The sequence below is a fragment of the Aedes aegypti genome, chromosome 1 (genome assembly GCF_002204515.2).
Source record: "Aedes aegypti strain LVP_AGWG chromosome 1, AaegL5.0 Primary Assembly, whole genome shotgun sequence".
Classification (NCBI taxonomy): Eukaryota; Metazoa; Arthropoda; class Insecta; order Diptera; family Culicidae; genus Aedes; species Aedes aegypti.
The window spans coordinates 31,932,446-32,220,803 of record NC_035107.1 but is presented as its reverse complement, the minus strand read 5'-3'; the positions used below and the strand labels follow the sequence as shown (position 1 = coordinate 32,220,803).

The following is a 288,358-nucleotide window of genomic DNA, read 5'->3' as shown; positions in this document are numbered from 1 at the left end:
AATAGGGTGCTTATGCACATACCAACTATCAGAGCTAGATAGTCGTCGGCAAATCCATAAGTTGGAAAACCGCAATTATTGAGTTGCCTCAATAGCGTATCTGCTACGAGATTCCACAAAAGTGGTGACAAGACTCCCCCTTGGGGGCATCCGCAAACACTCAATTTTCGAATCGCTGATTGACGCAATGTCGAGAAGAGATGTCGGTTTTTGAGCATTTGATGAATCCAATTGGTAATCATTGTAGGTAGCCCATGGTTTCGTGCGGCTTCCAATATGGCATCGAAAGACACGTTATCAAAGGCACCCTCAATATCCAAGAAAACACCCAAGCACGATTGCTTCTGAGCGAATGCTTTCTCGATATCGTATACAACTTTGTGTAAAAGAGTCACAGTGGACTTTCCAGATTGGTAAGCATGTTGATTCACATGAAGAGGCATGTTTGCCAAATAAACATCACGGATGTGATGATCGATAATCCGTTCCAGACATTTCAGAAGAAAAGAGGTCAGACTGATTGGTCTAAAACTCTTCGCTTCCTCATACGACGCACGTCCTCCTTTTGGGATAAACTTTACAGTAATATCACGCCAGGATTTGGGAATGTACCCGGTAGCAAAACTGCTTACAAGTAGCTTTTTCAAAACATGTTTGATAAACTCAAACCCCTTTTGGAGCAGAACAGGATAAATCCCATCCGCTCCTGGAGATTTGAAAGGAGCAAAACTATTAAGTGCCCATTGAATCGATTCAGTAGTTACGATACTGCGAGCCGAGGCCAGAGACTCGTAACTACATGAAAAGACATTTGATTCATCCGTAGATGCTATGTCCACACATCCGGGGAAGTGTGTATTGAATAAACATTCTAAAACTTCTTCATCGGAAGAAGTAAAGTCACCATTAGGTAAGCGAATTTCGTTCACTTGGAAATCCTTAGATTTTGCAAGAATTTTGTTCAACCGACTGACTTCACTCAAACTGGAAACATTTGTACAAAGGTTTTTCCAGCCGGATCGTTCAGCAGAACGAAGAGCCTTCTTGTAAGCCTTGCGAGCTGACTTGAACGACTCTGATCCAGCTGAACGGCGTCTGTTCCAACTCCTTCTACATTGTTTCCTGAGTCTAGTCAGATCGGAATTCCACCATGGGGTCCCTCTTGTAGTCTTTACAGACCGCAGAGGACATGCTTCTTCAAAAGCTTCCATAATGTAGGATGTTGTAGTATCAACGGCATCATCCAGATCACTTGGATTTTCAATGGACGGAGAATATCCATGAAATTTGGTCGCAACCAATTCAATGTAGAGTTCCCAGTTTGTTGACCGGGGATTCCTAAAACGCAAAGTCTGCGCAGTTACATTTGAATGTTCAAAGAAGATGTAGCGATGATCAGATAATGATTCCTCATCTGATACATGCCAATTCGTCAACTCGTGACTGATTCTATTCGAGCAGAGCGTTATGTCTAACACTTCTTCTCTATTAGAAACCATGAAGGTTGGGCGATTGCCTATGTTAAGTAATCCAAGGTCTGTACTACTTAAGTATTCCATCAGACTGGAGCCTCTCAAATTGATATCCGAGCTGCCCCAGATGATGTGATGAGCATTGGCATCACTGCCCACAATCAGCGGAAGGCCTTTTGTTACGCAGTGTACGACAACTCGTTTGAAGTCATCCGTTGGGGATGGTTCATCATGTGGTAAATATACCGAACAATAGACGTATTTCCTGTTGAGGTCACCAACAGAAACATCGATTGTGACAGCACATACATCTCTGGTAGTTAACTCAGAAATGAGTGTAGCAACGATTGCTTTATTAACGAGCACGCATGCGCGGGGCATGGAGCGCGAGTTTGCCATTTCAAGCTTGCTAAAAGTAGCAAAAACTGGGTCCACAAGGTTACCTAGATAGAAGTTCCCTCTACGAAAGTAGGGTTCTTGAACTAGCGCCACTTGGGCTGCACCATTTTGCATGAGTCTGCAAAGATTGATCGTTGCTGTTCTTTTATGCTGAAGATTGATCTGAGCTAACCTAACCGTAGCCACTACCCAAACTAGGCAGGATTAAGCTTTTTGCAATCTCAGCACGAAAAAGACCAGCAACGAAAAAACCAGATCGGTATCTATTTAAAGTCGCCAAAGGCGAAAGAGCACAGAATACACTGTGTAAAACGCATAATGCGAATCCATATAGGTGATAATTTAAATTAAATGTCAACATATTCATAATCCCACCCTTATTAAGCCTCAAGATAGAGACTGAAGAAGGGCAGCCGATTATCTCGGAGAAACACAAGGTCACCTGCACCATTGCTCCGGGTAGCACAGGAAGGACTCAATACTGTGGAGGGCGCCCTGGTACCCCACAGGCTCCGTTTGCGGTTAGGTTTTATTTAGACCCCCCTAACCATTCATTCTTAGGCACGGTACGCATCACACCATAAATTAGGGGTCACCTGTGAGGTGGACTTTTACCACCGGAACAGGCAATCCGTAGTGTTAATTCTTAGCCAGTTGAAACAACCGCTACCGACACTACGCGGCTATCTAGGCTGCTCGGGAAAAGGAGGTTAATATTGATGATTAACTCCTGACGTGCCCAAGCAGCCACTAGCAAACATTGGCCAGATACATAAAAGATTACACTTGAAATATTTGGAATGTTTAGAAAATTTTAGCGATGATTATACAAATACAATAATGTCTTTTAATATATCAGTTGATTTTCATTATCGTTTCCATACTGAAATAATGTTACTATAGGTTGTGTAAGATTATTTCAGTATGAAACCGTTAAATTAAAAAAATCTTCAAATTACCAAGTTATTACCTAAATTTAATTATAGGGAAATTTTGTTAACACTCGAATCTATTATCCTCATTAATATTCAGGCTATTCCATCAAGAGCATTGATATATCAAAACAAATGATGAGTTGATTGGGTGGAGATCTCCTGCAATATTGAAGGCATAATTCACGGAATAAATATCTTGCTTTAAATGTAATATTTGCCAAGAAGAGCATATTTTATTTTCTTGAAGAAATAAAGCCCCAAAAGAAAATATGAATAAAACTAAAACGGCTGACTTTATGTCATGTTAACAAATGGCAAAAAAAATGTACTCCAAGTAGTTAGAGTATTGGTTTCTTATCAATTAATTAAACTTATTTTGTTTATTTATAAATTTATTAATTTGGACACGAATTTAATATAATATTCACATAATTATTTAAAGCTTCAAAACATCTGTTTGATTGCATTTATCAAGAAAATCTAAAATTTCATAGATATTTTTTCAATCTTGTCATATGAATGCTTTGAAGCTTAATCATAATTTTATAACCCAAGTTTATTAGTGAAAAAAAAGAAGTTGCATAAAAAAATAATTGTATGCTTTTTTCAGCGTCTTTCTTTTTACGGACTTGATTCAAAATGCTACGTCCACTAGCTAGGACCCCTCCCTCCCCCTCGTCACACTTCGTCACAAATTCGTGAAGACCCCCCTAATAAGCTACGTCATTTATGGACGACCGCTTACTCCCTTTCACTCTGAGTATAGGTATTGTTATTCACCGAAAAAAAAAGAAGAACCTATGATCAAAAGAAGGAAAAATCTTTTATAAAAATTTAAGCAAGTGCTATGCAAACAACTTTTATATTAGTATAACTACAAAGAACTGCCGATGATTTGGTAAAATTCCCTATAAACATATAAGCTGAATTATTGCCAACAGTAACGAAACCAGTATAACTCGAAATAATAGCCTATGCTTAAAAGAAGAAAAAACTTCTAATGAAATCATAAAAAAAACTTGAACCCTATCATACCGTTGGTAGCCCCAGATGAAACAACCATGAGCTTTGAGTCTTGATGCAATGAGTGGAGTTCACAACTTCGTCCTAAATTAACGGGTCAATTTTATCATTCTCTTGGAGCATTTATATAGTGATAAACATGACGTCCCGTTACATAATTAAAGTCAAATAATTAGCTGATTCATTATTGGGCAACACCTAAGAATCTTACACATAAGCGTTGTAGTAATTTGATATTTTTTGTTCGTAATTCGGCCAAACGACCCGTTCGGCCAAATGGCATTCGGCCAAATGACGTTCGGCCAAACGGCATTCGGCCAAACGGCGTTTGGCCAAATGGCCGGACACCGTTTATATTGACTTGAGAAAGTATCACTGTAGGCGCTAAAATACATGAAATATGCTGATACTTTTTCAGCTGTGTCAGTGCAAAACCAACTGATTTTCTTAAATTCTTAATCGTGAGATGAATTAGCAACAATCATTACCGACGCGTACAACTTTCAATGACGGCCTACTTCACCTCAACTTAATAATGTAAAAAAAAACTGTATTGCCTATTCAGCTTTTTACTAGCGGCAATGGCTGCCGCGAATAGGCTCGCTTTCTGGTAGGGATCAAATAAGATGACGTTTGGCTTAGGTTCATTCATATAAACGACTCAAGCCAAACGTCAAATCGACCTATCCCTACCAGAAAGCAAGCCTGCTTTTCGCAGCCATTAGCGGTTTTAAGAAGCTGGATAACAAAACATGGTGTTCAATGTATGGTTCATATTGAGAATAAAGAAAGATTTTTATCCTCACTCAAATTATATAAACATTATAAGGGTAATTTACGGCTTCGGCACCATTCGAATATTATCGGCAACCAAATTTCAAACGCCAAATACAAAATATTTTTCTATCAAAACACATCAATGATAACAGTTCAACAACTTTGAGTAGGACTCTCGCGAATATGTACATAAGGTACTCACAGAAATCTTAACAGAATTTTCACAGTGTACTAGGTGGAATTCTCACAGCACTTCCTGACCTTTAACATAATGCGAGGATGGTTTATGAAATCATTTGGAAACTCTTCCAATGCTTTATCAAAGACTCTTGAGCAATGTTCTAAAATAAATTAGGCCTGGGAAAAAGTGTCACAGAATCCCGTAAGAGATTTTCTCAGAATCTTGAGCAACATTCTCAAAAACTCTCATGGAATGGAAAAGCAACCATAAGGTAGAATTATTGAAAACATAAATCTGTTACAATCTTCGGGATATGGTTTCTAAACATTCAAGGATGGTAGCAGATCTCTTTTTCGAGACATAATCATTATTTTAATGCAAGTCTCTAATTTAACAGGAGGTCTTGAAAGTCTATTGTAAGCCAGATGGGATCTATAGTCACCTTTTCCTTACACTTGAATTGAATCCACCTGCTTATATGCGAAAAAAAAAATAGATTTTCGAGGAACATAATCTGAATACATAAAGCATTTATCCTGGCAATATAAGGTGTTTTTAAAAGATTTTTGCTTTTAGCTGTTTGATGTCTTGGTTGTTTCTTAAGGAAATGCCCAAGCGTGTACTTAAACAGTGAACTCCAAAGTTCACTTTTGGTATAACTCTAGCGTTTTAGTGAAACTTGTTCGGTGATTTAAGAGAACTTACCGGAATATTACCGGAACTTGATTCTCGAAAGAGTGCCTCATAAAGTTATCAACCATAGAAAGTTAAGAAAAAGCTTGAATTGAACTTCTTTTTTACTTGAAGGTAACTATTGTTTTATAAGCAACATTAACAAACTTTATGTGAACTGAAGTTCCAAAAATTACTTTAAAAGTGAGCTGATAATCCAAAACATGCTCTTCAATCCGAACTTGTGGTGGCTTGGGATAGGAGCTCCCAAACCCCTATATAAATAGCATCGCAATCTCACACATTGTCGTGCATTAAACTTCTGGTTCTAATTTTAATAATTAATTAGACAAAATCATGGAAAAATATAAGCCACTCTAAAAAATAAAGTCTATTTGGCTCGAAATTACTTAATCCATGCAAACCGATCAGTTTGTTGTGCTTCAATACTCTTGTGACACTTATAAAATGTGTGTAGAAAAGGATTGTACACGATTAGGTGCAATAAAACACTTGATTTAAAAATAAAACATTTGATTTAAAAATAAAATCTTCGAGCTGTTCAGACTCGACGTTTTAGTACACGACACTGAAGACGGCCTTACAGTTGAGGTCGAAATACGCGTGTCTGCCAAAGGATACAAACTCTAGCGGAATTAAATGGTATAGTACTAAATTCGGGTTTTCGTTTATTCACTTGATTTTTTTTCTCACTTTTGTCCAAGTTACACAGCGCTATGCCCCGTTGTCATAGGACATTTGCTTGTACGGCTACGCAGAGACGAGGACCAAATTGCGTGCTACAGTAATAACGAGCTTACCTCTAGAGGGTTGCTTTGATCGTCCAGGCCGCAACTATTCCCCCTTTCATACTCGGTCGGGCCTGTTCACATCTCGCTGCGGGTGGTACGCGTAAAACCATTATGATTACTATTATTATTGAGTTATTTTCTGCACTGATTACAACCAGCAGCGAGAGCAGTTGTCGTCTTGTCCTGCCGACTGAATCGATTCCACATTATATTGTTGTAAATAGCAGCGGCGCTTCACAGGATTCGGTCTTATCTCCGGTTCACGATCAAGAATATCGCATCGATTATGCTTTTATTGCCTATCGCTCTGGAAACACCCTCACAGCCGGCAAGGATGCTGCTCACTTCTGTTCGTCGTGTATCGAGCATAATCTGGACATGGTTGCGTAGTTTTTCCTCTTCCCCGGGAGCGGCAAACCAGTTTCTTCTTCAACGGCAAATTGGCACCCACCAGGGGCATATAGTCGCAGTAGGCGTTTGCGATTGCCGTTTTGGCTGTTGGCGGCAGGTGGCGCTGCTACGGTAACCATTATTGCTCGCTTTGAGGTAAAAGGGTGCCATCTTTGCGAGCCGGATTGCAGTTAACCCTCTAATACCCAACCCCGCCTTTAGACGGGGTACACTTTGGAATTTTGTGTATTTTTTCGTAGCTCGGAAATCAAAATGATTTTATTTTTGGCTTAAATCTTGACTCATAACACGCATATTAGAAAAGTTTTTTATGACTTTTGAAACTTTTTGGTATTTTTTAAAATTCTTTGAAAAATTGTATTCTTATATACCCTGAAAATGCTTGGAGTTCATTTAACGTGTAATATAAAAAATAGTACCTTTTTTTCCTGCAATCAACCCATCACAGAAGAAGAGCCTGGTGATATCAAAATAATTTCAAACCTGTTTTTCCTTTAATTACATAAAAAATAAAAAACATCTCAGAAAAAAAAAATTAAAATTTAATATTTTTAATAGTATTGTAAAAACTTGAATTTTTATTATTGCAAAAAAATCAATAACTAGAAGAGGCTCCAAGAAAAAATGAAAAAGGATAGGGATGTTCAAAAATAAAAATTATAAAAATCAGAAACCAAAATTCATTGATTTGCGAATAAAAATAAATCATTGTCGTGTTTAGAACGATTTTAGATAACTCAAAATGATGTTTAGATCGAAAATTAAAATTTGGGTATTAGAGGGTTAAATTTGAAACGAAGTGCTTTAATCTGGATTCTTTACATACTTTCCGGAGATGCTTCAGATTTCCAGTTTGCACCTTCCAACGTGGATGACTATCACTTGTGACGATCAAAGCAAGCGTTTCTTTGAGGTTGTACACGTGTCTACTAGGGAATTAGTGGTGCGAGAGCGAATTGTAAAGCTGTTAAAGTTGTGATATGCTTGCTTACAGTTAGAGCTTCTAACTTGGACGTTGTGTGTCAATGCAGTTAAATATTAACACTTCAGTCGTCGCGCTGTTGTATTTTGTACAACAGTGATGAAAAAAACCTCGCTTATCGTACAGAGCATCAGCGAGGTGGTTCTGACGGCGGCAAACCGCGCGACGACTGAAAGATTAAAAGCGCAAATTAGTAAAATTCAGGCCTGCCTTAGCTTAGGGGTAACGTCAACGGCAATGCCATACTGAAAATTTCTGATTTCGATTCCCGTTCGGTCCAAATTAGAAATTCCTTTGACTTGTTATCCCTTTCGGGACGAACCAGCCCAATTGAGCTGTTCGGCACCCATGACATTGAATGACTCTCTTAGCCAATATATCATTGTTTTACTAAACTTTTTTGATTTTTTTTTCTTTTTACCCGCCACTATCCCCCACACCAAAAAGCTCACATGGAGAGAGAGCTTCCTGGTAGTGGACGCAACTATCTCAGCTCTATCTGAACAGCAATACAAAAACACAAACTTAATACGGAGCTGAGATGCAACAAATAAAAAAAAACTAGGAAAAATATATTGAATAAAATAATAATAACATTCGAATGTGAAGGGCATGACATCCCAGTGGAACAAAATATTCCTTTTAAGGGAGCCATCTAAAAACTAAATTATACAAATGAATTTAAATATAACGTGTTACTGGTAGTAGGTGCAAAATAAAATAACAAAACAATATATATGTAAGATTAATGAAGGATATCAAAAAGATGCAGTTTATAATGTTGTTTCAATTTTATTTTGAAAATACGACGATTGGAAATCTGCTTAATTTCATCCGGTAGTTGATTGTACTTGGTTGGACCGATGATCGATATTCTTTTTTGGCCAAATGTTGTGTTAGCTCGACTTTGAAGCAAATTATTTGGACGCCTAGTTGGGTAAGCGTGAGGAACTACTGGCAATTGAACATTGTGATGAAAATTAACCCTATGAAGCATGTCGTGTAAAAATATTACAGTTTGTAAATCACAAAGACCATTGATTGGTAAGATATTATGAGAGCAATCAGAATAAAGCTGAATTGAAGGAAATAAGAATGGTTTTTTCAGTATAGTATTAAGGCACCTATTTTGTATGGTTTGAAGCTTTTTCAGACGCGATTTACAAGCACGGCCCCAAGCAACTATTAAATAGTTGAAGGCTGAATGGATATGCGCAAAGTAGAATTTTTGTAAAACACTGCGGGGTACAAAATAGCTTACTTTCCGTAAAACACCACACAGTGAAGATGTTTTCTTTTCGATATATTTTATATGCTCAGACCAATTCAAAGTGGCATCTAAAGTTATTCCCAAATACTTGAATGATTTGACCTCTTCAATGCAGCAAGAGTTGAGCATAACTACGTTGTGAGCTTGAATCCGTTTCCTGGGTGAATGAAAAATCATATATTTAGTTTTTGATATATTTAGGGACAGAAGATTTGAAGCTAAGTATTTTGATAAAATTTTCAAGTCATCATTGATATCTTTTACAACCATATGTACATCAAAACGTGGGTAGAAGAGAGCTGTATCATCAGCAAATAGGCGTGGAACACCTTTCAGTGGGAGTCTACAAAGATCATTGATGTACAAGAGGAACAATAATGGGCCGATGTTGCTCCCTTGAGGCACACCTACCGTAATTGGTCTGAGGGAGCTAACGGAGTCACCAATACAGACAAATTGCATTCTATCTGATAAATAACTTTGCAAGACTTTATTTGCCAACCCTCTGATACCGTATGCTTCAAGCTTTTTTAAAAGAATTGTGTGATTAAGTGTATCGAAGGCTTTCCGTAAATCTAAAAACAATGATCCCACAACTTTCTTATTGTCAATATTTTTGATAACATCATCTAGAAGCTCCAAAATTGCCGTTTCTGTGCCGCTTCCTTGCCGGAACCCATATTGGTATTTATAAAACACATTGTGCTGATTGAGAAAAGGTACTAATCTGTTTATCAACAACTTCTCTATAATTTTATTAAATGTAGATAACGTTGAGATGGGTCTATAATTATTTATATCAGACGCATCACCTGATTTGAAAACAGGGACTACCCTTGCAATCTTTAAACAATTTGGATAAAAGCCAGTTTCTAAAATTTGATTAAATACCTCAGATAGAATTCTAGATAAGCAAACAGAATTATTTTTGACAATATCAGCAGTAATATTATCAGGACCACCACATTTCTTACGTTTCAATTCATTTATCAATAAAGTAACTTCATTGACAGTAGCTGGGGTTAGAAATATTGTATTTGGAACTCTCCGCAAATAAGACAAAGGATCAATACTAGCATCTATTTGAATACTATTAGCAAGGTGCTGGCCTATGTTCGAAAAAAAATTATTAAATATTTCACAGGTAAGTTTATTATCGTAGATTTTTGCACCATTATCAAGAAGAACAATGGTATCAGCTTTAGAGCTTTTCCCGAAAATGCAATTTATGCGTTTCCACAATTTTGAGTTTGGTGTATTATTCAAAAGATTATCATAGTAAATCCTTTTGCAATTTTTTTTTTTGAAGTGCTAACTTTATTTGAGACATGTTTAAGTAAAGCTTTGAGATGATTGTCATCTGGATTTCTTTTTAATCGTTTGATGTAGTTATTTTTCATTTTAATTAGATGCCAAAGATTGAAGTTCATCCAAGGACAAAATTGACTCTTAGCACTGACATTTTTGGTTAATATTTTTGAGTATTTTTCATTGAGTGATTTGTATTTTGAAACGACATCAAGCAAACATGATTCACCATCTTGAACTGCTCCATAATTTTGCAAGAATGCTGTAAAGTCTCTGTTAAGCTTCTGATGATCAACAACCTTTTTAGTTAGTGTCAGTTTTTCTCTTTCTTCGAATAGTTTGAGTGATGTTATTACTATGCAATGATCGCTTTGTTCAGTTGAGATTGTGTCATTTTTATACGAGGGAGATCATCAATTCTACAAATTGCATGATCAAGTATGTTCGAGCTTATTGGCCTAGTAGGAAAGGTGTTGGAACAAACGAATCCGTATGATTCCAAGAGGGCCCTGTATTTCATAACCACGTTGTTACTATAAGCATTCATAGGTACATTAACATCACCAAGCAGAAAACAAGGTCTTATATGGTTCGATTTATCGAGAATGTTTTCAAATATGTTTAAAAAATGATTTACATCGAAGGACGGAGGACGATAAAACGTGTGAATATCGTAAATACGACTATTGAGTGTTACTTCAACATAGATATGATGAAAACCATCGAGATGCACATTACATTGGACATTGAAAGAAATACTGTTTTTCACGTAAACAACCAAACCGCCATTGGAGCTATGCCTACAAGAAAATATAGACTTATACCCCGGAATGTTATATAACGATACTTTGTCTTGTTTGAGCCATGTTTCTCCAATAACAATTATATCGACTGGAAAGTGTAATTGATCCAACATTACAAGCATACAATCAAATTTTTCAAAATCGTTTAACCCTCGAATGTTCCACTGAAGAATTCGTAGGTGTTTTGAACTCGACAGATCGGTAGGGTAGCATTCATTCATATCATCAATGTTTTCATGAAAATTATTATTATTTATAGTGGCCATTTTGCTATTAGATTATGACAAGTAAAATAACAAAAACAAAAACACAAGAGACAAAGCTTTCACTAACATATACTATTTGTTGGCAAGGTCGAATTAGAACTTAGGTGGAATACCGATCTCTTTGCAAAGTTTTCCAAGTCGTTGCGATTTTTGATACTAATGGTATTGGCATTTTCATCTTTTTTAACTAGTATGGCTCCTTCCCTACCTGTCCAAACAAATTTTAGACTCATTTTCTTCTGAAGCATTCGTATTTCCCGCAGTAGTTCTAATGAAAGAGGTGTTAATTCATCTCGAATAACAATGTTCGTAGGCATCCCATTGACAATCATCGACTGATCAATGACAGCTGAGGAAAGCTTTCTGAATATCTTCTTCTTAGAAAAGAACGATTCTTTCATAGATTAGTGTTTGAAAACGATCCGTATTGGCACATGTTTATTACTAGTGGAGCCTTGACCATGTAGACGGGAAGCGGATTCAATTGCATCACCAGGGAGGTCCAAACCAATACAATCAGCAACCTTGGCAACAATACTGGAAACCTGTTCATTTTCTTGGACTGGGACACCTAACAATATTGCATTTTTGGACAACGAATCTTTATTAGCCCTATCATCATTAAATTCCAATTTATTAACGGATATTTTCAAAGCTGACAGCTCATGTCTTAGACCTTCAACTTCTGATTTCAAGTGATCATTTTCAGTCTTTAGTTTAAGAAAATCATTCAGGAATTCATCAAATTTGGCAGAGATAAATTGCTGAGAATGCTCAATGGCTTTCACAAAACTATTAACCTCGGCTTTTACTTCTTTCAGTTGAGCTGATACAACAGTGACCACACTTTTTTGGAGCTCTGAACTGAGTCTATCGATCATTGGTGTACGATTGTTTTGTATATTGGTTATTTTTTTGTAAATATCAGAACATTTGGATGTACAGAAGTACATATTTTTTTCATTTTACGAACAGCAGAGCCAATTATATTTCGACACGTGAAATGAGCATTAGAATAGCAGTACAAACATGTAATTAGTTGACTCAAATCATTTTCCTGCTTTCTACACTCAACACAATAAACAGCATCATCAGTCTGATCATTCAACATTTTTGAGATAAGAACCTGAGACTCGAAAACAAAAACAAAGGTTGTAAATATAAACTAAATACTACTACAAACCCCGAGAATCAAAACAAATTAAAATGAATGTGTATCACAGAGCATATGGTATAAAAAAGTAACACAAGATACAACACACATACAAAAATCAAATGGTCAAGTCTTGTTCTTACAAACATCAGTGAAACAAAGCTCAGCACAAATAATCATGCAGTAAACCGTGATCCCACTCAACTACTCATCAAGAGAGGAAGAGATCTCACAGAACTACTGGCCATTAGAGGAGTTTATAAGGTATTGGTACCTTTCTATCCCGTTTCGCTAAATTCTGCAGAGTAACACAGCGACCACTTGCATACCTACAGACTACTTTGTGGCAGTTGTATGTAGCGACGATGGCCCTTGCCAGAGACCAGAGAAACCACAGTTGTGTGCTACTAAGGGATATACTCCGCACACAATAGTTATCAACTAGCACTCACAAGCTGTCGTCCAAACAAGACCCTTCAAACCAGATATGACGATAATTGAGTGATTGGGCCACAGTTTATTCCGTACAGTACACACACTCAAACAAACGATGTATTGTTGGAAAAAGACAAGAACCGTAAATGATCACTTGATAAAATGTAAATTGATATTACTTATTATAACCACAGCAAACATTCAATACACGACTTATGTAACGAGATCCGATATTCATTCACACTTTAAAATATTAAATACTATTTTAAAAGGAGGAAATCACTATAAATTACTGAATCTAATTTGAGCTAACTGTAATTGCACCAACTACCAGAACAGTGCTGCCAGAACTGATTTCGATTATTGGATTATCATTGATACTTGTAATTAAGCACAAAAGCTTTTGTTTACATCGTGTTTAGAAAACACCAGCTCAGGGTAAACAAAATGTAAACAAACACCGTAAGAATTGAAAAAGTTTCATCTGCCACAACTTTTCAATCATTCGTTTTTTCTAGGTATGCACATTGCACAGGTACGAATCGAGAGTGAAAGAGTCATTCTTTGATATGGTGAAGAGCAAATGAGAATTGATTCACACAGTAAAGATTTCTGGAGGGACAAAGTGGGACCAGCACAATTGTGCTGGTACCGGCACTTACCCGGTCGATGTACGTTATGGACTGCCAATTTTAATTTTCAGTATTTTGATCAAGTTATGTGGCTGAATCTGGTTCTAATGTCCACAATAGTGCATAATATTGCATTAAAACATGAATGAGTGATTACATACGAATCATAGAAATGATGTACCGTTCACAAACTATGTAACAGAAACTCAGAGCTGTGGCTTAGAACCATATATTTTTTTTATACGTCCATATTTGAAATAGATGTGATTCCTAAATTTAGTGTTTTAAATCTTCTATAGCAAAGTTTAAGAAACAGTAAAATTGGTATGATTCAAACGTTCAAAGATAACGTCAATCATTTAGAGGAGTGGGAGTGCACGAAAGTGAGACAATGCATGTACTAGGGGCTTGAGAAAAAGCGTGATAGTGAGCATAGGAAGGATTTAGATGGACTTAAAAACAATGGACGTAATATTTGAACTGCCGTTATACGCAAAATTGTCCCATGTTACTTTTTGTGCATTTTAACTTTTTTTCATCAAACAGTTTATTTTTACGTATAGTTTTAGAAAACACTTACCAAAAATTAACTTTGTTCGGAAACTCAATGAAAAGCAAGCCAAGTCAATTTGTCCCATTGATGAATTTCCATGCATAACTGTCCCACTACTGTATTTCTACGCATAACTGTCACACTATAAAATTCGCTGCGCTGATCTCGAACAAAATATTCAGTAGGCAGTTTTTATTTAGCTGGAGTTTGGGAAAATCGTTTTGAATATCTTCTTACGTTGGCTTTACATCCCATGTGGAACACAACCTGTTTTATGTGTTGTATTATCGGGATACATTCATCATTCATGCGAGCCCAACGTCAATTTTGATTGAAATTTTCAATATCAAAATATTATTTCCATTCCGATTTTCAATTAATTTTAGTTGAATTTTCAGGGTCAATCTCAAAATTCTTCTAGTTTTTGGAACCGCGGTTTTCGATTATAAATTTACCGTAACTTTGAATTCGTCGCTGGGAGCACTGAAGTAATCACCCTTGAAGAATCAGTAACCACTTTAATTTCGAGTCCATGGCTTGCGACAAATCAACTTCATGATTTAGCAAACCAAGTCTAAATAAAAATGGTTCGACCATCATTTGGATGACTTTGCCATATGTTGGGTTGTTCCGAATACCGGTTCACTGGTGGAAGTGGTCATCATATTGGCGAATCTGAAACCTGGCTTGCGACATATCAATTTTCACTAAAGGTGGTTCAGATGTATTTGAATGACTTGACCACATGTCGGATTGTTCCGAATTCCTGGTTTCCTGGGGGAAATGGCCACTAAATTGTCGGTTCTGAAACTTAGTTCCCAAATTTCATGAATTTGCAAATCAAGTCAAAAGAAGAATAGTTCAAGAGGTTTTGGATGACCTGGTTATTCTGGATAACTGGTTCTTCGGTGCAAGTGGCAAATATGTTGGCGATTCTTAAACTTAATTTGCGATGATTTTGTAAACCAAGTACGAAGAAATGTAAAATCGGGTGAATATTTGTGTCTTGAATTTTGAGATGAATCTTTACTCTGCAGAATAACCTTGAATTCGCAGATGAGTTTCTGTCAAGCCTGCAGCTGGAAGTGTCGATATAGGAATTTATTACATCATATAAACTCTCTAACTTATTCATCCACTCTTTCTTTTAAATCATACATTTTCTCATTATCACACAAACAGAAAACTTTGCTTTCCATCCCAAACTATAAAATCGTATTTCTTCACTTCCCTACACGTGGCTCCATTTGGCACATGTCACTTGAGCCTTCATTAGGTGCCTTAACATAGTCTTGAGGATATACGTCCTCTACATTCGGTACAATATATACATAGGAACGGTCATCTACAGCAGTATGTTTAGCACATAATTGATCACTACTATCTGTGGGACTGTTATGCGTAGAAATTCACCAAAAACCCCGTATTTCTAGGCATAACAGTCCCACTATGAATTTCGTAGCTAAATTTACATTTTTTCCATAACACAAACTCTTGACTCTAATGAACACACTATTCTTTATACTACTGTAAAGATTTTAATTTAATTTACCACACACCTGGTCAATACGAGGCCTTAATGTGTTAAAATCTTTAAACGCGTTTTTCTCGATTGCATATTTTGGAACATGGGACAATTATGCGTATAACGGCAGTGAATGTCGCTTTGCTTTGATAATCTGTCTATACCATGTTAAAGCGCTAATCCATTTTGGTGTTCTACAATGCATGCTGGTTCAATATTTGCTATAATATTTATGAAGTTGGACAACTGGAGCAGAAAACCTTTACTTACTATTTGCTTCTGAACTGCAGAGTCTTTGAAAAGGCATACTATTGATGTATCCAGCCCATGCTGGTATTACTCGCAAAAATGTTGTTTATGATGTTGATGTACGAAATGCGTTTTAAACTGGGAAACTTTAAACTTTTGCAGTACTAAAAAATACTCTACTAAACTATTAAGCAATGCATGAAGTTCTGGAGTCTAGATTATCCGTTCATATAAAAGTTATCGTTTCGTTTCTTTCACCTTGAAATAAGCTGTTATATTAAACATTAAAATCTGGACTTCATTGCCGTGCGTATAGTGTTGCAAAGTAACTAGCTGTATCGATCAAAGAAGTGTAGGTTCAATTCCCGCTGCAGTGTTTTTTTTTGTCAGGAGCGTATTGCGACTGTGCCATTTGGCGTTGCATGTTAGTCCGTTGATTCATGTGATGCTTCCTTCAAAGGCCATACTCGTACAAAATGCTTTCCAAGAAACTTTCCACGGTAGGATTGACAGCTAAAAGTGTCCATGCAACCGAAACGAAAGGGAAAATGAAACTTACGAGTATGGTCAAGCTTTACATTTTCCTTTGTAATCTGTAATTAGGTCTAAAGACAAAACGTCGAAAGGACAAAAGGTCGGAAGACAAAAGGTCGAAAGGACAAAAGGTCGAAAATATTTTGCTTGGTGGGATTTTTTTCCTTCTTTGAAAAAAAGATTTTCGACCTTTTGTCCCTTCGTTTTTGTTCTTCGACCTTTTGTCCTTTCGATCTTTTGTCTTTCGACCTTCTGTCCTTTAGACCTTTTGTCATAGATTCGCAAAATACTTGATGTAAAAAAATAAAATTAAGTAAATTTATTGAAAAATTAAATAGAAAATTTGTTTATTATATCTGAAAATAATTTAATTTAATCGATTCATCCAAACAACCGTTAAGAAAATGGAGTCGTCAGAAATTTTTCAAATGTAAACAAAAACTTTTTTCAAATTTTTGAGCTAAATGCGTAGAATTTCTTCGGCTCTCCATTGTTAATCGATTGATTAGACTATGGGCAAGCATATTATACAACCAGTGTCGTGGTCTTTGTCGCCAAACGATAAACAATGCCGTGTGTCCCAAATATATAATTTGAAGGTCCAAAATGTATTGGTATGACCGTATTGGCATCTCGTAAAGGAAGGTTTTCTCCACATTTTAGCATGTTATTTGACTTGGTTACGCTGTGCAACTAATTAATTGGGACAAATACTAAAATCGCTTCCTTAGGGGTCTAAAACACGACCGTTACCTTCTTGAATTATCGGGATAAACGTCATCGTCGTCTAATGATTTGAATCTTAGAGAGAATATTAAGTATTTTTTAAAGTTTTGTTCCATTTATTAAAAAAAAAAAACATATAAATTGATAGGGGGAGATCCCCCAGTGCCGGACAGCACCCAATACCGGACAAAGTCGAAACATTTAGAAATCACGGTCCAATCAAGATGGTGTATTAGTAGAAAAGAAAGCTATTATGTAGACTAATGTTTGCGTAGAATAACACATCCTTGAAATATGCATGCTTTTTTAAAAAAGTAGAAAAGTTTGAAAATCTTTAAAAAATTGACGTATTCTCTTAATTTTGAGCCTATTTAGTAATTATTTTGAATATGAAAAAATACTTTGGATCACGCAAGCATGATCGAACATAATCCTTATTTGATAGCATGATTGTATTTTGTACCATAATTGAACTAAATATGGACAAATTACAATTTTCGTTAAGCACCTCCTGTCCCGCAGTATCGGACAGCTTGATTTGTTATATGATATCTTTGTAATTATTGCACCAGTGTCTCAAAATACTTTCATTTTTCATGGGTTCCGTCGATCATGGTATCAAACATGCAATAAAATTAAGAAGAACGAACATTCAGAACAACATCGTAAAATGTGCTATTTTTCATCATATATGGATGAGGTATTTGATAGGCATCTTTCAAACTAAGAAAAACGCAAATTATTCTTGTAAATGTTGCAAATGCATTGAACTGGTAATTATAAACTATTCCTATAGTGTACACATTCAATGATGTTCATATTTGCAGAACTCGAGGCATTTCCAGATCGTGTCCGGTATTGGGTGTCACCTTTCAAGATCGATCAATTTGATACTAAAATGCATCATCAAAATGCATTGTCATAATTCGTATTTATATTTTCAAATTTATTTTCATACACTATAAAAATGATAATATTTATCATAAATGGGTAACACGAGCCCATAAAATCAATATTTTTCGAATTATGAATTTAGTGGCTTAAGTGTCCGGTACTGGGGGATCTCCCCCTATATATTCTTTTAATTTAAAACGAATTCCATGTCAAATCGGTCAGTTACAGAACAAAACCATGTTCGATTTGGATTAAATTTTGCACATGTTTTTGGTATGGTACAATAAGTGTTTTCCACAGTAAAGTCGATCATTTTGACTCGAGAATAACTTTTGAAAATGGCCCATAAATTATTGCATGCAACTTATTTAAAAAATTCTAACTTCGAAACTGTTGATTTTAGAGAACAATGTTCTATGGAGAAATTGTAGTGAATCGTTAGAGATACAAAAAAATATATACATTGAAAAAATAATTTATGTTTTTTTTGAGAAAAATTCACTATAGAAACTTGATAGTAAACAGATTTTTGGGACAAAGTTACATGATGAAAAAAATTTTAATAAAAAAAATTTCTTAGAAGAACTTTTGGTCTATTTTTAAATTTTTGTTTTTTTTTTGTCAAAATAAATACTTTTTGATGGTACAATAAGAATCTGAAATGATTCTAAACCTTCTTCTTCTTCTTCTTCTTGGCATTAACGTCCCCACTGGGACAGAGACTGCTTCTCAGCTTAGTGTTCCTATGAGCACTTCCACAGTTGTTAACTGAGAGCTTTCTTTGCCAAAGTTGCCATTTTGCGCATTCGTATATCGTGCGGCAGGTACGATTATACTCTATGCCCAGAGAAGTCCAAGAAATTTCCATTACGAAAAGATCCTGGACCGTCCGGGAATCGAACCCAGACACCTTCAGCATGTCTTTGCTTTGTAGCCGCGGACTCTAACCACTCGGCTAAGGAAGGCCCCTTCTATGATTCTAAACCATAATGATTGTCTATATAACTTCTCTAGAAGTAGCCATTTTGGAATTATGTCAAGTTTAATGCAAAAAAATATTATTAATATATTAAAATGAGCAATTCTTATTAGTTATTCGCGATTCTCCATCAATAATAATTTGTTTTCGAGAGTAAAGACCATATTTCTTTTCACTTTCTTATTTTCCTTGACGGAGAATCGCGAAAAACTAATGAAAATGGTTTATTTTATTATTTAATTTATATATTTTTGCTTTGCACTTTAGATAATTCGGAAATGACTACATCTACAAGTGATCAAGATTATCGTTATGATTCAGAATAATTTCAAGATTCTTATTGTATCATCAGAACGTATTTATTTTGACAAAAAATAAAATTTTGGAAATCGGCCAAAAGTTGTTCTTAGAAAAACTTTTTTTTTTAAATTTCTCCATCATGAAACTTTGTCCCAAACATCTGTGAAAATTAAAAATATTAAAAATAAGGTTTTGGTGTAAAATAAAATTTGTTTTGTTTTGTTTTTGAATTTTAAAATATTTATCCAAATGTATATTTTTTTTCTCATAGTTCAAACAATTCACTACAACTTCTTCAAAGAATATTTTTCTCTAAAATCAGAAGTTTCGAAGTTAAAATTCTACTAATAAATTACATGTAATAATTTTTAGGCCATTCTTGAAAGTTATTCTAGAGTTTCTATGGAAAACCACTTATTGTACCATACCGAAAACATGTGCAAAATTTAATCAAAATCGAATATTATCGAGCACGATTTTTACTTTTTTCGACTCATTCTGGATGGAATTCGTCAATGTACATTAAAAAAAAAAAAACAAAATTATTTCTGAATTTTTGGGTCAACCCTTTCCCACGAAAGTGCACTTAATGACGAAATTCAAAAATACGGGCCCAAAATTTTTAAAAAAGGCATGACTAGAACATTAAAAAAAAGTATTTTTTTCGAACATCGACCGCCTTGGGGATGGACCAGCACTATACTCCACTGCACTGTGACGTCACGCATCAATTTTGACAGGTACTGGTCCTGTTGTTTACAGTTTGGACTTAGTACTTTTTTCGAATCATTCTTAATTTCGTGAAAGTTTGCTGCGAGGAGAGGTCAAATCCACTGCAGATACCCACGGATCGTATTATTCTATCTTCCTACCGTGGAAAATCGTCACCATCAGCATACAGGTGATAGAAATGCGAAGATGAAAAAATGATGAAAATAACGACTAAGTCCGAAACGTAAACAACAGGACCAGCAGCTGTCAAATAAGTGAGGTTAGGCTCGTCATATGCAGCGCTCTATTGTCCTTCTTCTTCTTGCTGGCGTTACGTCCCAAGGGACAAAACCTGCTTCTCAGGTTAGTGTTCTTATGAGCACTTCCACAGTTTTTAACTGAGAGCTTTCTTTGCCGATTGACCATTTTTGCATGTGTATATCGTGTGGCAGGTACGAAGATAATCTTATGCCCTGGGAATCGAGAAAATTTCCTTTACGAAAAGATCCTCGACCAGTGGGATTCGAACCCACGACCCTCAGCATGGCCATGCTGAATAGCTGCGCGTTTACCGCTACGGCTATCTTTGCTGGTCTGAATTTGACCCTAAAAAGTTCATGGATTGATAGAATAACCAAAATAAAGAAAGTTTTGTTCTACGAGATGATGAGTTTATAAGGTAAATTTTGAAATAATCACTCAAATATAATCCGTCTCGAAAGGGACATAAGATTACGATTCTAATGACATCTTGTATTAAAATTTTGGTCGATCCAATGATGAGGAAATTCACTATGTTTTTTCAGTGTTTTTTGAAAAATGTCACAACTTTAAGTAAGAATTTAGTATACAAAATTCGATTTTTTTTTTGGAAAAATGCATTCGAAGTAAGAATAACTCTTTGTCTTTCGAATGCGGCTTTGAGAATTTCAATTGGACGTGTAGTCACAGAGATATGGACAGAACACTTTTGTATGTTTTTAGGGGGTGAACCTAAACTTATGAACGGGAGTGTACGCGTAAACGACCAAGTAAATTTCGTGACTATGTTGTTTAAGTTTGAGACGTATTCATATGATTGCTGATTGTTGGCTTGAAATAAATAAACATGTACCAAACAGCGCTGTTGTACACATTTTCTAAAAAAAAAGGGAGAGATGTAACCATGTGTAAATGTCGTTACTGGCTATACAATGGTTACTTATATAATAGTCAAGGGGGCAGGATCCGTCATTGATTTCGGAATTTTCGAAAGCAGTTTTTTCGTTCAAAATCAACAAAATTTAAAGGAACATGTGTTTACTATATTCTATTCTCCAACTAAAACACAGTGAACACATTTTCATCGAATAAGTTTTAGTTTTGAAGAGAAAAACTGCTATTGAAGTTTCGATGATGACGATGATTACGATGACAGAGCGTTGAACGTTAACGTTGAACAAGGGTTATTGTATAACAGTCAGCCTATCTGCTGGTTGGAAACGGGCTATGATTGTGTTTTTGTTGGGATCAAGGGTAGAGCGACGCGAAAACGGGGATTCGTGTGTAGGCTATTGACTACAAGAAGAGGGCTGCTAAGAAAATATAAACAACGAAATATTTTTTTAAATGTTTGGATTTTTCGGATACATTTCATCAAAAATAACACATACCAGGTTCTTCAGTTTTCATTCATTACAGATTCGCGATGGTTTATATTTTCCATATTCAGTTTAGAGGACTTAAAATAGAATATATTCACATTAAACTAAATTAGATATATATAAATTACATTGTATCAAAAACATTCAAAATGTTACGTGTTTGTTTTTGTTTTCTTCACTTTTTTTCTCCTTACTCGTACTGCCTCGTCTTCTTTTTGCTTTCTTTCTGTTTTGCAAATATCCTACATATGTATATATATTTGTTTCTCCACATTTGCTTCCGTCTTCCTCTCAATTCAAATAGCTCTACTACGCACGGTTGACTTACACGACTACTAAATTGTATCTTTTCTTTTTTAATTACATCTTGTTCACTATTCATCCGCCTGCTCAAAAGCTGCAGATCAATTTTACATTTTTTTTCGCAAATTTTCTTCATTTTCCAGTTAAAACCATAAATTTATAATAGGTAAAATATATTCTCTTATCGTTCTTAGCACTGAAATTGGTTTAATTTTCACTGTATTCCATTACGTTTCGCTATCAACTGCTCCCATAGTCCCCCCTCCTATTTATATCTCTGAAGCTCTCTTTCACCACCCGATGCTTACTTCGATTTATCTAGAACCAAATATTGTTTTCTCTCGTTTTTTTTTACAAATATACAAAAACTATACGCCTACTGTGTGAAACGAAATAATAAAAATGAGAATTTAAATAGCACTGGTTTGTTTTTCGTTCGATAAACTAAGAACTGATTTGCTTACACTGCTGTTGCTGCGCTGATAGTCAAACTCGGGCCCCGTCGTTTGAACGATGGCGCAAGTACCCGCGTGACCAACTAACACCGTGATCACAGACAGACAGACGCAGCTTTGAGGTAATTTCCATCGACCATGATTATTTGTTCCTTACCTCACAACCGGAGGCGTTTTCCAAGAGTTACCTCTGTTTGTCTGCGCCGTGGTCATCGCGGAAAAAGTGTACCTTTCGTTCGGCTGGGCGCGAAAAGAAGTCACGTATAATTTCCTCCGTTCGGTTTGCTGACGCGTTGGCAACGTGAACGGATCAGTAGGCTATGAGCGCGTTGCTCACACTCTAAATATGACCCCTAATGGCGATTGGTGAATGGGAAGTGAGCAGTAGTTTTTCTCCTATTCATTGTTCCTACGTATGTACATAATCGTCGCAATTACGAGTAATTGCAGAAATATTGTTTGTGTGTTTGTTTGCTGTTTCTCTGTAACTGTACTCTGTTTTGTTTTCCTTTTTTTGTAGTTTTACTTTCATTAGTTCTTCTTTGTTCTCTGTATCTCTGTGTATAAATGTTATTAGAAAAAGGCACACATCTGGGGATATTTAATTACAATCTTCCATGAATATAGATTTTCCATTTGCTCTTTCAGTAGTAGTTATGAAGCTACGGTTACATAATTTCCGGTTCTGTACAGTATAAAATAGACGCAATTTTCACGTTTTGCTACTACACTTGTATTCAGTTTTGCTGTTTTTGTTTTGCTTGCTCTAAGACAGGTTTTGTTTCGGCAGCTCTAGTAGCTCCGCTCTAATGAGAGTTTAGTGGTTGTTTGTTTTTGGTGAAAAATATTGCTTTTCTCTTGTTTTAGTTCAACGTTTGTCAGGTCTTCTCAGGTTCGGGTTGTTTCGCATTTGTTTCAAAATATACTTTTACTTAAAGGTGATATTCTTTTGTTGTACTTGCTTTTCAGTTTGATGATTTTCCATATCTAGATATATCAGCTATCGTTTTTTGCTAAATTGAACAACCATTTGAGCATTACCGTTTTTTTACAGTGTAGAGTGGAGGTTTGCTTAGATCATTGAGTTTTGTTTTATTTGCTGTTATCATTTTGCTTTGTACTGTACGTTGTTCCACATATTGTTACTAATGATGTTGAGGTTCGATTTGTGGTGATGTGTGCACATTTTGTTTGGGTGTATGAAATCTATTCCCTACGTTATAATGAGTGGAGTAAAGTTCCTTTTCTCGTATCGTCAGTAACTCAACAGCACTGGTTAAAATTGGTTCGCGATTTGTTATGAATTAATGAATCGTGATTGTTTGATACGATTAGTATTTCAGTTTTTCTAATGATTCACAATTCGCTTACTGGAACAAACTTTTTAATTTTTGAAAGAAGATCACCTCCAATGTGCAATTTCCTGCTCCGTAAGAGAAGAAATAACAAAAAAAAAAAAATCATATCAATAGTGATATCCATACATTTTTCACTCATTTGACCAGTTTTCTTGAACAGGCCTTTTATGAGATGTTTCAGCTGATTTGGAAGCTTTTTGACCAAAGATGAAATAGAGAGGAGTCTAGTTCTCCTTATTAGTGATTGATAGAACGTTTTCACAATTAATTTGCAATCGAACACTGTAGGCGTTTTGAACGAAATATTGAATCTCAAGAATCGGTCACATTTGGTGAGAAGTATTTCAAGTATGGTTTAAGTCCGCACCCCTCAGTTTATAAGCAGAGCTCTAACCAAAAACCAATAGTGAAATACGGATCTAACTAACTATTTTCTAAAACCTCCACACCTCCACACATTCCTCCAGGAATAATTCTAAACATTTTTCTAACTATTTATGAGATTATTCTAGGAATTCTCCCAGATTTTGTCCCTAGAGATACATCGACATTATCCGGAGAGTTCTCAACAATAGCTCCACGTGTTTTCTTGTAGAACCCTATTGAAATTCGTCTAGAAAATTTTGCATGGATTTCACCGAGATTTTTATTGCAATTTGTTCAAAAACTTCACATGGCATTTCTCTCAAAAACTCCATCAAAATTCATCCCTCAATGTCTGAAGGAACTTGTTTTTAAAAACACAATGAATTGTTCCATTGATTATTTCAGGTATCTTAGCCAAGATCATAGTGGGAAGTTTATATGGGTTGCTCAATCATTTGCTTAAGATGGCACCTCCTGGAGACAATTTCAAGAGCTATCAGGCCATAGAGCATTAACCCTACATAGGCCTTTTCACGAGACTTTTCGAATCAGCTGATTTGGAATCAATTTGATAATAGACTTTTTCACAAGACGTTGCAAATCAGCTGATTCGGAAGCTGTTTGACAGTTCTTACTCGCAAATGACAGGCTCGTGTATGTACCGCTCTTCGGCAGATGTAAACAAATGCATACACGGAGCTCTCACATGAAAAGACCTTTTCTTCTATGAAGAACAGTGCAACACGGGCACTGGTCCTCCACCGCCGTAAATAAATGCATAGATGGACCTGTCACACGAAAAGGCCTATCCAGCTGTTTACGATCGCTATAGAACAACGAGGGGTTGTAAACATTTGATATATTTTGCCTACCGATTTTATAGCTGTTTCTTAGTAGGCTGTTATCTAGGATTGTTGATTCAAATGTCAATTTTTTTCACCGATCGGTTTCAATCATTTTCATTATGGACCAATGCACAAGTTCATTCGTTGACGTTTTAGCGGTGCCGTGTTATTTATGGGACCATGACAACCAGTAAATTCGGCACTGCTCAAACGTCAAATTAGTGAACTCGTGCATTGGTCCATTTTCGTTTTATCTGTTTTAATAATGATTTTCATTTTTAAGGTGCCTTCAAAAATACATATCTTTTCTTTAAGCTCAGTGGTGGAATTTGAAGTCAGTCTATAATTCGATGTATTCAAGGTACAAATGAGAATAAGGAGCGAAACTAAGACCACTTTGTACCAAGACTGTCCGGCGTAAGAAAATCTAGTCCGTCACGTCAACTGTAGGGCAACTTTCATATGAAAACCACGTACCTACATCTAGTAAAGTGAATGGTTCTGGATTGCCAAGAGGAGTTTGGTTTAATTCTCTAAGTCGGGTAGAAGTCTGTTGAAATTTTGAATATTATACAGTGTGATCCATGCACTTTTATTCACAACATTGAAATATGCAAGTAAATGAAATAACATATACTGCTTTCCGTCGAGCTATAAGAACAAACTCGTTTGCTTTGCTTTAGAGAAAGCTTAATTTCCTAGAATACGTATAATATTTGTTTACTAACAAATATAGTGTTTGTCTTGGAACTTACGGTGAAAGACTACGATTACGCCCAAAAACGTATCAGAGACTCAACAAATTCCAATATACATTATTGGACACGTCTATCTTATCGAGCACCCAACAAAAGTGAAAAGTATACTTTAGTTTTTTTTTCGAAAGCCGTAATCCTCTTTGCGCCTAAGGTCACGATTTAGATCACCAGTAGGGGTTTTATATGTCCATCACTACAGACGGCCGAAGCTTTGAACATCCATTTGGAACTCATGCCATTTCCCTTAAATAGAGCAGAGTTGTTCCGAAACCTTAATTCTGCTGAAAAAAAGATTATTTTGTTGAAAATCATTCGATAAATTAAATACAAATTGAACAAACTATCGAACGCTAAAATAAGTTGACATTTTCTATGTTTTCGTTAATTTTCCAGTCAGGCACAGCTTGCTGTGATGCTGCCATAATAAATTATGGTGTACGCAGCATACGTCAAATGGGGGTGATTCAAAATTTTATGGCAGCCAAGCGTAAAAAGCTGGATAACAAATGCAACGATGCATCACCGTTGTAATAATATTACTTCACAAATTATCGCTCATTTTCGATTATAACAATGCAATACTAAAGCTTTTGAGAAGTTTTCCAATATAGGCTCCTTCAAATCTACGCGACTTTTTACGGCGACAGCGACAAAAAATCGTCGCGATTTCGTTGTTGTGTCGCTGCAAGCACTTTTCTATGAAACCATCTTGACTGAAACGACGCGAATCGCTGCGAAATCGCGTCGCTGTGGATTAGACGCGCCCATCAAACAGTGCACGCAGCGAAACATCAGCTAAATCGCGACGATGTTTTGCCGCCGTAAAAAGTCGCTTAGTTCTGGGGGAGCCTTATAGGACGGAAGACAATGCCCTTGGCTAAAAAAAAACGCAAAGGAAGAGGATAAAGGCTCCCCCAGATCTAAGCGACTTTTTACGGCGACAGCGACAAAAAATCTTCGCGTTTTCTCTGATGTTTCGCTGCATGCACTGTTTGATGAGCGCATCTAAGCCACAGCGACGCGATTTCGCAGCGATTCACGTCGTGTCCGTCAAGATGGTTTCAAAGAAGAGTGCTTGCAGCGACACAACAACGAAATCGCGACGATTTTTTGTCGCTGTCGCCGTAAAAAGTCGCGTAGATTTGGGGAAGCCTTAATGTGGATCACGCGAGTATTGCTCGATTGCTTGCATTAGTTGCATTTAAAACTACTTTAATGGCAGGTTTACGGATATGGACAGAAAAAAAACATATAAAATGCACCAAAGCCGTTAACAACCGATTCTTTCATTATTTTCTGTGACGAACTACAATTTTCCTCAATTTTTTGTAACTATTGAAAAAGTTGTGTAAAAAACTGTTGATTCAAAAGTCACAGATAGACAAAAAAGTACACCTAGACAAAAAGTGATGTAGCAAACAAACTACACATCGAATCATTTTGGTGTCTTCAGTGCATTTGTTATTTATCACTCAATGAACAAATGCGCTGAAGACACCAAGATGATTCGACGCGTAGTTTGTCAGCTACATCAGTTTGTGTCTTAGTGCATTCATTTTTGTCTAAATTCAACCTACCTGTAACTGTTGAATGGATATTTTTCTCACAACTTTTTCAGAATGAGAAACGGAGTAGGCCGCGTCACGAGTGGTTGTGTTTTCAACTGCCTGTCACGTTTTTTCGCGTTCTGAATGAAAAATACGTTTATTTCGGTTTTATACGATTCCGTTTGTGATTCGGCCGGTGCTACGCCACCCGGATAACTTTGCTTTCGTTTGTGATGTGTGATTTTGATGAGATATTACAGCAGTTTCATAGTTTTAATATTTAATAGTGACATTTAGTGCTTTTTACTGTTGAAAAGAATACATTTTTAATTTTTGAAACCGCTTCGTTGATCATTGTGCTAGGTGTAGGAGTGATTATTTCATTCCAGAATTAACTGTCAAGTTTTACTACAGTCATCCCTCCATGAGTCAATATTGAAGGGACCATCGACTCATGGAAATATCGAGTCATGCAACAGCATTGCTATGGAAAGCTGTTTGAGGGGACCATCATAGTAACCATGACATTAGGTTTTTAGTATGGTTCTATGAGTCGATATCGAGTAATGGAACATCGACTCATGGAGGTTTAACTGTATTACCGTCCAGAGTGGCTGAAAATTATGGTGGAAATCGTACCTTTTTCGACGGTCACACTTTAATGGTCGCGATATTGTAGTTTGCACAACACACCTCTTGGAGAACATCGTTTTTCATACATAGCACCAGTGCCCTTCTTTTTGCGATGACCAGTTGCGTGACGAACGAAATTATTTGCTTTGATAGAATTTGGTGGGTTTGGAACATACTTAGTAGTACTTATTTTCAATGAAACAAGGGCTATTTAAGAGAGTAGGGTCATTTTTTTTCTCGTTCAGCGAGCAATTGCGCTTAAACCAAAGCTCTTTAGCTAGGACACAAGGGGGAAATATCTGTGCCACATCCCTGGAAGACATGCGCATGGAATGACATTACATTTCTTAGCAACGCCACTCCCAAAAAATCAAACCTGTTCGTATCACTCGCTTATAGTGAATTCTAGACTTTTCCCTTCCCTATTATCCAACTCCTTGGCATCTATGAGGGTGTCGGTGAGTCGCTGGTTCTCTTGAAGTAGATGTCTTATTATCATTATCCTTCCCTTTTCTCGTAACGGAGAAGATGGAAATTGTCATATCTTTTCATCTTCGACTTCCGATTGAACAACTATATCATCCAAATAGTTTTTCATAAGTAATTGGAGTGTAATTTCTGAGTGTAGGATCGTTTGACAGCTAATAGATTAGTGATCCTTTATAAGAGAGATACGCGGAAGCTGACATTTCTGTCACAATGTGAGCCAATCGAGCAGCGAGAGCTGTCAAAGCGTGAGCCAAACGAACATGCGTTATGTTTGTTTTGAACTTTTCTTGAGGAGTAATGTAATCCGCTTGAAATCATTTCGGTGAAAGTTGTTTTGCGCAGAGCAAAATGTATGAAGTATTTCTCTTTTTTGAATGTTTGTCAATGAGATATTTAGTTGTTGATTTTTTCTGCTGTTTATTAGTTTGGAAAAACAGCTCAAAAATCTATAACGAAACAAAATACACTTTTTAGCAATGAGAATGCCATGTCCGTGTTACAATATTATTCTCGACGCCGAGCAAACTCAGCACTGCTGATCCGTTGCCAAATCATTCCATTTTACTTCCGCTTATCTCTCATATAAAGGATCACTATAATAGATAAGTTTGATAATCTCTCACGTAACAATTCAAAAGGGCCAATCATCAGATCGTTAATTCTGAGAAAATTCGATTTGAATATTGTTCACCACATTTGCAATTCCTATTTCTCTCAGTATTCAAATCAATCTATGTGATTTCTTGCTCGCTGAGTGACGATTTACTATTACTACACGTTAATAATCGATTTTACTCTGAAAACTGTCAAAAATGTGGAAAAAAATGATGATTTTAAATGCTTGGCCCATTTTCAATTTTCAACAAGGCATGAGTTTTTTTCTATTCACCAAATTGAATTTTATTAGCGTACTTGGCCCAAGGCTAGGCCCTTTTGGTTTTCAATGAATAAGTAAGGGAGAGTCATTGGCCACTCACCATATTAGGGCTGATGACAGTTTGTGAAATTTTACGACTGTAAGCCCTCTTGATGGGAAGAGAAACGATCATTGTCCGTTTCCAGCAGGGGCCAATGAATGAATTGGAAAAAAAGCGGTTATTGGCCGTTTTGAAAATCGAGTTTAAAACGGTAAGTTTTATGAATATGTTGACAATGTTCGCATAATTTGTGGGTATTGGGAGATATTATCGAATATGGTATCAAAATACGATTTGTTTACAATTTGATCATAGGCCCTTTAGAATTGTTACGCGAGATCAAGGTATCTTATCGATATGTCGTCAAATTACACAAGCCAAACGTCAAATCGCCTGATCCATACCAGAAAACAAGCTTGCTTGTGACGGCAATTAGCGCTCATAAAAAGCTGAACAAACAAAATCATTTTGTACTATTTTTTTTTGTGTTTTACTACTCACATGGAACTAAAATAGCATACAAATTTTCTTTAACGGATTATTTACACTAGACAGTTACTTCACTATTTAAGGTTTAAATAAAAAGATGGATGAGACTTAGGCTATTCAAAAGGGACTACACGAGTAATTCCTGGATAACATTCAAGAGAAATCCCTGGATGAACTTCATGAGAAATATCCGGATGAAGTTATAGAGGACTCCGGAAAAAAATCCTAATAGATTTCCTTAAGGAATTTTTCGAGTCCTAAAAGGATTCGTGACGAATTCATCGAAAATAGTTGGAATAATCAATGAAAGTATCAGCGTTTGAACTATCTTTGCACTTCTTGTGGAATTTTTAGAAAAACCCCTGAACAAATTTCTCCAAAAACCTTGAAATCAATTTTTGTGGGTTCACCTGAAGGAATTCCTGTAGGAATCTTTGAAAGTTTTCCTGGAGTAACAACTGGAGAAATCACTCTAAAAATTGCTCGAAGAATTCCAAGAAGATTTTTCTCAACAATCTTCCTAGAATTTACTGGAGGTATCGGCTTTGTTCTGCTGAAGGATTCTTGAAGAATTTTTTCAAGCATACCTAGTGCAACCCTTTATAAATATTGTGTAAGGATTTTTGTAAGAATTGATGGCGAAAGCCATACATGAATTGCTGAAGAATTCCTTTAATGAGTCCCTGAATATATATTCAAGGATTTATTGGAAGACTTTATGTAGCTCTTCTTCATTCTGAATCATTACCCGGACACGTCGAAACTTCAAACACTATTTTATATATGTTTCTGTCACATCCGATATAAGTGAATCTTGGACAAAAATTATACTGTAAAATGCAATTAGGGAAATTTGGGGTAAAATGAACACCCTAAGTAGTTTTAATGTTTTCTTGTTTTGGAAGCTGTCAGATTCTTTCTAAATTGCTCAAATTTGAAGAAGGATGTTTCTGTCATGTTACGAGTTGAATTACATATTTTGATGGAAATAGAATTTTATCAACAATATTGAAGATTGGACTCGGAAAAAATGTGGCACTTTTTATCGCGTGGGTAAAAATTAATGAATTTTTGGGTAATACTAGTTTAGAGTGTTATATTTATGTGTGCAAAATTTTATCGCTTTCTGTCAAGTAGTTTTCAAGATACATTCGAAACAAGAAGAGTTACGCCAGCAAATCTTGGTCGCGATGATCGATAATCCTGGTCAGTCGCACAGATGGATCGGCAAAGGCTTGGAATCATGGAGGAATCTTAAGGAGGGAGCACCTGCAATTTTTTCGTGTTTTCCATCTCATACAACTTCTGATAAGTCTAGTAAAATTCACAGTGTACATTCACACTTCAAGTGTCAAGTGTAAACCTCAAGTACTAGAACAGATATCTAGTACTTACCAACCGACAGCAAGTTTGCCAGCACATTCTGCCAGCAAACTAACAGCTGTGTTTAGAGAGAACTGTCATTCCGTTTGTTTATTTCGACCCTCTCCCAGGCGGTGCTCGGCGGTACGATACGGGTGCAGGGCGTGTACGAAGATCAAACCATCCAGGTGGTACCGGGTACATCGTCCCACACCCGAGTCTGCCTCCGCGGCAAGGGTCTCAAACGGGTCAACAGCTACGGAACCGGTGACCACTATGTCCACCTGAAGATCCAGATTCCGACCAAGCTGAACAACAAGCAGAAAGCGCTGATACAGGTTTGTGATCTTAATATTCATTCCACTTTATATTTTAATTAACCGTTGAATCTGCTTTTAGGCCTACGCGGAGCTGGAAGAAGACACCCCCGGACAGATCATGGGCGTTACAAACAAAACTGATGGTAAGTCATCTTCAGGGTCTGGTTCTTCGTCGACGTCGTCCTCTTCGGCTTCGTCTGCGTCTTCTTCCTCGTGGTCCTCGAACTCGTCATCCCGTTCCAAGGCGGCCGCCGAGGAGGAACCCCTCGCGGACAAGTTCACCCAACGTCCAGCAGAGGATGACTTCAAAGATTTTCAATCGCACGATAAAACCGGTTCTCGAGATTACAAAAAAGACCAGCTGGGAGGATCGCGGTTCTATTTCGGCCTCGGAGTGGCCCTGGTCTTTGCGTGGTACGTGTACTACAGCTATCAGCAAATTCCGCACCAGCTGGAACTGGAACGGGATGCGGCACTGGAAAGGCAACGACGGACAGCCCAAGCCCAGCAGACGCAAAAAAGTCCATTCGACGAAGCTTAGAAAACCTTTTGACTTTTCCCCGCAATTCCTTCAGAAATTTTTCTAGGTGTTCCCGAGTTTCTCATATATTTTTAGTGTACTTTTAACAAATTGAATTTATATGAATATGAATTTATGAAACATTTCTGTTATTCATCCAATGTTTTCTGGATTTAATTATGTAATTCGAACCTACAATTACTTTTAGAGTTGTTCCATAAGATTACCAGTTTTTTTGGTAAATCCAGCAAGAGCTTCTTCTAGAATTTATCTAAAATTTATAAATGAAATTGTTCCACCTAGAATAAATTAAGTATTTAGGATTTATTTGTTAATTTCTTTTGAATTTTCTCCATAATAGAATAGAAGAGTTTTTTTTTCAATCCTGTCAGGCGTTCCTTTTAGAATCCATCCATGCGTTTTTTTTCTTTTCAGGTTGTTTAGCGATTTAAAAAACACAGGCTTTCGTAGCTTGATCGAAAAAAAAAAACAAATTTTTCTAAGTAAGCACAATTTTATTGCTTTTCAATATCTTAATTATCACATTATAAATGATTATAGTTTATAAACAAACTCATGACTAAAACCAAGATCAGTCCAGAATCCTACAAAGTTCTTAAAGGATACAAAAATTTATAGATAATTTATAGATATTAGAAATACGAATCCTTCAGAATATTTTATTTATAAATCTATATTCTTGAACATCCAGAAATAATGTTTTACGATTTTTTTAATAATACAATTTACTTTGAGGAGAGGAGAGTGTAGTCTGAAAAATATAAAAAATATGACCGCGTGGATTATGGACAACCCATAATCTGCCACGAATATTACAAAACACATATACTGGTGACTTACTGACCCAGGAATATATACCCCTATGAATCAGCGAAATTAGAACTTTCCTCCAATCTCTCCTGTAGTTACTTGAGAAGCTCCTTGCTAAATTTGTTCTAGAGATCTTGATGATTTTTCTTCAAGGAACTATAAACTTCTTTAATTATTCCGAAAGCATCTTCAAGATTTGTTTTTGGAATTTTTCAAGAATAATCTTTAGGATTTCTTCTAAGAGTTCTTTATGAATTGCTTAAAAAGATTATTTTGATTTTACTAAGAATTTGAGGATTTCTTCAGGAATTCCCCAGGATTTTTACAAAGATTTTTTTTTTATTTTTATTTTTTTTTATTTTTCCACAGGCTTCAGATTTTTTCTGGAGCTCGATGTGAAATTGCTCTGATTGAATTTGTGATGTGAAAATTTCTGGTGAATTTGTCCAAAGGTTTATCGTAAATTCCATCTGGAGGTGTCTCGTGAATTTGTTCCATAGGCTTTTGGTATATCTCAGGGAATTGCTTCTAAAGCTATTAGATACTTCAATTCTTCTAACATTCATATATGAATTCTTCCTTGAGTAACTTATTACATTGTTTGTGATGTTTCATCAGTGTTATGAAACTTTGGAAAATAAAGCTCTAAATAATAAACTTTGGAAGTACTCTTAGAGCGCTAAGCTGAGAAGCAAACTCTGTACCATAGGGATGTTATGTCAAGAAGAAATCCTTTAAAAATCAAACCTGGTGCTTAGGAATAATTCCAGAAATCCTACAACAGAAATTTCTTCAGGAAGCCTTCCATGAACTATTTCAAAAAATTCTCAAGAAAATCACAAGTCCTTCAGGAATTCATCCGTTGATTTTCCTAAGATATCTTCCAAGATTTTTTGAAATAATTCTTTTACCAATACGATTCCTTAGAATTTCCTTTACAATTTTTGTTATGGTTTTCTTTAAGATTTTAACCAAGAATTTCTCTAAAAATACCTTCAGATTATGTTTCACATAATTTATCCAGGAATTGTTCCAAAAATGTCTCAGTTATTTCTGAAGGAAATCCTAATTTAATTTCTGTTGAAACTTCTGAAGAAATTCCTAATGAACTCCTGCAAGAATATCATAAAGAAATCCTGGATTCTTGAGGAAGTTTTGGGGGATTTTCTTGAGCTGTCTAAGATAGTTATTGAAAATAATCAATCAAATATCTGGATTCAATATATCCAACTGAATTGTCTGAAGGAACTCCTTGAAAAATATCGGACGGAATACCTGAAGAATTATTAACAATTTCTGTATTATTTGCTGGCATAAAGTCTTTTGAAGAATCCATGGGAGGTTTACTAATCAATACACGTTTGAAAGTACCCGGGAGTAATTTCTTCATGAAATGCTGAAGAAATTCCTAGAGAAATATCTGAAGGAACTTCATGCGGAATTCTTGGTATAATGTTGTATAATCCTGCATAATGTTGAAGAACTCCTGGAAGAGTTCCTAATAGGTTTCGTAGAATAATCCCTCGAGATTTTTTGAAGCAACTCGTGGAAGAAACTGTAAATGAATTTTAACGAAATGATTACGAAATGGCGGTATTATTATACGCAATTAGGGTTGTTATGTCTATTATTATAATTCTTATTATTAGGAAAATTCTAAGCTCAGGCTGATTCAACTGCAATGAAACACCCAAAAAAAATTCTAAAAAAAATCCGATTTTTGATAGAATGCCAGCATAAATCTTTGGAATATTACCTAGTCTCTTAAAAAACGTTACACAAAATTGAGCTCTTTTGTGTTATTTTCGCACATTCTGAAATTCTGCTTATTTTTTTTCGAACTTCACGACGCACAGAGATGCATGAACTGCTTATTTATGTGTCATATATTTTTCAAGAATAGAGAAAGAAATAATTCCAGAAGCATATTTTTTAGCATGTGTTAAATAACACACCTAATGTGTTGGTCCACAAGAGGTCGTTTTTGACAGTCATCAGCTCATTTTTTTTATACAGTGGCTCAATTTCATATTCGTACACGATACTGATTCCACATCAAGTTAATAAAAAACTATTAAATGAAGTATTGAGCTACAAATACTTTATCCACATTGAAGATAATAGGTGTCATCTATTGTTTGCCAATCACAAAATGTTTCCATTTACATTCATCTTTGGATTAATAGAAAAGTATTGAATTGATGTCTAAAATTCACCCAATTTCATATTCGTACACCTACCAAAATTCAAACGCACAACGTTCAAAACTAAATTTAGAAGCTCTATTTGAATACTGAAGTGCTTTATTATGATGTTCAGATGTAGTGAAATACATTTGGACGATTTACTAGTGGACATATATAAAATTTAGGTAAAATTATGAGAAATGCCAGTTTTCCAATGATTTTTGCTATAAAATCCAATAATTTGAACAATTACGTTTATTTTTGTCATTGGATCCAATCTATAGATTATACTCGTAAGCTCTGATAGAAATTTAGTTGAAATATATACACTTTACAGAAATCATAAACAGTTTTTATCCCTTTTGAGTTAAGAAAATTGTTGTGCCATAAGTTCAAAACTCTTCTAAAATGATATTTTTAATCAATGTAAACCAAATTTTCATTCTAAACAACAGGTAAATGTTAATTTCGAATTTGTCTGTAAAAATAATTTGAACTACGAACTTCGTTTTACAATAAAGTACCCTAAACTACACTGTACATACCTCCACATGATTGATGTCATCGTAATATTCAATTATCTTTGAAATAATATTTAAATTATATTCAAAATAGCACCCTATTTTGCAATTTATTGATTTCATAAGAAAAATACAAAATAACTTGAATGAGCAGAAAGCATTGATACACTATTTAATAGAATATATCCTGTTGTTTTCATCATTTTAAAAACACGTTTGTGTTGCGGTTATGGCAATAATATTTATTCTATAAATCTCTATAATCATGTTTGGTAGTAAAATGTAAATTAAAAATGGTAATTATGCAATGTTTTGATAGGAACATTAACTATGGATTATGTATATACATTTAGGAGCCAAACATAGAGAAATTGACTAAAATTTTTGGTTTTGGATTTGTTATAAATATTATATTACCTAAGATTCAAAAGTATAAGTTGTCGATATCCACTCTTAGCTACTCTAAAACTGATTATAATTTTTTGAAACTTGTGCAATATTCGCAATTATCATTCTTAAGGAAGTGATGATGAAAAAAATGCAATTTATTGTTCGACTTACCGAATATTTTAGCAAAAAACATGGGAAAACTGGTATTTTTCTTAAATTTACTTAAGTTTCAAATATATCCATTTATAAATTTTCCAAATGTATTCTACTGCATCTGAACAACACAACGAAGAGCTTAAGTAGTCATCTAGTCCATTAAAAATTAGTTTTGAATGCTATATATTTATTTTTTGTTAGGTGTACGAATATGGAATTGGGTCAATTATAGACACAATCTCAATACTTTTCCATTATTCCAAAGATTTAAGCAAATGAATACAGTTTGTCATTGCCAAATAATAGATGACACCTATAACCTACATTATTGATAAAGTATATCGAAGTCCATGCACCATTTAATAGTTTTATACCAACTTTATATGAAAACAGTGCCCCGTACGAAAATGAAATTGAACCACTGTATAACCAATCTGAGTGTAGAGCATCAACTAAAGGAATCGCAGTAAGAATATCTGACTACAAATTGAACTTTAACACTTCACTTTTTGCAAAAAATAAAATACTAAATCACTACAATGTCGAGTGCTCGACACTGAAGAAGTCTGTAAGTCGCAGACGAATTAGGCCTATCTGTCATGATAAGCAACACATAATAGAGTTTAAAGGTATTTGCTCGCCTTACTAGTGATTTTAGTATTTTATTTTTTGCAAAAAGTGAAGTGTTAAAGTTCAATTTGTAGTTTTCAACATACTCTAATCGCTCCGCTAATTTTAATATAAAAAAGTGTAGTAAGAATATCTGGAAAAATAACTAGAGGATGATCCCTAGAAAAGAGTTTAAAAGTAATCGCTGTGAAAATTTTTAAATGAAGCGTTGGAATGTTAAATAATTTCCAGGAGCAATTTTTTTTCTAAACAATTCTTAAGAAAATGGAAACAAAAAGGAATAGAATATGGAAACGAATTCCTGGGACAATTGGTGGAGAACGACAAGCTGAGCGTTGTGGATTTGAATCCCACCGATCGAGGATGTTTTCGTAAACGAATTTTTCTCGACTCACCAAATGGTAATCTTACAAAGGAAGCTTTGAGTTAATAACTGTGGAAGTGCTCATAGGAACACTAATCTGAGAAGCAGGTTCTGTTTTTGTCGGTACGTAGCGTCACAAAGAAGTACCATCAGTGCACCAGATTCCGCTCATTTAAGGGAAGTAATGTGTCCAAATGTTTATTATAAAATAACTATTGTGTCGATCAATACTATTTTTATGGCACAGTTTAGCTTCAAGTATAGGTAATCAGCGGCAAAATAAAAAGAATTTGAAAAACTTTTATAAAAAAATATTTAATTGCATTTGTTACTGCATGTAAGTGTTCCTATTTCCGCTCACGGTAAACAGATTTCGTGACGAACTTACTAGAAAAATGCATAATTTCAAATTTCGTTATTTATCCAGATATTTTCTGTGGTCAAACCATATCTACTAATCCAATAAACAAGGTTGTACAGTAAAATTAACATTTCTTTAAAATATTGTTCAATTATTCGCATGAGCGGTTATTGGAACACACACAAATTCCTAGTGGCCCAATAACCGCTCACGAGGTCTTATGTTTCAATATAAAGAATTATTTTATCAAATGAAAATAATGTCAGACGACTTCATTTGAAAGTTGTTAATATTGCTAGAATACGTCCGTGCGAAAAATATTGATTTTTGACACGAAAAATCAATTTTTACACTAGTGAGCGGAAATAGGGGCATGAGCGGATACTGGTACACTGATGGTAGACCTTTTTTCTACAACATTTCAAGAATAATATCAGTAATAACAAACCGTCAAACATTTCCAGAATAAGGCTATCCATGGTGACGTTTACTTGACATTTCTCGGTGGGAGTGACGTTCAGTCAATGATGCTATTACAACAGCTGATTTTGATAGCTGGTGAAATCGTTGCTTTTCACTCTTTGTTGTTGTTGCTGTTTTGTGCGAGAAATTTTCGGTTCGCGTGAGTTGAATTGTGTGCATTATATTTCATCAGTATGTCGCATATAAAGTTCTGGTGCTGCGTAAAGAACTGCGAATCATACTATGTTGGTAAAACAAGCAAAAGCGGTCGTTTTTTTCGATGCCCCGATCCATCCAGAGTCACTTCTCATCATCTCCGTCAACTTGCTGAGACTCGCTACAATGCTTGGAAAGAGCACATCTCAGAAAATCTGTCGACAACAGCTAAAATTTGTGAAAAGCATTTCGTTCATGGTAAGCGGAAAAATATTTATGAATTCATTGAGCGTTCATAATGATGTGTCTATTTTTAGGTAAACCAGCTCAACTAACGGACACATCGAGTATTGATTGGTTACCAAGCATCAATTTAGATACTCCCGTCAATGCTGCACTTGACTCTTCATTGCAATTTCAAAATAATTTACCATCTGGATCTAATAATCGGAGTTTATTAGCTTCAGACTCTCTCACTGGTAATATTTGCACCCGGAAATTTTCTCCGCAAATAAAACGGAAGTTTCTGTTTAAAACGTATTTTAGGTGACGATGCTTATAAGCAATTAGATACTGCCAGTGAGCTTCCTATCATCGATACAATAATGGACAGAACACAACCATATGAATTCGAACGATCGACGAGTTTAATAACGAATCGTCAGTCTTCCGGTACTGAAACGGCCTCGGAACCTGAAGAATACTACCGCTCAATTGGAACAAAACCTAAAACTAAATCGGTTAAAGTTCAAGCGACAGCCATTATTAGGAGTAACTATACTCAAACTGATGCTACGGAACCAGAAAAGGATGCAAAGCTAGCAAATGCTGAAAGTTACATTGAACAGTTGAAAGCTGAAGTACGGGGAAAAAATGAAGAAATAGAAGAATTGAAAAAATCAGTACGAAGAGTCAAAGTGGATTTACTTACCTTACGAGAACATCCGAAAGATTTGAAATTTTATACCGGTTTAGACGATTATAAAGTAGTACAAATGATTTTCGAATCCATAGAACCTTATCTGTTGACTCCACTCAATTTGACAAAGGAGCAGGTGTTCTTGATGACGCTGCAGAAATTGCGCCATGACTACTATTTTAAATGCATTAGCATTTCATATGAAATATGTCCAACTACAACAGCGATGTACTTTTATTCTACTGTTTACACTATTTATACAGTATTCTTCAATTTGGTTCACTGGCCTACGAGGGACGTTTTAAAACAACATACTCCACAGTGCTTCAGGGATGCATTTGGAGACAAAATAACAGTTATAATTGATTGCTTTGAAGTTAAAGGACAAAAATCATCTCTCTACCTATGACAGCAGCAAAACAGTGGTCCGAGTACAAGAAGGCAAGTACGCTGAAGTACTTGATTGCTATCAGTTCATCGGGATATATTATGTTCATATCTCAAGCATATGGCGGCAGAGCAACGGATAAAACAATAACAACAACTTCAGGATTTTTAAACAACATTTTGGACGGCGACGTTATTATGGCTGATCGAGGATTTTTAATTGAAGAGGAAGTAAGAAAACAGAACGCAACTTTAAATATACCAGCATTTCGCAAACAAGGTGGACAACTCTCAGCAATGGACGTTGAAAGAACGAGGGAAATTGCGAATGTACGCATACACGTAGAGCGTGTGATAGGAGCAATGCGAGAAAAATACCAAATTATCAAAAAATATGTTCCAATGTCATTGATTACAAGGAAGCATAATGGTGTAATGATAATGGACATGATTATCCATGTTTGTGCTATTTTGATCAATCTGTGTAAACCTATCGTCAACTGATGACACAGTTTTTGTTGGAATACAGATACAAAAACAAATGTAAATATATTTCAATATCAAATGTTCGACAAAAATCTTATGGTTAAAAATCTCTTGTTATAAAAATAAAAACCGTTACATTGCTGACAAATTTGGTTCGGTGTAATATTTTGCCAACAGTTCTGGTGCAATTACAGCTTTGAAAAATAAAGTGGCTTTAGATCTAGCTTCGTTCCAAAACGATTCATTTTTCTCTACTCGAAGTAACAAGTTTTCTTTCTTGGTCCATACATAAAAAAAGCCGTATTGGGATTCTGTTAATGCAATTTGCATTTGAACTTTAGCAAAATATTTATGATTAGCGACAATTTCAAAGCTGTTCTCAGTTTTTGTTAAATATGCTGGACGGCACTTCGTTAGTCTTAACAATACATTTTCTTCATCTCTAAAAGTGAACGGACATTTTATTTCTATCGGTATTTTACCACAGCAAGAACACGTTAAAATAGCATCGGGTGATGCTGCCAGTTCCGGGTATTCCTTATGTAATATCAAACCGGATTCGACAATTTTACCGCCAGCATGAGATTTTTCTAACATGGTAGTTAATTGTACTAATGCAGTTTTTTCCATTCTTTTGCCATAGCGTGTGGCCTGAGTGGAAAAGTATGTTTCATCAGGGTAACAAATTGTTTTTTTTTAAAAGAGAAATTGAAGGATGTTCAATTTTTGTACTCAGTACATTCTTCAATATAGAGGCCGTTACCCTTCCTACGCGTAACAGTTTCCATAATTCGCACTTTGATTGAGAGCGTGTGTCTGCCTCAACCTTTTGTCTAGCTTCAGTATTTATGTTTTCTTGCATGCTACTATAAAAAGAAAGTGCCTGAAATCTTAACTCCTCAATACACTTTTCTCTGTTCTCTCATCATACAAGGTACTTAAAATTAATCCGTGGCCTTCGTAGAATGAATCGACTATCTTTTCTTCGCATTTGTAGCATTCATACGCATCGTTGCAGAACGCTTGCATAGCGACGCACTTAACATTGTTATTTTGCAGATCAATCATTTTCGCTCGAATATCATGCTGCCAGAGCATGGGGACATTACCGTAGGCATCATCTGAAGAATCTCTGGTGTAGCCGAAATCGATGTCTTCGAGGGGTAGTTGCAAATTCCCATGAACCGTTTTGTTCGGTCTTCCCCAACGCTGTTCCACATCAGTCACTGCAATAGTTGTTGTTGCCAAATTGAGTGTTCCAGAAGGTTGGCTTAGTAACAACTGCTGGTGATTTAGGCTTGTTAGGTGGTACAAAATAGCTCCTACATGCGAGCACACTTCACCTATACCAGCTATGCAGTCGCAGTGTGCTGACATCACATCAGAGTCTTTAACTAATACCCATGGGCCGTGTAGTTCCGGCGGCTAGAATAGAACTACGGACGACCTGTTCCGGTGGTAAGAGGCCACCAAACGGGGTAACCCCAATTCAAGGTGTCATGCGAAAAACCGTACTGAGGAATGAATGGTCGAAGGGGTGAAAAAGATGTTCGGCCATTAACGGAGCCTGTGGGGCACCTGGGCACCCCTCACAGTATTTTGTCCCTTACCGCGTTAATGCAGGGCTCTGGCGTGGTGGACCTCTTTTCCCGTGCTACTCGTGGGATCCAAAAATGAGTTTAAATTTAAATCAAAACAATAGTAGTAGTGCAGGTAGTAGCAGTAGTAGGGAAGCGAACCCCTTCGCAAGAAGTGGGCTAGCTAGATCTCCGTTGAGGAGAGTAGAAGCAGGAGGAGGCAGCAGTGCACGTAGTGCCAGTGCTGGAAGCCATATTTCATCCCCGGCTAACGCATCGGGTGAGGTTATGGATGGAGCGTGGTTGATGAGGGCCATCAATAAAAGTAGAGATGGGCTCTCTGCGATGGAAGTGGCTGCACAGCAGCTCGACTCCATAATTGACTTTGCGTCCTCGAAGTCTAACATCAACAAGGACCTCAAGCAGGCCTTGTTTAGACTTCGTAAGTCAATGTTGGCGGCCAAGCAGACCCATGCTGAACCCATGGTGACTGTGGCTGCGGCAGAACCCGTGGAATTGAAGGTGCCGAAGTCTACCCAGACGGAACCCTTCGTTTTCGCGGGTAGCCCCAAAAGCGTGGAAGCGAATGCTTACAACAAGCAATCGCAGAAGCGCGCGAGGCAGCCGTCAGGGGAGGAGCTACCCGGCGGCGCTCGTAAGGCCAGGCGGATACTAACCCCGAAAACCGGCAGAAGTGCCGGAAAATCGGACCCCAGCCAGGCGTCCCGGAAAGCCGAGAAGGGTGGGCCCGAAAAGGCTGGCCCCTCACGGAGTGATGGGAACAGGGGGTTGCGACCTTTGAGAGGTCCTCCATCACCACAGGTCAGGGCGGAGCAGGGGGGGGACGCCCCCTGGACAACCGTAGCGAGGAAGAAGAAGAAGAAGAAACAGGAGAACCAGGAGCGCAGGGATACCAGACCTAAGAAAGGTAAGAGGGTAGGTGCCAAGCGCGAGAAGGGTGATGCGATCATCATCAAGACGGAAGAGTCCAAGTACTCGGAAGTCCTGAAGGCGATGCGCAGTGACGCGAAGCTTGCGGATCTAGGAGCCGACGTACGCAGTGTCAGACGCACTCGTACAGGTGAAATGATCCTCGAGCTTAAGCGCGACAAGGAGCGCAAGGGCGCCGCCTACAAAAGTTTGGCGGAAGAGGTCCTTGGCGCCGGTGTTGAAGTGAGGGCTCTGACGCAGTCAGTGACTCTGAAGGTGATGAACCTTGACGAGATCACCAACGCAGAAGAGCTCGTCACGGCACTGCGGCAACAGTGCGAAGTGCAGGTGCCCACCACCGCCGTTCAGCTACGGAAAGGTCCGGCAGGTACTCAGGTGGCCTTAGTACACCTACCTGTGGCAGACGCAAATAAGTCCGCTAAGGTAGGTAAGATCAAGGTTGGTTGGTCAGTATGTTCATTGAACATACATGAGCAACCAGTGATCTGCTTTAGGTGCAGGGAACCTGGACACAAGTCCTGGGGCTGTAAAGGCCCTGATAGGACCAAGTTGTGCAGGCGTTGTGGTGAGGAAGGTCATAAGGCACTAGGCTGCAAGAACCCTCCTAAGTGCTTGATTTGTTCCGGCAAGTCCGTGAACAACAATCACCCAACGGGAGGCTCAAGGTGCCCGACCTTCAAATAAATACATATAATACAAATACAATACAAAATACAAATAATAACAATATGAGAGTGATGCTGAGGGCTGCTCTTACGATGCTTTAGGATTTTTTGATAATGGATGAACATTATTGTAAAGAACGTAATTCAATCGATGATGACGACTTTACAAACTTCATCTTTTTTTATCATACGCTGATATAAAACTTTAATTGAGTGCACTAACAGACAGTATTGATTTATATAAAGATATTTGACATTATAAGTTATTTTGTTTGTGTGATTCTGGAGTTAAAAATGAAGAATTCTAACTTACTCTTGATGATGACCAGGATTATCATATTTTAAGCACCCTTTTCGAAGCTATTCTGTCCAGTTATCCATGTACGGCTAACAATCCTGATATTATTCTTATTGTGCATGCTCATGCATTATATTAGTAATGATCATAATCATGCAACAGATAAGAAGGTGAGAAAGAGAGAATATAGGGACAGTGATTAGTAATGAGCTGATTATGTAATTTTGTTAGATAATTAAAAAATGTAACAGTACTAATGAGTAGCTTCAAAAGAATGATTTCACAGCATAGCTGAGTCTTCCGGATCGTAAGACCGATGCATAAAAATAATTTGTTTCGAAATTGTCCGCGTGGTCTTCTAGTGCCCCTATTAGATAAGAATCAGTCATAGACATACATACCGAATGCTCGCCATGACCCTATGACCAACATTTGTATATGTATAGCCTTAGCTGATGTGGCTTTTCTAATAGGTAGTTCTTTCACTTGTCTTCAAAACCTTGTCAAGTATAGAAAATTGATTTTATTTCATTAATTATTACAGTGAAGCTACACACTTAAATTATTTTACGGATTCCTGTGAAATCTCAACAGCTGAACAGTTCGGTGAAATAAATCAACGGAGTACGGTAAATTTTTACAGTATTCGGTAAAAATTCACCGGAATCCGTATAATTCCGACGAAATTACGGTGTTTTATTTCACCGAACTGTTCAGCTGTTGAGATTACGGTGAAATTCACCGATTTCCGGTAAAATGAGCTTAGAGTGTACATTGTACTTATTAAGTATTATGTATTATTTTATGTTTTTATCACTATTGATATTATCAAGGCCAGAATTACCAGTGAGTGAAGAATTTTATAGTACTAGAACACCACAGATATCGCTAAACATTACCTAATCATGGAACGGCTTTTTGCTCTATTATTTCAGGTAAATGCTCCAGATCTTCCTTTGCTCCTATCCGCAACCCCGCGCCCTGTTGGTTTTCGAAAACCTCGTAGAAGATTACAAACCGTCAATGGCATTCCCAATTACTACCCCACATTTCACATTCAAGGGTCCGATTGTGCTCCTAACCCACCCTCAGTTCGTAATCTTCTCGCCAGCTTGAAATTATATTTTCCCGAAGTGAAAGTAATTTTGATGAGTGATAGCCTAGTGCAGCCCAACTGCATAGTACAGTAGTTTAACCAGAATCTTAAGGTCAGAAGATAAAATCTAAATTTTGTAATAAAAAGGTTGCCATTGCTTTGAAATTCACCCAACATCTAATCAAAACTACTAACAACAGCGATCAATTATCAAAATTCATCGCTCCCTGGAAAATATAATCCCAAGCCCAGGGGGGAATCCATCTGCAGAAATTCATACAAAATTTAATCAGGGGCCTCACTTTGGCATAGATCACGGATTAGTCTGTTGTAATCCAAACAAGGCTTTTTCAAAAATCCATATCAGTTCCTCCAGGTATCCGACAAAAAGCAATTAAACCACTTAGATCTCTCAAGAAATTTCCCAAGAATCTATTGACTCAGGTTTTCATTAACCGAAAAATGGTATAACCGACAGGCTTACGTTAAGTTTAAATGAAATGAATACTAAATACTAAATACCGTTAGTAATTTGCTTAAAATTTCCAAAATAAAATCCGTCGAAATTCTTCTTTGAAATCCATTAAAAATCTTATTTGCAATGCACAAATTCTATTCAGTGATTATCCTAAGAACTTTTATTAAGGATTCCTGGAACGTTGTCATCAAAACTATGCCATGAATCTCAATAGAAATTCATAAAGCATCTTATTAAGAACCTATATCTTTAGCAACTCAGTCGGGCATTCCTTGGCAAAATTCTCTAGTACTTTTTCCGGGTGTTTTACAATTTCCCGGGCATTTCACGGTCAATTGTTATTCTCGGGTTTTCTTTTCTACGATAGATGGACACTAGTGTGGGACAAAATTTAGATTCTCGCTCCAGTCCACTTTTTGAATTGCATTTAGGTCCCATAACAACTGTGCAAAATTTCAGCTCAATCGGAGAAATTATATATTTGCGCCAGCCGTTCAAAGTTTGTATGGGATTTACTATGGGAAAACTTAGTTTTGCAAAGAAAAATCGCCAGAGGTCGCCCATTGGTCTCTATAAAAATTCTGAACACAGACCTCGATAGGTATTTTTACGATGAAGAATATTGCCGAAGACCGCGAAACAATCCGACACTTGTGAAAATACATCGGATTGCTTTGCGGTCTTCGGCAATGTTGTTCATCGTAAAAATACCTATCGAGGTCTGTGTTCAGAATTTTTATAGAGGTCAATGGGCGGCCTCTTGCGATTTTTCTTTGCAAAAGTAAGTTTTCCCATAGTAAATCCCATACAAACTTTGAACGGCTGGCGCAAATATATAGTTTCTCCGATCGAGCTGAAATTTTGCACAGTTGTTATGGGACCTGAATGCAATCCAAAAAGTGGACTGGAGCGAGAATCTAAATTTTTCATATAACCGTGTCCCAGGCTAATGGACACCCTGCGTATGATGGATACGAAGATACTCTGTGACCTGGGAAGTGGAGAAAAAATCCATAACTAACTTCGAACCCATCAACCTCAGCATGGTCTTGCTGAATAGCTGCGCTTGTACCGCAACGGCTGTTTGTCTCCAATCTAACTTTTAATCAATCTTTTACCTACATATTTGCCTTTGATCATCAACAGTTGATGTGATCTTTCGCACGCCGGCTAACCCGTTTTAGAGTCCGCGGCTACAAAGCAAAGCCATGCTGAAGGTGTCTGGGTTCGATTCCCGATCGGTCCAGGTTTTTCGTAATGGAAATTTCCTTGACTTCCCTGGGCATGGAGAGTACGAACCTGCCACATGATATACGAATGCGAAAATGGCAACTTTGGCAAAACAAAAGTTCTCAGTTCATAACTGTGGAAGTGCTCATAAGAACACTAAGCTGAGAAACATGCTCTGTCCCAGTGAGGACGTAATGTCAAGAAGAAGGAGGGAATTGGAATTCGGGAATGTCATAGAATCGTCACTTACTTACCCAATACACCGAAGCAGCTGACGTATCGCGACATCCCATGTAGAACGGGATCACGGTCACCCGTATGCCTTCGGTGATTCGACGTGCTCCAGCCATTGGTTCCACTTTTTCCATGCCCTGTCATCCTCCTGAGCGGGTCCTTGTCCGGTTGGTGCGTCACAAACTTACGGAACAGCTCGTGTTGCAGCGGATGATTTTCGCCGGAATCATACGGCAGGATATTCGCATAACCGACATAATTCACCAATATAGCACCGTCGCCATCTTTAAACTAGTGAAAATTTGTTGATTCCGTCCAAAACAAATCATTGAGCCGTTCTGTCAAACTCACAGCACACTCTTAAAAAAAGTACCACAATAAAGGTATAACAAACATCATTCGGGTAAACATTTATAATAGTGTTATTGAACTTGAATGAAGCTTTTCTAGTACTGCAGGAATCACACTTTTTCACGGGATCCTTCGGCAGTGTTCCCTCCCGTAGTACTCCCTGCTTGGAATCCACCATTTTACCAAACACAAAATAAAGACCTCCAAGTCCCTTGCAGTTTCCCAAAATTTTATGGCACATAAGGTAACAATCAAAATCTAGAATGTCGTGAAAAGTGTACTGCGATCTTTCAAATACCTGGGGGGGGTACCTTTTGCGGTACCAACAGGTCCGTCCCACTCGGGCTCAGATTGGGTACCACTTCTAGTACTGCATTTGGTCCCTCGGTAGTGCAAAAGGTACCCAAGTTTGACAGATCACAGTACACTTTTCACGGCATTCTAGATTACCTTATGAGCCAAAAAATTTTGGGTAACTGCAAGGGACATGGAGGTCTTTAATTTTTCTTTGGTACCAAGGGACCGAATGCAGTACTAGAAGTGGTACCCAATCTGAACCCGAGTGTGGCGGACCTGATTTCACCGTGTCCCGCGTTGTGAGACTAAGACCATCGAGACCAGGAGACGAAGACCATCGAGTGGCACGCTGGAAGCGGACGAAAACCCAAAACGGAATACCCAGAGAAGGCGCGGAAGATAAGGCAGTGCTTAAAGAATAACCCGAACCTTTCCACCCGAGACGTGACCAAATAGGTCAATTCGTCGAAGTGGTTCGTCCAGCAGACCATCAAGTGGGCTGGGCTACGTGTTTTTACGGTCAGGAAAGCGCCAAACCGGACTGACAAGCAAAACATGGTGGACCAATTGCGTGCGCGGAAGCTGTACCGTGAGTGGGTGATCAGCCAAGCTGCCTCGTCATGGACGACGAGACATACATCAAGGCGGACACCAAACAAATCCCCTGCCTCGAGTTTTTTGTCGGTACGTCCCGCATGGAGGTTCCGGAAGAGAAAGATGGACAAATTCGCGAGGAAGTAGGGGAACATGATCCAAGACGCACTGATGGGGTAAAATGGCTCACCTCATTAAATCATTCCTAGAACGTTTCAATTTGTGTTATTTGCCAAACGATGTTAAAATATGTTTACCCAAGAGTTTCCGCCACAACCCTCGGACATAAACTCAAAGATTTTTCCTAAATTTTCCGGTGAAATTCAACATTTTTCACTTTTTTGCCTTAATATTCAGGTTTTCCGATGATTTCATTAAGGCAGTACTTCCCAAACTGTGCGCCGCGGCGCCCTGGTACGCCGTAGCATTTCTTCATGGGCGCCGCAAGTTAATTCATGATTGAATTTGAAATCTTCCTATTATCTAATAAAACATTTCAAATTTTCGGATATAAATAATGTGGGTTCAGATTAGAACCGTTTTCAGCGACTGTCATCCATTGTTGACAACTTTTGAAATTGATCTTGTTTTTGGCATTCGAGGCCGTGCAGTTAGTGTCGTCAAGCATTGTGCTTTTCGTAAGGAACGTTTTCCGATTGTTTCACAGGGCGTTGCATGTAGGTCCATTGTCTAAAGTGGTGCTACTTTCATCGTCTACTGGAAGCAGGGTAGTGTTGGTGTGTTTAAAAGATGTAATTATGATTAATGTATTTATTTGATTGCATTCAAGATTTTTTTTGCTCAGATTGTTTGTTCGAAAAATATATAATGTAAAATGGTTTTGTTACACAGATATAAAAACAGAGGTGTTAACTGCAGATTTTTAAAATTGTTACCATTGTGTAATACTCGGATTTTTTTTTTGACGAGCAAGAAATTTGAACTAATTAACTCATTGCGCATGGTAAAGATGGACAAATTATGGGTGAAATTATAAAAAAAAACCCACGTGCTCGGCTGGGATTTGAACCCAGGACTCTTGTATGCTAGACGAGCGCTTTACCAACTAAGCTACCGAACCACTTGGTGACCCAATAACTGAGTTGGTTACAAGCGCTCGTCTAGCATACAAGAGTCCTGGGTTCAAATCCCAGCCGAGCACGTGGATTTTTTTCATAATTTCACTCATAATTTGTCCATCTTTACCACGCGTAATGAGTTAATTAATTTAATAACCATGCGGATTGGATTACTGAACAGCTCAATATAAGCGTCAATTTAAGAAATTTGATTCAACATTTACAGTTCAGAAAACACTCATTTTCGATGACACGATTACAAATTGATCATATGTTGAATGTCCAATCCTACTTTTTATTTAAGTCTTAAAAACTGGAGCTTCTTTTTTACATATTTTTCATCTGATTCTTCTTCTCGCACTATTGATAAGTTTCAAAAAAAAAAATCTAAAGTACTGTTTAAAAATTGTATGACAATCAATGAACAATAAAAAATATTTATCAAAAAATAAGAAATATGCAGGATAATTGCAAGAAAATTATCAATCGTTCACAATTACAGAAACAGAAGAGTTCTGCGTTTGTGCATTGGTTGTATTTTTTTTAGTAAAACTTCCATTTTTTCTAATGAGTATTGAAATAGAAAATTCACTTGTTAGAACAAAAGTTTCACGAGTTCACATTTTACTGGCAAAAGCATATTTGTGTGAGTATATTCAGAATAAATCAGAATATCTCAATATCGTTTGAAAATCGACATTGAAAATAAAACTCAATTAAACTTTGAACTCCAAAAGTTGACTAAGGAAAGAAATCGAACTGTCTAGAAATTGCACCAAACATCACTTTGAGTTATTCGTTTTAAGTAGAATGATCAAAGTATTTTGGACAGACCGTTACGCGTTTATAGCAAAATCAAAACGGAAAAGGCCGTATTAAAAACGCGTTACCAACGTCATAATACACCCTAATAATCCTCAAAGTTAATTTGGTGTTGTTTTGTCCATATATAAAGTATTATATTTCTGGTAAGAAGTGAGGAAAAAAAATAATATCTCATGTATAAGGAAGTCCTCTCCCTTCAGTTTTTTGTTCCGGTGCGCCGCGTCATTCTCAGAAAATTGATAAGGGCGCCACGATCTAAGAAAGTTTGGGAACCTCTGCATTAAGGAATAAGCGTTTCCATACCACAGATCAAACTAATGGAGAAACTTGGTTGCTAACTACTAGTTCTCCATACTAAATGGCATTCTACCCCATCAATTTGGTCATTTTGAACCACCCCCATTTTTCTACCAACTTTTCTACACGATTTAAACCCGTTAAAAAACTCAAATTTTGGAAATGTTTCCATGATGGTAGTTACTGTTAGGACTTAGAATGACGTTGCAATGTGGATCTCGTGAGGAGAAAACGACACAAAATCCTGAAAGTGGCATTTTGGACCATTGACCCTACCTGTTGTTGTTCAAAACCATACAAAAAAGAATAGTTATAGAATTAACAATTCTCGAAGACTTATTCAAACAGACTCAAGTCAGAAAAGTTAACAAACTTACTTTATCAATCCTACGTGTTTCGCAGACGAAATTCTACACGTTCCGCTCTAAACCAACTCGATTTTTCACTTTTATAACGTATAATTTCCGGATTTACAAAACGACGAAAGTAAGATTCTCCACTTTCGCAACCTAACCGCTACTTTCGCCGCTCCGCTGTAACTGATGGAAATGGCTTATCATTTTGTCATACATTTTTTGTGAGAAGTGATAGGAACTACCTAGTGTTTTAACGCGAGCTGGTTGCATGTAAAATTTAAGCTATATACACGGTAAAAAAAAATGTTAAAAAGGGGATTCATTTTAATACAGTTTTAGAAGAAAGGTTGTGATTCTTCTTAATTAACTTTCCCAAAACCGTATGAAAGTTACTTACGTCGATTTGAAAAAGTAATCGAGAATTAAGCCATCTTACGAGACGTTCGGTTGACGTTTTCTGGCGTACCGCTCATTGTTATTGTTCAAAAAACTAGCATGATATGTGAATAGTGCTAGTCACATTTTCGATGGTGATGATGTTTTCGTCTCTTTCAGGCTATGTTTCGACTCGGTTATATGTTTGATGTTACCAGAATATAAAAGAAATTGTTCCCTGCCTGCTGATTTTAATTTTACCGGGGGAGATTGAAAAGCTCGTTGCACGCCATTATTGAATGAGTTCCTCCCAAATGTGGCGCTAGAAGAAATGTAAATAAATGAGCCCGCCAGCAAGTTTCAAAGCTTGTAAACAAGCAAAAAACATATGCTTCGAAACGTCTCATAAAATGCCTTACACACCATTCATTTGTCGTGCTGATAAATTGCTATTGTTGTGTTCCGATCCATAATATGGATTGGTTGGATTCATGAAAAGGATCTTCCTCTTCAACTGGTTATTTCGATTTATGACTAACTCTTCACTCGGAAAGTGCTCATTTTCAAGTTGATAACCTCCTACCAAACAATCACGATTCACTGTTCACACTAAATATAAAACTAAATCAACTGAGACGAATCAACTGGTTCCTTATGGTTCATATTGCACTGGTTTTAAAGTTTCTCACTAAATTTCGTCCAAAATACCCTTTCCCCTTAACTTTCTAACCAGCTTCAATTTCCCCGGTTCTTCCTACTCTCTCGCTGCCATTTCTCAGAACCTCAATCGGAAACAAAAAACTTTAAAACCTATCAAAACACTTATCTACACACTAATTGAACAGCATTTGCCCCATACCCACGCATTCACACTTCGAAAAATAAGTAAAATTTGACCTAACACGAACAGAAAAAAAAAAAACGAACATCGTTTGCGCGCTCTTCCAGTCTAGAACAGCACACTCTGAGCGAACAGCGAGGCCGACACCGACGGCCTCGTAGCAGAACCGGACCCGGACCCGTCGGCGGCGTCCTATAACCCGGAAGCGCTGGCCAGTCCCCCGTGGTGCATTCCGCCGCTCTGCAGATACATGTAGTAGTTGTACGAGTTGGGCGACTGGTGGTGGTGGGCACTCTCCTGCATCTGGTGCTGCATGTTGGCCGCGGCGGCCATGTTCGGAACTACGGACCCCAGCGAGGGCGGCGGAGGCGTCGTGTGGCACTGGGACGTCGGGACGTTTCCACCGTTTCGGAGCGCCGCCACCGCTGCCTGATGGTGCACGTTGGCCAGGATGTCCGTGACGGAGTGCGACGAGGGCCAACAGTGATGATGAGGTGATCGGATCGGGGTTACTCCCGGAGTTGGCGGCGAAGGACTTCCCCCGCCGCAGGACATTTCCGACTTGAGCGAGTTGGCCGTCGTGTACGGGTACGAGGGGTAGATCGAGTTGTAGAGGTGGGGCGTGTGCGGGGTGTGACTTCCGGTGTGGTGGTGGGTGATGTTCCCAAGCTTGTTCCGCAGGATCCTCGATATGGAACTCACGCTGGGGACGTTGTTCTTGTCGCAGACACCGTCGGAAAGCAATCGATCCCGGATTTCCCACGCAAATATCCCCGGGTCTTTCTGCTTGAGCTCCCGAATATACGTTACGACCTTGGGGGTAGTGACCCGAGGTTTCGACCCTCCGATGGCTCCCGGGAGAATGGAACCGGTTTCGTGGTAGCGTGCTAGTATCTTGGAGACGCAGCCGTGGCTGACGCGCAGTTGGCGGGAGATGTCACACGGTCGGATGCCGAGCCGGGCCAGTTCGACGATTCGCATCCGGGTGCTGTTGGGCAGAGGCCGCCCATTGACGAACACTCCGCCGAGCTGGTTCACTTCGCCGTACTGCTGGGCCTGGTTTTCTGGATTATGGAAGAGAGAAAGAGAAGGACGTTGATTAGAAACGTGACGAATAACAAAATTAAAGAATTAACAAGTGTTTACTTATTATCGTAATGTTTACATGGAAATCACTATATGATAAAGTTTTAAACCAGCGGCTTCTGTAAGATTCAGTTCTGTTTTTGTCCACCGTGCAAAAGCTGAGAAAGCAAAGCATACCTTGTACTCGGCACAAATAATCCAATCAGGATAAAAGCCACAAGCGTACAACCTAGTAGGCCACGGCAAGCGCGGCAAACCATCACCGCCACCAGCGCAAACGGCCCGACCCGCCATAAATCAATTTCGGTAATGAAAGCTGTGGAAATTAAATGTGCGACGCATGTTTTAGCTCAACTCACATATGAAAACACTCGCGTCGCGTCCGTCACTTTGTGGACGACACGTCTTCTCCGCACACACGGTAGACTCCATTTCCTCCTGCTTGCGCAACCCTTTCTGGCCCAGTAATCGCAGTAGACGGGGTCTGAATTTTCATCATCATCACCATCATCAAAGCAACCCGAAATGAGATGAAGGAAACTCATCGCGGGATTTTCCTGCTCGTTTTTTTCGGGCATTCCGTTTCGCGACAACACTTGGAGCTTGCTTGTCGCCATAGCCATCAGAGTACGCTGTGCACTTCTTGATGTGAAGTTCCTTGCGGATCTAGTCCCAGCAGCATTCAGTGAATGACCCGAGGAAAATGGCGTGAACTGCGTGACGATGACAGTGGTGGTGGTGGTGACAGACAAGTGAAAATTTATGAACTAAAATGTGTAGCAGTGACATTGAACTTTTTTTGAAAACGTAATTATGGAAAATGTTGAGATCGAATACTGCTCAAGATTCTGAATCATTATTTCCTCCAGCTCAGCTCAAAACTTTGAGCAAATCCTCCTTATACAGTTGACTTTCAACATCTCGATATCGAAGGGACCATCGATATGGGGCACTGCACAAAAATCATTCTCTCTCTTTCACACTCCCATGAAATTAGTGAACAACAAGGCCAGTAAACGTCAAAAACCCATACAAAATCAAAACAGTGCAGAGATCGAGACAAAGAACATATTTTTAATGAATACTAGATTGAAAACCTCTCCGTTGTTGAAAAAAAAAGAAAATATTGAATAAGCAGATGTCATTTTGCGTTCCTAGCTTGTTTTGAATCACGAAAATTTGGTCTAGTAACCTTTGATATTAGTCATATCGACATACGGAGAGAACATCTGGAACAAAAAATCAACAGAAGTACATCGTGATATGGAGTTATCGAGATAAGGAGGATATCGAGATATGGAGAGGGAAAATGTATGCAGAATGAAAGGACCGAAGTAATCATCGACATAGGGAGAGATATCGAGATGTAGAACATCGAGATGTGGAGAGTCGACTGTACTACGTTCAGACTAGAGCTGATATAACGTAATATAAGCTTTCTTGATATCAGAAACCATACATCAAGCTTTCCCTGGAAATAATAAGTATGACGTAGCTCATATTACTTAATATCAGCTCTAGTCTGAACAAAGTATTAGCTTCCCAATGCATTAAGAAAAAGCTACACATTATGCATTGAAGCCTGATTTGCTGCTGAAAAGGAATCGCTACTGATATTTCTCGCCAATTTCTTGCAAGAATTTTCCACAGCGACTCCCGTTTGAATGTGTTAGGTTTGAATTGACATCTTTTTTCAACTGCGTACTGCAATCAGAAAAAAAGTAAGGAAGAAAAATTTCCAACCCGGAAAGATGCTCTCGGTGGGATTCAACGATTGACGAATTATAACTTTTGGCACCAACCGTAATTTTGAGACCTGTTTAAATAGGGCACAAGACGGTCTTTAACGAAAACATCCAGAGATTTATTCAAGAATTCCTCTCTAAATATTTTCATTATTTCGAAGATTCCTCCAGGGATAATCTCTACCGTAATCGTTACAGCAATTTCTTCATTAGAGCTTTTGCCAGAGATTCCTCAAGAAAGAAGTTTTGTTCGCCATGATAAATTTCAGAAAGGTTCCGATAGGGTTCCAAGTATATCATAGCAATTTCTCTAGGAGTTCCTCCAGAAATTCGATAAGGGGTTCGTCAAAAGATTCCTGCAAAAAATATGTACAAGGATTGCTTTAGAGATTTCGCAAGGAATCCCTGCAGGAATGTCTCTAGTGATTCCTTCCTAGATTCCTCTAGTTTTTTTTTTTTTTACTGGGATTCATCCAGGAATTTCTCCCAGAAATCCACCAAGATCTGTTTCAGGAAGTATTTCAGGAAAGCTCCGGAATTTCTCCAGAGATGTTTCAGACGATTTCTTCTAGTATTCCTTCAGAGATTCCTCTAGAAAATTGAGGATTCTTGTTCATCTGTTATGGAGGGATTATTAGAGTACCGCAAAACGTGATAACTTTGATAGTTCTTAGGAAGAAAATCTGAATATTTCTGAATGATTTCATAATTTTTATTTGAAATTTTTAAAATAAATACTGGTATCTTAGTTATCTATTGCAGTTGACAGATTGCATAACGATTCGTTTTGAATTCCTGTAAATTTTCATATAATCGAAAATCGATTTTCGGTAATGGCGTAACTTTGATAATGGGTAGGACACAACCAAGAACTACCATTTTACATCATTGCAGTTAGAACTGAATCGATTAATGATAATGGAGAACGTGAATTAGATTTCATTGATTGATGTACAGAATGTATACAAAAATTCACCTTAAAAATGTTTTCAGTCAAAACAAACATGACAAACACTATTGTACGTTGATAATGATTTATATAATATCATATCCCTCAATAGATATCGATTGTAAAGCATGTTTCCAAATTGGATTTACCATAAATCAATCATTTTTTGCAATATAAATAATCATGTTTTGAACATAGCCGAAAGAATTACTAAGCTTTTACGCTAGCATGCCATAATTTTTGAATCACCCCTCTTTGACATTTCTTGCATACACTATAATTTTTATAGCTAGATCAAAGTATGCTTTGGGTATTTGTTTAATTGACAAGGAACGTCAAAAATTTTCATTGTTGTTACTAGGATATGAAAATCATTTTTTTTTCAAGTTTACTTTTTTGATTCAAGTGTTTTCTTTTCCAAATTAATGAAAAACGATCAACGACAGCGGGCATATTCATATATCAAAACGTGGTCGTCTAAAAGAGTCCGTGAGAACCACTTATGCTCTAAACATTTTGGAGCACCTTCTAATCCAGAACAAGACATTATGGTAGCCATAATCATTCCTTATACTTTTGTTTTGAATTTGACTTTAAAATGGTAGCTTGTGATTTATCATGCCGATATATGCGTTGACTTAGTGCTTTTAATATGAATAAAATCTAAGCCTTCCACAACACCCTCCCGCAACGCATTTTAATTTTCCCATATTCACTAAATATATACACTTTAAACAAGGAAGAAGTGTTCGAACAACTGTGGGATAAGTTAGAAATTGATGTGTAAATCACATATCAATGCAATATGTGGCGCTTTTCAAACACCTAACAGACTAATTTTGAAACTTGTCACTTTATGGGATGTACATTTTTTTGTCGTCTTTATTCTACGCACATCAATTTTTATCGCTGAATTCAGTAAAATTTCGCCTTCCTGGTCATCAGCATCGATTTGTTGAATTTAAGCAATTCAGCTGCATGGATTTGGTGAGTGGATTTATATGGATTGGATGAATGTTTAATGTTTTGGTTCTTTGGCATGGTTACTATATCGTCCATGGTTCTTTCTACAAGCTCGTGAAGTTCCACGTTTTTCAGGTGCCTAAAAGTTGTAAAAGAAATAAGATTACAGAAAGAAAGCGATATATATTTAAGAATTGATTTCCGAATTTAATGATATCTAGCTGCAAAACAAATAGTCTGACAGGTTAGTCAACAATTTCAAACTATAGCTTACTTGGGTGATACTATAAAATATATAGGCAAGAAATGTCACAGTCGAATCACCCCCGTCAGTTTTGTAGCTGGCGTAAAAAGCTGTTATGGGCGTTGCATACTTCTAGGCGTTTAACGTTATATGGGAATTTCTTACTTTGGTTACAAAAATGGTCTCAATTTGTAAAACTGCTTTTTGCTAAGAGATTCGAGACCGAATTCATGTTCTACTGGAACTAGGCTATCAAGAATTAGTGACGAACCCGTTATAACTTCATCAACTAGTGATCGTAAAAAAATGTTTGTAAGCGTTTCAAAAAAGCTAAACTCTCATCAATTTTTAAAATTCGAATATAAATTTTCAAATGCTCTCCATTGGCGTAGGAACAGGGGGGGGGGGCAGGGGGGCCAGGCCCCCCCAGAGTCATCCAGGCCCCCTCCAGAATTTTGGATGATAATATATATAAAAATGAAAAAAAAAAAAAAAAATTGCATAATTCTAAAGTGAAGAAAAATGTTCTGAATCAATTGACAAATATTTGTCAGCAGTTACGTTCTTTTATTCTGTTAAACAATAGTGGGAAAACCTCGCTTGTCGTACACAGCATCAGTGTGACAGTTAGCTGTCTTCGTGCGACCATCGAAAGATTAATTGTTCGGCTGTTGCTCGACAACTCCGTTGCAAAAAATACTGTGATACTAGAGACTGTTAGTATCCAGGAAATGCGGTTCCTTAAATTCGTATTTTTTGAACAGTACAAACAATACTATTTCAAATGTTTTAGCATAGAGCAGCATTTTAACTGCAATATGATTTTCTATGTTCTTGGAGAGTGCCCTGAATAATTACAACTTGGAGGGTCGATACAATAATTACAACTCGTATAAAATTAATACAACTCGTCAAAATTAATAGATATTAAAGCTGTCGGCAAATAAATAAATAGGCAAAATTACTAAAGGAACTCCTTAGACATAAGATAGCGGGAATTATTGACGAAAAACAAGGCCTTATTCATAACACATCTCTTCCACGAATTTCAATCTGCTTAAGGCTTCTAAGAAAAGTTAAAACAATCGGCTATAGTTTTTTATTCTAGCAATTTGTTCTTTCTTTGTTTTCGCTTCAGTTTTTTAAAATAATTTCCTAAATTGAATTTAAATTGCTTAAGTTCTATACTACGTTTTACCTAGAAAAAAATGTGCAGTCTCTAGAATTTCAGTTTAGTCAAGTTCGTTAAGGTATATCAAAGAGTCTTTAAACCTTTTGCTACAAACCTCTTAGAATCTCTTAGAAATTAGTCAAATAATATTGTGAGATTTGCTCATGTTCAAGTTGATCCCGAAATGCGTTCCCGGATTTAACTAAAAAAATATACTTAACCTTTCAAAACTTCAAACTTTGCCTTAGCAATTTTTCCAAAAAAAAAAATCATTGATTCTGTCAAATTCCTTTATATAGTTTTCCCAAAATAGGTATTGAAAACTTTATCGCGAAGTTCATCAAAAGTTCTTCAGATATATTTGCAAAAAAACTTCGTAAATTGCGTCACAAATTCTCCTGTGTTTTTTTCTGTAAATTCTACTTGAAATCCCCGGATTATGTAGAAATTATCTACAAAAAGTATTTTTGGAATGCCTTTCGGCTTCGAATCTTCAGAGGAAATCAATATAATTTGCTCCCGAAATAAGCATAGCGGTAAAGTAAATCTATGGAGAAAAAATTAGAATAATAACTGGGCAGCGATTAACTAACAAATTCATGAAGAAATTTATAAAGATCTTCCATAAAACATTACTTTAGAAATACTTTTATCAATTCAGCAAAAAATCCATATTCTGGAATTGAATTCTGGTGCAATTCCAAGGCAGGCTTTTTTGGCAGAATTGGGCATCCAGAAGTCGAAGGAGGAATTCTGCTAGATTTCAAGAATAATTTCTAAAGAAGATTCTGATGGATCTCCTAGAGAAATTTATTTTTTAATTCATTAGAGAGATTTCAATTATCCTGTAATTATTCATCTCCAAAGAAAATAAAATAGATAATCACTTATTTTTGGTTGTTTCGTTATCCATCTTGTTTCTATCTGCTTTAACATTTTGTTGTTTTTCCTTCTTTGGTATGACGCTTCCTCAAAAAACATCGCTTAAAAAATCATTCTCTAAAAGCAACATTTTAAAGAATCCAAAGGAAAATAAATAATTCTAGGAGTTTGAATCAAATCAGGATTCTTATACGTATGGTTCCTGATTTCTGAATGTCCTTTAGGAATTCCTCAACGAATTTCCTAAGTGATGCAAAAAATTCCTATGAGTTTTAAATCGTAAATTTTATCATAAAACATTTTTGGTTATGTTCTCGAAAAATACCTCCAATATTTTCAAGTTAAACTACTACAGATCTACCACAAAAGTTAAAAATATTCCCTCAATAAAGTGTGTTTGGAATTTCCACAAGTATAAAAAATAGTTTTTAGATAAATCAGTTAGCCATACTACCATGAAGTTTCGGAGTTCATGCAAAACATTTTACAACATGTTAGATACAAACAACTTCAATAAAATTTCTACTTGATTGAACATCATTGCCCATTATAAAAGACGATGAAAATGAACAAGATTTTTTTGTAGTAAATCCAACAAAAAACACCAAAGCTTTTTCCGTGAGGTACATCGTCAAGAAGGTCGTCAAAAAGTATCAACAACTCGACGGTTAACTCATGAAATTCCAAACAAGAATTCAGTATATCTTCCAAATTTAGATAGAACTTCAATGAAAAAAAAAAGAAGTCCATGAAAAGATTCGTAAAGTAATTTGTAAGGATTTCCCTTTAAAAATATCGAGGTATTTCTGGAGAAGTTTTTGAGCCAAATACGTTAAGTGGCTGAATTATTAGATATTATTTATAAAAGAATCCTTGAATTAACATTTGGAAAAAATAATGAAGTAATTTCTGAAACCTGAGGTATATTCCTTATGGAATTTCTGGAGAATATTATCTGAGATGTTCAAGAATAAATTTTAAAATCCATTTGTAAAACTGTTAAAACTGTTAAACTGTTATTCTTTTAAAAATCCCCAAAAGAATCGATAATGCTGTTTAAAGTAGAACATCTTTGGAAAATGCTTGGGTGGAACTCTGGCGAATTTTTTTGAAATGATCGACGATATCTCAGGGGAAGCAATACTTTAATTCAATAGAGAAGTCGCTAAACAATTTTCCCGGGAAATTTTTAAGTACTTTTACGGAAGAGTTTATGAACAGCTGATCTTATTCTGCTAAAACCTTTGGAATGATTGAATTTTTAAAAAATAGGTACGCCTGATTGAATAAATTTTAAAATATTACAGAGGGGTCTGTAAAGAGAATTTTGAAGGAATTCGGTGATTAATATCAAATTGATTTTCAGACAAATATTAAGGTGATTATAGAACGAAGCCAGACCTCAAATTTTCAAGAGCACATTCTTGCTTGCTGGTGGTGACAAATGGGATAAATTTTCAACGCGGACCGCTGTTTGGTTCTCAAGAACAGCGGTCCGCGTTGAAAATTTATCCCATTTGTCACCACCAGCAAGCAAGAAATTTGAATAGTTTTCAACGCGAACTGTTGTCAGATTTTCCAGTCTTGACTCAATATATTTCTCTAGTGATTTCTTCAGAATTTCCTCCACCAAAACATATAAAGATATCCTCAAGTGGTCCTCTGAAGATTCTTCCAGGAATTATTATTATTACAGATATTGCTTGCGGGATTCCTCCACGGATCGCTCCAAGGTTTCTACCAGGAATTTCTGCAAATGTTCCACAACTCACAAATTCCTCAAGAATTTCTTGCAGGAATTTTTCCACAGTTATCACGAGAAAAATCGTGAAATGAATTATTCTAATGATGTCTGCAGATAATCCTGCAGGTATTCCCCAGAAATTTCTCCAGGGATTCGTTGCAAAGAACCTATCGGGGATTCCTCCAAGAGTTCTTCTTGAAATTCCGACAGAGATTCTCCTATGAATGCAGGAATTTCATCAAAAATCATCCTAAGAATTACTTCAGGGATTGTTTTAGAAAAATCTCTACAATTGATCCAGTAAATGCTCTACATTGATTATTTTTGGAAAATATCTTCATCGAATTCTCCAGAGATCTCTCCTCAGTTTTCTCCAAGAATTATTGCAGGGTTTGCTCCACAAAAATCTCTACAGGGTTTTTTTTCCAGAGATTTATCTACACATTTCAACAGCAAAATCTCTACAGTGATTCTTCATGGGATACCTCCAAGGATTCTTCAGGAAGTCCAGACAACCAGAAATCGCATGAAAGTTCACGTTACAACTCGTTTATTCATACTAATTACATCAAACTCGCAAAACACCGTGGATAAACTCGTCAGATTAATGAGTTTCCTCGCATAAAACACTTCTTTCTGAGTTCATTTGTACATTTTGTTTCGTCCCGTACACTCGTACAAAGTAAGTCGCATCAACCCGTAGCAGCTGTCAAATCAACATTTGTTATCATAAGTTAAGTCGCACAAGATCACAGGTTAGTTCGGTTTTATATTTATACACTCGCATTGTATGTTATTATTCATCACATAATATATGCATGCATATCGCCTCCACTTTTGTACGTAGAAGGCCTTTTTCGCGACATCTTATAAGTGAAATTTTGCACATACAAAGTCTCCAGGTAATTTCGTTATACGTACATTTTGGTTGTCTGGGACTCTTCCAGAAATTCTTTCAGAAGGCTGGTTCGATTCCCGCTTCAGTCCGGAAATCTTTTCGTCAGAAATGTGTTTCGACTGTGAATTTGCCCAATTTGCATGCCAGTCCGTTGTCTGGTGTGGACAAATCGTCCACTGCAAGCATTTACGTGTAGGTGTCTTTTTTAAGTGTTTCTCCAAGTATTGCTCCAGGAATCTCTTCAGGAACTTATCTAGGTTTTTTTTTTTTCAAAAGCTTCTTCAGGAAAAGTGTCCCTAGAGGAATCTCTAAAAAACGCAGATGAAATTCTGGATGAATTCTTATTCATTTTGATGAAATCCTTGGAGGAATTCATGGGCGAATCTCTGTAGGAATTTCTAGAGTTATTCTCGAAAAATTCCTTGGAGCAGTTTTTGGAGGACCAGAATGCAATTTTAGGTAGAACCCCTGGAAGATTACCTAAAAAATCCTTAGAATAATTCATGTAGTGATTTTCATGGATGCATGTCTGAGTCTCAGACTCTAAAAGAATTGGGTTGTTTAGTGATGAAAAATTCACAGTTCTTTGTAGCTAGATCGAAAGAGCACATTTTTCTAAGTGTAACACGATTCTATTGCGCTTCTATTTCTTAATTTTGATATAGTAAATGATTAAAAAAGATTTCATTACGTCGACTCAATGACATTTCAATTTACATAATGACAGCTCGTCGCGAAGTAAAATTTTCCGAGGGGTGATTCAAACGCGATTTCCATACTAAATTCAAACGTGTTTTAACATAGTTCCAGGGTACGGAAAATTATGAAACTTTGGATTCTGACTCAGTTTTTAAAGTAGAATGTTACTTTCGTCGACGACTGGAGCTGGTTTACAGTTGTGTTCCTAAGGGATCGTTAAAATATTACGTAACGCAACAGGGGGAGCGAGGGGGTCTTACATGGTGTTACGGTCCAAAAAAAAATTTAAAATTTTCCATACACATTCTGTTACGTGGGGAGGGAGGGGGTCTAAAATTGTCATATTTTGCGTTACGTAATATTTGAATGAACCCTAATGAACTCGAAAGACGAAGTGATGGACAAATTCGAAGAGTACGAAGCGTTAGTGAATGCGAAGTTCGGGAAACGCATTTCGCGGTTGTGCTGCGATAACGGTGACGAGTACGTCGGTCGCGAGTATCGAAAGTTCTGCAAGAAGAAGGGGATAACAATCGAGTAGGGGAACTGGGGGTAAAATGAACACCCTAAGCAATTTTCATGTTTTCTTGCTCATGGAGCTGTCAGATTCTTTTTCAATAGCTCAGAATTGAAGAAGGATGTTTATGCAATGTAACAAGTTAAAATATTGTGAGGGAAATAGAATTTTATCATCATTACTATAATTTTGAAAATTGCTTTCCACAGAGTCAATGTTCCAATCATGTGTGTAAAATGAACATGTAACGGGGGTAATGTGAACATATACTTGGGGGTAAAATGAACATACAATGGGGGTAATATGAACATATACTGGGGGAAAAGTGAACACATGCTGGGGGTAAAATGAACATGCAGTGGGGGTAAAATGAACATTATTTGAATTGAACGGGTTGCGGCACGATTCTTGGCATCTGGTACATGATCAATGCATATCTCAAGACATTCCAGAATCGATGGAACGTTTAGCTGCGACCATTTGGATGGCTGTCGAGGTCCGTCTTTGTATTTTCTCCGGAAAACTCTTGGCATCTGAAATAGAATCCGGTAGTATTTGCCCTACCATGGTGTTCATTAGAGTGATGCAAATTTTGAAATGTTTGCTCCCCTATGCTTAAACGATTTTATTCATGGTAAATAGCATTCTCCCAAAGTTTGAAGTGATTCGGAAGAAACTTAACTGTGCACACGCCATTTGAAGTTTATATGGAGATTTCTATGGCAAACGCCAATCCTTTGTGTTCAGCTCTCTATCTCTTTGTTATAATATTTTATGGAAAAGTGAACAAATTATTTTAATGTGAAATCCTCCCAGCTACAACTTTGCCGAAGACCACTTTTTGATTAGACCTCAGGATAAATTGTTATTCAGAATAGATCAAAGTAATCCAGGCTACTATGTTCTACAGCAAAACAGCAGTGTTGCTCTAAAAGCAATGAATGATCCTCTCAGCATGATTTAGAATTTGTTATCAATAATAACAAATTATCCTCACGTCCCATCGAAATGTGGTCTTCGGCAAAGTTGTAGTTGGGAAGTTTTCACATGAAATGAGTGTATTCACTTGTCCATAGATTATTATGACGAGCAGTTAGAGGACTGAACAGAAAAGGTTTGCCTTTTTCAAAGTAATTTCCATATAAACTTCAAATAGCGTGTGCACAACCAAATTTCTTCCGAATCACTTCAAATTTTGGGAGGATCATTTTCATCATAATTGACATCGTTTAAGCATAGGGGAGCAAAAACTTCAAAATTTGCATCAGTCTAGTGTTCATATTACCCCCATCTCGAGTGGTTCATTTTACCCCCAAAGAATCAACATAATCAAATGATTTATTCTAAAAATTTAGAAGATAAAAATACTTTCAATTTCCATCTACTTATCATAAATACCTTAAAGATATGATGTTCCTCGCAGTTCCAAAGATTTTTGATGATTTTTGTCATAAAAACCTTAAATTCCACGAGTGAAAATTTACATCTTATGAGAAAACGGGGAGGCGTACTTTGTTTTTGTTTACTTTTCCAGCTTTTGACAGTTCTAGATCGCGCTAGAGTTGTCGAAATAGTTTCTTAGTCTAAGGATTACGGATGGTGCTATGTTTTACATAGATTCATAGCATAATTACCGTAAAACACAAACCTGTCCATTTTACCCCCCCTGTTCATTTTACCCGCAGTTCCCCTACACCGTCCCTTACTCTCCAGAGCAGAACGGTGTAAGCGAGCGAGTGAACCGTACGCTCGTGGAGAAGGTTCGTTTCATGCTCGAAGACTGCGGTATTGGGAAGGAGTTCTGAGGTCCTGCGATCCAGACTGCGGCATTCCTGGCGAATCGCAGCCCTGCCGATCGGTCAACGGAAAACACCGGACGAAGTTTGGGAAACGACCTAATGTTCGTGCTCTGCGCGCGTTCGGTGCGATGGTCCACGTTCACATCCCTAAGGAACGTAGGAAGAAGATAAATGCGAAGTCCTGGAAGGGGATTTTCGTGGGGTAAGCTCCCTGCGGATACCGAGTGTGGGATCCCAAACAGAAGAACATCGTTGTTGCGCGAGACGTTGTGTTTGTGGAGAGTGCAACGAGGATGAGTTCGGAAATGGATCCAAAACCCGAGCGTTGTGCTGACGTGTTTCTGATACGGGCGATTCGGGATGATTGGACGAGGTGCCCAAGAGTTGGAGGCCAAGATACTGAGAACGAGGCTGAAGGATGCTGGCTGATCGGTGAGGACGAGCTCAGAAGTGCTGGAAGAACTCGGAAGTCAAGAGGAGCTTGGTGTATGGTGCGGTTGACCAAGAGGAGCTCATGGCTAGGAGGAGCTCGATGCCAGAAGGAGCTTAGCGGACTGATAGAGCTTGCCAAATCTGCCACTTTGCGGTTCGGAGTTTGTGTGATGAGGAGGAGTGTTGGAGAGCAGGTACCTTGCAGTGGAGATGTCTGAGGTAAGAATTGTAGAAGTAGTGATTTAAGCCAATGAAACTGTAATATATACCCTGACATGGAATAAAAGTAAAGTGCTGACGTGGTAGCAATATCAGTCAGTAGCCTGCGGTGTGGAGCAGATGTCTTTGTAGTAGTTTTTTATTTCAATAAGTTGTGTTGACAGAACGATCAGAGAAGCAGAATCCGAAGTGCAACCGGAAGCAGAATCACCGGGGCGCCGATCTGGCCGAATCCGGAGTGGCATCAGAACTACGAAAATGAACTACAAGGGGTTTTGCGCTGAACACTACAAGCTTCGTCGACAACTTGCCAAGCACGGTGGCAGAAATGAAAAAGAGACCAGATTGGGATTAGTGGCAAGCAGCGGTTCATGAAGAGATGGATTCCCTCGAGCGGAACCAAACGTGGACTTGTCAATGCACCCGAGGGGAGTTGTGCCTATTACGTTCAAGTGGATCAGATGGATATGAAGACTGCCTGCCTCAACGGGCATATGGAAGAGGACATCTATATGACCGAACCGAAAAGCTTTGACCGTGGCAAACATCTGAAGTGTCGACTAAACCGGTCTCTGTATGGCCTGAAACAGGCATCAAGGGCCTGGAATGCAAGATTCCACAGCTTCGTCGAACGATTGGGATTCCACCGAAGTTTGAGCGACCCGTGTCTTTGCGTGAAGGGTTCCGGATGCAACCAAGTTATCCTGGTATTCTACGTGGATGATTTGATTGTGGTTGGTCGTCAGCTGAAGGCGTTTGAAGTGGTGAAGCGTTGCCTGGCCGGAGAGTTGGAGATGACGAACATAGGAGAGGTTTGGAGAATTTGCTTCGTCGTTTCAACATGCAAGGCTGCATCACCACCTATCGAGTGCTGCCTGCCGTCTGAACAAAGGGGAACAAGCAGAACGTACTGATAAACCGAACCGAGAGTTGAACGGTTGTCTCACGTACGTTACTTTGACGTCAAGGCCGGACTTGTTCACGGCAGTTAGCTACCTGAGTCGGTTCCAAACGCTCTACGGAAGCTGGGGGCACTGCGAAGAGAGTACTGCTGTCCTTTAAGGGGACGCTGGGTTTGGGACTGGTGTTCATGGCAGAGGAGTCGGCACCGGTGATCGAAGCATTCGCCGATGTGGATTAGGCGAACGACCCTGTGGATAGGCGTTCGCTTACGGCATTCGTCTTTCGGGTATGTGGTTCGACTGTTAGTTGGTTTACCAGAAAGCAATCGACCATCTCACTGTCCTCGACGGAAGTGGAGCTGGTGGCTGTATGTCAAGGAATTTGGCTTGAGCGTGTATTCAAGGATTTGGCGATCGAACCGGAGCATCCAGTTGTTTGTCACGAAGATAATCAATCGACGATTTGGGTTGTAGAAGAAGAGCGTGATACCGGTCGCTTGAAGCACGTTGATGTATAGCATCGATTCGTCCGTGAAGAGATTCAGCGGGGTAAACAGATAGCCGATATCATGACTAAAGGGTTGCCATGATTAAAGTATGTTTAGTTAGGATAGGCAATATCCGAACCCTGTTTGTTCGACCAAACGGGTCGAAAATACCCAGCTTTTTACGCTAGCTATAAAACAACGAGGGGTGATTCGATTTTGACAATTCTTGCCTACAGATTTTATAGCTCGGTCTTAGTAGGCTGAAATTTTAGGTTGTTGATTGAGCTGTCAAAAATTTTCACTACGCTTGTTTAACATCCAAGTTTTGGTATGAATTGTTTTTTTTTCTTAAAAGTATTTATCATATTAATTATTCAGTTTGATTTCATTTAGGAATCCGAGAACCAACAGACTATCCGATGCCTGTAAAATCCAATACACCATGCAGACCTCAACATTATAAAAAAATGTCAATATTACAATACAAATATTATCCATATCACCGCGGTCACCTTATGGCGAAGTCGTTGATCCTGAGAGGTTTTCTCATATTTGAAATTGCTGCTTATTGGGAAAAGTAAAAAAGTACTTTGTAAAAAAAAACAAAAATACATATTTGTAGGAGGGAAACATCTAGGATACTAAAAAATTAGGCTACATCAATGCATGATGTTGCTTTTGGATGGCGCCAAGATTAACGACGCAGTCGAATTTCAAGACAATAGAGAGAAAATTTTGTATGGACTGATTGAATTTTCTAAATCTATCTGTTATGCCATGTGCCAATGATGTGATGTGGTGTTCTGAATTATGTCTGATTCGAGTTTGTCCGTGGCAAGACGAAAGTCAGCCCACATATTGGGCCAAGTAACAGAAGAGGGAATATAGTTAGAGATAGCTCCTGTCCACAAAATGTCTTCTAGGTAACGCCTTCAGAAAACACAAGTACTAATTTAGAGAAATCCAACTCAGAAAGATACCACACAAACTGCGTCCTTAGAAATACTAAAAAAACATGAATTATTTATATTAGAAATAAACGTAAACCATCTTCACAAGTCAGATAGTCCGGTGCCTAAAATCCTTTCCTAAATGGAAGCGTGGAAGCTTTGTAGAAATCAACCTGCACCACGTATATAACTTTTCCATGATAAATTTGAACCAATTTCATATACTTTGTTTATTAACTGGTGTCCTAAAAACTAAAAACAATTAAGCTAAGTATGCTGTTTTGCTCAAGTAAAGTAAAGAATTTCCTTGACTGAACTGGTCAAGAAATTTCCTACAGAGAGCCCCATTTGAAATGACATTTCTGCTCAGCTGCGTACTGCGATAAGAAAAATGAGATTTTCTGGACCATTTCTGGGAAGAAATTTTCCACGCATCGAGATAGGCGATTCCTTTTCTTGTCAGTAGCAAACCAGCCTTTACATTGGAAATTATTATAGAAAATATACAAATTATATTTTAAAACACAAGAATACGTCAAGCCGTTCGTTGTCAACATAACTAATTTCCTTTATCACTAAGCTTGCTATGATTACGCTATTTTAATTTATAGTGTGTGCATGAAACGTCAAACGGGGGTGATTCAAAATTTATGGCAGGCTAACGTAAAACGCTAGGTAGATAAACGAAACCGAACCGTTTTCAAGCGATGCCATCATAATCAGCTGCATTCAATTGACATTTTTATTTCGAACATTCGTTTGACTGATCAACGAATACGTGTCGACTATCGTGATTGCCTACAATACTGGATTTGGGTTCGTTTTTTGTCCACTGTGCATTGTTTGGAAATGTAGTTTTAACATAATGATTTCTGTTAACTGTCCAGGTTTCTCACCGAAGAAAAATGTCATCCGTTTGCAGAAAGCAATTCACCTTATTTTTTAATCTTCTAAAATTATCATAAAAATTGAGCCTGCTGCCATCACATACACACTGTCTATCCCCAAAAGGCAAATTTTCGCCATATTTTTCACAAGCGATGGAGCAGGGGTGGCACGAAGCGAGAAGGTGAGCGGGTGAAATTTCATTTCGTGTGGAAATTGGATTTCACAAGAAGTCGCTGATGGAAGAGAAAAAATAATCGCACCCAAACCAAGCAAGGTGCGTACGAGAGTGCGTGAGAGGTGGGGCACAAGCATTAGATTGGATTGGATTTTGCCTCCCCGACGGCAAAAATCCTGACGAGAATAGCTAAAAAATGGAATTCGTAAGCACGGTGTTGTCTAGACCGTTATTCTGGTTCAAAATATGAAAAAATATTGTGGGGTTTGTTTTGAATTTACATTCCACGAATTTTCACGCCATTTTTATCACGCCAATCTGTCATGAAACGGCCTACTTTTCTGCACTAAAGTATGCAATGCGGAAATAGTCATTACGCAACTGAAACCAGTGCTGTAATGATTCATTATGTAGCGCTTTCTCATTACGCAACTGTTTTGAGTTGCGTAATGAATCATAACACAACGATTTTTCAGAAATTGTAAAATAATGGTGAATGCATCCCAATATAATTTCTGATGCCCTCAAGTGGTCTTCCACGAAATTGCAAAAAATGTTGTACGCAACTCGTTGCAGAACTCGATTTTTACAGCACTCGTCGTAATTATCCTATTCGGCAAGCCTCGTAGGGTAAATTTACGGCTCGTGCAGTAAAAATCATCATTCTGCCACTTGTTCCGTAAACTACTATTACGTAACGCTGTTTCATTACGCAGCTATTTTGAGTTGCGTAATGAATCATTACATAACAATTTTCAGAAATTTCGAAATAAGCGAGAATGCATACCGATACGATTTCTGATAACCTCAAGTGGTCTTTTACGAAATTGCAAAGAGTGTTGTACTCAATTCGTTGCAGAACTCGACTTTTACAGCACTAGCCATAATTATCCAGCTAGGCAAGTAAAGTAGGCTAGAAATAATCTTATATCATCGGGGTAGGCTAAGAATAAAAGATGCGCAAATCTGTCACTTTTATCATACCATTGAAGCAAGAAGAAGTGTTGTAAACTACTATTAAATATCACTGAATATCATTTGGATATGTAAAGCTATAACTTTTGAACAGACGATTTTTTTTTTAAATTGATCCCGGACATGCAGCTTAGTCATATAAAACACCTAGTGAGCTCAGATTGATGGATATTTTTTTCTCTGATAACAACATTCTGGGGCGAGCACCGTGATAACGTTCGTTCGCCACGAGGGGGAAGAAAATGGGAAATTTTTGAGGGAGCACGTCCACAGCCTACTGCCGGCGTGGAGTGGGAACAAAATGGCGGTGGCGGTACCTGCTTAGATCCGGATTCAAGTTCGAGACGCGGGGAATTAGGGTGGAAAAAATGGGAACCAAACTCGGCTGTATAAGAAAAAGGGGGACGACGAATGATGGGCAATGTGCGCGTTGCCAGGCGTGGTGGATGGTTATGGTAGTGGAAAAACGAGATTTCCATAAAATTGTTGAGTAATGACGGAAGCGGAGGGAGAATTATTGCGATATTAGGGGGAAAAGCGAAGCGAAAGCATCATCATCATAATAATCATCGTTCGTTCGTTCGTTTGTTCGTCCGTCGGTGGATGTCAGTGACAGAGAGATGTTGATGGGATTGGCAATAAGAGTTTCGCAGATGGCAAAGGCTTACTAGATCAACACACAAAAAGTTATGTATTTGTGTTTGCGAGTGTATGTCGCTCCGTCTGTCAGCAAACACACGGTCGAACCGGAGAGAACACTGGAATCAAAATTTAGGCAAATATTTAACCGCTTCAATTCGTTTGCAAAGAATATTTTGTGTGTTTGTGTACACCGAAAAATTGCACCGGGGACGGAATATACGTGCGCGCGAGTAAATATGTTTTCGCCGGTAAACGCGCGTTCTTTCTTGGTGGAGTTTTGACGGTATTCGAACGAACGACGGAATCCTAATGAGCTGAGGCTTCTCCGCACCGGGCCGTTCGCTCCGAAGGGTGATTCAATTTACACTTTGTTTGACTTTAATTAAGTACGACCAACAGGATTTTGAATTACGAAATGCTGTTCTTTAAGAGTTCTTCCAATCTTTTTCGTGAAGTTATTGGACATTGGCGAGAAGGGGTCCACGTGCTCTTAATCAGAAAACTTTCATAATCATTATTATGAGCAGTACAGTATTTCGTTTGTATCGTTTGACAGTTGAACGATCTGATGAGTTAACTATCAAACGATGTATGTCAATCTTCAGAAAACACCTGAAACTCCTTAAGAGTGTATTTCGCGCGTCTTTTGTGCTACTGTCAGTTAGAATCACAACAACAAAACGAACTGTGTCGTATATGAAGAATAAAAACTGTTTCGCATTATTTTCCGTATAATTCAGCTGTTTTCCGGTATCCGAATTCTTCCACCCATTAATCACCGCCGCCATCTTTTCAAGTCCCTTGTGTTTCAATCAAGCGTTGGATACTTAAATGCATTGTAATGCGGATTGGATCATTGGAAGTAACTCATTCGCCACTCACCGCATCAAACCCATACGTGGTTTATCCAGAGACGAATAGAGAAATCAGGTCCGTCCCACTCGGGCTCAGATTGGGTACCACTTCTAGTACTGCATTTGGTCCCTCGATAGTGCAAAAGGTACCCAAGTTTGACAGATCGTAGTACACTTTTCATGGCATTCTAGATTTTACTCTATTACCTAATGAGCCATCAAATTTTGGGCAATTGCAAGGGCCATGGAGGTCTTTATTTCGTCATTGATCAAACCCCCGAGTATTCGAAAATGGAAATACAAAAATTTGAAGGGAGTTCACAAACAGAGATGATCAAATGACATAAGCCAAACGGCATTTCGTGCATGCGATGCGACCATGCCTAGAAAAGTCCACCCTAGGAATGGGAGACCACCGACATACTGGTGGACTCAAGCTATTGCGAACCTGCGCCGTGCCTGCCTACGGGCCAGGAGACGGATGCAGCGAGCACGTACCGAGCAGGAGCGTGAAGAACGACGGGCGGTGTTCACCGCTGCCAAAGTCGCGCTGAAGTCTGAGATAAGGGCAAGCAAAAAGGCCTGCTTCGAGGGACTCTGTCAGAGTGCCAACGCGAACCCGTGGGGTGATGCCTACAGGATCGTAATGGCGAAGACAAGAGGTGCAATTGCTCCTACGGAGCAGTCTCCACAGATGCTGGAGGGGATCATCGAGGGGCTCTTCCCGCGCCACAACCCTAGCCCATGGCCTCCTTTTGTAGGACAGCCGGGGATTGGGGCTGGTGATGAGGATAGAGTAACTGATGAGGAACTTGTAGGGATTGCAAAATCCCTAAGCATGGGGAAGGCACCAGGTCCGGACGGAGTTCCAAACCTGGCCCTCAAAGTCGCAATCTTGGAGGCTCCCGGTATGTTCAGATCTGCTATGCAGATATGCCTGGACGAGGGAGTATTTCCAGATGCGTGGAAGAGGCAGAGCCTGGTACTATTGCCAAAGGCGGGGAAACCACCCGGTGACCCGTCGGCGTATAGACCAATATGCTTGATTGACACGGTGGGGAAAGTGCTCGAGAAGATCATCCTCAACAGACTGTCGAGGTACACCGAGGGTGTAAATGGTCTCTCAGGCAACCAGTTCGGCTTCCGGAAAGGGAGGTCCACTGTAGACGCTATTCTGACGGTTAAGAAAACCGCTGAGATAGCACTCCAGCGTAAGAGGAGGGGTATTCGCTACTGCGCAGTAGTGACTCTGGATGTAAGGAATGCATTTAATAGTGCCAGTTGGGCGGCTATTGCCGATGCGCTCCTGCGTCTGGGGATACCCGAGTACCTGTACAAGATTCTCGGAAGTTACTTCCAGAATCGGGTATTAGTCTATGACACAGAGGTGGGTCGGAAGTGCTTTCACATAACCTCAGGAGTCCCGCAAGGTTCCATCCTGGGTCCGGTGTTATGGAATGTCATGTACGACGAGGTGTTGAGATTAAAATTCCCGGCGGGTGTGGTCATCGTTGGCTTTGCCGACGATATTACGCTGGAGGTCTACGGTGAATCGATCGAAGAAGTGGAATTGACTGCAGCCCACTCGATCGCAATTGTGGAGGAGTGGATGAGCTCCAGGAAACTGGAATTGGCTCACCACAAAACTGAGGCTGTTGTTGTCAACAACCGAAAGTCGGTGCAGCAAGCGGTGATCAGTGTAGGCGACTGCACAATCACTTCGAAGCGCTCCGTCAAACACTTGGGGGTGATGATCGATGACAAGCTTACCTTCGGTAGCCATGTTGATTATGCCTGCAAGAGCTATTGTGGCACTGTCCCGGATGATGTCCAATAGCTCTGCGGTGTACGCCAGCAAGCGTAAGCTTCTGGCCAGTGTCGCCTCGTCCATACTGAGGTATGGTGGCCCGGCTTGGGGCACGGCTTTGAGTACCGATAGCTACCGTAGCAAGCTAGAGAGTACTTATAGGCTAATGTGCCTGAGGGTTGCGAGCGCGTACCGTACCGTGTCACACGATGCACTTTGTGTCATCACCGGTATGATGCCTATTGGTATCCTTATCATGGAAGACATAGAGTGCTTCGAAATGCGCGGCACAAGAGGCATACGCAGGACTGCCAGACTGGCCTCCATGGTCAAATGGCAGCGTGCGTGGGACAGTTCCACCAAGGGAGTGTGGACTCACAGGTTGATTCCGAGGTTAGATATCTGGGTCAATAGGCGCCATGGGGAACTAACATTCCACCTAACACAGGTCCTTTCGGGTCATGGATGCTTTAGACAATATCTACACCGTTTCGGTCATGCGGGTTCTCCTGAATGTCCAGTTTGTGCAGGTTTAGAGGAAACGGCGGAACACGTTTTGTTCGTGTGCCCGCGTTTCCGCACAATGCGTGACCGCATGTTTGCCACATGCGGTCGGGACACGACTCCGGACAATTTGGTCCAGAGGATGTGTGCAGACGAGTTTGGCTGGAATGCCGTTTCATCGGCTATCACCCACATCGTCTCGGAACTCCAAAGGAGGTGGCGTGTGGACTCGAGGAGTGACTAGTGCAGACGCTAATCAGGTGGTCCAAGGGTTCGCAGTCGGCAACGTAGGTCATACCGGTGCCCTACGGTCGAAATCGACCCTTACAGCGATTAAGTGGCCGCGGGGAGAACATCCTGGTAGCGCTGCTGTCGTGGCGCCGGCCTACTGGGTGGATACGAGCCTCTGGTTGTTCGGGGCAGGTGGAGGCCCCTTCGTCAGCAATCCCAGCTGGTGCTAGCTGATAGGGCCTGAGCCTTCAGTAGGTCAAATTGCGAAGCCCGCAGTATCAGTTCTTGATACCTGCGGTGCAGCTGGGCGCGGGCTTAGTGGTCGACCCTGCCCGCCTTCAGCGGACAACGGGAGGTGAGGACCACCCGGGAAGCTGGCAATGCGCCAGCATGCTACCTTGGTGGACCCCCATAAGCGTGTCATCGATGTTCGTTGCTGCATGGCTACGCAGCTAACCTGGAGGATGCGATGTGCAATAGCCCCTCTCCGAAGCAATGCCTTCTTGGTGGTCCCGGAGAGACGAAGGGTTTGGCGGCAATGGAAATGGTTTAGTGGGTCGGGGGTGTAGTCCTGTTTACTGCTTGTACGTAGTAAATGGTCCCCAACCCCACACTCCCGGACCTCGGTCCGGAGTCTGTTGAGCAGATTATCCCCCCATTGCTTAGAAGGAAAAAAAAAAAAAAAAAAAACGGCATTTCGTATCATCCCTATCAGAATCAGAGCATAATTATGACGGCCACATATGTTCGTAATATTTCCTGTTGCTCTTAAAATTTTGTGCCAAGATATTTTCAGTGAAACGAAAAGGTTTTCGAGAATGGGAGGATGCCAAGTAAGATCAAAAGTTTCGTCTAGAAAAACTGAAAAACTTCTCTCAGATAAGCATATGAAACTATTCTAAAAAAATTTGCCGTCAGCTTAAATGCTTTACCCAAAAATGCAGAAGAGTTTCCTTCTGGAGAGCTGAAGAGCTGCTACTACAAAAGCCGAAAAGCTGGTGTATTTCTCCAATAGCTGATGAGGTTTAACGGCAAAGCCTTCTTGCGGAGAAACTGGGAAGCTACATTAACAAAAACGGAGAGATTGACTTAAAAGTTTTAGTAGGAGTAGCCAAAAAGCATATCTCTTCTTCACTTTTTTCGAATGAACTACAACACTTCATTCGAAGAAGCCAAAGAGCTTTTATAACGTAAGCTAACAGATGCTAAAAACCTGCTTTTAATGCGATGTTGAAGACTTTTCTGATATACGATCAAAAGTTTGTCCACGGAACTTGAAGAAAGCCTCCCACAGAAGTAATTTTTTTTCTGGACAATCTGAAAAGCTCCTTCTCGCTGAAGCTGAAAAGTGTCTCATAAAACAAGTGAAAAGTCTATCCGAAAGAAGCTTTAACCTACTCAAAGAGCTTCTCCCAAGGAAGTTGGAGCGCTTCTTCCAGAGAAGCTGGAGGGCATCTTCCGGGGAAGCTAGAAAATTTCTCCCAGAGCTGATGAAAACCTTCTTTAATAAAAACTGGAAAGCGCTACCGAAACAAGTTGAAAGCTTTTCCCAGAGAAGCTGGACAGTTTTACCCAGAAAAACTGGAAAGCTGCTCCCAAACGAGCTGTAAAACTTCTCACAAGAAGGTTAATTTAAAAGCTTCTTCGAGCCGAAAAACTTCTCCCAAAAAGGCCTACAAGCTTATTACACAAGAGCTGCAATTTTTTTTCCAGAGACACTCTTAAATTTCTCCCAGATAAGCTCATAAGCCTCTCCCAGGAAGGGGACACATTTTTTTCCCAGAGAATGTCTACTATTTTCCCTCGAGAATCTCAAAATCTTCATCCAAAAAAGTTAAAATACTTACCAAGAAGCTTGAAAACTACTTCCCGAGAAGTTCAAAAGCTGCATCCCAAGAAGCTCAAATTCCTCTTCCCGAGGCGCTAAAAAGCTTCTTTCTGTGAAGCTCAAAAACTTTTTCACAAGATGCTCAAGAGCTTCTTTTCGAAAAGCTCAAAAGATCGATCCCAAGAAGCTCAAAAGCTTCATCCCGAGATGTCCAAAAAGGTTTTTCTGAGAAGCTCAAAAGTGTCTTCCCAAGAAGCACATTTTTTTACAGAGAAACTCAAAAGCTTTTTGGCAAGGAGCTCAACTTTTATTTTCCGAGTAGCTCAAAAGCCGCTGCCCGAGAAATTCAAAAGCTGCTTCCCGAGAATCTCAAAAGCTTCTTCCAGATAAACTCAGAAGTTTCTTTCAGAGACACTCAAAAGTTTCTTCCAAAAAACTCAAAAACTTCTTATCACGAAGCATAAAAGCTTCTTCACGAGAAACTCAAAAGTTTCTTCCCAAAAATCACAAAACTTTTTCCCGAGAAGCTCAAAATCTCCTTGAAACGAAGCTCAATTTATATTTTCCGAGAAGCTCAAAAGCTTCTCCCCGAAAAATTTGAAAGCAGCTTCCCAAGAAACTCGAAGGCTTCTTCTTCCAGAGTACCTCAAAAGCTTCTCCCAGAGAAAACTTCACACGGATGAGCTTTAACGCTTCTTCAGAGAAGCTCAAAAGCTTCCTGCCACGAAGCAAAGAAACCTTTTTTTTCGAGAAGCTCAAGAGCTTCTTCCCAAGAAGCTCAAAAGCTTCTTCCCAAGAATCTCAAAAGCTTCTTCCCAAGAAGCTCAAAAGCTTCTTCTCGAAAAACTCAAAAGCCTCATCTCATGAAGCTTGAAAGCTTCATCTTCTATCCGAGAAGCTAAAAACCTTTTCCCAAGAATCTCAAATGCTTCTTCTTGAAAAGCTCAAGAGCTTCATCTCATGAAACTTGAAAGTTTCATCCCGAGAAGCTCTAAAGCTCTTTGCCAAGAAGCTCACTTTATACTTCTCGAGAAGCTCAAAAGCTTCTCGCTGAGGACTTCTAAAGCTACATTCCAAGAATCTCAAAAGCTTCTTCCTGAAAAGCTCAAGAGCTTCTTGCCAAGAAGCTCAAATTCTATTTCAAGAGAAGTTCAAAAGCTTCTCGCCGAGAATTTCAAAAGCTGCTTCTCGAGAGTCTCAAAAGCTTCTTCCAGAGAAGCTCAAAAGTTTCATCGCTAGAAGCTTAAAAGCATCTTCTCGAACAGCTCAAGAGCTTCGAAAACTTCATCCCAAGAAGCTCAAAGGTTTTTTCCACCAAGTTATAATTTTCCTACCCGAGAAATTGAAAAGTTGCATCCCAAGAATCTCATAAGCTTCATCCATAGTAGTTCAAAAGCTTTTCCCAGAGAAAGTTGACACAGATGAGCTTTAATGGTTCTTCCAGAGAAGCTCAAATGTTTCTTCCCGATTAGCTCAAATGCTTCTTTCCGAGAAGCTCAAAAACTTCTTCCCAAGAAGCTCAAATGCTTCTTCTCGAAAAGCTTAACAGCCTCTTCTCATGAAGCTCAAAAGCCTCATCCCGATAAGCTCAAAAGTTTCTTGCCAAGAAGCTCGAACTTTTTTCCCCGAGAAGTCCAAAAGCTTCTCCTAGAGAAATTTAAAAGCTGATTCCCAAGAATCTAGAAAGAAGCTCCGCAGTTGCTCATAAGCTTCTCCCAGAGAAAGTTTCACACAGATGAGCTCAAACGCTTCTTCCCGAGAAGCTCGAAAACTTCTTCCCAAGAAGCTCAAATGCTTCTTTTCGAAAAACTCAAGAGCCTCATCTCATGAATCTCAACAGCTTTATTCCGGTAAGCTCAAAGGTTTCTTGCCAAGAAGCTCAAATTATATTCCACGAGAAGCTCAAAAGCTTCTCCCAAAGAAATTTAAAAGCAGCTTCCCAAGAATCTCGAAAGTTTTCTCCGGAGTAGCTTAATAGCTTCTTCCGGAGAAAGCTTCACACAGATGAGCTTAAACGCTCAGAGAAACTCAAAACTTTCATCCCGAGAAAAGCAAAAGATTTTTCCCGCGAAGCTGAAAAGCTTCTTCCCAAGCAACTCAAAAACTGCTTCCTCAGAAGCTCAAAAGCTTCTTCTCAAAAATCTTAAGAACCTTATCTCATGAAGCTTGAAAGCTTCATCCAGAGAAGCTCAAATTATTTTTTCGGAGAAGCTCAGAAGCTTCTTCGCGAGAAATTTAAAAAAGCTACTTCCCGAAAATCTCAAAAGCTTCTTCCATGGAAACCTTCATTCCGAAAAGCTCAAAAACATCATCCCAAGAGGCTCATAAACATAAATCTCCAAAACTTCATCCCGAAAAGCTCAAAAACTTCATCCCAAAAAGCTTAAAAGTTTCTTGCCAAGAAAAACAAAAAAGGTTTTTTTTCTGCCAAACTTCGAAGCTTCTGGCCATGAAGCTCAATTCCTATTTCACGAGAAACTCAATAGCTTCTTCCCAAGAAATTTAAAAGCTGCTTCCCAAGAATCACAAAAGCTTCTTCTATAGTAGCTCAAAAGCTCCTCCCAGAGAAAGGTTCACACAGATGAGCTTTGATGCTTCTTCCAGAGAAGCTCAAAAGTTTCTTCCAGAGAAGCTCAAAAGTTTCTTCCAGAAAAGCTCACAAGCTTCTTTTCGAAAAGCTCAAAAACTTATTCCCGAGAAGCTCAAAAGCCTCATCTCATGAAGCTCGAGAAGCTCAAAATCTTCTTGCCAATAAGCTCAAATTCTATTTCCCGAGAAGCTTAAAAGTTACTTCCCAAGAATCTGAAAAGCTTCGTCCAGAGAAGTTCAAAAGCTTCATCACGAGAAGATCAAAAGTTTCTTCCCGCGAAGATCAGAAGCTTATAAAATTCTTTCCAGGAAGCTCAAAACATCTTCTTGAAAAGCTCGAAAACTTCATCGCGAGAAAAACAAAAACTTCTTCTCAAATAGCTCAAAATCTCATTCTGAGAAGCCTTAAAGTTTTTAGATCCAAAAACAACTTTTTTTCTGAGAAGCTCAAAAGCTTCTTGTAAATTTCTATTTCTAGCCCAATTTCTATTTCGCAGGACGCTCAAAAGCTTCTCCTCGAGTAATTTGAAAGCTGCTTCCCAGGAATTCAGAAGCTTCACCTAGAGAAAGCTTCATACAAATGAGCTCTGACGCTTCTTCCAGAGAAGCTGAAAAGCTTATTTCGAAGAGCTGCCTTAAACCTGTAGTATAATGGACGAAGTATATCAGATGAGTTGAATAAAATTTAATATAACAACAAAATTATTTAGCTATTTTTTCAGTGTGTTCTATCTTCGCACAGATTTATCGAGAGCCGATCGTGATCTCAGGTTGTGGAAACGGGCGAGACACGAAGATGTTCGTCTCCTTTCGGGAAGCGGGCTCGCGCTGAGCCGGGATGATGGAATCGATGGAATGATGGCTACGAATAGGAGAGAAAGAGAGATGAAGCATGAAGATGAAAAAGAGATGGGAAGCGGTTTTCCAGACGGGATGGACTTGGGGAGTTCGACGAAGAGAACTGCGTTGAAGCGGATCAGTTTATTGGCGATTTTCTGCGCGAATTGTTGTGCGTACTTTGCGGTGTGATTTAAAAAAAACGTAACGCGATTTGTTGTGCAACTAAATTAATACTTATAATAAATGTCTGTGTGTTTAAAACAGTGATTAAAATAAGAATTTTATTAATTTTGTGATTTCGAACGGTTTGTTTGTGCAATGGAATAAAAGAAAATATAATACTCAGTGATTTTATCTCGACAATGTTGTGCTCCCTTGTGAATACGACATGACGCAGTTGGTAGGTTATTCTGGGTTGATGTTAAGAACGGGTATTTTGAGTTTATTGTTCTTCACCGATGGAATGTAAGTAGAAATTGTATGAGGAATGCGATGTTTTGAAAGAAAACGTTAAATCGAAAATTGAGATTATTTTCATGCCAAAGTGTGTAGAGATTTGCAGGACGGGTGGGTACCTGCATGTTAGAAGAAGACACGAAACAAAAAAAAAACAAAACAGAGTAGAGCGAGTGGGCTACTACTCCATGTGCAGGACGAGTTGGTACCTGCATGTGAAAGAATGAAGAGAAAATGAAATTAATTTGAGAGTAGAGCGAGTGGGCTACTATTCCACGATCAAAACAGGACGAGTGGGTACCTGTATTCAAATGAAGAGTAGAGCGGGTGGGCTACTACTCTATGCTATATATAGGACGAGTGGGATCCTATGATAGTAGAAAGAAAAATGATAATATGAAAAAAAAAAATGATAGCGTGTGGGCTACTAGTTACAGCTTTGGCATGGGATTAAAAGAAAATTAAATAAAACATAAGTGGAAGTGTGAGACAAGATAAGCATGGAGAATAATTGAAAACGAATTAATTTTTAAAAGAAACAATCAAGAAAACAATTACAGGTACAGTAAGGTATAGTCGATTGCAACCAATGTTTAAGAGCTTGATTGAAGATTTAATATATCTTTAATTGAAATGCTGCAATGGTCTATTTAGTGTTAATGGTTGATTGTTTGAATAATAACTTATTCATAAACCTAGCCGATTGAATAGAACTTTGACTAACATTTATAGTTTTTAGTTAGGTTTCATATAATTTAGTTACAGATATATTGCAAAATGATTGATGTTGATTGTGATTTGTTGAGAAAAACACATGAACTGGCCTGAAGAACCAAAATGTAGACACATTTGTTATGCTATTACGATAGAACATTTTTTTTTGCATAACGGATCGTTTTAACGTGTGACAAGCTCCATCCATGAACTTAATTGAAAACAGTTATTATTTTGAACAGGGAAAATGACAGTTGATTTTTTTTTTTGAACAGTCTATTTTCTGCAGGGAAGTGATTAAAATAATTATTGTTGATCGCGGAAGGAAGAACATTAAAAAGTTTGGTTATATTGGAGCTGAGTTGTTTTTCTTGATTGGTCAGTCGTCATAATATGTTATCGGTTTGTTTGGAGTCTGACAAATTCCAACCATAAGATGCAACAAAAATCAGCGTTTGTTAGAAGCAAAACATACACTTTTTTCAAGTAGGACATCGATAAACAATTTTCTGATTTTGTTACTAAACTCAATATTTTTGGAGCTTGTTGAACTCCGTGTATAAGAAACAATAAAAATTAAAGAATTTTATGAAACGCTGAAAATTTGAGAAATGATCAAAATCTGTGGATGTTTACAATGCAAGAACAGGACAATTTCGTTAGCTTAGGAAGTTATCTGAAATTTCCAGGTGGATCTTTTGAAGCCTGATAAGCTTGATATATGAGAAATAATTGAGATCAGTGAACATTGTGAGAGGAAGAACAAAATAAGTCAAGAATTGAGGTCAATTCCATTAATTTGCGAAGCCTATTGAATTCTTCTGATTTACTCGAAGGGTCTTTTTTTGACGCCTGGGAAGCTGAAGATTGATTAATCTAACGATAGTTTCAAGTTGCGAAACAAACCAATTTATTTCAAGTTGGTATTCAATATCAATCCACATGAAGTGATCAAGATTGGATAATGAGAAATGATCAATATCGACGAATGTTTATAGTCATTTTGTTTCTGGTTTGCGTATTCGACGGATCTTTTATATCTGAATCAAGTTCAATTTATGAAAAGTGATCAAACCAACAATTGGGTTTTCGTAAGGACGAACATTTTAATCAAAATCAGCGATAGTTTAGACGAAAAACATACAAATTTCTTGTGTTTAGGAAGTTGATTGAAAATTTTCTGGTTTGTTACTTGACGGACCTTTTGTATCCTGGAAAGCTTCATCATTAAAAAAAGTGACAATAATCAGCATATTTTATGAGAAGAATTAATTTGAGAGATAATCAAAATCAGTTCATGTTTTCAGTGCAGAAACTCGACAAAAATCCATTTTACGAGATGTTCAAGAAAAACTCACATTTTATGAATGGAGTTTTGACTGGAGGCGGTGTCGTAACGCGTGGAAATAACAGCAAAATCAACACGGTTATTGTTTCGTAAAATGGATTAGGTATTTCGTTAGGAGCTAAATTGGAATTTTCTGGATCGTCATCCGACGGATATTTTCAAGCCTGATAAGCTTCACCCATGTAAAGTGACGAAACAACGAATGTTATGAGAAAAAGAACATGTAAATTTGAAAAGTGATCAATATCAGTGAGTGTTTGCAAGGAAGAACAGGTAAATTACGTGGGTTTGGGAAGGATACTGTTTTTTTTTTTTTGGGTCTGTTGCTCGATGGACCTCTTAAAGCCTGGCAAGTTATCAAACCAGCGATTGTTAAGGATGATGAACTTACAAATTTTAAATTTGCTCACAGTCAGCAATAGTATATGAAAAAAAATATGTAAATGTCTTTGTTAAGGAAGATGATTGTAAATTGATTGGGGTGTTGTTACCTTACGGATCTTTTGAAGCCTGATAAGCTACATCCAAGCATGAGTGAATAAATCAGCGATTGTTTTGAGATTAGGATCTTACAATGATCAGAACAAACAATAGATTTAAAATAAGGAATCGCAAAAAAATCTCTTAAGGATGATAAAAGTTAGTGAATGTTTTGAATGAAAAAACAGGACAATTTGATTAGTGTAGGAAATTCTCTGAAATTTTAGGTTTATTTTTACTCGATGAATCATTTAGAGCCTGGTAAGCTCCATCGATGAGATGTGACAAAATAAATTAAAGAATATTATGTAAGGAAGAACAAAACCAGTCAATATTATGTGAAGAAAAACATGTAAATTTGAAAAGTGATCATTATGGAAAAGAAATACGTGAAACGTCATTTTGTTTCGGAAGTTTTTTGGTTTTGCTATTTGATGGATCTGTTTGATACCTTGCAAGCTCAATCCATAAGAAGTGATCAAAAACAATAAAGGTAGGTTCGTGATTTCCGTTGAATTTCTGTAGCATAAATGTAGCATTGTAGCATTGTAATTGTAGCATAATTGTATTATATAATTGTAGCACTCAATTGCAGTACTAGAACAGGTGGGATCGGTGCGAATCTATAGATAACATTTGAGAACTAATTGAAAACAAGCTGTGATTGTTTTTAGGGTAGACAATATGTTAATATGGGAAGTGATCCAAATCAGCGAATGTTTTGAGTGATTGAACAAGACAACTTCTTTGATTTGATAATTTTACTGTTTCATTTGATTTTGTTACTCGACCAATCTTTTGGATTCCAAATCAGCTATTAGTTTTCGGAAGAAAGAACATAAATATTGTAAGTTTATAGACTAAAAAAAACAAATGAAATGTGCAATAGATTTTTCTTGAGAAGGATCGATTTAAGTAAAATGATTAGTAAGATTCATTTACATATGCAAAAAAAACCATAATTGTTGGTTAGTTATGTATAAATTCGTAATTTCATGAAATTATATCAGCTCTATGAGCTCAGTGAAAACTGTGTAAGGGAGAACAATATAAATAAACATTATGTAAAGAAGAAAATGTAAATTTTAGTATTGGAAGGAGGTTCGTGCAAACTTCGTTTGTTTCGAAGGTTTTGTTACTTGGTGAATTTTCGGAGCTCCAACCATAAGAAGCAATCAAAACCAGTGATTGTTTTGAGATAAATAACATGTAAATTTGAGGAATGATCGAAATTACCAAATGTGTTGTGTGCTAGAACATGATAATTTTTCAATTTGTTTTAAGATGACAAGTTGTTATTCAAATCAATTATTGTTATCCGGAAGAAAAAAACATATGTTTTGCAAGTTCAAAAACAAGATTAAAAAAAAGGTCCTTATTTTTTGTATATTGGAGCATTCTGGAGACTGCTTATCTAGATTTAAGGGAAATATGGTCCTAAAACCCTGTCTCAATTTTAATACCAAACGCTTAAGGCAATTAACACATATTTACAGAATTTTTAAATGTTTTTCGTTTGTTTAAGTCCAAAAAACATTTTTTAAGTTTTTTTTTTCAGATTTTGTCACATTCCTTGGCTTAAACTCAAAATTTTGGGTTATTTTGTTTTCCGTGTCTCTTCCGATATATCAAATAGGAACAACCCCAGTGTTAAAACTAAAACCCATGTGGCATTTTTGTCGACAAAGTGATCGTCAAACATGATCAAAAGTGTGAAGGTTCATATTTGACACTATTTTTAAAATTAAAGTTTAAATATGTTATAGTCGTTCTTAGAACTGAAAAAAAAATACTTAAGTAGTTGAAAGAACATGCTCTTTCGTATTATTAAATAAAAACAAGAATTCATTAGAAATTTTTAGACCCAATTATCAGCAAGGTCTTTAAAATATCCAAGAATCGGTATTGTTCATTAATGAATGTTTGCCCTTTACTGGCATAAACCAGATTTGCTGGTATGTCTGAAACATAGTCTTTGGAAACTTGCAATCAGAAGACACAGTGTGTTTGTTTGACAAATTGAGACATGAATTTGCGAAAAAAATTAATTTGCGATAATTGTTGTTTATCTCTTTCGGGACAGACGATTTTTCACCTTTATGATCATTTTTTTTTTCTTGCAAGGAGGTAATGCTACAAAATGAATTGTACTTTTATGTTCATCTGAAACAGAGCCAGAACGAGCCATTTCAAAAAAGTATGTCCAGCACGTCCCGAAAGGGACTGACTTGGTTCGTAAATTAGTTTGTAGTTGGTAAATTCGTCATTCAATGAGTTCGTGGGATATTTTCAGGTTTTTCTGCTCAATATTTGCGTATTGCTCAACTTTTAGTATGAAACAAAAATAACAAACTTCTCAGAATATACTAACTTTGTTGAGTAGGAAGTTAGTTGATAAACTCACGAATGTTTTTTGCTTGTTTTTTTTGCGTTTTGTTGAACTTTAGAAAAGAAATTTAAGACGGTCATCAACATTTTACTGTTTGTTCTGATTTGTTGATACAATTTGAAACACTTTAAAATTAAATATTTATCTATACATCAATGGACGCCAAACATTTGTTCACGCATAGCTTTAGAGCGGCTTATCAGATTTGTACTGGATCTATGTCGTATAGTTTGATTTCACGTAAAGAAGGTTAATGAGATTAAAACATGATACATTTTAGGGAAGTTTGGTTTCCACCGTCATGATAACATCATGGTCGAAGTTTGCCTTGTGACAGCAAGTATGTTATAAATAGTTAAAATAGATTTTGTAACAAACTGTTAGGCAATTTCAGAGCCCCTTTGAAAATTTTGCAGCCAAAATTAAATTATGTATATGATTGAAAATTATCTTCGCTAAAATATATTTGATGGAGTTATGAGAGTTACCTAGTATTAAAGAGAATTGGGTTAAAAAAATAAGTAATTTTTAAGTTCAACTTCAAAGAAGATAACATGTTTATATAATAATTAAGGCTGGCTCAAATGATTAAATAACTCATATTAAACCTCTCTGTTTGTTGATGTCCAAATAACTTACGACGCTATTTGCACCGATATGAAGTCCACTTTTATAGGTTTGCATAACAGTATACATTTTATTAATAAATAATTTTGGGTTTCATGAGTAGAGGAGAAGGCGAATGTAGTATAATGGACGAAGTATATCAGATGAGTTGAATAAAATTTAATATAACAACAAAATTATTTAGCTATTTTTTCAGTGTGTTCTATCTTCGCACAGATTTATCGAGAGCCGATCGTGATCTCAGGTTGTGGAAACGGGCGAGACACGAAGATGTTCGTCTCCTTTCGGGAAGCGGGCTCGCGCTGAGCCGGGATGATGGAATCGATGGAATGATGGCTACGAATAGGAGAGAAAGAGAGATGAAGCATGAAGATGAAAAAGAGATGGGAAGCGGTTTTCCAGACGGGATGGACTTGGGGAGTTCGACGAAGAGAACTGCGTTGAAGCGGATCAGTTTATTGGCGATTTTCTGCGCGAATTGTTGTGCGTACTTTGCGGTGTGATTTAAAAAAAACGTAACGCGATTTGTTGTGCAACTAAATTAATACTTATAATAAATGTCTGTGTGTTTAAAACAGTGATTAAAATAAGAATTTTATTAATTTTGTGATTTCGAACGGTTTGTTTGTGCAATGGAATAAAAGAAAATATAATACTCAGTGATTTTATCTCGACAATGTTGTGCTCCCTTGTGAATACGACAAAACCGTCTTCAGAGAATCCCAAAGTCTCTGTAGGGATGCGCAAAAGTTTCTCCCAAAGAAGCTCAATAGCTTGTTAGAAAAGTCGCAGATTGGAAAGCTCATTTATCAGAGATTCGACATTTCAGCCCATAATTTTTGAAAATCTGGAAATATTTTGATATTAAGAACACAACCAAAAATAGGAAAAAAATATTCCAAGAGATCCTGAGTTCCCAGAAGAACAGAAAAGCTCATCTCCAAGGAAGCTAAAAGCCTTTTATAAATATCTGAGACGAGACTCGCGAAGACGGTCTTCTTTTTCTGTGATTGCTGAGTTTTTTTTTCTTATTCCCCTTTGTGTTTATACCAATTATGCGCATGCTGTTCAAATCCTCACATGAACCTCTCAGCAAAATATGATTTAGTTTGCAACACATCGAATCATAAATAGCCGTTTGAGTGAAATTTCATGCCAGCAAACGTAGCAGACATTTGAAATAATTAATCTTCTGCTTAGATTTATCATCAACTTTGGAAAAAACTGCTCCGCCGACTGAGGGTTTTGATAACAGTTTACTTTGAACACAATACTTTTCACTTTTTCAGCCATAAAAACGGTGGGCTGCATTTGACGTTTCATGAGAGGGGAATCTGGGCTGCATATGACGTTGATATTTTTCTTCTTCGCGAGTCTCTCTCAGATAAATATCGGAGTTTTTTTTCCAGAAGATCATATATATGCAGATGAAACTTTGTTGCTGCTTCCTCAAGAGCTATGAAGGTTTCACGAAGAACAACCGAAGGTATCTACCAAGAGAATCGAACAATTTTCCCTCAAAGAAATGTCTGAATTATGATATTACAGAAACACAAAAGCTATTCCAGTGTCTGTTATTCAGCTTTTTACACTAGCATGCTATAAATTTTGAATCACCCCTTTCTGACATTCCTTGCCTACCCCATGTTTTTTATGGTTGAATCCGAGTAAGCATTGGAATGAAGAAAAAATTATGTTGGCATGGCAAGTGAAAAGTTTTTTTGTTTATGTTAGGAAATGAGAGTTGCAACAGTTACTTATTTCCTACATATCTGTTTATTTTCTAGCTTGAAGCCAAAAAATGGACAACTCCGGTAATTTAGTGCATCGGTTTAAACTTATTCGAAAGATTAACCATTTAGATAAGGGATTAGATTCTCCCTGAATTAAGTGAAATTCATTTAGAAGACAGATCATGGAGTACACTTGATCGGCGCGGTTAAACTGTTTTAAAGCAGTTTTCTAATGATTGCTTTTGTTTTGACATGTTTTTTTTATAAAACTTGGGGGGGGGGGATCTATGTCCCTTTTCCTTCTGATAAGTATTCGTGTGTAAAACGATGTAGGGGAACTTACGTATTGTCGGCAACCTAAGCAGCTGAACTTTTAAGAAGGCAATTATACACAACAACAAAGCACAACAATTAGCAGGAGACACCTGAAGTACACTTGAGCACACTTTATTTATTAATTATTATGCACAAAACACTATTTTGTTCTCTAAATCATCTATATTTCCTCACCAAAGTCACGAGGCACTTGTTCTTTTATCGGCAATATAATTACTATTGTCGGCAACAAAACTGTTTTCTTCGGCAATCCAAATTTGTACAAAAACTAGGTTATGTATTGGTAACTTTTCGTGTTTGTTGACAATGCCTGAAATTGAACGTCACTCATTATGTTCTACTCTTTGAAAGGGCCAATGCAGAAAAATACAGGCTACACTGAGAACAGCATTGCAGTTATAAATAGAATAGCTGAGAGTCATATTGAATACACAACGCCACTAAATTTGTGCAGACTAAGGCGCCGTCCACACATTACGTAACGCTCTATGGGGAGGGGAAGTAGGCTCAAACACAAAATTTATTTTTTTCATTCAAAGACCGTTGCGGAGGGGGAAATGGTCGAACACGATTCTCTTGATTTGTTCTTATTGCGTATCAATTCTACACGCGGCGATCTGGACTATAGAAATTCATATATCTTGCCTTAAGAAAGATGGAACGATTATTGCAATACGAAAGCTATAAGTATCGTTTTAGCATCACCCCACATCAAGGCGTCGATAGACGAGGGGAGTGCGCACGAGCCTATCGATCGCAAGGTTCTTGGTTCGATTCCAGGCAACAGGCTTCAAATTTACCTCTCTCATTTACCATAGAGCGCTGCATATGACGAGCCTAACCTCACTTATTTGACAGCTGCTGTCCTGTTGTTTACGTTTCGGACTTAGTCGTTTTTTACATCATTTTTTCATCTTCGCATTTCTATCACCAGCATGCTGATGGTGACGATTTTCCACGGTAGGAAGATAGAATAATACGATCCGTGGGTATCTGCAGTGGATTTGACTTCTCCTCGCAGCAAACTTTCACGAAATTAAGAATGATTCGAAAAAAGTACTAAGTCCAAACTGTAAACAACAGGACCAGTATCTGTCAAAATTGATGCGTGACGTCACACTGCAGTGGAGTATTAGCACGTCTATCTTTTGATAGGGGCTCCTGGGGTAATATGCACTGCCGGGGCAAAACGCACCTTGTCAATTTCTCTGAAATAAACGAGTTTTGAGAGAAAACCACTATGCGGATTGATGAAACGTTGCAAATTGTTGACACCCTAAGAATTTCATACATTTTGAAAAACTTTACAGCGAGATAGAACAATAAATTCGAAAAGCACGATTCTGATGTAACTTTCCCGATCATTTCACTTGTTGTTTTGAAAGCGGTGAATCGGGAATTTTACAACCTTTCACCATAAAACAGATAATTAGAGACTGGGTAAGTTATTGATGACATGATTTGTCGAAATAACACAACGATTTCAATTTTCCATAACATTTTCTGTTAAGCGCCCGGTTTGGGGCAACATGCACTCCGTAGGTCGGGGCAAAACGATCCATTCCAAAATGAACTACAGTCATAAAAAATAGGTCATTTGAAGTCTTTACTAACGTATTTATGCACAATTGTACCTTCTTGTAGAAGAAAATCATCCGAAACTCATGTTTTTACAATAAATAAAATTACGTTTGAAACACGATGATGCATCTTGCCTCAATATTGTGGTGCACCATGCCCCTTTGTTTAGGTGCGTCTTGCCTCAATGTTGTGGTGCGTTCTGCCTCAAAAAGAGGTGCATCGTGCCCCGCATCAATCTTGATTCACGCAAAAGTAGTGTTTGAATAAAGTTAAAATTTCCAACAATCTAATGTAATTATGGTGAAAATTCGCTCAACACAATGTAGGGTGAACCCAAACCAACTAGATTCATATATTTAAATACTACAAACATGTTGTTTAGTGTTCATTTCGGCACATTTTCCTTAAGTGGTGCATATTACCCCAGGAACCCCTACTATCAAATGATATTGTAAATTTTGCACCTTATCGGACGCGACGATTTGTAATCGTCGCCGGTGAAACCGTCGCCAAAATCGTCGCCACCCAACTAACATTTAGTGCAAATGTAAACATTCTCTAAGCCATCTTTATACGGCTTCATGCTGAGTAAAGGCGCTGTATAGACGAAGGAAAGCTTCTATGCGATCCTTTTACCAACAAATCTGGCGAATCTACTCAGCTATTTTCAAGCTGTGTTGGCAGCTCTTATTCATACCGATCATTGCTTTAACTCGACAGTTATACGACATGTAGCTGTGTAAGATCTTCGGAAGGCGCTTTCTCAATTATTTCGCAACTATTGAATAATGTTTATACAGCTTCGCTGTATTATCGATTAAATATTATTCCAAGCTGTTTCACAGCTTCCAGAATTTAATATCATAAGTATTTGAATTAAATGTTACCAACGTTACACAATTAAAGTATCTGCCACCGCCTGGAATCGAACTCACGATCTCTGCATCCACAAGTCTTGACGTTGTCCTTATTGCCACCTCAGTATATATCGAAGGCAAAGAAAACACACCGTTTTGTTCTACATTGAAAACGGTTCATATAATATTCTATAATGACGGTAAAAGATGTTATAGCCACGCTTACACGGCTTCATCAGGCTGTAAAAGGGTGTGAAATGTCAAACGCAATGTTTACATCCTACAGTTTGTGTAGATTTGCGATCGAGTGAAACTGCTGCTTAAAAGAGTGCGCGATGATTTTCTGTGATTATCCGGCGGAATATAACCCGAAGATCCACGGACCTTACGATCCTGTCCGTTACTACGGCAAGCCGGATACGCCTGGTGAAGTTGATCGAATTGGGTGCTAGGTTTGGCCACCGTGACAAGAAGCCAAGGCTGCCTTTTGGAGATGGAAACAGAAATACTGAAAACCCAAGCGGCTGGGAATTGCCCCGTTCTTCCAGGTCATCGTCGGCGGAATGATGTTGCCATCAACTGCGGCAAACGGAAGCACCACAGGAACTACAAATACCATTAAACGAAGGCACCCTGGAAGCAGGACAGTGAGAAGCGGAACCTATCCACAGTTTATTATAGAAGCGCGATCCGCGGATAATAATTTTGGCAGGATCCGGAGGGTGATTCCGGCTGGTGGAAGATAGCAATTAGGCATAGATAAGCAGACGGGCATACAGTGGAAAGCTGCTAATTTTGTTCGGGGAGTAAATTACATAATTAACGAAAAATAAAATGTGAAAATCTAGGAAATTTCGTTTCTCTGTTAAATGATGGTCACTGCTCCTGAATTACTTCGAAAATTAAATATGATGTTAATAGAATTGCAATAGATGCATCACAAGTTGTTGTTTTACAGCTCACCGCTGTATATTCGCTGTATAACTAACGATAAAGCGCTTCTTAATTATATATTGAGCAGCATAACAAATCATATTGAATAGAAGCAGCCGGAATAATAATGGGGACTTTTATTTCACATCATTGGGTTGCTACCTGTTGCTACTATTTACGGTGTTGAGTTACAGCTTAGTGAAAGCAGCAAAAGCGATAACTGACGAAGTTTATTCAGCTAATACATATAGCTGCAAATCGTTTGCGATACAGCTGTATTAACGCTAATAGTTCTATTTTTAACGGCTTTCAATTTTGGCAGCGTTCGCTGCTTTAATTCAACTGTTATACAGCACAAAGCAAATAATCTTGGCTTATAGCGCTAAAATTGTTAGTTGGGCAGCCAACCAGCAGCAGCAAATTTGACGTTTTATCAGTCTTACCAACATAACGGCAAATCACCTCCTTTGATTCGTTTGCTAACGACGATTTTGTCGGTCTGTTTAAAAGTTGGCGGCGCGTTTTGTTGTCAATGAAACAGACAATACTATCACTATGGATAGTGATAGTGATACTATCACTTCTTGAAAAATGATGGATAGAAGATAGACTATGTATATTATCTCTATCAATTGATAGACGGATGGAGATACTATCAGCATTTTTTCATCACTGATGGATCAAACATACCTTTATCATCTATCTTTGGGGAAAAATATACTATTCGCAAAATTCTATAGCTATCCCTATCTATCCTATCATTGATACAAATACAGAAAAAAAATCTTGCGCATTATGGGAAAAGCAAATAAAAATAACTCAAGGTATATTCTTATGGATATTTTCGGAACTGGTACGACGAGGGAATGACGGCAATCGATGTCCGGCGCCATTTTGAAATCCAAGATCAAAATCATTGAAATTGGGTATTGAAATTGGGTATTTTCGAAACGGGCACGATGAGGGGATGACGGAAATCGATGTAAGACGCCATTTTGAAATCCATGATGACGGCCTCCAGTTAAGGAAAATCGTTGAAAACCTATGCAATATGAGTATTTTCGAAACGGGTGTGACGAGAGGATGACAGAAATCGATGTCCGATACCATTTTGAAATCCAAGATGGCGTCCTCCGGTTTGGTAAAATCATTGAAACCCATGCAATATGGGTATTTCCGGAACGGGCACGATGAGGGGATGACGGAAATCATAAATCATGCATAAATAATGTTTTTGTTCACGTTATAAAGAGGTTACGTTATATCGATGTATGACTGTAATTACAATAAATACTTTCAAATAATTCCAAAAAATAAAAATTTGTGTTGATAGAAACGAAATAAATTGTGAAAGAAAACGGAACGTGACAAAAACGAAACATGCCTGTATTGCTTGAGTTTTATATGATTTTACCAAACCAGAGGCCCCATCTTGGATTTCAAAATGGCGTCAAACATCGATTTTCGTCATCCCCTCGTCGCGCCCGTTCCGAAAATACCCATATTGCATGGGTTTCCAACAATAGACCATTTCCGTCAGACCTTACCCCCTATTTTTATATTTTTCTTCGAAAGACGATTATTTTTAATGATTATTGACGCTTTCAGATCTAATTTATATGCACTCCTGATTTTATTGTAAATTTTTGAAAACTCGAGAATTTACCACATTTTGAGTAGTGCGGCACAGTTGTTTCAACCCTGTGGGTAAACAAAGTGGAGATTTTCCCACAACTTTCAAAACCCCTGCGCTGAGTGTTTGTAGATATGACGAAATGTCAATGTCAAATCAAGCACACGAGACGACACGACAAAATGGAGAAATCTGAGGTCCGATGGGCAAGCTTCGTTGTAAATGAAGCCCATCCTTTACTATTGTACTTATAACAAAAACTTTTACCGGAAGACGACTGCTAATAGACCGTTTTAAGCTTAGCAAGTGATGGAATTCTCCTTGGAAGCATTTCTGCAACGCTGCGGAACGTTTTCTACAAGAGGGGCATATTGGCCGGTTTGTTTTGAAACGTCAAGAATTGGACCGTTTGCAGATTTTTCGGGGAGACCTACGAGAGTGGTAAAATGGGGAAGTATGTATAATCCATTGGTCATATGGTTCCGGAACAGCTTGACGACATAAGCAGCAGATATCAAACGGTAGGGTAAACAGGTATAGGCCCCCCTAAGGAAAAACTGCTCTATCGCAGTGGCAAATCCATTACTTATACAGTTTTTGGTGTCAAAGTGTTATTTACTTAGTTAATCATGCTTTGCATGCAACTTTCTCTTGCCAGGTAGCTTCTAAAGCGAGTACAAGACGTTATCTGCAAACGGTCCAATTCTTGACGTTTCAAAACAAACCGGCCAATATGCCCCTCTTGTAGAAAACGTTCCGCAGCGTTGCAGAAATGCTTCCAAGGAGAATTCCATCACTTGCTAAGCTTAAAACGGTCTATTAGCAGTCGTCTTCCGGTAAAAGTTTTTGTTATAAGTACAATAGTAAAGGGTGGGCTTCATTTACAACGAGGCTTGCCCATCGGACCTCAGATTTCTCTCAGATTTCTCCATTTTGTCGTGTCCGTCGTGTCGTCTCGTGTGCTTGATTTGACATTGACATTTCGTCATATCTACAAACACTCAGCGCAGGGGTTTTGAAAGTTGTGGGAAAATCTCCACTTTGTTTACCCACAGGGTTGAAACAACTGTGCCGCACTACTCAAAATGTGGTAAATTCTCGAATTTTCAAAAATTTACAATTAAATCAGGAGTGCATATAAATTAGATCTGAAAGCGTCAATAATCATTAAAAATAATCGTCTTTCGAAGAAAAATATAAAAATAGGGGGTAAGGTCTGACGGAAATGGTCTATTCTTACACTCCTAAAGCCGCCACCTTAGATTGCTAAATATGGAATTTAGTTAATTTTCTATAACCATCGTCCAACAATTTTTATTCTATAATTAAAGATAGAACCTCTATCATTGTTATTTGAGAGATGTTGTACTGATAGTATCATAATGAGTTTTTTTTGGGATAGGGATACTATCACTCTATCTTCTATCTCTGATAGAAACCATTCTCTCAGTGATACTATCAGGATAGACAAGAAGTGATAGTATCATCTGGCTGAACTGGTAGTATCAGTTGGCTATCAGATAGATGATTGTATCATCGTCTATCTGATAATTTTGATGCCTGCCTGAGGTTGCCGTTGTTTTCAAATTTGGTTTTATAACGTAAATTTATTAATTTCAATCCTTTTTCTTGTGGCGAATTTTCATAAGGGTTTCCTATGTTTAATTTGGGAAAATTTTACGTCTCCAATTTAAAGCATAAGAAAAATCAACTTTCAGTTATTTGTTCAGAATTTGCAATGAGAATACATATTATTTTTATTTTTTATCTAGCCGAACACATCAAGTCAAATTGCGAAATTTGTTCAAAAATAAATGAGGACTTACGCATTTTTGGCCAAATCTCACCCCAACGACGGTACATTCGTTTTCAAATTTCTTTAAATTTGAAAGGTAAATAATTTTACCGTGAATTGAACTATTCACTGACACGCTGAATGGCTCGATATGGTTGTGGTCTGTAAAGGTTACTGCTCTTGAACGCTCTATCATCAAGTTAGTACCGAGAGAATGAATGGTATTATGGATCCGACAGAAATAAGGACAAACATTTTGTTTCATATATTTTTTTCTCAATCTCCAAGCGTCGCGACTAATATTTGAATAGTGCGCTGTGTTCATAAACATCGTAAGAATGCAGCGCCATACATGTCATTGTGACAGTTATGTCGGAAACGAGTCACACGTCGCGTGTCCCACACGCGCGTTCCGATTTGGTGGGCGCGCGACAATAACAATTCCGATTGCGATTTTGTTTTTTGGTTTATGACTATTGTTCGATCGGCTCATTTGGATCAAAATCCAAACTTTGCCAGTGAAATTTATTTGCGTTCCTATTATTCTCAGTGTATGAGAAAATCAGAATAGGTCCTTTGCAAATCAATTCACTTCAATGACTTGACACAAAAACATCATCCTCTGATTGCCTGTATACACTGTAAACTCGGCATTACCCTTTAATGTGGAAAAAATACCCAATTTTTTCTGATATATGGAAATGTCAAAATTAAGGATACTTTCAAATTTTGAATAGAGGGTACTTTTCTCCCATTTTGACGTTCAAGGGATTTACCCATTAAAGGGTGAAAAATTTCTTGAAGTTTCTAGCAGAAATCTTGTCAACTTCTGTAAAATACGACACATTTGCCACTCTTTATTCCCTTTTGGTTACGCTATTTTTTTAGCGTTCATATACAGTATTGGACAAAACATTTGCAACTTTTTTGATTTTCCATACAAAATGACCAACTTTGGTAAGCTATATCTCGGCTATTTATTGACCGATTTGAATGAAATTTTGGCAAAACATTAGACATAACTTGAATTTCAACATATATTTTCGAGTGATTTTTCCAATCACAAGTTCAAAAGCAGTAACGGTTTGACTAAAGTGAATTTTTCGACGATTTTTTATAAATGACATAACTAAATATATTGAAGGAATAGCTTCATAGTGTCTTCAGCAAAGTTGTAGATTTTAACGAGATGATCAAGTTTGCTGAAGACAGTTTATGTGTAGGGCTATTAGATTTCAAAATAAACAGTTTTGAATTTTTCGTCGAAAATTACACTTTAGTTAAACCGTTATTAGTCATAAACTCGTGATTGGAAAAATAATTGACAAATATATGTTAAAATTCAAGTTATATATGATGTTCTGTTAAAATTTCATTCGAATCGATCCATAAATAACTGAGATCTAGCTTACCAAAGTTGGTCATTTTGTATGGAAAATCGAAAAAAGTTGCAAATGTTTTGTCCAATACTGTATAACTTGGTCAGGACGCATATGAGTGGGAGTAGTTACAATTATTGAAGCTCCTTGTTGTTTCAATTAATTCGACGATTCAAATCTTTCGCCAGACAGTTCCATGGGTCTTGAGTTTCTAAAATAGTGTAAAGCCTGATTTGCTACTGAATAGGAATCGCTAAAGAAATTTCTCGCCGATTCCTTGCAGAAATTATCGACAGCGGCTCCCATTTGAACTGACATTTCTTTTCAACTGCGTACTGCGATCAGAAAAAAGCACATTCATTCTTGATCGATTCCTTGCAGAAATTTCCCATGCATCAAGATAGGCCGAGAAATTACTTGTCAGCAGCGAATCAGGCTTAAAACAAAATAAATTATTTAGAACCTAAATAAGATAAATATTCAACCAAAATTCTAATACACAGAAATGGTCGCTCCATACGAGATGAAGTGAAACTTTTTGACAGCAAAATCAACAATGTTAAATAACAGCCTACTAAGACCAAACCATAAAATTTGTAGCCAAGAAACATCAAAATCGAATCACCCCTCTCAGTTTTATAGCTAGCGTAAAAAGCTGGATTCACATGACCTGGGTTAAAATGACAGATGGAATTATTATTGTCAGCAAACTCATTAAATCCCAAAATTGTCAAGTGGTTATGGGCCCAGAACTGTTGTAATTCGATAGCAATTTCCGACAAATTGGTAGAGATTTCACGAATCCAATATGTTCACAGCGGCACAAGTTCGTGAGGCGCACCGCGCCTTCGTCATTGAATCGCGTAATTGTTCGCCAGATCTCACGACTGGCACGGCACAGACCCGGCAAGATTGGTAATTATTTAGCGCACTCACTCACTCGCACTCCGGCATCCCTGCGAAAGGGGCGACTCGAGTGAGACTATATCGTCTCGCTAATTAAACCATTCAGCGACTTTAAATTATGATATGCTGCCTAATGAATCCTTTTGTGGTGCGAGAAGTTTGACGGCGGCAGATGATGGCGTTCGCCTACGCCCGAAAATCAGTTCGCCTCTCACCCTATGTAGACTTCAGCGGGAGGAATTCAAATGAGTTAACGTGGTCTCCAGAACGAGGGAGTTGGCCGGAGGATGACGATGGTCCGGTTTCTCCGTCTCGTCTCATCTCGTCGCGCCGTCATCTCCGTAACACAGTAGCAGTCATTGTTTTTCAGCCTTCGGTACACATGAGTGCAGAATCAGAAGCATTTAATCTTTCGCTGCTACTGTGCGGCTGCATAGCCCCTCGTCCGCCGCGTCGAGGGGCCCCCAGTGACGTGTAGAGATGATATCTAATATCCCCCCGAGGCGAGGCGGGTTGCTCTGGCGCGCGGGTCGTCGCCTGCTGCGATGATCGACGGATCAGAAGACCGGACGAAATCTCCGTCGCCGTCGTCTTGATCGAAGGAGGCTAAGGCCGAGGCTGACGGATTTTGACGAGGGACGACTGTGGACACTCGTCTTATTATTAGCATGTATAAATATGGAATTCAGAAGCCAGAAGCCAGCTGAAGTCGGGATGAGCTTTCGAAGAAAACGCCAGCGTCTGGTCCGGGGAGTCTGTTGCGAGAGAACAGGTTTTCAATTCATTCGGATAGTTTCCTGGAGGAAGAGGGTTTCTGCGGAGTTGTCGGAGCAGAGGAGCGCGGCAATTAGACGAACATTAATTCAATTATTTTGAACACATTCTTTCTTCCTTTCGAAGGTCTAAAGATATTGTAACGTTTTCGGTAACCGGATACGAAGTTTCGTATATGCAGATTAGAGCGTAACCCGATTAAACAATCATGTTGAGTACTGTTTGTAAGGAACATCAAATTGTAATGTACAGTTAACTCTCAATAACTCGATATTGAAGGGACCATAGAGTTCAGTGTTGCCATCTGAAATCAGAATTTGAAAACGTGAATGGTTATTTTTGGAGAGTTCTCAACCAATGTTTCAACTTTGCCGAATATCTTGAATCTGTATTTTGACATCTGGTTGTCATACCCATTATTTCTCAACCGACTTTTTTACGATCTCCTATAACGGTGCTAAAAGGAGGTCGGAGTGTATAAAAGTAAGGTACTGCATTTTGACCACTCACTATACCGCAGTGAATCGTTTGTTGTAAGACGAGAATTGAAAATGATTGTGACCATAATAAAAAAGATACGACGAGAATAGGCGACGGTACGTGATAAGCTCATTTCATTATTTCCAATAAACGACCAAGGTTAATTTAAATCTTATTTCATAATGCAAATGCTTGCTTGTGAAAGAATTGTTTGGCATCGGTTTTATCAGCATAATTTGTTGCTCAACAGAGAAAACAGTCGATTTTCAATGATTGAAGCTCAATGTGACGGAAATAAACTCTTCACCATGTTTGATTTTCGACGTATTCAAAATCAATCAAATTACAAATTAACAATTACCACGTATTTTAGTTCATTAAATAATTAAAAATTAAGAAACTGTATTTGCAGTTGAAAATTTTACTGTAATAGTCAATGAATGCATCAATTCTATCAGCTGTCACCGTGAACATCCAAAAAAGGCATTCATTTGAACGCAAATTTCCTACTCGGTCATCGTAACGTGAGCTCGCTAAAAACTTTACCCAAAACGCAGCACATGACTTTCTCGCCGCGCGGCCAAAACTGCCATTTTAGGCGCCGCTTAATCTCATTACCTCTTTTGGCCCATGGCCCCCAGAGGGTAGGTATTTTTAGTGCCGAAGCAGCAAACCGAACGGCGAACAAGACCTTCTGAAACCTGAGATTTATGGATGGTCCTTGTTCTTCTTTCGGCTTTCGGTTGTTATTCCGGTCGTTCCTCACTTAACCTTCTCCGAATTCCTTCTTGGGCTGGAAGCGACTTAATTAACCGACCGACCTACCAACTCATCTCACAGCCTCAGGAAAAACACCATCATCATGCAAGTGACGTTCGTCAATTGATTATACAACTCGTCGAGTGGTGGACCCCTCAAATACTTCTGAGCCATAAGAAGAAAAAAATAATGCTCTAATTACCACACTGCTGCCTAGGCCTAAAGTCAGTCGGTTTGATTGATTTCCCTATAGGTATAACTAGTCGCTGAACAGTGGTTCGAAGGCGACCTAAGCTTGAAAAATTAAAGTAATTTCATCCGAACGTAAATTCTTTCTCGACTTCACTAACACCTTTGTTGTTTGAATCCAAAGTTTGAAGCGAATTCATTGAGTTTTAAGTATGATACAATTCTTTGAGAGGATCGTAGATATGTTGTTTCACCAGCTATATATGAATTCAAAGAGAGAAGTTTTTCGTAGAAGGTGAATTAATGCAAAAATAGTTATTTATAAAACAAATGGCAAGATGAAGATTTTTTTAAACAAAAAAAAAATGAATGCGAGTCTCATTTTTTTTGCAATTGCGATAAATTGTCGTTATAGTTGGGTTAAATATAGGAACATCGAGAAATCCTAAGCAATCCGATGGATGCGATCGAATATTAATTAGCCAACTCCTAAAACAGAGCTGAAAACCACTACTTTTTGCAATTTCTCTTCGTAATAGGCTGTTTTTCATCTCGTTGATCTGTCATGAAACGGGCTACTTTCCTGCACTGAATTAGGCAATGTGGTAATAGTCATAACGCAATTGAAATCAGTTGCGTAATGATTATTACGCAACACTTTTTCATAACGCAACAGTTTTGAGTTGAGTAATGGATAATCACACCAAATTTTTCAGAAATGGATCATTAAAACAAGCATGGAAAGCATAGATAACGCCACTGTAGCCTTGTGTGTTTGACAGAACAGCAATGCTGTTACAATGTTAAATCCCATTTATATATACTTTGCCTCGATGCGGTGAGCACTTGCAAAAACTACCTTAAATGATTCATTGTGAAATAATGGTGAAGCATTTCGATGTTATGTCTAATTCCTTCAAGTGGTCAATTACGAAATTGCAAAAAAAAATGTTGTACGCACCTCGTTGCAAAACTCGGTTTTAAAAATCATCATTCTGAAACTTGTTACGTAAACTACTATTTCAACACCGTTATGAAACAGTCCTGAAAAGTAGCACTTTTCAGTACTGCTTTTGTTGGTGGGAAAAGTAGACGCTTATGTTGCTCATTCTTTTGATAAAAAGTAGGCTGATATGCAACGACATTGTAAAAAATCTTTAAAATACATGCTACCGCCGTGCGACATTGGGCATATGCACAGGAAATATTTTAAGATTCTGACAGAATCCCACTCAGCATTATTCGGTTTTGTGATATTAATGTCCCGCAATGTTGCAAAAGCTCCGAAAATATTGTTCAGAATTAAGTGAGAATTCAGTCCAGAAATTTTCAAGAACAGAATTCTTTCTGAATCGCGTCGAATATTCGTTTGGAAACCTTGACGTCTTTGAGAATGCTGCTGTAACCTGTGGTTACAATTATGTCATTCTATGTAGTTTTTATGCGGAGTGTATTTTACACCCACTTTATTTTCCGTGTTTATTTTACCCTCAATTTGAGTGTTTTAAGCGTGGTGGGTTTAACGTCACTCTATGTTGATTTGTTTTCATGTTTAGTTCTGGTGTTAGTTGGCAACACAATCCACCAGTGTTTGGATTTTATTTTAATTAGGTCCTAAAATGTTTAATGAAATCTTGTTTTTATTTAGGGACACGAAAGAGCATGTTACTGCAACTATTTTAGCAATTTTTCCAGCTCAAATAACGTCTACATCATATTTGAACTTCAATTTAAAAATTTGGTCCATAAATGAACCTTGACATTTTTGATCATGTTTGACGTTCGCTTAATCGACAAAAACACCACAGGGCTTTTAGTTTTAACACTGGGGTTGTTCCCAGGCCCATGGCACGGAACGACTTTTAGCGTAGTCAACATCTCCATGTGTTTACTCATTTTCGGGTAATTTGAATCGAGAGTGCAATCAGAATGCGAAGTTTTGTTTAATGTTTATGATCCATATTCGAGCAAGAGTCGTAGTCAAATCACTGATTGCTTGCTTGGAGTCTTGCAGGATGCCTTTTAATGTTTGCTCTCCTTCCAAAGTCATCGAAATGTTGAATGTGCTTCAACTTTTTGGCACATTATTAGCTGATTTAACAATATCAAAAATTGATAATCAAACCATAACAAACAATTAAACAAAACAATGGTCTTTATTTTCACAGTTCTTACAACTGACAGTGGGCAATATTCACTTATCGCCCGGGACATCCTGGCTACGAAGAACACTGTGTATCGATATATGGTTGTCATGGGCCTGTATATAAGCGACTGTCAGAAAATAAAATTGACATTTCATTGTTAGACGTTAACCAAGTCGCAATTTTTATAAACTCTGCAATAGGTTATGGGTCCAGGATGTCTAACCTGAAGATTTCTTTACCGAAAACGGCCAGAAGAAAGAGTTTCGGTAAGCATGAGGATGGAGTGGCCACTGGCGGAACCGTCACGTCTGAAGCGGAAAGCGTTCAAGTCAGCTGGAGTTCCGTGGCGCTGCCAGTCATCGAGAAGCTGAAAGGAAGGGAAAATTATTCCACGTGGGTATCTGCAATGCGGATGATCGTGATCCGCGAAGGAAGCTGGTCTGCCGTGGACGGAAACGGTGTGAAGGCATTCATGAGGACGTGAAACTACAAGCCTTGACCACAATTTGCCTCAGTCTGGAGAGTTACAACTAGAGTCTGGTGCAAGATGCGGCCAGGGCGATGACAGCGGACGCAGTGGAGGCGAAAATTATACAAGATGTCAAACTGGATCGCGGTCCGGTCGTCAGCAACACGGACGGTGCCTTGTACAAGAAGTCGTTGATGAAGGTAAGCAAGCCAAAGGGACTGTGCAGCAGATTCGGCTTCCGTGACGTGGAGACAAACGAGTGGTTAGTTTATGCTCATCTTTTGAGCCAAGCAGACGGTTTGTACTATCCGCGCGGTTTGTAACCGATTTCTGCGAGTTTTTCGTTAAAGTTCTCCGCAACTGTCGTGCCGTGGGCACGTGGTGTCAATCGTATTAGCGGCCACGATTGCTCCGGGCGATTAATCGCGATGAAACGCCGTGAAAATACATTTTGTATTGATTACTCGGCGGTACCCAAAAAACCCTCATATGAGGAACTACACGCTTTCATCGGAACTCAGCTTGGGCTGACGCGAAATGATGTACAACGCATACAATGCAGCAGATCCACCGGCTGCGCGTTTGTCAAAGTGAACAATCTGGAGCTTGCCCAGAAAATCGTTGTCGAACACGACAGCAAACACGCAATCGAAGTTGATGGACAGCGGTACACTTTACGACTACAGATGGAAGATGGAGCTGTAGCAGTGAGGCTCTACGATCTCACCGAAGGTACTTCTCGTGAGCAGATCTCTGAGTATCTTTCTGCATATGGAGATATCATCTCAGCCGAGCCCGAAATATGGGACGACAAATACGCGTTCGGTGGTATTGAAACCGGTGTCTGGATTGTAAAAATGATGGTCACCCGGAATATCCCGTCATACATAACAATCGATGGAGACAGCACATATGTTGCTTATTATGGGCAGCGTCATACATGTCGCCATTGTGGAGAGTACGTCCATAATGGGACATCTTGCGTACAGAATAAGAAGCTGCTAATGCAGAAATTAGCTGTTGACCCAGCAGCAAGACCCACGTATGCCAATGTAACAAAAACAAAGGCTTCGAGTAGCATCAACACCAAAAAACCTACACCTGTAGGATCCCCTATGTTGTTACGTAGTGCAGTGTCCAAATCTAAAGATACCACTAACCTCAACCATGCCGACAAACAACCTTCCGATGGATTAAATGTGTCTGCATCCGCTGCCACGGCTGCCGCATTGGACTTCACCACAACAAGCAATCCGCATTCCATGGCGGCTCCAACGAAAACATTCAAAGTACCACGACTACCGAACATCAGCGGAGATAGGGGTTTGAAGAACTCTAAAGGAAATGATGACGATACCGATGACTCAACCACGTCCTCCAGCAGCAGGCGCTCTCAGGGGCGGCCTCCAGGTAAAAAACAAAAACACTATGCTGGATTCGAAGCACTGGGAGATAATACTGATTTGTAATGGATTTCTTGAGCTACAATATTGCCACAGTTAATATAAACACTATAACAAACGCGACTAAACTGGAATCACTACGTACTTTTATCCGAACACTTGAGCTTGACATTGTGTTCTTACAAGAGGTCGAGAACGAAAACCTGCAAATTCCAGGTTTCAACGTTATTTGCAACGTTGATAATATGCGTCGAGGCACGGCAATCGCTCTCCGAGATTATATTCATTACACACATGTCGAGAAAAGCTTAGACGGTCGTTTAATAACAGCAAGAGTAAACAACGTTACGCTCTGTTGCGTCTACGCTCACTCAGGTAGCCAAATGCGTAATGATCGAGAGAGGTTCTTCAACGATACACTGTCCTACTATCTGCGCCATAACACACCACACGTGATCCTCGCCGGTGATTTCAATTGTATACTCCGGCAGTGCGATGGTACTAGTACCAACTCTAGTCCTTCCTTACAAGCAACAGTAACACAACTGCAATTGTGCGATGTCTGGGTAAAGCTTAAGTCTCGGCTCCCAGGGCATACATACATAACGCATCACTCAGCATCCAGGCTTGATCGCATATATGTATCGTCGGATCTCGTAAGCCATCTACGAACAGTGGACACACACTGTTGCGCTTTCTCCGACCATAAAGCTGTATCTGCCCGAATTTGTCTACCATCACTAGGTAGAGCACCAGGCAGAGGGTTCTGGACGCTCCGCGCACACCTCCTAACAGCAGAAAATATCGACGAGTTCCAAGTCCGCTGGCAATACTGGACACGACAACGGCGGAACTATCGCTCCTGGATACAGTGGTGGCTATTCTATGCAAAGCCAAAAATCAAAAGTTTCTACCGTTGGAAATCTAAGTCAGTATATGATGCATTTCACCTAGAACATCAACGTCTGTACGCTCAGCTGCAACAAGCATATGAAGGGCTCCAGGGAAACCGTTGCATGCTGATGGATATTAATAGAATCAAGGGCAAATTACTAACACTCCAGCGAAATTTTACCCAGACATTCGTCCGGTCAAACGAAAACTTTCTGCCAGGGGAAACATTCTCGTCGTTTCACCTAGGAGAGAGGAGAAGGAAAAAAACAACGATAGCCCGGCTGAGCGATGATCAAGGCAACGTAATCGAAGGCCAAGAAGAGATTGAGAACCACGTAGTAGCATACTTCCAAACCCTGTACACTGCCGAACAAACAGATGTGTTAGCGGAAGAGGAATTTGTGAGTGACCAGGCAATACCGAACGACGACGCAGCAAACGATGCCATCATGAATGAAATCAACACAGCCGAAATTTTCGCAGCAATTAAGACAAGCGCAGCAAACAAATCTCCAGGACCTGATGGTATTCCACGTGAGTTCTATTTGCGATCCTTCGAGGTGATACACCGAGAGATGAATCTGGTACTAAACGAAGCTCTTGCTGGAGACTTCCCAACAGAGTTCGTGGACGGTGTAATAGTACTAGTGAAGAAAAAAGGAGCTGGGACCGATATGCATTCATATCGACCAATATCACTACTAAATGTCGATTATAAAATCCTCTCGCGAATACTCAAATTGAGATTGGAGACCGTCTTACGAGTACATCGAGTTCTCAATGATTCTCAGAAATGCGGTAACTCCGACAAAAACATTTTTCAAGCGACTCTCGCTATCAAAGATAGAATCGCTCACCTGATTCGCCGTAAACAGCCTGGGAAACTCATCTCATTTGATTTGGAGCAAGCTTTTGATCGTGTCTCTCGGAGATTCCTATCACGCACGATGACTTCTCTTGGTCTAAATAGGCAGATGATAACACTACTAAACGCTATTGCAGAACGTTCTTCGTCTCGAATACTGATCAACGGGAGACTATCACAAACTTTTCCTATACAACGATCAGTTAGACAAGGAGATCCGTTATCGATGTGTTTATTCGTGATCTACTTGCATCCACTGTTGCGACAACTAGAACTCGTCTGCGATACGGATCTAATAGTGGCCTATGCTGATGACATCACTGTGATAGTGACATCGACACAGAAAATTGAGCGAATGAGAAGCCTATTCCTCTGCTTCGAACGTGCAGCTGGGGCAAAGCTGAACATGATGAAAACAACTTCAATTGATGTGGGCTTCATTGATCAAGGGACATTGGTCGTTCCATGGCTAAACACCGAAGTAAAAATCAAAATACTTGGAGTGATCTTTGCAAATTCAATACGCGTCATGATCAAACTGAACTGGGATGCAATTATAAACAATTTTGCTCGGCTAACGTGGTTGCACTCACTTCGTTGCCTTAATTTAAACCAAAAGGTTTTAGTGTTGAATACTTTCATCACTTCGAAGATTTGGTACTTAGCCTCAATATTGCCACCATACAGCGTACATACTGCTAAGATTACGGCCACAATGGGGACATTTCTATGGAGCAGAGTTCCAGCTCGTGTCCCTATGCAGCAGTTGGCTCGGAATCGAGAAGAAGGAGGACTCAAACTACAACTGCCAGCTATCAAATGTAAAGCCCTCTTAGTGAATAGACACTTGCAGGAGTTGAATTGCATGCCGTTCTACAAATCGTTCATTGATGGAAACAACACGACCCCTGTAACCATTCCAGCTGATCTCCAGTGTTTGAGGCTACTGCATCATCAACTAGGATACATCCCCCAGAATATCCAACAAAATCCTTGCGCTGGTAGCATTCTCCAGTTTTATCTCCAAGCAACCGAACCTCCAAAAGTAGAAAAGAACAATCCTAGGCACGATTGGAAAAGGATATGGCGAAACATCAATGACTCCAAGTTTTCAACAAAGACAAGAAGTGAGCTGTTCATGATCGTCAACGAGAAAATAGAAACGAGAAGACTAATGAACATACTTGGACGGACTGACGGAGAAAACTGCGTGCACTGTGGGGCTCGAGTAGAGACGGTTATTCACAAATACAGCGAGTGCCAACGAGTCACGGAGGCATGGGCACTGGTGCAAAGAAGAATCTCAACGATTGCAGGCGGATGGAGGAGGTTTTCATTTGTGGACTTGCTGCGACCGACCCTGATTGGAATCAACAGAAACAACAGAATTAAAATCTTGAATTTGTTTTCCCTTTATATCACCTTTATAAATCTTTGCAATGATGTTGTCGACATTGATGTTCTTGAATTTGATATACAATGTGGAATTTAGTTTATTATGTGATGTAATATGACAATAATTTTACTCAATAAATTAACCAACTTTAAAAAAAAAAAAAAAAAAAAAAGTGGTATTTTGACTCCGGTGCCACTAGCCACATGGCCCGTTCCGATCAACCATTTATTAACACGGTTGCCATGGACCACGACGTAGGAACGTTAAACAACAGAAACATGAAGGTGGTCGCTAAGGGAGCGGTTGTGATGGAAACAAAACACGGACGAGCGGATGTTTCTGATGTGCTGAAAATTCCCGAGCTGGCTAGAAATCTGTTATCGGCGTGTACCATTTGTAAGCGAGGTCACAAAGTGGTAATCACGGCCAGCAAGTACGAAGTCTGGGACGTTAGTGGTGAGCTTGTTGTTAACGGAGTTGAAGAAGGTGGTATGTTTCGTGTAAATTGGGCTGAGAAAGTATTTCTGGCGAACAGCATCGAACTGTGACACAGGCGGCTTGGCCACTTGAATGAGGGCAGCTTGAAGAAGCTCAAGAAGGTGGTTAGTGTGGTATCCTTCATGTGTTAATACTTTCAGTGTGTGTCAAGTAGCGCCGATAGGGAATCAGCAGAAACAGAGACAAGTAGCGCAGATAGGGCATAAGAGAAACAGACGAGAAGCGAGTGGAAAAATTGGACCGTTAGGTAGAAAACGAGTGGACGCCAATAAAGTGCAGTGCGCGTGTTGTAAACCTAGTAAAATACAAAAGTATTGTAATTCGAAATACCCGTAATCCGGATCTCACAGTTAGTAGAACAGATTTCAAGAATAAATCGCTCGCTGATAGTGTCTCCTGATTTGAGAGTAAGCAGGCACGACTCCCATTCTCCACCAGAGCTGATACACTCCGACCTGTGTGGCCCCGTGGAAGTACCATCGGTCGAAGCCGTTATCGTGGACGAGGCCAGCAAGAAGGTCGTGGTGTTCTTTCTAGAACGGAAGAATCAGGCACTTGAGACGTTCCAGAAATTCAAGGCTGCCGCTGAACGGCAATCCGGTAAGAAGCTGAAGGTCAACAAAAGCTTTCGTCAAGTTCTGGAGCGAGAAGGTATTCGGCGTCAAGCTACGTGTCCGTATATATCCGAGCAGAATGGTGTCGCCCAGCGCATGAACCGTAGACTTGTGGAGAAAGCACGGTGCATGCTCAATGATACGAAGCTCGGAAAAGATGTCTGGGCGGTAGCTGTCTCGGCTGCTGCCCACTTGATCAATCGATGTCTAACACGGTCTTGGGAAAGCATGACGTCGGAAGAGGCGTGGACTGGAACGATGCCGAATCTCAAGCATCCGAAAGTTTTTGGATTCAGAAAATCTAGCGAAAGATGTTTGATCCCAAGGCGAAGCAAGGAAATTTCGTTGGTTATTGCGAAGACATCAAAGGATACCGAGTCTACGATCCTGTATAGGTGGTGAATTTCGAATCAGTCGAGATGTTGTCGTTCTCACGGAAGGTGTGGCAGTTATCTCCTGAAGCAACGACGTGTGAGATGGACGACCCTACAACCTACGAAGAGGTTCTGCGCCAGCCAGATCGAGATAATTGGATCCAAGCGATGAATGAAGAGCTGAGGTTGAGAGAGAACAAAACGATGGTGTGGGCCAATCTACCCGAAGGACGGAAAGTGATCCGAAACAAAGGGGTGTTCAAAGCGAGGAGTGGTCCCGACGGAACTATCCAGCGCTACAAGGCTCGTCTAGTCGTCAAAGGCTGCTCGGAACGGCCGGGCTTAGATTACGATTACGATCCGGTACCTCATTGCGCTGGCGGTGAAACAAGACTTGGATATCGACCAGATGGATGCCATCACAGCGTTCTTGCACAGGGAGCTGCACCATGAGGAGATCTACACGCTGCAGCCGCAGGGAGTAGAATAGAGGAACGGAAAGGCTGCAGATTGAAGAAAGCGCTCTATGACTTGAAGCAGTCTAGTCGAGTGTGGAACGCTCAACTGGACGGTGTTATTCGAAAGTTTGGCTTAATTCGTTCGACACTAGATCCTTGCTGGTACTGGATGATGAGCGGAGAGATGATGTTCGTTACGATGTACGTGGACGATTTCCTTATCTTCACCAACGATCGGAACCTGAAACGAAAACTGAAGGCGTATTTGAGCGATCATTTCAAAATGAAGGATCTCGGTGAGGCCAAATATTGTTTGAGAATCCGTAACACGAGGAAGCGAGAGGAAGGAAAGTTGTGGCTCGACCAGGAATCGTATATCGAGGACATCATTCAACGTTTTGGCATGACGCTTGCTGATCCTGCTAAGGATGAAGCTGAGCTAATCAATGGGACCAAAAAACCATGCAGAAGCCGAAGAATTGAAGAAAATCCCATTCAAGGAAGCTGTTGGATGTCTGTCTTTTGCAGCCCTGGTGACCCGTCTGGATACTGCATTCGCGGTGAATGCTGTAAGCCAGTTTAGTGCCAATCCGGGACGACAGCATTGGGAAGCGGTCGAGGAGGTAATTCGATACATCGAAGGGAGTAATTCGTTACACGAAGGGAGAATTATTTGAAAATTTTATGGATTCAGGTAATGAATTCAAAATAACGAAATCCTGATTATGAGCCCGTAACAAGAAATAATTGTCCATAATGCTAGAATATGATAAAATATATGTTGAATGTATATATTAAGTAGTAATACAACAATATTCTCCATTTTGAGATTTGATGTTCGGTCGCAATTTGTTCTAGATCGAACCACCGTGCGCTGTCGACGGACGCACAGAAGGAAAATCGATTTCAGACCCCAACCCAGTAGGCCGAACCCCAACTCGTCTAAACAACTCATCAATCCTAGTTGGCCTTTGCCGCCGCGAATCGTGGTTGCCATGCCGTGAGCCAGTACCTAGTAGTAGGTGGCAAACAATCAAAGGCACGCGACCAAAATTAAGCGAGAGATGACGACGACGACGATGAGGAATAGAGCGGATCGATCAAAGTAAGCGATGCAGCTATAAATAAGGCACGCGTTTCGCCTGGAAGCGGTCGACCCATACCTAGCAACCGTGTTAGTCGTAGATGAAGTGGTCCCCTTTCAACTCATCAACCGGGGTCGGGAATGGATCCGGGATTTCGGGATCGGGGTCGCTAGCTAGCTAGTTGCGTTGTAACGAGATAATTAATGGTTATTGGGTGTTTTGGAGGAATGTTCCGCCACGGTTGATCGGTTCGCGTTCGGATGGATTCGGGATGAAGTGAGGCGTTTGGACGGGGGTTTCTCGAGATTCTGGGGAAGTGAAAGGTGACGACGAACGGAAGTGGTTTCAAGTTGACAGCATTGCTTGCATTGGCGCGGTGTTGGCCGGGTTAAGTGATTTGTGTGGCAATTAACCCTCCTGAATATGGGTTGAAAGTAGTGGAACGTGTTGGTAAATATTTTGGATGTGTATTTTGAAACATTGGAATTTATTAACTTCGACTATTGAAAGAATGGTTTTAACAGATTTTCACGCGACTTTATCTCCTTGGGAGTAGTTGTTCAAAGTATTTGAGTGAAGCTTCACTGAAAAACGAAGTGGAGAGAAGCATTAAAGCACAGGCAATTGGATTTGTCACGCGGTGAACTAGATTAGAATAGAGAATACAGAAGTGAGCTATGCTGCCACCTTATGTTTGCCGTATGCAAAATCTTCTTTTCTTGTTCCAGGGTGGGTCATTTGTTGCAGGGTTGGAAAACATATTTCACTAACGGTCACGGCAAACTTTGTCATGTCGCCAAGTAAGCTGTTAAAAACGCAAAGAGCCCATACAAAATGACATGTTTTTTTTTTTCAAATATTTTGACTATTCTGGAGATTTTCTTGAACTTTTTCTTCACAAAACATGTTGGAATCCTGGACGAATGCTACAGTGAAAGATTTGTCGCTGATCCTTTCTAAATGACCTATCTAACATTGAGAGCCTCCCTTGGAAATATGGCACTGTTACTATGATACCTTGTTATTTCACATTATGTTTAATCGAGTCTATGTTCTGAAACAAACTTGAATAATAAAAAAACACATTGATTCTAATGATTAATCGGCTTTAATTCAACTAATATCGTTACAAACAAACAACCAGAATAGCTGAGCAAAACAACATCGTTTTCTCGCTATTTCCCGACAAGTAAAAACACTGGGCAAATTCCTTATTGCAAAACTACTCGTTCCACCCACACAACAATGTGGGACTACGGTCACCACTGCCAAACACGGTTTGCAACTAATGGATCGTGAAGATCACTCTCGATGCTTTCGGTCCCCAAAACGTGTTGCTACCCCATCTGCCGAAATCTGTACCACTCAAATCTACCGAGAGCGCATCGCTGCCGTGAAGATCAACCGTGAACCCCAAGCAGCAGTACGGAAGCCGTGCCATCCGTGCGCAAATGAAGCTGATTTATTAGCTTTATCAAATAAATCTGGCCCCAAACTATGCCTAGTTCCCTAGTTCGGTGCTGCCGGTTTCGAAAAGTTGGACCATTTTTCACGGCCCCGAAATCTGCTCGCCTCTCCGCATTATTTGCCCGCTCTTGAGGAGGGGGATCCGCAGCAAATTGAGTCAAAAATGAGCCATGGCCGACCGGGAGCGCAAGTTGCGCGGCTAAACGACAATCTGTAACAGCCGCACACCGAGCGCGAAGCGGCGCACGGTGGGCGAAAAACGGACACAAAACGGTTACTTTAAGAAGTTGCTTCTTTGAAACGTTCTAATGTAGGATAATTATAACGGCATTCCCTATTATTGCGGTATAATAATTAAATCCTCATTATTAATCGAAAACTTAATTTCCTGTGGATATTGTTGATGATAATAATGAAAGCTTTCTATATTAGCAAACTATATCAGCTGTGCAAGCATTCATAAAATTATTGTTATCGTTGAAAGACCAGTTTACAGGGTGTCCATTCAAAATCAGTTTTCCAATTCCCGGATTTTTCCCGGATACCTAAAAACTTTAAACCGGACTACATCAAAATCCTTCGACTTGCTATTTTTCCGACCTTTGTTAGTAAGTGCTGATATTTGATTTGACTTTCAAAATATTCGTTTTCAATTTGAAAAGATTTTTTCATCAGTAAAGATTTTTTGATAATATTAGATCATTTTATTTTCTTACATAATATCATATCAAATATTATAAAAAATAGCAATACCATTGCAGTTACATGTTAGATTAAATAGAGTAAAGGATTCAATAGGTATTATTATTATTATTATCTTTATTATCGAGACTTTCAGCCGGAGGCTGGTTCGTCTCCACTTTAATAGGTATTGAAATCTAATCTCATCATATTATCAGGGTTTTGTAAATTCTGCAGCTGTTTGCTCTAGCATGTTGAGTAGTTCAGAATTAGGTACGCAAATCATTTACTACTTTTTCGTTTTGTTTTCATTCCAATAGTTCAAATTCGGAGGACTTGATCTAAGTTATTTATGAATTGTTTGAATGCAGTGGCGATTCTCTAACCTCAAATGTACCAGTTCCACGATTACCAATTCTTGAACTTCAGCAACAAATTTGCATCTAATGGGTAGAGATTTAGATAGGACGATTTTGATCATAAACTTTTTGATTTATAATTTAAATTTGTCGAAATAGTCATTTTTAGAGTCGTAGAACAGGTAGAAAAAGAGGTTACGAGTCGCCACTATTTGAATGATATTTTCAAAATTTTTTGGGTTCAAAATAATATTGGTTTGAATTCTGCAGGAGTATTGGACAAACATAAAAAATGTCAGAACTAAGAACTGCAGCTTAAACTATTTTTATACTAGGTCTTTGACTTTTTTTGAAATCAATTCAAATTGTTGATCAAAAAGTCCCTTAAAATTTTAGAATCCGGTGAAAAAAGTATTTGGCACGGCGGAAATAACCTCCCAATTGATGGCTTAGTTCAGTTCAGATTAGACTTTATTAGTGAACTCATAAGTTCAAATTTGGTCCAGAATCAGGTTTTTGGAACTTTTTTGCTGATTAAATCGTTTATGATGAACTCGTTATGAACTTTAGTATCAAGTTCAATAAAAGCACTAAGCACACCTATAATGAACTTTAGTTTGATATGGAAGTACACATTAAGATCAAATGGTAACCTTGAAGCAACTTGGAAAGGATAAAGTTGAACTGGTTTCAAACTTCGTACAATAAGTTAAGATTAAGTACTAACCGTACCGGTTTGGAACTTCTTTTGGACTTTGGAAAATTAAACAGAACAGTAGAAAAAAAACTTTCAAACATCTTTATATGAGTAGTTTGATGCACTGCACAGTTTCGACTGTATTACATAACACACTAAAATTCCAATTCAAATAGATGTAGGAAGAAAAGAAAATTCTAGCGCTAAATAGCGAGTGCATCAAACAACGGCATTTTCATCGGCAACAAGCATAGTTCCTACAGCTTCTTGGGGGTTTCAGCTTTGTTGGTAATCCTCATTTAATCTTCAACCACAAACCTAGTCACTGGCGTCTATTGCATTATAACGTTTATTTCATTTTGTTATGACTTTTTAATTACTTTTATTGCACAAGTATTATAGCCCGTAGTATATGAATTTGATAAATCAATCGCGATTCAAAACAAACTGAGGAATGTCATATGATTCAAGTTTACAAAAAGTTCGTAATAAACTTGTTGATACTTTCAAATTTATATTGCATTCTATCTCCACTTCTTGGAGATTTCAAAGTTTCGATAATGTTCTATCTCTAATGTGTAAAAGCACAAATAGACGTAATCTGCATATTGAGTGAAATCATAAGGATTTGTTCAACGCATTGATGGAGCAGTGGTATGTACTCAAGATACAAAGCGGAGGATCCGTGTGCAAAACTGATGTAATGTTCTTCATAAATTTAATTAAAAATAAATTAGTGACAGGTGTTTCCTTTCAGAAAATCCAGCAGTAATAAATAATAACAATAATAGGATGAAAAAAATGCAACAGCTGCTTTTTAATGTTTGTGTAATATTTTTAAGTTTGATTTTGAGTTTTATAGCATTCTATCAAGCGCAGAAAACAACTTGTTGTGCACTCAAGTTCGATTATTAATTTAAAAAGTAAGCTGAATAGCACGCTATTCATTAATTTATGATCAGCTTATTAAGCCTAATTGTGCTGTGTTATCCGAAACATTGGTTGCTTGGGCTTCCAGTATTTATTTTCAGTCGGTAGCACTAACTACGAAAAGTCAAGGAGAATATCTAAATGTTGACCATAGCACACCAAAATAGAAAATTTCAATAGCCAATCCATTCACTTCACACCTTACAAATTATGCGTTAGGCATGACCCATAACCCTAAAAAAATCTTAATCTCATTGGATCTAAGGAATGATGTTTTTAGCAGAAACTTTATCTCGCCAAAAGAACATTTCGACATAGATTTTTTCATCGATTTCTCTTCACCGTTGCTCACATTGCATTATTGCAGAAAACTGATTTACTTTTCGTAACATGTTTTCGTGCTGTAGGAAAAAGAATAAGTAACTTCAACAAGTAAAACAACAAATATTACAGATTTGATTAATAAGGCGAAGTTAATTGCGAAATAGATGTTCGAAGAAAAGAATCCGCTCATGTCTCTTATGAAGGAACAGTGTCGATTTGATTGTTCCTCTATGAAGCTTACTAAAAATTGACAAGTTGACATGAATCCATAACAGCATCATTCTAGCAATCCATCTGCCCAAGAATAATTTACCAAGCCTTAACCAAGAATAAGCATCTCCAATAATCCGCCAAACAAAAACTCGTAATAAATTAGCCCATACTTTTATTTTTAGTAGTAAAATCACTCCAGAAAAAATCTTTTTATATCAGCTTTCCACTAAGCGCTTGAGTTCTACTGAGAATAAAAATAGTGTTATAATCTATCCACTAGTTAACTTCCAAGTTATTTTCCAAAGCACCTTAAATTACCTGGTCAATTATCGCATAGATTCTCGTAAAAATCTCATCATGAATATGCCGTAAATCTTTATTTAAACCTATCAAGCATCTCACTTAGAAGCTTGTCGGGAATCACTATGTGTCCTTCTTCAAACTTTTCAATGATCTCAATGATGTTTAACGAAATCTCCTTTGAATTGGCTCAATATCTTGACGCCAGAAATGTTTAAATCATCTCAAAAGAAATCGATAGAAATTGATACAAAAAATGCCATAAATCTCTTCAGGAAACCAACGATTTTCGTTAATTAGGATCACTAGAAACCATTTACTATCCCTCTAGCATCGCACCAAAAGTTAATCATAATGCAAAGTTTGAGTTGTCAGTTGTGTATCTTGTGGCAAAATTATTTAGTTTTTCTACAGTACCTACTTAAAATTGAAAACAATTGATTCACTTATATTCGGAATACATATTTTTCCCGGTGTGTTCTACAATTTCCCGGGTATTTCCCGTATTTTTCCCGGCCAAATGAAATTCCCGTGTTTTTCCCGCTTTTCCCGGATTTCCCGGATGGATGGACCTGAGTTTAAATGGCGCATCCTGAAGAACCTATATTTTTAACGGGTCCCTCCATCTACTAAACGAATTTCATAAGCATATTTTTTTAAGTATAAATCCAAAACAATCACATGTAGCAAGTATGTCAGTGCATGATGAATGTATACATAACTATATAACACATATAACTATAGTTACTTGATAGACGTTGAATTAAGAAAAAATCTGTAATTTTGAGAATAATCATATTCCGCAATACTAGGACAATGAAAATAGCCTAAATGTAAATGCTAGAAACATATTTATTATTATTTGGATACTATTTTGTATAATTCATTCATTCATTATTTCAAACAAAAGATTTCGGTTTATCTTTACTCTGAGCTTTCTCTTATTTACAAATATGTTACAAAAAAAAAAAATGATTGAACGATGAATCACAAAAATTGAGTGCACATGCCAAAAATGCGTTAAAAAACTCAGAAACAAGATGATTGCAGTGAGGCAATCTTTTAAAAGTGCATCGGATCAGTGGAAAATCTATTTGCAATATATCAAAAACTGTAGGGTACACTTAATTAAACAAATTCACTTCTTATTTAGCGACTGGTGGTCTCAGATGGAAAACACTGGTCTATTAACATTAACATCTGTCTAACTACTTCGTGACATACAAAACCGTTCCATTTTTATTTATATAGAAGATAGATTAGATCAATAAAGTACTGTTGCCTGTTGTCAAGGATAAGTTTCTATACTACACAATAGATGTTGAGCAGCCAATTTGAAGCGTGTTTTATCTGTGATTACTACGATACTACTTCATTTCACCTTATATGACTGAAAATACATGAAAAAACTTTTTTTTTACGGTCACTCTTATGATTATGTAATTTATAACTAATGATATCTTGCTAGTTGTATCAATCAATTGTACATTTTCGAGTAAAAATATTCTGCCCAATATAACTTAAATCACTGAATTGTTTTTTTTTTCGATTATTTTTCATGATTATGCTATTTTTCCCCGAATTCCACTTCTTCTAATACCCCGGTTCCCCGAGTAGCCCATTTCATAGAAATGCTTATGGAACTCATAAATTGTGCTGAATGGTAGACTGATAAGCACTCTTCTTTATTTGTTGGGTGTTCTTTTGTTCTTTTGTTTTGGAATTTCTGGCACCAAGCTTCAAGGAAGGAACAATTAAATATCGCCTTCTTCTGGTTGCTTCCTGTTCTTACTAGTAATCCATCCTGTCACTAAAGACCATTCTTGCTTCTTTTTGAACTACATCACTTTTCGGGGAAATACGTCCATCTGGGAACTGGCATTCGGGGAAATGACGTTCGGAGAAAAGACATTTGGGAAAAGGTAGTACAATCACTCGGTACACTATATCATGTTTTCATAACAAAAAATGATATTCTTATTAACACACATAAATTTGTTTGATTATCCAATCCGCATGATGATATTCTTATTTAGATTAGTAGAAGCAGTAAAATTTTGTTTATTAACAACACTTTGCTTGCCTTAAGTCAAGAAAACCTTGAATTGATAATGCCTCATTTGAACCCATATTATTATTATTATTTGTTAGTGGTCCCGAAAAATTTCGTCATGCCATCAAGTAGGCTGTTGAAAATCATCATGTAAACTCAGTAGAAGCATTAACCTAAGAATGCTAATGTCGCTACTGTTCGTGTGACCAAAAACCTATATTGCCACGAGCTGACAGCTTGAGTACCGGTCCTTAAAGTATCAAATCTATTTAAAAACCTTTACGACATGACATTGAACAAACAATAAAAATCATAATTGAAGGTAATAAAAACAAAAATCAGTTTTGTGACATCAATGACACTAGCGTTCTTCTACTAATATTTCTATTGAAATCTCCCACACAAAATGATAGTTTTCTTATCTTTTCCTACTATAACGAAAACTTTCTTCACACGAACACATCGGAGTCTTGAATGAATGCAGAAATGAAAGAACGTGACAAATATTTATCTGGCCCTAGGAAAACGATAACCATCACTAGGTTTCCAAAAAACAGCAAAATAATAATTCGAAACAAGCAATTATTGGGAATAAATTAGCAATTGACCGCTCTACAGACACTTCCATTATTTACCGAAATAAAAATATTCAAACCTCGATAACTTTTTTGTTTCTCGATATTTTTCACAAGTTCTCAAAAAACTCTTCTAGTTTGAGAATCCATGTCGATATCTGTCATTGACGATCTGGTTTTATATATATTCCGTTATTCCTTGGGGGAGCAACATTCTCCATGTAAAATGTCTTTGGCAGCCATTTTGTTTTACGTGAATTTACCAAAAAAGAAAATGTGGGCTATACAGAGCTAGGTGATAAGTAGCTACTCTGAAAAAATCACACAAATCACTTAAACATTCTAGGAAATTTCTGAAAACTACGATTAGATGTTTTTTGAAGCTTCTAAGATCTTTATTTGGCCAGCGTTGTACAAGACACATGAATGCTCATTACTCAAAGACGTCTGCACCAAATTGCTTCACAATACGATAAAATTCTGAAGCCTGCAAAATTTACGTCGATTATACTGCCCATAAGAGCATAACTGTCCCATATGGATTTTCGAACCAACACTTTTTTTCATCGCTACATCCATGTTTTAATGTATACTCTACTATGCATATAAATGTTACCACACTTTGTTTGAAAATGTTGTGGAAAAATATGAAGTTGGTGCAGTCCCATATTAAAAAATAAAGGCATAACGGTCTCTATATGAAATTTGAACCCAAATAACAACTGTAAAACGTGAATTTTGTTCCATTTTTTTTTTGCTAATTGGTAGATGCAAAATGAGGTATCGGTGCGGTTATGTTAAATGAAAATGACTTGTAAAAATGTACTAGAAAATTATGAATATTTGTATAAGAAGACAAACTTCAAACTTTGGACGCTATTTTCTCAATGCCTACTTTTTTCCATATGGGACAGTTATGCCTTTATGGGCAGTAAAGGGGTTGAAGAAATCCAAAATAGCGTTCGAGAATATATTTTTAGGTAAAAAAAAAATCTTCACAACCAGCAATGATGATTCGAAAATCAACATTTAAGAATTAAATACTTTCCAAGAAAAAACTACAAAATGAGCACCTAGGGGCAAGACACTGCCTTATATATAGCACTATAACATTAGAAAGTTTTCAAAGAAAATTCAAAAATATCACAAAAAAATCTTATAATTAGCAATCAGTTTTTACAATTTTTTTGACAACTTATTGATATTTTGTGCTTATTTTTATTTTTCAATTGATGTTGTTCGAGTTTTTTTATGTACTTGGCCCCAATTTTTTATTGGAAATTTTGTGATTATTACGTTGTTGTGGAAGATGATGACACCGTTTTGTTAGTTTCGATTCGATAGCTTCAAAGCTATAATTTTATTTGATTATTAGTTTTACTAGATATTAATTTAGTTTAATAGCTTACTTTTTCAGTATTCAGTTTCTACTAATTGAGGTTACAAAATACTTGGTGTTTTCTGACACCGATCGCAGTTCAGCTACTACAAACATATGATATAACTTTTCCCATTATAATATGCTGAAATCAATAGTGCAATTTGGAGTTCACGTTTTGCTGAAGTTGCTTGTTTTCTTTTTTTTTCATGTCATGTTGACGTCATCTCCACCAAATCGTTGTGCCCAGAGCTGCCCATAACTGCATAACAGTCACATTCGACATTTTTGACAATTTGGAGTTAATACCGGGGAGAGTCATCAAATGGCAAATACTTTCGATCAACTTACTGAAATCTCTGAAATTGTTCTAGAAAATTCGAAAAAAAAATACCAAGTTGTTTTGTCACATTGGTAATTATAACCGCATAACAGTCACAATGAGATTATACATGCGCTTAGTAATGTAGTAGCAATGAAATTTCCATCAGAAATATTTTTTGGCTATTCACCTAATATGTAATATTAGCTGTACACAATTTCAGCCTCAAATAAGCATTTTTGAGTTCTTAGGATTATTTATAAATTTTAGTTTCTACCCATACTGCCACAAAACGCACACTTGGTGCTCCATTTACTCAATGCCTACTTTTGTCGAATGTTACAAATATGCAGTTATGGGCAGAGAGAGTGTGGCAACATTTTTCCTCATCTGTAAAGCCTTTCAACCACTGATTCCATTATTTAGAAATATTGTGGTATGACCCATATTTTATTTGGTGCTCATCAAATATCTTTTCACAATTGAGATGTGATAGACATTGGTTGATGTGTCACACTGTCCTAACTGGGCACAACTCGTTTTATAAAGTCTATTACCCTATTAGAACTACCTTGTCAAATTTCCAAAGGCTCTAATAACCCTTTTCCAAATGTTAACATTCTTTGATTAAGCAATGCTCCGCAATTGCAGAGTAACTGCACAGCAGTTTCGTTTTCAGCTTGACAAAAACGACACTCAGAGGATTGGATTTTTCCTATCTTTTTAAGATAATACCTACTTGGTCAGTGACCGGTCATCAGGCCAGTTATTACCCTAAGATTTTCTTTAACTGAAATTCCTATATTAAGATTCAGTATAGGCCGGGCTTTTGCTAGACTGGGTTTTATGAATCTTTTCGCTTGCTTGGATGTATCCGTGGCGTTCCAATTGGATTCTACTGTTCATGGTAGAAATTCCCAATTTTTCAGTTTCATCCTGATTGCACTCAGGAACACCACAGGACGGTTCAGGGTCGACAAAGCTCAAAGCTGCATCCTTGCTAGATTGTCGGCGATTTAATTCCCCTCAATTCTACAATGGCCGGGCACCCAGTACAAAGTAACATCGTTCCTACTGGCCAATTGCTTCAGAGATAGAATGCATCCCCACACTAACTTTGATCTATATGTGAATGTGGCAACATACGTTCCAACTATTTATGTTTCTTCGAATCCTTTGAGTTTATATAGTGCTATTATAAATTTATTGATCGTATTTTTTTAATTCTTCATAGGATTACCGATTAATCCTTCATTGCTCTTGTTCAATTTATCATTACTTATTTTTATTGAGTTAACGATAAAAATATTTTTTATGGTTTTTTTCCATTACTTAAGATGTTTAATGTATTGATTTTGTCTAGTTACTTTATTGGCTAATTTTCTATAAAATACAGAATGTTCCTCTTCTTCAAATGCTTGTTAATTTGGCTGCCGTGGAAGAACTGATTGTAACCGTGAAAGAACTGATTGATCTCAATAGATGAATACATGAATACAAATACCATTCCATTTTTACTCATATACATTGATTAGCTAGAATAAGAAAGTTTGAGAAGAAACATAATTTTACATAATTTTAGGCATATGAAGCAAACGTACAAACGCCCTTTACAACTACATCAGATATTGGTAGTTATGGATTGAGGACTGTATCGAAAAGTAATTAGAGAAAGTGTACCAGTTAAGGCCTTAGTGGTTCCCTATTTAGCCATACGTGAAATTTCGACAACTTTCACATTTTAAATCTTTTTGAATGTTAAGGTGAAGATGAATCGAAGCCAAACGAAGCCAAGTGGCTGGTGGTGACCAATCGATTAAATTTTCAGATCAAACGGGTATTCGGTTCTCCAGATTCGTGCTCTTGAAAATTTGAAGGTTGGCCTTAATTCATCTTCACCTTAAGATATAGCGTCAATCTTACTACTACAACACAAAAAACCTTTCAAAATGTGAAGACATTCGAGTAATCCCGTATGGCGAAATAAAGAACCACTATGTCCATAACTGGTACACCTACCCTAGTAGCACAGAACAGATAGCTATCCTTGAACAATTAGTAATTTTCGCCTGGAGTTCGAGAAAATGTGAAGATAAGCAGGCGAATAAAACATTGTTTACCCCATTGAAATTTACAGTGCAGGATATTGACGTTAGTCTCGTCTAAAATGATCTGCTTGGCTCGTATAATGTGCTTGACGCCAGCTCAGTAAGCCTTGCCGCCTTGCAGTGCACCTAAATCAAAACATTTGCCAACAAGAGTCCGACACGCTTTAAATTGCAATCAATATGAAGGATTTTGCACTGATGAATTTTGACATCCTTTTGCGTTTAAATTATCTTTTAAGATGTGTAAGAATAATGGTGTGGTAACTGGCAATATCTGTTAGGTCCGACTAGAAACAACAAATACCAACCTCCCCCGCTCGTTTGCTGCACGAATGAATTTGCTATTAAACTTATACAAAAAATCGCTAATTTCAATCATGTGTATATTTTTCCTCCATTGCTTAAAACAATAAACAGATCAAAAAGTTTTTCTGCATGATGCGGCACATAGTTTTTGCATGATGAGTTTTTTTTTTTATTTCAACAAAACGCATGCATGCAACTGCTTGTCCAACACGATCACATTAACACTCTCATGATGTGGTTGAAATAATTCAATAATTCATTCCACGGTATCGTGTGTTATTTATCAGCAAGGTTGAACAATTTTTCGCGGTGTAATGGTATCTAATTTTGTTGAATTAAATAAATACAATTCTACTTTGCTCCAGCACCTCTAGTTTGGAATGCATACAAAGATTTGTCTCTGAATCCTCAGACTGAGCACCCGACATGGCACGATAACGATATCCAGCCAGAATACAATGACTGACGTTTGATTCATAGCCAGGGAGGAAAAAAGATTACAGAATGCCGGTATTCAACCAGAGTTACGTTGTACAACAAAACTGAGTGAATCTCTGATTGTTTTTGTTTGTTTATTTATCGTTGACATTTCAGTTTATTTTGATGCGCCAAATATGTGCATAAGAATAAACATAAAATACAACATATTTTTAGCTGTGTTCATTATTTCCTTCAACTGTACTTTTTCATTGTTTGTACCGTCGGTTTGTACAATGAAATGTAGTAAAGTTGTTTATGTGTTAAAAAATAGCAATGCTTATAACGATGTTTTTTTCTGTACGCAAATGTTTTGTATTACACTGAATTGTTTCAGCATTTATCAGAATAAAAAATTGGTCCGTTTTGGAATGAAACTCCTACCAACATATTATTCTAGAGATGAGTCAGAATTTGAATTAAAAAGTTCGGTTTTTTACGTAAATTCTTATTATTTGTGATTTTTTGCACACTTCGAAATTTTTGGTTTAAAAAATGACATAAATGAAGCAAATAACTAAATCAAGGTTAATACTAAAATATGATCTCAAATGATCACAAATTATGAAACCATCTCCTCTTGATTTAAATGTTTTTGTTTTTTATTATATACAGAATATTCATATTTGTGTGGTACCGAAATTAATCACCTAAAATAGCTGCAATTAACATGGATGAAAATGAACCTAGTTCAGAAAACCAGCATGCGGCAGCAGGCCAATCAAACGTCAAAATATGTCCGAAGCAAAATGACTTTCGAATCAAAAGACAACATGAGAAAAAGTTTAGAATATAGTTTTTGGAAATTAATTAGATACACTTGCTGTCTGGACATCCGAAGTAATCAAATAGCACTTTTATTCGTCCTGCATGCTAATATAAATCTGTCATGCCTTATATTCCCGTATAGAAGCTGCAATGACTAAAATAAATGTGTGCAGAAATTGTGAATTTTCCGCTAAGTAAAATTAAAGTTATGGCTGAACTGCGATTAAAATTTCAAGTTAATCGGAGCACTAGAAGCCGAGATGCAGACCTCCAAACTTAACCATTTAACGAACATTTATCTCATTTATTTTTAAATTCATTCAAATAAATCATTTTAGGATCTGATTTATAAAACAGGACGAGAATACAAAACCATTTTTTGTGAACCTTAAATTCAATGAGATATTTCACTCTTTTCTAAGGATTACCTCTTCTGCAACAACCTTGGAGTAGAAATCTTGAAAAAAAGGTTTAGACGAGTTTTCTTGTCTAATTCGAAAAATTTACAGTGTGAAAAGCTTGCCCTCCGCCACCAGGTGCGCTAGTGTGCGCGTTAATTTTGGCAGCTGTTTTTGTTATCTTTCCTATCTGTTCTGTGCTAGTAGCATATCCGACAATTCCACAAAAATTGGGTCGATCATACCAACTTTTTTATTGTTCTAAATGCAGTGCCTATTCTCACGGCAGTATTTTTCCACTATTTCTCATAATATTTTAAGGTGATTATAAAATGAAGCCAAACTTTGAATTTTTAAGTGCACAAGACTGGAGAATCTGACAACAGTTCGCGTTGAATATAAAGCTTAGTGACATTTAAACGCACATTTAAACACAGTTTGTTTTTGTTTTCCTCAAAGAAACTTGCACACGCTTTCCAGACTCATCAAAATGCATGGTGTTTTTTCGAGACAGAGTGCATATTGTTTTCCTCTAAGGTTCACAACCACATCTACACTAGCGCACCCATACCATTGGGCGTGATAACCACTATGAGTCGATTTGATCTATAATAAGGATCCTTCTCTTCCACTGATCCACAGCTGTGGGGTGGACATCGTTTGAAATTTGTATCGAAATCGACACTTTTTGTTGAATATTCGCAAATTTTGAGATGTATTCTTAAAAACAACTATATTCTAAAAGGTAATTTTGTTTTGTACTGCGTCACTATGTTTTTTAATCATATTTTGTTTTGAAAAACGACCCTTTTTGATCCATAACTGTGGGGTTACTGTAAATGACACCTCCCCCCTCCTCCGTAACGCTTTTTGTATGAAAAATTTCAAAATTTTGTATGAACCGTAACGCTTGAGCCTACTCCCTCCCTCCCCCTAGAGCGATACGTAATTTGTGGATGCCGCCTTATTGCGGATCAAAAACTGGCTTGATAAAACAGAATTAAATTATTTTTTTTTTATTTTTTTTTTTTTTGAACACAAAAACTATCGAAATATTTTGGAAACGTTTATGAATTGTTGTACATCAGAATTTATGCACACAGTACGAAAAAGAGTGATATTGTTTAGTAAATCGATCATGCTCTCTATTATTCAATTGTAGTTTTCGCAACAAGATGCGGAATGATGATTTTTACAGCACGAGTCGTACATTTATCCAACTAGGCTTGTCGAGTTGCATTATTACGACCATAACGACTATTACTGTAAAAATCGAGTTCTGCAACGAGGTGCGTAAACATATTTTGCAATTTCGTAGAACACCACTTGAGGGTATCAGAAACCACATCTAGATGCATGCACCATCATGCAAGATCCTTCCCTAACTCTATATCGAGTTATGGAGAGTTGACTATAAAAGTAATGGTTTTTGGGTTCGTTTTTACCCACTGTGCATCGTGTCCCCTCAGTTGCAGTTCTACAGAGCGAATTTGATTTTCACGCACGTATTAACCGGGAAAATGCGACCATTCTACACTTGTCTCGCACCTAAAAATGGCGGAAAAACGGCGCGAATCCCCAAACGAGTGGTTCGGGTTGGGAAGTGTGAGTGAAGCAGGCGGTTAGTCGCCAGAGCAACGCACAAATTACGGTGAAAATGAGTCGAGCAAGCGATGAAAAGATAACCTAAGCACACCACGCATGACGACGACGGCTGTTTTTTTTTTGCTCCCGCTGCTTTTGTTTTCCTCGCCATCGTCGCATCGCAGCAGGCCCCGAACGAAGACAACCGCAAAAAGCGGCACTGGAAAATGGCCATAAATTCGTGTCAAGCACAGTCTGCCGCTTGCTTGGTTTTGCCATTTTTGTTTTCGACCGGCGAATCTCTTTGCGAGCCGAAGTTGGCCTACAACAAATTGAAGAACGTGATTTACAAATTGAATTAATTAAATGGAAGAAGGGAAAACCTGTGCCAGACATTCGCGAACGTACAGACTCGCAGAGCCACATAAACGAACGCGCGTTTGGTGAAAATATGGCTGACATCCAACCTCTGCGCTGTCGGTCGTAGATCTTGCTCACACATTAGCGTGTCTGTCTCTCTGCGCTGTGTGCCGTGCTCTTTTTATGCAGCGTCGCACAAAGGCGAGACACAGCTAAGACATTTGGCAAATTTGTTTGACAGTGAATGATTTCTGTTTCACAGTAGGGAAATGGGGTTCAAAATTGCACTAATGGGGTTATGGGGCTTTGTACAAAAATCAGTCCCTCTCTTTGACTCTTTCATGAAATTAGTAAACAACAAGGCCAGTAAACGTCAAAATCCCATACAAAATCAAAACAGTGCAGAGCCCCATATAATCAATTTTGTATTTAATAATAATTATAGGGTGGACAATGCATCAAATCATTCCTAGTAGGTAATCTAATGTTTTGCTTTGATTTTGTAAACCAAATCGAATGAATTCGGCTCCGTTATGCCTGGCGGTGCTTGGAACTTAAGGCGGTTGAACTTAAGTTGGTATTTTCAACCATCTTACCCTAGGATTTGCTGTGCATTTTATTCGTACCAAAAATCATGAAAGTTTCAAGGGGCGAGACACTTGTCTCTAAACTCATATAAAAGGGCAAATATTGACGTAATTAATGCAAAATCACTCGAAACATCACCAGGACGGATTGATCGCCATTCATCAAGTGAGTTCATTCAGATGCGAAGAGCAAAAAAAAAAGCACAAAAATCGCTCACTCAAGAGCAAATAATGAGCGCAGCCAGTGCCGAAACGAGATGAAATCAATTAATATACTGTCGAGTACCTACGGGGGACACAAGTGGAGACAAATCATGACAGGCGAACAAACGACCGGATAATAAATATTCCACCGCATTACTAAATAGGAACTCGAATCGAACAAAGTACAGGCGAAGAGGCGAACGCATAAAAATTAACCTGTCGTGTTGTTTGTCATTGGATACCGCGTGCCGCGGTTGCGATCACTCGATCCTAAAGTAGACGACAGAGGGAAAACAAATTACCTTACAACCTGCCTTAGAACCCTCCATCCACTGTTCTTTTTTTTCGAACGGCAAAGCGACGCGGTACGGGAGATGAATGGGAAGAGATCACATTCTATCTGACGCGAAGCGTTGCGTCGTATTTCTTTACATATGTCTGTTTTTTATATGTGGAATATCTCAGAATAGAAGACATGTGTTTGTTGAAATATTGGGTTTTACATCCTTCTGCCCTTTTTCTGAAACTGTTGAGAGTATTTTATGGCAGCTATAGTCAGTTTTTTCTCCTCGGAAAATTAACTGCAAGTTGTGGAAGTTATTTCAAAAAAATTGGTGAGCTCGTTTTATGCTAGTTATGATTTCATTTTTCCTTATATAGTTCCTGAAAAAATGCTCCTGTTTTACTTCCTGCATACTTGAGAAGATTGCTCAGGATGTACTGAGAAAATTGCTCCAATGTCCTGAGAAATTTCTACGACAGTCCTGAAAATATTTCTCCGGGAACCATCGTAGAAACTTCTCAAAATTTACGCGCAAATTTTCACAGTAGTCTGAGAGGATTTCTACGACTATCTCGAGAGAACTTCTACGGAAATTCTGAGAGGGTTACTTCGGGAACCCTGAAAATATTTCTTCAGGATTCCTGAAAGGATTCCTCCGCAAATCCTGAAAAGAATTCTCCGGAAATCCCGAGAAGATTTCTCTGAAAATCTCAAGTGGATTTCTCCAATAATCCCTAGAGGATTTCTCTGCAAATCCTGAAAGGATTTGTCCGACAATCCTGAGAGGATTTCTCCGGAAATTATGATAGGATTTCTTCGGAAATTTTAAAAGAATTAGTCCAGAAGTCCGGTGAGGAATTCTTCGGAAATCTTGAGAGGTTTTCTCCGAAAATCCTGAGATGATTTCTCCAGAAATCCCGAGAGGATTTCTTCAAATAATCTTGCGAGGATTTTTCCGGAACTATTCAGACGATTTCTTTGGAAATTTTGCGAGGATTTCTTCAAAAATGTTTAGTGATTTCCTCCGAAAATCCTGAGAGGATTCCTCTGAAAATCCTAAGAGGATTTCTCCGAGAATCCTAAAAGGATTTCTCCGGAAATCCTGAGAGAATTCCTCTGAAAATCCTGAGAAGATTTCAATGGAAGTCATGTGAGGATTTCTCCGGAAATTCTGAAAGAATTTATCTGCAAATCCTGAGAGGATTTGTCCAGAAATCCTGAGACGATTTTTTCTTGGAGAAATCCTGCGAGGATTTCTCTGAAAATCCCGAAAGCATTTCTCCAGAAATTTTGAAAGAATTTGACTGCAAATCCTGAAAGGATTTGTCCGACAATCTTAAGAGGATTTCTCCGGAAATTCTGGAAGAATTTATCTGCAATCCTGCAATCCTGAGAGGATTTGTCCGGAAATCTCGAGAGGATTGCTCCGGAAATTTTGAATGGGATTTCTCAGGATATCCTGAGAAAATTTCTCCAAAAGTCCTGCGAGGATTTTTCCAGAAATCTTGCGACAATTTCTCCTCGAAATCCTTGAGAAATCCGAAAGGATTTCTCCAGAAATTCTGAGAGGATTTATCCGGAAGTTCCAAGAGAATTTTTCCGGAAATCCTGAAAGGATTTTCCGGAAATTTTCAGTGGTTTTCTCCGGAAATCTCTAGTGGTTTACTCCGGAAATCATGAGAGGATTTCTCCGGATATTTTTAAAGAATTTGTCTGCAAATCCTGAGAGGAATTCTAAGGAAATCTTGAGAGAATTTCTCAAAAAATCTTGGGAGGATTTCTCAGAAAATCGTGTGAGGATTTCTTCAGAAATCCTGCGAGGATTTCTACGGAAATCTTGCAACGATTTCTTCTAGAAATCTTGTGACGATTTCCTCTAGAAATCCTGCGAGGATTTCTCCGGGAATGTCGAAATGGTTTCTCCAGAAATTCTGAAAGGATTCATCTGAAAATTCGAAGAGGATTTTTCCGGAAATTATTAGTGGTTTTCTCCGATAATCCTTAGTGGTTCACTTCGGAAACCATTAAAGGATTTCTCCGGAAATTCTAAAAGAATTTGTCTGCAAATCCTGAGAGGAATTCTACGGAAATCTCGAGAGGATTTTCCCGGAAATCTTGTGAGGATTTTTTAGGGAATCCTGAGAGGATTTTTTCAAAAATCCTGCGAGGATTTCCTTGGAAATTTTGCGACGATTTCTTCGAGTAATCCTGAGAGAGAAATCCTCCAGAAATTCTGAGAGGATTTCTCAGGAAATTCCAAGAGGATTTTTCCGGAAATCCTGAGAGGATTTCTCTGGAAATTATTAGTGGTTTTCTCCGGAAATCATGAGAAGATTTCTCTGAAAATTCTAAAAGAATTTGTATGCGTGAAGGAGAAAATCGATGAAGATAAATCAATGAATGAAGTTACTTCCTTATGATACTGAATGCGAGAAATAAAGCTCTTCAAATCATAATTGTGGAGATGCTCAGAAAAAAGACAGACTTTCTACCAAGAAAAATGCATTTTATTGCTAAAGACTACCGATTCAGTAACGGCTTGCTTCGATGGATGTTTCCTGATCAAGGGGCCAAGTTGCAACAAAGGATCCCCGCAAAAAGAAAAGCATGAAATTGACCCTCACCCTTCTAACTGTTTTTGGAAACACATTCTCGGCGGAAGAAGATTCATCATCGGGAGGTCAGTGAAGCGTGCAATTTATTAAATAATTTGCGGTACAAAAGTTCACTTTGAAGTGTTTGCCTGTACGTGTAAGGCCGAGAAAGAGGGATATTCGAATACGGCACATGTGTCTTGTTTGGCCCAAAAATCGAGAGGGGATCCATAAAAGGGTGCTACAAATTCTATCGTCGTCATCGTCTGCATCAGCAACCTAAGACGAAATTGCTCCGATTCCGGAGATGGGTGCCGATCCGTTGCGGTACGCAAACGATTTCAACAATTTCAAATGGTTAAAAAAACAGGAATTCGAATGTGCAACCCAAAGGCATCATCTTTGGCGGTGGGGTTGAACCTCCGTTTATATGAACAATGGAAAACAAATTGAGGCGCCCCTCGGTCCAAACGCGCGCGGCAACGCTTGCTTTGTCTTGGATCGCAATAGGCGAACGACGACCGAAAATTGATGGTTTTGATTTAAATTTCATAATTGGTATTGTGGTGTGCTGCTGGTTGCATAGATTGGGCGTCGCGTCGCCGCCTACTTCACCTACAATTGTGGGATTTTTGGTTCAAAAAAAGGAAGGGAGCAATTAATTGATCCGAATGAATTGGAATTCCGGTGAAAAAAAATGAACAATACTCTGCTCATTTGCTCGGTTTTTAAATTTTCGATTGAAATTCAAAGACGTTTGCCACAACAATAGAGAGCGGGTGGCTTTTGTCACCTCGGTGGTTCTGAAATTGCAATCAGTTCGGCGAGAACAAAACCAGAAAAGACCAACCGCAATTGGAAGAACTTTGAATGTTTAGAGGCTGAACATGTGGGTTGGATGTCGTTGGTAATTGTTAGTGAATCGACTCTTTGCCACATAACAAATGAAGAGTTGAGCAGTGCAAACCTTCACACTCAATCTGTTCGGTAAAAATAACTGGGTTTTGGAACTACCGAAAAAGTCAGTAAACTAAAAATAAATGTCAGAAATCGAAAAACAGAGATTTTTCACTGAAATTTTGCAGAGAGCTTTTTTTTATATCACATATTGATAAAAAATAAAACATGGTGACATTTGCTTTTCAATTACGCGTGGCGACAGTTTTCATGTTACTGACTTATTCGGTAGTTCCAGAACCCAGTAAAATTTTACCGACCCCAGTAATTTAATCTAAGTGTGTTCAGAATTAACTTGCTCATAGCCCCAGGCGTTACCATAGGAAATCTCCCAGTTATTTTCGAAAACTTTGACTTTTTTCAGAAGCCTTGGGTTCATTCACAAATTTCATAACGCCAACAATGGTAACGCTCTTTGTATTTAAATTTTGAAAATTTGATTTGCGCTTCAGCGCTGTGAAATCTGGGAATGGGCCCTTTATGTACAGCTTTCGCCGAAATCTTCTATTTTCCACCTTTCCCTCTCAAGTAACAAGTTTAGTTTTACGAATTACTTTCAGGGTGCTACAAATAAACGCCCATAAAACCACGGTCAAGGAACTTTTGCCTTCATCGCATCCCTTAAAACCTCTTGTAGACTAGAACGTGACTAGTTGGCCACTCTAAAAGAGGCTATGAAATGTATAGTTATGTCACTCAAATAAAGCAAAATAGCATTAATGATAGCTATTTTGAAGCCACCTGCTCTACATGAATGTCGCTTCATCTTGGAAATGATTTTATCATATCGTCGATCTTGCCGGATTTATTACAACGTAAACAAAACAAAATAAGATTGAAAACACGTCTGTGATAATTCTTTCGTAGTGCTTGTCGAATATTTGAAATGACTCATTTCAATATAGCGCTCAAATCTTCAGTGCCGAGTAGGATTTATTGTGAAGTGTGATGGAAAAGAAGTAAAATAGCGTATGCCTCTTCTGAGTGTGCTATATTTCTAGTTATTTAGCATTAGCCGTGTCAGTCCTTTGATATATTCCGAACAGTGAGTCAACAAACATGCAACAACAAAGACATTGTCCTCTCTTTTTAATGTTGCAACAATTCTATTCTGAAACGACAGTTTATCACCACTTGAACAGGTTATGGCCAGAGAATTTGTTTATTATAGAGAGGCGCGAATTGGGTCCTAAAATAATTAATGAAATCTTGTTTTAATTTAATGACATGAAAGAGCATGTTACTGCAACTATTTTAGCAATTTTTTCCGCTCAAATAACGGCTACATCATATTTAAACTTTAATTTAAAAATTGGGTCCATAAATGAACCTTGACACTTTTGATCATGTTTGACGTTCGCTTAATCGACAAAAACACTACAGGGCTTTTAGTTTTAACACTGGGGTTGTTCTCAACTGACATTTCGGAAGGGACACGGAAAGAAAAATACACCCAAAATTTGAGTTTAAGCCAAGGAGTGTGACAAAATCCTAAAAAATGTTTTTTGGACTTAAACAAAAGAGAAACATTAAAAATTGAGTAAACATGTGTTTTTGGCCTAAACTTTAGCGTTTGACATTAAAATTGGGACAGGCCTTTAGGACCCTATTCTGAAACCACAGGTTCCAATCGAACCGTCAAACGTGGTTCCAATCGAGCAAATTCAAAAGAGACGATGGATGTGTGTTAGTGAAAAGCTTAGTTTCTTATGGCGACTGATAGGATGACACGCACACTAAAATTTTGTTTGAATGACCTCAATTGTTGATAGTCATTGCAAATATTGTTTATAAACAAAGTCAAAATCCTCTCCGCGTTTCTCTAGTATAATCATATTCTCTGGTAATGGCAATGATCGCTATCCGTGTGCCCAGCGATTTTCTAGGCTGTGCATAGAGCTTAGTGACATTTGAACTCACGAACATTCGCATACGCTCGTCAAACACAGTTTGTTTTTGTTTCCCTCAACGAAACTAGCACACACTTCCCAGACTAATCAAAATGCATATGAAAATATTACCCAATTTGAAATATTTACTCCCAGATTCTGGGTGTTTTTCGAGACAGAGTGCATATTGTTTTCCTCTTAGTTTCACAAACACTTCTACATCAGAGCACTTATACAATTGAGCGTGATAACCAGTATTGCAATTTTCGAGAACTATTTACGTGTTGGTAGGCATTACCACATTATCGAATAGCATCCAGAAAACAAATCCGATTTTGTGTTTGAAATAACTGACAGGTTGAAAAGATTGCAACAATGTTGCCTTCTGTGATTGTCATGACCATTTTTCCTTTGAATGTACCTATCCCAATCCGCAAAAGTTGGGACAAACGGTTGTGAGCTCGCTTGCTTTGTTGTTTGATTTTCCTCTAGTTTTGGTGACAATTTGATTCACTGATTCATTCATTCTGAATTTCAGAATATCATCAAATCTCATGGAATATCGAAGAGGGTACTGTAATAATAATCTCTTGGAAATTAGTCACATAATATTGTCACATTTGTTTATAGGGAGCAGAGCTACTTAGTTACTTTGCAATAAGAAGCATTTTAATTGTGGCCAAATATAGGCACAGTAGCTTTCAAAAAAACCCACTGTCTAAGTGCATCAAAAGTGCCAAGAATAGGATCCGGCTCCCTGAATTCAACAATACAAATTGAACTTAACCTTTCAAAAGTTCAAAATTTTCCTTCACAATTCCTCCAAAAAATCATTGATTCTGCCAAATTTTATGCTGAAATATTTTACTGAAAGTTTTGCTAGATATTACTCTGTGGATTCCCTAAAATAGCTATCATGAAAAGTATTACAAATTCTTTCGTGAAGTTCACTTTTGAGAGAATTTTGAGTCTTTCAAAAACATTTCCTAAATATATCACAAATTGAGTCAGAAATTCTTAAATAGTTTTTGTTTTCTGGAAATTTTGCTTCAAATCTCCGAATTAAACAAGAATCACCGACGAAAAATGTTTTTGAAATGTCTCTGTTCCTTCGAATCCACAGAGTAAATTTTGTAAAATAAAACAGGAAAATTTGTATTTCTGAGAGCAGAATAGCGAGAAAAAAATTTGTAGACATGCATATAGCAAAATAGCTGGGTAGGGGAAGGAAATTGTTAAGGTATTTATTTAGAAGTTTGTAAAGATCTTCCGTTAAACTTTTTTTTTTAAATAATTCATTATGGAATTCTGGGTAATCTGAAAATCAAGAAAAGAATTTAGCAAGGATCATTTTAAAAGAAGATTCTGATGGAACTTCTTGAGAAAATTATGTTTTTATCATTATTTATTAGAGAGCTTTTAAATATCCTGTGATAATTCACTTCTAGCGAAAAGATTTATAATCACTTATATCTTGCTGTCCATCTGCTTGAAGAGCTTTCTATTTTTACTCTTAAAAGCAACACTTTAAAGAATAACAAAATGGTAAATTCTAGGAATTTTAAAAAATTTCAGAACTCTCATACGTATGATTCCAGATTTCTGAAGTCCATCAAGAATTTCTCAACAAAAAACAAAACATTTTCGACAAGATTTAAATTTAGTAAAATCTAACATTAAGAAATTGTCCCCTCAATAAAAGTGTGTTTGAAATTTTGCAAGTATGAAAAAAAGTTGTTTCTACATCAATATTTTCTCCATATTATCATGAAATCTCGGAGATTATGCGAAACATTTTCTGAGATTTTAGATTCAAATACCTTCAGTTAAAGTTCAATCCGTTTAACGCCAAACACGAAGAAAAAAGAACAATATTTTCTGTAGTAATTACCACAAAAAATGCTTAAGCTTTTCCAAATTTAAGCTTAAATTATGCAACAAATTTCTTCTGAAGTTTCTTTCAAAATTTATTTTTGTATCTCTCACTCTTGAAATCTGATATAAAATGGATATGAAGTGATATGGAGTTATTTATAAAGAAATCCCTAGGAAAAATATCGAGGTATTCCTGGAGTGGCTTTTGAACCAACAATCGAGAGCGAATAAATTTCTATATGTTATTTATGGAAGAATCACGGAGTTGAGAAAGATGTGTTAAGTAATTGTTGAAACCAAAAACAATAGTTGATGGAATTTGGTTAAATTTAACGAGAATATCGAGAATGAATTGCATAATCCTTTGGTAAAACTGTTGAAAAAATCCCAGAAGAGCCACTAGTGCTGTTTAAAGAAAAAAAAATCTGAAGATAAAACTTAAATCCCTTGTGAATTTTTCGGACAGCAAATAGTAGTATAATTCTCTGGTTATAATATAATCCCTGATCGAAATTGCTCGAGAAAATTTCGGAGAAGAGCTTTTGAAAGCAGTTCAACGTATTCCGCTAGAAATCTTCTAGGAATGTTTGATATTTTTTAAATTTTATTGAAGAAATTTCTTAATTCTAATTTTGAGAAAGTTTCAATTTATAAAGAAGGTTAGCACTTAAATAATTTTCTGTGAAAAAAATGCAGATAGCTCTGGCTGAAAACTTCTCCAGGAGATCGTTAAAAACATTTTCCTAATTGGAGTCAATTGCTTGTGAAAATGTTGTAGAGTATTTGAAGGAATGCTTAGAAGAACACCGATAAAATCATTTAATGCTTAAAAAATTTCTGAAACATTTGTTAAAGGAATCTGAAGAAAAACTTTACCAAGGACCTCATAGGCAAAGTTGGAAAAACTGAAAAATTTGTAGAAAAAAATCCTTGCTTGACCTTGAAGAGAATTTCGGTGAGGCTCCTAGAATTTCTTAAAACCCTTTTTTTGAGAATTTTCTGAATGATATTTTAAAAACTGAAAATTGTAATTTATTTGCAATAAAAGCATCGAGAACCTTACTGGAGAAATGTTGAAAAAAAAAATCCAAAGCATTCTCCGGCTTTAGATTTTTGTAAATAGTTTTTTAAGGCACTCTGTGCTCGTGGCCACTACTGTACCGGAATCAGTTGATCTGTAACTTCTTTACCGATACAGATCCATTTTCAACTTATCTATATTTACATCTAATTTCACTCTCTCCTACTCTTTTACTCTCACACCAAGCAGGTAGGAGAGAGCTCTGCTGTTAGCGAGGCTAGCTGCCTGCGAAGTTTGTCTCAGTCACCATCTGATACTGACGGAGGATGGATGTGCTCCCCAAAGCACGGTCTTCCGTGAGGCGTCTTCTGGTGGCTGGACGGGTTTTTTTGTGGAGGGGCTGGGAATCGAACCCATGGCCTTTCGTTTATGGAGGGAAAGCGTAACCTCAAGGCTACAGACCCCCCTAATTTTGTAAGTAGTTTGAAAGAGATTATTCAAGAAATGTTATGGTAAGTTCAGAAATTTCAGGAAAAAAATGTTGAATAATAACTAGGTACTTGTCTTGAGAATGGTTTTCCGTGGAAATCCCAGGGGGAACTGAAAACTGGTAAAGAAGTTTTTATAGAAAGCACGTAAAAAATACGAAAATAATTCATGAAGAAATTTCCACGAGAATACTCAGAGGAATCTCTTAAAAGCTCGTGGTTGAGTACCTGAACAGATCGCTGAAGAAACACAAATGTAAGGGATATTCCTCTCGTGAGTTATTTGGAAAAATTCTTTACGTTTTTTTTCTTAGTGAAAACTTAAATTTACAAATATCACTGATAGGCAGCGAGACATAAGACAAAATCACATACAAAAAAAATCAGTACAAACCTATGCAAACTACGAAATTTGTGAAAAATTAGATTTTTGCGACCGAAATTACTTCTGTAAAACAAAAATTTGATAGGCCTATTTCGTCTGCGAGTTACAGACTCGACACTGAAGAAGTCTGGATAGTATATTGACTGTTTCACAAATGGGAAACGAAAAATGTTGTTCTGGAAAATCGTCGTTTTCTTATGGTGACATATGTAACTTAACTGCCTCTTCCCCATACTGTTATTTGTTTAATTACAATTTACCAAACTGGCGATACCGTTCATGGTATGGTTGGATTATTGGTAATTTTAGTGTTATACTGAACTGTTCTGATATTGTCACATGTGGTTGCAGACTGTAATGGAAGTAATACAAATATGGTTCATAATTATGCGTGTATAGACCAATCCAATTGCCTGCATAGTAGTAAAATGTTGACAAAACTTTCTTTGTTTGCTGTGAGAAAACAAACATAAACAGAATGGCTGCCGAACATTCACATCCTAGTTGGACTGACGTTGACCTGACATCTAACAAACATCGATACGTTTTCATTCTGAGAAAATCGACTTGTGTAAGATTGATCGTGCAATGGTTTTCGTGGCAGTTTGATCAATGACAAATTAAAGACCTTCATGTCCCTTGCAAATGCCCAAAATTCCATGGCTCATAAGGTAATCTAGAATGCCGTGAAAAGTGTACTGCGATGTGTCAAACTTGGGTACCTTTTGCATTACCGAGGGACCGAATGCAGTACTAGAAGTGGTACCCAATCTGAGCCCGAGTGCGACGGACCTGGTTTGATTGTATACCTCTATTATAGAAACAGGAACCACTTTTATTGGAACATCTTCCAATAATGGAGGAAGTGATCTTTTGAAAGAATTAATGATTTTAACATTCTAAGATTATATTTTACGTGACATAGGGTAGAAAAGCTTCCGTAGGTATTCCGATATGAAAAACAGTGATGGAAAGTTGCGATCATTTCTTCTGAAGTGGACGCCCTATTAAAACCAGAGACAAAAAAGACGTAACATTCTGGCTCGGAATGGGTACCACTTCTAGTACAAAACCCAGTTCCTCAGTACCCAAATTTGACAGATCTCAGTACACTAAGGGCCGATTTCTTCACCTTCGCTTAAGCCGTAAACCACGTTTACCCATACGATTAGACCAGGTTTAGGGCCTAAGCGGTGATCAAGAAACCGCTTATAAGCCCTTTTACGAGACAGTCGGTTGACGTTTTCTGGCGGGCCGCTCATTGTTATTGTTTTGAAAACTAGTATGATATGTGAATGGCGCTGGTAACGTTTTTTTTGGTGATGACATTTTCGTTCTCTTTCTGGCAATTTTTATATGTTGTTACATGTCTGATATTACCAGTAAATAAAATAAATTATTCCCTGCCTGCTGATTTTAATTTTACTGGGGAAGATTGAAAAGCACGTTGCACACAATTAATGAGTGAGCTACACCCAAATGTGGCGCTAGAAGAAACCAGAGTCTATGAATGGAGAGTTGCGCGAAGAGGCTTCTTTGAATGGTTGTTTTTCTTCGTCTTCAAAAATAGCCCCTATCTGTTTTGCTGGTCTGCTCGATAGGTAGACGGTTTGACAGTTCGATAGGTAGATTTGGTTTCACTCTTCGCGCAACTCTCCATTCATAGGCTCTGGAAGAAACGTAAATAAATGGGCCTGCCAGCAAGTTTCAAAGCTGGTAAACAAACAAAAAACATATGATTCGAAGCGTCTCATAAAATGGCTTCTTGGTTTTGATCTAGTACTTCGTGTGCCAAGGTAATTTCCCATTTGGAACCCGACTTCTATGTCTTTACTGTGTTTTGGATAAAACTATCAACGACTGTACGCTTCTTTCATTTGGCCTCCTGAATCTGATTATTAAACAATCTTGAATCCGTAAAACCGCACCACCAATGGTGGCAGCACACCCAAAATACCAAAAATGGAGTCCCTCCGTTGAGGTGTGGTTTGAGAAAATTATGCTGATGCATCATCGAGGAGGGGGTCGGCCATCTGGTTAACCGCCGCTCGCTCACTTCGTATGGAAAGGGATGGAACGATATGAGGAAGATTCACCACCGCACGAACACCAAATAGATAGCGCAAAGGTGCGTGCGGAAGAAGAGCAAACTCAAAAAAAAGCATGACACAAACACACAGACGCAAAACATGTCGATTTTTATGCTTATGGGCGTGAAACGCACACGGTGGGTTGTTTGTAAACAAATGCAACCATAAAACCATATCTTCGTCGATGGGCGAAACGTGGAAACGGCCTACTGTGGTGGCGGCGGCGACGACGCATTTTACGCCGAAAATCGATTCTCATCTTCCTTTCCTTGTTGAATCGGGATTGCTGAGAGGTTTTCAAGAGTGGTGCGAATTATTCTGTATGAATAAATGGAAGATGGTCGGAGCATCTAGACGGGGATCCGGGTCGCTGAAAGGAACGCACCGAAGCGTGAAGGTTCCATTGCCCGCCATATATCGAACGGAGAGAAAAACTGTCTTAAGACGGATTTGTGTCGGTTCGTCTTCCGGCAGTAGAGAGGAAATAATCCGCCAAACAATGCACAGAATGCGAATTTCTCAACTTTGCGAACATTTTGCCGAGCGGCCTTTCGCCTTGAGATGCACGGAGGGAATTTTGGCGAAGTGCGGTGACCTTTGGGATAATTTAGGTTATTGAGTAATGATGTGAGGTACATACATTCCACGGCTGCTGCAGATTCATCTAGGCACGTCCGCATAATTCACGCCTAATCTGCTTTGCCGTTGCTTGATCCCGTGTCGTGTTCGCCCGTATCAGTTTGTCGGTCAGCTGTCAGACAGCTCATTTGTTTCCCAACGCGTCCTCCGCCGCCGCCGGGTTACTTCGATCGGTCTTGTGCTGTGTTTTTGTCGATCGTGTCTTCGTTGCTGAATCAGTAACTTTGAACAATATTCTTTTATTTCTGCATCAGAGTTTCTAGAACCGTTCGTCGTATCATCAAACGGACGGAACAGAGACGGGAAGATGTTTCTTCTGTTCCCCGGTTTGTGTATAATAATCGCGTTGACCCTTGAAGCCATTATCGCTGACAGACATTGAAATTAACCGACCGATGCACCGCAAGTACGCTGCAAAGTAAGCCTTGATAACCGAGCGGCCTGCTGTGAGCAGTGATGCCAGAAGTGATTTCCGTAGACTGGATTTACATGATTAACCTCTTCACCGGTAGCATTATTTTTTCTAATCACAAAATAAGTATGTGAACCCAAGAACTTTTTCGTTATTCGATTTGGTGCACTATTTTTTTTACTAGTTGTTAAAAGACTATGATATTATTAGAAATTTTGTCGATTTAGATCATTGATCATCCAGCTCTGGAAATATTCCGAAATTCCATGGGAACTAACGCGTGGTCATAAATATCTAAGGATTTAGAATATTTCTGATGTTTCAATATTCGCTTTTCGAAACTCAACTTAAATTGTGATTCTGTTGTGGAAAAAATAAGAAAATTTGCTCAATATGTTCTTGAGTAATGAGCAGTTATGTTTCTGGTACCACTCTGACCGTGTAGAGATGTCAAAAACTTAAAAAAATATCATTTTGTCATTTTGAGATTTCTTGGAGACGACTCAATCGTTTTGTATGTGCTAGATTCACGGAAATTTCCGTAGATCTGGCAGCGCTGACTATGCGATGCATCCAATGTGTTGACCAAGAAACGCTTCAACAGCTGTCAAATCGCGGATGCAGGATTACGTTTATATGTGATGTTTGATTCTAATGATGGAATGTTATTGTTTACAACATTTATATTATTGCGGACACATTTTAAACAGAAGCGTCGTGCCATCCGGAACAACTAACAGAAGTCGTTCCAATACAATTTGATTGATTTTGATGAATCCATTTTAGACGTTAAAAAATGTGTAATGACATTTTATTCGCAGAAAAGTTCCTTAAATCATGGGTAACCACATTAATAACGTTCCAATTTCTTCTCCCCGCCAATTCCTCAGAAATCGATTTTCCCTTCCGATTGCCCCTGGAAAAATCGCGCCTGCGTCCACCACCACCTGCCCCCAGCCACTAACCACCGCCGTCGCCGACGCCATTTTGAATCTCCCGTCACATTCTCTTTTTATCATTCACCGCCGGCTTCGTCATCTGGCATTTTTATCCCCTCGCTCCGTTTCGATTCCCTGGTCCAAGCCGTGACAGCAGTTAGCTATTTACACACACGCATATTGTTTCAAATCAGTCCTTCTTTCCCATCGCGCCACATTTTGATCGAATCGGTTTATTTTAATCCTTGTTTTGTTTCAGAACCAAAGTAGGCTTTTCGCTGTTTTTTCTCTGCGCTTTTTATTAGGATTGCTGTCAGAATGTGTGTGCGTTACGTTGTTGATGCTTGTAATCACCGAGGGGGACGTAAATGTAATCAAATGGTTCCCTGAATGGAAGGTTTTGATCGTGCAACGGGTGCATTTTCGCCACATTTGAAGGCGCCGAGAACAAAAAAGTGACAGCTACAGACATGGCCTGCTTCGAACGAGCTTATTGCCCTAGTGGACATGCATGAGCGACGTGGCTAAATAGTGGAATTACACACCACGGTGGATGGCAACGATTGGGTTTTTCGTTCCGGCGGGGATCGGAACCGTTTTACCGAACTGTGCAATTGACATACCTACTTGGAATAAAAAGCGAGCCCACTACATATAATGCGATGCGTTCGCGTCGTCAAGGCTGACCTGCTGTACGACCGCCCGCCATGATAATGGCCAACTGCGGTGAAATGGATTAAATCGATACGAACTTTACGCAACAACCGTGTGGACGAGGGTGAGAACGAATCCGGAAAGGTGCCAATTGTATGGGACTTATGAACCCCCCCGGCATTCTTTTTGACACATCGCACACAATACCGCTTGCTCTCCGACAGGGCACACGATTTTTCTAGCTTGAAATTAGCTGTCAGCCTAATTTCGCTTCGCGAAACATGATTAATTTGCAAACGAGAAGCGAACAATTTCCCATCCCATCGTTTCGACCGCAGCACTATTTACAAAACAAAGGCCCCATCTAACGGCGCTGAAGCTCAACGTCCTCTAACCTTGCTTTATCGCCACTCCAATACCGTTGTCGCGTCGCTGCCGCCGGTCTTTGGCTCATCTTCCTTCATGGCTTGCTGTTTTGTTCGTCTTCGTTTGTCTTCGCGCTTGTCAGCGCTGGTCACTCTGAGTCTGAGGAAACAGATCCACCACCACTTTATTACTCGGAATCAGAATCGGCAGAAGTGCGTTGATTCTCATAGGCATCGTTGGGGATTTCAATTTTGTCGAATGAGTTTTCTGTAGAATTCTAAACTTACAAGATTGCAGCGGATGCAAAAAGAAAAATCCAGATGGTTAAGATAATTCAAGTAACCATCAAGCACTTAATGCTCCAAAATGGATGGTTTGGAGTGCTCTTACAGAGCTAATAAGTCGTTAAACAGTTATATACGGGTACTATTCGTCAAATTTGGTGAAACATAGGACTCCACATATGCTTCACTGCGATTTGTCAAACTGGGATATGCTGAAATCAAATTTGTTTAGTACCATGATTTCAAATTTGAGCCTGATTACTACGTATGCACTGTTTCTTCGATCGAAACTAGTTTGTACTGGAAATAATAAAATATAATGCTCCAAAGCGTATCCACAAAGCTTTCTCGGCAACTTCTGAAGCATATTTTAAGATAACTGCGTTTGTTCCTCACTGCACTATAAAAGTTTGACAATTACCACCAGTGTTGTCCAGACTCATTTCCCCGAAATTTGAATTGTGAAGCCATGAACTGTTATAACTGTGCGTTGTATTCCTGTGATGGAGTGGGAGGTGGTTGGGCTTGAGTGTTGCACATGGGATCCGACAGTTTCGATCTCAGTGGGCCGCAATTCAAGTTTCGGTGAAATGATTCGCACTCATTCACTCACTCATTTCATTTCACCGAAACTTGAATTGTGGCTCTCTGGGATCAAAATTGATCGATTTTGTGTGCAGTACTCAAGCTTAACCATCTGCTTTTCTATCTTAGGAGGATTGAGCATGGTTGTAGTAGTTCGTGGCTTCGTAGTTCGGAAAATGTTATTTTCGGGGAAATGAGTCTGAACAACACTGATTACCACGTTTCACATGTTTTCACAGCTGAACCCAAACAAAAAGAAAACAAAATGCTCGCGAGCATCAGAATGCTGGTTTACTCGCGAGTAAACGAAGCTAAAGTGATTGGGGAACGTGATTAGAGCCAATTGCTCTTTTGGAAAAAAAAAAAGCTATTTCCCGTTCATAAACTTCCGGTTTTTTAGACTTTTGCCTACAACCTGGTAGTTTACAGTCTACTTGGTGGATATACTATCAAAATAATAATCAATTACAACTTGTTCGGTTACTAGCAAGTAAATGTTCGCGAATTGTTTGCTTTTTTTTTTTTTGGTATGTGGGTGTGAACTTACTCACACTGAGCCTGTTCGCGAGCCTGTCATGTTTGTTTTGCTTCGCGATGCGAACATTTTCATCTTTATTCATGACTCACAACTTTCTTCGAAATAACAGAAGGAGAGCAAAATTGATCGTTTCTATAGTGAGCGCCATGGAAGGCTATCCTATATCTTATTCTGCAACCTGCTACACTATTTAGTAAAAATCATCCGTTTTGTAGTAATACCTAAAAAAGACACATACACGATTCCTGATTACTTATCAATATTTACTGGTGCAAAGTACGTTTATTTTTTCTCTTATAAGCAGGTGAAATCAACTCACCTGTAAAAAATCTGAACTGCTACGGCAAATGAAATGTTATATGTTGTTAACAAAATGTTAATAAAATCTTAAATTTGTTTTACCAAATTAGGATGATAGTGTTGCCTAATAACAAAGAACACCTAGATATAAGAAATGAATGTAATGTTTGGAATGATACTAATAAAAAAAACTGGTGCAAAGTTTTTCGGTACAAACATGCTGTTATAGCTATTCAAGAGTTTTGCAAGTAGTTTCGAAGTAAATTGTAACAGTTTATGGAAATTATTGGTCAAAATTTGTTCAGTTGACCTGTTATATGCATATATGGCGTAAATGTATTGCAATCATGGCATGAGTACAGATGGACGGGTTGGTGGTCCAATGGCTATCGCTTCTGCTTCATAAGCAGAAGGTCATGTGTTCAATCCCAGGCCCGCCCCTTTCCTCGTACTTTGTAGTTGTATCTTTCACTTGCTTCTATCTACCACTCGTAATATATTACAGTTGATCTATCACAGTTCATAGCATTTGCTAGAATCCGAGACGGACATAAAAAAACCGTTTCCCTACGCTTCCATTCTTCCATCACTAAAGCACCTTTCCTTACGCCTGATATATAGGCAGTCTGCTAACCAAACAGCAAACCTCTTTGCAAGCCTGCAATACCTTACCCCTTCACCCTTCCCGCATGAACTGGCGTAGATGCAGTGGTATATATGGTCTACCGTGGGAGCCAGTGAATGCATCATCAACTCCTTCCCCTTCCCCTCATTGGTCTGCATTCTGACGTGGCAGGCACCATTGTTGCCTGAAAATAGAAGATCACCAGCACTTATACACTGAGGGTGTCTGTTAATCCCAAGCAGTCATCTGGTTGGTTCCTTGTGTAAGTGCAGCTGATCTGGCGATACTGGAGTAGCAACCACGGGCGGCCAATCAAGCTCAAAGCAAGCTCAAGCTCAAGCAATCATGGCATGAGTACAGACTCACTAAGAATTGCAACAATCAGTTGAATATTTGATCATCCCCCAAAAAGTTTAGTATCACCTCAAAACAGGTAAATTCAGGCAGACAGTTTGGGTCGAATTGTTGTCGCTATTTGGCGTTAGTAAGCATTTGAATTAATTGTCGGGAAAGTAAACATTTCAATTAAAAAAATCGCTTGGTGCCGCAAATTTCGCAAGTGAGCAAATAAAATGAAGCATTTCAAGCTAGTTATTGTATCAGATAAGTTAGAAAATTCGAGACTTAGGCCTTAATCAGTACACTGAGGAAAGCGGACGTAAGACTGTTATGAGATTTGCTTACCTTTGGAATTCATAAGATCATCGTATGATTTTCGGCAGATGTTGTTTCCATAATACCATAATAACAAAATCCATAGATAGTCTTATGAATTAACGTTCTAATCCTTTATTGGTTCCATAAGACTGTCTTGTGTAATTTGATGTTTAGATTATAAATTTCAATAAATGAATTATACTAATCCGCGTTGAAAAAAATAATTGGCGAAATCAAATCATTTCCATCAATTTTGTCACGCCGCAATTCGATTAAAGCACTTTACTGCTTAAGAATCGAGTTACGATACGACAAAGTGAATGAAAATTCGATTATCTCGAGTTGGCTAACCTATATTTTACGCGATGTATATCATAGCCGTGAAAAAATATTGAGAAAAGTTGAGAAGAACGCTTCAATTGGCACAGGTTTACGTTAGGGGCGGTCAATGAATTACGAAGGGATTAATGGTTTTCTTACGAGTCATACAAATTGTATAAAATTTGCAAACAAAAATCTTACTGTTCGGATCCAATTTGGCAATCTGATCGAAACTAAGTGTTAGTTACAGCAGAATTGATGATAAATAGAAGACATTTACCCTCTGATGCATTAAAAACGAAATCAGTCAGCGACAAATCAGCAAACACGTCAATTTCGGAAACCATATTGAATTTCTGGTGTAGAAATGCCTGTACCGAGAAAATTTGCTCCACGTGTTTTTACAATGATGGGCAATGGGGTTCATAAGCGTTCTTATGACATTGACAATTGATAGTAATTAAAAAAAAAACACTAGATAAATAAATTTCAATCTCGTCGTATGAAATACACAAGTGTCTTATGAACTAACAAAAAATAAGAAAAAATGCGTTCAATAGTGATCTTATGAAAATCATGCAAGAATTTTCCCTCAGTGTATGTTGAAACCATAGAATAATGCAGCTATTTGCTGACTTTAAGACAACTGGATGGAGAAAAATCCCAATATTAAAGTGAGTGAGACTTGTGCACCAGTGATTTATAATACTTGCCCGGTATGATTTTTCGTTTACGGAAGTTTCTTGAGGTGCTTACATGTACTCTTGAAAAGACATTTGGTACATTCTTGACTCAATTATTGGTGGAATCCCACAAAGCATCATAGCTAAATTGTTGCATTGGAAGGTTTGCCATTAAGATTTGTAGTGGTTTACAGACGTGATTTGTAAGCGTGCCTGAACAGGTGCACACTTCAGTTGCCGAGCTACTGTATTTTGTACAACACAGGTAAAAAACCTCGCTTTTCGTACACAGCATCAGCGTGGTGCTTCTGGCGATGGCCAACCGTGAGACGACCAAAATGTAGGTTCCCATAAACATTGATTTCAAGAACATCCATCTTTAGGAGTCCACGAAACGTTTGTAAGGCTTTGAAGGAGGTCATGGCTCCGAAAAAGTTCAATAACATGAAAAGGGTACTTTGGCCCCATTTCCCCTTTCTTGAAACTAATGGATATATTGTGCACATGCTAGTTTGGTATCATCAAATCCGCCATCGTTCGTTTTGTTTCGTAGCCACCCGGAATTAATGAAAAACAAACTGTTCAAAGTGAAAATCACGCGTTATTTCAAACAAATAAAGCAATAATTTTTGCTTTATATGATGCTTTTTAGACACATAAGTAATATCGACAATTCTCTCTGAAATGACCTCAAAGCCTTAAAAAAATGTCAATTTTTACAAATCGCTCTTGTGTTGTAGACACTTCGGACATTCGCTCCAACTCTTCCAAACGATTTGGGCCAGCACCGAAGTGGAAGTGTTTGAAATGACCCAGAGTCTTCACTACAACAATGCCGTATGTTTGGGATCTTCCGCTAAGAGAAAGAAATGATACCATTTCGAGAATTTGTAGATAAAAATCAAGCTCAATATGCGACAACATTCATTAAAAATATGAAGAATTATCACCCATTTTCACTATGAAGACGAAGAATGAAAACTAACCATTATTTGAAGTTCAAAGCGAATACTCTTCAATAATTTCTTGGAAATGGGGACTATTTTACCCATTAATGGATACTTTGACGTTAGCGTGTAACTGAATAAAGAACCACAACTTTTCTGCATTCGTTTTGTCCAGTTCCGAATTCCATGGAACCAGTTCAGAGGCACCAAAGGGGTTTACAAGTTTGATCAGCACTTAGGGGAACCTGGAGGTTCAAAATCAGGACATTTTGCAATTTTCACAATTTTTATGTGTAAATTCTGAGCATGAATCATTAGAGTGATGCAAATTTTGAAATTTTAGCTCCCCTATACTTGAACGATTTCAATTATGGTAAATAGCATCCACCCAAAGTTTGAAGTGATTCTGAAGAAATTTGACTGTGCACACGCCATTTGAAGTTTATATGGAGATTACTATGGAAAACGCCAATATTTTGGTTTTCATCCCTCTATCTCTTCGTCATGATATTTCATGGAAAAGTGAACAAATTCTTCTAATGTGAAATCCTCCCAGCTACAACTTTGCCGAAGACCACTTTTTGATTGGACGTCAGGATAAATTGTTATTCATCATCATAAAGTGGGTTTGCATTTTACATGCTTAACCAACTGCTCGGCAGGCAACAGTGGTGCTCCTGGCGGGAAGAATAGATCAAAGTAATCCAGGCTGCTATGTTCTACAGCAAAACAGCAGTGTTGCTCTGAAAGTAGTTGAATGATCATCTCAGCGTGGTTTGAACTTTGGAATCAAGAATAATAAAATATCCAGAAATCCAATCAAAATGTGGTCTTGGGCAAAGTTGTAGCTGGGAAGTTTTCACATGAGATGAGTGTGTTTACTTTTCATAGATTATTATGACGAGCAGTTAGAGGACTGTACACAAAAGGTTTGCCTTTTCCATAGTAATTTCCATATTAATTTCAAATAGCGTGTGCACAACCAAATTTTTTCCGCATCACTTCAAATTTTGGGAGGATCATTTTCATCATAATTGATATCGTTTAAGCATAGGGGAGCAAAAACTTCAAGATTTGCATCAGTCTAATGAATCATATTTATAAGAGCTGCGATTACATTTTTTTTTATTTTTCATGTTGATTCACGATCTCGAGAATATCAGTTCAGTAAATCCTGCATCAATCTCGCTAACAATTTGCCGACGGTTTAAAAAAAATCGGCTAAAAATCTGATCAAGATCTCGCTAGGATATTACAAAGAATATCAAAAACAGCCTAAGAATGTCAAAAGTATAGTTCATAGAATCAAAAAATATATTCAAATTCGGCTAAAGTCTTTCCGGAGATTTGTTAAAGACCATTCAATGGAATGCCGCTTGGATTCTTTGAATCATGGTTTCACAATGACTCTTGTTAGAATATTTTTTGAAGTTTCACAAAGAAGCTTACGTTAAGTTTTCATTGAGATCTTGTAATAATTTGCCAAAGATCTCCCTAGAAATTTATAAAATGTCCTACAAAAAATTAATCAAAGTTTTTGGGAGAGATCTGGCAGAGATCTTCACTGGAAATCAACAGTTTTTTCAACACGATTCTGAAAGACATTCGTTGAGGATCTTTCCAGAAACTCATGGAATGCGAGGTGATTAGCGGTCGTGCTCTACTGTTATAATTTTGAAGTTTCGGAAATTGGTTTCTACAAATGTTAACTCCACAAGCAATCGTAAAAGCTTTTTCATTTTATATTTCTTTGAGTTCCTAAAGTATGGCAAAATAATGAGAGAATGGCTCATTGCGATGCATCAAACTATTGCACAAAGATAGAAAACAGTTTAATGTTCCCATGATTGCTACCATATGTGCCGCAACTATTTTCGGAGATCTTTTTCATTCTGATAGAATTCTGTGAAAATTCACCAAATTAGGAGCTTGTGTTTTAGTACAAGCCCGAAGATTTCTATTAACAACATCAGAATCATCAAACATCTACTGAACCTGAAGGTGTTGTAATACAGTATAAAACGCATCTCAAACTTTCTATGCAGCTGATGTCGATTTCTAAACCACAAAACACAAAATGGATTTTAGGATAGATGCAATTTGATTGAATTCACTAGAGTCATTTACAGTATATTATTGAGTGTTAACACACCAATCTTCAAGATTTTTCACCGGGAATATAACATGATGCATATTCAGTAATTTCTGGCAACATCAAGCTATTTACATATACTTCTGGGATGTTCTGGAGCCGATTCTGTCGCATGATACTTGTGCTGATCAAATTTTGGTACCCATCTGATACCCCAGGAACCGATTCCAGGGAATACGATACCGGCCAAAATGGTTCTAAATGAGTTGAAAACGTCGGAATATATAAATGGTTAATTATTCAGTTACACTCTTATTCATTCAAACACTGCTTTGTTTGAGCCGTGCAAAATAATTATGGAAATGTCTCAAATGACCTTCGGACAGAACTCACGGAACATCCGCACAAATCCGGAACCGACTGCCGGATTAGGATTCCCAGTACAGTTTACGAAACTGGAACAGTGTTGTAGTGTTGTGTCAAAAATTTGCAGAAATTGGCTGAAAATCATGGAAATTGGAATCAAAAGACCACGAAAATTTGGTTGTTAATAGAGGTCAGGGACGCACAGGATAATTCCATATCATCATTAGGATTAACTGATTTGTTGCAGATTTTTATTCCGACATTGTTTGATTTTATTTTGCTTGTAGGGGAAATCAGGGTAAAACCGACACTGTGGGTAAGATCGACACCCTTCGATTTTTCATGTTTTGAGCAGATTTTCATGCAGTTTCCACCACGTTCTATCTTTACTTGTGAAATGTTGTGTTTCGGATGACATTTCAACTGACTTCACCAATTAACTGCCAAAATAAACAACAAAATCATATTGGATAACATAGAAGCAACAGCAGTTGCAATATTTCGCTGTTATTCCTTAACAATTTCGCATGTGAAATTTTTTAAATGTCATCATTTGTTCTGCGTCTACATCATCATTTACTATTATTACGTTCATACAACATGAAGGAGAATTTATTTTTTGGTTTTTCGACAGCTGAAAATGCTATTAAAAAATAAATGTCCACTTGGGGTAAGATCGACACTTTCATTTGGGGTAAAATCGACACCTTTCTTTGCTTCATAATCTAACTTCAGGGAATCTTTCTCATCGGAAGACTTCTTCTGTAGTTTATGTGAGTCTTTATTTTTGAATTCCAGTGAAGTTCACGGATGGCGAACTAGTTGACATGTAAAATATGACACTATATGATTTGCCACAAGCTATCATTAAGTAAAAAAAAATATTTCTATGTTTCACGTTCAAACTTATTTGATAAAGCTTGAAGAAATTTTTCTCATTTGAAATTGAAGAATAAATAGAATTTGAAATGTTTTCATATAAATTAATCTTATTGTTTATTTACAAACCATGAGGTTCGACAGTTTTTAATAACTGAAATTAATTACACTTTTCTGTCTTGTTAAAATAAATAGTATTTATTTTAAAAACCAATCATTCGCCACAACTTCATCTACTTAAACATACCATGAACACAAATTAATCATATTCATGTGTATTCACCCCAACTATATAATCTTAGTATGTGACATTTAAAATTTTCACATATATTAGTGGATCTTCGGCCTCTCCTCAATAATTTACGTAATATGTGTATAACTAAAGGAAGGGGTCATACAAGTCGAAAGTCATGTTTGAAGCATTATTTTTAATATTCCATGCCATAGTGATGATTACAACGTATCAATTATATCCAAAGTGCATGTGTCGATTCTACCCCAACAGGGTGTCGATCTTACCCGCACTCTCAATTATTTCACGCAAAAATGAGGAAATTCCAAATTGATTTAAATCACTATATAACCTTAATATATCATCCACCGATCTCAAGGATTGATAGATTTATAACCAATATATGATTCTACAACAAATTTAGGTTCGTTAAACAAGCGAAAGAACACTAATTTCACCAATAAGCTTAGGGTGTCGGTTTTACCCCGAATTCCCCTACATATATGAAGCTATCAAATATTTCCGAGCACAAATATATGTTAGTCTGATGTATAGCTGAGCCACAATTGCTCTTGAAATGGTAATAATAACCTCTCGAAGAGTAAACCATTTGGTTGGAAGGTGGTTTTAGAACGTCAAACAGTTGCGATGGAGTTGTTCGACTTAATCCAGCTTTTTACTAGCGCTAATGGCTGTCGCAAACAGTCTCGTTTTTTGGAAGGTATCAGTCAATTTTACGGTTGGCTTGGTCCGTTCAATATAAAACGACTTAAGCCAAACGTCAAATCGATTGATCCCGAAAGCGAGTCTGTTTGCTGCAGCCATTAGCGCTCGTGAAAAATCTGGATAGTCGTTTCTAATTTATTGGTATTTTTCTGTGACGGGTAATCTGGATAGCAGTTTTATAAAATTGGCCGCCAATAATGCATAATTAAACTTAAAATGTTTTTTTTTCTGGGATAGCAGATTTTAGGTAATATGCTAAGTTGGTTCTCAAAAACAAATCATATACTATTAGTCTCAGCAGCTTACTTATGACAAGATTTGGTCTTACTTCAGTTGATTGGGCACAATAGTAACACAAGTGCTGTCCCTAACGTTCTACTTGGCCTAGCGGCTTACGGCGACACTACCTGCTCTCTGTCAACTTAAAAACTCTATGCACAGACAAACAGACGTAACACTTAGAACAAATTTCTTCAAAATCCATCGCCCAGTTTACACCATCATCATCTAGTGAGCATGTTGCACGAAATACTGTTTCGTGCAACAAGACCAGCAGATGGCAGTAGTGTGAAACGTCAAATGCGAAGAAAAACAATATGCGCGCCTCTGGTTGTGAGATTTGTAACATAGCGAATTTGAAATGGTCGATGGAAATTTCATCAGTGTTACGTCTGTTTGTCTGTGCTCTAAGGGTGTATACCCAGATTTCATAACGCCAAAAATAGCCATTTTGGACACCCACCCACCCCTTTGTAACATTTCTTGTATGAGAATTCTACAAATTTTGTATAAATTTTTTAACCGAAAGACACCCACCCACCCCATTCAGCGTTATGTGAATGAGATCTAAGTGCTTTTTCAGACATTATATTTTCGGTCAAACGGCCTGAAGACCTTTTCGACCTACTGGTTATTTTGGTCTTATCAACTTTTCGGCCTAACGACATTGAACCTTACGGCCTGCTTCATCGTTTGTCATTATCAGGACCATGGCAAGAGATGAATTCTAGCGTAGTCAACATCTTGGTGCGGCCCATTTCATTTTCACCCATTTCGGGTGAATTGAATCGAGAGTGTAATCATAAAGCGAAATTCTGTTTAATGTTTATGATCCGTATTCGAACTAGCATCGCAATAAAATAAGTGATTGGATGCTTGGAGGCATGAAGGACGCCTTTCAATGTTCACTCTCCTTTCAAAGCAATGGTCTATACTTTCACAGTTGTCACAACTGACAGTGGGCGATATTCACTTTTCGCTAGGGACATGCTGGCTACGCAGAACACTGTGTATTAATATTGTATTTTTTGGTAAAATCCAGAATGCGATCGCACCTCAGTTTGGAGCTGCGAACTTATTTACACAGTTAGGGAATGTTACCCAGAACAGTGTACAAAAACTTCCTTGATTTATCACACCACAGGCAGCAAAATAAATGAGCCTTCACATTGGTTATTAATATTTCTTGCCAAATTAGAGTAATACACATCATAATTGATAAAAATAAAACTATTTTCAGTGAAATTTCGACATCAGAATTTTTAATTTTACAAGCTGCATAACATTTCATTGAAGTTCGTCAATAATGACTTAGTGTGTAAGAGGTCAGTTTAGCCGTTTATTTACATCTGTGAAAGCCGCCCGGAGTCTTCACAGCCGCCGTCCCATTGTTTCGACTTTGACATTAGCTTCGCATCCAGAAAACTTCGCATCTCATGAGCAGACGCGAATACGGTTTGGTGCTGCGAAGTCAATATATAGTTGCCTATGGCCTGGTCAATACTCTCTGTCTTGTGCCTGTTAACACTGCCTCTACTGGTCAGCATGGTTCTGGGTTTCTTGATTGTGCTTAAATAATAATGGAATGGTGTTTTTATGTCACTACTTAAGATCAAAATGAATGAGCGATTTGAAAAAAAAAATCGATAATAGGTAGTTGTCTTCTAATGCACGCTTAAAGAAGAATTCCGGAAAGCGTGAACTGTCAAAAATACACTGTGAACTACCGTCAGGTAAACATGAACGTTCTCGGAACCTGGCAACACATTCATCTAAGCATGATCTAGTTCACGGTGTATTTTTGCTTGTTCTCGTGTTCATGACAGCTGTTCACGGATGCGGGAACTGAGTTTTTTCGGTGTAGCTACTGACATTGCAGAATTATTTCTGATTTTATTTTTATGATCAAAGCAAGCGAAGAAAAACATCCTATCTTTATCTGTTTATGATTGGCAATGTTTCGCAAGTTGTAACGAGCTTGATAAATAACGAGATCCTCAAAGAGCAAGCTATGATGAAACCCAGTTTTTCTCGCTTATTTACCATTAGGGGTAAATAGGTGTTTTATTTGACTGACATGATAAACGATTCCCGAATATCGTATAGCAAAAGTGCCCCCAGGTTTGAAGCTTGTTTGTGTTGTCCCCCCAATCAAATCAGAGATGTAGCAGAAGATTATAAACAGACCTTAATGATATAATATTTTCTAAGAATTCAAACCCTACACAGCTACATCTAATAGTATTTTTCATGTCTATACAGTTATTATTTATGAACAATAAAAACCCTTATCGTACTTTTCAAAGTATTTCTGAATTTTTTTTTTTGGGTATATTATCCATTAAATAACGATTTTAATTCTGGAATAAATTACAGGAAGAGAAAAGATGGGTCTACCGAAAGAGAACAGTTATAACGATTCCTATGTAACGATGTCGGGATTTCTGCATCTCTCTTAAAAGGACAATAAACTAATCTCATTCCAAACATCTCTGTTGTTGCAAGGACAGGACAGGTTCCGATTGATGACATATTTTGTCAATATTTTTTCTGAGTACCAAAGATATTTTTCTTCCTCAGGTTCCCAGGCAGATGGCCTTATCTAGGTCTAGAATTGACTTCTTTTTTCTGGCGTTACGTCTTAACCGGTGCAGAACCTACTTTTCCACAAACGCATACAAGTAACTTCGGCAAAACACGATACACTATGTTCAGTAAATCGAGAATATTTCTCATCATCCTGGATTGGGCTGGTAATTGAACACACCATTCTCAGAATGAACATCAGAAGCCTTGCACAGTATGCTAACTGAAGACCGAGAAAAGTAACTGTTCATGGAAGCAAATAACCAACCATTTTTTATAGTCCTATCACGATAAGGGGCAGCAACCCAAATCTGACTGCACCAGCGTACAGTCATTCTCGGCTTCTGAAGCGGAACAAGAGCCACATTCATTCGGTGCAAATATGTATAATCTGTGCCAACTGACATCGCAGTAGGCATCTCTCTCGACCGCGAGTGAAAGAATAAATTTTTTTCTTCAAGTCCCGTGCCTAATGGAACCTCGTTTTCATTACCCCCCCCCCCCCCCCCCTTAACTAATGTCTCAATGCTCGACAAGAAGTCCCTACACCCGCGGTCAAACATTTTGTATAATAGAATCAACATTTCTTCTCGGATCGAGAACGAAGCGCTGGCCAGATCAGAATTAAAAATAAAAGATTAGCCCCGTCTCGTTCTCGGTCGGGATGCACAGCACACATTATCTCTCGGCCGCCTTAGATTCGGTTCGGTCGGGGGCATCAAGCCAGTCAGTCGGTTCGAGCCTCATCGATTATCATTATTCCATATAATTATTTGTTTTCACAACTTTTTCCTCCACCGGGTACGGCTTGTTTTCAGTTGTATCGCTCATGAACCATTCAATTTATATTGCCTGCTTAATGTTACATACAAACCGATTGCCATCATCATCGAGAACAGTGGACATAACGGTTAACTGGACAGCTGCTTATGTCCCTGTTTTGGTCAAAGAAAAAAAAACTGGAGCTGTCATACTTGCTGTTGTCAATATTTGACAGAACGCTGTTGGATCGAAGAATGCCGCGCCAAATTCCATTCGCGCACGGTAAACTGCATTATTTGCGCTACGAAACGGTGCACTTTATTTGGGTCCGTGAAAAATGTTTACCAACCTGAAAATACACATAAGAGAAAGAGAAAAAGACAAATGTTAGTCACCGGAATTGATGGTTGATAGAATGTTCAAAAACGCAAAATCGAAGCAGCCTCTAGGCAAGGGTCTTTGATTCAAGTGAGGAAAGAAAGGAGTTCGCCAATCGTGGTCAGTATTTTCGAATTTGGAGGATTTAGGCAGGAGATATTGAACTATAAATATTAGGGAAATCGAGGTTTCCTTCCAAATTGAAAAGAAAGAAAACTGTCGCGTTTGTAGAATACTCTTAAAGATCGCAGACTACTTCTCAAACATCTTCAAGACAAGAAGCCTATTTTACCAATAACGACTAAAAACGACAAAAATCGTTCCTATCTTCTGTTGTCATGATTAATATTTAGGTTAAGTTAATCGGAAGCATTTTTTCCCTCATAAGCAGGTGAAATCAACTCATCTGTAAAAATTCTGAACTTCTACGCAAATGAAATGTAATATGTTGTTAACAAAATGTTAATAAAGGCTTAATTTAGTTTTATCAAATTAGGATGATAGTGTTGCCTAATACAGAACACATAGATATAAGTATTGAATTTAATGTTTGATATGATACTTATCAAAGAATCAAAAAGAAAAAAATATTATCGAAATTTTCGTCACAGCTGAACGAAAAAAAAACAAGTTCGCAATCGAAAGTAATCCGCACGAAAAGTACCTTGCTGTCAACGCACGTTGATTGATCACGTTGGCTTTTGCAGCGAAATGATTTTGCATAAATTCTCCCGAACGATTGATCGAGAGTATGGTTCTCAGTAGGCCTAGCAGCTCATTCCGAATGCATTTTCGCTTTCGTCGATTCCGTACCGTGAAGAATGCTTGATTCGAGGGTGGCCATGAGAATGGCGGGGGTGGAAAGAGGATTTCCTGTGGTGTGCGTCGTCAGTCAGGAGAACGAAGCGCGGAACGAATTTTCGACGACGGCATGAAGAATCGTGGTCGAACGTCAAGGATTTTTCCGACGAATGCGCCAGGAGGAGCTGTGATTTTCACGGGAGGTGGAATGAGGTGGATGGACTTGTATAGGCCTACTTTTCCATTTCGGTTGGGGGAGTAAGAGGATGTCGACGACGCACTTGACGTTTGCCGGGAATGAATTTTCCGAGCGATCCTGGTAGGCGCAGCGGCATGGCACACTTTGCAGCGTCAAGTGTGTAATCGATTTATTCAAAGCAATAATTGCTTCGATTCAAGTATGATGGAAAAGCGTGGATTGGGATGAAGTTGGCTCTGTAGAGGGATCTTAATTAATCACTATGAGTCATAGAGATGCCATTTGGAATCTTTTTGAGAGATTTTTCATCCATACGGAACGAAAGTTAAATACATTGAAATTTCTATCTCTAGTATAGCTTTCGGTTTAGCACTTTTATGAATGTTTTGTAATCTCAGGACATTAAAGTTTGCGCTAAAAACTTAAAGAACAACTTAAAGGTAATTAAATCGCTTGTGGTGACCTAAGATAGGCTCTCATGAACTCTTCTTTACTAGGATCCGATCTACTTCGACGCAAGCGCTATTAATCGTCGGATCAAACTTGAAATGTTCCACTCCGGCGGATATTCGAACTTATTTACAATATAGATACATTTTCCAAGTGTAATTTTGTGAAATCTGTTATGGTGCGTCCACTTGTACACCCAAAACGGCCACACATTTCCTGTATTTCGATAAATAACTTTAGTTCAACTTTTCACTGGAATCACATGGACGAAGACGTACCGACCGAAATATCATTAGCGATCGACTGAGCCACGCCACATTACCATTCATATTTCTTCCCGCCTCCCTGTGTGACTTACTTTACCGGACACTTATTTACAGTAAGCAAAACCTTCGTATATGTTCACTGAAGGATCCAATCATACGCCATAAAACGTCTACAATTCACGAAATTTTGAAGAAATTCCCTCAACGACCGCATATTTTTTATTACACGAAAAACATAACCTCACTCAGTTTGACAATTCTCAGGTTATTTTGACAGAATGAGAGCGGGAGAGATAGCTTCACTTCTTGTTTTTGTCTTGTCTGAGGATGATCTGTCAAGATTCGAAAATCGAATCGAATGAAGAATAATTGAGAACGTAAACACAAGTTTTCATCCGTACAGACTGAGAACAAAACTAGTACGCATCAATGTGTGCGTGACGTTCCACCTAGAAAACAATTCTTTTAATTGTAATTGTTTACGCTGCATTGTTGAGTCATGCATTTGTTCAGTCAAAACTAATTGTACTAATATGTCTGGGCTGTGTTTTGATGGGGCCAATGAACTTTAAGGCCCAAGTAAAAATGGTACAAAAGTCAAAACTGAAAAAGCAGTTTTCTCTTTTTGAATAGACCAATCGAAGAAAATAAAAACACATAGACCAAATAAAACTGCTGTGTGTTTTCATTTTTGTCGATTTTTTTGGTTGAAAAGGAGCAAACTGCTTTTTCACTTATTACTTTTGTACCATTTTTACTTGGGTCTTAAGGGAGCAAGGTATCTAAAAGAGAAGTAGTTTAATCTGTCAGAATACTACATCCGCCATGTTGAAATAACAGGTAACAGCTGACGAGTTTGTTTTGGTAAGAGGATGCTAGAAAAAGCTAAGACTCACATACTTTGCCTGAATGTTTGGATTGGTTTAAATCACTCATTTTTGGATTAAGTTCTTCTAACAGGCCTGTGTTTTAAATTTCTAGTTCAAAATTTCTTATTACATCATTTCAAACACAAAAAAGAATCACAAAAGGAATGTGTTCCACTCAAGAATGCGAAAAAAAAAACACTTTTCCGTTACGAATTGTTTTTAATCCCTTGCAAACATACACACCAGCTTACCGGCTCGCTAATGGCACTTTCACCTTCCCCGCAGCTGACCTTACCTCGCACCCAATGACTGCTTAGATTGAAGAACCTCCCTTCAAGAAACCTTGGTCCACATATTTCATCATGCTAACCTCTAAACTAACAGAAACAAGAAATATTTGCTTAATTTTTCTTCAGCAAACAGGTTTTAACCTCTTCACAAGCTTCTGAACTGAATTTCACAATTTGCATCATTCTTGAAATGACCTTCTGTCCTTTTGACATTTTGACATTCGACGTTTTATCGTACATTTCGTTGTATGTTGTTCTGGTAGCTTGTACATATGTTTGTTCATCGATTCTCTGGGATATCTTCTAGAAGTTCGGTTTGTTGAACACGTCTTGGAATGGTTGATAGTTTCTTGATATACTTCACACACAATTCATCTTTTTGACATTACATACCCATTGGAAGAGAACCTGCTTAGTTTTCAATGAGCATTGCCACAGTTACGCACTAAGAACCTTGCTAAGAACATTTTTTGCCAAAGTGACCATTTCAGCATTCGTATATCGTGTGGCAGGTTATACCCAAGGAAGTCAAGGATATCGAGCAAAGTCTTTGCTAGTATAAGAATATCTGATTCCTGATGACACTTTTGGTGGGTTTCTACCGGGAACCTTGGTATATTCCTGGCAGACCTCTTGTGAAGCTACATTGTAATCCCTAGCGAACATCTTCCAGCACGATTCTTGGCAAAATCTTGAAAAGATCCTTATCGCATTCATTGTAGAGGTTTACCAGTTTCCAGATTGTTGCGTAGTTATTTTTCTACAGGTTATGGGCTCAGGAACGGAGTTGGTCGTATCGGTAAATCTGGAGATCACCCCAACAGACTTAATTGCAAATCGGCCACGTTTTGATTTGTGGAAGACACTTCTCGGACATTATCAACGTCAGAACCTATAGCGGCGCAAACATTCATTCGGTCTACTACTTTGTGATGGTTAAAATGCGTTAAAGAGTTTCCGTTGTGAACAACATTTGGTACCGACGCCCGCCACGGTATAATCTGGAACGACTCAAGCTACCCGAGGTCAAAAGTGATTTCGCGCAAAGCATTGAAGCAGCGTTGCCGGTTGAGCTCACCGAGCTTAACGAAGCCCCTCTTGAGGACTGCTGGCGCAGCGTCAAAGTAGCCATTCACAGACGGTTTTGGAAGAGAAGAATGCAGCGCAAGCCATTATGCTGCAGCGAGACAACCGTCAAAACGTGGAACGATACAAACAGAAGCAAACAAAAGATAAAAAACGCCACCTGGAGCGCGAAGAGATGGAACAGCTTCATCGTTCTCAAGATTCGCGTAAGTTCTACAAGAAACATCCCGCAAAGGTTTTGTGCCGCGAGCCGTAAACGGCCGACATTTTTCCGACATCAACGATCAAAAAAACTTTCACGGGTCCTAATATCGACTCAGACCACTTTTTTCGTTGTAAGCAAAATTCGAGCGCGGTTATCAACCGTTTCGAGTTCTAGAAATCAGCCATCGTTGGGCTTCAATATCCAACGCCTGTCGCCAGATGGTGTAGCAGCAGACTTTCATCAAAATCTTGACGAGCGAACTAGCGCAATCAACATCAGCGATCTGTGGGAGTCATTGCGGTGAGCACAGTAGCGCGACAAGTTGTAGGTACTGCTGAACGAAGACCAAGGAACGATTGGTTTGACGAGGAGTGCCAGAGAATGACGGACGAGAAGAACGTACACGGAAAAAACATTTTACCTAATTTTTGAGTTGACTTTACCCAACATTAAGTATATCGATTATTCTCTCAACCCAAAATCTCTCGGTATTCTCTCTCTTCCCCACCAATGTTGTCAAAAACAGAGAGAGCTGCACCTACCCAATGGGGGTAGTTTGGCCCAATAAGCCAAATTTGGGTAAAATGCATTATTCTCAAGCTTGGGTTGAATGAACTCAATTTTGCGTTGAATCAAACCAAATTTAAGTAAATTTTGCTTATGGCTTTAAAGGCAAAGTACCTAATGGAGGCCTTGGAAATTTAGCCAAATTTGGGTTATTGGGCTCAACTACGGTTATGCGTTGAAACAACTCAAATTTGAGTAGATCTGCGTTGCCGTGTAGCTAGAAGCCAGATGTTGGTGTCTGGTACCCGTCAGAGCAGAGAGCGGTACAAGGAAGCAAGGACAGCCGAAAACGGACCATCGCAGAAAGAAAAAGGAGCATGACGAGGCAGTAATTGCTCAGGCGCAAGAAGCTATGGAACAGAACGACATGTCACGGTTCTACGAATCTGTCAATGGTGTGCGGAGAAAAACAGCGCCATCATCCGCCAGTGAAACGACCGCGAAGGAAACATGCTGACGGATAAAACAATGGTGGCCGCCAGGTGGAGAGAGTACTTTGAGACATTGTTAAACGGAGATAACTGGAGTGAATCTGGTAGCGGAATCCAAATCGACGACGAGGTACAGGCTGTGGAACCTCCAACGCTCCTTAATTCGGCGTACAAAAGCATGTTTGGAAATCTGTTCAACAGATTGAGACTGCAAGAGGAGTCCTTTGTCGGCGAATTGGTTTTCTAGAGGGCCGATCAACGACGGGTCAAATATTTAACCTGCGTCAAATCAGTAGAAGCATTAGCCGTAGAACGATAATGTCGCGACTGTTCGTGTGACCAACATCTAGTTTGCCACGCTCTGACAGCTTGGGCACCGGGTCTATAAGTGTTAAATCAAATTTTTCGACCAAAATAAAACATTCTCTACAACATGGCACTAAACAAGCAATCAACAACTTCAACAGTAAGTAATAAAAACATATTTCTATTTTGTGATAACAGCGACACTAGCGTAGACACTAGTTTGTAGATTTTAAAGCAGCGTACGATTCAATGAAGAGAAACGAGTTGTGGCAAATTACGTCCGAATGTGGCTTTCTGGTGAAGCTGATTAGACTGATTCGTGCAACGCTTGATGGATCGAAATCATGCGGGTGGAAATGTCGTCATCGTTCGAAACTTTAGATGGATTGAAACAGAGTAACGCTCGTTCTAACTTGCTGTTCAACGTAGCACTGCAGGTGTTTTCAGGAGTGCCGGTGAGCAACGAAGCGGTACCATTATCACACGTTGTCATCATGTGCTCCTTGGCTTTGCAGACGATATCAACATCATCGGGATCTACGTCGGGCACTGGAAGAGGCGTTCGTGCCTTTCAAGAGGAAGACAGCGAGGATCGGACTCATGATCAACACCACAAAAACGAAGTATATGATCAAGAAACGTGGACAAGCTTGAAGTGGTGGAAGAATTTGAGTATTTTGAAACACTAGTAACGTGCGATAATAATGTTATCCGCGAGGCGAAAAGACCTAATGCAGCTGCGAGTCGGGCTGTCTACGGGCTCCGTAACCAGCTGAAGTCCCATAGCTTGCAAACGAGAACAAAATTCGCGTTGTACAAGACACTGATCCTTCCAGTCGTCCTGCATGGCCATGAATCATGAATATTAAAGAAAGTCGACCGGAGAGCATTCGGGGTGTTTGAACACGAGTACAGTGGACAGTACTAGGCGGTAAATTAGAAAACGGCATCTGGCGGCGTCGCTTGAATCAAGAGTTGTACCAAGGGTATAAAGAGATGGATACTGTAAAGCGCATAAAACACGGCAAGCTGCGTTGGGCTGGTCACGTTGCTCGTATGCCGGAAAAACGACAAGCAAAGATAATATTCAACAGAGAACTGTGACCAGTATCAGTGTGATGTGTAGTGTCTAGTGCAAGACACTTCATAAGTCTAGTGATCTGAAAAGATAGCAGTCGCACTTTACAGCAATATAGCAAGTTCAAATAGTGAAAATCTTAACCAAGAGGAAATATAGTTTGAAATGAATAAGAGAGGATGTGACCAGTAGAGAAGGAGAAGTTTGAGAGGTCGTTGAAGGAGCAGCGGAGAAGGTGCTACAGTGCGCAGAGCCCCGATGAAGAGAAGATACCTGTAGCCGTAAGAAAGTGAGAGGCGTCGTCCGGTGTTGAGGACGGACGCAAGGAAAGTTTAGAGAGAAGGGAAAGATCAGGAGAGGGAGGAACAGGAAGCAGGACGTCAAGGAGGTGAGAATTAAAGTGTGCACAGAGACCGAAATAGAGGGAGTTTTACTTGAACCTTTCATAAGAGTTTTCTTTCGCGGAGTGTCACGAGCGTAGCGCCTACCCTGAGTCTTGGAGACGGGGGGTCTCATCTAGGCTGGGAGTAACACGGCCTGCAAGTTACAGAACCCGGACGAGGACGCCGACGTTGTGGTAGGCCGCGCAAACGATGGGTTTTCAAGGGGGGGTCAAGATGCGGTTGAGGCAGTGGATGTGCGGATGCTGACTGATCGACTGGCGAACTCGGCGATGTTAGACCGAACTCAGTAGCAGTGAAGAGCTCGGTACAAGGTGCAATTGGTAACTTGGTACAAGGTGCCAGGAGATATATAGTGCGATTGACCAGAAGGAGCTCGAGGCTAGGATGAGTTTGACAGCGTAAAGGTGTTCGGTACTAGAAGGAGCTTAGTAGATAGTACAAGCTCGTCGGTTGGTCAGGACTGCTTGGTGCGGCTCGATGCTAGAAAGTTCAGCAGCTAGGAGGTGTTCAGTGCCAGAAGGAGCTCAGAGGACAGCAAAAGCTCGGTGACAGGTTTGTGGTTCGGAGGTTATGTGGTAAGGAGGAGTGTTGAAGAGCAGGTATATCACACATTTTGCAGTGGACATCATCTTCTTCTTCTTCTTCTTCTTTCTGGCGTTACGTCCCAACTGGGACAAAGCCTGCTTATTAGATTCTTATGAGCACTTCTACGGTTATTAACTGAGAGCTTTCTTTGCCGATTGACCATTTTTGCATGTGTATATCGTGTGCCAGGTACGAAGATACTATGCCCTGGGGATCGAGAAAATTTCCCCTACGAAAAGATCCTCGACAAGCGGGATTCGAACCCACGACCCTCAGCATGGTCATGCGTGAATAGCTGCGCGTTTACCGCTACGGCTATCTGGGCCCACAACGTAGTATAAAACATTGGTTCAATGGATGTTCACATGAAATTTTGAGTCTGATTTATCATACTTTTTAGTGATCTAATCGATTAAACGTGCAGAATAGAACTTCAACTTTCATTAAATATATACCTTAATTGATTTAGATTGCGCGATTAAACTTGGATTAAATCTATGTTTTCAACATGCTTACAGTCTCCGTACAAAATTCTTTGTTTCTCTCATATGGCAAAATAAACTAGTCTGGCCCCCTCCAGAATCAGTCAGAGGAACAAACCCCCACCCACCCCCCAATTGTTGATGATCATACAAAAAAAAACATGAGTCCTCTCGTGGCGTAGGGGTAACGCGCCCCAGCTAGTGAACAGGGAGTCGTGAGTTCAATTCTCACCGAGAAGACGTGTATCTTTCACATAAATTTGTCCATTTAATCCAGTTGTAAAGTATATATAATGTTTTAATTTTTCGGTAGTTGTTAAACTTCCATTCGACATGTTTGCCGTAAACCAGGGATAATATTAAACAAGCAAAAAAAAAAACAATTGACAATAAGCAAAATCTTCCGAATCAATGTACACGACTCGTGTTATTATGTATATCTTCAATAGTTACGTTATAATAGTTATCCTCAAGAAATGTTTTCAAAATACATCACAAATTGCGTCAAAAATCCATATATTTTTTTTTCAAGAAACTTCACCTCAAACCCCTGGATTATTCAAGAATGGGAAAGAAAATTGTTTTTGAAATGTCTCTTGCCTTCGAATCTTCAGAGGAATTTTTTGAAAAACCTCAGGAAAACTTTTGCTTTTGAAATTAGCATAGCGGCCAGGGAATTTGTAGAGAAACATGTGGCAAAATAACTGGGAATGGGGAAAAGATTTTATTAAGATATGCATAATGAAGCTTGTATTGATCTTCCTTAAAGAATCCTTCCAGAATTCATATTCTTGATTCGAATTTGTATGAGATACAAGGGCGGAATTTCTAGAGGCTTCAAGATTTCAAGGATAATTTCTAAAGAAGATTCTGAAAATTTAAAAAAAGAAAAGTATCGGAGATTTGAAAAATTGCAGAAATTTTAGATGTATGGTTTCTGATTTCTGAGAGTTAATCAGGATTTTCTCAACAAATTTTTAAAGTAATGCACAATACATCTTCGGTAATGTTCTTAAAAAATACCGGTTTACTATACAGTATCATGAAACTGGAGTAGTTTTTGAACGAAAAAATGGAGTGTGGATAAGATTTTAAATGTATTCATGAAAAAATCCTGAAATTACCATTCGAAAAAATGGAGTTGTTTCTTAAACCTAATTCTAATATTTGATGGAATTTCTGGAGAATTTTGTTGGGATGTTTTCAAATCTGATGAATTTTGTGATTATTTTAGTGCAGTTTCAAAGAATAAAATCTCTGGAAAGTACTTAGATGAATCTCTGGTATTTTTGCGAGAAAATCTTAGGAAACCAGTTATATAATTCTCTAAGAAATCCCTGAACAAATAATTCGGGAAATCTTTGTGTATTTTCTTGGAAGAGTTTTCGAAGGAACAGTTGAACCTATTCCGCTAGAAACTTTATAAGAATTTAAGAATCCTATAAACATATCTTAGGTAGGCATTTTTGAAAAAAATAAAATAAATCGAGAGAGTTTTGAAAGCGATGTTGCTCCTTGATTTTGAAGTTTTCTAAAAAAAAATAATTATCTGTAAAAAAATAAGATAGATCCGAGGAGATCTTCTTTAAAAAATCATGAATAACATTTTTTCAATTGAATTCTTTTTAATTGTCCATGATATTTTTTGCTGTGAGTTTTTCAAACAATAAAAAAAAAAACTTTAGGAAGAACTTTGAAAGCAAACTATTCTGAAGAATTCGTGGAAGAAAGGAAAAATGATCAAAAGAATTCCTAATGCATTCTCTGGTGGAATTTTTCAAGAAATTTTTGAAGCAATTCGAAAGAGACTCTTCGAGAAATTTTCTTATGAGGTCAGAAAGTCTGGGAATGATTTTCTGTGAAAATCCTAGGATGAATTCCGTGAATCGGATGAGTTCTTGAAGAAAGCATTGAAAAGTACGAAAATAATTCATATAGAAAATCCCGTAAGAACATGAAGGGGAATCTCTTCAAAGCACATGGTTGAATACCTGAGAAAATCGTGGAAGGATCACAAAGGACATTCCTTGTGATTTTTTTTCCTAGAATTCTTTAAGGATTTTTGACTGGATTACAAAATGGATGAAAAAAAAATCGGAGCTACGCCAATGCAACCTATTGTCATAAATTTATTACGTTATTAATAGATTTCTGCTTTAAATTATCTTCAAACCATAAAACAAACATTCCATCAAAATGAAATAACAACTTTAAAATATCTTTAAATCTTCATCCCCCTCTCCTATTTCCGTCAAATCAATTTCATCGTAAACAATGTTTGCACTTCTGTCGCTAATAACAAAACATGTTACGCACTCTTATCTGATATCCGATAAAGCTGAAGTGTATATATCCATCTTCCGAGTATATCTCCTGTACACCACTCGAGAGGAACATTATCAGCCCAAATATGATTACGCTCTCGACGAGGACGACGACGACTTTCGAGTGTTTCAGCAGTTTTATTTGAAAATAATAATCTACTACGAGCAACTGAACTACAATATGGGAAGCTGGCGATGAAGATGATGATGGGTAGATAATGGAAACCGGTTCTAATGTTCGACAGGGGGTTGGAAAAACCACTCGAGTCAAGTGCTCCTCTCTGCTTGATTTTCTGTCCGCTCTTTTCCTCCGTCAAGGTACTTTGGGTGTAAATTATTATTTCTGCTGTAATAACCTTCCCGCCGCGCTCGAGTGTGTAGTGAATTTACGTTTGAAAATTGCTTTCCCCCTTTCCCTTGTGAAAAAAGAGCGCGCACATCCTTTTTCCTTGGGCAGGAGTAGGCCGTTCGTTTCGTCGCTTCACGCTTGCTTAGCTCATTTTTCCGGCTTTGACGATGACTACTGCGACGACGACGAGAGAAGCGCGCGGGTGGTCGTTGCTCGATGTGAATTTTCACACTTTTTGTAGTCGCGCGGAGGATCTCAGTAGGCGAAAACGCGGTAGGCATTTCCTGCCTCGCCTCGCGAGTGCCGGAGAAATTCACCGTGCCGAATCGGATTCGATGCGTGCTTTTTCGTCGCTCAGGGTTACTTTAAAAAATAAATGGCAATACGTCATGGTTGATAGTTGCCTCGATTGAGACTGGCTTTTGCGGGGATTACAGTTTGTACGCCTGCCAGCAGACAATAGTAAAAGAACTGTGTCAAATTGGGACACTTGTTGGGAATTCGAAGTCGGTATGCACACAGGAGTTATTTGAGTCAATGATGGCCAACTTATTATTATAGATATATTATTTTCGACCCGTTGCAAGACATCTCTCCTCCTATCAGTGAGTAATGGATCATGGAAGGGGCCCAGATAGCCGTAGCGGTAAACGCGCAGCTGTTCAGCAAGACCAAGCTGAGGGTCGTGGGTTCGAATCCCACCGGTCGAGGATCTTTTCGGGTTGGAAATTTTCTCGACTTCCCAGGGCATAGAGTATCTTCGTACCTGCCACACGATATACGCATGCAAAAATGGTCATTGGCAAAGTAAGCTCTCAGTTAATAACTGTGGAAGTGCTCATAAGAACACTAAGCTGAGAAGCAGGCTCTGCCCCAGTGGGGACGTAACGCCAGAAAGAAGAAGAAGAAGGATCATGGAAGGTAACTTTTTCGGCACTCACCGGATCAAAACAACGACACCACCGTGTATGGCATTTAACATTGTGACAGCATTGTTGTTCTGTCGAACACACAAGTCTAAAGGTGGCGCTATCTATGCTTTTCATAGCGGTCGGTTATTTTGATTTTGAAGGCAATGGATAAACTTTTTTTAATTTTGTTCGGAAGCAATTTTGTGTTCACAAACAAAAGGTAGAGCAAACAATTTAAATCAATTTAGGCAAATTCACAGAAAACCCATAATTTTATTACCGAAAAACAAAACACTTGTTTTGCAGCCTCATATTTCTTCTATCAAAATTTTTGACGTCTTCTTAATGTAGCCACAATATGTGGCATAGTATAACCAATCCCATGTCTTTTAAATTTTCAATAATTGCACTAGTTATCCGTCTGTGCATCGCCGTCGCCAGACACAATGCGGCAACTGGCGCCGAAATTCGATCTCACGAGCCATTAGCAAGATGCGAAATTTTTGATGAGAAACTGTCGATCTACCCGCGCACAATACGGGCGGCGATCGTGACGCGTAATGGTGATCGCACGGCCGATGACAGATTTTGGCGGTGACAATATTTTGGCAACCGAGGCGGAGAGCCAGCAAATTTTCACTTTTCAAAACCGAACACGTGTTCTCGGTATGTTTAATTAAAAGTTAATTATAATGCAAAACTGCAAAAATCTTATTTCATGCCAAATTTGCTTTCAATTTGCTTGGATGCATCGCGCGTCGTCGCTGTCGTTTTACTGGCAGCCTTGTCTCCGCAGTTACCCATAGAGGTCGCACGCAGTATGCGTTGACAAAATTAAATAGTTGCATTCGCTTGGAGACGTCAAAGGAACGTTTTGTGTTCTCGTCTGAACCGCCACGGCCTGCTTCGTTCCAGAGGTCCGTTACCATGCACGAGATCACAGAGAGCGCGACTTGGACTGGTCTCTGGACAGTTCGCTATAGCGGTGCGCTATTGGTCTCAACGCTGGACCCAATTAGTACGCGTACCATAATGATTTAAGAATTTTAATGATGCGTACCAAAAGTGCGACATTTGACAGCCAGAAGAGGACGCGGCGGGTGCGCGCGCACAACTGCCGCTGCCCTTCGTCGATCACATGACCAACACAAGTCGCAGTAGGCCACCGGACACAGACAAGCGCACGGCGGCAGGGAGATCGTTGTTTGACAATTAACACTTGGCAAAATAATGTCCGTTCTTCTTCTGCTCGGTGATTCCTACTATGTACTAGCGGATGCTGAGCTGGTCGATCATTCGAAAACAATTGAAATGAAAGGAAAACAAAACAAACTTGGAGGGAGCTGGTCATTGTGCTGCTGAACTGGCAGAAGAAGACTCAGCAGAAGTGCGCAGCATTACGAGCGTTAACACCATTTAGCTTCAGTTTGTTCACTGGGATCGGGATGACAGTCTCATGCGGAAGAAGAACAACGCAAAGAGTGCGTGGATGAAAGTGAGAATCCGAGGACCGGTGAATGAAATGCCGCGAGTTCAGCGAACGGGAAGAAAATGCACGGCATACTTTGATGAGTCAAACTGGACGTGATTTTTCGGCTGCGGGATCTTGTATCACAGAAAAAAACAGACATAACAGTTAGAATAACAGGGTCCTGAAGCCCTGTCCCAATTTCAGTACCAAACGTTCAAGTTTAGGCCAGAAACACATGTTTACTCAATTTTGAAATGTTTTTTGTTGGTTTGAGCCCAAAAATATTTTTTTTTCCGGGTTTTCAGTTTTTTCACACATGTTTTGGGTCTATTTTGTTTTCCGTGTCTGTTCCGAAATGTCAGATAGGAACAACCCCAGTGTTAAAATGTAAAACTGTGGCGTTTCTGTCGACTAAAGCTTTGATTACACAGTAGCTGTGTTGTTATATTCACCAAAATGGCTTTGGTGAGTGAATTTGACGGATAGCGCCAACAATTGTGATTGAAAACAAATCTGTAGGGGTTAATCAACTGATGATCATTGTCGTCCTACTACTACCATAAATTGTGTGGAAAATTATTCCAAAAAATATTATTAATAAGAATTAAATTAATTAACTCATTACGCGTGGTAAAGATGGAAAAATTATGGGTGAAATTATGAAAAAAATCCACGTGCTCGGCTGGGATTTGAACCCAGGACTCTTGTATGCTAGACGAGCGCTTTACCAACTAAGCTACCGAGCCACTTGGTGACCCAATAACTGAGTTGGTTACAAGTTTAGAATTCAAATCCCTACATACCATGCGGACCCCTTCATAATCCATATCCATCCATCTCATTTTACTACTCACACGGAAAGAGCGAGTGCGATTTATTGGAGATGGATGGATATGGATTATGAAGGGGGTCCGCGTGGTCTGTAGGGTTTTGAATTCTAAACTTGTAACCAACTCAGTTATTGGGTCACCAAGTGGCTCGGTAGCTTAGTTGGTAAAGCGCTCGTCTAGCATACAAGAGTCCTGGGTTCAAATCCCAGCCGAGCACGTGGATTTTTTCATAATTTCACCCATAATTTGTCCATCTTTACCACGTGTAATGAGTTAATTAATTTAATAACCATGCGGATTGGATTACCGAACAGCTCAACATAAGTGTCAATTTAAAAATTAAATGTTTTAAAAAATGCGCAACAATGGTAAATCGGTTTGATGCATTCTGCGCAGTTCATACTTATTTTCCACGCGCTCTTTTATAATTGTTTTTAATCCACTTCGATACCGTCGATCCGCCCCCAAACCGGATAGCGTACAAATCACTCAGCTCGCCGCAATTTGTAATTATGTATTGAGCATTGCTCATCATTCATGTAACTTTCATGTACGAGACGTATATATGCTATATGTTACAAATATGTTAATATATTAGTTGTGGTGCAAGAGGATTTCCTGAAAATCCACTGAAATTATTATATGTAGTTGTTTCTCTGATCACTTTGAAAATTACTTGGGACTTCCTATTGGATTATCCCGAAAACCCAAGAGGGGTTATTATGGAAATCCTTTCAGGATTCTTCCGTAAGGTTTCCCTGGAATTCTGCCGAAAATGATTTTATGATTGCTTTGTTTCAAGAAATCTGCCTGAGATAATTTTGAATATACGGAAATTTTCCGGAAATTCCTTCGTGATTCTTCAGATTTGCTCTGGTAATCTTCTGGAAATTCATAAGGAAGTGTTCTTGCTATTTTTCGTGATTTATCAGTTAATTTCCTTGGAGATTTTCTGAGATCCTTGGCGGAGTTTTATGAAAATTACTCTTGAGTTCAAATGGAATTCCCTTAAGAAAATTACAGGACCGCCCTCTGGGACTTTTAAAAAATAACTATGAGATTCTTTGATTATTTATCGATGAGAAAGTTACAGGAAATCCCTTTTAAAATTATTCCGTAAATCTTTCTAGAGTTCTTCTGGACATCGGAATTATTCCGGAAAATATTCAAGAAAACTTCTGGATGTCTGTTAATCTTTTTTAAATCTGTCAGAGATTCTTGCGAAATAACTTCTTGGATTCTTTTGGATATCACTGTGAAAAACATTCAAAATCCATTTGGAATTCTCATCGGATTGTTTTAAATATTTACGAAAATCCTCAAATATAAAAAAATAATAAAATAAATAAATAAATAATTATTTTACAAATCTCCCTGATAATATTTTAGTCATTTCTCTGTAATTCTTCTGTAAATCGACCTGGGATTGTTCTTGAAATCCTTCTATAATCCCAAAACAATTTCCAGAAGAATTTTTAAAAGGAGATTTTTAAGAATCCTTGACAATGAACTCAACACAATTTCTGGAAAAATTTCAGAACGATTTACGGTTCAATCTCACGAAAATTTCTGGTAGAATTTTAGAATGCTTGAACGATATCCGGAAGAATTCCAGTACTATTTCCAGATGAATCTCAGCTAGATTTACGGAAATAGCCCAGCAGGAATTTTTGAAAAATTCCAGCGAAATTTCTGGAAGAATCTCCCAAACAAATTGAAGCCTTCCAGCAGGATAACAGAAAGAAATTTGAGGGTATTTCAGAAGAAATTCCGAAAGAATTCTAGAAAGAATAATCACAGAGATTGATGCAATTTTGGGAGAATTTCTGCAGAAATCCTTCAAAAAAAAATCTAGTGTGAAGGATTTAAAGGATCCTCAGAAAGATTTCCGAAAGAATCCCAGAAGGTTTTCCGAAAGTGTCATAGAAAGAAATCCGGAAGAATTCCAACAGGTTTTTTTGGAAGAGTCCCAGAGGTATTTCAAAGGTATTGACGTGAAAATCTCAGTGGGATTTCTAGAAGAATTTCATAAAGATTTTCGGAAGCATCCTCGAAAGTATTCAAAAGGATTTCTGAAAGCATCTTAGGTGATGATTGAAGAATACCTGAGGCATTCTCATAAGAATCCCAGAAGTAAAACATAGAGTTAATTCCCGAAGAATTTATAGTACTTTTTTGGCAGAATCCTCTAAAAATATCCAGAAAAATTGCATCAGGATTTTTGGTAGAATGTTCCACAGTATATCCAAAAGAATTTTCAACAATAACGAAGAAAAATATCTACTTGGAATTCTTCCAGATTCCTCTAGATATTTTGCAACGAGTTTCTTTAAGAGTTGTTACAAAAATACCTCCAGTGATTTCTTCATAGACTCATTTGGTAATATTTTTTATAATTATCTTGAAGAATTCCTCCATGAACTTTTTCAAAGATTGATCCAGGGGTTTTACCAGAAAATCCTCCAAGATAATCTCTTCTGTAATCTCTATAGGGATTTCTCCAGTGACTCCACCAGGGCTTTGCCAGAGATATCGTCATGAGACATTTTAGACCGTTTCTGATAGCGCTCCTGGATTATCGTCTGCAGTTCTTCCAAGGATTATTCCAGAAATTTTTGCAGGGATTATCTACAAGGGATTCCTTTATTTAGATATTTCGCAAGGAGTTTCTGCAAGAATGTTTCCAGTGAGTGCTTTATAGATTGCTCCAGTGAAATCTTTACTGGGATTTTACCAGAAATTTCTCCAAGGATTCCTCTAGGATTTGTTTCAGGAATACTCCGTAATGTTTACGGAGATTTCTTCAGGTTTTTTTTATGCGATTTATCCTTGTATTCCTTCAGAGTTTTCTCCAGAAAATCTTTCAGAGACTTCTTCAAGGATTCTTCAAATAGTGACAACTTAAGCTAGGAAAAATCTCTACAAATTTTGCAAAGATATCTTCAAGGCATTCTCAAGGAATTGTTCCACTAGGATAATCTCTTCAAGCATTACTCAAGATATTTCACTTGTGATTTATCTAGAGCTTCGTCCGAGGATTCCTCCACAAATTCTTAAAAAGATGTCCCCAAGAAGTCATCTCAAAATTCTTTCAGGAATTATTCCAAATATTTTTTTCCGGGATTCTATTACGATTTGCTTTACGACTCTTACCAGGAATTGCTCCAGAATTTTAATCAGGAATAGCTGCATGACTTATTCCAAGGATCTCTCCAGATGGTACAGGGATTCACCTGAGATTCCACTAAGAGTTCTTCCAGAGGTTCCTGCAGGAATTTCATCACAATTCATCCTAACAATTTCTCCAGGAATTATGTTAGGAAAATATGAACGATAATTACTCCAGAAAAATCTCTACATCAATTCCTTTTGGAAAATCTCTTTATGGTTCCCTCCAAAGATTTCACCTGGGATTTCTACAAAAAAATTTCAATGGATTCCTCCAAGGATAATTCCAGGGTTTTCTTCAAAAAAAATCTCTACATGGGGTTTTCCCGGGATTTCTCTAGGGTTTCCACCAGCAAAACAGGGGATACAGTGATGATGCCTGAAATACCTCCAAGGATTCTCCAGGGATTTCTTCAAAGATGCTTCCAGGGGTCCTTCCTACAGGAATTTCTTCAGAGATTCCTCCAGGGATTACTCTAGGAAAATCTCTTCAGGGATTTCCGCAGAGGTTTCTCTAGTTTTTTCGGGAATTCCGCCAAAGCTCCAGAAAATCTCTAATGGTTTCCTCTTGAAGTTTTTCCAAGTGAGCTGGTAGCAAATCGACTGTATATTTAATGATATATGCAGTCTTTATTATTAAAAAAAAACTTGAAAGAATAAAGATTGCGTGGCCGAATAGCATGTTTTATGTTCCAGGGATTTCTTCGGGAATTCATCCATAGATTTTCTCTGGAAACCCTACATTCTTCTTCTTTCTGGCGTTACGTCCCCACTGGGACAGAGCCTGCTTCTCAGCTTAGTGTTCTTATGAGCACTTCCACAGTTATTAACTGAGAGCTTACTTTGCCAATGACCATTTTTGCATGTGTATATCGTGTGGCAGGTACGAAGATACTCTATGCCCAACGAAGTCGAGAAAATTTCCTACCCGAAAAGATCCTCGACCGGTGGGATTCGAACCCACGACCCTCAGCTTGGTCTTGCTGAATAGCTGCGCGTTTACCGCTACGGCTATCTGGGCCCCCAAAAACCCTACATTAGCTCATGTAAAAATGTCTCCAGGATTTTTTCCAGGACATGCACCGAGGATTCCTTAAGAGATTACTCTAGATTTTTTAAAGAGGTTCCTCCATGGATTGCTCCATGAATTCCTCCAGGAATTCCAGAGATTTATCAAAAAACTTCTTCAGGAAAGGAGTTCCAGGAGAATTTAAAAAAAAAAACATTCAGGGTGGAAGTTCTCCATTATTGTATTTGATGAAATCCCTGGAGAAATTCATGGATGAATCTCTGTAGGATTTTCAAGAGGAATTATTAGAGGAAACCCGGGTAGATTCTTTTGGAGGCCCAGAACGAATCACTGGAAAACAAATCAAAGGGAATACCTGAAGGGTTTCCTGGAAAAATCATAAGAATAATTCATGTAGTGAATTTCCTGGGAGAATTTCTTAAGGAAACTTTTGAGGAATCTCCATGTGAGTTCAATATCGAGTTCAATATCGAGAGAACTCTTTGAAGAATTTCTGGACAATTTAAGAAATTGCCGTAGTGTAGCCTGGAGAAAGCCTTGAGAATATCTCTGCAAAAGTCCAATAGAGATTTTCCTGGAGGAGAAATTCTTAGGTGTTTCTGGAAGGATTTTTGGAGGACTATAAGGAGAAATTGCTTGAATAATCTCTGAAGGAATAATGATTCCTGGAAAAGATTCCTGAGTAATCCATTGATTTGATGAAGGCTGGAGGCATTTCAACAGAAACTCCTTGCAGAATCGCTGTATGAAACCCTGAAGAAATATCCCAACCAGAATTCCTGGAATAATCCTTGAAGCAAATTCCAGAAGGAACTCCTGGCGAAATTGATGAATGAGCCGATTTATGCTACAAAACGTTTACTTTTACTGTGCACCCTGTTTTCAAATTTCCCGTGAGAAAGAGCGCGACAGCACCAACACACGGCGCACAGTAAAAGTCATCAGAACGAAAGAAAAGGCACGTACAGAGGCTGTTTCCGCTAGCTATAAAACAACGAGGGGTGGATTGATGTTGACATTTCTTACGTGCAGTTTTTATGGTTTTATCTTAGTATGCAATGATTTGCGTTTGTTGATTCATTGGATCATTAAAATAACCAAAACGGCCGCTATGGAAAGCATAGATAGCGCCACCATAGCCTTGTGTGTTTGACAGAACAGCAATGCTGTCAAAATATTAAATCACATATACAGTGGCGCCTTTGTTTTGATGCGGTGAGCACTGACAAAAACTACTTTCAATGATCCATTGTCAAGAATGTTCACCTCGTTTGTTATGAATTTCCAAGTATCCAAATTTTCTTGCTTTTAACTTTGTTATTCAAATATATATTTTACTATATTATTTTAGGTGCTGTTTTGTATGAATCATAGTTTTAATTAACTAATGTGAGTCGGAGTATGAGAAATTTTTGATGCTGCATTAAAAATCCCTGGATTAGGAATGAAAATCAATCACTTAATATTTCCCGACACAAAGCATAATTGTCGATGTGTCAAATTTGCTATCTTTTTTTAATATTAGGCTGACATACATTACAACATTACCATTGGACAGTAAATTTGCAAAATAAAAACAAAAGACACATTTCCCGTAGCATATGCTATACTCCGCATCGACACAAGCATTTTTTTGACTATTTGAATACGGTTGAATATTCTGGATGAACGCTAGTTTATGGTAAAAAAAAAAACAAGTTCAAGTTAAAGTTGTAATTCTTATTTTTCTATGATTACAACAGTTTGCAAAAAAGGTACAAAAAGTGTTACATTAATTAGTTGTTAGGGATATGCAACAAACCTCGATGTCAAATGCTTTCCAAATATTAATACTAAATCAACCATCACAAAACTATTCAATGAACTTCTATAAATGCGAACAGGGGCGATTTAACTCTGCACATTTTGAGGAATAGAATGTATCTTCCTTGGAATGGTAAGCGGGGTGAAATTATTCCAGCATAAGGTCACTTCAACGCTAGTGGCGCTGTTATCACAAAATATAATTATTTTATTATTACTTATTGTTGAAGTTTTTGATTGCTTGTTTGGTGCTATGTTGTAGAGAATGTTTTATTTTGGTCGAAAAAAATGATTTGACACTTATAGACCCGGTACTCAAGCTGTCAGAGCGTGGCAAACTAGATGTTGGTCACACGAACAGTCACGACATTAGCGTTCTACGGCTAATGTTCCTACTGTTTGTGGCTACTATTGGCATCGATTTTCTACTGTTAACTGCTCTTCATTTGTCTGCAAAAAGCAAAACATTAGAAAAATGAGATACATATTCGATATTCCAAGTTCCGGAAAGCAAATTTTGAAAAATCTGACATTGCAACATCAACAATAAAAAATTCCATTTCCACAAAGCTTGCTTCGATCGAAATATAAACAATTATAGTGTAGGTAAGAAATGTCAGAAGGGGGTGATTCTAAATTTATGGCATGCTAGCGTAAAAAGCAGAATAAAATTTTGACATCTTCCATATCAGAGACTCAGTACGAGAAGACTGTTTATCAGCCGAATAATGCACCAAAAGTGGTGTTATAACAGCCCTTAATTACGATATAATTCTCATTAGCCCTGTTGACTATGCCTTTTATTTGACTATAGAGCCGATTTAATGTCAATTTTTACGGCTTAATGGTTACTTGGGTTGTGAACATCAACACTACTATCGGTGTATGTTTCATCAAATAGAGATGCTCCAATATTATGCAAATATTTTGTTATTCCAAATGCTTCAACTATGTTTTCCTGAAATCTTTTAAAAGCACTTAGTCCATTATGACCTAATAGCAACCATATGTATCCAATCCAATCAGCTTAGGAATAAATGAAAGTGAAATTAATAGGATTGAGAATCGCTTCATGCAATATTTGATATATAAAAAAATAAATTCCTCGTTGATTAACTACTTCCAGCAAGTCCTTAACTATTTGTTCTATACATTCCTTAAAGATTTTTCAAGAGTTTCTAGAGATTCCCAAAGGTTTTTTGGCTCATATCAGATGAATTTTTCCAAAGATTTCGTCAAGAATTTATCAATGAATTGTTTTAATTTTAAAACCTGGAATTTGTCTTTAGTGAATTAGTATTGAAGTTCAGAACAACACTTGGACGGATTATTAATATAAGTAAAGAAAACAAAATCCCTGGTGTGATTCATAATAAAATTCCTGAAGGAAACCTGGATAAAAGCCTTTAGGAATTCTTGAAGGAAAATTTGGAAACATTCCTTTAAAATCATTGGGCCAACATAAGAAGAGATATTTGAAATGATTCATGAAAACACTTATGACTTGCAACACATTGTAATTTATCATCACATTTCACACAAATATCTTTTTCCATAAATCGGTCCTACAATACCTGTGACCTACAATTCATGTAATTAATACAATTAAAGCTGTTATTGTTATCATTTTTACAGATCAATCATTGAAAATGACATCACAACTGATACAAAATAGAGGTTCGAAATTACGGCCTAGAAACTTTTTTTTTTTAATTTACAAAATAATATGGTGTTTCTATAACTAATAAGTAAAATAACCCATAGTTTATTATATGAAATTGTAGCCATAACTTTTTAATTATAATTCTTTTTTTAAATGCTTCTACGCGGATTGACTCAAGAAATTCTGAGTTCTAAAAAATGGAATACTTCTGCTGTAGGTCTGCTTCAAAATCAAACGAGTGATAATTCATCAATCAACTACAAACACCCGGTAGAAATTTTGTTCAGTATAGATGCAGGACCTTGATGATTAACGCGTCAATTTTTCATATGAAAATAACTCAATTAGTTTCTTACAAATAATTACCGTAATCCGGGGGCAAATTGATCAGTATTTAACAACTTTTAGTTGTGTTATTCTTCGGAATTCAAATATTGTCAAATAAATTTCGACAAAACCCGTGCTCCTTTGATCTTCATCAGTTTATGTAATTGACCTTTCATGAAATAATATTTTACATATCATAAAAATAGTTTTAGTATCAAAAAAAATAAAATGCCACATTGGGGCGAAATTGATCATAATATAACAATGCAGGTTTAAGCTAAGTATGCTGTTTAGCTCAAGAAAAGTAAAGAAATTCCTTGAAAGAATGGGTCAAGAAATTTCTTACAGAAAGCCTAATTTGAAATGACATTTCTTCTCAGCAGCGTACTGCGATCAGAAAAATTTGAATTCCTGGACCATTTCTGGGAAGAAATTTTCCACGCATCGAGATAGGCGTTTCCTTTTCTTGTCAGTAGCAAACCAGTCTTTAAGAATAAAAAAATTGAATATCTACTAAATCTGGGTCTCTTGAATATGAAAATGATGTCAAAATTCTTACAACTCAAATATTTGATCATTTTATTGCATAATTAAACTTTTAAAATCTGCCTAATACGCCTAAATATAGGCAATTTTCCTTGCATATAAGGCTGATACAAATATTAATTTTCTTTTATGTCACCCCCCCTTCAAAAATCCGAAAATTTTGAAGGGGAGAAAAAAAAAAGATTCATCATATTTTAGACATCAATTTGGTTTTTTTTAATTTTTAGAGTAAAAACCTGGTAAAATAATGATCAAGATGACGATTGGAAAAAGTTTAACAACTATCGTTAAAAATAAAAATTCAAAAAAATAACTTTTTTTTAATTTTTATTTTTTTGTTCCTTATTTATTTTTATCCCCCCTCGTACCTTCAAAGTGGTCTTTGACATAAAAGAAAATTAATATTTGTATCAGCCTAATTTGAGAATGAACGGTTTTATTAGCAAAAAACTATACAGGTCGGACTCGATTATCCGGAGTACCATTTATTTTTTCACTCCGGATAATCGAATCACTAAAAAAGAAGGAAAAATCTTCGATAACAACATTTAATTATTATCGTTTCTCGTTGTTTGATTTATATGAATCACTGGCGTAGCCAGAAAATATTTCTAGGGACATTACAGATCTTGAGAAGAAAAAACAAATTTTTTGACCGGCATACACAAAAACCCCTTTTTTAAACTTTCCTATTCTTACCTACGTGCAAAACTGCTAAACCATCCATATTGTATATTGCAATACTAAATAATCACAAATGTATGCATAAAAACTGAAAAATAAGAATATCAAAAAGCATACTCTAGATAATCGAGCTCTAAATTCCGGATAATCGAGTCCCGGATAATCGAGTCTCCGGATAATCGAGTCTGACCTGTACTTGCTATGCTGTATGATATCAAAAATGAGTTCAGTAGTTCATACTGAAGCTTACACAACATTTTAAATACTCGAAGTTAATATGTAGGCATTGCACCAGTGGATTGTTTAGCACAGACATTTTCAACTGTATTTCTCACACCTTCAAAAACTGTGAATATTTCTATGTAAAACTGACCATAATAAAAATGTAATACAGTGGGATTCCGTTTTTGGCAACAAAGTTGAAATTTTCAGTTGCCAAAAACGGAACCGTGCCAAAATCGGAACCCATATTTCAAATTTTATTTTTCAACTATTAATTTTGAAAACATCATTACTATGTTAATACATCATTTTTATGGAATCATAGGGCGTTGAGACTTCGAAAAGGTTCACTTGGAAGCATTTTTCCGAAGGGTTATACTATGCTATGAATCTATAGCCCCGTCATGTTAAATCTGGCAAACGTTTTTCTAGGGGCGTTTATACGCCTCAACGTCTTCAATTATTTTTTAGAAGCTTTATGTATATTTTTTGTATAAGAGGGCCTTGTAAAACCAATAATCGCATAAGTGACTTTTATTGAAGAACTGGACATTTTCTTAAAACTATGAAAGAACACGAAAAAAAAATTGTTTTCTTTTAAAGAAGTATTTACGAAACAAAAGCGCTGGGTATTGCAAAACAGCATGAGCTTTTTTTCCCTAATTAAATGAACATTTAAAATCAGTTTAACTTTTGGACTTAAGCGAAAAATTTTGAAAAATTCGGTTAGTTTAGAATTGCTCATGCGATGCGATAATGCATAAATGTGACTTGATATTTTGTAGAATTCAATTTTTACTTAAAATAATTTTTAATTAAGCTTTATGTATGTTTTCCACCTACCTTATGAAATCAGCTGAAATTTACAGGATCCTGTTATGAAACCTCAAGAACCTTAAAGGAATCTTCAGGTTCTCATAAGAAATCTACAGAAAAAAAACGCTTGAGCTCTGAAGCATCTTGCCAAGCATCCGTAGGATCTTGTATAGAGTTCTCAGGATCTTGCTAAGGCTTTTGCTGCGATGTTGCTGAAAATTCGCACGCTTCAATGATATTATCGAAAATAAATTGTAGTTTGGACTATCCGCATTTGTCATGTTATCTAATGAAATTTATTTAAAGGTATGATACACGATATTTTGCTGTACATATTTATATCTATTATTGCGGTGTGTTTTTACATGCGCAATGTGTGTAAATCCATAATAATAAAGACAGTGAGCTAACAAGATGAGATAAAATTTATGATTGTTACTCTGTGTGAGTCATAGATTTTGTGTTGCGCTTATGTCGGTGCTGGTGCTTTGTTCAAACAAGCTGTTCCAAATCTGAAGAACAGTGTTTTGTATCACCTACTGGCAGACTCAAGTGGGCTGGTCACTCAATTAGAATGCCTAAGAAAAGAGATTGGTCTTTAGTTGAGATACTGGTGGAGATTATTGGCCTCATGAAACGTTGCCAATGCATGACCAATGACCATTCTGATGTAAATAAGCGCGTACGCGAGTAGTTGGTGAGATTTGGGGAAATATCGACGAAAATGGAGCTCTGAAATGTAATCAGTGTGAAGTTAACATGCTATTCAAATGACTAATGCAACAGACACGATAATATTTACAAAAATTTACAAATTTTAATGGTATTGAAAAATGTTGCCAAAAACGGATCCATTTTGTTGCCAAAATCGGGGGGTGCCAAAATCGGAGCATGCCAAAAACGGAGCATGCCAAAAACGGAACCCCACTGTAGTTCAAAATCCACATTAGACATCTATGAACTAGAAAACGTGGAATGTCTGTGGTGCAAACGAAACCTTCAGCATCCTTGAGAGGAAATGTTTTTTGGTACCGACCTGATTTTCAAGTAAGCTTTTAGGAATTTCAAAAACTGATTCCTCAATGGAATCGTGAAAAAAAATTCTACCGAGAATCCATGTTAGAGTTGTGTATGAAGGTCTTCGAATACATTGCTCATAGTGGCCTCATTTGAGCTCAGTAGCTTAAAAAAACCTTGTTGAAGTGAATCAAAAGTACCAAGAATAGGATCCGGCTCACTACTTAAATTTCTGAAAAAGAGCAAACAGAGTTGTTATGGGGACTAAAGAAAATTTAGTTGTAAAACGTGTGACGCAGTATGCCAATTGTATTGGCATTATATTGTATATTGTGTTATATTGCAGATTTGTTTTGAAACCATTATTAGAACTTTGGACATAACTCCAAGCGACCAACTCATTTACTGAAAAATCTTCTTAATAATTTTCGCTAATAATCTTTCAGAAGTTTGTATTGAAAACTAGGATGGATTTGCACTGCTGTACATGGTTCCCACATCATCTATATCCTACGAAAAGGGCTAATATAATACAGTCAATTCTCCATAACTCGATATCGATATATCGAAATGGATCATTAAGTAATTGAACACAAAATCAGTTCAACTGCCATCGAGGTAGCCATTAAAACCTACTTGTGCTATGGTTTTCTAACTCGATATCGATTTGTGGAATATCGAGTAAGAATATTTTCAAATAGGATAAAAACGAAATGTCTGAATTTCGGATGTTCTAAAAGCATTGATTCCCATACAGCAAAGTCTGTTCTCCAACGTGACATAAACCAGATTTTTCGCAGCATCATCATCACCATCATCGTCGCGTCGTCGTTCGCATCGAATGCACAAAGCAGGCCACGAACTGCAGAAAAGTTGTCAGCGGCACGTGCCGTGACTAAAAACTCCAATCGCCGAACTCCGCTCACAACGACTGTGAGTGTGAATGGGTATCAGTGAAATTGTCACATGCCAAATTACATTCGAATACCGCCGTTGATCGTTGTCAGTTGGTTGGTCGGTCGGGGTCGGGGTCGATTCTATGACGACGAGTGGCCCGTTATGATCCGTTATTAGGGGTCATCCAAAAATGACGTCCATCATTTAGGGGAGGGGGGGGGTCTATGAAAGTGTGACAGTGCATGTATTAGGTATTGGAAAAAGCGTGACACAGGGGGGAGGGGGAGTCTAGGAATCCCGAAAAACGATGGACGTCATATTTGAACCGTCCCTTACCAGATACACACTAAGGCCATCTTTGCGAAAACAGGGAAAAAGGGGGAGGAAGTCGGCATAATTAATGGTGTAATGGGTCCAAGCAGGCTGGCGGCGGCGGCGGCGGCCGGGTTTTTGAGGGAACACGGAAAGTGCATTGTGCTTCCGAACGACTCTTGAAAAACCGCAGTCGTCAGCCACGTGGCGGCGATATTTTTATTAGATGTTATGTTGTCTATTCGTTTTTGAAGGGAGTAATGATTTCCACTTACCACCGATGAAACGATGCGATGGGATATAGATAGCATGTCCTTAATGTCTTCATTTTTTCGCGAGTGATGATTCCCAGCGACGGGCGGTTGTCTCTGAAAACGGATTTCAAACGGTGAAGTGTGCCGCCGGCTGTATGCAGCGATGGCCCTAATCCTTGCTGATGAAGTGGTTTTCGTTGTAATTATGCTTTCGGAAGAGTTCAGTAGTGGTCGTCGGGATGTTCCAACGGACAAAAACATCGACTTTCACAGCCAACTCGGATCGCCGCACCACTTGAAGGCGCCACTTCGCCTACTTTGTATTTGCTCTTCTGTAGAGGCGTCTTCTTCGTTGGTGGTTGCGATGGAAATTGCTGCTGTTGTTGTCAACGGCAACCGATCTGGGCTAATAGACCAGTAGCGAGCAGGGTTTGAGTCACCGTTTCGTGATCTTGTTGGAATTGAACGTTTTGAGCGCGAGCCAAAGCAATCACGTTCGCGATGTTTACCTTTACTAGAGGGTGACATTTTTTTGTGAGCTTCGCTTTGTTTTACTCGATTTGGGGTTTTTACTATTCGAATCATTAAGTTTCTGACTAAATCGCTTCTTGCTTCATCCATTGTTTGTGTTTGCTTTGTTTTTGTCTTATTTGTTCGTATCGGTACATTACCGAGTATGTAAACAGTTTGCAGTTCATTTATTTCAACAAAAGACGCCTAGCTGATGGTCTCCCTCGACAAGCAACGGTTTTGAAGATTTCGACTACCTGAATTACCCGTGTTTGTTCGCTTTCTCGAAACCGTTACAGAATGACACAAAGAAATCAATTTTCCTCACAAATTCCTCCTCATTCTTTGACGGCGCTCTCTTCCAAGAACCATCCCCTCGAATGCGTTTTGAAAGCGGATACCAATCGATCGGTCCGTTTATGAGTACAGTCCATCATTATTAGGAGCGGTAATGAAAGTTAATACCCTCGTGCCCCACGTTCCCCGCCTCGCATCGCAGTAGGCTGCGTTCCAGTTTCAACAAACCGGTAATACCCATCATTACACGTGGATTAGTCCAAATTTGACCGGATCGCGCTAGACAGCTGGACGCTGACCGGCCGAATTTCTAATTTCGATGAATGCTACCCGAGGAGGAAAGAATAACTCGCCAATAACTTATGCATACCATATTTTGGTATCATACCACAATTAGGTATTGTTCAGTTATCAATACCTCATTTTGGTATTATAATGGTATTTGAAAAAAATGTTTTAAACAATTAAAAATACTTCATTTTGGTATTCGACAGCTATTGAGGACTGCTGGAGGTATTGAACTAGTATTGGAAAATTTAACTTTTATATGAAAATCCATCAAGTATTATTTAGGTATTACAATACCTGATCTAATTATCAGCTTGGTATTTGTAGAATATGCAGAAGGTATTATTTGAGGTATTTTACCTCTTATGCAGGGCTCATTCATACCTCATTCAGGTTGTAAGTATTGGAAATTATCTGGTATGGAATACCTCAATTTGGTATTCAGTAGTTATTTTCTTCTGCTCGGGTAGAGTGCGCGCGTCTACCGAACCATTCCAGACCAGGCGGAAGGAACAAGATTATATCAGAATGTGCTCACCTGGTATGATTGTTTATGCCATCAGTTGTCAGAAAACATGCAAAGAAAATTTTAACTAATTTTGCACCAACTAAACCAAAGATGTAACAAATTCCAATATGTTAAAAAATATTGCAAATTTTGTTACTGTTCATATCCCCGGATGTTATTTACAACAAACTTACGAATGAAATGTCAAAATAAAACAAATCTCGATTACTTTTTCAAATCGACGTAAGTAACTTTCATACGGTTTTGAGAAAACTAATTGAGAAGAATCACAACCTGTCTTCTAAAACTGTTTTAAAATGAATCACCTTTTTAACATTTTTCCGTCGTGTACATCGCTCAAATTTTGCATACAATCAGATCGCGTTCAAAACTAGGTAGTTTCTATTATTTTCAACAAATATAGTTATAACAAAATGATAAGCCATTTCATACAGTTACTTTCGACGTTTTTCTACCAGTGTAAAATCGGCTCAAGTAGTGTTTTGTTTTGATTCGTGGTTAAGTCACTTTGTCTCTCTATACAGCGGGGCGGCGAAAGTAGTGGTTAGGTTGCGAAAGTTGAAAATCTTACTTTCGTCGTTTTGTAAATCCGGTAATTGAACGTTCTAAAAGTGAAAAATCTAGTTGGGTAGGAGCGGAACATGTGGAATTTCGTCTGCGAAACACGTAGGATCAATAAAGTAAGTTTATTCACTTTTTGACTTGAGACTATTTGAATAAGTTTTCGAGAAATGTTACTACAACAAGTAAAGAACAAAGCCATATTGATAACAAAATTATATCAACTTCAGTTTAAAATTGCCATTGACAAAAATGTGTTATCATCATGTTATGCGATTCTGGTCGGGTTCCTTCCCAACTTCCCGGAACGACCGAAAGTTGTTACTTCCTCCTTCCATCTGACAACTAGGTACCTATACGTTAGATACGCGTCTCAAATGTCAAACGCATGGTGCCGCGGTTCATGTCCGGGGATTGACCTCTCCGTGCGCGCGCGTTCGTAGAAAAGAGCGTTGAAGCCTACTGCGATCACCCTGGCAAACCAAACGAAACGTCAAAATGCACATCGGGCTGTAATCCCACGCACTCAATAATGCGATTTGGTGGCCGCCAACAACGAGAACGTGGCGATTAGTTTTGATAGCTTTTATAATCGTCTTCGCCGACGCGCGAATCGGTAGAATTGTGCGTGCAACTTTGTCCATATGGCCGATTTTTCCTGGCTGGCAACAAGTGACAAATATCTACGATGGGCTCTGTTTTTCTAAGGGGAGATTCCTATCTCCGGAATCGGTTTTTGATGAAGAAAGGCGAACCCTTTTGTGCGAGCGATGGAATCGCCTGGATCGTTTGACAAATTGCGGTAGTTGTGAAAAAAAAATGATCGGTCTCGGTGTAATGATGGTGTTCTGTTGCAGAAGGTAACTTTTGAAGAAGTATAAACAGATGCGACTACGAGTGCATGTTAGAAAAATCTCCTTGATAGATTTTAATTCAATAATTCTTATTTCGCTTTTTAGATTTAAAAGTGATATTCAACATTTAAATACTTTTTAACCTGAGAGAGAGGAGACAGCTGGCTTAGATTGCAAGCTCCCAAAATTCAAGGGAACACCAACTGTCACTGGAAAACCAACACATTCAGAGGGTAGAACGTGGAAAAGCGTCTAAATTCAAGTAAACGTAATTAAAATTCTAGGTGTTTTTCAATTTTAAAAAGTTGAATACGTAAATATAGTTGTGTGTTGGTGAACTGCTATTCATTTTTGTGTATTCATATCCTTTTTCATAGTAAACAATACGAAGTTAATATGATTTTGACCAAAATAAGTTCATCTGACCGTTGTGCACTACCCAAGAATTGGAAAAAGAAGTCGAAGAAGGCTAGAAAACATGCCAGCTGTCAGTGAGCTGTCTCCCCTCTCGCTTAGTTTTTAACCATTAGAGATACCGGCAAACTTCGTCTTGTCACCAAGTAGGCTGTGGAAAAACGCCATTGAATCCCACACAAAGTGACAGATTAGTTTTCCCCTGTTTCCCGATAAAAGTTAGCAGATAGAAGATAGGAGACAGAAGATAGCAGCTAGAAAATAGAAGATAGAAGCTAGAATCTGAAGCTAGTAGCTAGAAGATATAAGCAAAAAGCTAGAAGAAATAAGCTAGAATCTTGAAGCTGGAAGATTCTTTGCAGAAGCTGTCTCAGATTCTCTGTCTTAGACTCTCTGCTGAATCTGGCTCAGATTCTCTGCAGAACCTGTCTAAGATTCCTGCTGAATCTACTTCAAATTTTTTGCAGAATATACCTCATATTCTTTACCGAATCTGTCCCAGATTCTCTGCAGCATCTGTCTCAGATTCTTTGCAGAATCTGTCTCAGTATCACTGCAGAATCTACCTCAGATTGTCTGCAGAATCTACCTCAGATTGTCTGCAGAAGCTGTCTCAGATTCTGTCTTAGATTCTCTGCAGCACCTGTCTCAGATTCTTTGCAGATGCTGTCTCAGATTCTTTGCAGCATCTGTCTCAGATTCTCTGCAGAATGTGTATCAGATTCTATGTGCAGCATCTGGCTCAGATTCTCTGCAGCATCTGTCTCAGATCCTTTGCAGAATCCGTTTCAGTATCTCTGCAGCATCTGTCTCAGATTCTATGCAGAATCTGTCTCAGTATCACTGCAGAATCTACCTCAGATTGTCTGCAGAATCTGTGTCAGATTCTTTGCAGAAGCTGTCTCAGATTCTGTCTTAGATTCTCTGCTGAATCTGGCTCAGATTCTCTGCAGAATCTGTCTCAGATTCTCTGCAGCACCTGTCTCAGATTCTTTGCAGAAGCTGTCTCAGATTCTTTGCAGCATCTGTCTCAGATTCTATGCAGAATGTATCTCAGATTCTATGAGCAGCATCTGGCTCAGATTCTCTGCAACATCTGTCTCAGATTTTTGACGTAGAACTACGTCTTTCTTCTCTATACAGTAGCAAGTACAGGAGTAAAATTGGAATTTCAAAACCAAGAGTGTTACGTTGGCATGAAATATTTTAAACGTTAATAACTTTTTGCTGGCCTAATGAAATTCCTTGATTCGCACCTCAATCGAAAGAACAGACATCAAAGGTTCATGTCATTTACTTAGTGAATCCCACAAACCTGTCCAAATAGTTTAATAACTGTTTTAAAAGAGAACGTTGATTTCAAGCAAATCTGTAAATAGGGGATCTGGATCGCATCTCAGCAGGCAACAGATCAGCTTGCTCCGACCGGGCGTGCTTCTCAGGCACAGACATCGAAGCCAGAAGCGAGAAGCTAGAAGCCAGAAGCTAAAAGTTAGAAAATATAAGCTAGAAGCTAGAAACTAGAAGCTAGCAGATAGTAGCTAGAAGCTAGAAGCTGGAAACTAGTAGCTCAAAGATATAAGCTAGAAGCTAGAAGCTGTAAGCTTTAAGCTAGAAGCTAGAGGATATACGATAGAAGCTAGTAGCTACAAGCTAGAAGATAGAATGTAGAAGCCAGAAAATAGAAGCTAGAAGCTTGTAGGTAAAAGCTAAATGCTAGAAGCTGGAAACTAAAAGCTAGTAGCTAGAAGTTAGAAGCCTGAAGCTAGAAGATATAAGCTAGAAGATAGAAGCTAGAAGCTCGTAGCTAGAAGCTGGAAACTAGTAGCTAGAAGCTATAAGCTAGAAGCTTGAAGCTGGAAGCTATAAGATATAAGCTAGCAGCTAAAATCTATTAGATATGAGCTAGAAGCTAAAAGATAGAATGTAGAAGCCAGAAAATATAATCTAGAAGCTAGAAGCTGGAAGCTAGAATATATAAGATAAAAACTAGTAGCTACACGCTAGAAGCTAGCAGATATAATGTAGAAGCCAGAAAATAGAAGGTAGAAGCTTGTAGCTAAAAGCTAGAAGCTGGAAAGTAGAAGCTAGTAACTAGAAACTAGAAGCTAGAAGATATAAGCTGGAAGACATAAGCTAGCATCTAGAAGCTGGAAGCTAGAAGATGGATGCCGGAAGATAGAAAATATAAGCTAGAGGCTAGTAGCTAGAAGCTAGAAGCCAGAAGCTAGTAACTATAAGCTAGAAGCTGGAACATAGTATATACAAGCCAGAAAATAGAAGCTTGGAACTTAACGCTAGAAGCTAGTAGCCAGATGCTAGAAGCTGGAAGCTAAAAGCTAGAACATATAAGCTAAAAGCTAGCAGCTAGTAGCTAGAAGAGAGAAGCTAGAAGATAGAAGCTAGTAGCTATAAGCTAGAAGCTGGAAACTAGTAGCGAGAAGATATAAGCTAGAAGCTAGAAGCTGGAAGCCTGAAGATACAAGCTAGAAGCTAAAATCTAGCAGCTACAACATGGAAGATAGAATGTAGAAGCCAGAAAATAGAAGCTAGAAGCTACAAGCTAGAAAACAGAAGATAGAATGTAGAAGCCAGAAAATAGATGTTAGAAGCTAGTAGCTAGAAGCTAAAAGATAGAAGATAGAAGCTAGTAGCTAGCAGCTAGAAGTTAACAGCACTGATAACAGACGTTGAAATCCGATTGTAAAACTGTGTAAGACAATTGGGTCCTAAAATTTTCATTGAAATTTTGTTTTTATTTAACAACACGAAAGAGCATGTTACTGCAACTACTATAGCAATTTTTCCCGCTCAAATAACGGCTTTATCATGTTTAAACTTTAATTTAAAAATTTGGACCATATATGAACCTTGATACTTTTGATCATGTTTGACGTTCGCTTAGTCGACAAAATTATCACAGGGGTTATAGTTTTAACACTGTTCCTATCTGACATTTCGGAAGGAACACGGAAAACAAAATACACCCAAAATTTGAGTTTAGGCCAAAGAGTGTGACAAAATGAAAAAAAAAAAAGTTTTCGGACTTAAACCAACGGAAAACATTAGAAAATTGAGTAAACATGTGTTTTTGGCCTAAACTTAAGCATTTGGCACTAAAATTGGGACAGTGCTATAGGGTCCTAAATTGATTATTGATTATTTTGGATGGAACATGGAAGAAACACAAGTAGCAAAATCATGATAGCGCTGTCATCGCTAAGTTTCCATGACTATGTCAGTGGTGAATATTAAAGTTTTCAAGATACTGATATTCACCACTGATTGTCACAATTCGTTGTGTGGCGGCCCTAGTGATTGCAAGGAGTTTCAATTTGAATATTTACACAGGTTTTCAGACAATTTTTGCTCTAGCAAAAACATCTGTTATCTGAAATAATAGCTAGAAGCTAGAATATAAAAGATAAATAAAGCCTTTCGTTAACCCAGCAATAAGGACTGTTCATTTTATAAAGTGGACACCTTGTGCATGCTGTATCTTTCTTATTAATCAATGAAATTTCAATCGGTTTTTTGCACATCGTTCGACTAGTATTGTACAAGGTTGTGATAATAAAAATTCTCCAAAATAATTAAATTTCACACGAATATGGAACAACGATTAGATCGGTCGATTTTTTGAGGTTATCAAAATCAATGATTGTAAGAAATTGGCTGGAAAATTCGATAATTTATATTTTCTATTTTCAAAAAAGGCTTGTTCTTCGAAAGCATCATCAATCAGAAGCCTGATGGAAAAAATCAAGTTATTTTTGGAGCAACAATTTTACAGATATAATAAAATCAATTTTCCCGTATATTTTTAAAGAATTTTTTTTTTAAATTTGATGGGAATTGATATGAGTAGAATTTTTTGTGTAAAAGTACGTCCTGACGGAAGTCCTAATATAGTATTAATATGAAAAATAACTTACGCCTTCATAGAGTTACTTAGTAAGTCCCCACGTCACATTCAAAGCACAACAGAAACACAATTGTTTTATTCTTAGAAGACTTATCAAAGTACATTGACAATCATCAAAATTGGCAACACTGCTGTAATAAAATCGATTTTATTTTCCACATATTATTTTCATAATATGTTATTCTGAGATTACCAATTTAAAAATTCGGAGAAAACTGTTTACAATTTGCTGTAGATCGATAAATATGCGTACATGATTTTAAAAGTATGAGACTTTTTAGTAAAACTACCATAAACAGTAAAATTTATACTTAAGACTGTAGTTTAATCTCACGATTTGGCTTTCGTTTATACTAATATAGTTTCTTTAGTAATCCAAACTAGTTTTGAACACGCTTTTTACTTTTCTCTTTTGCTGGGAGTGAAAGGATGGTGTATCAGCAAATTTGGCCATAAATGGGTAAATCACTAAAGTTACCTAATGTCATAGAATGGTGGAATATAATTGATATTTTTAAAGCTTTACCTTTAGTAGAATAGTAAAGGATACAAACATACAATTTGTTCATAAAAATAAGGATTTTTGTTTTGCGAAAAATAATGTTAAACTTTGACGGACAGCTTTTTTTAAGAGTTTTTGGAAAAACTATTTAGCTCTTCAACCAAAAGCATTTTCAAAGATTTTATATTTTCATAGCATTTTAGAATAATAGGTCAACGATACACAGAAAACCGATTACGATTTTATCAATAAATAAAAAAGATATAGCATAAACAAAGTGTCCACTTTATAAAATGAACAGTCCTTAGTTACATCCACTTGAGAAACGTTGAAATCGGATAAGCGTTCTAAAACATTGCAAAACGTTAAAACAGGTGACAGTTCCTCAGGATTTTTTTTCGTAAGCATAACCGAAAATGTGTAATCTACATTTTCCATTCTCTCCCTTCATCTGCTGCAACCTATTCCGGCCCATTGTTCCATTCATCCCGATTGCAAAATGTAACAACGCATCTGTTCCTTCCTTCGGTTTTACGGTCCATTTTTTCCCGAAAAAAAAATCCGAGCAAATGCCAACAATGGGCAATTTTCCCTGCGGTCTCTGGCCCGCGTTCCATTCATTCGCATAATGCGTTGACCTTTGGCGTTCGCTATAGAAATCCTAGAAAGGTACGCAGAATGTGATAACAGAGAGAATGAGAAGGAAGATTTTTCCCGATCAAAGAATGCGCATAATTAGCGTTGCTGCACGACCCATTTAGAAAGATGTGCGGCGGCGCGGCTCTGCTGGTGAAGGTGGAACTGACACACCGACTGCCGCAACGCACGAGGGTCCAATTAGCGACGAACCCCGCGTGAAACACCACAAACAAAAAAAAACTGTCCCCAAAAAACCGCTTAAAGTCACTCATCTGCATCCAGGCAGCGCTCAAAGAGGCCGAACAGGTGTCAAAAAGTCCGTTCAATGAATCGGCGTGTGTGGTCTCCCCGACCCGACCCGAACAGTAGGCGAGCTTGATCCCGCACTCGCTGGCGTGAGTGGAGAGGAGAATGCATCGCTTTGTAGTGTGCGAGCGCGCGCGGTCCTAACTGAAGTCTCGGGCGCATCGTGAGCGACTCCTATTCGGGAACAGGCCCTTATTTTATGGCATCAAAGTGTGCCTGACGCGGAGCGCAGTAGGCACCTACTGAAAAATATGTATAAAATGTAAATTTTAATTATGACACTGACGCGAAGTTGCACGCGTGGTTTACGCTTTTTCGAAGGTGCGCACAATGGAATAGCAGGCCATGGAGAATGGGTCTCTCCGCGCTGCGCGCTCTCTCTTTCTCTTGGTTAGTTACTAATTAGTCTGGACGGAGTTCCGAAATAGAATATTGTTGCTTCCTCCCGGTGTTGCGGTGCGCATCAATGCGCCGTAATGTTTTGTAGGGCCAAGTTAATTATACGTAGTAATGAGAAAAACAAACATGCCGGATCCGGATCACCCCTCCCGAACGAATTCCAGCGGAGGGAATGGGAACCGAACGATTCGGCATATATCATTTCGTCTCGTATTAGTTGATTAAGGACCCTTACTTCACTTCACCCGAAGCTGGAGGAGAATATTATTAGCCAAATAAACTTACCGTCCGTCCGACCGTCAGTTGCTCAATAATGATTGAAGCTCGGTACTTGTTTGTGTGTAAATATTTGGTGACATTTTCCCCCAGTCAATGCATTTTCTTCGGTGTTTGGAAATATGAGATCCCCTAATAGGTAGCGTTGTTCGTCGAAACCGGAGGCTGCCAGCAGCGGTCCCTCTAATGATCGCAATTGTGACTCAATAAAAATGTTTGTCCTTGTTGTTCGGCAACCGGAGCAACACGATTGGCAGTGATGCCAGATTTTTTGAGCACATTATGAGGATTATAATTTTTGCTATTTCTCATCGTAATAGGCTGTTTTTCAGTACGCCAATTTGTCATGAAACAGCCTACACTCAGAAATAAAAATAGTCACAGAATTACTACAGAATATAGTCATTAATGCATAAATGACTACACAGTTCGAACGAAACGTGTAAAATTCTGAGACATATAATGCACATAATTGGAGCGTGGAGTATCACGGATATTTACATGATATGTCATGTAAACTTCAAGTAAATGTGATGTAATCCAGCAGGATCCTCTGCGGTTACATGACATATAACACATTTTTACATGATTTCAGACTTAAATTTACATGACGTCATGTTTACATTGCATAAATTAAGTTTACATGACGTGTAATCTTCATAATTTTTAACTGTGTATATTCTATCTGCCTCTTTTTCATTCTGTTGTTAATTTTTACACTGAAAGTCATTTCGACTAGGTTGGGGCTTAACGATGTTTCAACCAACCCGAATTGACAATAGGAGTAAAATTCCCTGCAGAATGAAAGCGAGGTAGATAGAAAATATTAAATTGAGTAATTCTGTGACTTCCCGTGTTTCTGAGTGTACTTTTCTGTTTTGAATTATTCAGAGTCGATATAGTCATTGCGCAACAGAAATCAGTTGCGTAATTACCAGGTCCGTCACACTCGGGCTCAGATTGGGTACCACTTCTAGTACTGCATTTGGACCCTCGGTAGTACAAAAGGTACCCAAGTTTGACAGATCGCAGTACACTTTGAACGGCATTCTAGATTACCTTATGAGCCATAAAATTTTGGGCAACTGCAAGGGACATGGAGGTCTTTAGTTTGTCTTTGTAATGACTGCAATAGAACGCTTTTTCATTATGCAACCCTTTTGTAGAACATCCTTCTGCTCCAAGATTTGAACAAACATGCTTCAAACTATTCTCAAGGCGCGGAATCGTTTTAAAATCTTAATCTTTTTTTCAAATCTCGGCGTATGAGATTTGTGTGAGATCTGTGCGAGGAGATGCTTTGTTAAATTTGATAAAATCTTGCTCATAATACTGAACGAATCCTGCCATCCTGCTACCTGTGAAAATCTTTTAAGAATTCGAAGCAGTTCGAAGCAATTCGAATTCCTCTCTCATCATAAGAAAGCTCAGCAAAATTTGAGCACAAATGTCTCTAAATTTCGATTTTTAGCTCTCCCATTTTAGGTTTTTAGTTTTACTTCTGCTAAGAAATTTCGAATTCAGAGCTAATGTCTATCAGTATTCTCCAAGGAGTTTTCGAACTACTTTAAACTGAGCAAGTCCAGTTGAGCATTTAAGGAAATCCAACCCTTAACTTGGTGCAAATTTCAATGGATTTTTGAGTGGATTTTCAGCAGGTGTCTGTACTTTGCAAATGCATCATCATTTTAAATCATTCAAAGGAAATTCAATCAAAGGTAATTAAACATACCGAAATTTACGTCACTTTACTCATTTTAATGTGTTGAGTATAAGTGATGGCTTCTGTACAGGAATTGAAAGATTTCGAGCAAATCTTGCGCAAGATTTCAGGGTATATCGTGCTTTAGGTTCAGAACTGTACAGATCAAATTTTGTCAAGGACGTTGAAGAAAAACTTTACACAATGAATTCAACTCATATCTTAGACATGTTTCTGTTGCTTAGTTTTCTGTGCAAATATTAATACATATTTTGAGCAAATCTTCCTCTCAACACTAATCAAATCTACGAGAATTATGAGCAAATTTTGTGAATTCTGATCAAGAGTTCGTATAGATTTCTCTCTTTACTGAGCTTGAGACATCCCTGCTCAAGATTGTACCTAGATTGGGTCTTGTGCAAGATTCTAAGCTCATCTATATGCATTCTTGGAATATCATTCTCATGATTCTGTAAGAATTGTGCCCAATATGCGAAGGGTTTCGAGTAATAAATTACGTATTATATTATGATTTTTTACATGGTGCATGAACGGTTTTTACAGCATCGAAGAATTGTTCACTTCCGCCTAGACATCTGGAACATGACCGGTGTGACCAGTTCAGTCCACTATGGACATTGAATTTTCTAATGATCATTTCCGCTCATTATTTGAGAAATAAGGTCCCAAAATGTTTAATGAAATCTTGTTTTTATTTAATAACCCGAAAGAGTATGTTACTGCAACTACTTTAGCAATTTTTCCCGCTCAAATAACGGATATATCATATTAAAACTTTAATTAAAAATTGGATCCCTGAATGAAACTTGACACTTGAGATCATGTTTGACGTTCGCTTAGTCGACAAAAATACTACAGGGGTTCAAATTTTTAACACCGGGGTTGTTCCTTTCTGACATTTCGGAAGGGACACGGAAAACAAAATACACCCAAATATATGAGTTTAAACCAAGGGGTGTGACAAAATTAAAAAAAACTTAAAAAAATGTTTTTTGGACTTAAACCATCGGAAAACTTAGAAAATTGAGTAAACATATGTTTTTGACCTAAACTTAAGCGTTTGGCACTAAAATTGGGACAGGGCTTTAGAACCCTATTGTTAAGCTTGTTATGTATATTCACTTACCGTTTTCGAATTAAATTAAAAAGTCTTTCGGTTACTTAGTTTTGTCTTTGAACAACCCTCTGAAACTCTATGTAAAATGACTGTAATGTAATAATTCCCTTACATGCAAAATTTCAAGTTATTTGTAGTTCGTCATCCAAGTTTCAGCCGATTCGGACTACCAAAAGCTGAGATACAGCACCCCAAAATTGGACATTTTGTATGGAAAAACAGCATTTGATTACTAACTTATGTCACTGACTGTACATCGATAGTGTTTTATGTGTAAAAATATCAAAAAGCACCAGTCTGAAATGATTTCAAAAATCGTATTTCGGCAGGTTCTGACCCCAACGGAATCCGGAATAACTCCGGAACCGTAAAGTAAATTGCTTTGCGGCTAATTGGGACAAACCTGGATCGGATGACATTGATTTCGAAAAAATCGGTTGAAAAATGACTTTTTTAACAGCTGATTGAAGATTTGAAAATCAGAACACTAAGCTGAGTAGCAGGCTCTTTCCCACTGAAGACGTAACACCAAGAAAAAGAAAAAGAAGAATGACCTCTGGAGAAACTCCTTGTAGAATTAATATATTTGGGAATACCTGGGGAACAACGAACCTGACAATTTTTCTACATGAATCCAAAGAGGCAATTCAAGAGAAATATTTGTAGGTAAGCTATTATTCTATTTCGTACCGTAAAATGAAGTGAAGTCGATCACGTTTGAGCAATTCTATCAAATAATATCTGGCTGGATATATGTATTATCATGTATTATTTTTTTACATCTGTACCGGTAGGATCGGCTTGTGTGAGCAAAATTTCTACAAAATACTTAAGTAATAAGAAAAACAATTTTTATAACTCAAAAAGCGAAATTTTTAATTCCGGGGTCAAGGTTATCAGTAACTGCAATAGATTTCTAAAAATAAACAGATATGCTACTCACTAAATATGGGACCACTGAGTCTGAATCTAGTCTCAAAAATCTTGCAACTTGTAGATAAATCGGTTATTTTTTAATTGAATTTAGTGAATAAAAGAATGAACCACATTAAAGGTAGGCAATTTTCTTCGAAATTTGCAACTTGTCACGAAAAGATCAATTTTCACTCTAGAAATGATTTAATATTCTCAATACAAATTCAAAACTGAGTGCTGAAAGCAAATCTGAAATGTATGAAACAGATTATTCGAATGATGTCTTTATATGGCTTGGATATAGTCGATTGTTTAGAGGAGAACTCTACTAGAGTATACAAGTATTACATATAAAACACATTTTTCTATGGTTTCTAATCTTCAATGTCAAACCAAATTTAGAAAAATCAAGAGTAGCTATCAGATGATGCAACATCACATACATTTTGTCAATAGGTGTCAAATTATAGCTCTCTTGACAGACTTTACATGTGGATACGGGAATGATCAACTTCTTCGCGCTGATCAACTACACACCGAAATACGGTACTAGTGGTTCCGTCAAACTTTGTATTGAACAACAAGTAAGCTGCTGAAGAACGACATGAAATGTCCCATACAACTAAACTCTTACGTGATTAATGAACGACCCCATATAATTTGGGTGAATTCTAGGTATGCCTTGATGGATTCCTGCTATGACCTATAAAAGATTGTGGATTCTTGATGAAATTCGTTCTAGGATTTTCTTAATAAATTGCTAAATTAACTGAAGAATCTCTAAATAATGTCCTACAAGACTTTTTGTAGGAATTCGGAAACAATCCGTGAAGAAATATATGTATGAATGATCGGACTCAGCATATTCCTTATGATAATACCTGGAATAAATGAAAGTTTTGGCGTACAAATTATTGTAGGGTTTCTTGGAAAAATGCTGAAACTTTTTGTTTCAAAAACTCTGGAATGAACTTTTGTGGATCCGTGGGAAATCTCCTAGAAGAACCAGTGAAAAAATATGTAGAGAAAATCCTCGGAAATTCGCTGGGATTTTTTCAAAGCGGCACGGTATTGCTTCGAAAAGCCGGACGCATCGAAAGCCGAACAGTGGCCTTTTCCACGGTGTTTTAGGACTAAATTCCGATTTTGTTCGTCTAGAATAAATTATCACGACGTCTTGTACATTCTCCATAGATAAAAGTTATCGAATTAATAATAATTTTTGGGTGAGATAAGGTGGGTGTCTGGAATTCGAAGCGTCCGGGCAACTTGAATCAACGCGGTTAAAGCGTTTGAGTGCTCTAGAATTTTCTGGATCAAATTCTGTAGAAATTCCTCTAAGCATCCCTTGAGAAATCGCTGGTAGCATCCCTGAAGCAGTACTTTAAAGTATTCCAGAAGAAATCTTTGGTGAATTCCTTAGATCCTGAACCCTTCCTCGGGATCGGAGGAAAATATCATTAAGAAGTTGTGGAATAGTCGTGTAATAGTTTTTGAAGGTTTCTCTGGAGCCTGCAGAATTTTGCAAGTAGATCAATGCAAAGAAATGACTTTAGATACCAGTTTGAATAAAATAGAGACTTTAAATCAAAAATAGACTTTTTGGAGACTTATTTTAAAACTGCGAACAATATTTCAAAACGAGATCTGCTTATCTGAGACATTTACTATTTTTCGTACCTCTTGTGATTTTTGCTCCTTCCCTACAAATTTTATTATCTATGTAGAATAGGTGAAAAACAAATTCGTAAAAAAATTTGAACTGTACTCAACCATGTTTCATATGCTCATGAACGACACAAAACTGGAAGTTCCAAGTTCTAGGTATTTATCTTTACCAGTTTGGCAATCTTAAGTTCTGCTACATTGTCTTTACATGTTTTATGCTGAATAAATATAAATGACTACAAATTAAAGAACTCAACAACATAGGTGACGGTTTGATAGCAGCGCAGCCGAATGATTTTTTGATTGAAAGGATATCGTGTCACGAGAAGAACATATTCTACCATTACTAATTGAAAAAAATCCCTGATTGTGCCCGAAATTCCCTGAGAATTCCAGGTTTTTTCAGGTAGTAGACACCCTGCCCGTTCTCAAGCTATTTCGTGACTTACAAACACCATTCCATTTTTATTTATAGTTAAGATATAATATATTATAAATTGCATTGAAAACTGAACTCCGTATAAGTGCGGAATTGTGAATAAAAGCGCGGAATCACGTGGGAACGGTTTGGTGAATCTCATGCTGAATAAGTGCGATGAAGGCACCAGATCGATCCGACATAATCCCAAACTTATATTCGCAATTTCGAACTTCTAATCGCACTTATGCTGTGCGAAATGCGCTATATAAGATATAACACATAAGATAATCCAATTCCCAGAGGGTTTTCTGGGGTCTTGGGAATGTAGTTCTACCCTGAAGGAACCTTCTGGAGAATCCTAGATGAAGAAGCCTGTCTCTTAGTTTAGTATTCGAAGCGGGCTTCCATAATAACTGACTCATGTAGTGTGTAAAATGCTAAAGTCGCTAATATTACAAGCATATACGATTCTGTCACATTTCACTAAAAATTATTTCCCTAAAAACTAACAGTTGTGAAAATGGAACGCATTTCGATCTAGATGCACATATGAATCACGGTTGTGCCACTTTTCCCCGAATTTCGTTTCCCTGAACGCCAGTTCCCCGAATGCCAGTTCCTCGAATATCATGTTTTCCCATATATCCTACTTCCCCGAAACGTTTTTGGCTTTCATATTTGTCATAACTTTACACATTTCAGGGTGGTGAAAGTACTGATATGCATCCTTCTTCATTGGATTGGCGTTACTTACGAGTTTTACCGTCCTTAGCTTTTATGGCAACATTTGATAACCGAGAATGACCAAATGACCTCCTTCTTTTGATTGCTTATCGTTCTTTCTTATTCGACGTTCTGCCACTGAAAACTATTACGGCACCTATTTGAAATGCTCAACTTTTCAGGGAAACGGATCATTCGGAGAAATGGCGTTCGGGAAACCGACATTCGGGGAAAAGTAACACAATCATGAATTACATTAGAACTTCTAATCAAATAAAGACTTACGAAACAGCTAACGAGATCCACAAGCAAACTTATGAGCATCCATCGATCATTACGTTCATAATATAAATTGATTGAATATCATACGATACTTCAATAAAGAATCATAAGTATCTATTATACAATTCATCAAAACCATTATATGCTCACTCTTACATTTTGAGGAAAGAAAGATATTTTTAAGGGATCTAATGATAATGTTTGTTTTGTGTTTTGTTATAACTTTTGGAAAACTTTTAAGTTCAAGGCTGCTCAAGTGATATCGGTAAAAGAACAATTCGTTCCTTTAGCGTTCTTTCTCTTGTCTTTTATCGTGTCGAATTTATTGTACATTTGAATGCCTAGTTTTAGGCTATTTCAACCCAAGGAATTGTAATGTTACAAATGCTTTTACGTTTATATAAAATGCCTCACAGAAATCAATAAAGAATAATCAAGAATTCTGAAAATCTGGCACCGCTGTCGCCTAGCTGCTCGGCCTGCTTTGTTGACACTGCTGACTGCGAGCGAACTGAGCTCTCCGCCGTCGTCCGTGCGTATTGACATTCGGGATTTGTTACGTCACGTTGCTGACAAGCGTACGCTAATTAGGCCGCCTTCCTCTACGTCGAACGAATGATGAAATGCAATATTTTGCGATCGCGCTAGCTCTGGCGTAAAATCATCCCCACCGCCTCCCTACCAGGGTCTCCGGAGCTTCGGGTCGAGTGGTTGGATGGTAATCGACACCCATAGGAGACGACTCCGTTTTTTTTCACACTTTCTTAGACCCACTCACTCTAATCCGGGTCTAATCGCGCCAAATCGAAGCCCACATAACCTCAACCGAAGAGGGCGGCTCAAATGTCACCCAATCTTACCTTATGGGCCATGTGGCCCGACCAATTTCGCCGTGTAACGACAAAAACCAGAACACCTCTCCCCGATTACCAATATGCACACTCAGCTTTGGATAATCAAATTCCGGGGGTTCGGTTCCAGTGGAATAAGACTCGTTGCCACTGCGTTAATCAAATTATTCTAATGTGATTTGACTTAATCATGTAACGATTCGACATTTTTTTCCGGTTCCCTTGTCGAGGCAGCCCTGCGAGCAATTTCGCCTCTTCGTCAGGGTTGCGAGCGGATGATCTTATATTGCTTTTGACAGCCTGCGGAAAGGAATCCACCGACAAAGGTGCCAAATTTGCGTGAAAAAATCAACCTTTCTGCGTGGTCGTCGTCAGGGCCCGGGAGCTTCTTCCAGAAACCGGCGCGGCGTTGGCAGGGGTGGAATTGATTGCAATAATGGAAAATCATGCGAGGGTGAAATATGTGCGTTCTGGCTTTGTTCCTTGCCGGGCGAAATCGGGGGATGTAGATTTCCAGCAACAACTCAATTCGAATCATCTTTCCGTCGACGGCAAATGTAATTTATCCGTCCTAATTCAACAATGCACAAACGAAACGACGGCAACCCCTTGATGATGATTCTGATCTTCAACAGGAAAGAGTAAAAGCACTGAGTTTCGGCCGGTTCAACCAACAAATGAATGGAAATCACACAAGAATCGTTCGAGTTATATGTAATTGATATTCAAAATTCGGTATCGTATAAATAAGCTAAATTTACATCAACTATGAACCTCATAAAAACGAAACACGCTTGCATATATCAAATTGCAATGATACATTGGAGTATCTTCATGTACTATTTTTCGGCACATTATTTCCATTTACGACCCATGTTTGTCCTAATTTTGGGCATATGCTGTTTACTGTAATATAGTTCATCTGTAAACAAACAGTCAAACAACCAGCTTTTACTCAAACGAACAACTTCGTCAGTTTTGTTTGAAAATATGATAATATTTCATCAAAATATTAAATTAAATAATTATTTTCTGGGTCATTTCATGTGTTTAAACGTTGAATCACTTCAGTAACTTACAAGTGTTGTGATAAATAAGTTTACATTTTAAATTGACATTGGCCAGAGTCGAAAATTAGACTTCCTACCCTACATGGCCCGCACACACGACACAACTTTTATGGCCATTCGTTTATTTAATTACAAGCAATATAAAAATACACAAAAGAATCCCTCTGTCGAACGAATCGCACCGAGAAACCCCTTCTTCTGAAAACGATTTTTGACAGAACGCAGCATAGTAGGCGCTGCTATTGTTCAATCGTGTACTCGCCGCAGTTGCAATCGCGACACCAAACGTCACCGCTTGCTGCTTTATGCTGTTTGCTGCGATAAGCGAAAAGTCAGCAGCGTCGATCAGACGAAGGGGGAAGTTGATTTAAAGTTCACTTTATTATCAGTCCGTCACATTTGGGAAGATTTATTTAGTTGCCACTTGAAAGGGATCGATGATGACATTTAGCGCTTGGAGTTCTCTCTAGGTATAGGTCTCACCGGATCTAAGCAAGCGTGGGATAAATGGCAGTTTTTTTGTTCGTTCTCGAAGCGGCAGGATAAAATGTCACACTGCTTAGTCGGAACGAATTGTCAAGTGTTTAATATTTTTTGTGTTGTTTACGCTCTGGAGGGGATGTTGGTAAAGTTGGCCAGGTTTAGAATATATTACATGAAATTTGAGGGATATATTAAGAGGAAATTAACAGTCATCGTCATTCCTCCACTGATTCCTTCACAGATCAATTCAAAAAATTACTCAAGTAATTTCTTCAGTTATTTTTTAGGGCTTACTCCAAGGCTTTCTCCATGAATTCCTCTAGAAGCTAGTTCCGAGGATTCCATCACGCAATACCCAGGAATCACATCACGATTTTTTTTCAGATACTTCTCAAGGGATTCCTCAAGAAATTCATCTCCAGAAATTCCCTAAGAACTTCACTTTTTTTAGGGCTTCCTCCCTAAATTCCACAAGGAGTTGCTTCAGAATTTCCACCAGGAATTTCTTCGGAAATTCTTCTTAGTATTTTTTTCTACAGATTCGTCCAGGGATTTATACAAAAACTTCCCGCGGGATTTCTTCAGTGATTCGTCTAATGCTTTCTTCAAGAATTCCACTAAAAATCGGTCAAAGATTTTTTAAAGAAATTCCTCCAGAATTTGTCTTTTTCTGACATGCTGAATTCCTCTAGAGATTCTTGAAGAGATTGCTCAAGAAATCCCTTCCAAGAAATTGATACAGGAATTCCATTAAAAATTCCACCAATAATTTCCACCAGGAATTGCTCCTATTAAAAATCTTCCAGTGCTTCTTCTAGAGATTTCCCTAGTTACTCTTCCACAGATTTCTCCATAAAATCATTCACCGATGTTCTGTAGACATTCCTTGAAAAATTCCTACAGAAATACATGCAAATATTTACAATTTTACAATGATTCTACCCAAAATATTCTCCAAGGATTAATCAAGAAGTTCCTTCTAGATATTACAAAAATATTTCCTTAAAGGATTCCACCAGGAAACCTTCAAGGATTCCATGAGAAATGCTGCAAAATAATGACTGTTCATTTTATAAAGTGGACACTTTGTTTATGCTATATCTTTTTTATTTATTGATAAAATCGTAATCGGTTTTCTGTGTATCGTTGACCTATTATTCTAAAATGCTATGAAAATTTAAAATCTTTGAAAATGCTTTTGGTTGAAGAGCTAAATAGTTTTTCCAAAAACTCTTAAAAAAAGCTGTCCGTCAAAGTTTAACATTATTTTTCGCAAAACAAAAATCCTTATTTTTATGAACAAAATGTATGTTTGTATCCTTTACTTTTCTACTAAAGGTGAAGCTTTAAAAATATCAATTATATTCCACCATTCTATGACATTAGGTAACTTTAGTGATTTACCCATTTATGGCCAAATTTGCTGATACACCATCCTTTCACTCCCAGCAAAAGAGAAAAAGTAAAAAGCGTGTTCAAAACTGGTTTGGATTACTAAAGAAACTATATTAGTATAAACGAAAGCTAAATCGTGAGATTAAACTACAGTCTTAAGTATAAATTTTACTGTTTATGGTAGTTTTACTAAAAAGTCCCATACTTTTAAAATCATGTACGCATATTTATCGATCTACAGCAAATTGTAAACCGTTTTCTCCGAATTTTTCAATTGGTAATCTCAGAATAACATATTATGAAAATAATATGTGGAAAATAAAATCGATTTTATTACAGCAGTGTTGCCAATTTTGATGATTGTCAATGTACTTTGATAGGTCTTCTAAGAATAAAACAATTGTGTTTCTGTTGTGCTTTGAATGTGACGTGGGGACTTACTAAGTAACTCTATGAAGGCGTAAGTTATTTTTCATTTTAATACTATATAAGGACTTCCGTCAGGACGTACTTTTACACAAAAAATTCCACTCATATCAATTCCCATCAAATTTAAAAAAAATTTCTTTAAAAAAATATACGGGAAAATTGATTTTATTATATCTGTAAAATTGTTGCTCCAAAAATAACTTGATTTTTTCCATCAGGCTTCTGATTGATGATGCTTTCGAAGAACAAGCCTTTTTTGAAAATAGAAAATATAAATTATCGAATTTTCCAGTCAATTTCTTACTATCATTGATTTTGATAACCTCAAAAAATCGACCGATCTTATCGTTGTTCCATATTCGTGTGAAATTTAATTATTTTGGAGAATTTTTATTATCACAACATTGTACAATACTAGTCGAACGATGTGCAAAAAACCGATTGAAATTTCATTGATTAATAAGAAAGATACAGCATGCACAAGGTGTCCACTTTATAAAATGAACAGTCCTTACATCAAAATTCCTACACGGGATATCACCAGGAATTCCTCTAGAGATTCCGCTTGCAATTTTTTGAGAGGTTATCCTCCGTTATTCTTTCAGGGAATCTTCCAAAAATTCTTTTAGAAATTCCACCAGCATTTCCTTTAATCATTTTCCCTTGTATCTCTGAAGGGACATTACGAGACATTTGTCCTGCGATTTCTGCAGGAATAACTTCAAGAATCTACCAGAAATTTCTGCGAGGATTCCCAAAAGAATTAATCTATCAGTTCCTTCCAGAACTTCTTGAAGGTTTTTTTTTTCCAAGGAATCCACCTTCAGCGATCCCTGACGGAATTCCCGTTGTGAATCCTAGGAGGAACTCCTGATAGAGTCACTCGATGATATACTGGTGAATTCCCAAATCCCTAAAATTCAAGGTTGCGTATCATCACAACGAAGCGAAAATCGCTGTGTTGCTCCATCGTCGGAGATGGAGAAGTACCACAAGATACCGGTTCTCTTTTCGTACGCAAGAGCTTCTCTCTCGCGAAAGGGAAACCATCATTCTGTTTTTTTGCATCCTCCACATTCTCTCGCTGCTCTTTGAGCTACCGCCGTTTGCGAACCGAACATGCGTCACTCAGCGTGCTGCTCGTTATTGCTCGATTTTTACTATGCCCGATCTATCCGATGACTTCTTATGGAAGAGTTCCGTTTGTCAGGAGTGCAATTTACCACTCGCGACGAGCGTTCACTGCGATGCGGCACATTGAGCTGGGCGTTCGAATGGTGATAGATTTGAGGCGTTAAATAAGAAGTCAACCATGATGTCTGTATAATATGCTATAAATTTGTTAGTGTAAAAATGGGATGAAATTTTTATAACAGAACAACACATTTTATGGTAAATTTTGTTATATCTTGAAGATAGATTTTTCGATCAATTTCTTCGACATTTAACTGATCAGTAGTCTCGCTGTTGTACTTTATGCAATACAGTTGTATCAAACCACGCATCGACCGGGAAATAAAGCGGCAGGTGAGATCGTTTTTATTTTGAAAATTTTAATCAGCAACAGTTCCACAAAAATTGGTTTATGTATACACTTAAAGCAGTGACAATTGGGGGTGGTAAGGGGACGGACCTGGTGTAATGGTTAGAAAACAAGCCTCTCACGCCAACGACCTGGGATACTCCCATCCCTTTCAGCGTTGTGAAATTCACGAATTGGCCCTTATATTGATTTGAACAACCGGTACCGTCGAATGTAATGGAAATTCGTTACCGCCGTTTTTCTTTGAAACCGATCGGTTCACTGTATAGTCCATTTTACAAAACGACAACACTGATGATATTGCTGTTACTTTCAAACGTTACGACACCGCCTTCTTTCAAAATTTCATTCATAAAATAAGCGATCAGTAGGCGAATTCCGGTGCGTATTTTCTTCGAAGAAAAGAAAATTTTCTTGCTGGTGGATTATGGAAGAAAATTTCTTCTCTTCGAAGAAAATGTGCGCCGGAATTCACCTACAGGTGTTCAAAAACATCTCGTAAAATGGACTATTCCATAGATATAGAGTACATTCTCAAAATTGGTGGTGAGTCATTTGGCCTGATGTCGTTTGGCATATGGCCAAATGGCATGAAGCCGATTGGAATACAGGTCATTTGGCGTAACAGTCGTTTGGAATAAAGAGTCTAAAAATAGGTTTTTTTTTAGGTGGAATTCATATCCATGTTTCTCTTGAACTTCACTGACGATTTCAGGATTGTTTTGGAATGAATTGATGCAAAAAATATACATTATCTCTCAATTCTATTCTTTTGAATTATCTAAGGTGTGCTATGGATTATTTAGTATGTATCGCGATTACCGAAAATTAGGAAAATATTACAATAAGTTTTTCATTATTTGACTTCTTTCAAAAATCAACTATTCCTTCAAGCAGCGCTGTTGTAGCAAAGTACAAGGGGATGGGATTCAACTTAATTTTGGGTTGTTTCAACGCAATTCCGTAGTTGAGCCCAATTACTCAGTTATGGCTAACTTTCCAATAGAAAAATAGTGTGTTTAAGTTAAATTAGTATTTTTTTTTCTCTTAAACATACTCTAATAATTCCTTCCATAAATTTAATAAAAAAAGTGTAGTAACTTTCCAAGATCCCCACTAAGTAGTTTGCCTTTAATACTCTTAGAAAAATCTACTCAATTTTGTGTTAAAATTGCAAAATTGAGTTTTTACAATCTAAGCTTGAGAAAAGTTTGTTTTACTCAAATTTGGGTTATTGGGCCAAAGTATTCCCATTGGGTAGATGCAGCTCTTTCTCTATTTTACAACACACGTATGGAAGAAAGAGAATACCGAGAGATTTTGGGTTGAAAGTATCATCGATATACTTAATTTTGGACAAAGTAGACTCAACATTTAGGTAAACTATTTTTCTACGTGTAAACTGTCCTCGTAATTATAGTTATGGAAGCTGTTAAGGTTTTAATCTGAATTATCCTGAATCTGAATTCTGAAAAGTCTAACAAATTTACCTGTCCAGCATATTAGCAGAACAAACTAAATGAAAAAAACCGATAACTTCAGCTACTCCAATGATTTTTAACAACACATTCACTGTTTAAAGTTTCTTTATGTTGCAATAATTTTGGCGGTCCGTCTTTTACTGTTCAATTATATACTTTACCTTCTGTCAAACACAGACTATTCTTTGTTGTAAAATATTTAGGTAAGTTTTGTTGTTAAATTTCATTTTTTAATATTGCTAGACTAAAATTTCATTCAAAGCAAAAAAAACAACCCGGAAAATCCTCGACCAGACCGGTATTTGAAACCATCAAAGATTTCATAAAAAATTGCGTTTAAAGTGAACAGTTTTAAACATTGGTTGTTTCTAAGTGTGTTTTTATTTTCAATTTGGTTTAGTTAAATCATTACCTATGAGGAGCTCGGCATTTGTTGGTACCGACTTGTGCTCGACAAATCTCCGAAAATACACATCGCTTGAAATCTCGTCAGAAATGATTGCGTAGCACTGGGTGCAGTATCGGTAAACCGCATTGAAAAAGTGTGTTAATTATTAAAATTGCAGCAGAAATGGTCGGTGTTCAGACAAACCCGACTAAATGATATTTAGGCCTTCTAAAGATACGTTCAGGACTTCATCAATTCTGATTTTTACGACGTTTTTTTCGATAAATATGTGGCATCAAATAATTAAGTTCCATTATCACTGCAAATTATGCAAATATTTAGATATATCACTTGCCTGGGGTACGTTTTCCTGAAACATTAAAAAAAAACACTTGGTCTGTCTGAACACCGACCAAATAATTTTGATCTGGTGGTGATTTAATAACTCATTATGGAAAATGACCATTATGCCAAACGGTCGTATGCCGAACGATTTAATGTGAAGCGAGATATAATCTTCAAAACTTGCTGTCCTTTTCTATCTTCAAATAGAACGGCTTGCAATAAAATCCTGGCTGCGTTACGGTTTATCCTAAGTGTAAAATGATCAAACAATGAGTGAGGGTATTTTGTAAAATGATAGCCGAAATTGTAAATATAGCCGAAATTAAAATTAAAATTTGTAACAAATACCATAGTACAGTGTAGGAGTCTCAAAAACGCTGGTTAATAAAGAATCAACATGATTGATATCGATGTTGCTACAGTGGTTGGTTTACATTGGTTCCCTCTCCTACCCCTCATTTATTTTATTTTCATACTAGTTTATTTAATTATAATTATAATAAATATAATTATTATAAGACATATTATAATAATCAAGGAAATACCATTTTTGACGCATATAATAGGGATTCAATGCTAGTAATGGACCAATTAGTAACTGAAATTCATTCTTGACGCTTTTTTGGAATGATATCTCAGACGCATATACGTTTTGTGGAGTCTAACAACAAGTTCAATGTTTATAATCATACTTTTCCCGCGAAATATGCATTTGAAAAACTGTTGTCCGAATGCCTATTATGGACCCTCCCAGGGTCCATAATAGGAATGTTTACAAATTTGACATTTCCTATTATGGACCCTTCATTTGGTTCCCAACAATCGGTGAATTTTTTTCCATAAATTTTATATGGGCTGAAATGCGTCTAAACATGGGATTACAATGGGTTTTAGTATGAAAAATTGCTATAAAGTAAAAAAAAAACAAAATTTCACCGTTGTAATATTTTAAAACCTTCCGATTATAAAAATACAACTTAAACACTGTGCGCTAGCGAGAAAATCAGTGGGGGTTGTGTACAAGACACGACCGCATGACGTTAACTACGCCATTTAATTTGCTGCATTTGTATTATAGTCAAATGTCATAATTGCAACCTTCCTTTAGTTATAATCCAGAATGTAATGGTTTGTGAATTCAGAAAATATATATGTTTAAAATAAAATTTTACGTTACGTAATATTTGAATCATTCCTTAACAATAGAAAATATATTGCATCCCAACGGCACAGCAGCAGCGTCCTCGGAAACATCCTCAAATTGCCGTATTGTCAATTATTCGTAATAAATCAATTGTTGTATGCTGCTATGAGATGAATTATGAAATTAAAGCAAAAATGTGATAAAGACATTAGGGAATATTACACAATTAACTCTTTAAAACACATTTGTTGGCTCTGGAAAGGGCCGATTGAATTGTTGAATTTGCGTAACACGGACACATTTTGACGGCGCACTGGTTGCGTCCTCCTCGCCCGATGAAATTTACGGTGCGGATGACGATGTGCGCTTCAACAAGCGGGTTTGGTCGATTTTCTTCAGCCATCTCGAACAAATTAGGGAATATTACACAATCAACTCTTTAAAACACATTTGTTGGCTCTGAAAAGGGCCGATTGAATTGTTGAATTTGCGTAACACGGACACACTTTGACGGCGCACTGGTTGCAATCCTCCTCGCCCGATGAGATTTGCGTTGTGGATGACGATGTGCGCTTCAACAAGCGGCTTTGGTCGATTTTCTTCTGCCATCTCGTACAATCAGCTTGCCTCTGGTAGCGAGGAGCTGAGCAGGTTTGGAAGAGCTCTTACCAGCTCGAAAGCGAAAACAGAATGAAACCGAATTCAACGAAGAAGGGATGCTTTATACCCTTAGAATAGCAGGTGATGCTCCTCCTTTCAAATTCTTCGTTTTCTTATCTGGGAAATAGGCTATATGAAACTGATGTCTGGGTAAGGGAATTACAAGATTAGCATTATGCTGTTATTGCATCCCGACGGCACTGCAGCAGCGTCTTCGGAAACATCCTCAAATTGCCGTATTGTCAATTATTCGTAATAAATCAATTATTGTATGCTGCTATGAGATGAATTAAGAAATTATAGCAAGTATGTGATAAACACATTAGGGAATATTACACAATTAACTCTTTAAAACACATTTGTTGGCTCCGGAAAGAGCCGATTGAATTGTTGAATTTGCGTAACACGGACACATTTTGGCGGCTTTGGTCGATTTTCTTCAGCCATCTCGAACAAATTAAAGAATATTACACAATCAACTCTTTAAAACACATTTGTTGGCTCTGAAAAGGGCCGATTGAGTTGTTGAATTTGTGTAACACGGACACACTTTGACGGCGCACTGGTTGCAATCCTCCTCGCCCGATGAAATTTGCGGTGCGGATGACGATGTGCGCTTCAACAAGCGGCTTCGGTCGATTTTCTTCAGCCATCTCGCACAAACAGCTTGCCTCTGGTAGCGAGGAGCTGAGCAGGTTTGCAGGAGCTCTTACTAGCTCGAAAGCGAAAACAGAATGAAACCGAATTCAACGAAGAAGGGATGCTTTATACCCTTAGAATAGCAGGTGATGCTCCTCCTTTCAAATTCTTCGTTTTCTTATCTGGGAAATAGGCTATATGAAACTGATGTCTGGGTAAGGGAATTACAAGATTAGCATTATGCTGTTATTGCATCCCGACGGCACTGCAGCAGCGTCCTCGGAAACATCCTCAAATTGCCGTATTGTCAATTATTCGTAATAAATCAATTATTGTATGCTGCTATGAGATGAATTAAGAAATTATAGCAAGTATGTGGTAAACACATTAGGGAATATTACACAATTAACTCTTTAAAACACATTTGTTGGCTCCTAAAAGGGCCGATTGAATTGTTGAATTTGCGTAACACGGACACATTTTGGCGGCTTTGGTCGATTTTCTTCAGCCATCTCGAACAAATTAAAGAATATTACACAATCAACTCTTTAAACACATTTTTTGGCTCTGAAAAGTGCCGATTGAATTGTTGAATTTGCGTAACACGGACACACTTTGACGGCGCAATGGTTGCAATCCTCCTCGGCCGGTGAGATTTTCGGTGCTGATGACGATGTGCGCTTCAACAAGCGGCTTTGGTCGATTTTCTTCAGCCATCTCGAACAAATTTGGGAATATTACACAATCAACTCTTTAAAACACATTTGTTGGCTCTGAAAAGGGCCGATTGAATTGTTGAATTTGCGTAACACGGACACACTTTGACGGCGCACTGTTTGCAATCCTCCTCGCCCGGTGAGATTTTCGGTGCTGATGACGATATGCGCTTCAACAAGCGGCTTTGGTCGATTTTCTACAGCCATCTCGAACAAATTAGGGAATATTACAAATCAACTCTTTAAAACACATTTGTTGGCTCTGGAAAGGGCCGATTGAAATGTTGAATTTGCGTAACACTGACACATTTTGACGGCGCACTGGTACAAATCCTCCTCGCCCGATGAGCTTTGCGGTGGCGATGACGATGTGCGCTTCAACAAGCGGCTTTGGTCGATTTTCTTCAGCCATCTCGAACAAATTAAGGAATATTACACAATCAACTCTTTAAAACACATTTGTTGGCTCTGAAAAGGGCCGATTGAATTGTTGAATTTGCGTAACACGGACACACTTTGACGGCGCACTGGTTGCAATCCTCCTCGCCCGGTGAGATTTTCGGTACTGATGACGATGTGCGCTTCAACAAGCGGCTTCGGTCGATTTTCTTCAGCCATCTCGTACACACAGCTTGCCTCTGGTAGCGAGGAGCTGAGCAGGTTTGCAGGAGCTCTTACCAGCTCGAAAGCGAAAACAGAATGAAACCGAGTTCAACGAAGAAGGGATGCTTTATACCCTTAGAATAGCAGGTGATGCTCCTCCTTTCAAATTCTTCGTTTTCTTATCTGGGAAATAGGCTATATGAAACTGATGTCTGGGTAAGGGAATTACAAGATTAGCATTATGCTGTTATTGCATCCCGACGGCACTGCAGCAGCGTCTTCGGAAACATCCTCAAATTGCCGTATTGTCAATTATTCGTAATAAATCAATTATTGTATGCTGCTATGAGATGAATTAAGAAATTATAGCAAGTATGTGGTAAACACATTAGGGAATATTACACAATTAACTCTTTAAAACACATTTGTTGGCTCCGGAAAGGGCCGATTGAATTGTTGAATTTGCGTAACACGGACACATTTTGGCGGCTTTGGTCGATTTTCTTCAGCCATCTCGAACAAATTAAAGAATATTACACAATCAACTCTTTAAAACACATTTGTTGGCTCTGAAAAGTGCCGATTGAATTGTTGAATTTGCGTAACACGGACACATTTTGACGGGGCACTGGTAGCAATCCTCCTCGCCCGGTGAGATTTTCGGTGCTGATGACGATGTGCGCTTCAACAAGCGGCTTTGGTCGATTTTCTTCAGCCATCTCGAACAAATTAAGGAATATTACACAATCAACTCTTTAAAACACATTTGTTGGCTCTGGAAAGGGCCGATTGAATTGTTGAATTTGCGTAACACTGACACATTTTGACGGCGCACTGGTACAAATCCTTCTCGCCCGATGAGCTTTGCGGTGGCGATGACGATGTGCGCTTCAACAAGCGGCTTCAGTCGTGGCGGCGTGTAGTTGTTCCATTCGCGTTCCATTGAAAACTGAGCTGAGAATGCGAAAGGCACTCGAGACTTGCTCGCCGACCATGTTCACAGTCTGACGGCAAAAAGAAGAATGAGCGAAGAAGCAGGAATCGGTCTGGTTTTATAGTGCGAAGCGGAACGCAAAAGAAGCGTGGAAAACTGCTTGCACGTGATTGGTTGCGTAAGAAAGGGGTCGACATTTTTCAAATTTTCAATAGTTTATTGTTGATATTCAATAGTTTTCTCCATTCGAGAAAATTGCTGTATACATTTCCGACCGATTGATGGGAAAATTTTTAAAATCTATAGATAAATGACTGAGTTATTAGCGTTCAAAATCTTTCAAAATTTCGTGACGGTCGCAAAATTTTAGATTTTCAATTGACACCCAGTATATTGCCGTAAGACGTAGTTAACGTCAACATAAAAATTTAAAATCTTCCAATACATGGGGAAAGAAGGGGAACCAAAGCTGGCAAATTTTGCGTTACGTTATATTTGAATCATTTCTTAACAATAGAAAATATATTGCATCTCAACGGCACAGCAGCAGCGTCCTCGGAAACATCCTCAAATTGCCGTATTGTCAATTATTCGTAATAAATCAATTATTGTATGCTGCTATGAGATGAATTAAGAAATTATAGCAAGCATGTGATAAACACATTAGGGAATATTACACAATTAACTCTTTAAAACACATTTGTTGGCTCCGGAAAGGGCCGATTGAATTGTTGAATTTGCGTAACACGGACACATTTTGGCGGCTTTGGTCGATTTTCTTCAGCCATCTCGAACAAATTAAGGAATATTACACAATCAACTCTTTAAAACACATTTGTTGGCTCTGAAAAGTGCCGATTGAATTGTTGAATTTACGTAACACGGAGACATTTTGACGGCGCACTGGTTGCAATCCTCCTCGCCCGATGAGATTTGCGGCGCGGATGACGATGTGCGCTTCAACAAGCGGCTTCGGTCGATTTTCTTCAGCCATCTCGTACACACAGCTTGCCTCTGGTAGCGAGGAGCTGAGCAGGTTTACAGGAGCTCTTACCAGCTCGAAAGCGAAAACAGAATGAAACCGAATTCAACGAAGAAGGGATGCTTTATACCCTTAGAATAGCAGGTGATGCTCCTCCTTTCAAATTCTTCGTTTTCTTATCTGGGAAATAGGCTATATGAAACTGATGTCTGGGTAAGGGAATTACAAGATTAGCATTATGCTGTTATTGCATCCCGACGGCACTGCAGCAGCGTCCTCGGAAACATCCTCAAATTGCCGTATTGTCAATTATTCGTAATAAATCAATTATTGTATGCTGCTATGAGATGAATTTAGAAATTATAGCAAGTATGTGGTAAACACATCAGGGAAAATTACACAATTAACTCTTTAAAACACATTTGTTGGCTCCGGAAAGGGCCGATTGAATTGTTGAATTTGCGTAACACGGACACATTTTGGCGGCTTTGGTCGATTTTCTTCAGCCATCTCGAACAAATTAAGGAATATTACACAATCAACTCTTTAAAACACATTTGTTGGCTCTGAAAAGTGCCGATTGAATTGTTGAATTTACGTTACACGGACACATTTTGACGGCGCACTGGTTGCAATCCTCCTCGCCCGATGAGATTTGCGGCGCGGATGACGATGTGCGCTTCAACAAGCGGCTTCGGTCGATTTTCTTCAGCCATCTCGTACACACAGCTTGCCTCTGGTAGCGAGGAGCTGAGCAGGTTTACAGGAGCTCTTACCAGCTCGAAAGCGAAAACAGAATGAAACCGAATTCAACGAAGAAGGGATGCTTTATACCCTTAGAATAGCAGGTGATGCTCCTCCTTTCAAATTCTTCGTTTTCTTATCTGGGAAATAGGCTATATGAAACTGATGTCTGGGTAAGGGAATTACATGATTAGCATTATGCTGTTATTGCATCCCGACGGCACTGCAGAAGCGTCCTCGGAAACATCCTCAAATTCCCGTATTGTCAATTATTCGTAATAAATCAATTATTGTATGCTGCTATGAGATGAATTTAGAAATTATAGCAAGTATGTGGTAAACACATCAGGGAAAATTACACAATTAACTCTTTAAAACACATTTGTTGGCTCCGGAAAGGGCCGATTGAATTGTTGAATTTGCGTAACACGGACACATTTTGGCGGCTTTGGTCGATTTTCTTCAGCCATCTCGAACAAATTAAAGAATATTACACAATCAACTCTTTAAAACACATTTGTTGGCTCTGAAAAGTGCCGATTGAATTGTTGAATTTGCGTAACACGGACACATTTTGACGGCGCACTGGTTGCAATCCTCCTCGCCTGGTGAGATTTTCGGTGCTGATGACGATGTGCGCTTCAACAAGCGGCTTTGGTCGATTTTCTTCAGCCATCTCGAACAAATTAAGGAATATTACACAATCAACTCGTTAAAACACATTTGTTGGCTCTGGAACGGGCCGATTGAAATGTTGAATTTGCGTAACACGGACACATTTTGACGGCGCACTGGTAGAAATCCTCCCGATGAGGTTTGCGGTGGCGATGACGATGTGCGCTTCAACAAGCGGTTTCAGTCGTGGCGGCGTGTTGTTGTTCCATTCGCGTTCCATTGAAAACTGAGCTGAGAATGCGAAAGGCACTCGAGACTTGCTCGCCGACCATGTTCACAGTCTGACGGCAAAAAGAAGAATGAGCGAAGAAGCAGGAATCGGTCTGGTTTTATAGTGCGAAGCGGAACGCAAAAGAAGCGTGGAAAACTGCTTGCACGTGATTGGTTGCGTAAGAAAGGGGTCGAGATTTTCCCAATTTTCAATAGTTTATTGTCAATAATCAATAGTTTTCTCCATTCGAGGAAATTGTTGTATACATTTCCGATCGATTGGTGGGAAAATATTGAAAATCTATCGATAAATGACTGAGTTATTAGCGTTCAAAATCTTACATAATTTCGTGACGGTCGCAAAATTTTAGATTTTCAATTGACACCCAGTATATTGCCGTAAGACGTAGTTAACGTCAAAAAACCCGACGTTCGTTCGATTTTTTTTTATAATTTAACGGCTCAGACATAGCGTGTGGAGTTGATAAAATTGCAGAATCGTATCGGTTTGGTTTCCTCACCGTACTTAATTGTCATCTCATGTTGAACAAGTGCGGTGAAGACACCAAATCCGACTAGGCGTAATCCCGCACGTTTATTCACAAACCAGCATTCGCACCAGCAACGCTATATGGTTTTGATCAATTTGTTACACATCCTTCATTCCACGGCAGCAACAATTTTACTTTCCAAGCTCTTACGAGCCATGGTCCCCAACGACTCGCGGCGAGCGTTAGCCAAAACTCGCAGTGAGCCGTCATTGCTGCTTGCATTGCTGCCGATCGCAACATTCCCCGAAGAGTTGTTAGAATCGAGCCAGACTGAGCCGCAAATCGCGCAAACACTCTTCCCGCAGAAGGCTCTCACAAGCCTCCCGACGATGCTATCGGTTCACTCATTCGGGAATAATGCTTTGCTCTCGTTTTTCCGAACGCGTTCAGAAGCGGCAAGCGATGTCGAGTCGTTCGAGGCGAGTATCAGTAACCTTTAGGCTAAAATCCTTGTAAGAAATTTCTGGTGTAACTGCTGGAGAAATTTCTGAAAACTCTCAAAAATTCCTGGAAATATTCCATGATAAATTTATTAAGAAAATCCGGATGAATTTCTTGATTATTTCCCCGAGAAATCTTTTGAGAAATTGCGGAAGCAATCCCTTGAGTAATTCTGGTGATGAAAGCCTTATAGTACATTTCAGGTAAAATCCCTGTATGAATTCCTGATAACCCTCGAGAATGCATGGAGATACTTCGGGAGGAATTTCTTAAGGATTAATTCCTTGGGGTATTTCGGAAGGCATCCCTTGATCAATTCCGGGAGAAACCCCTTTCGGAATTCCGCGAGGACACCCTTGAAGAGTTCCAGGAGGAATCTTTTGAAGAATCTCGTAAAGAAACCTTTGGAAGAAAATTCTTGTATAATCTTTTAATAAATTTCGGGAGGAATCCGTAATCAATAGCTTGATGGAACCCAGAATAATACTAGAGAAATTCTTGAAGGAACCTTTAGAAGAATTCCTGATAGAATCTCTGACAGATCTTCTGATGGATTCCCAGGAGGTAGTCATGATGGAATCCCAGGAGGATTTTATAATGAAATCTCGGAAGTATTTCTAATGGAATCCATGGAAGAACTTCTGATGGAGAAGGACTCTTGATGAAATCCCTAGAGAAACTTCCGATATACTTCGAAGAACTTCTGATGTAATCTCTGGAGGAACTTCTGACCAGATCATTAGAGAAACTCTTGATATAATTTCTGTAGGAATACCAGGTAGAATCTCAGAAGAAACTCCAAATGGAAACCCTGGAGGAACTCCTGATAAATTCCCCAGAAGAACTTCTAATGGAATCCCTAAAGGAAGTTCAGCTGTAATCCCTATAAGACTATCTGATTTAATGTAGAGGAACTTCTAATGGAATCTTTGAAGGAACTCCTGACGAGATCCCTATAGAAACTCCTAGTGAAATACCTGGAGGGATTCCTGATAATATGCCTGGAGGGACTCCTTATAAAATCCCAATAAGAAGTCATGATGGAATTCCTTGAGAAACCCCTGATATAATCTCTAGAGGAATTACAGGTAAGGGGCCTTCCTTAGCCGAGTGGTTAGAGTCCGCGGCTACAAAGCAAAGCAAAGCAAAGGTCGTGGGGATGAGCCCAATGTCAACGCAATAACTCGTCACCGTGCTTCCACTGTAAGTTGTGGTTACAATTATGTCATTTTGTGTAGTTTTTATGTGGAGTGTATCTTACACCCACTTTATTTTCCGTGTTAATTTCACCCACATTTGAGTGTTTTTAACGTGGTGTGTTTTATGTCACCGTACGTTGCGTTGTTTTGGTTTGAAATATTAGTATTGGTTGGCAACATAAATCACCTCTGTGTTGTGATTAATTTTATTTGTTCGTTTTTGCATCTAGTTTTATTTGAATCGTGTTGTGAGTAAACTTTGTATTTAGGGATTCAATTATCGTGTGTAATGTCTCGATGAGTAAAATAAAAATAGGTCTCTATCACCTTGAGTAGCTGAAAAAGCGGCAACCAACATGAAGGAGCATAACTTTCGAGCAAGGTGGCAGGAGGTGGTGACGTATGTGTGATGTGTGTTTTGGTCGGATGATGACGTGGAAGAGGAGAAAGTTACGAACCGCGTAGTACGATGGACGTGTTTTTCAATCCTTCGGTTTTTCGGCCAGAAAGGCGTTCAAGTGCCATTTTTTTGTTGTCCGCACGCTGGATGAATGTTCACTGCACCGCCGCGAGTGTCCGTATAGTGGTTACCAACAGAATAGTGCCGGCTTGCGGTTCGGAAACGAGTGTAGTGCTTGTGAAAAGTATTTAAGGGTACCGACCTTCACCATATTGGGAAGCTAATCGCAAAGAATATTTCGCTTCCCGGTGGTTTAGCCAAGGGACCGAAAACCCACCGTCTTCGCTACACGGGCTCAGTCAGTATAGCCTAGTTTCGCCCGTGTAGCTAACCGCCAAGGAAGACGAGGACAGGTGTGTATAAACAGAAATCTGCCGAGACTGTCTACGGCAAATAGGCAATACGGTGTTTCGACACCAGCGTCGCTAGGGGGGGGGGGGGGGGGGGGGGAGTTCCTAAAAGTGAAGAAGAAGAGGAAGAAAAAGACGACCACCGTTGGAGTAAGGGTCCCAACGAGTCGACCAACGAGATCATCAGTGTCGTAGTAAGGGAGGAAACGGTAAAAAGGTTAGACGTAGACTATAGGTTTTAAAATTGAATATTGTTGATGTTGCAGAACTTTGGAGACGAAGAACAAGACACGAATGTAACAGGAACAATAACGTTTATTGAAACACACGTCTGATGCGATTGGTGGTTGAAACAGGAATAAGAAAAAAGTGTAACAACCCTTAGTTGCTAGGTCCAACCTACTCCAGGATACGGTTGTCAGGGACGTAGCAGGGTTGTTGAGATAGGGTTCACGATTGCTTCGTTTTTCAACACCCCCTCTCAATCGGTGACTCCCAGTCTTGAACGTAGATCTTGGAATCGTACAGTATCCAATGATTTCGTGAAGATGTCGGCTTCTTGATCTGCAGTTCCAATAGGCTCAATCGTCACGGTTCCAGCAGCAACATGGTCCCTCAGAAAATGATGTTTGATATCGATGTGCTTGATTCTTTTTGATTCCATGTTTCTTGCCAGTCCAATACAGCCACGATTATCTTCAAATATTGGAATTGCTTCTGCCTTTGATTTGCATTTCAAATCTTCCAGGAGACCGCCCAACCAAATCGCTTCACTTACTGCAGAGCTGAGAGTAACGTATTCTGCTTCACTAGATGAAGTAGATACGGTTACTTGTTTTCTACTTGCCCACGATACGGTTGATCCGAACACCTTGAAGACAAAGCCAGATACGGATTTTCGATCTTCTTGATCTGATGCCCAATCTGAGTCCACAAAGCCAATCAACGGAGCTGAAGATTCATTCCGCTTGTAGAGCAAACCAAGCTCGCTAGTGCCTTTCAGGTATCTCACAACGCGCTTCAAGGCCTGCCAATGATGATCCACCGGATTCTGTTGGTAACGTCCAAGGTAACTTACAGTAAAACAAATATCAGGTCTAGCACATAGCATCTGGTACATTAAACTGCCTAGAAGTTCTCTGTAGGGTTCATTCGTTCTGCTTCCGGCTCGACTCAACTGTAATCCTTTTTCCATAGGCGTTTTCACTGCGTTGCAATCTATCATGCCGAATTTCTTCAGGATTTTTTGCGCATTGCTTCCTTGGGACAACTTTAGGATACCTCTCTGACGATCGTAATCCAATTTAATGCCAAGGAAGAACTTTGCCTCGCCGCAATCCGACATTTTGAACTCACGGGACAGTTGTTGCTTCAGGTGTTCAATGGTTCGAATGTTTCTGCCAATGATAAGTAAATCGTCTACATACAGCACCAGAAAGATTTCGTCGTTCTCTTTTGTTGAAGTGTACAAGCAATAATCTCTTTTCGATCTTGAAAAACCTAGCTTCAGCAACACCGTATTGAGTTTTTCATTCCAACATCGTGGAGACTGTTTCAGCCCGTAAATAGACTTCAGTAGCTTGCATACTGTTCCTGGCGCTGCCTGCACTCCATCCGGTACCTCCATGTACAGCTCTTCCTTCAGGTTGCCATGGAGAAAGGCCGTCTTCACATCCATTTGGTGTAAATAGAAACCATATCGTACGGCCACAGCGAGCACCACACGTACTGTTGCCAAGCGAGCCACAGGAGCAAACGTTTCTTCATAATCGATGCCAGGACGTTGCAGAAATCCTTTCACCACTAACCTTGCTTTGTGTCGAATTGCTTGTCCACATTCGTTTTCCTTCAATCGGAATACCCATTTAGATTTCAAGGGCTTAACACCTGGTGGTCGTTTCATCAGTTGCCACACACGATTGGCCTCCATCGATTTGAGCTCGTCGAGTACAGCCTCCATCCAATGGTCACGGTCATCACTCTTTGCGATATCATTGAAACACTGAGGTATATCTGTGAATTGTGGAGAGCCAACAGCAGTTGCTTCAAAACCAGTTAAATATTCCAGCAACTTACCCGGAAACTTGCGCTCCCGTTCGCTACGCCTCGTGGACGATTCATCTGAATTGCTGTCCCGTTCTTGTTGCGAAGGGAGCGCGGTGGGTAGTTCATCATCGTATTCGCTATCTTCAGCTTCAATCATTTCAACGGAATTTCGCGCTTCGTTTTCTTCTCCAGATACGAGGTAATTCTTGCTTTCCCCCTCTTGATCGGACGATGTCAAGATCATCAAAGGAATATCTTCAGATTTGCTACTATTGGACGCATACGGATAACAAGCTTCATTAAACTTCACATCTCGAGCAATTACGATTTTCCGAGAATTCCTGTCCCATAAGCGATATCCATTTGAAGCGTATCCGATCATCACCAGTTCTCGACTCTTCGCATCTAACTTCTTGCGATATTGGTTGGGGATCCATGCAAATGCTTGAGAACCAAAAACTTTCAGTTTCTCCAAGTTCGGCTTCTGTTTGGTCCAGCATTCCGTCGGGGTAAGATTCCTCGGGAGAGCAGAAGTGGGACTCCTATTCATCAAAAACGTACCTGTTAGAACTGCTTCTCCCCACATCGATTTAGGCATCCTCGAGTCAATAAGCATGCTTCGAACTTTCTCCACTAGGGTTCGGTTGAACCGCTCCGCTACCCCGTTTTGTTGAGGGGAATATGCAACGGTCGCTTCTATTTGAATACCTTTAGCCTTGTAGAATTTCATCTGATTTCCGGAGCAATATTCTCGACCTTGATCTACTGTCAACTTCGATATCGATGCTCCAAACATAGCTGTTACCATCGCTTCGTACTCTTGAAATTTTTCAAAAACTTGAGACTTTTTCTTCAGTAGGAACACCATCGCGAAGTGTGAATAGTCGTCGATAAAGCTGACAAAATAACGGTGACCATCCCATGACGCGGGCTCTATAGGTCCACAGACATCAGAATGGATTCTTCCGAGTGGTCTCGTTGCTCTTTCGCGCTTTCCATCAAATGGTTCTCGACACATCTTACCTTGAACGCAAGCTTCACAAAATTGGAGCTTCTGAGGCTTAAAGTTCAGTCCTTTGGCTAAATCTTCCCGCACCATCATCTTCATACTATTCTCAGACAGATGACCTAGTCGTCTATGCCACAGATTTGCTGTCTCTGAACTGCACAAATTCGCTTCTTTCTCCGGGACTTCAATTTTAAGTTCATACAAGTTGCCTCGCAGATAGGCCGTCGCAATGGTTTTCCCGTTTAGATTCAACGTTGCCACCTTGCTGTTGAACGCCACTTCGACTCCTGCTTTTGCCAATTTCTTTACTGACATCAAATTGTCCCGTAGACTTGGCACGTACAAAACGTCCTTCACATGCAACGGAACTCCAAGATTACTTGATCCTGAGATCTCTCCTACCTGCTTGGCTTCAAGAAATTGGCCATCCTTAGCTACGTTGATGATAATTGGCGATTGTACTGATTTGACGGATTTGAAATACGTTTTCTTGTTCACGAGATGGTCACTCGATCCAGAGTCCAACTTGAACACGATCTTCCCGACGCTGTCTCGCTTAGTAACTGCACGGTCCGCCATGAACACCACTGGTTTAAAAATACTTGCCACATTTGCATTTCCTTTTGCTTTCTTGCAATCTTTCTTCATATGCCCTCTTTTTCCGCAGGAATGACATTTTCCATTGAACCGGTTGCCTTTCTTCTGGTTATCGCCAATGAACGCTGCTGGTTTGTCTTCTACAGTATAGCTTCGATCGTTTCGTTTCGATTCTTCATCGATCAAACGGGTCTTCATCACTTCGTAGGTAAGTTCGTTCTCCGGCAAATTCTCTAAAGCCGTCACCAGAGCGTCGTATGATTCCGGAAGCGTTAACGCCAGAGACGAGCAAACATCGCTTTCTTCCAACTTCGATCCCGCCATGCGTAACTGACGAATCAGATCTTCAAACTCCAGCAGATGAGTCCGAACCGAGGCGCCATCTTTCAGGTGCAATCTTGCAATTTGCTTCCTGATTAGGGTCTGCCTACCTGCTGATTTCTTCGCGAATGTATCCTCGAGACTTTTCCACATTGCTTTTGCTGTGCCCTTGTCCCGAATGCAGCCTAGGTACTCGTCTGCTACGAAGCCCACCAAAATCGCTTTGGCCTTCCTGTCCGTCTCGTGGAACTTTGCCGCTTCCGCAGCCGTAACGGGTACATCCTTTACGATAGCGTCCCATACGTTCACCGACTCCAAATAGGTTTGAACACGGAATTGCCATACATCGTAACCTTTACCAACGAATTGCTGAATTCCGTGAACCGCAGCTTCTTTACGGTGGTCGCCCATAACCTGTTGATGTTGCAGAACTTTGGAGACGAAGAACAAGACACGAATGTAACAGGAACAATAACGTTTATTGAAACACACGTCTGATGCGATTGGTGGTTGAAACAGGAATAAGAAAAAAGTGTAACAACCCTTAGTTGCTAGGTCCAACCTACTCCAGGATACGGTTGTCAGGGACGTAGCAGGGTTGTTGAGATAGGGTTCACGATTGCTTCGTTTTTCAACAAATATTTTCTTTTTTTTTCCAATTAATTCCATCCGAAATCCAAAGACACTTTGCTGGTTCTGCGGGGATCTACATTTCGTCAAGGAGTGACCCTACCAGTCACATACTGTGTGAAGTGCAAGTGGAAGGGTCACAAGGAAGGTTACTCCTCCTCATCTGACAAGAAGCCATCATCCCAGCAGTTCGACAAACCGAAACCTAAAGACGCCGTCAAGTCTAAGGGTATCACAGTTAAACGAGTCGACCTCAAGAAGCAGCGGTAGTATGCGAAGATTAAGATCAACGGTTCAGCAGCAACGCTGAATCCACCAACCAAGAAGTGACAAAAGCAAACCGCATTTCCGTCACGAACAATCCGGATCTCAACGTTCTCGGAATCGGAACAGTCGATCAGTTCGATCTCTGATCGGTCCCATTCAGCACACTAGTCAACTCCGTCCAGCAGAACTCGAGCGCAACTATGCAGAAGCTTCAAGCCAAGTATCCAAAAGTGTTTCAGTCCACGCTCGGATGCTGCATCAAAGCGAAAGTAACTCTCTGCCGAAGGCCAGATTCACGGCCAGAATACTGCCGCAAGCGACCTTCAGGTCGAAGTTGAAGAAGCATCTCAGAAACTCCTCACCATCAACACGCACAAGGATCGGCTCCAGTACAATCGACTGCCCCCGGGCATTAAATCCGCACCTGTAGCATTCAAGCGGATCATCGACAGCATGGTTGCAGGCATTCCTGATGTCAAGCCGTATCTGCACGACATCATAATCGCAGGAAAGACACAAGAGGAGTAGGATCGCAGACTGAACACTGTGCTCCAGCGGATTCTGAGATTCTGGGCCACATCGTCGACAAAGATGGTCTCCGCCCATATGCAGCCAAAACTAGCGCTATCTCTGAGATGTCACCTCCAGTGAATGTGTCGCAGCTACGTGGAGAGTTCCGAGCGCCACTCGACCGTCTAGACACCCGATTGTCAAAAGTCGTTCGATCTATTCAAGTTCATCCTGGTCTCCAACCACTTGCTGACACACTTTGATCCCAGCAAGGAAATCATAGTGGCCGGAGACGCTTCCAAAACCGGCTTTGGCGCCGTTATCTTGCATCGCTTTTTCGAAGGTTCTGTCAAATCTATCGCTCACGCTTCGAGGTCACTCTTACATCAGCAACGGCTGGCCGAACACAGTGAGCGAGGTACCAGCTCCAGCTGTTCGTCAGTTTTTTGCCCGACAAGAGAGTTTCCAAGTTACCCAGGACTGTGTCATGTTCGGCGATCGAGTTGTTGTTCCTGAACGGTTCCGAAAGCGCATCATCCGAAAACTCCACCGAGGACATCCAGGAATCGATCGGATGAAATCACTTGCAAGAAGCTTCGTATACTGGCCGAACAACGACGTCGACGTTGAATCTTTTGTGCGTCAGTGTCGTCCCTGTGCTACTGCTGCCAAATCTCCCAGCAAGACTATTCTCGAATCATGGCCTGTACCAAGGAAACCGTGGGACAGGATCCATATTGACTACGCTGGTCCGGTCGATGGTTACCACTACCTGGTCGTGGTCGACGCGTATTCGAAGTGGCCGGAAATCTACTGAACCCGCAGCACAAATACTACAGCGACGTTAGAGATTCTGCAAGGAACATTTGCAAGGTATGGCAACCCACATACTCTTCGTCAGCGACCGCTTCAAGCAATTCTGCGAAGAAAACGATGTCCATCATCTGACGACAGCACCGTACCAGCCACAGTCGAACGGACAAGCTGAACGTTTCGTCGACACCCTTAAAAGAGGGCTGAAGAAACCTCTCCGTTTATCGGTCAACACCGAATAGAAGCGCTCCTGAAGACATCTGCACATCTATTTCTAAGGTGGCCGATGCGAACAAAACTGGATCTGTTGAAGCCAAGCTCGACGAGTCCAAACCGAGTCAACGAGAAACAGAATGAACAATTCCCGAAGACCTGGTCTACGCTCAGGTTCACAACCGCAACATAACCGAGTGGATTCCCGGACAGGTAATTGAGCGCAAGACCTCTGTGAACTAACGCCGTTCTGTTCGAAACCGGACGCCTCATCCGAGCGCACACCAACCAACTACGCCAACGTTACTCGAGCGCAAATGGTGCTGATCCAACGCCCCGTAATCAGCTGCCCTTGTCCTTCCTGATCCTGATGAATGCCAGCTTCAAGTTTAGAACCCAGTAGTTTCGGTAAATCAACCAGAAGAAGCACATTAGCCGTTTCCGATTCCCGTGCTGATTGCAGATTGGCGGACACGAATATGAAATGACGGACGACGACTTGGATGTGCCCATTGTTGAAAAATTCTCCAGAATCAGCTGAACGAGCAGTTAGAAATCGACGGCTCCCAGCTTGGCCTGCGCCATCGGAGTAGGCACGGCAATAATGATGTTATTCTTAGTAAGCCATGATCCTGTTGACATGGTACAAAACTAACAAACTGAAAATTTTCACTCTGTTCTGTTACAGACAGAACTCTGCTTAGGATTTCGAGCGAATCCAGTTTTAGTTTCCGAGTGAATCATAGTCATTTTTGTGACTAATACTTGTAGTTTTGAAGTCACGTTTAGGTCACTTCTTGGTCACTATTTGTATCATTTCGGTCATTAAAGTCACTATTATTTTGCTGTCTGACTGCTATCAGCTCTACATGAACCCAATATCCTTTCCTTGGCAACTGTGGAGATGCAGAGGTTTACTCGGTATCTAGTAACAGTGATTGTCTAACTAACATTCCATTCTTTCTCCGATGATCTTAAGGACGTGGCCGGAGAGAATGGTAAGCTAATCTCAAGCCCTATTCGATTCTCATTGTTCTGGTCAGTCATGGAGTGAGAGCAGGAACCACGAATTCTAAGGTCATCTATGCTCACGTCCATTCTCATTGGCTATGGAGACTTGAAGACGGAGATACAGTATTGTGAATCTGACCTTGAATGAGCCGTTACAAACAAAAAGTCCAGCATAATTGTACTGCTTCTTCCCGAAATGAGTATGCAAACAAGTTCCATCCGCCCACAAGTGGTCGGATAAGACCTTTATCTAAAGATGGACTCTGAAAAAAGCGACACTTTGTTTTGGGTGTAAATTTTTATCGTGTGGGTAAAAATTAATGAAATTTTGAGTAATACTAGTTTAGAGTGTTATGTTTATGTTTGTAAAATTTTATCGCAATCTGTCAAGTAGTTTTCAAGATGCTCCGAAAACGGAACACTCAGAGAAGGCGCGGCAGTACTTTGAGAATAATCCGAACCTTTCCACCCGAGACGTTGCCAAAAAGGTCAATTCGTCGAAGTGGTTCGTCCAGCAGACCATGAAGCGGGCTGGGCCACGTATTTTTAAGTTCAAATAGGCGCCAAACCGGACTGACAAGCAAAACACGGTGGCCAAATTGCGTGCGCGGAAGCGGCCTTCTGATACCTGATACTGTGAGTGGCTGGTCAAATCAGGCTGTCTCGTCATGGAGGTTTCGGAAAAGTTCCGGAAGACGACGAAGTACCTGTTGTGACAGGCGATCTGCGAATGCGGACGGAACAGCAAGCCGTTCGTTACAACTCGCATCATAAACGGGCAGATTTACCGAGAGAAATGCTTGCAGAAGTGCATGCTGCCCTTCCTCCGCTCTCACCGTGGTCCACCGTTGCTCTGGCCGGATCTCGCTTTGGGCCATGACGCCAAGCCTGTAATGAATTGGTACGAAGCGAAAGGCGTTAATGTGGTCCCGAAGGAGGAAAACCCGTCAAATACACCAGAACTTCGTACGATCGAAAAGTTTTGGGCGATAATGACGAAGAAGTTGAAAAAAAGCGTAAAAACATGCGAAACCGATGAAACTTTAAAAATAAAACTGGGAGAAATTGTGTAAGAAAGATGGGCAAAGCCTCGTCCAAGATATCATGAGCAGTGTTAAGAAAATTGTACGAGCATTCTGCTTGAGGGAGGAAATTCAATAAATAAATTATGACAAAATATAGCTAATAAAAATTTGAGAAGTATCCGATATCAAATGAATTTTTGGTGATCATTTTTTTCCGAGTCCAGTCTTTATGTTATCGGTTTGGAGTGGTCGCGCTCAAAACACAGTGGAAGAAACTTTCTTCCACTCTTCCCGCTCGCTCGACTGCTAGTTTGTTTTCACTTTTTACTCCACTGTACCGGTAACTGGCAAGAGCAATAAACCACAGCTCCGATCCGAGGTCGCCGCTACCTCAAGGCACGGAGCGCTTCTTCCGACTGTTTACCAACTAATAACACTTGAGCCGGTTCTTCGACGCTGTTTGCCAAAGCATCGGATCGGTCGCTCGGTCGGGTTTTCGGTCCAAGCCTACTCCGTTGCGATCGCATCGCTTCGGATATCTGCGTGATGATGATGACTTCAAAGAGCGAACCGTTCCAGCTTACTTTGATCGATCCACTCGGATAGGGTTCCGATCGAAGGAGGTTTCGTACCACCATCGGGTCCGGACCGGGACCGGGACGAACGAGCATAAATTCATTACCGGTCGGTAAACACGAACGCTGAGCGAGTGGGCTTCTCCCAGTAATGAACCGCAAGCCATGTTTAGCTAGGCAATAGCTTCTGGTCGGTAGCTTGTTTGCCTAGCCACTCAAAGTCGAAATCTCGCCGAGTTCCCGTAACCCGCCGCCGCCGTCAAAGCACACAACCGACTTTCTTCGGCGCGGTAGCTCCTCTACATGCGTGCTTTTGTCTATGGACCGGCAGCTGCGACAGGAAGTACCTAACATCATCGATGAAGCTGGAAAGAAGAACGTCCAAAGATGCGATTTTCCAATTGTTTACCAATTGGAGACTAATCTCCTAATCCAAGCAGGCGCTGGTATTGCTCCGATGACGACGACGACGCCGACGATTGGCAATTTGTTTGTGATCGGTAGTGGCTTCCGGTTGTTTGCCGAAGCCCTTAGCGACGACGACGACGACGAAGATGTTGACAACGGAGCAGCAGCGGCTGACTAGATTGAGATGTTAGTTCGGTCAGGATTGCAAATTGTTGTTACCTGAGTGAGGGACAACATCAGCGAAAAAAGCAAGTCGGAAATGAAAGCAAAGGAAACAAATCGGGCGCAGTCAGCTGTCCTCAAAGTAATCCGGATTAATTTGTGTTAAGCGATGTTTATCTTGCAATTAATGGAATGTAAATAGAAATAGTTGGCGAATGGAGGAAGAGCGGGAAAAATAGGAATCATAGACAAACATACGAAACACTGGAGAATTTTCCATCGACCGCTAATTTGATGATCATTTCAAATTCGATGTGTCAAATCTCACAACTAGAGGCGCGCGTATCGTTTCCCTTCGCTTTTGACGTTTCACAATACCGACATCTACAAGTAATGTTTCACATAACTGTTTATTGTGTCACCAGGCGATAATGGTGTGAACTGGGCGAAATTTTGGAGAAAATTGATCTAACTGTTACATCTGATTGTCTGAGAAGGAACTGTTTCGGCTCAAGTTGCCACTCATTAGCGAAGCCACATTTGAGGTTTGTTATGATAACGGCTTGCTTCGCTCGCGCGCTTAATCAGCGCTCATTTCGACGGCCATTAATTATTCTCATTAAAAGTTTTTCGCGTAGCGTTTCATAAAGTTCGACAGGCGATAAGGCCTCGTGGATTGTTCAAATTATATGGCTGATTGGGCGCCACGGGACGGAGAGCTGCTGATGACCTCGCCAAAGTCATTCCATCCGAAAAATGAGGCGACTGATAATGACACCGGCCCAGAAAGCCAGGACGACGCATGGACGAAAATAATTGAATTAGACGAGCCGGGTAACGATGCGAGAAGTTTAGGGAGGAGTAGTTGGACACGATTCGAACCCCCGCCGAACCCGAAAGTCATTTAGTGCGAGAACATTAATTTTTATCGCCGGTCGTTGACGGTCCCTACAGAGGACTTCATGTCGTTGAGATCCTGTGGCAAATCGTATGTGTTGTGTGTGTGGGTCGGTCCAACAAGTGATTGCCTCAGCCACCTCCATCCAGATGTGAGGGTGAAAAGTCATTAAAACAGTTCCAAACATTTGCGAGCATACGGTGAGCTGGCTCTCTTCATACAAGTTGCCGGTTGTGACCGTTTCCAGTTTGGTCGTAATCGATGTGATTACTTGAATCTGGATTTTAGCGCTACTGGAACGAATAGAAGTTGTAGGCATTTGCTATAGAGAGAAATAATCGAAATTTCGTACAACAAATCATATGAATCTCAGACGATGTATTAGGTCGGTGTACACGCAACAAGAGCCTACTAGATTCGCACTCCAGCTTTTCACAAGCGTCAATGATCAATTTCAAGCTTTCTTCTTTATAAGGACCAAACGATCTGAGATCTGGCTTCAATCAAATTAGAATTTATTCCTCAGACAAACAGACGTAACATTAACGAAATTTCCATCGACCACGCTTGTAACTGTCAATCTATTTTTTTATGTTCCATATCTCACTACCAGAGTCGCGCGCATCGTTTTGCTTCTTGTTTGACGTTTCACACTAGCGCCTTCTACAGGCCTTGTTTCATATGATCGTGTTTCGTGCAGTATGGCCACCAGATGACGGTTGTGTGAAATGGGCGATGGATTTTGAAGAAAACTGTTACGTCTGTTTGTCTGTGGCAAATCGTTAAAAGCGATCATCTCTCGACTGTTCTCTTAGAATCCTAAAACTCAGATGTTCTCTCAGAATTTATAAACCGGATTCGTTCAGAATTTTGACCGGGATTCGCTCAAAATCTTAATCAGATTTCGCTGACAATTTTAAGCAAAATCTGCTCAGAACTTTGAGTGGAATTCGTTAAAAATCTTGAGCGGAGTTTGCTCAAAACACTGAGCAGAATTTGTTCAGAATACTGAGTAGGATTCTTCCAGAATCCTGAGCAGGATTTGTTCAGAACCTGAACATGTTTCGCCTTGAATCCTGAGTAGGATTTTCACACAATCCCGAGCGGAATTATTCGCTCAGCTATCTTAGCAGGATTTGACCTGAGCAGAATTCTCTCAAAACCCTGATCAGGATTTGCTTAGTATTCTGAGCAAGATTCACCAAGAGTTCTAAACTGGGCATCATTTGTTCTGAGTCCTTATCGATCTCTGCTAAAAATTTGAGCAACATTTGCTCAAAACCCTAGGCAGAATTTGGAGCTTGATTTTCTCAGAATTCTTAACATTTTTGAGCAACATACGCTCAGAATCCTGAACAGGATTCGATCATAAGTGATCTGCAGAATACACCCAGAATCTTGAGCAGAAAACGATCAGAACGCTAAGCAATCGATCAGAATCCGAAGCACGATTTGCTCAGAATCTTCATAACTTTGAGTGGGATTTGCTCAATTGTTGTTGAGCAATGTTCGCTCAGAACCCTGGGCCGAATGTTATCAGAATCTTGAACAGAGTTCGCCCAGAAACTTGAGTAAGATTTGTTCGCTATCCTGAGCTGGTTTGACTCAGAATCCTAAGCATGATTCGTTCTAAGTTTTGAGCAGAATCCACTGTTGAAAAGAGTCCTAAAATTTTTGATAAAAATTTGATTTCATTAAATAACACGACGGAGCGTGCTTTTGCTACTACTTTGGCAAATTTTCACACTCAAATAACGACTATATCATATTTAAACTTTAGTTCAATAGATTGGTCCAAATTTGAACCTTGACACTTTTGATAATATTTGACGTTCACTTAATCGTCAAAAATGCCACAGGGGGTCATCTTTTCAACACTGGGGTTGTTCTTATCTGACATTTCTGGAGGGAAACGGAAAACAAAGTACACCCAAAATTTGAGTTTAAACCTAGGGGTGTGACAAAATCTCAAAAAATCAGAAAAAAAATGTGTTGTTTTGCCGTAAACCAACGAAAAGCATCTAAAAATTGAGTAAACATGTGTTTCTGGCCTAAACTTAAGCGTTCAATACTGAAATTGGGACAGGGCTTTAGGACTCTATTCTGAGAAAAAACTGCTCAAGCCTTGATTACACAGTGCACGAATGTTTGCGCGAACTATGTAAAATGTGCACGAGTTACTAGCAAACATTTTGTAGGAACATATTCGTGCATTCAAACATGTTGGTTCGTCGAACTTGCGTTGCATAGCAACCGTAAGAAGTTGTGTACTACGAAAGAAAACCAAATTATTCATTAGTTTTGGGCAGATTGATAATGAAAACATTGGTGTTGCAAGAGAATTTCCCCAAAGTATCTTCCAGAGGATCCATACAACTTTTTCACCAGAGATTCCTTCACGAAGAAGTTTTGATCGAAACCAGATTTTTTAGGACCGGATCAGATAGGGCTTCAGAAGTATCTTCAGCAAATAGGGTCCTAAAGCCCTGTCCCAATTTTAGTATCAAACGCTTAATTTTAGATCAGGAACACATGTTTACTAATTTTTTAAATGATTTTCGTTAGTTTAAGCCCAAAATACATTTTTTTATTTTTTTGTTTTTAATTTTGTTACACCCCTTGGTTTAAACTCAAATTTTAGGTATATTTTGTTTTCCGTGTCCCTTCCGAAATGTCAGATAGGAACAACCCCAGTGTTAAAACTAAAAGCCCTGTGGCATTTTTGTCGACAAAGTGAACGTCAAACATGATCAGAAGTGTTTAGGTTCATATTTGGAACCATTTTTTAAATTAAAGTTTAGATATGTTATAGCCGTTATTCAAGATGGAAAAATGGCTAAAGTAGTTGCAAGAACATGCTCTTTCATAGTACATAGTACCTTTCATAGTACCTTTCATAAAACAAAATAAGAATTCATGCAACATTTTACGACCCAATTCCTCCAGAAATTCTGCCAGGAGTTCCTCCAGGGATTTCTCCAAGGAAAAATCCAGGGATTCCTACAGAGAAATCTACAGATTTCCTAAAGAATTTCATCAGAAATACTTCCAGTGATTTCTCCATAGAATCCTTCGGAAATATTTTCAAACAGATTCCTCCAGGAATATCTCCAAGAGGAATCCCTGGACCGATCCTTGAAAAAGTTCATGGAGGTATATGAACTTTTTCAAGGATCGGTCCAGGGATTTCTCCAGAGATTCTTCCAGGTATTTTTCAAACGATTTCTCATGATGTTTCTTCGAATACTTTTTCAAGCATTCCTCCAGAAAAATATCTACTGGGATTCTTGCAGAGATGTCTCCAAGGATTTCTCCAGGGGTTACACAAGGGCAACTTCTTTTAAGATTGCTCCAGATATTTCAGCAGAAATTTTTTTGAGGATGCTATCAGTGTATTCCCCAGGCAGTCCTATTAAAATTCTTCCAGGAATTATTACGGAGATTTCTTCAGGGATTCTCCGCGGATTACTCCTGAGATTCTACCAGGAATTCCTGTAGGTACCCAACCAGGAATCTCCCCTGGGATTCTACAAGTAATTACTTCACGAATTCTTTAAGGGATTCCTCAAGCAATATCGTTACAGGAAATACTTTAAAGATTACAAATCCTTCAGGGATTTACCTAGAAGTATATCTAGAGAATTGTTCTAGGCATCAAAAAACACCTTCGGGGATCTTTCCAGGAATTCATCTAGCAATTTTTCCAGAGATTCGCTCAGGAATTTAATCAGAAATAATCAGAAAATTCTTCCAGGGATTCCTTAATTTTTTTTTCCAGAAACTCCTTCCATGATGAAATTTATTTAGGAATCCCTATAGGAAAAATATAAAGCAATCCCTGCATGATTTCCTGGAGGAATCCCTAGAGGAACTTCTGGGAGAATTTCTGGAGGAATCTCTGGTTAAATCGTTGGAAAAATCCCTGGAGAAATTCTTGCCGGAATTTTTGTACGAATATCCGGGAAAATATCTGAAGGAATTCCTGAGAAAAAAAACAACTTTTGGAGGAACCATAAAAAGGGATTTCTGGAGCAAACAATGCTGAAGAAATTGCTGGAAAAATCTCAGAAGGATTGCCTGGGTAAATTTCTGAAGGAATCCTTGTAGATATATTTAGAGTCATCTTTGGACAAATTTCTAAAGTATCCTTGGATATTCTGGAGTATCCTTGGACAAATTTCTGGAAAAATTATTGTAGAGATTTTGCCGGAGAAATCTCTGTCTATATTTTTCTGCAAAATCTTTGCGAATGATCCCTGTGCGGATTGCCAAATTTATGGAGAAATAGCTGCAGCTTTTTTTTCTTGCAAATTTCTTTGGAAAATCCCTGGACAAATAGATACCGTGGAGATTTGGAGAAAAATTGAATAATACCTACTAAGTGGAAAAACAACGTTAGACAGCAGGTAGAATTCCTAAAACAGTCCCAAAAAAATCTTAACTGTGTAAATTGGATGAATTTGGGGTAATAAGGTCCTAAAATGTTTAATGAAATCTTGTTTTTATATAATGATTCTATTTAATAACACGAAAGAATATGTTACTGCAACTACTTTAGCAATTTTTCCCGCTCAAATAACGGCTATATCATATTTAAACTTCAAATAAAAAATTAGGTCCATAAATGAACCTTGACACTTTTGGTTATGTTTGACGTTCGCTTAGTCGATAAAAACACCACAGGGATTTTAGTTCTAACACTGGGGTTCTTCCTATCTGACATTTCGGAAAGGACACGGAAAACAAAGTACATTCAAAACTTTAGTTTAAGCCAAAGTGTGTGACTAATCTTAAAAAAACATAAAAAAATGTTTTTGGACTTAAACAAACGAAAAACGTTAAAAATTTGAGTAAACATTTGTTTTTGGCCTAAACTAAAGCGTTTGGTACTGAAATTGGGACAGGGCTTTAGGACCCTATTCGTAGAGAAATCCCTGTAATCAGAAGAAGTACTTTTAAGAACTAAGTGCTTTGGGGAAGTTTTCTTAATTAACTTCGTAATACGTTAACGTTCCAGAATCCGTCAACGTAATGATTGAAGCTTCAGAAGCAGTATTTTTGCTCACATTTAAAGTTTGTTTGATGAAAATTTGTTCATTGCGTTTCGATTGAAAAGAATAAAGATAGTAAACACATTTTCATTTGAACGCTGTCGATTACAAATGAAAAAAATCCGCTCTTTAAAATTTTAAAATAAATGACGGATCCTTACCGCCTAATGATTTTTAGAAAAGATTAATCAAGTTATTGGAATCTGCAATACTTGATTATTATTTTTCTCAAATACATTCAAGAAAAAAATATTTTGAATTGAATTTTGAAAATGAATAATCCTCAGAAAAGTCACATTCTAAGAAAAATCCCTGTAGATATTTCATGGTAGAAAAAAAAATCTAGAATAGTGTAGTCTGTTGCAATGGCTAAGATAACTATAAGAAATGTTTAGACGAATTCTCGGTATATTTTTTATTTATTTTTTTTCAGGAGGTAAGATCAAATGCAACAGTATGAAGCATTTGAGGAAAATCTTGAAAAAAAATCTAGATCTCTCAAGATAGTTCTGGAGGAATGCGATGTAGCAATAGCTAACATATTTACTAGTGTAACTTTTCTTAAGATTATAGTATTTTCTGTATTTGAGAAATTAAACATTGAATGAAGTTCTTCATAGATTTTAAACGATTTTCCTAAAAATATCTGGACGGATCTGTGAGGCAGCTTCTAGAGGTAACTAGCAAAGAATGTAGAAACACCTGCAAAACCTGGATTATGTATTGAAGATTTACAGCGGAAATTTCTGAAGCATTTGACGAAAACGCAGAAGAAAGTTTGCACGAAGTCTGTTAATGGGTCTCGGAAGGAATTGATAAAACATTCAAAATAAATATTTGATATCCTGGAGGAAATTCTAAAAGTCATGACGTTCTTCAGTTTTCGACGAAATTTCCAAAGGATTTCCACGACATTTTGATTGGGTCATTCCTGAAGACGATTCGGACATTCTTATATTGATGTTTGGGAGAAATCATTGGAGGAATTCATAGGATAATTTCAAATAAATTCATGCATAATACAGGCGTATCTGCAGTGGTCCATTCGTCCAAAGTACTGAAACGGGTACTGAGCAGAATTCACAAAGAACCCTCAGCAGTATTCACTCATAATCCTAAGCGGATTTGAGGTTTGCTCGGAATCCTGAACGAGCTTTGCTCCGAATTCTGTGGGAGGTTCGCTCAGAATCTTGAGCGAAGCTTGCTCAAAATCATGAGCAACTAAGAAGCCTGAACAGGATTCATTTATACTGCTGCAGGATTCACTCAGAGACCTTAGCAGGATGAACTCAGAATCTTAAACAGCAGTTCGCTAAAAATCTCGAACATGATTCGCTCAGAATTTTGAGCATGACTTGCTCAGAACCCTGTGTGATGAGAATGCTGAGAAGATTTTACTTAGAATGCTTAGTAGGATTTGTAAAAAAAAATGCTGAACAAATTTGCTCAGAATGCTGATCAGATTATGCTAAGGACCCTGAGCAGAAATCTCTCATCATCCAGAGCAGTACTCGCTCAAATTCTCGAACAAGAGTTCCTCAGAGCCCTAAACAGGTTCTGTTCATAATGCTGAGCAGAATTCACTCCGAATTTCAAGCAAGATTCAATCAGAATCATAAACTGAATGCGCTTACAATCCTAAGCAAGATTCTCTGCTCAGAATCCAGAGCAGATCTCGCTCAGAGTACTGAATGGAATCAGCATAAAATCATGAATAGGATTTGCTTAGAATTTTGCATAAAATTAGCTAAGAATTCTTATAAGGATTCGCTGAAAACCCTGAGCAGAACTAGCTTTGAGTCCAGAGCCGCATTTGCTCAGAATCCTGAAAAAAAATACGTTCAGAATGGGTTACATGCACGGCCTGATTCGCTACTCACCGCTCATTAACGCACATGCGCTAGTGTCTATGCACGAAAAATCGCTAAAAGGTAACGCGAAAAATATTTGTATGGCGAAATGCATCTAACGAATTATTTCTCAAAATTGGGAACTATTTTCGAAAAAATATTTGGTACCGGTTGTGCGTGATGATGATGGCTATCACGCCTACCAAATATTTTTTCGATTAATGCTTCCATTTACGAGTAATTTGAAGTTAGATGCCTTTCCCCATACAAAATGCAACGAGAAAACTCCTGCTGATCAACTGTGGGCAAGAGTAAAGCAGGTAATCCATTCAGGAGGATAGATGTGTCTCATAACGATAAGTGCGATTTGCTCAGCATGCTGAGAAATATTAGCTCAAAAAGCTGATCTGCATCCACTCAGTATTTTGAGGCGGGGTTTCCCAAATCCTGAGTGATTCACTTACTCAACAACGTATTCACGAACGATGACTTTTATAAACTAGCTCATTCGCTCACCATTCGAAGAGGTGCGGATTGGCACCGAGCATATAACGAGAAATAGATTTCTAAAAAAAACCTTCACCACTTACAGACTTCTATCGAGAGAAACGTTGATTGGAATAGATTATCTAGAAGATTTAAACAGACTGCTTTACCAAAATACAATTCTTAGCTTGAACTTTTGGGTAGGATTATGATCGGATTAGCTCTGACCTATTGGTGTGGTTACTGAGAAAGATGTTTAGAGTCTTTTAAAGTAGCTGGAATGGAATACATCAAAATTTAGCGGTGCTGAAGAGTATCTGAAAATAGTATTAAATAACATGCACAGCAAAAGTACTCGAATCAAAAAGCATTGTTGACAGATTCCTACTTTGCTAGAACGGTACACGCAAAATACTGACCAAGCATATGTGGTAGCTGATCAACTCCAGCTATCAATAATGTATACATATATGAATGTGAAAATAGCACATTATTATTTCAGTGTATACGATTTGTTTGTCAGTGTACAATATATTTGACCTGGCAAGAATATTTTGAGCGTGTCCGGAATTGACAGTTCAATAAACGCGTTGATTTTCATCGCTTCCGTCAGTCGCTCAAAAAAAAGTTACACCAGCGGTCGCATCGTGTACTGAGTACACGCGGAGCAATTTTGATTGTCAATCTTAAGCTAGGCATGATAGACTATTGATGTCTTCGGCAAATTTCTTCAGTTCAACGATACCAATTGGTCAGTGGACAAATGAAACTTTGATAACATCCTCAACTTCCAGTGACCATCGGATTGTTCCCCGGGGGAACCAATGAAGTGGACATGTTGCAATGCAACTTCTCGAACACAAATATCTCAGGATCTAAATTGTTTAGCAAGATGGTGTCTTCTGCAAAGTTGTTCAGTAGGTCAAGGACTAACATGTGATAGGCCGCTTGTTTCGGAATCCTACCACCAGTTGGCGCTAGTGAGCCTGTAATTTTTCAAACACAGATATCTCAGGATCCCGACAACCTAGAAAGATGTGGTCTTCGACAAAGTTGTTTAGTAAGTCATGCACTAACATATTATAGGCCATCTAATTTGAAATTCTGCTATCAGATGGCGCTAGTGAGTATACAATATTTCAATCACGAATATCTCAGGATCCCGATTTTTTAGAAAGATGGTGATCCTGATTACCAAAAAAGTTGACGTCTTCGACAAAAGTGTTAAGTAGGTCAAGGTCTAGCATGTGATAGGCCATCCATCTTGAAATTCTACCAACAGATGGCGCTAGTGAGCATGCTGCATCTTGATCGCGGCAAGATGGTGTCTTCGGCAGAGCTGTTTAGTTGATCAAGGGCTAAACATATGATGTGACGTTTGATTAGGAATTCTTCCACAAAACGGTGCTAGTGATCATGGAATTTTTCAAACGCAGATATCTTTGGGTCCTGATTCCTAAATAAATGTCCTGAGATATCCTCATTACTAAGAAATATAACATCTTCGGCAAAGTTGTTCATTAGATGAAAGCCTAAATGCAAAGGACATCAAGTTTTAAAATTCATCCAACAGGTGGCGCTAGTGAGCATGCAAATTTGTGATTGCTAATATTTGAGGATCTCGATTACATCGAAAGATGAAGTTTTCAGCTAAATGGTTCAGTAAATCAAGTACAAACTTGTGAAGGGCCACATTTGATTCGGAATTCGTCCACTAGATGGTGCTACTGAGTATGCAATATTTACAACCCAAATGTCTAGGATCGCGATTGCATAATCATGAAAATGACGTCTTCAACAAAGTTGTTTGTTCTATTCAAGGTTAAAGTATGTTGAAATAATCCGTTTGTTTCGAAATTATCCCACCAAACGGCGCTATTCAGCATGAAAATTCAGAATCTTAACTACAGTCAACCTTCCAGTCGATATATACCCCTTCAGCCGTCGCGTGGTTTGTCACCGTCAGAATCACCACGCTGCTGTTGTGAACGAAAAGCGTGGTTTTTTTTTTCAGCAGTGTTGTACAAAATACAACAGCGCGACGACTGAAGTGTTAAGGGATCATCGACTCATGGAAATATCGAGTCATGGAACAGATATTCTTTGGAAAAGCTGATTGAAGGGAGCACCATAGTAACCATGATTTTTGTTTTTATTTCAAGTATGGTTTCATGAGTCGATATCGAGCTATGGAACACCGACTCATGCAGGATTGACTGTATTTAGAAATATGGCGTCATCTGTTCTCTTTACAAAACGTGTTGGATTTTTCTCGAAACAAACAGCTTCCTGGCTTCTATTACAAAAAAAACCCTAAGAAATCTTGGTTGAACTGTGTTTGGTTAGGAATTATATTTATTTTTCTTTTTATATCAGCTGAACCAGTATAAGCAATTTTTATGAAATTCGTTCTCATTTTTGAGATCGTTCTTTAATAGAATTACTTTCCGAGTACACGACATTGAGGACGGTTTAACAATTGAGATCGAAATACGCGTATCTATCGAAGGATACAAACTCTTGTGGGAAAGTAGGGTTTATCCACAGGATTTGTTTATATATAGATGTGTGAATACTAGAATCAAAGAACTGTCAAACGTTGTTCCAATCGAGCAATAGGCCTTTTCACGAGAAGTTTCAAATCAACTAATTCGGAAGGTCTTTGACAGTCTTGAATGGAAATGACAGTCCCTTGAATGCACCGGTCCTCCACCGATAGAAACGAACCTGTCTCATGAAAAGCTGTTACACAAAAATGAAGATGGGTGTGTGTTAGTGTAAAGTGACGTCTCCGGTTAGCTCCAATGAGAATATATACCGAGGTGTGGAAAAGGAATTTAGTGTGCGTGACATCCGTGTAAGGTGCAAAATGTTTCACCACTACAAGCGAGCGAGCTCCCATAAGAAGCCGTGTAAACTAGTAACATAGTTATTTTTGTTTACGTTTTTTCTCTTTACTAATACAAAACTATTGCTTCTTCTTCCACACCTTGGTATTCGCATTGGGTTAGCTCGGTCTATTATGGCGACTCACGGGATGACACACACACTACAATATTGTTCGAATCACCAATAGAAATATTAGTAGTAGAACGCTAATGGCGCTGTTCTCACAAAACTGAATTAGTTTATTATCACCTTTAACTGTATCTTTTTGTTCGATTGTTTGTTCGATGCCATGTTGTAGTGGGTGATTTTAAAATTCTGGACAAACATTTGAAAAGGGCCCAAGAGGTCTTGAGCCTTTTTTCAGAAACGTTGCTGTTGAGCCCTCTTTAGCCCGCCCACGCAAACTAACACCACTATCAGAAAGATTGGTGTTAGCTCTTCCTGATAGTGGTATTGGTGAGCGTGATCGAGTTGAATTGGGCTCAACAGCGTCTTGCAAAGCCAATGTTTACCAATGTCGATGTGCCCTTTTGAAATGTTTGTCCTGAATTTAGTTGACACTTTGAAGACCGGTACTCAAGCTGTCAGCGCGTGGCAAACTAGATGTTGATAACACGAACAGTAGCGACATTAGCATTCTAAGGTCAATGCTTCTACTGAATCACCTCGAAGAGTGCATGGTGAGGTCACAAAAAATTACCCTTCTCTGTCCCTCTCTCATCAAGCTCAATAGGGTCCTAAAGCCCTGTCCCAATTTTAGCGCCAAACGCTTAAGTTTAAGCCAAAAACACATGTTTACTCAATTTTCTAATGTTTTCGATTGGTTTAAGCCCAAAAAACATTTTTTTAGATTTTGTCACATCCTTTGGCTTAAACTCAAATTTTGGGCGTATTTTGTTTTCCGTGTCCCTTACGAAATGTCAGATAGGAACAACCCCAGTGGTCGAACTAAAACCCCTGTGGTGTTTTTGTCGACTAAGCGAACGTCAAACATGATCAAAAGTGTCAAAGTTCATTTATGAACCAAATTTTTAAATTAAAGTTTAAACATGATATAGTCATTATTTGAGCGGGAAAAATTGCTAAAGTAGTTACAGTAACATGCTTTTTCGTGTTATTAAATAAAAACAAGATTTCATTAAAAATTTTAGGACCCAATTAACTGTCCTGCTCTTTGACATCCACTCAGGGGGGTGGCAAGAGCCAATAATTACCAACCCAACATCAATTCAACATGGCGTCCAGTGTTCTTGCTTTGATTATTTTGGGATGGACAAATCAAAGTTTTTATGGGTAGGAGACATCAATGATACCTCGCTGATGCGTAAAACAATAAACAAAATGATGAACAAATGAAAAGCGTATTAAACTACGACGATTTAGTACGATATGTTTAATTAGGGACGAATGACCTTCGGGTTAAAGTCCCTCTCAAACAACAACAACAACGATATGTTTAATTGCCAGAATCTAGCACTAGCAGCGTATGAGCCGTATACTCGAAAATCAGGAGCAAGGTTAGGGCAAACCGACCAGAAAGTGTGTACAAAAACGCGAAGTACCAAAACGATGTGAGGAAGAGCCGAAATGTATGCAGGATGACAGTCGTGTCAGTCCCCTGCAACCACTGCTGGAATTGTTGAAATTTTTTATATGAAATTTCGAGGTTATGTCAGGCGTGCCTGTGTTGTTTATAAATAAATTCAAAATGCTCTCAGTGCATCTCTAGTATAATAATATTTTCTGGGTTTCTCATTATAGTCAATGCTCCATGATAATAGAAGTAATAAACCGTAGAAGAATAATGTCGCTGGTGTTCCCTTTGTTCTCGCTCAGAAACATGTTGGGTACATAAGTGTCAAACTGCATACATTTTCGCGTTGACATTTATAGCCCCACTTATTGTGCTCTGCAAGATAAATTCACGTAATACGATTATCTGAAAATGTCGATATACCGTCGCAGTGATAATGAAAATCATTAAATGTTTCAGATTTAGCAAATTTGAAACATTTGTGTCCGAAAAAATCCAAGCCTACTTGAATTTTGCCGTTGCGTTTGAATTGCGCGCATATCTTCTGCGCGTTACCGCCGCCGCTGGATGTGGATTTAATATAAGCGCCGCAATATCTCCGCCAGCAAAATATGTTCTTTCTTCTATGGTTTATTACATCTATTTCTATTTGATTGCTCTGATAATTGAAGGGATCATCGACTCATTGTAATATCGCGTTATGTACAGTACAGTACAGTACCTTGGAAAGCTGTTGTTGGGAATAATACAGTAAACATTAAATTTGCATTTAAGTATGGTTCCATGAATCGATATCAAGTAGCGAAAATTGATTCACGGAGGATTCACAATGTACCAGTGTAGCAAAATTCAATATTATTTACGTTGCTGTAATCGAAGTATGCCGAAATTAAACGATCTTTTTGTGACTGAAATAGTAAATCATAGTAAATATTGATTTTGTTATATACATTGGTCATAATTAATGCTATATCATAACATATTTAGGAAACCCTTTGCATTGGGGTCGAAAACGAATGTTACCAAAACCGAACAGTACTTATGTTGTGAAAAATTCGGTTTGCCGATATCTCAGTAGAATATGTTCCGAGATTTTTTGAAAATTACCGAATTCTCAGCTCTTGGCTTCTTGGAGAAATGTATCGCTGAGGTCGGAGACATAATGTGTGTACGGATCTCCATTTACCCGGTTCACCGTATCATTAAAATTTCCGAGATGATTCTATCTATAAACCGCGTAGATATAATGCGTTTTATGTAAGAACTTCTGTGCGTTTTACGATGTCTTTTCACGCAAACTTTATCAATGTATTCATCAGACGTTCGTTTAATGGGCTAAATTAAAAAAAAGTTCTATTTCAATCTAGAATTTGAAAGTTGTGCCTGCCTATTAATTCATTGATAGCGAAATATTGTAACATTTGACAAAACGTGCATTGATAGCTTAAATGTCAGCATCATAAGATGTTCAGAAAATAAAATGCTCACTGGCGCCGAATTACATAATTCCAAATATAATTGCCCATAACATGTCAGCACTTTGCTTACTTAATAACTTTGACGAAGATGTCGAGTTTTAAAATAATCGGGAACTCGAGATTTTGAATTAGAAAAATTTGAATCAGGACCTCTAGTGTAGCCTGATGTAAGTATTTTAAATCTAGCAGCCCACTGTATTTTAAATTGAATGTGGAAGAATTTCAAGTATATTTTACCTTATCAGCATCCTGAAATATATGCTTCCGAAAAAATGCATAAACCGTGTTGTGGAAGAATTTCCAATCAATCGTCATAGCACATGTTTAGTCCTTGATCTACTAAACAGCTGTGTTGAAGACACCATCATGCTATAATATCACTAGTAATCCTTTATAAGAGAGATTCGCGGAAGCTGACATTTCTGTCAAAGTGTGAGCCAATCGAGCAGTGAGAACTGTCAAAGCGTGAGCCAAACGAACATGCATTATGTTTGTTTTGAACTTTTCTTTAGGAGTAATGTAATCCGATTGAAATTATTTCAGTAAAAGTTATTTTGCATAAAGCAAAAAATATGAAATATTTTCCTTTTTTAAATTTTTGTCAATGCGATTTTTAGTTGTTGTTTTTTTTCTGCTGTTTATTAGTCTGAAAATGTAGCTCAAAGATCTATAACGAAACATGTTATCAAAGTTTCATTTGTCCACTGACCAATTGGTACCGTTGAAGTGAAGAAATTTGGTGAAGGCATCAATATTCTATCTAGCCTAGCTTTAGATTTATAATCAATATGCTCCGCGTGTACTCAGTACACGATGCGATCGCTCGTGTGAAGGACCCGGTAAAAAAAAGTTACACGAGTGGTCCCACTGGTGTACTGAGTACACGCGTAAAAACTTAGGTTAAAAACACGATGTTTTCGAATACTTTTCGTTGATATTTTCGAAAAATTTCTTCTGCATAAGCAAAAAGAAGAGTAGATCTTGGAATAGGACCAACACCCGGATCAATTTTAAGAGATTTACAACGTGTTTTTCGGTTTTTCGCAAAGTGCGTGTACTCAGTACACTAGGGTGACCGACGGTGGGTTAAGAATACAGTTTAATGAGTGATTTTGTGGCGAAACAATAATTTAGCAAATAAGCATGATGAATTTAGCAAAGTTTCGACAGGGATAATACACTTGGCTCGTAACTTCTTTTTTGCAATTTCTCATCGTAATAGGCTGTTTTTCATCACGCCAATCTGTCATGAAACGGCCTACTTTCCTGCACTGAAGTATGTAGTGCAGAAATAATCATTACGCAACTGATACCAGTGCTGTAATGATTCATTACGCAACGCTTTCTCATTACGCAATTGTTTTGAGTTGCGTAATGAATCATAACACAACATTTTTTCAAAAATTGTAAAATAATGGTGAATGCATTCCGATATAATTACTGATATCCTCAAGTGGTTTTCTACAAAATTGCAAAAAATGTTGTACGTAACTCGTTGCAGAACTCGATTTTTACAGCACTCGTCGTAATAACTCGTGCTGTAAAAATCTTCATTCTGCAACTTGTTCTGTAAACTACTATTATCCTCCAGCTAAGTACTTATGCACAGCCTACTAACCATGAGCATACAAGACCGAATTCTCATGAATGAATCGATCTCACCAACTTGCTGCCTCGTTTTCCTTCTCCCAATCCACCACCAGCACATCATTCAAAACAAAAGTGCCACTTGATTCTGACAATCACTTGACTCTCGAGTTGCAACTGTTCTCCTATATGTATATTTGCCCCGCGGTGGACGAACGAGGTTATGTTATGCTTGGAAAATCATAACCAAGGAGCGAAAACTGAACAGCGTGAAAACTACGGTCGACCTTTCGCCTCTAGCGCAGTCAATGAGGAAGTACTTGAGCGCTAAACGCTGTGTTTACGACCAGCAGCCAGCGCTATTCTCGAGTAACAGCCATAAAAAATCGTAACAAGAACAAAACCGGCAATTTTCATTCATGTAGAGAACGAGTTCGACTCGGAACATTGGCAATAATGCTGTGTTGCTGCAGCAGGTGTTGAATTGCTTGGCACTCGAGTCGAAAACAGTTTGAAAACTTTTGCCAATTCAAATCGGACCAACTGTGTGAGTGTGAACTCGCTTAAATCTCGGCTTCGGCGATGATAATGTACCCTTTTAGCTAAATAGTGTCATTTTCCGCGCGAGTTTTGCCATTTCTTGGCCTTATCGGTCCCACGGGGACAGTTTTGCAAGAATCATCGACCGGCAGGCAGCAGCCGAAACAAAGTAGGCGAACGATTCGAAGTTAGAGGCACGTGCTTGCTCGCAGCAGGCGTTGAGCGGGATCGGATTGGACGGTGGCGAGACGAAGACGGAATGGCACGTATTGGAAAACAAATTGGCCGTTGGTTGTCGGACAGTGATTTAACGGGTTTTACCCCTTTTCTCTTCGTTGTTGGGAGATTGAAAGTTTGTGCAGTCTTTGTGGAAGCAAATGGTACTAAACTGAAACTATTGTATTAGTTTTGTTTGATCCATTAGAAGGGGTTTTAGACATGTGTTGAAGTTTAGTAGAGAAAAACCCGTTAGAAATATCTGTGATAGTTTTGAAATAGTTAAAACCAAATAGTCGTAGCAGTGAATGCGCAGCTATTCAGTAAGACCATGCTGAGGATCGTGAGTTTGAATCCCACGGGTCGGTGATCTTTTCGTGAAGGATTTTGTTTCGATTTCTTTGGCCATAGAGTTCCGTCTTTAGGCCGCACGGGACGTCATCATAATCACCCTATCCATTTAAAGAAGCAAATCCCAAGAACCACTCCATATATCGTCGTGCACAATGTATCACTATGATTCTATATATGTAGTGCACAAGCCAATAAATTTTCAGCTCCATCGGTTCACTAAAACTCCAGATTTGCTTCCACAAAAATTTTGATGATAATTGTTAAAGTGAGAGTGAGTAATTTCTCGGCCTTTCTTGATGCATGGTAAATTTCTGCAAGGAATCGATCAAGAATGCGCTTTTTTCTGATCGCAGTACGTAGTTGAAAAGAAATGTCAGTTCAAATGGGAGTCGCTGTAGAAAATTTCTGCAAGGAATAGGCGAGCAATTTCTTTAGCGATTCCTTTTCAGTAGCAAATCAAGCTTTAAGGCCTGTTTGCTACTGACAAGAAAAGGAATCGCCTATCTCGATGCGTGGAAAATTTCTCCCAAGAAATGGTCAAGAAAATCACTTTTTTCGGATCGCAGTACGCAGTTGAGAAGAAATGTCACTTCAAAGGGGGCTCTCTGTAGGAAATTTCTTGACCCTTTTAGTCAAGGAATTTCTTCACTTTTCTTGAGCGAAACAGCACACTTAGCTTTACCCGTCACACAATACACACATGCAGAAATGGTCAACTGGCAAAGAACTGAGAAGCTGGCTTTTTCCCAGTTGGGACGTAACGCCAGAAAGTAGAAGAAGAAGTATTGAAAAACGTTATTCAATAACTCTGAAACCGTTAGGCGTTACTTGAATAAGTAATAAATCTTCTCAATATTTGATAATTTTCTTAAATTTCTCCTTTGAAATCTATTAAGGGCTCTTTACTGTATCATTTCGGTTGAATAAATAATACATCACATTACACAATGTTCCTCGTTCAAACCTGACTCCCGATCCAGGCTCAGTTAGATAACTTTACAAAACCCATCTCCCGAAGTCCCTTTGTGTCCCGGCTGTTTGTGTGGGAGCTTAACCGGTATTGACAATTTATTTGTCATTTAATACCATCAATAGCCGGCACAATGTATCGCTTAGGAAAATTCTCTTTCATCCCCTCGTCATCGGCCGTGCAGATAAATTCGTCCAGAGGGAGCCCTTCAAAATCAATTGTGCGCTCGCCATCCCATTCCCATAGAAGCGCGCGGGTCGTCCCTGTCCGTTGTCTCTCGTTTCAAGTGGCCTGCTTCGATCCGATTCCAATCATCTGTCTGCCCAGTGACTGAAAGGTACCTACAATCGATAATGTTGTGACTGTCAACAACAATGACGGACAATGGGCCGTGCGGGATGTGACCGGAGATGGCTATCGGAACACCGAAAACGGGACAAGTTTCCTCTTCCTCTTCCTCTTCCTCTGCAATGGTCATCATCGATTCCGAGTGATGGTGGTGACCTTTGTTCTTCCGATTCTTCCTCGTCGATTTCGGGGCCCGCAGATAATCTAGGAAACATGTTTTAATTATTTTTATTTCGGGAACAGAAATTGTCCTCGTCGTCGTCCTTTTCTTCTCGCCCGACGGAGAGGATTATCGAGAGGAAGTGCGCAAAACGGAGGGGTTGGATACATGGGCGTTGTCAGGTTCGGAAAAGGGCGAGCAACTTCAAAATATCATTTTTTGCTATTTATCATCGTAATAGGATGTTTTTTATCACCTCAATTAGTCATGAAACGGCCTACATTCCTGCATTTAGCCTGATTTACTACTGAAAAGCAATCGCTAAAGAAATTTCTCGCCGATTCCTTGCAGAAATTTTCTACAGTGACTCCGATTTGAACTGACATTTCTTTTCAACTGCGTACTGCGATCAGAAAAAAAACGCATTCTTGATCGATTCTTTGCAGTAATTTTCCATGAATCAAGATAGGCCGAGAAATTACTTGTCAGCAGCGAATCAGGCTTTTGCACTGAATTCACGGAGCACAAAATATAGTATTCGTAATCATTTTTCCGGTCAAATTAACTATATTTTAATGTTGTTCTTGAGATAACTAGGAATTTTGTTGATTTGACTTTAGATTGTTAAAATTAACTATACCAGATAGTTGCTGACAACTATATTTGTTATTGAACTTACAAACGTCAAAATTTAATTGAATATAGGCCTTTTCATGTGATAAGTCCGTCTATGCATTTGTTTACATCGGTGGAGGACCGGTGCTAACACGGGCCTGTCATTTTCATCGAAGAACTGTCAAAGAGCTTCCGTATTAGCTGATTTGCAACGTCTCGAGAAAAGCCCTATACAATGTTTTGCAATGTTTACTCAGCCATTTTGTTCTGCTTTATCAACATATCTGAAAAAATTCGTTGCTACTTTATCGACTTAAAAAAAACATTGGCAAATCAAAACAAAGTGCGCGTCGGCAAACTTGCAACGTGGTCTATTGCGTGAGAGGTTGTCATCTTATCACCTACACTATTCCTAGCAATTTGAAAGTAAATAGATTTGTGAGCATGACTTGAAGTCTAGGGATGTGAATGTTTTCAACATTATTATTATTGATATAACTACAAGTGGTCAGATGAACCAAAGAAGTGTGTGTATTTGATTTAACGTTAGTTCAGAGTTGGCGTAAGTTAATTTTACTTCGAAACAACTGTTTGTGCGTAAGTGAAAGTAATCAACAGGAAAGTGATCTCAACATAAAGAAATTCATCTGCGTGCTATGCGGTGTCGTAATAATCATTACGCAACTAAAATCGCTACTACTATTACGAATCTCACGCAAAAAAGATAATTATGCAAGATTTAAGGAATCGCTAAAGAATTTTTTTTGCCGATTCTTTGCAAACATTTTCTACATAGACTCCCGTTTGTACTGACCTTTCTTCTAGCTATGTATTGTCTGTTTCATTCGGAACAAAACGCGCCGCCAACTTTCGAACAGACTGAAAAATTCGTCGTCAGCAAACCAATCAAAGGAGGTGATTCGCCGTTATGTTGGTAAGACTGGTGAAACGTCAAATTCACAGCGGTTGCTTGGCTGGCGACGATTTTAGCGACGGTTCGACGGATTACAAATCGTCGCGTCCGATAGGGTGCAAAATTTACAATACAATGAGAATAATCCCGATCTAGTTAGTGTGTGCGTACTGCGATCAAAGAAAAATGCTTTTCTTGAGCATTTCTTGCAAGAAATTTCCCACGCATCGAGATAGGCGATTACTTTTCTGTTGAAGTGCATACTTCGCTTAAGTTCGTGGATTTTTTTTCAAAATTTCAATCATAATGTATCCATCTTAATCAAGCGTAATGACTTAATTAATTCCATTTATCTGTATTCCGCACATAAAACATATTGGAGATATTATCTCAGTATACTGTTCCTCGATCACCAAAAAGCGCTTTCTTGATCGATTCCTCTTAGGAGTTTCCTATGCATTAAGATAGGCTAAGAAATTACTTTTCAGTAGCAAATCAGGCTTTAGGGACAAAATCTCGAAAGATAAAATATCGGATGACAAAACATCGAATACCAAAACGTCGAAGGAACAAAACGCCGATAGTATACTGCTTCGCGACTAAAAATGGGTGAACCAACGTGCGAAGTTCGAGTTTTGACCAACTTCGCCGCGTCGCAACTCGATTCTCAATAAAGCGCATAATGCACACGGCGGAGGGCATAGATGCGCACTATAGCGTAGTGACTCGCGACGCGGCGAAGTTGGTCAAAATTCGAACTTCGCACGTTGGTTCACCCATTTTTAGTCGCGAAGCAGTATAGTAAATTTAAAATACGATTTTTCCCGATTTTGTACCAAACATTTTAGCCTTGGCCACAAACACGTATCCAGCTTTTTACGCTAGCTATAAAACAACAAGGGGTGATTCGATTTTGACAATTGCTGCCTTCAGATTTTATAGCTCGATCTAAGAAGGCTGTAGGCTTTTAGGTTGTTGATAGAACTGTCAAGTATTTTCACTACGCTTGTTTAACATCCGAGTTATGGTTTCAATTCTTTGTTTTTTTTAGTGTTTACCGAATTGATTATTTAATTTAATTTTAGTTAGGAATCCGAGGTCCAAAAAACTATCCGATGCCTGTACAATGCAATACACCATTACAGACCACCATATTTCAAAAAATGACCAAACAAGCATAACCCATATTTCCGGGGTATCCTAATGGCGAAGACGTGAACACAGAGGTTTTTCCGATAGTTCAAATTGCTGGTTATGCAGAGCTAATTAGAAAACAGAAGCAGTAAAAATATAATTGATTAAAAACCATATTAAGGAAAGGAAAGTCGGGGACTCTCCAAAATTTGGCAATGTCAATGCTTGAAGTTGCTTTCTGGTGGCGCCAAAATTGTCAAGGGGATGACGTAAATCGATGTCCGACGCCATTTTGAAATCCAAGATGGCGATCTTCGGTTGGGGAAAATCGTTGGGTATTTTTGGAACGGGCACGAAGAGGGGATGACATCGATGTTCGACGCCATTTTTGAATCAAATTCACTAAAACCAAAATTAACGAATTCTTTTTTTACGCAAATTCATTTGACATCACTTTTTTACGAAGTATATTCAAGAACATCAGTTCAGATCAGTTCATTGATCCATTTGCTTATATGAAGAGTTAAGATTTTATGCCATAACTAAGTATCATCAATATACAACTACTTATGTTTGTAGATACTCAGGCCTATATCCCAGGCCCCTAGTATACTTCGTTTACTAGCATGGATAGTTAGGGGCCTTCACGATATTAAAGAACTATATATTTATAATTGGTTACACTTGTAGATTCTAAGGTTTATATTCGATAGAGATCTTGGAGGACCAAGAACATCCGCTCAAATTAATACAATACACAATTTACTCGCATGAATGGTTAGGGGCCTTTGAAGTATTTGAAAACTAATCTTAAATCACTTATTAGGTTGTAGATCTCAAGGCTTCAATGGAGTCCTTGGAGGACCATAAACCTCCGTACAAACTAATAACATATTCCGATGACTTAGATAAATGGTTAAGAGGCTGTACCATATTAAAAAATTATCGATAGACCATTGATCACGCTTGTAGATCATAAGGCCTATATTCGATGAAGTCCTTGGAGGACCTAGGAAATCGGTACAAATTATAACAATACTCATTTTACTACTATGAATAGATAGATAGATAGATAGATAGATAGATAGATAGATAGGGCCTGTGCGATATAAAAAAAAGATCAAAGGATCGCTGAATACGCCAGTACATTTAGGATGAACTAGAACACCTGCTGTGCTCACTTAGTTACCAAAATCTGACAAGACAAACGATTTTTCCAAATATAACAATCTTCTAGGGTCCAGTATTGTGAAATGATAAATTGATCTTCCTTAACTCATGTAGAATGCCCAAACTCCAAAGAGTTCTTGGAAGACCTTAACTTGCTTACATTCTAGCCTGATTAGAAACCAATTATATCAAAAATATGTTAATGATATTAAAAGAGCATATTTTTTCTAAATAATAAAATTTATTTCATACAAAAGGCAAAACCTCGTTTTACGAATTAAGCTCCCTCGATTTACGCACTGATTCAATTTACCCCCGATCTAGTTCGTAAATTGAGGTTAGAGTACACTGTAAAGTTCGTCAAACCTTTCAATGTAAACTAAAATTTTGTGTGAATTTTGTTTTCCGTGTAGCTTCTAACACGTCAAATAGGAACATTTTGTATCAAAAGTGAAACCCATGTGGCGTCGTTGTCGACAAAATAAACTTCAAGATTGGACGTGTCAAGATTGCAATTAAGAACATTTTTTTTAAATTGCAATTGAATTATGAATTGGTTAATATTTGAGCAAACTGCAATTTACAAAACTGGTCGCAAAAACACGAATGATTTTATTTAAAATTTTAGAACCCTATTTCCGAAATTGACCAGGCCCTTAACCTTCCAGTCGTCGCGCGGTTTGCCCCCGTCAGAACCACCGCGCTGCTGTTATGCGAGTTTTTTTCAGCAGTGTTGTACAAAATACAACAGCGCGACGACTGAAGTGTTAAAGAATTTTTCGAAGTACCTCCATGGGTCTGACAGTAGTGCAAAGTACGCAGAAGAAAAACTGAATAAAATCCTAAAAAACTCTCCACAGAAACCTCGGGATTCCTCTCAGATTTTATTCTTTCTTGCCACTTTCCAAGCAATAGGGTCCTAAAATGTTTAATGAAATCTTGTTTACATTTAAAAACACGAAAAAACATGTTACTGCAACTACTTTAGCAATTTTTCCCGCTCAAATAACGGATATATCACATTAAAACTTTAATTCAAAAATTGGATCCCTGAATGAACCTTGACACTTGAGATCATGTTTGACGTTCGCTTAGTCGACAAAAATACCACAGGGGTTCAACTTTTAAACACCAACTTTGTTCCTTTCTGACATTTCGGAAGGGACACGGAAAACAAAATACACCCAAAAATTTGAGTTTAAACCAAGGGGTGTGACAAAATAAAAAAAAAAAACTTAAAAAATGTTTTTTGGACTTAAACCATCGGAAAACATTAGAAAATTGAGTAAACATATGTTTTTGACCTAAGCTTAAGCGTTTGGCACTAAAATTGGGACAGGGCTTTAGGACCCTATTCATCCTAAAACTGTATGTGAAAAGTTTTGCTTTAAACATATTTGAAATTATTTCACGTGTTTGCTATTTTTTGCAAAGATTCTTTCCTAAAGTAACCTTAAAAATTATCAACGTTTTTTTTTATTTAAGAGTTTCACTAAAGACACATCTATAAATTTCACAAAAGATTTTTCCAAATATGTACGCTTGAATTCACTCAGAACTCACTCTTGAAATGTTTCTAGTGATTGTTTGAGGGATACTACCAATGCGTTTCCAGTAATCAATTCAAGAATTCCGTTGATTTGTTTTTTCTAACTTATTTTTTTTTATATATATCAATTTTCATTAAAAAATTCCATGAATTCCTTCACATTTTTCCTTCATAGATCGCATTCTTGAGGAATTTCTCCAGAGAACATAATGCATCTATATGTTTCTCCAAAGGCTCTTCCAGGGATATCTCTGATTAATCCAGCAAGTATTTTGTGAAATTCAGTAAGTAATATCATAAGAAATTTCCCTCGGATTTACCAGATAAGTTAGTGTTCTTAGGAAATCTGAACGAAAAAAATCTCTGAATTAATGTATCGTTGTAAAAATCTTGGTATGGTAATTTCGATAAATTGTGAGACATATAAGTTTTTTTTTTATTTGTTTACCGGCATATCGGTCTAGTTTGCTCGAAGTAAGAGGGAGCATGGAGAAGAAAGCAATGAATACTAGATGGATAGGTACCGATAGAACCTACTTGAACGCCAAACAGTATTAGGGCACTTGAAATCTCCTTCCTTTTGGCTCTCTTGGTAGTGTTATTCGAACAACACGCCAAGCCGTTCCCATAGGGGACGTTAGCCGCAAGGAAGGACGTTTCAAGTAATACTGTTCAATATGGTATGCCCTCTTCAATATCTAATCCAATTTCTCTCGCCATTATTTTAGGAGCTATTTCTAGAGAAATATTTTTATGAATTGATGGAGATATAGTAAGAAATGCGATCTCTTAGAAACTTTTCGGCTTGTACTTTGCAACAATTTCCGGAACAATTTTCAATGTCTAAATGACGAAATTTTCGCCTGGGTTCCATACACTAAAGTTTTAGGAGTCATTTTTGTAAAAACATCATAAAAAATGTAGAATTTTATAACTAAACTTCTCGATGAATTCGAAGGCGCATTGTCAAAAAAATACTATAAAGTATTCTTGAGAAGTCTTTGGAAAAATTCAAGGTACTCTCAAAAACGATCTGGGAAATTATCCCTGGAAAGTCTGGCTTGTCAAGGGGTATCTAGATTCTTACATATTCTGAATCTACTTTAAAAATTAAACTAGAATCCATAGTTTCACAATTTTCCGTGTCCTGGAACTATTTTTGAAACACCTTTGAAATCACTTTTGAATCACCCCTCGGCAAATTTTACGTCGGGACGAGCTGTCAAGCCATCAAGCTACAAAAAACTGTGATTTTTCTTCACTGAACAACCCAATTTAAGAAATTATTTGAAGGATTTCTGCAAAAATATTTCGTGGAATAGCAGTTTATGAAACCCTTGTATGGTTGTATGCTTTGTGGTAAGATCTTCCACAGAAGCCTGATAGAGTAGTATCATGTATCGTATCATCAATAAAGGTGACTTCCAGATATGAGCCGTGGGTTACTGGGATAAACCCAATATCCATTTAAAGACAATTATGATGATGCAGAGGTATTTTGATCTCTAGCAACATTGGTTGTCTAACTAACATTCCTCCCCATCCCCGATGACCGATAAGGACGAGACCATTATTGATCTCTAAATCTTGATTTGTGCACATTGAGAATGATTGACCAATCCCAAGCCGCATTCATAGAATCTCTGTGCGACTTCGATTATTCGGAGCCTGAATATTAGGTGAACTCCAAAAAAATCTTCATTAAATCTATTATAACGCAATGGATCATTAAAATAACCAAAACGGTCACAATGGAAAGCATAGATAGCGCCACCGTAGTCTTGTGTGTTTGACAGAACAGCAATGCTGTCACAATGTTAAATCCCATATACAGTGGCGCCTTTGTTTTGATGCGGTGAGTACTTGCAAAAACTACCTTCAATGATCCATTGATATTTATGAATTTTAAAGCTGGAGACAATATTGTTTAAAGCCTTGTCTCAATTTTAATACCAAATGCTTCAGTTTAGGCCAGAAACTCATGTTTACTAATTTTTCAAGTGATTCTGGTTGGTTTAAGTCCAAAAAACATTGTTCAACGATTTTTGAGATTTGTTCAAACCTTTTGGTTTAAACTCAAATTTTGGGTATACTTGGTTTTCCGTGTCCCTTCCGAAATGTCAGTCAGATAAGAACAGCCCCAGTGTTAAAACTGAAAGCCCTGTGGCATTTTTGTCGACAAAGTGAATGTTAAACATGATCAAAAGTTTCAAGATTTATATTTGGAATCATTTTTTAAATAAAACTCTAAATATGTTATAGCCGTTATTTGAATTGAAAAAATTACTAAAGTAGTAGCAAGAACATGTTCTTTCGTATTATTAAATAAAAACAAGAATTCATTAATCATTTTAGGATCCAATTCTCGAAAAGTTCAAACACAAAATTAATTTTTGTATCGATTGTTTGTTCGCAGGGGTGTGCAATGCCACCTTCCCTGTCCCGCTCTGTCTACGCCCATGGTTGCACAATTTCCGATGTCGGATACGCGCCGGATTACGACGACGAGGGGAAACGGAATTTATAATAACATAACATGTTTATTTAAATTGGTTTTTGTTGCAACTATCGAGGCGATATTGTGTGTGCGCTTGGAGTGCGTATGGGAAACACGGCCCCGAGCAGTAGGCGACGGTAAAAGCCGAACAAAGTTGCCTTCGACACCGCGAGATATCATCTCCTGTCACAGCCTACTAGTCGGCGCTGCCTCAATCCTGTGACTGCGAAACCGAAGGGGACGACAATTTGTTCTGCCCTTTGTGAGCTCGCGTAAGCTCGAACTCGAAATGATATGCGATTATTTATATTCGAGTGACATTTAGATAATGAATTGTTGCCTAAAATGTAGTAATGCAAAAACCATCCAATGCAGCCTATACCGTACGAACAAATGCCACTTTTCCGAATCATGACGATGATGAATAATGGGCTCTGCTCCGGTCTGTTCGACTCCTACTGATGAAAATGAGTGAGTGCAAAAACAAGTTGTCATCCCTCGCCCTTTGGGCAGCTAGCTGCACAGTGGCGCATGGACAATGAATGTTATATGTTCTCCAAATAACTGCTTTTGTAATTTTCTCGGAGAACAGCAGACGAATTACGTGTTTGTCTATTTGCATTTATGCGCTTTATAGATTCGTTAAAATCTTTTTGGAATTGGTTTTTCAACGCTTCGAACATCTCTTGTAAGTGTGTCTATTGTCGGCAGCCTCATTCTCTTCGGCAGCATTCCCCTGAGAGAGAGAGGAGACAGCTCACTGACAACTGGCTTGTTTTCTTGGCTTCTTTGATTTCTTCTTCTCATGTTTGGTTTGCGCACAATGGTTCGGAGAGCACAAACTGGGCCAAAACCATTTTCATATCCTATTTGTTATCAAAAAGATCATAAAATTAAACAATTTCAATAGTAATTTGAGTCAAATCGACAATATTTAAATAATCAACGGTTTTATATGCGAGAGCACAGAAAAACAACCTGAATATTCAATCACATCCAGTTTAAGTTTGACCAAACGTTGACGGTTTTTCACGCTCTGCCCTTCGAATGTGCAGTTTTCCAGTGACAGTTGATGACTTTTCGGAGCTCGCAATCTAAGCCAGCTGTCTCCTTTCTCTCTCAGGCATTCCCATAAGAACTGCAGCCGATTCTGTTCGGCAGCACCAAATCGAATTTATTTGAATTGATCAAGTCCTTGGCGAAATTGTTTGTTCAGTCTCGGAAATCTGACAGTACAAAGAATCATCTGAATGTTTTCATTGGTGTGTTTTGATAGAAAAATACTGTGTACATGACGTTTGAAATTTAGTTACCGATAATAGTCGAATGGGGTCGAAGCCGTGAGTTACTCTGGTTCCACATTCTAATTTGCATCCTTTTCCAGAATCCATCTCTTGTTCAAGTTTCTGTAAAAAAAATTGCATTGCAACTAATTTGTTTTGATGAGCCTTTTTCTAATGAAAAAAAAAAATGGCGCATTTCACTTGAAAATTTAATTTTAATTTTGACATATATTTTCAACGAGATGATTTCAGGTATTGAAGAAAATTAATAAATTTATCGCCCTTTGTATGAAGGCGCGCCACTGTGAGCTGGGAGAATCGCCGTGGCCACTTGAACTCGCGCTAGTAAAAGGAATAATTTATGATCCTCTAGTTTTCGCTCTCTGTGTTCGGAAGTGACTCACTCCTTTTCACCCCCGGCACCATTCGACTGAATTTCCACTGTGTTTTTTCATCCTCGGAAAACAACACAACGGCCCAGTATCCCATCGGGAAACATATGTTAACAGTGATTTCTGGGATGTTCCCTCACTCAGAGCCTACTTCGATGCAGCTCGGGACAAGTCAATTGAGAGTGCTGTATGCAATTAGAGTTTGTAACTTTTTTTTCCTGCTGTTTGCTCTCAGGGGATTGAGTTTGATGACATTAGGCTGCAAAAATGACAACATTTGGTCGATTTGTTTGGCTCATTGTTGTAAATTTGTTGATTAATTGCGTTCGTCTAATGAAGGATGTAAAAAGTTGGTAGTGAGGAACCAATGATGGATGAAAACTGGCGAATTTTGCATGATATGAGGATGATCGTGCTACTATTCCTCGAATGTCATTTCTTCGAACGCAAGTTCCCCGAATAACCCGTTTCCACAAAAAGAGATATGTATAGTTAAAAACTGGGGGCCTTCCTTAGCCGCGTGGTTAGAATCCGCCGTAACAAAGCAAAGCCATGCTGAAGGTTTCTGGGTTCGATTCCTGGTCGGTCCAGGATTTTTTCATAATAGAAATTTCCTTGACTTGCCTGTACTTGCAAAAATGAAAAGAAAGCTCCCAGTTAATAACTATGGAAGTGCTCATTGAACGCTAAGCTGAGAAGCAGGCTCTGTCCCAGTAAAGACGTTATGCCAAGAAAAAGAAAAATGAGTACGAATAGTCCCTAGTGACAAAATGGGTAGCTGGAAAGAACAGGAAGCCAAATCATGCATTGCCACTTCATACCCAAGTAACCAAATGGCACTATAATTCGCCTTCCATGCCAATATAGTGCTATTATAGAGCTGACAAGCTCTATTTTAGCAGTACAATAGCCCTATAAGGCCGAAAAGGCGAAATAGCGGGCTAGTGGTTACTTGGGTAATGTAGGTCAATGAGAGAATGGGAGATTCGAAGCAAAATCGCTCGCATTGAGAGCTGATTGGCTCATGCCAATCAGTAGCTGTCAAATGCTATCAAAAGTATGGGAAAAATGTAGATCACATAAATAAATACCTTGAAGATATCCTAGTTCAGATTCATGTCCAGCTGTAAAAGAGAAATGCGAAAACTTGTGTTACAATATTGTCAACATGGATTATAAATGGTAAAATGACATTGGTTATAGCAATTCAACCAATGATCGTTGCGGTCCAAACAAATTCAGTTTAGCTTCTACCGCTAAGCCAAACAAGATTTGACAGTTGCGTTGCATTCGATCCTAGTTGGCCACTTGATTCCAATCCAACGTACAAACATCCATTAAAGATCCTAAGTCGCCTTCGGGGCCCGCAAACGGTAGCGCCCAAATTAACAAATTCCTCTTCCGCTTCAGTTGGAAACTCAAGAAGCTCGTCCGACGGCGGCACGGTGGCCGTCTCAGAAGCAGCCGTCCTAAACACATATACAAACAATGCTCGCAACCCGAATCCCCGTCCGTCGGCCGTTCCTTGTAGCGGTCGTTTGATCTCTCGACTCTGCTAAACTCGGTGAAGGATACGCCATGGACTTATGCACGGGTTCACTATTTGAAGTTTTAGCGGTGTCTTGTTATTTATGTGACTATGGAAACCAGTGAATTCGGCACCGCTCAAACGTCAAATTAGTGAACTCGTGCATCGGTTCATTAGAAATGTCGGCCGCTGGACGGACTGCTTTGTTTACCCGAAAATCCGATCCGGAGATTCAGATTTGGGAGGTCCAAATAGCCGTAGCGGTAGACGCGCAGCGTTTCAGGCGAGAGTCGTAAGTTCGAATCTCGTCAGTTGAGGGTCTTTTTAAACGCTGCTTGCCACACTAAAGGGACTGAGACACACAACAATGATCACCAAAAATTCATTTTGAATCGGATACTTCTCAAACTTTCAGGGATTAAATAACTATATATATAACCGTTTTGGCATGATTTAACCTGAGAGAGAGGAGACAGCTCACTGACAACTGGCTTGTTTTCTTGGCTTCTTTGATTTCTTCTTCTAATGTTTGGGTTGTGCACAATGGTTCGGAGAGCACAAGCTGGGTCAAAACTATTTTCACATCCCATTTGTTCTCAAAAAGATCACAAAATTAAAAAATTTCAATAGCAATTTGAGTCCAATCGACAATAATTAAATAATCAACGATTATATTTGCGAGAGCACAGGAAAACAGCTTGAATTTCCAATCATATCTAGTTTTAGTATGGTCAAATTTTTTACGCTCTGCCCTTCGAATGTGCGGTTTTCCAGTGACAGTTGGTGACAGGTTCCCTTGACTTTTGGGAGCTCGCAATCTAAGCCAGCTGTCTGCTCTCTCAGGATTTAACAAGCGCTTCTGCAAGCATTCCTCTCGATAAATCTGCCCGTTTATGGTGCCGGTTGTAACGAACGGCTTGCTGTACCGTCCGCACTCGCAGATCGCCTGCCACAACAGGTACTTCTGCGCGAATTTGTTCATCTTTTCCTTCCGGTTTGGTCTGCTGGACCAAACCGTCCGTTTTCTGTTTTCGGCCGCTTCTAGCGCGCAGCTCGATGGTCTTTGTCACCTGGAACATCTTCGCAACGAGGAACACGGTAGAATGGTGGATTCCAAGCCTTTTGCTGATCCATCTGTGCGTCCGACCAGGATTATCGATCACCGCGCCTAAGATTTGCTGACGTAGCTCCAGGTCCGTCCAACTCGGGCTCAGATTGGGTACCACTTCTAGTACTGCATTTGGTCCCTCGGTAGTGCAAAAGGTACCCAAGTTTGACAGATCGCAGTACACTTTTCACGGCATTCTAGATTACCTTATGAGCCATACAATTTTGGGCAACTGAAAGGGACATGGAGGTCTTTAATTTGTCTTTGGTAGCTCTACTTGATTCGAATGCATCTCGAAAACTACTTGATAGATCGCGATAAAATTTTGCACACATAATTCACATAATTTCACTATTCAAAAGTCAATTAGCTTTTAAATTTTTAAAGTTTTCTCTTCATAGTCTACCGCGTTCGCTTTAAAATCGACGCTCCACTCATCGCGTCTATATGGCATCTTTGATGATCTGAATTCACAGTATGTATGACAGTGTTACCAGATTAATCAATAGAATCCGCTGCCAGTTTTACTGCTTTCAAATCAATAATTATATTTCCACAGTTGTTGCTGAATCCTAATGGTAAATCAATAAAAAAAATCCAAATAATTCAGAATCGCATACCCTCAGGAAGCTCCTTTTATATAGCATTTAAAAGAACGAGAATGCACCCTCGGTTCCTCCCTACGGGACCATCATCCTCGGTATCGCCGTCATCATCATCATCGTCCTCCTGACCGAAATCGAGTTTGTAATCCCGAAAAGGATACAAATTGTTTCATTCATTCGCATGTTGCTCTATTTCCAGTGGTCTCCCTATCGGAGGCTTTCAATCTTCAATTCCGACAGGCACAGATGTGGATAAATTTCAGTCAAAATACAAAACAGGTCAGCACAGAGCAAAAAATAGAAACCTGGAACCGAGCCGAGCCAGGCAGGGTTCTGTAAAACCCCTCAAGAACTAAACCGGAGATAGGTGGAGAGAGAGACAGAGGACGCAACCCCTGTGCGAATGTGTGTGCGCCATCTCCTCTTTCGATCCTGAATTAAATTTCCATTCTCAACCGCAAATTTTTAATCCGATTTAACGCAGCCCTGAACCATGAAAATTCCAAAATAAAAGGAAAAACTGACGAGTGGGTCTCTCTCTGCTTCGCAGAGATGGCGTGAATGCATTGAACTGAAACTTTTGCATCCAAAACCGGAGAACAAAGCAGCCTCTTCTGATGTGCTCTTCCATGGCTTGCTGCGATTAAGAAATTGTAACAGATTTCTTCGGGCCGACGGTGAGGGGCCTACTTTAGTTACACAGAAGATCGAAAGAAGAACCCATTGCGTCAGGGAAAATTTGTGTGAAATTTGAGACGCTGCTGGCGCAGCAATCCTTTCCGAAGACTGTGTGGCGCGCGGTTGATGCAGTTGTGTTTCGTAGGATGCGTTGGAAGAACTGTCAGATTTTGCGGTTTGACAGCGCGTGGTTTGCCTGCACCCGTGTTTACATGGTTGGCAGATGTGATGAAGTGGATGTTATTTGCTGCGCGAGGATCGCAGTTCGAATCTCGATTGCTGGCGAATCGAGCAACAACGAAAAAGTGATACCCAATTAATCATTCGCGCTGACGACAAACCGCAATCGAATCGTCACCGCTGTTGCCTGAAAGCCGGAGCGCCACTATCGTCAGAGCCGCAGTACGATCAAAGAAGAAAAAAAGACGTAGTAGTTGGGCTTAGAATGGGTGCCAGTACTTCTAGTACTGCATTCGGTCCGTTGGCACTACACTAGAAACCTAAGTTTGTCAGATCGCTATTGATTCGGAAGCTCTTTGACAGTTTCTCTTAGAAAATGACAGTTCCGTGTATCACCGGTCATCCCCCAATGTAAACAAATGAATACGCGAGCCTGTAACTATTCTGGATCTTAATCTATTACCTCACGCGACATTAAATTTTGAAGAACTACAAAGGACACAAAAGTCTTTATTTCGTCTTTGATACCACGGCGCAGGACAAATTATCGACCTCTATCGGAACGGTGAGCTCAAATCAGGCGCATAATTCGCAAACACGTATGGAAACAAGATTGAAACAACCGAATTTGATACGAGCCGAGGGCTACGAGGGGTATCAATTGAGACGGGGGACCCCGAATAACAAAAACGACAAAACGCCGGTAGCTAATCAACTTTTCAAAACCAATCAGCTCAAATTGATGCCGTAGTGACAGAGGCGGCGGCGGCGGCGGCGGTAAAACGATCCTCCACTGGCATGGTACAGCTTGCAGAGATCAACTTTTCTCCGTCGTTCGAGTTTTGAGCGACGTCGACTTTGATGGAAGAGCAGAACCCAACTTAACCTTCTGTCTGGGCCACAAAAAATGATACGTTGGCTGTGCCTTTAGGGTCATATTGACAATCGGAGTGACAATTAGATGTTAGCATTCTATTTAGTGCATCAACGACGCATAAGAATTGCTTTCGATGGTAGAGCATCTACTTCCAACACTGCCTTCCGTACAGTAGGGAAATAACGCCAGAAATAAGAATAGTAAATATTGAACTATTATATCAAACTATTTTGCTGAAGGCACTAGCCTTCGAAAATAACTTGATATATTTAAGTTTAAAATAATTAAAGCTCACTAGCGTCTATTAGTGGTAGTATGTTGAACTAAGCTGACAAGCATCGTATAGCCTTTAAATTAATGAGCAACTTTGCCAAAAATAGCATTCCTCCTAATCTAGCGATATAGATCATAAAGTAACATTTTCTAGCTAGCACCATCATGCGGTGAATTCAGGTGTAATAAAGCAGCGCTCTTCCTGCCGCAGATTTGCATCAAAATCTTTGATCTATTATAGTTCTATTGATGAGATATTTACTCCCAAAGTCTAATAATTTCGTCATTTTTTTACATCTTTTCATAAAACAAAGGTTGTTTTAACAGTAATCCAGTACTGACCCGATTTTGTCAGCCCCTTTTTACAATGAACTTTTTGCTCTCACGGTTTTATTATAAAATTTTCTTAAAATCTTATTCAACTCAGTTAAAGTTGTTATGACAATGCATGACTTAGTGAAGAAAGAAAGAAAATCCGCTAAATCTTGGTGAAGTTATCGCGATTTGAATCTAGAATCAACATGACTCCAAGGGACAGACAAAGTAAAATTTCAAGAACATTACTTTAATTATTTTGGAAAAAATTCATGCTTAAAAAAATTTAAAACAGCCTTTCAAACTACTCGGGAATCATATTGAGCCCAGAACACAGCCAACGGGTTGAACAACCGAAGCCAGTTCAAACAGTAGTCATATAAGAAGGCAGTAGGCTGTGCGGTGATCGAACGAGTAAAACAAAAATCAAAACAAATGAAACTTGATAGCTCGATATCGGCTTTAAGCTTTTTTCTTACGTATCTGAAGAAAGCAATCAAAGTCTTTTATCTCTGAAGGATCTTGCTTGTTTTGTTCGGATCGGATTATTAGTCTTGGAATTTTCGAGTAGTTTGATGTCTGACAAATTTACGCTAATCGTAATCTTTCGGTTAATCGTCAATTTCGGAAGTCTAAAGTTACCAAAAGATACATAAATCGCTTTAAAACTCCTAGAAATCAGCTGAAAGCAAAGTTCGCCCAGTCATCGAACGTTTCGCATCCGATTTAAATGGGTTACAAGGGAGAATCGTCGTTTCCACTTTCCGGTCCATGAGCAATGATGCCGAGCAGAGTCAAAAATAATCGATAAAACCCATTTCAAACAGGATAATTTATGTGCCTCCTGCTCTTTGCTCTCCTGGCCCTTCTCATCGTTCGTGTCAGACGCAGGGAAAACCATTCCGTTTTTTCATCCTCGAAAAAACTTCCTTTCCAGTGGAAAATCAAACATCGAGCACTGCAAAGAGGAAGAAAGTTGTTGAACTTTCACTTTCTTCCCTCTGTTCGGAACCGTTCCGATTGATACCGGGAAGGAATCCATTATTCTAGTACTTCCTTCTCGGCATGCGCTGTGACGTTTGTTTGGCTCCATCATATTCCGCACGTCCCCCGCCGCCATCTCTGATTGCACGACAGTAGTTGTTGGTAGTGGTGCCGACCAAAGCAAAGCATGCCATGATGCGCATGAACGGAACGACGCCAATGTCTCGCCGCCTGCTACGAGCACCAACTGACCGGAGAGCGCGAGTCCTTGGTCCTTGGTCCTGGTCAGCAAAAGTGAAAACCGATGAAATCTTTATCTCTGGATCGGATTTTCGGTGGTAAACAAAACTGTGTGCGACCAGCGGTCGACCTTCTGATGGCGTATCCTCCAACAAGTGTATAGCAGAGCCTTGCCCGAGAGATCAAACGACCCGTCGTCCATCGGATGGATTCGGGTTGGCGTTGTTTGTATATGTATTTAGGATGCTGCTTCTGAGACGGCCACCGCCGACGGGACATCTTGCCACAGACAAGCAGAGGGGACACTTAGAACAATTTTTTTGTAAGTCCCTTTCCACATCATCGTCTGGTGGCCATGTTTCCTGGAATGAGGTTATGTCAACGACGAAATAAACGCCGTTATGTCCCTTGCAGTCAAGGGTGGTACTGGCAGCTCTTTATTGCTACCCCAACGTGTCACTGGTTCTAAAATATATACAACCATATAAAATAACGACCAAACAATGGTGAAGGCGTAATCAATTTTCTCGCAAACATCTATTTTGGGAATTTAGCAGAATTATCTGATTAAATTGCCAACAGTGCATTGCAGTAGCACGTAGCGAATAACTGCTTGCAAACAATTTCTTTCAAGCGCATTGATTACCTGTAATTTTGCGAAGAATGACTTTTACTTTTCAATTTTACTCTCAGTTGACAGCCGCCCTCAACCCTTGGTTGCAGTTGCCCAACATGTTATGACATATGAGATAACCAGGCTATCGACATGGATGGAGACACCATCTTCTACGGTGACAGAGGGCTGGCAGATAAATCGGGCCCGAGACATCCTGTCTTCTGTCAATCGCTGCAATGGATATAGTTGATGATGTCCAAGGCGTGGAGATAAAAGAGCAAATTTTAGAATGCCGTCAAAAGTGTGCTGCAATCTGTCAAACTTGGGTACCAAGTGTAGTACCATGTTACAATATGCAGTACCACAGTGTACTAAATTATGAAGGTGGTATACTCCGAAAACTGACAGCTATTCGACGACGCATTCCTATCCAACTAGAACAAATTTGCGAAAAAAAAAGATCTAGTGATCCGGAAGGTATATGGTACTATAGGAGTAACGTCACATGTTTACGATCAAACTTGATATTTACATGAGTAATGAGCCTAACTTGTTAATTTTTTATGCCACGATTTAGTACTAGATATGGTAGCCATTCTGAGCCCTACTAATGTCTTGGTTTCTGCAGAAGGCGCTAGTGTGAAACGTCAAACATTATGAAAAACAATGCGCGCGCGTTGAAGGCGTGCTCTATGGGAGTTTCGTCAGTGTTACGTCTGTTTGTCTGTGCTTTTCCGTTCCCAACTGAAGCGGAAGAGGAATTTGTTAATTTGGGCGCTACTGTTTGCGGCCCCGAAGGCGAAGAACGGCCACGCCGGGTCTTCAACGAATGTTTTGGTGCGACGCTAAATTGAAATGAAGTGGCCTACTAGGATCGAATGCAACGCAACTGTCAAATCTGATTTGGTGCGCAGCTTGGCAAAGATGTGATGTTGAAAGGAAAATAAAGATAATTCTTGAGATATTTGTCTCAGATCCACGCTCATATTTAATTGAATCGTTATTCTTCTTCTTCTTCTTCTTCTGCTTTGTATCGTCAAGATGCTATTGGGGCAGAAACCATGCATTAATGATTATTTTCTATTCTTCTTTAATTTATTCTGGGATTCTTTTGGAAGTTCATCTAAGATTATAAATTAAATCATTTTAGGATTCTTCAAGAAATTCCACAGCTCTCTGGTGTTCTTCTGAAAATCCTCTTGAGTTTCTTCCGTAAATTTCTCGGCAAACTTCGCCTTGCCTTCAAGTAGGCTGTTGAATATGCTATGGATCGTCCCATACAAAATGACAGTTCCGTCCACTCTCGTTTTTCCGGCTTTCCCAGTGAATATCCAGCGATTTTTTTACACACAAACACGTCGGAACATTTGACGAACAAAACGGAGAAATAATCATTCAAATCCGTTGACCCATTCGTAAGCCATTTCGTGACATACAAACACCATTCCATTTTTATTTATATAGATATCTCTGAAGTTCTTCCGGTAATCCTCATGGAATCCTTCATATGAAATCCTCCTAAAATTTAGCAATCCTTCTTTAGTTCTTTTATAAACGTATCTCGAGCTATTCCGTCCGAAATTCCTTTTTGAATTATTTCGGAAATGCTTCTGGAATTGCTCTTGCAAATTATTTATGATACTACGGAAAACATTTCAGAGAATCTTCTAAGAATCCCTGTGAAATTCTTCAGAAAAACCCTTCTGGGATTCTTCCAGAAATCTCTCGGAAATTCCTATTAGTTTTTTTCGGAAATCCTTCTGAAACTATTACAAGTATCTCTCTGATCGCTCTGTGATTCTTCCGAAGATCTTTCTTCTTTTGAATAACCTTGGAGATTCGTCTTGAATTTTTATGGAAATCCTACCAGTTTTTTTAAATTAAAATTTCTCAACACAGTTAGAAAAAATCACCGACGTCGGTAGTTTGTTTACCGAAATCTCAACAGCTGAACGGTCGGTAATCCGTTCGGTAAACGAAAAGTTTACCGAAAGGACTGCAATTTGAGCTGTCAAAACTACCGGTAGATTACCGAAGTTCCGCGTCTATTCTGTAATGTTATTTACCGAACCATCGGTTATTTTGGAAGGGGGAAACTAAATTTCAGATGTTTGTGCAAAGTAAAATATCTAATCTTGCTCTTATTTTTGATACAATCATCTATTTCTGTGGCATGAATAATCACCCCGGATTGAAGAACCTAACCTGCTGGGTGTTTATTTCGTTTATTATTCGTTCAACTTCAAAATGCTAACAAGCCGTTGCAATTTTGCCCCATCGTTGTTCCATTATCGCAGATGTCAGCATTACTCCACACATATGCTACACCATTACGGATTGTTGCTGAATCTAGGCGCATGATTGGAGGGTCCTGTTTCGTCGATATTTGCTCCTTCACATCCTATAGTAAAAAGTAAATATACAGGTCTTGGTCTGATGTTAGCCAAAAAAGGAATTACTAACCTGTAACGTTATCTCCAAATCACTTCTTTCAAGCAAAGATTAAAATACTTTTTAGCAAAAAAACGGGTCTGTTGGTTCGCGGTTAATCTATAAGAGCCGATTGAAAACATCATTATGGCGGATTTGACGTTTCTTGTTCCAAGTTACCGAATACGGTAATCATTACCGACAGTTCAGCTGAATATTTCACCGAAGTCAGCACTTGAGCTCGTTTACCGATTTATCGGTAAATATCTTCACCGATGTCGTTAATCTTTTAACAATTCACCGATATTCAGTAATTTTTTCACAGATTTCAGTAATCAAGCCGAAATATACCGAAACGTCTGTAATTTTTTGAATCACCGATCTGTTTCGGTGATTTCAATTACCGAACTCATAGAGTCTGTTTAAGTGTGAAGAATTCTACCGACAATGTTTCTATGATTACTTTCATGAAGGATGGAATTCTTTAAAAAGATCTGGGATTCTTCTGAATATCCTTTGAAGATTTTTCCAGAAACCTTTCAGGGTTTCTTACAAAAATCCCACAGGATTTTATCCAGAAATTCTGGGTAACTTCTGGGCATTCTCTGGAATTCCGAACAATTTTAAAGAATTCTGTGTGTCTTAGTTAATTCTCCCAAAAACCATGGGAATTTCCTAAAAATCTTAAAGGGATTATTTTAGATTACACTGTGAAATACATTCAAAAATCAAGGTTTAATTCCTCCATAAAATCTCTTAAACTCTTTCAGATTTTTACGGAAATCCTGAATTAGTTCTTGCAGAAATCCCTCCTAAATTCATTCAGTAATCTCTTTGTGATTCTTGCGCAAATTATCCTAGGATTCTCCCGAAAACCCTTCTACAATCCCAAAGAAATTCCCACAGAATTTTCCAGAAGAATTCCAGAAAGATATTAGGAAAAGTCCTAGAAGGAATCCCAATGATATTTTCAGAAGAATACCAGAACGATTCACGGTAGAATCCCAGGAAAACTTCCTTGAATGATATCTGGGTGATATGGTAGCTAGAGTCGGTTAAATGAATAATCGAACAATACTCATTATTACTTCTTACATTTATTTGAGCGTGTAACATTTGTCTTAGCGTGTTTGGTTCATTATAATACAGTCATTATCTCGCATGAATCTTTTGAACGTGTACAAGTGACAGCTCGAAGAAGAACAAGCGCGAAAGTGACTTGACAGTTTGTCGCGTGAAAAGAGTCAGTTTAGTGAAGGATTTTGTGGCAAACGGATGTGTTGATTTGTACCCAACACATGTCTTCGACTGATGGTGAAATCGGCCAATAGTAAAGTGAGATGGTGCTTCCGGATACTACAATGGCGATTAGTATAGCCGTGAGGGCTAGCGCTCATTCTACGATTGATGTGTTACCGTTGAGATACGCTAACTTTGTAAGTTATTTGTTAAGAATAAGTTTGTCAATTGGTTAGTATTTGTTAGTAGAGTTAATATTATATTGTGTTAGTTGTTATTTTTCTGTTTGTTAAATGTTAGTAAATTTTCAGAATATTATCATATATAAGAACAAAATCACACTATCACCGCACACTGAACAAGTCTAAGACAACACACATAAGATTGAGCCAAAAAGGGGAAAAAGGGTTGCCACAGTTAAGTCCACGTCGAAAAGAGAAAAATAAAGGATGAAAGGGATAGAGGGAAAAGGGACAGGCATCTGGGTCGAATTGAGCCAAGAGCAAAGCCTATTCAATTTAGAACCTCGAGACAACCAGTTCGCAGAGTTAACCGTATACCCATACTCAAATTAACCGTTGAAGTTAAAGTTTGTTCGACAACTATACCCGAATCAGGACCCATTATTATAGGCCATTTCCGCCTGGTGTAGACCACAAGCTACCAAGAGCATCCAAGTGGCTCTAGAAGTCATCCCAGAGACCCAGGACGTTTGGTAGACGCTCCAGGATACCGACATCCCCTCCGCAGCCATCGCCCAGCCACCATTCGTGGGCATCCGTGAGCTCGGAGAGCGTTCCGCACGCCCAAGAAACCCGTTATCTATCAGGCCCACCCGAATTCAGCCCAGCAACCCCCAGGACAACCCTCACGTGCTCCACTTCCGGCCGGCCGCAACGTTCCACACTCCACACCCAGACACTACACACAGCAGTAAGTTGGAAAAAATATAACGCTTAAAGCCAAAGAAAGTGAGTTTTACTTGGGTTCTTGACCAGCTCCAGCGTGCCGACCCTAAGAGCCTCACCCCTAAGGCAGGTCCTTCCGACCCGCCAGCTAACAGATGTAAGGGCTTGAACTTCCGGTTCAATTCACCGACTCTAGCTACCACACGGATAAATCTTCTGATATACGGAAGAACTGGAATAATTCCCGAATCCGGAAGAAATTTTTGAAGATATTTTGAAACCTTTCAGCAAAATTTCAGGAAGAAATCCAGAAAATTTTTCGGAAGAATCCTAGGGAGATACTCGTTAGAATAATCACACGGAGATTTTTTGAAAATCCCAGGAGGAATGCCCAGAAGCATCCTAGAAGTAATTCCGGAAGGACTTGTGAAAGAATTTTCGATAAAAATCTTGTAGAAAGTATTCAGAGGATCCTTAGAAAGATTTTCGACAGAATACCATAAGGTTTCCCGAAAGATTCATCTAAAGATATCTGGAAGAATTCCAACAGGATTTTCGGAAAAGTCCAAGAAGTATTATAAGGATATTGACGAAAAAAAGTACAGAGGCATTTTAGAAGAATTCCAGAAGGATTTTCGAAAGATATCCGAAAGTATTCCAAAGCATCTTAGATGATTTTCGTTAGAATCCTGAGGCGTTCTTGTAAGAATCCCAGGAGTATAACCGGAATAATATTAGAAAAAAATTCGGAAGAAACTCAGAGTTCGGAGGAATTCCAGAAAAATTTCTATTAGAGCCCAAAAAAATCTAAGCAAGAATCCTTTAAAAATATTAGGTAGAATTGCATCAGGATTTTCGTTAGAAACTATCGTTATATTTCCAAAAAAAGATTCTTAGAATTTAATATTCAGGATTTTAAAAGAAATCCCGATTAGGTACACGCAAAAATCACAGAGGGCTTCCTGCAAGAATCCCAAAAATATGTTCAGTGGAATCACAGAGGGATATCTAGAAGAATCCTAAAAATAATACCGGAAGGGTGCTATAAAATTGTCTCAGAGCGATATCTTCACGAATACTGGGGTTTTCAGAAAAAACTTTGAGAGATATCTGAAATAATCCATCTGATTTCCAGAACAATCCAAAGGGGATAAGGTGAAATTCAAGAGGAATTGAAGCGTTACGGACGGGAGAGGAGGGGTCGAAAATTTCCGAGTTGCAAATTAAAAAGTGCACAAATGAAAGCCTGGTTTGCTGTTGACAAGAAAAGTAATCGCCTACCTCGATGCGTGGAAATGGTCAAGAAAATCACATTTCTTTGATCGCAATACGCTGTTCAGAAGAAAAGTCATTTTTGAGCCCAAGCAAAAATAGTGCAAATGTCAAGACTGCAAAAGCAGTTTTCTCGTTTCAAATCGATAAATCGAAGAAAATAAAACACACAGCCGTTTTATTTGGGGAATGAAAAAGCAGTGTGTTTTTACTTTTTACAATTTGACGATTTTGAAAGAAAAAACTGCTTTTCTAGTACCGTGCACCCCCGCTAATTTGAACGGTAGCTCATGCAAACCATCGGGGTTCATTTTTAATTTGAACATCTAGTCACCCTAGAAACGTGTTTCTGGTCACCTCTTTCACTGTTTTATTTTGACTCTGCGTTGCGTTCCACAGCGTTCCATCTCACTTCAGTCCGTTCCATGAGCTAAATGACGTTTGAACCATTTTTAATCTGAACGATGTGCAAATTAGCGGGGTACAGAATAAAAAGTGTTCAGATTAAATGTGGTCAAACCAACGGGGGTACCCGGTATTCACATTTGCTCGATTTTTACTTGGGCCTTAAATAGAACTTTGCAGGAAGTTTCAGGACTAATTCAGTCAACAAATGTCTTTACTTTCTTGAGCGAAACAGCATACTTTGCTTAAAAGTACTCAAACCAACAGGGGTACCCAGTATATGACATAAATTCACAATTAAGTTTTGAACTTCGAGCCGTAAACTCGTGATTAGGCTTCAAATGCTCAGCAACTATTTTGATTCTTCTCCTCTCGTCTCTTCAGATAATCCCTCAAACAAATTAATCCATCTATACGTTTGTGCAATTGAAGCCATCCAAGCACTCATTTCTCACTAATCAAATCATCTACCCTCTTCCAGCACAATTTGTCCAACATTATCCGGCAATAAAGCTGATACAAATGAAAAGAGCACTCAACACGATAAACCTCGAATTCTCTGGACGTCGTCGATGGAAAAACCACTTGTCGTATCCCCTCGTCATCACAGCCAACAACTACAACGGTGAGTGGGTGCCTTTAATCCGTCAAGAGAGCAGATCAATCTCCGCTGATAACGGCCCGATAGAAGCTGCTCGTTTTCCACATTTCCAACTCCAAGTAGGCGCTGCTTGTGATGGGGTAGATGACGGCGAGTTGATAACCACGCGTTCTACTGGCTGGTCTTCCCTTGAATCTCAAAGCTCAATCGCAGTAGTCCGTTTTTTGTTCAAGCAAAAAATGAATCGATTGAAAGCATGGCCTACTCCTCCGATGTGATTGCAACATCACGACTGTGCCTCCGAGGCTTGCAATGTCAACACCTTGGTTTTGCAGGTAAATCGGATCTTCAATCCGATCCCATCCTTAGTCTTGAGAATGTGGAAGATAGAAAAAAAATCCCAACATAATCGTCATATTTGTCGAGTGGCATCTGTCATCACCATCACCGCCGACGGGTTCTCGTACTTTAATTCCAAGGAACAAAACCTGATAGATGGCGATGGAGAGACGAACATGTAGCCAAAACCAGAAGCCTTGCCCTCAAGCCCACACAGGCGAAGAATGGAAAGCAATTTTCTTGCGGTTGTTTGTTGCTCGGGGAGGTCTCAGAATGGGAACCCAAAGAATGCGCACTCTGGAGAGGATCACTTTCCTATAATCTGACGTAGAGCCATTGGGTTCTTCGATTTTCTTCTCATTCTGTTCATGGACAGAGCAACAGGCTCCTATGAGCCGTGTACAGATATAACTCCTTTTGTTATCTGCTAATAACTCTTCAGAGTAGAAAAGGGATAGATTTCAGATCGGGGTGTTTGGGAACTGGGCGAACAAGAAGGAGGACGAGGAAAATATTAAATCATACATAATCCTCGGTTATTTTCTCGGCTGTTATTGTCGGAGACCTCTTGTCTCTGAAGGTTTCGCATTATTTTTTACCGGATCGAGCCGGGGAAGGATTAGAACTCGAAAGAACATTTACCCAATCGGATCTAGAGAATGGTCATGAATGCCGGCGTACCGAAAAAAAATGTACTTGTACCGATTTGTTCGGTACTTCAGATTTTCGGCGGCCGACCGAACGAAATTTAAAGCAATAAAATATAATTATCGATAATCGATAATTACGATATTATTTTCTGAGTACGGATTTGGGAGGAGAGGGCAGAAGGAGCGATAAAGTGCGCTCTAAGTAGGCTTTGGATTAGGCCGAGCAGTAGGCCGGGTTTTGGAAAGGGTGTTCGATAGGAAAGTGCACATTTGAAAGAAGATGAGAATAATTTCATTTGTTTTTGCAATAATCTGCACTTCAGGGAAAACTGGTGGTTAATTGTACTGCTTGTGGGCAGGTCAAAATTAATGTTTGAGTGTGAACTGATAATTTTCGAAATCGAAACTGTCGGTTTCTTAGATGCGGATCACAAGTTTACAATCAGAACTATTTACAGTTCAATTCGTGCTAATTTCCGAAACGTTGTACACAAATTTTGATGGCTGTGTACTTTTCGGTTGCCGGAATGGAACCCATTGTGACTCATTTGCCACGAATTTATATATATTTGCTCTGTTGGTTATCACCGTAGGCACATTTTATTGTCACTCTGCGATAATTAAACAACGTGCAGTAGTAATCTTTGAGCAATGAATTAATACAAATCGGCAGAATTGTGCCATGGAAAACGATCCGATGATAATATATTACAGTCAACTCTCAGTAACTCAATATTCCGTATCTCGATATCGAGTTAGAGAACCAAAGTAAAAGTTGGTTTTCATGGCCAACTCGATGGTCCCTTGGATAGGAGTTGCACTGGTTTTGTGTTCTGTAACTCGATTCCTTCCTAACTCGATACCCCCTAATATCGATTTATGGAGAGTTGACTGTAGCTATATCATTTATTATTTTTGTGTAGTCCTTCCTACATTTGCCTCATCTGTTGATTTAAAAGATTTGTTTATAAATTTCTAAATTTAAGATCGACACCCAAGTAACATAGCCAGTAGGGAGCCGGATCCTATTCATGGCACTTTTGATTCACTTTTTTTTTTTGAAAGCTACAATGCTCTTCTTATTGCGAAGTTTCAGATAATTCGGTCGAGAAAAACTCCCATGCCAAAGTGAATCATGGAAGTGTCCAAGTGATTCTGTACCCTACCGTCTAGATTCATTCAATTTTATTATGATTTGATATTAGCCACAGGAAATTAATTAGGTTTTGTTATTACTTTTCACAAAGCTCAACGGTTGCAATAGTTTCTGGTTTAAAGCGACCCTTATTTTTTTTCAGGAGTATTATCAAATTAATATGACAATGAAGGTAATTTGATATGGATACTGGTTTTATAGTAATGCAACTATACTGCTGTACAAAGAATCCATAAACGTATCTCAACAATTAACACAAAAAAAACGAAAACTCTGCGACAAAATTTTCATAAATCTGAATAATTTCTGACAAAACGGAATTGCGAGAAACGAATCCCATCCTAAAAAAACACAAAATGCTTTGACCAAATTTTTAAACTTACGGCTCAATCAAGGTGGCCATAACAGTCTGCACAAACCGAGCAATATAATAACTATTTTAATTTTTGAATCAACCATCACATTACCAATTACCTGCACATTAATTCGACTATTGTTGGACAGTCCATTAGAGTAGCATTTTTAAAGTTCAACGATTGGCGAATTTCCCTAAAAAAAGAAAAACTTACTGCTTTGTGTGAGAAGCTCATTGATAAAGCATATGAAGCATTAAAAATCTTTCAGCTGGCTCAGCACTTAGCCTAATTTTACGACCTTCAACAAACGAACGATACTTTGATCTTCAAAGATTGCAAAAAAAAAACCTTAGAGTGCTATCAAATCATTCATCTGTCGGTGGAGGCATATCTGTCCTGTTTCTGTGCATGTCAACAATTTTGATATTTTGTAGGAATTACATTTCATGTTTTTTAATAAAAAAAACTGTAAGATACATGAAACTGCGATTTGTTCAGTTAGAAGAATGAACGTATAAGCGTCCCACAAACTAAAATTCAATGGTCGTATTGGAAATTTTAAGGTGTTAGTACATACTTGGTGATAAAATCTATAAAACGAAATCCGAACACGTTTTTGACCTGCAGCCTCGATTTTACAACAAGTTGCAGAATGATAATTTTTGCAGCATGCGTCGTACATTTATCCAACGATAGTTGGATAATTACGACAAGTGCTGTAAAAATCATCGTTCTGTAATCAGTTGCATAATGATTCTTACGACACTGCATAATTGCAGGAAAGTAAGCCGTTCCATGACAGACTGGCGTGAAAAAAACAGCCTATTACGATGAGAAATTGTAAAAAAAAATTGTTTCTACACATAGTGCCGCCATACTGATTAAATTCCGGCATACTGCAACAATAAAATATTCAAGACTTGCCTTGCCTAAGCTGTTTCACCCTATAAACATGTAGATATTTTCAACTTCGAGAATATTGCCTTTCTTAAACCTCGAGCAGTTCTTTATAGGAGCCTACACTCTCGTTAGACCGAAAGGGTCATAAGGTCGAAATAACATTGAATCGTTTACTGCTATGTCAAAAGGCTAACACATTCATCAGTGTTTTTCTTTCTTTTCATCAAAGGCTATTCTTTCTAGTTATATCTCACAGCGGATATTGCGAGCTTCTAGGTAATGCCAATTATCCTGATCTAACAACTATTCGACCGGAAAATTCATCAGGCGGCTTCTAGGTAATGATAATTATCCTGACCTAGTCTAACGGTCATTTTCAGCCTAATAATCCTTTCAGCCTAACGACACTTTCGGCCTAATGGCCTTCGGCCTAACGACATTCAGCCTAACGGGATAGAACCTTTATAGGAATATTATATTGTACAGATTTTTTCGTACATATCCCGAATGTCGTTTCCCTGAACTTCAGTCCTACGAATGTCAGTTCCCTGAACACTTTTCGGCACTCAGAATGTTCATAACTTTATACATTCATAGCTGGTAAACGGTTTAACTGAGATGCATCATTTTTTTATGAGCGGTTCTTTAAAGTTTCACCTACCTAAACATTTTTATTCATTTCTTCATCTATCTTCCTAGTTCACCACTCTGTCACTGAAGATTGTTCTCTAACCCTGCCTCACTTTTGGAGCCGTCTATAAACTACATTGTCATTTATGAGTGAGAGGGGTGATTCCAGTCAAAAACCACGATCCATACAAATTTCTGGTTATCCGATGAAATAGATTTAGGGGGAAAGTATCATTCGGGTAACGCTGAAATGACATTCAATGATAAGAGTAGCACAATCGGTTTTTAGTGATATTAGTCACCAAAATATCGGTACCGTAATCCGGGGTATCATTGATCAGCGGGGTAACATTGATTGGAATGACTCATCTCGTAAAAAGTTGATATCATCATTTATTGATGAAACATTTCCAAAGCATGAATGTTGCTTCTCTTTCTTATATTAATGAGCTATTAAAAATTGAGATTTTTGCAAAAATTGCGTTGACTTTATGCGTAAATTTGTCAAGTTTGCGAAACAATGATTTCAATGGTTAAGGATGACACTACCGAAGATTTATGTCTCACATAGGTTCTGCAAGCGATATGAGCAAGGAAAATGCGGTTCTCACTAAAAATGGCATCGCCCAAAACGATTCCGCGGTCAAAACTTTTATAAGTATGTTCAATTAGGCAACATTAACGAATTATTGTTAAGAATGTAAAATTCCCTTAGGAAATTGCCTACCTTAAGGCGTATTTCGCAGTTTGAGGTGTTTTTAATTTTAAATTAACTCAAAAAGTAAATGAGATGTAAGCGTTTGGACATCATATTCGGCTTCAGGGGCCATGATTTAAGTAAGTAACGACATTTTCAATATTACCGAACGTTGTTTACATGGATGATCAATGTTACCCCATATCAGCTAAATGAAAAAATCACATAAAACATTTGTGTAAACATGCTTAAATCTTTCAAAAAACAAAATACAATATGTAGTCACGAGCTATGGGTGGCAGTACTTGTTTAAAAAATATAAAACTCAGAACATTTGCATTTTTGAATTAAATATTTAAGAAATATCCTAAAAACTGATCAATGTTACCCCGGATTACGGTATATGAAAAAGTATTTACTTATACAACAGTGTCAACCCCGCAAATGATTGTGTTTTGCTAAGGTTGTTTACTTTTAATCGACAGTTGGACAGTTTCTGTCTTCATAGCTAAATTTTGGTCTATGATTCCAACTCCCACAGGGCGCCTTTATACTGAATCGACCCCTTTGACAAATTGATGTCTGGGATCGGAAAGCAATAAAATGCACAAACATGTATTGGCACAAATAAATCAAATCATAAATCTGCTCTCTTGGAGCATTAAATGTTTATACCTTTGTAAGGTTCAAGTCAATTGGTTTATGAACATTTGTACTCTATTAAGTAATTTAACGCAAATGGACCAACTTTCAACAAAAATAATCGTAGCAATAGCTGACCCAAATAGTTGCAACATCTATCTAAATAATTAGGCTCTAAAAAGCAATAAAACTTCAAAGAACAGCTCATGATAAAAAGAAGGGAAAATCTCTTGTGAAATCTATATTTTCTGTACAACTAGTGTTAAAAAACATAGTTTATTATCCGTAATGCTGAATGATACATCACTGCTCGTTTTAATAACGTTTTAATATATAACTCTCGATTTAAGCAAGGTTTTCTGTTCTATTTTATCACACCTCAATAATAGTATGAAATTCATACATTTTACATTGAAAAATGACCCTTAACAATCAACATATATCTATTTGACCCATCGCCTACATGCTTTTCATTTCATTCGCTTTATTACTGCAACATAAATCTCAAATTTTGATGACAATCATATAGGAGAAAGATACATTTTTATTTTATCACGCTTCGCTATATCACGCCAAAAAAATAATTGGGTCCGTGATAAAATCGAGAAATTACTGTACATTTCATACAAAGGGAGCAGCTTTAAGTGAAAGGAATTTGTTATTCTATTGTATGTTTTTCTTCTTCCTAGTTCGACGTTCCACCAGATTGAGCGCTGTCTGTTTAATTTACATTTACAAAGTTACAAATGTTGATGTTGATCATTGAATGCCCAAGAAGTCGATAATTTGACCCGTAAGGAAGTTATTTGCATCTGTTCTAAGAATTAGAATACTAAAACAAAAATACCCAAAACGGATGTTCGAAGCTAGCTCACTAAATTAACTGGAGACACAAAATTTGATAACGCTCTAACTCCGTTATTCCTTCTACAGTTTTCAATTTGATTTATCTGAATAAAAAGAATTGCCAAAATAGGGAGATGTTTCATTCTGGCGAATGGTACATTCTGGTGAATGGTTTTCTGGCAAATACCGCACAATCACACATTTACACTACAAATTATTCACTTTGTGGTTTCTGATCCTCACGCAATCGATTCCAAGAACACAGCGTATTTTTAGTAGGTATGCGTAAGTGTGTAGTCTATTGTTTCGAGCATCATAACAATCAGAACAGTTAGGTGTTGACACCAAGACATACTGGTGCGCTACGCCATCCCCAAAAAGTTGTCAGAAACACTACGATCTCAAAACCTCTATCAAAATGATCCTTTGAGAAGAAATAAGCTATTGTCAAGAACATACTGCCTTTCGTTTTCTGTCATAACTAAACGCAAACCAAATTTCTAACTTTTTTTGTTAAAGCCTGATTCGCTGCTGACAAGTTATTTCTCTGCCTATCTTGATGCATGGGAAATTCCTGCAAGGAATCGCTCAAGAATGCGCATTTTTCTGATCGCAGTACGCAGTTGAAAAGAACTGTCAGTTCAAATGGGAGTCGCTGTAGAAAATTTCTGCAAGGAATCGACGAGAAATTTCTTTAGCGATTCCTTTTCAGTAGCAAATCAGGCTTAAGGCGAAGTAGGCCGTCATTGAAATTTGTACGCGTCGTTGATGATTGTTGCTAATTCATTTCACGATTTCGAATCAAAGAAAATCAGTTGGTTTTGCACTGACACAGCTGAAGAAGTATCAGCATACTTTATGCATGTCAGCGCGTACAGTAATACATTTTCAAGTCAATATTAATTATCAAGACTGAGTTTTATCATATTGAAATTGCAAGGGGCGATCCATTAATTACGTAAGACAATTTTCGGGTATTTTTAACCCCCCTCCCCCCATGGTAAGATTTTTTGAATGAAAATTAAAAATAAATTGTATGGCGCGTAAGAAATGTCAAACCCCCCCTCCCCCCATAAACCCTTACATAATTAATGGACAGCTCCCAAGCAGCAAAGTCATCATTGCTGCCAAAACGAATTACGGGCTACTAAGCCTTAAGTAGAAGTCGCGCCATAGTTATTCAACTCTGTACAGTAGGCCTTGAAGTTTGATTGTAAATCATATTACTGATTATATAGATAGAAACTGATTGGTCGGTGTTCAGTTAGACTGAACCAAGTGTTTTATTAATTGTCTCGGGAAAATATACACTCTTAAAAAAATAAAAATGACTGACGACGTAATTCAGGTTATGACTTAAAGGCACATGATGTAAGTGATGGAACGACAAAAAAACGTGTCATTGAAGATGCGTTGTGATCGACAATTCCCACACTAAAAACTAACGTGGTTAACATTTGACACAAATTTACGTCATTTGGCTCGCTTCTTTTATGTGCATCCCAAAAGACGTAAATTACATGGTTTGTTGAAAGTCTGTATCCCGAGTATTCTGGATATCAAACTATTTGCATTACTTGCTGTAATAATGGGATATATCTGTATCAAAATATCATCGCAAAAATCTGAATTGAAGGAGTCCTGAACACCAAAATGCATCAGGCAGTCCAGTTTCTCTGAACGCCGACCAGTTATGAATCAAAGATAAGGGATGGTAGATGGTACACAAATTATGTCACGCTAAATTTAGACTTTTTTTTAACCCATTCCCCCCTTTGTCACGCTTTTTGTATTTAGCTCCAAAATTTTTGGAAGGCTTGTCACGCTATGTCTGACCCCTTCCCCCCTGGAGCGTGACGTAATTTGTGCATGGTCCCTAAGGCAATTTCTTATAACACGTTTAAACCTATACAGTGTTGATAGTCACTTGGCCACAAGTTGCTACCTGGTCATTTAAAAGTTACTATTTGCAACAAATAGTCACTAACGTCACTTTTTTGTGTGGTGTGAATAAAATGCGGAGTAGATTCTCAAATTAAAAGTGTCAAGACAAGAAGGAATTCCTGTTGAATATTTTGTAGAAAGTTCTGTTAGAATGTATGAAACTGTTTTATTGGGGATCTAGAAGATGATTATTCTGACAGTAGTTTAGACACGATTTAAGCCTAAATTTGAACAGATATGGTCCGCTAAAAGGACGAATTTAAGGCGAATTAGGTCATCATTCTACAATGATGACCTAATTTGCCTTTTGCGGACCAAATTTGTTCAAATTTAGGCTTAAATCGTGCTTAAAATTTTGTCAGAATATCATTGATGATTGATGCATATTCATCTATCGATTCCGTAGTAATGAAAATCAGTTGGTGTTGCACTTACGAAGCTGAAAAAATATCAGTATACATTCTAAATATAAGCGCATAGTGATACTTGTTCGAATCAATGTCATATAAGAGAACTGAGTTTCATTATTTGGAAATTGCAAACTACAAATGTTGACGGCTGCCAGAACGAATGACGGGTTCCTCAGCCTTAATATAGCTTGAAAATGATTAGCTTTTCTCATAAATAAAGAAATGAAATCCAAATCGGCAAGCTTTTGTATGATTTATTGTTAAACCATCTAATTTGTAATTATGAATAGCTTTGCTTCAAAATATGAGTCAGTAATTTCACAGGAATAGGGTCCTAAAGCTCTGTCCCAATTTTAGTGCCAAACGCTTAAGTTTAGGCCAAAAACACATGTTTACTCAATTTTCTAATGTTTTCCGTTGGTTTAAGCCCAAAAAACATTTTTTTAGATTTTGTCACATCCTTTGGCTTAAACTCAAATTTTGGGTGTATTTTGTTTTCCGTGTCCCTTACGAAATGTCAGATAGGAACAACCCCAGTGGTCGAACTAAAACCCCTGTGGTGTTTTTGTCGACTAAGCGAACGTCAAATATGATCAAAAGTGTCAAGGTTCATTTATAAACCAAATTTTTAAATTAAAGTTTAAACATGTTATAGCCATTATTTGAGCGGGAAAAATTGCTAAAGTAGTAACAATAACATGCTTTTCGTGTTATTAAATAACAACAAGATTTCATTAAAAATTTTAGGACCCAATTCCAACCAAAAAATATTTGAACAATTCGTCGCAAATCCTGCCAGGAATTTCTCCTAAATTTCATTTAGGAATTCATTTTAGGTTTTTTTGTGTTAATAATTTCAAGAATTCAGGTCGAAATTCCAACAAAAGCGCCAGGCAAAAATACTACCAGAGAACTTAGTTTGATTGACAGAATAGCAACGAATTTTTTTTCAGTGAGTCATGGGTTACTAAGGATTTATTTTTGAGTTTCAGTTCAGTGGTGATAGTCAGCTTCTGTCAAAGATTTTATAGCATGGCTAGCGTAAAAAGCTGGATAGATTCTGCTAAAATTAACAAAAATTCATCAACGATTGAAAAAATCATTGAAAATTCTATTTAAGTAGAATTGTTGATTTGTTTCATTAAAATACACCAACAGGCAGATTGCGCACATAATGATGTCTAAATTACGTATAAAATAGACATACATTTAACAAAAACAATAAAAAAAGTCAAGAGACGAAATATGAACTTAACGCTTTGTTCGGCAGAAAAATATGAAAACCATCGGCAAAGCAGTGCTTTTAGAAATCTGTAGTTTGTACAAATTCGAGGCAATCTTAGCATGACTTTGATTGGCGGGTTGGCAGTAGCGTTGGGCGAGTTTGACCAGAACATCGAGGTTACTGAATCGATTCAAATTCGATGTGTCAAATCGATTCACCGATTTGAATCGATGTTTTTGAGTCGATTCGATTTACAAGCTCATATGAAAATTAACAGGAACCTGCTCTCGAAATAAGACCAAAAGCAATAATACTTTGATTTCCCTAGTCACAAAAGTCACTATTATTTTGCTGTCTGGCGGCATTCACCACGTGAAATTTTGGGCAAATGCTCGTTTTTGGGAGCTTTACAACAGTCATATCCAACGGACCAGACAATCCAGCTTTTTACGCTAGCATGCCATAATTTTTGAATCACCCCTTATTGACGTTTCTTGCATATACTATAATTTTTATGGCTAGTTCAAAGTATGCTTTGGGTAAAGGAAATATGTTTTATTGACATGAAACGTCAAAAATTCTCATTGTCGTTACTAGGATATGGAAACCTAGAATATTTTCAAGTTTTTTATTTTATTTGAACTATTTTCTATTATATTCTTCTTTCTAGATTAACGAAAAACGGTCAACGGCAGCGGGTATTTTCATATATAAAAAAAGTGGTCGTCAACAAGAAGATTTTCCGAGAGAATCACGGAAGAGTTTGGAGGACCACCTACTAATCCAAAACAAGGCGTCGTGGGCATACCACTTTTTTTGGCTTTGACTTTAAAACGTAGCTTGTGTTTTTCATGCCGGTTTAAACGTTAAGTTCATGCTTCAAATGAGTATCAAATTTAAGCCACACCATCCTCCCGCTACGCATATTTAATATCCCCTCACCCACACATATTTACTTTTTGAACATTAAAGAAGTGTTCGAACTAGCTGTGGGACAAGTTAGAAATGGATGTGCAAACCACATAGCAATGCAATGTATGGCGCAAGAACCAAACATACTAATTTTCAAACTCGATTCAACGTTTGATGGAATAAATATATTTAGCCTTTATTCCTTGGACTTCCATGGACGATTTTGATGAACGTTTAATTATTTAGCTCTATGGCTAGGTTATTGGTTATCCATAGTACTTTCTACAAGCTTGAGTAGTTCTACGATTCTCAGGTGCCTAAAATAGTGTAGAAGAAATAATATTACTTAGAGAAAGCGATAATTATTTTAGAATTGATTTTAGAATGCAATGAATGATTTTAGAATTTGGACATGCAAAACAGAGAGTGAACAATTTTGACAGTCCAATCAACAATTTCAAATTACAGCTTGCTTGGATCATACTATAAAATCTGTGGGCAAGGAACGTCAAAGTCGAACCACCCCCATCAGTTTTATAGCTAGCGTAAAAAGCTGGATATACTGTTCCCAGTGCTTTGAATTGCCAAAATCTCATTATATCTTACCCATCACAACTGAGAGATAGAGGATGATCTTCTCTTCATCAAAACATTGGTACAAAACGTGTAAATCCATTCATATATGTATATATACTCAGAAACAACGAGTTACACACGTCGTTACCATTGGCTTTTAGAGCGTTATCCTAAAATATACGAGAATTGCAGTTGTAGTGTTTTGATTCATAATGTGGATCATATTAAGGGTCATCTTTTTGTAGGAGATAACGACGTTGAACGCAACATGCCAAGGATATTTGAATTTAAGCATGTTGCTATGGTTACACGCATGTGGCGCTTAAACTTAAGATTAGAGAAAATAAATTTTACCTTCCCGTTGTAATTCCTAGAACACACACATGTTTTATTAGTCTACCCGACCTATGGCCATTCCAAAACCTTTCTCACTGATCCATATCTGTGGGAGGGACAATTTTTCGCTAAAACCAATAAAATTTGAGGTATATTCATGAAAACAACTATATTCTGCAGTACCAGCAAGGTAATAGAGTCCTAAAATTGTTGATGAAATCTTGTTTTTATCAAATAACTCGACAGAGCGTGTCCTTGCTAATACTTTGGCAAATTTTCCCGCTCAAATAACGGCTCTATCTCATTTAAACTATAATGTTAACAATTGGTCCAAGAGCTTGACACTTTTGATCATGTTTGACGTTCACTTCGCCGACGAATTTCCACTGTGGTTACACTTTTTAAAAAGTACTAACACTGGGGTTGTTCCTATCTGACATTTCGGAAGGGACACGGAAAACAAAATACACCCAAAATTTGAATTTAAAGCAAGGGGTGTGACACAATCTCAAAAAACATTAAAAATGATATTATTGGAATCAAACCAACGAACAACACTTAAACATTGAGTAAACATGTGTTACTGGCCTAAACTTAAGCGTTTGGTACTGTAATGGGAACAGGGCTTTAGGACCCTATTCTATCTCATACAGCTTCACTATGATTTTCAATCATATGCCTATTGTTTTTAAAACTAACTCATATTTGATCCGTAGCTGTGGGGTTACTGTACAAATAAAGTAGTGAGTTTCAAAGCCCAACTAAGTTCAGTTAGCCGAAACTTGTCCCGAAAATCCAGTAGCACCGAAAACAACAAACAAACACAAAAGGAGAGACGCAAAGAACGCTCAATCAAACAACGACCCACCCGACCACGCACGTCAGAATAGAAAACGATCAAGAACTCATCATAGACAGGCCGCGACCGCGTCTTCGTCAGTCGGTAGCCGTCGTCGTCAAAGAGACGGATCGTATAGAAAACTCGGAAAGAAACCAATATTTGCCCAAAGCCAAGAAGCTCAAACAAAGCAATCCATGACCGAACCGGGCGATCATCGTCTTCGTGGGCGATGAGCCACGCCGAGCAAAATGGATTATACCGGGGTTCGATCCCGGCGCGTTTTCTTTTTTCTGTAGGGATGTCGGGTCCCGTCGAAGGGTGTCAGACAACATTCCTGTCGGTTCTGGTTGACCGTCGTCATGGAGCTGACGTTTTGGGCAGATCAAAATTAGGCTACCGGAGTTTGCGTCGGACGCTCTCTTTTTTCGGGGTCCGGCGCGGAATGTCGACTCGGGGTCGTATTTCACCTACCTGATTCCATCTTGATGGCGGCGGCTTCGGCGGCCTTTCGCGTATCGTCCGACTGCTTGGATTGCGGCGGTGAAGACGGGATGGCCGGCGGCTGAAGTAACGTCAGCGGAGACTGATAAAACTGAGTAGGCGGTGGATGGCCTACGAAAGGCAACGATTTGTTGCCGAATCTGTGCAGCAAATCAGTGCTGCTAAATTCTTCGCCTGTCGAATCCAACTTGATTTTCCGAGCGAAGCCTACTATGATTCAAATTATCCACTAGGGTGTGTCGAATGTGACGTTCCTGAGGTTTCTTCCGTTATCGAACGGTTTTGTTCACGTTTAACGATTTGATTTTTTAAAATAGTGTTTCGATATAGTTTTGTACTATAGGTTTGGCTGCGATTTCAGCATTCCTGCTTTTGGTCCTGTAAGGCACTCATCCTAAATAGAAACATCTGATTTTGTATTCTTTCTAGAACTTCACGTCGATTGCTATGATGTTTCTGCTACTTGAGGTATTTGGTTTACTTTTGTGATTCACGCATTGACGCATTTAGACACACATTTTACACTGTTAAGTTTGATTTCGGAGTTAATCCCGCACATTGACTGTTTATTACCCGGAGCAAATCCATGGATGAACACTTTCACGCCCGTTTAATCACTGAACCACGAACCGGAAAGGGTCGTACACATTTCCGATGTCCTTGGACGAAAAAAAGGATTGCTTTTGCATCAATGACTCCCACGCACACATACAACTGAACTCGGATGATACGCACGAACGTTGTCTTGGGAACGGGTTTTGACCCCCGGTCAGAGCAAAATATGACGTTTCTGCCGACAATTAGCTGTCAACCGCGATGACAGCTATGACAAGTAGTCACCGAGGGGCTCGCGCTTGCACAAATCAATCACTTCCTTACAATTTCAAATTGACGAAACACAAAAAAATCCTCGGCTTTGCGCGAAAAACATTGAAATCGACGGCCTACTACGACCAAACGGCGGCGGCGACGATGACAACACCAGCAGCTGCAGCAAGAAAATTTCGCGTTTGGGCTATTCCTCCGTTCATCGGACACTGCGGCGATCATCTGTGGAAGCACGCGATGCGCTCTCTCGCGCCGCGATTGCTCAAGCCTGCCCTTGCACCAATACCAACGCAACAGAAACCGAATCCGTACGATTTTGCGTCCACCCTGACGCACCTATACAACGAAACGCATGTTGGTGTGCATGCAAGCGATACCGTGAAAAGGGGCGTGCCAGTCTCGGTTCTCTCTCTCCCTCGCTGTGCCATCCATGCAGTCAGCCGTCAGTCAAGTCTCCGTCACAGCTGAACGGCCAATCTGCTGCCAGCGAGCATAGCTAATGGGGAGGAGTTTTCGGAAAAATGGTTGGTGGTGTTGCGCTGCTACCTTTTCACACACAATTTCATAATCAAAATCCATTTTATTGACAATTTCTCTCGGTTCTCTGGTTTCTGGTTACAAACAAACAGAAAGCAGGCCACTACTCGGGGCACGCACTTTTTCCCTAATTTTCTCTCTGCTGTCATCCTAGGATCCTGACTGTCAGTCTGTCGTCTGTCAGACGAGTCGGAAGTTTGTGTTGTTTCTGGATACGCTACGCCAAAACGAGACAATGCAACGGGTGAACTGCTCAAGCAAGAGCGAGATGTCACGGTGAGATTAAGGTAAAACGATGTGTGGAAAATGATGCAAACTTTCCGTTCCGCTGCGTGCGTCTGACAGATGGAACAGGACGGGGAAGGGAAACCCATCAGCGACAACAAAACACATCAAGATCAGGTCGAAGCAAATGCTTGAGAGCTTGCCGTTGCGCGTAAAAACGGGTATTTTACTACGTGAATGAACTACCACCACCACCACGAACGAAAGGCCCGAAGGACCAGAACCGGGAGGGAAACCGGATCGATAATCACCCGAAAAGGCTCGGTCCTGATCCTGAAGAGAGATGGTTAGCAGCTAACGAAGCGTTTTAATTTTGTTCGGCAATGGGTCAGCGGAAACGAATTTGACACTCAATTTTCAAATCGATCCTGGAATTGGATGGACGAAAGGCGAAGAAGAGTAGGCGAGGTGATGATGGGATGAGCGCAAGGCGGCCTTGAAGGACGTCAACCGACAGCGTATCCAAGCAAGCAGGTGGTCGAGTACAGTCAACCTTCATTATGTCTATATCGATGCGAACCTGCATAACAACAACTCTTAGTAAGTAGGCCGTGAGTTGAAAGTGAAACAATGGGTAGGCAGGAAACGTAGATGATGACAAGGATTTGTCGCAAGGACTCAAAAAGAAGTTGATGTAGCTTGCAGTTGTCCAAAATTATATAGCGCATAGAGTATTAGATCAAGATCTAGATTGCCGAGAAAAATGTACTGCGATGTGTCAAACTTGGGTACCGAGTGTAATACCAAGAAAATGAATGCAGTACTAGAAGTGGTACCCATTCAAAACCAGACCGCTATGTCTTTATTTAGGGGTTTGATGCGATTATCTGTCAGGGTTTGCAGGTCATCACGGCCGCCGTGACGGAAGTGGAGCGAATCGGGGGCCAAAGAAGAATGGGGCTTTGTTTTCGCGAGTGAGCTGCAGAATTGACACTAATTAGCGTGGCGGCGTGTGATAACGGCCGCTACTGAAGGAGACACGGTTGAAGATTGGTGTTTTCTTTCTGTTGAGTTATCATTTATTGTATAGAAATATGGCGCTATGCTTTGCAGTTTGAACGGGCTAGGATAGCGCGTTCAGAAAGCGATAAATTATTATGTGACTTATTTTAGTCTGGGATTCATCATAATGTTTGACAACCAACTCGTGCAACTTAGTTTTGATGAGCGCATGTTTATGAAGCTGATTTGGCCAAATTTAGAATAAAATCATCTGAGTTGTGTTGAGAGAGTTTTGCAGAGAACAACATGGGACGCTTTGTATTAACATTTCTCTTTCAATGTACAATCACAGTAGACCTATATATTTTGATAACGACGACGACCACGTCATTATATCCACTGGAGATAGAAAGAATAAAATATCTCTGAATTTTTAACAGCCAGCTTGGATAAGGGAATAATATTGGTTGATGAATAGTGAGGGCAGTAGAACACGTCTATACTGATTAGAGTGTATTTCGGGAATGATTTAATTTTCTAACAAATTTCACAACGTCAACTAACAGTGTAAGGATCTTGGCTACTATGATCACTGTGTTGTTTTCATCATCAACACTCCTCCTCAACACATGATCTCGATTCCAGACATTGTCCTCAGTTTTCCCAAACGAACTACTCCTAGAGGCTTCGTGAGTAAATCTGCGACCATATCTTCGGAACAGCAGTAGACAAAATCAACTATTCTATTCAGTATCGCAGAATCCTAGAAGCCCTTCGTTCGCTTCCGTGTTACTTAGCCGCAGGCATAAGTTCTTGGTCGTCATGAGGTATCGGGCTACTCGTTTCAGCTCAACCCAATCACCTTAATTGGACAACTTGTCTTTCTGCTTAAAATGGATACTGCAGCAGAAATATCTGGTCTGGTATTCACGGATACATACAGCAATGGATTATTGAAGGTCACTCATTTGGCACTCACCGCATCAAAGCAGCGGCGCCACCGTATATGGGATTTAACATTGTGACATCATTGCTGTTCTGTCAAACACACACGTCTACGGTGGCGCCATCTATGCATTTCATAGCGGCCGTTTTGGTTATTTTAATGTTCCATTGACCCATCAGCTTTTGATAGTCCTTGTTATCAGGGAGACACTCACTCGCTTCGTGCTTGTGGTATCCTCATTGGCGTAGGAACAGGGCCCCCCTGGCCCCCTCCAGAATCATCCAGGCCAACCCCCCCTCCAGAGTTTTTCATGATAATAAAAATTTAAAATTAAAAAAAAAGCAACTAAACATGAAGTAAAATCTTCCGAATCACTGTACATGACTCTTGTTATTGACAAAAATCTCTTCAGTAGTTTATTCTATGTTGTACAACTATAGTGAGGGAACCTCGCTTGTCTTTCATAGCATCAGCGTGGCGGTTCTGACTTCGGTGAACCGCGCGACCACCGAAAGCTTAACCGTCCGGCTGGTGTGAAATAATGTAAGAAAATCGACCATAGCGTTTTATTTCAGCAATCAATTCTCTTCTTGATTTTGATTTATTTTTAAGTATTTTAGTATGAATATATGTATTGCTCAAACTATACTTGTCCAAGAAAACTTATTAAAGTTTTCCAACAGATTTGAAGCAAAAATTTTCCAAAAAACGTTTCGATATTTTTTATAAAATTTAAGCATAATAAAATTTCTCAAAGAATATTGAAGGGTGGCTTCAGAACGTTTGCAAATCTCTTGAAAATTTATCAAATAATATTGAAGGACTTGTTTCAAGGCATAATCCTCCTGGTGGACAAGCATTCCTTCTATGTCTACTTTGTTAGTAAATTGATTACGGAGAATGTTCCCGGATTTACCTCAAAAGTGGTAGTTTATTTTGCTAAAGTTCAGTTTTTCTCGCAATTCCTGCAAAAAAACATTGATTCTGTCAAATCAAATACTGAGATAGTTCAATGAAAGTTCTATTAGAAATTTTCATTGAATTTCTTTAGTTTTCTCGAAAAAAAAATATATATATTTCAATTTTGCTTTAAATCCCCGGCATATCATGAATTGGAAACAAAATTGTTTTTGAAATGCCTTTTGCATTCGAATTTTAAGAGGAAATTTATTGAAAACCCCCAGTAAAACTTTTGCATCCAAAATTAGCATAGCGCTCTACAGATTGAGCAGGCCTGCCCGACCTTTTTGACTCTTTTTCGACATAAAGTGTTAGTGCCTTCGCAAGAATAGACCGATATGAACAAAATTAGTCTCAAATGAAAGCTTGATAGTATATCGATTCAATCCATGCCGAAAATTTTGAATTTATATCAAACTATTCGATAGCTATGCAAGCTAAGGCAAAAATTTGGATCATTTTTTGAACTTAATTGCATCGGTAGCAAAGAGGTTTATATAAATTTAAAATTTGCAGCATGGATTAGACAAATATACAACCAAGCCTTCATTTGAGACTAATTTTGTTCATGTCGATCTAGTTTTGCGAACGCACCAACCATTTATGTCGAAAAAGAGCCAAAAAGGTTGGGCATGCCTGCTGTAGAGAAACAAGTAGCAAAATAACTGGGAAGGGAGAAAAGATTTATTAAGATAATCATAAAGAAATTTTTTCGATCTTCCTTAAAACACTTCTTTAGACATAATTTTACCAATTATTGAAAGAATTTATATTCTTAGTTTAATTTTTTGTGCGATACGAGGGCGGAGCTTTTAGAAATTTTCTGGACGAATTCTAGAAAACCAGAAGTCAAGGTAGCATAGATTTCAAGAATAATTTCTAAAGAAGATCCTGATGGACCTTCTTGAGAAATGTTTTTTTATTTGTAAATTCATTAGAGAGGATTTAACTATCCTGTTATTTACCTCTGAAGAAAGGATTTTAAATTATCTTTCATTGTACCATTGGCAATCTATTGTTCCACCTGTTTCAACATTTTGTTGTTTCTCCTTCCTTTGCATGACGTTCTGAAGTATTTGGTACATAAGCTCAAAAAAGCAACATTTTGAAACATCTAAAATAATGTAAATTATAGTTTTGAAGAATGGCAGAATTCTTATACGTATGGTTCCTGATTTCCGAAAGTCCCTCAACAAAGTTTCAAAGTAATGTGTTTCCCCTAAGATTTATATTCATTCAAATCTTATATTACGAAATTAACCACAATACATCGTAGGTAATGTTCTTGAAAAATACCGGCAATATTTTCGGCAGTATTACAAAATAATCTATAATAGACTCTTCAAAAAAGTTTGTTTGGAATTTCTAAGGGAGCAAAAATGAGTTCTACATCAATATGTCCACCATAGTCTCATGACATTTGACCCATAACGCGGGTAGATCACCTTTTCGTGGTGCGTTATGGGGTAAAGATCTACCAGTGAACCCTAGTCCTGACTGCTTCAAACGAAGAGAACAGGATATTATAGTAATCAAAGGAACACTTTTAGTCCTAGTTACATTTTAAACCTTGTTGAAAGTGACAAGTCTCGGTTTTCCCAGTTGCCGAGAATGATCTTGAGACAAGGAAAAAAAATGAGCCGAATTCAACAATTTGTTTTCTAATCTTTTATTTATTTCGTTCTCTAGTTTGAAGAAGTAAGGACTAGGATTCTGATGCATGGACAATATCGGTGTAATTTCTTGGCTTTATCGAGGGATCCGATTTTGCCTGATAAAGGGGGCGCCTGTGGAGAGTGCATGCACCACACTCTTCGAAGGGTAGGAACCTTTCAGTTAGAATCCTTACCTGTGATCAAGTTAGGAATTACAACTGTAAGAAAACCGAATGCTTTATCACTTCTCGATAGTGACAAAGTAAAACGACATGCACTACACAAAGGACACGGAATATACTACAATAGATCAAATATTGGTCGCAGTGGTTTATGTTCCGAACAGAAAAAAAAAATAGTCTCATGAAACTTCGGAGTTCATACAACATATTATCGAATATTGAAGTTACATTCAGTAAAAAATCTATCCGTTTAAATACCACTCATTTTATATTATAAAAGGAGTAGAAAAAATGACAAGATTTTCTTGTAGTAAATCCTACAAACAAGGACCACCTAGGCTTTTCTACATTGTACAATGTCACATTGTCAACAAGTTTCAGAAAAAATCTACGGTTTGATTCTTGAATTTTACGACAAAAATTTAGTATTTTTTCCGAATTATATTTAGCAGCAATTATTCAAAAAATACCAGCAAAGTTCTTTCAAACCATTTTTGTATGTGTTTTTCCAGAAATCTGTTGTAATGTGAATCGTGGAGGAAATTTTAAATTGCGAAAAAAATATTAAGATATTCCTGGAGTAGTTTTTGAACAAAAAATTGAACATTCGCCAAAAAAAAAGTTATTTCTAGGACTTGAAGGAATACTTTATGGATTTTCTGAAAATTTGTTTCGAGAAGTTCAAGAATAAATTGCAAAATCATTATAGATCTGGTGAAAAAATTCTTCAAAAAATTCCCAAAAGAATCATAAGTGTGGTTTAAAGACAAAAATCTCTGGAAAATACTTGGATGAATCTCTGGTGAATTTTTCGGATGAAGCTTAGGGAAACAACAATATAATTCTCTTAGAAATTCCAGACCAAATTCCTCGGGAAAGTATTTTCGCAGAAGAGTTTTTGAAAAAGCAGTTGAACGTATTCCGATAGGAACTTTATAGAAATGTTTGAATTCTTTAAACATTTCTTAGACGAGCATTTAAAAAAAATAATATTTTGAGAGTTTCGGAGGAATGTGAGATATTTCTCATTGATTTTAGAGAAATCTAAAAAATAGCACTACGCAACTTGTAAACATCAACTAAAGCAATTTTGAGTACAACTTTGGCAACCTGTAGCTGAAAAATGTGACGTGCAGGGACATTTCTGAGAACGACATCAGATTCAGCGAGCCCAAATCTACTAGCGACACATAACTTGATCCTTGAGGAACGCAAAAAGGTCATATTTGTTACGCTGTTTGATTAAAAAATACAGATATAGATATGCAGGAAGTTTCTCTGAGAAATCATGAATAACATTTTTCCAATTGAATTCTTTTTAATTGCTCATTATTCTTTTTTTATATTAAGAGGATTCCTTACAGTAACATCTGGAAGTCATTTATTTTTTTGCAGTGTTGATAATTTCTGCTGCGATTTTTTCAAATAATCCTGTAGGTAAACTTCAAGAGAGCTTCAAAAGCAAAGTTGGAAATACTATTGGCAAACTTTCCGTTGAATGAATTCTTGCTTGGTGATGTTGAAGACATGTTTGGTGAGACTCCTAGATTTTTTTGTACTATTTTTTGGAGCAATCTTCAGTAATTTCTTAGAATCCTTAACAAATTATTAATGAACAACTGGAGGATACTTTAAACTAACAATTAAAATTTATATGAAATATGTACGTAGAAGGACTTCCAGGAGGAATGATTAAAGCAGTTTTTAATACATTCTCTGGCGGAGTTATTTAAGAGATCTTTTAAGGTATTCGATTAAAATTCTTTGAAAAATTTTCTGGTGAGATTAAAAGTCTGGGAATAATTTCCCGTGGGAATCCCAGGACGAACTCCGTGAAAAGGAGTTCTTGGAGAAAGCACTAAAAAGTACGGAAATAATTCATAAAGAAATTTCCGTATGAATTCTCAGAGGATTCTCTTCGAAGCACATGGTTTAATACCTGAAAAGTTCGTGGAAGTATCACCAACAGGGCTGGTAGCAGTCAGATGGCAAAATAATAGTGACTTTAGTGACCAAAATTGTCATATTGATCTAAAAGGTCTAGAGAACTGCAGTAATATGAAATATTTCGAAACAGGATAATTATAATACTTGATTGCCATAATTGGTCAAATAGATGGCGCATATTCATTAGATGCATATTTCACTTCTCACTTTTTACGAGACGAATATAATTTGAGTCAGAAGAAAAGTCGTATAACTCAAACATATGAACTCCGGAAAACAAACTCTTGATAGAATTTTAGGCGAAATCCCTGTTCATACGGAACTTATAATCCAAAATTCATTGAAGATTTTAAAGTTGAGGAACAAAACAAATTGTTTGAAGCATTTTTAACAAATCTGTGGATTAAGTCGAGGGAAAAATTTTGATTACAGACAACAAACAACTGAAATTTTCTGAATTCACTATAGACAAACTTTAGGTTTTATTTAGATCGTAATTCAAGTTAAGTGAATTAGCGTTACTAGAAACTAAAATACACAGCTCCCAACTTTGGTGTTTAATATAAAAAAAAACTGCATTTACGGCAAATTTCTCAAAAAGTCGTGGATCAGTTCCAGAATATTCTAAGCCCAAAATTAAAAAAAAAACAAGCAAAAAAATAGAAACTCAGGCTAAATTTGTAACAGAATTTCTGTGAAATATAAACATACTCATGAACAGTAACTCCACAACACAATTGATTTTTGACGAACTCGAGATAAAATAAATTAGATAAATGTTGTGTATCCACATTTTAACTAAACATTTCAATAAATAAATTATACAAAAACGATTTGTAACGTCAGGTTTTATCTAGTTTACGACCCTGAAAATGACTAGTATGCAATACTTGGATTATGAAGCAAACTGTAAACGATTGAAACCGTCGTCATTTTAATAAAATCACTATTTATGAGATGCATGCTTTGTTGCTGAAAGTCATGAACAGGTGGATTTTATATCACTATTGATTAATTATTATCGTTCAAAAGTGTTCAAGCTTTCATTATTGCAACGTGTTTTTGTATGGAAAAAGTTGACCAGAACCGTGGAAGAAAACAGTATCAAGGGTGACTCCTTTCCATTGATTGATGTAAAAATTAAAAATTTCAACAGCTTATTTGTTGGAATTTTTAATGTAATTTCTAAAATTATTATTCGCGGACGAGTTCTTGACAAACTTTGAATTTTTTGGTTGTTATTTCTAAGCGTCTCTGAGTTATCTTGCGGTGGAGTTTTGATGAGGTTCTTTCAAAAGGCAGGTTAAGATCCCTTTTTGTGCGCAGTTCAATAAAGAAAGTTCACTAGTAATTCATTCAGCAAGTCTGTCAGGTATTGTTCCTGGTCGCCGCCAAAATTTATTCAAATATTTCAACAAATAAATTCAGCCCAAAGTAGTTTCCTAAATTTTGCTAGAATCTTGGAAATGTCCACAAAATATCCTCCTGAATTCTTCCATAAAATAATTTAGGAATAACAAACTCTCTCGACACTTTGATTTCCAAATCAAACTATAATTGTCCTTGTAATAACAAATTTCTTATTCTTGCTGTTTGTGTTTGAGAAGTTGATCAAGATTTAAATTTTATTATCAACAGATGACGAAAATAGTGATTTGAGTGACCTTTTTTCTGAAAAAAGTGACTTTAGTGACTTTTTGTTGCAAATAGTGACCAGGTCGAAAAAAGTGACTTGCTACCAGCCCTGCACCAAGGACATTCTTTGTGAGTTTTTTTTTTTTTGCTAGAAACCTTGAAGGATTTTTGACTGGATTACAAAAAGAATGACTATTTTTGGTAGCAATAATTGAAATCACTGATGTGCCGCAAAATGACACAAAACAACAAATAAATAAAACCAATACAAATCTGTTAAAATTGCAAAATTTGTGAAAATCGTGATTATTGCGACCAACATTACCTCTGTAAAACAATTATTTGCTAGGCCAGTGGGTATCCTGGATCCATTGTATTCTTGATGGTTTAGTTTCTGCCAGACGAGTTGACTTCGCGACTTGCTCAATATATCGTTCTTGACTCAGAATTCTCCCTTTTCATTCCGCTTAACTTCCATTCCTAGATACCAGTGGACTTCTCAGTCTTTGTGAACAGATTG

The 288,358-nt window shown here is 38.5% G+C and overlaps 2 protein-coding genes across 3 annotated transcripts; one reads left to right on the top strand and one right to left on the bottom strand.

The window, feature by feature from the left end:
• Positions 1 to 31,230: 31,230 nt before the first annotated feature.
• Positions 31,231 to 32,390, top strand: LOC5579971 (protein AF-9). The gene is made up of 2 exons (XM_021839333.1): positions 31,231 to 31,505; positions 31,567 to 32,390. Exon 2 carries the CDS (start codon positions 31,606 to 31,608, stop codon positions 32,026 to 32,028), a length of 423 nt encoding a protein of 140 aa, XP_021695025.1. The 5' UTR covers positions 31,231 to 31,505; positions 31,567 to 31,605; the 3' UTR covers positions 32,029 to 32,390.
• Positions 32,391 to 50,776: 18,386 nt separating this feature from the next.
• Positions 50,777 to 278,958, bottom strand: LOC110674838 (paired box protein Pax-1). Of its 2 annotated transcripts, XM_021839331.1 has the most exons (3): positions 277,892 to 278,958; positions 251,793 to 251,825; positions 50,777 to 52,464 (listed from the first exon to the last, which is right to left on the bottom strand). In XM_021839331.1, the coding sequence occupies exons 1-3, from the start codon at positions 277,899 to 277,901 to the stop codon at positions 51,593 to 51,595; spliced, it is 915 nt and encodes a 304-aa protein (XP_021695023.1). In that variant the 5' UTR covers positions 277,902 to 278,958; the 3' UTR covers positions 50,777 to 51,592. The 2 variants fall into 2 exon arrangements, with proteins under 2 accessions (XP_021695023.1, XP_021695024.1); XM_021839332.1 differs by lacking the exon at positions 251,793 to 251,825.
• Between the last annotated feature and the right edge of the window lie 9,400 nt (positions 278,959 to 288,358).

What these genes read in the sequence shown, in the direction of transcription:
- LOC5579971 (XM_021839333.1), top strand. Translation starts at nt 31,606, where the DNA reads ATGGGCGTTACAAACAAAACTGATGGTAAGTCATCTTCAGGGTCTGGT.
- LOC110674838 (XM_021839331.1), bottom strand. An exon ending in TGAACTAGGATATCTTCAAG is followed by an intron (nt 52,465 to 251,792) that starts GTATTTATTTAT and finishes TCCATAATCCAG; the next exon opens with AAAACCAGGCCCAGCAGTAC.